At 38.9% G+C, this 268,181-nt stretch overlaps 10 protein-coding genes, 1 long non-coding RNA gene and 3 other non-coding genes across 20 annotated transcripts; 7 read left to right on the forward strand and 7 right to left on the reverse strand.

The window, feature by feature from the left end:
• Positions 1–710: 710 nt before the first annotated feature.
• LOC104610050 (uncharacterized) lies at positions 711–11,170 on the reverse strand. 4 transcript variants are annotated; one of them, XR_737365.3, is made up of 6 exons: positions 10,418–11,170; positions 8,166–8,292; positions 5,290–5,370; positions 5,036–5,177; positions 4,267–4,333; positions 3,382–4,144 (listed from the first exon to the last, which is right to left on the reverse strand). It is a non-coding gene; the product is annotated as an uncharacterized LOC104610050 (long non-coding RNA). The 4 variants fall into 4 exon arrangements; XR_016080519.1 differs by lacking the exons at positions 3,382–4,144; positions 4,267–4,333 and adding an exon at positions 711–1,391; XR_016080520.1 differs by lacking the exon at positions 4,267–4,333 and having other exon boundaries at positions 3,382–4,081.
• Positions 11,171–11,597: 427 nt separating this feature from the next.
• LOC104610049 (rubisco accumulation factor 1.1, chloroplastic-like) lies at positions 11,598–16,909 on the forward strand. Of its 2 annotated transcripts, XR_016080518.1 has the most exons (2): positions 11,598–13,262; positions 16,598–16,909. XR_016080518.1 is itself a non-coding variant. In XM_010276513.3 (1 exon), exon 1 carries the CDS (start codon positions 11,749–11,751, stop codon positions 13,099–13,101), a length of 1,353 nt encoding a protein of 450 aa, XP_010274815.1. In that variant the 5' UTR covers positions 11,598–11,748; the 3' UTR covers positions 13,102–13,424. The 2 variants fall into 2 exon arrangements, 1 of the variants encoding a protein (XP_010274815.1); XM_010276513.3 differs by lacking the exon at positions 16,598–16,909 and having other exon boundaries at positions 11,598–13,424.
• Positions 16,910–20,173: 3,264 nt separating this feature from the next.
• On the reverse strand, positions 20,174–20,265 carry TRNAY-GUA (transfer RNA tyrosine (anticodon GUA)). The gene is given in 2 exon segments: positions 20,174–20,209; positions 20,229–20,265. It is a non-coding gene; the product is annotated as a tRNA-Tyr (tRNA).
• A 1,532-nt stretch (positions 20,266–21,797) lies between these two features.
• On the reverse strand, positions 21,798–33,655 carry LOC104610052 (1-aminocyclopropane-1-carboxylate oxidase homolog). 3 transcript variants are annotated; one of them, XM_088895000.1, is made up of 3 exons: positions 33,020–33,655; positions 22,032–22,130; positions 21,899–21,934 (listed from the first exon to the last, which is right to left on the reverse strand). In XM_088895000.1, the coding sequence occupies exons 1-2, from the start codon at positions 33,559–33,561 to the stop codon at positions 22,085–22,087; spliced, it is 588 nt and encodes a 195-aa protein (XP_088751126.1). In that variant the 5' UTR covers positions 33,562–33,655; the 3' UTR covers positions 21,899–21,934; positions 22,032–22,084. The 3 variants fall into 3 exon arrangements, with proteins under 3 accessions (XP_088751127.1, XP_088751126.1, XP_088751125.1); XM_088894999.1 differs by lacking the exons at positions 21,899–21,934; positions 22,032–22,130 and adding exons at positions 22,292–30,478; positions 30,554–32,846 and having other exon boundaries at positions 33,020–33,160; XM_088895001.1 differs by lacking the exon at positions 22,032–22,130 and having other exon boundaries at positions 21,798–21,934.
• Positions 33,656–48,747: 15,092 nt separating this feature from the next.
• TRNAY-GUA (transfer RNA tyrosine (anticodon GUA)) lies at positions 48,748–48,840 on the reverse strand. Its single transcript has 2 exons — positions 48,804–48,840; positions 48,748–48,783 (listed from the first exon to the last, which is right to left on the reverse strand). It is a non-coding gene; the product is annotated as a tRNA-Tyr (tRNA).
• A 7,606-nt stretch (positions 48,841–56,446) lies between these two features.
• Positions 56,447–59,856, reverse strand: LOC104610053 (1-aminocyclopropane-1-carboxylate oxidase homolog 1-like). The gene is made up of 3 exons (XM_010276514.3): positions 58,215–59,856; positions 56,950–57,271; positions 56,447–56,836 (listed from the first exon to the last, which is right to left on the reverse strand). The coding sequence occupies exons 1-3, from the start codon at positions 58,874–58,876 to the stop codon at positions 56,585–56,587; spliced, it is 1,236 nt and encodes a 411-aa protein (XP_010274816.1). The 5' UTR covers positions 58,877–59,856; the 3' UTR covers positions 56,447–56,584.
• An 11,388-nt stretch (positions 59,857–71,244) lies between these two features.
• Positions 71,245–152,586, forward strand: ARP9 (actin-related protein 9). Its single transcript, XM_010276516.3, has 20 exons — positions 71,245–71,379; positions 71,486–71,558; positions 72,070–72,188; positions 72,335–72,394; positions 72,507–72,572; positions 82,221–82,323; positions 91,878–92,101; positions 103,979–104,099; positions 122,189–122,253; positions 126,167–126,256; positions 126,577–126,627; positions 135,377–135,508; positions 135,791–135,880; positions 143,232–143,302; positions 143,390–143,589; positions 143,684–143,727; positions 143,805–143,854; positions 148,909–148,954; positions 149,095–149,145; positions 151,959–152,586. The coding sequence occupies exons 1-20, from the start codon at positions 71,377–71,379 to the stop codon at positions 152,100–152,102; spliced, it is 1,803 nt and encodes a 600-aa protein (XP_010274818.1). The 5' UTR covers positions 71,245–71,376; the 3' UTR covers positions 152,103–152,586.
• A 7,459-nt stretch (positions 152,587–160,045) lies between these two features.
• LOC104610055 (basic helix loop helix DNA-binding superfamily protein) lies at positions 160,046–162,391 on the forward strand. The gene has a single exon (XM_010276517.3). The coding sequence runs from the start codon at positions 160,653–160,655 to the stop codon at positions 162,321–162,323; it is 1,671 nt and encodes a 556-aa protein (XP_010274819.1). The 5' UTR covers positions 160,046–160,652; the 3' UTR covers positions 162,324–162,391.
• On the forward strand, positions 160,483–160,610 carry LOC148804075 (U11 spliceosomal RNA). The gene has a single exon (XR_016081773.1). It is a non-coding gene; the product is annotated as a U11 spliceosomal RNA (small nuclear RNA).
• Positions 162,392–163,490: 1,099 nt separating the features above from the next.
• LOC104610056 (peptidyl-prolyl cis-trans isomerase CYP19-3) lies at positions 163,491–165,039 on the reverse strand. The gene is made up of 2 exons (XM_010276518.3): positions 164,888–165,039; positions 163,491–164,233 (listed from the first exon to the last, which is right to left on the reverse strand). The coding sequence occupies exon 2, from the start codon at positions 164,208–164,210 to the stop codon at positions 163,686–163,688; it is 525 nt and encodes a 174-aa protein (XP_010274820.1). The 5' UTR covers positions 164,211–164,233; positions 164,888–165,039; the 3' UTR covers positions 163,491–163,685.
• Positions 165,040–170,811: 5,772 nt separating this feature from the next.
• Positions 170,812–177,436, forward strand: LOC104610057 (Helicase protein with RING/U-box domain-containing protein). The gene is made up of 19 exons (XM_010276520.2): positions 170,812–170,950; positions 171,036–172,198; positions 172,302–172,435; positions 172,594–172,729; positions 172,850–172,903; positions 173,070–173,216; positions 173,347–173,498; positions 173,606–173,690; positions 173,938–174,168; positions 174,351–174,494; positions 174,601–174,753; positions 174,872–174,939; positions 175,104–175,226; positions 175,316–175,415; positions 175,622–175,734; positions 175,818–176,394; positions 176,575–176,646; positions 176,781–176,879; positions 177,056–177,436. Exons 2-19 carry the CDS (start codon positions 171,134–171,136, stop codon positions 177,176–177,178), a joined length of 3,576 nt encoding a protein of 1,191 aa, XP_010274822.2. The 5' UTR covers positions 170,812–170,950; positions 171,036–171,133; the 3' UTR covers positions 177,179–177,436.
• An 18,414-nt stretch (positions 177,437–195,850) lies between these two features.
• On the forward strand, positions 195,851–196,722 carry LOC104610058 (uncharacterized protein At4g14450, chloroplastic-like). Its single transcript, XM_010276521.3, has one exon. It carries the CDS (start codon positions 195,995–195,997, stop codon positions 196,382–196,384), a length of 390 nt encoding a protein of 129 aa, XP_010274823.1. The 5' UTR covers positions 195,851–195,994; the 3' UTR covers positions 196,385–196,722.
• Positions 196,723–256,293: 59,571 nt separating this feature from the next.
• Positions 256,294–257,414, forward strand: LOC104610061 (LOB domain-containing protein 29). The gene is made up of 2 exons (XM_010276523.3): positions 256,294–256,645; positions 256,800–257,414. Exons 1-2 carry the CDS (start codon positions 256,367–256,369, stop codon positions 257,241–257,243), a joined length of 723 nt encoding a protein of 240 aa, XP_010274825.1. The 5' UTR covers positions 256,294–256,366; the 3' UTR covers positions 257,244–257,414.
• Positions 257,415–264,372: 6,958 nt separating this feature from the next.
• Positions 264,373–265,773, reverse strand: LOC104610062 (LOB domain-containing protein 16-like). Its single transcript, XM_010276524.3, has 2 exons — positions 265,218–265,773; positions 264,373–264,902 (listed from the first exon to the last, which is right to left on the reverse strand). The coding sequence occupies exons 1-2, from the start codon at positions 265,497–265,499 to the stop codon at positions 264,588–264,590; spliced, it is 597 nt and encodes a 198-aa protein (XP_010274826.1). The 5' UTR covers positions 265,500–265,773; the 3' UTR covers positions 264,373–264,587.
• Between the last annotated feature and the right edge of the window lie 2,408 nt (positions 265,774–268,181).

The following is a 268,181-nucleotide window of genomic DNA, read 5'->3' on the forward strand; positions in this document are numbered from 1 at the left end:
AATAATAATAATAATAATAATAATAATAATAATAATAATAATAATAATAATAATAATTACAAATTAATTTTACTAATTATTAATTATTAATTATTTTAATATTTTTATTAAACTAATTATTTTTTATTAATTTTCCTTGTGTTATTTATTAATTATTAATTATTTTTATTAAATAGTAATTTTTAACTATTTCATAATTTTTTAAAAATTATTTTAATTTTTATTTGTGTAAGTTATTAATTAGTAATTATTAATTATTTTAACATTTTTATAGTCACTAATTGTTTTTAATTTTAATCGTTTCATTTATTAATTAGTAATTTTTAATTATTAATTATTAATTTTTTATTTTTTATTTGTATTGTTTCAATATTATTTTGAGGTTGAAAATTATTTTTTATGAGATAATGCAAATTGAGTTCAACATTTCCAAATAGTATGTTCTAGGGGTAAAATAGTAAAATCAATAAATTTTAGATGTAAAGGGTTGATCCAACACAAACAAACTTATAGATTTAGAGCCTCTAAAAAGTAAAAAAACACATATGCTTCTTTTCAAATTTTAGACAATATCTTTTTAACTTTTCAAATCTGAAATTTCAAATTTATCAAACGCCACCTAAGTCTAGAAATCATCCGCAAAAACTAAATAGGAGGGAGGAATAGATCATTTCATCATTCGGTTCTAACATCAAATCAAGACTCATATGTAATGTAACCATAGAAGAAAAATATTTTATTTATAATAAAAACTGATGGTGCACGATCTGATAGCTCCTTGCTATAGGACGGTTCAGACACCGAACTAAGTAGGTCACTTGGTCAAGCTGCTAAGAAAAAGAGAAGATCAGAGTACCTAGGCTACTTTACCTAGTGTGGGCACTCCATGCTTAAGCTGGCGAACTAGAGTTTTTTCTGAGAGCTAGGAAGCAAGAAAGAGTTAGAGAGCTTGAGTGCTAAATTGTGCATACCTTATATGGTTGGAGGTGAGGCCCTTATATAGGTGGGTTGCTGTGAGTCTCATGAAACGCGTCTGGGATCTCTAACTTATCTGGTTTGGAGGTGGTTTCAAGCCTGGAGATGACTTCATGCAAGCAGGTAATGCTTATCCAATCCCACCTGAAGTGGGCGGGGTGATAACCAGCTCTTCCAATGCGGCGTCATGATCCTAGGGACTTCGGAGGCGATAGTCTGCTTAAGGGGGAGGTCACTCGGCACACCAGGCAAGTCGCTAACCAGAGTGAGGTTGGATTGGTGGAAGCAGGTCACCTCTTACACCAACTTGAGGTTCTTCCAAGCTGTTCGCAGTTCGGCCTACCAGGGTGGTGCCAAGGTCGCTGAAGTGTTCGATGTAGTCTGCTTACATGGTACTAAGGTGTCACTTTGTTGTTCTACAATGACACATGTCACGATATCATTGAAGGACCAAATTACCCCCTCATCAAAAGTATTTTACAACTAAAACTCATATTAATAAAACACCAACCTAAGGCTAGCCCATCAAACATGAGTTTTGCTTCAATCAGGGCAAAGCCCATTCAAACAACCTTTACAGTTTTGCATTGAGAATACAAAAACCAACAAAAGTTAGGCCAAACAGCACCCAATAGCAATGAGTAAATAAACAAATAAAACTAAGCAATTTCTGCGAACAAAAATAACAGATTCCAAAACTAGCTAATAACTTGCACCAGTCTCAACATGAACCTGACCACTTAATAACCACATCACTACACCGCCGCCCCCCCCCCCCCCCCCACCACAAAAAAAAAAAAAAAAAAAGTGGATAGAACGGCTCAACAAGTAGAAAACTTCCGATTAAATAAAAAATCATCCAAATGAAAGCAAACATAACAAGAGAGTTTAAATCCGGAGTCCAAAGGAAATGAAATCCCAACTGAGCTCTCATGAAGACAAGAGTCGTAGGTGCATCAAGAAGACAACCAGATAGAAACCCTTTAGAAACTCAAAAGGGTCCACTTTTAAGGTCTCTTGTAAGGATGCCAATTTTTTTCATCCTCGATGGAGACCCGAATTCTCCAACCTGATGGGGGTTGGGGATGGGGATTGTTTTGGCAAGGCAGGGATAGGGACGGTGATTAATCCCCGATCAGGGTCGAGGATGGGGATTGAGGTCCTCACCCCACCCCAACCCCGATTATATATATTAAATGTTATTTATATTAAATATATATTATTATATTATTTATATTATATATAAATATAATTTTTTATTTATTTTAAATAAATTTATTTTTCAAAAAAATATATTGTTATCTAAAAACATTTCGGGGATTTGGGTCCCTACAAGGAACCCATCCCCATTAAGGGTCGGGGATGGAGGACAAATTTTATCCCCGGTGGGGATCAGAGCCGGGATGGGAGTTAATTTCAAAATCGGGGGTCAAGGATGGGGAATATGATCCCCGCCCCGTTGTCATTCCAAGTCTCTTGTTGACCGTAGTGGAGACTTGGGATCAAATTCCGTCTTCACCTGGATTGGGGGTTTATGGATTGGGGGATGAGCTATCCCATCTTTACCTAGATTGGTGGGGGTGGGGGCCCACTTGTGTAGCCCTTCAAAAAGATATAATATATATATATATATACACACAAATAAGTACCATGTACTTTGGAGGTAGTAACACTTAGGTACCCTTAACTTTCGAATACAACGCTTAGGTACCCTAAACTTTCAAAAATAGACATTTAGGTCCATTCATTAATATTTTGTCAATTAAATATTTTATAATATCAAAATTACCCTTCACATCACAACAGACAACAACGTTAGAGGAAGCATCTTCTTACAAGAAAATAGGGCGAGTATTCGACGAGCCTGTATGATAGAGAAATGGATGGAGAATGTTGTGAAAAACCCAAGAAAACATATTCGAATGGCACCCAACCTAAAAGTAAAAGTAGAGATAAAGAGAAACAAGTGCAAAGAACACATACAAATTTACATGGTAAGGCTTATAGCCTACGTCCATAGGCGAATAAGGAACAAAAAATCCACTATAAAGTTGGCAATGGAAAAGAAATATAGAGTTATGCCCTCACAAAAAAATAAAAAAACCCTAAGCCCCAAATACACCCAATGTCTCGCTCGTCTCTCACAAGACAAATTCTAAATACAAGAGAGAAAACCCCTGAAAATACATAACTCTTTGTATTCGGTTTGGACCTATAAGATGAATATGGATCGGGTCCATACCGCCGTAGGGGCTACACCCCCCACCCCCAATGGTGATTTGTGGTGGGGGCTAGGCCTACTCATCCACCACAAATCACTATGAAAATTTGCCTTTGGGTTATTCTCAAATTAATTCAAAGCGGATTCAAGAAGCAAGTCGCCACAAAGAATTCAAGGCACAAACATAACAAATCTCCACTTTGGCTTGAATTTTCTCAAACATCACAAAATAGTAATCTTCCTCCACCTTCTCCAACAAAAGCCCCAATGGGCAAACTCAAATGTTGCAAACACCAATCAAGTCCAAGGAATGCTTGAACTTAGCCACAAGAAGAGGCTTTGTTAACATATCAGCTAGGTTATCTATAATACCAATCTTCTTCACAATGATATTTCATTGTTTTACAACATCACAGATAAAATGGCATCCCACATCAATGTGTTTCGTCCTCTCATGATACATTTGATCCTTAGTCAAATGAATAGCACTCTGACTATCACAGTAGACAACAGCCACATTTGGACCAAAACTGAGTTTACCAAACAAACCTCTTAGTAAACTGGCCATCAAACTTCGAATCAGCAATTCAGAAGGATCCATCGAAATCCTCTGTTCCTGGTGGTGGACTGCACCCTCTTACTCGATACGTGATGAACTACTTGACCTTATTGGCCGATTACAATGGAAGTCTTTCCAATATCATTGCCAATGGACCTGTGCCGATGCAATCTCCACTTCTAGAGTCTTACTACTCGAGCCCAAGCTGGGTGGATAACCAGTCATCGGCGATTTCCATCTGATTGGTATGGATCATACTGGTCGTCCTTTGCAAACTTGATGGTAAGGCCGAGTTGTACAAGAATGTCTCTCTATCATATCTCTTTCTGGCCAACAATATCCAATACGTCGTGTCAAAGGTACTGTGGTCAAAGATCCCATTGGTTGGCCTGTGCACAGTGTAGGAAAATGGCTACACTCATGAAAAGTAGAATTCTAACCCTACAATGAAATTAAGAGGAAAACAAAAAGCAGAAAAGGGTACATATTTTGTCTCATTAAGGGTATTTACCTCTTTGATCGCCTCATGCGCATCTAAGCTATTAAGTTGGTTAGTGCCCTAAAACCCACTCACTCTCCTAAAATATCAATTACATGCAATATAAATAAGACCGAAACAAACCAGAAACTCAAAATCTCAAACAGAAAAGCGGAGTTTCTACACAACAGATTGGAAACAAGTCATCTTATAATCTACATAAATAAATAATGTTACAGAGAACATCCTCTCCCCATGTATGGGCTGGCCTTCCCCTCCAATAAAAAACAGAGAACCTTAGAAAGGTGAAAGGTCCTAAGGATGCTCCAGAGTCCAGAGTTTCCCTGAATCCAAATGCCTAGCCTGATGCACGGGAAGGCACATTCTCCAGTACATCTTCTTGAAAGAAACTATGTACATTAACCCCAACCAAATGCGCTTTGCAATATCACATTTAGGATAGATAAAGGTACAGGCCGACTAAGGTTTCTTTTCTCATCCGATAAAAATATATGGAATAAAAGTGATTTTTTCTAGTTTTTTTTTCTTTTTTTGTTTTTTTGTTTGGTTAAGACTTTAAGAGGTATCAATGAACCAGAGCCGAAATAAAGAAAAAATATGGTTGTAGTCCCTATATGTGTTCTTTTACAAGGACCTCGTTTCAAAAGAATAGTAACTCTGTAACAAAGACATATCAATAACCAATGCCCGAAATTCTTTCGTTCCGGAACATCAATGAAAAATCAAAACAATGAATGAATGAAATTATCAAATCAAATGAATAAAATGAACCAGTACTTACACAGTGACTTTCGATTCAAAAGGATGCTCGTCTTCGATATGCGAACATGGAAAAGTAATATCGTAATCTTCATAACAAAACGGGCAGGGGAAATCAGGACGAACATCCTCTTCAACCTCAAAGTCGTCGATGCACAACCCATCTAGCATCCATGCCATCATCATGGAAGAAAATTCGTTTTCTTATAGAAAATAACAAATTGAAAACCAAAAAAATCATACATTTAATGATCAAAACGAAATCAGGATGCCTACCTAAGTGAGAGTTCTGATGGCGCTGCAACGCATATTGGTGTTTGGCAGCAGCAAGGCGTGATGTCCAAAGATCGGAATCCACTGAAGACCAGACGTTGAAGACGATTAAACAAATATGTTTTCACTTCTAAATAATCAATAAAAAAATATAATTTAAAAAACAAACCAGTACGAAAATATACAATCTTTTCGGTTTTTACTTCTCCTCTCTTCCTCTTCTTTTTCTGATATTTTTCTAGCGTTCTTCATTGATCTTTTTCTGGTTTATTTGACTTTTTCTAGTTTTTTTCGTCTTCTCCGGCAATGGCACTGGATTCTTCGATTTCAACTTTTTTTGGCATTGTGTTTGAGCGTTGATTTCAATTTTTCTGGCTTGCATTCGCTTGACATCACTGGCGTGAGGGATAGGGCTGTTCACAAATAAATCCAAACCGATCAACCCAGCCCGACCCAATCCGAGTTGGCCAGTTTTTCTTTACTACCAGTCGGTTTCGGGTTGGAAAGATAAACAAACCAATAGTTCAGTTCAGTTTTGGTTTTCATATGTGAAAACTGAAACTAAACCGAACTAAACCAAGTTATGTGAAAAAATATCTTTTAAATATAGCTATTTTAGTTTTAAATAATAAATATATATCTGAAAAAATATATATTCTAAAATATATCAGATATATATTTCTGAAATATATATTTCCAAAAATTAGAAAATATATATTTTGATATATTCATATATGTTTTGGTTTTAAATATATATTTTCAAAAAATATATTTTGAAATATTATATATAATATTAGCACTTTGACTTCATGTGCATTGTGCAAGCTTGGAGTTGGTTGAAACACAAACCGACCCAAATCGACTCAAGCTGAACAGGTCAGTTTTACTTAATAAAGGGTCGGTTTCGGTTTGATTTATAGGTAACCCGACCAGGTCGGGTCAGTTGAAAAAACACTAGTAAACCGACCCAACCCAACCCGTGAACAGCCCTAGTGAAGGAGCTGGTTCTTGGAATCTCAGTAACTGCAAGTGTGAATAGTGGTTTCCACTTGCATTGGTCAAAATAGCTAATGGGGTCATTTTCGTAATTTCAATCAAGAATTCATGTATTATTCAAAATAGCTGAGGGGTATTTAGGTCTTTTTCGTCTTCTAATTGATGGTGAGTTAATGCCAAGTACTAAATTATCGTAAAATGAAAGTTTGGATACTACATTGTTGTATTTTAAAATTCAGATGCTAAATTGGCACTCGGCCTAAAGTACAGAGTACCTATCCGAAATTTTTTCCATAAATTAATTATTCATAAAGGGGAGAAATTGACTATACTTTATAGGACTAAATGTGGGGATTTTTTAAAAATTTGCTCACTTATCTATCTCACAAAAGGACTAACAATATACTCCATTTTAATACATCCCATAAGGATCTAATAATAATAATAACTAGCAGAGGGGCCCCTGCATTGCAGGGACTTGGAGAAATGAAATTATTGTATAGAAAAAAGAGAAGTTGAGAAGTTATTTTTTTAGTGAAAGTATCTTAGAAAAAAAAGTTACTTAAAATAATTTAAAATTTATATCCAATTTATTTTGCTAACATTGATTCCCTGAATGCATCTCTACTTGAATTGATCCAGCAGCATGCAACATGCAACAAAGGAAAACACCAAACTTCAGCTTTCCATTACTCTATCATCTTCTTGGTTAAAGTTCTAATTTCAAATGAAGGGGCCTTCTTTTGGAACTGGGATAATACAAAGGTGAGAAGCATTGGTGAAACTGAAGCACCATTAGTTAAAAAACAAGAACAACTACAACAATCAACAGCACAACCGAGCAGATCAATGCCTGGAACCATGTCAGAATTAGACTAAAAAGCCAAGGTGATGCCCCAATGTCCAGGGTATCTAAATATTTCACATTTCCGGTGAAGGGATCCACATTTTTATATTATTATTTATATTTTTTAATGAGATTAACTTATATGGAATTGGTAAAAACTAATTTTGAAACAAATAATTCTTATAATTTCAATAGTTTCTAATAATTCACCCATAACTAAAAATAATTTACTGTTAGTTATTACAAATAATACAATGATAATTGTTGTTGTAAATTTTACAGAATTTTGAAAATTTTAAAATAATTCATGAATAACAAAATTACTATAATATTGGAATTTCCATAATTATCAAATTACAAAAGCAACAAAAAAATATTTCAAAAATTACTCTTATTATTTTTTATTTATCAACATTTTTTATCATTGCAATAAATTAATGATAAGTGTGGTAAATTAAAATAATTATCACAAATGTTTGTTAATTTAATAATTTTCACAAATAATAATTACAATTCACAACATAAAATTATATATGATTATGGATAAATTCCTTAGAGACAAAGGGCTTTTAAATAACCAGAAAAGAAGCAGAATATATGCAATATGGATTAAATAATAAAGGAGTAGAAATTAGGGTAAACTTAATTGGAGACTAAGAGATATCTCTTATGATCAACGAAACTAAGAGATATCTCTTGTGATCAGCGAAACTAAAAAATATCTTTTGCCTTGGTGGTGGTTCTTCATCAGTGAAAAAGCATCGGCCAAAATAAACCTATCATGTTTCATTCATCCAATCTTAAAAGATGTGTGTAGTTTGTTAAAAATAAATAAATAAGCTTACTACATTAATCATGATACTAGATAGCACTTATATAAGAATGCGGTGAATTGTAATCAACCAAAAAATAAAAATAAAAATGAAAGCAAAACAACACCCTAATATAGACACATCGGATAGCCAGTAATGACAATCAAAGGGGAAAATGAAGAGGAGGGGAGAGTTAGGACAAATATAAACAGAGTAAAGCTTACCAACATGGTTGAGCTTTTTTAATCTATTGCACACTTGCAGGCCAATTTCTCCCGAGCGGTATTAACCATGTTGATTCATACTAGAAGTCCAGCTGCCCATGCATTGCAGATTAGACATATAAAATTCCTACATAATTCATAGGAAAATAATTACTCATGAATGTTCTGCGTAACTTTAAATTCGAAACACTCGTAACACCGGTTAAAAAAAAAAGAAACAAAAATAATCTCAAGAATATCGGTGACATTGACAAATGACAATTACCTACTTAACAGTCACGAGATCTATCATTCTCATTGTCGGAGTTCACATTTTCACAAAAATGATTCAATTACACCAATGGATCATACAAAATTCTAAGAAATTGATTGTAATTGATCATACAAAATTCACTGGCATAACCTTGATGGTGACAACCTCCATAAGTGCTTCCTTGGATTTTTCTTGCCCTAGGTAGAACCTATTTTCTATCTTCCCAAATTGACCATAGGATGGGCATCCTTCTTTTTTAGGACTGAATCAAAAGTGCTAATCTTTCCTGGGGTTGCCAACCATAAAGAGAAGCATACTCTAGGTAGAACAAAAGAAAGACAGTTTTTTTTTTCAAGCAATACATGCTAATCGGGGTTAAAAATCAAAGTCCGGCCCTACAGGGAAAATATTTAGTGGCAAGAGACCTAATGATTGGGTTTGGGGCAACCAATTTCTAGTATCAAGGGTAGATGGAGAATAAAAACATCCCTAGGACTGTTGATAAGAGAGACGAATTCCTCTATCTTGGAATTCGTAGGAAGATGTTTAAGTTTAAATGTCAGTCCAAACCATTGTCATCATTTAATAGGAGCCAAAAATTATAGCATCCTTATGCAAGGTGAACTGAAATACACATGGGAAAGAGGAGCTCAAACTGTAGTTGCAAAAATGGTGTGAGTTGATGTTACTGTCCCACTTGTTTGTGTTCATCCTGAATTTCTTGCAGATAATGGATGTCAAAAGGTTTGATTGCTCCTTGCACATAGATATCCAATCCTAATAAGGTCTCTTTTTCTCCTCCATCCCATAAAAAATTTCCGATGAAGTTGTTCAATATGGCCTCTCAACTTATTAGGATTCTGGAACACTAAAAGATAGTAAACCAGGAGATTTGCCCAAGCATAAGTCTTCCTCATTTAGTGTTTAGAGATGTACTTCCTCTTCCACATTGCTAACCATTTCTGACATTTTCCAATTACTTGATATCAATAAGGCAAAAATTGTGGGTTTGCACCCAAGGTCCCAAAAATCTAATTGGATATTTCTCCACCCTACCCCCCAAATTGTTTTATTTTATTTTTTTTTTAATTCTTTGCCCAAGATCTTGTATTCACAACTATAGTTTCTACTACTTTTTCAAGAAACCATGAATATAAAAAGTCACCCATTCCCCATTTTTCTTTTCTAACCATAACTTCAGAAAGGATGAAATAATCGACAATAATAGCTAATTTTTTTTATAAGTATCAATTGTAATAACTAAAAACCCCTCTAGAACTACAATTGTCTTATGATGTATCTTCTTTTTTGATATGGATGTACCGGTTAGGTGAAATCTCTTCATCGTTGGACTATAATTCTTTATTTTTTATTTTCAAGTATTTTCTCAAAATTCTAAAATTTAATGCCAAAACCAGTGATTCAAATCTAGTGGTAGTAGGAAGGCATGGCGGCATGGAAAACTTATATTTCTAAATAATGTGTAGAACTTTCTTGGGGCCATTAATACCCATGACAGGTTTGGTCCCTTCTTAAGATTACTATCTTTGAATGTTGGCAACTAACATCTCATAACTACAGAGAGTAAATAATATGTGCCCTTCAAGTATTAAGAATCACCAACCAACCATAACACACGCAGTGCTAACAAAGTAGTTGAAAGTTCCCAAAAGTTTACTGGAGCCAATGTATTAATCTCTGCTGGGGGAAATTAATGGATTCCCTAAATAGATCTACAATTTTCCTAAGGAATTCAATATAACATATCTTGCACACCCATAAACAAACAAACAAACAATTTTTATAGAAAAAATACAAATAACAAGTGTTCTCAGGAACCAAACACTGGAATTAAAATGATGCCGACATGAAATGAAGTACAATTAAAATGAAATGTTGCATGATGCCATTTGGGTGCAACTGACGATGCTAAAACATAAACAAATAGATGAGATTATCCAAACTTGAAATTGCCATGTTAAGGTCAATGATGTCTCACCGAATTCTTCTGATTGTCATGTTCTGCATCATCTACAGGTCCTTGTATTCTGCGACTCCCTTTCAAGATTGGTGTATTCTAAAAAGAAGGTTAAATTCACCATTAATTATCCTCTCCTATTCCATGACTATAACAACTTCAAGACAACTAAATGCTAATGATAAAATACAATTATTGAATCACCAAAAGGAGACCATGTCTCTAAACATAATGCTGCCATGGTTGAAAAGCATAATGTTTCACAAATACTGGAATGATGATTAATTTAGCATGCACATTATTCAGAAGTAAATCAGTAATGCCCCAACCAATATACTGAAAACCAAAAGATTCACTTCCCAGATTAATCAAAAACCCTAAACAGAGCGATAAAAAAAAAGCCAATAAATTCTATAAAATGAATCTTAAATAAGCAGACTTTCTCCAACACAGAAAACCCCAAACCGTCTAACAAAATTGTCACAGATTTGAAGCCCAATATTTAGCTCCCCTCCCAAGAATCCATGGCGAGAGAGGCGAGACGAGACGAGAGAGAAGACAGACGAGAGAGGAGAAAGAGAGAAAGAGATGAGAGAGAAAGAAACACTACAGGAAAAAGAGAAAGAAGAGAGAGTGAGATAAAAAGAGGCGAGTAGTGGGAAGACAGAGAGTGAAGAGAAAGAAGAAAGAAATGCCACATGGACACGTATCGTGTCATTCGGATACGTAACTTTCGTGCAAAGAGATGTTGTATATACTCTGTTTGCATGAAATGCCACAGGGACATGCTCAGACTTGCTCTATTTTATAAGCAACTTTCACTCGGACAGGTAACGTGTTGTGGACAAAGACTTTGTTTTACACGTATATAACAAAATTGGCTAATTAAACACAAAAACACCCAAACAGTACATATAAAATAACACGTGGCGAAAGAGGAGAACATCCTAATCGTAATAATAATAATAATAACAATAATAATAAGTATTCAATCTAAGCCGAAACCAATACATAAAAATATCCAATTCTATCGTTTAATATTAAGACAATTTCTGATTTTTACTTTCCAGGCCACCGAAAAAAGGAAAAAAAAAATCCATGGTACCGAAACAGAAGGTAACCTGCCTAAGACTTTAGCCAAACATTCTAGTCGTACCTTTCGGGTAACATAGCAGAACGAGTCACAACTCACAAAGAGGTTTGATGGACTTTTCCAAAAATAAAAACTAACAGATAAGGCTCTCCTGCCACTCTTTATACCCGACTCCACCATCTGCTGATCTGCGCCTTCACAGTTCTCAGTCGCAACTTGCACGCCATCAACAGTCTACACCAGACCACAGTCCAATATCATGCTCTTCCTAAACCCACCTAAACCACTCTCCCTCTTCGAAGCCAAGTTCCAACCCTCTCCATTTCTCAACCCACATCCCCATCTCCGCCTGCTTAAGTCATGCACCCTCCTTCCCAAACCCCTCTTCAAACCCACCACCATCTCAGCCTCTGCTACTTCCACTGGCAGCTCCACCCCTTCGAACCAAGTCTACCAACCTTTTCGCCCACCTCCCTCCCCTCTCCCCTCTCAGTTCCGCTCCCTCGATACCAATGGCCGCCTCGAAATTCTTCAAAATCGCTTAGGCCTCTGGTTTGAGTACGCCCCACTCATCCCTTCCCTCTCCCAAGAAGGCTTCTCACCGTCCTCCATCGAAGAGGCCACCGGCATCTCCGGTGTTGAGCAGAACCGGCTTGTCGTTGCTGCCCAAGTCCGCGATTCCCTTGTTCAATCCAAGATCGAGCCGGAAACGCTCTCCTTCTTCGATACCGGCGGTGCTGAGCTCCTCTATGAGATTCGCCTCCTTAGTGCCGCTCAACGCGCTGCTGCTGCCCGTTACATCGTCCTTAATCGCCTCGACCCCCGTGGAGCCCAGGAGCTCGCCCGGGCTATGAAGGATTTCCCACGCCGACGCGGGGATGAAAGGTGGGACAGCTTTACTTACTCTCTCCCCGGTGATTGCCTCTCTTTTATGTATTATAGGCAAAGCAGAGAGCACCGAAATCCGTCGGAACAGCGGACATCTGCATTGGAACGTGCACTGGAGGTAGTGGAATCTGAGAAGGCGAAAGCGAAAATTTTAGATGAATTGGAAGGAAAATCGGGTCGGGAAGAAGGGACAGATGGGGAAATTGGGGTTGGAATTAGGGTTCCGGTGGTGAGGATGAAGATCGGAGAGGTTGCGGAGGCAACGTCTGTGGTGGTATTGCCGGTCTGTGGAGCAACAGAAGGGGCGAGAGCGGTGGAGGAAGCGCCTGGAGAGTGTAGGAGCGAAGGGGAGTTCGGAGTTGTGGTTGCGGAGAAAGGATGGAGGAGGTGGGTGGTGTTGCCGGGTTGGGAGCCTGTGGTGGGGTTGGGAAGAGGAGTGGTGGTTGCGTTTCCGGATGCTAGGGTCCTGCCTTGGAAGGTAAATAGGTGGTACAAGGAAGAGGCCATTCTGGTGGTGGCCGACAGAAGGACAAGGGAGGTGGTGGCTGAAGGTGGGTTTTATTTGGTTGGTTCTAAAGAAGGTGGTAGTGATGGTTTAAAGGTGGAGAGAGGGACAAATTTGAAAAAGTTAGGGGTGAAGGAGTGTTTGGGGAGTGTGGTTTTGGTGGTTAGGCCACCTAAGGAAGAAACCGATGACCAGTTGCAAGATGAGGATTGGGAGTGATACTAGCATAGAAAGGAGAAAGCAATATAAAGAAGGTTCTGACTTTGATTTGTGATTGGAATCAAGGTTAAGTGAATAATGGTTGGATATAAGTCCAACAATGACACTTCTGAAGAGATGCTAGTGGGAATTCTGAATCTTTATGTTGTTCCATTACAAATGTAAGCGCCATTAGATGATTTTACTGTTTTTTGACTTTTAAGTTCTGTATCATACATTTGATAATTTAAGTATCAATAGAGCAAGCTATTGACCTGTTTTGTCATTAAAGCATTAAATATTTTGAATTTGAGTTGTATTTTCAGGTTTTATATTCCATGAGATGCACATTATTCTTTGACATATTAATTTAATTTGTGAGTCACACTTAGTAATTTATACTGAGAAAAACCAAGAAAAAAGAAAAGGAAAAGGAAAACCAAACAGACACACCCCCTATTCCCCCAACAAGATTGGGTTTCATGGACCATCAATTGAGAATGCAATATTTACTTCTGCAGGACAACATGAATACTTGGTTCTGCAAGACAACATGAGTACTGTTATCAATCAAGAAACAAACGAAAAAAATCAATAAGAATATCAAAATCCAAAAGGGCAATGGTGATCATCAATTCTTTCCAAATTGTTAATTATCCACAAACTGATTTATCAAAATATTATCCACAAACTGATTTTGCATTATTAAGGTGGCATTGAATCTCCAAAATACTGGCACTTAAATTGATTTTGTTATTAGGGTGATTGTTATTTGGTGAGAATCTTGGATGAAGAGTAACATTGGAATGTTGATCTTATATCCCTCTCCAAGATCTACTAATATTTACGAATTATGAACAATTCAGAGGTCCACATTTGGATAAATTAAAAGTGACAGGAATTTATAGTGGTACATATATAGGACATATTTCACTTGTTCCACTTGGGTCCTAAACCAAGACACAAGAACTTGGCTGATACTTGATAGGGTCTCTTGGACGTGCTATAGATCTAGGTTGCAAAGATGAAGATGATAAGTGATCCATCAAAAAAAAAAGATGAAGATGATAAGCAATCTATCAAAAAAAAAAAAAAAAGATGAAGATGATAAGCACTTTTCCCTTCACACCAGGGTGTATTGGTGGTGCGGATTCAATTCATGTAGCCATTGCTCTATAATCCCACATGTAGTACTTCTAACTAAATTAAACCCTGTCAAGAGACTGAAGTTATGCACTTTTCCTATGTTCTCTCCAATATTGTCAGACTCAGAGAAGACTTTAAATTGTACCAGTCACTGAGTCACAGTTTTAACAGTCTGACTGACTAGTTTGACCATTCTGATCGGCTTACTCAAATAAAAAAGTAAGAGGAAATAAAATTAAAAAGTAGCAAATAATTCCAGACTATCTTTTAAATCTAATTTTTATCAGTAAAAAACCCAAAAGAATAAATATTATGGGTTATAAGAGGTATTTACACATGTATTTGAGGTAATTTTGACCTAGTCAACATTTTTAAGAACCAGGTAGCCTAAAAAACATTTTGGCTGCTAGTTCCTAGTTCTTATTGGTCCAACGTCTGGTCTGGTCTGGTCTGAATCTGACAATATAGGTTCTCTCTCCACATCCACAATGATGTTTTACATCCATCTTCCTCATTAACATGCTCCATCTCTCCCATATTCCAGGTCATTTGCCTCTTTTTTCTTGCTTTTGCTTTTCTTGAATTGCATTCTTCATCCCATCTCTTGGAGGTATAACACACATCCCCAAAGGTATTGTTCAAGATCAGGTAAAGAAAGTTCTAGTTGGATTTCTAAAAATGGAGTTTGGCTTAATCTGCAGTTTGAACTTTGCTTGGTACTGAAAAACTGCTCTTTTCCTATAAAACACACCCCACAAACATGATTAGTTCTTCACTTTATGGGTTTATAGGAATGAAATGTTAAAAAAAATGATTAACCATAGGCTTAGAAGTGATATATATATATATAAGGGGGAGAGATGGCTGGCATTCTCTCCACTGTTTGTAAATTTCTGGTACACTTTGTTTACAAGAAATGAATAAATTCCTGGTTATCAAAAAAAAAAAAAAAAAAAAACCAGTTCACCTATTGCCAGAAGTTAACTGTAAAATAGTTTACCCAGCCTTGCAGCATTCATGTAGCCAACCCCATATAATTGGGACAAGGCTTAATTAAACTGAGAATTTGTTGTGCTTTACAATACTATGGTTAAGCTTTGGAAATTGTCTAGGAACTTGGATTAGCTTAACACGATGGCTGTATGACAGGCTGTGGAACCAATGATATTGCCACCGCTGCAGGCCCCATGTATTTTAAGACTGGTGTGGGGTGTTATCATTTGTTCTGCAGCCAATGTGTTCATCCAATCCGATCTCATTATCTAGTGCTATCTTGTCTTTAGCTGTGTATAGAATCATTTCTGTCATGGTTTAACTATATTTAACCGAGATTGTGTTTTTATTGTTTAACCTAAAGGATCGTATTACAATGTCTGGTGTACGACTGCCATGATGAGGCTGATTCGATGTTATTCTGTTTTTTAGTGGTCTCCAACAGATCTTTTTGGCACAGAGCTTAGTATTTTGACAATGCTTAATTACTCATAATATAGCAGGAACTGCTGTTTCTTTTTAAAACACAGGGAAGCCATTTTTTCTTGCACTTACCAAGCCACTGCAAATTATTTGGTGGAGTATCCGAACTTAGATTTTTGTGGTTGGTACTGTTTTCTCGTGATGATGTCCATGGAAGGATACAAAGAAATGAAGAAAGTGATCTCTTTCTTTCCTTTCAAAGGATTTCACCAAATATCCAGTTGTATCACCCTTGCCAACATCGAGAATCACATGCATCTTAGAACAGTATGTTACCAGGTTCTGTTTTGTTGGTAAGCTGTACCATAGAGTGGGTTCCCAAAGCATTAGTCAAAAACTGTCATCTGACCCTATTCTTGCCATTAGCTTACTGAAATTAACTGCATTGTAGCAAAATGCCACTTTATCATCCATATGGTGATTTTATCTTTGATACCTGCTATTATTGAGCAGTTGTCTGCATTTTTTTTGTTATTATCAAATTTCATTTCTCATGACCTGTTGCTGCCTTTTTCACCTCGCTAGTGATCTTTGGATTCACTTTGATACAATTGATCAAGCAAGTTGTATGATTCACTGTTGGACAAGCATTAGCTCTTTAAACTCACTTCATGATTTTCTATTCTCCTGGAAAAGCATGAATATAATAATCTAAGAATGGCAATTACTTACTGCAAAGATCTTCCTTGTATTTTCTTCAATTTCTTCAATTTCTGCAAAGATCTTTCACACACAATGTACTTTGTGATGGATTTTAAACAAGTTATCCCCACAAACACAAAGGATCCATCTTCATGGACTTGAAAGTGGTTTCATGTCATGGCACTATTTCAACATGCATTTCCTTCATTCCAAATATTGGTTCTTATTTGTTGATTTGGTCATATTCTTTCAGTTCATTCAGTTGTATGCAACTCGCTCTTTGCCTGCCATTCTGTTAATTCAAATAGGAAGAACACTAACTCAATGTATGGAGCAACTTTCTTGAATGTTCAGACATTATTCCGGTGTCAGAAATCTCTAACTATGCCGAGATTCCTTTCATTTCTGAATAAGGTAAGGAAGCATATCATTAATAGTGACAAGAAGATTAAGAGGTTAGAACCCATATACACCAAGGCACTGCACAGTCAAGATATAAAGATGTATATGTTCTATCAAGAATCAATTTATAAGATGGTCCTTTTCTGACCATATAGAGCTTCTATTCTCAATGATCCTCTCTATCAACGAGTTATAAAATGTATATGTCAGAATGATCAAGATGTATATGTTAGAATGATCAAAATTCTCCCCCTTTTCCAACTTCTCATAATGAGTTATAAAACGTATATGCATTTCTTCATCCTTATCTGTTTTCTGAATCAGTTAGCCCATCTTCTACTGGTGAAATTAGATTTAAACAACATCCTACAATGGCACAACTTTATCATTTAGGAGAATCCAAGAACTCTGTTTTCATGACACATGTTCTCAAGCATTGCCTGGGTTCATTGAGAAAGGGGCAGAAGGCTTGTATGGAGAAACTCTACTCTCAAGTCTCAACCCAGATCTGTGGCAAGGATTTAGACTAGATATTTATGAGCTAGGTTAGCCCCATTGGAGTCCCATCATTCTTTAATGGTAGGTCTCACTGCATCCTTGAAGTTTCTATTTATTGCATTCCCTTTCCCAGCCCTGTCCATTCTTCATTTGCATGTGGTTATAGTTACAGTTCACAAAGGGAGTCAGTTCAGTTGGTTCGTACCACCTCAACTGCATCAAGATGATAATGGACTCTCTTATTGTAGTTGCCATTCCGTCTCAGATGTGGATCTCATTCTCTAGGACCATGTTTAGACTCTGGTTTAGTAGTTTTCTACAAATTCTACTTTGCAAGGTCGGATCCACCCATTCTTTAAAATCCAAGTTATCATTAAATCAGGAAACGTATTTTGGAGCAATTGCATCAATAGGCGTTGATCATTTTTAAGTTAAGCATTTAGGCTGCATTTGGCATTCTTTATTTTAAGGACTTATCTCCTTTTTGAAGTTAAAATGCCCCTATGACACTAAATTTTTAACAGCAATAAGGAGATAAGTCCTTAAAAAATAAGGAATGCCAAATGCAGCCTTACTCTTGAAATACCCTGGTTTGGGGAGGAAGTTCTTAATGTAATTTGTTTACATTGTATGCGACTTGAATGCATAATGTCCATATGCCTACCTAGAACTCTCTTTTTATCTCCTTTGACTATTCTTTTTGCTATTAAAATATTCAATGATTTTACTGTTGTGTATTTTGACAATCAAAATGACAAAATGACCGAAACTTGGATTTTTAAAACATTGCTTGGAGCTTGTTATGTTGTAAATCACTGATTACAACTTCATACTGTTCGTTGGGCATTCATTATTTGGAGTTGGGATCTCCTGCCAACAGAACAAGTTACAACACCCTACAAACATGATCTGATACTGCACATTTCACTGTAAAACTGGAGCCTTCCACAAAAGTGGAACTTGCCATGTATGAGATGTGTGGTATCAGATGATGTTGGTATGGTGTTGGAACGTTTCTTGTTGGCAGGTGATCTGGATCAAAGGTGAAATCGGCTTCAGTGCTCACAAGTACAAAAGTATTCTCAATGCAAGGCTGTACCAACGGTGTGAGACGATCGTGTGAGCATCGAAACCAATCTCGATTAAGGTTGTTTTGGTACCGATGCTGTTTTTACCAGGTGTTTGAGGTTGATATCACGTCACATAAAATAGTCAACTCTACATGGGAGATTGTTCTAATGTAGTAATGTAGAACTGTAGTGTCCTTCCGGTAAGTGTGGGTAGGGTTCCCGTGGGTAGGATTGTTAAAGCCCAAACACAGTACAGGAAATCCAGACTCACTTTGACTGGCATTCTTTAGTGGTTAACTGTCCTTACTAAATACATGCTTCTCTTTTTGTTGTTTTGTTTTTTTGGTAAGAAAGATTAACAGAAACAGAGAGAAAAGAACCAAACAACCAGAAACAGAGAATGAAAAAACTTTAAGGAGGTTTCTGAACTTCACACACCAAATTGCTTCTTTCAACCACGATCAAAGGAACAAGCCAATCTGGAGAATAATAACCAGCATTCAAACCTGACCTACCTTTTACAGCCAAAGCATGGGCTGCACTGTTACACATCCGACCTGTGAACACCAAACAGAAAATTAACCCCTCCAAAGCGAACAGATCATTGAGCAGAAGCCACACCCGACCTGTGAACACATGCTTGTTATTAGACATAAGTTGTATACCTGTTACCTAGGACTAGGAGTTCAGATTGGCGCCTCACAGCACATTGCAACTGTGTATTGGGAACATCTCCCAATGTAAGTACAGGAATGCATGCTGAGATGTGCATGTGGGGCACCTATGGGATGCTGTTGTGCTCTTGTTACCTACACAAACTTCTGTCAAGGATAAAAAGTAAAATAGCTCATACTAAATAATATTGAGACCGGATGCATCAGATTCAGTCCTCACAAGACTTTGCTCACACCATTTTCACAGCCATTTGCAACTTTGTATTGCGAATATCTCACTTGAATGGGGAGATTGTCTAATAAGACCTTAGACCTTGTTGGTTTTAAGATTTACTCATAAAAATAAATAAATAAGACCCTGTTCGTTTTTCAAGAACCTACTTTCCTGGGTTAAGTACACTTGCCCGTGTTCTTTTTTGTTTAATTTATTCACGTAAATGTATCTTGTGGGAGTATTTTTGACTATTTTAATCCTTTTCATTTAAATTCTATTTGGGACTCAACTTACTCAAGTCATCACTTACTCGGATAAGTGTAGAGATGCAAATCGCGCACAGCACGACAAGGCACAATAGCCCATGGGCCGTGCCAGGCCTGTCACGATGGTCCGTGCCGTGCTGGGTCTGAGGTTTTAGGTCAATGGGCCAGCATGGTCCAGCTTACAACCCGATCCAACACGACCCATATATATTATTTATATATTTTTTACATATATTTATATACGTTTTATATATATGTTTTGTATATATTTATATAATATTATATAAATAATAATTATATAATAATATATAGTATATAATACATTAATAAAATATTTTTTATTTTATTATACTAATTTATTTAATTATTGTATATATAAGTAATTATATACACAAAATTCATATAAAATTAAAAAATTAAGTTTTTTGTCGATTTTTTTTAAATAAATTGCTTTGGTCCGATGCACAACCCAACCTGCCCCACAGCACACCCCCAAAATTTTCACCCACTTTACACCTCTAGATAAGTGATACCTAAGAAAGGTAAGAATGGAGATGGAGTGGGGGTTATGGGTTCCGAAGATAGGCTACTCCTGTTGTGTAACCACATAGATCCGAAAAAAAATAAATAAAATACTAATAATAATAAACTGGCAGGGAGTCTGAACCGCAAGGAATGGAGGGCTGACAAAAATGAAAAATCAAATCCGACCTGCCGGATTCGAACCAGCGACCTAAGGATTATCTGATGGATCAACCAACTACAGTCCTCCGCTCTACCAACTGAGCTAAGGTCGGATCGATGTTATCCTTGTGTCAAAAGAAATTATATCCTATATTCAATAGCAGATTATTTTACATACTAACCCAATGTAACTGACGATGAGATAACAATACTTCATTAACCACCCTATGTTTCCACCACTGTTGACTATAAATAGAAAATTTAACATAGCTTTTTTGTTGAAATTCAATGCCAATGGATAAAGGTTATATTAAATTAGGGGAAAATCTATGATACAGGAAAGATATTGTATGGAAAGAGTTTTGACCAATCAAAATTCATCCATGAATTTTGATAAATTACACCTGGCTACCAGTTTATGATTCCAATTGATTGGTCAAAAGTTTTTCAGATATTGAATCTTTTTCATATCATAGTTGAACCCATTAAAGTAACATTTAATATTGCACTGCTGGCTCTTTTCTGTGCATGCATGTGCTTCGTTTTTATCTGCTAGCTCTGTGGCTTCAGCCTTCAGCTTGCCAAGGTTAAGTCAACCAAAGTCATCTGTTTGGCATCAATGCCCTTGCTTTAGAGTCAATTTTGTTGGCTTGAAAATCAAAAAACAGCTCCTTTTTATGTTTGGCATCAATGAGCACATATGATGTTTTCTGGGGAAATAATACTGGTTTCGTTTGATACCAGAGTGTTGTATATACATTTTCAGCATTGGTCTACATTATCCAACGCTTCAGATAATGCTACATTGGTGCCACATCATTATACCATTGGCAGTAAGGGGCTGGAACCTCAGAAAACGTTGAATTTGATATTTCCTGAGACTATACCTTCCTGATTTCCAAGACATGTATGGAGCAGCATAAGTATTTTATAGAAAAATGAAACCAAACATGAGGCCGGTTTTTGAGGCACCGCTTTTTCTGACATGGCACTGATGTGGTGCCATGTCAGACATCAAGTTCTTTTTCTGACATGGCAACGGCATCGATGCCAAACACCGCACTGCCATCAAGTTCTTTTCTACTGAAGCTGGTGGATATTTCCTTTACAGAGACAGAGCCTTGAATGACATTCTTGGACCAGCATGTTTGGCTACTCCTCGATGCTCTCAACACTAAAAAGCTTGTCATAGCTTAAACTAAATGATGCTAATTAAGCATGGACGCCCTTTTTCACTATCAAGCCTGTTCATCAAAGAAACTGAAAAACAAGCTATGCTAGACAAACTACAAACATGCACATGATCAATGTTCTCTTCTAGGTATGCATAAATTCATTTGGAAGCCGCTTTCAAACAGAAGAAAAACACATCTACAATCTTTAGGACAAACCCTCCAGGCTCCAGTTCATACATAAGCTTCCTTTGTTTGAGTCATAATCTTTCCAAGTTCTGAACTTTCAGTAATAGAATGAAAGCTCTTTCTCTGTCAACCATGCACCAAACAGGACTCCAGACTCGGCTTCCCGACTTCATAATTTGAAATACGTCAAAGCAGAGATCCCATCGAATCCTTTGGAATCATAGTATTTGATGAAGTCCTTCAGTGATGTTTCACGGTATATGGGCGGATTGTCTTCTGATAACAATTCCTTGATGAGTCCATAAACCTTGGTGGAAGGATGAAGATGTGTGGTGAAAAAGCATGCCACAGATACCCTTGGACCCACGCGATTAGCCAACACTCTGTGCTCAACGCTTATAAATTTGTCATTAGACATAACCTGAGAGAAGAAATGTAACAAACCAATTAATTAATCACTTCACTGATCGAGACTCAATACAGTCTATGAGTCCTTGACTGATGATAAGAGAAAGAACCTGCAGAAGATCTCCAATGTTCACCACAAGAGATCCAGGCACGGGAGGAACATCTACCCATTCATTTTGATGAAGAACTTGGAGACCACCGATGTGGTCCTGCAGAAGAACAGTGAGGAAATCAGGATCAGAGTGCCTGCTAGTACCCATTGTCAGTTCTGGCTCAGGACAGGCTGGGTAATAGTGAGATAGAAGGAGATGCTTGATGGAAGAAGATTTGGCCTGACCCCTTGGCCATGCGACACGTGGAAGCAATCGAGAGTGACCTGGCAGAAGCGTCAGCTCGGCACGGCAGCGGGCCCACAACCCGAGCTTCGAGAAAGGGAGTTCCAACCTCTCCCAAGAAAGGAACCAGCGACCCGAGCTCCCCAAGGAAGAATCCGAGCTCTCCCTTGGAGGTCCTGAGCCTTACAAGAAGCGCAAAGGGCAAAAACCCGAGCTGACCCACCCCGGGGCAGTTCGGCCCACACTCCTATCCGAACTCAAGACTTCACCTCGCACACCACTTCGGCTCCAAGTCGCCTGACTGAACAACCGTACCTAACGCCCAGGAAGCTTGTACACAGAGGCGGCGCGCCTGACCGATTAGAGGTCCGACACATGACAGCCGCCCTCCAATGGCCACCTGCCACCGCCATCTCAGACGTACCAGAGATGGCCCTAACAAGGACAGTGGCGGTTATGACACCCGAACTGGCAACTGGCAGAGGCTATGACACCCGAACTGGCAACTGGCAGAGGCTATGACACCCAAACTGGCAACTGGCAGAGGTTATGACACCCGAGCTGGCGTCTGGCAGAAATGATGATACCCAATCTGGCGGAGGTGACGATGCCCGATCTGGCAGAGGTATGGGAGTGAGTGTACAGGGTAATTATAAAAGGCCCCCATCTCCCAAAGAATGAGGTATGTGATTTTTGTGCTTTCTGGTCTTGAAGTTCCTCATTTCCCTTGCCTTCTCAAGAGCACTAACTTGAGCTTCGGAGTGTTCCAATTGGGTTCCTCCCCGGAAGTCTCTATTTTCTTCCTTGTTTCAAGCATCTCCAATTTCGACAGAGGCAAGGCAACCGGTAGCTAGGACCGACCGGATCACGCATCATCATTTGGCGTCGTCTGTGAGAAGACTTCAAAAAGCCTCCCCTAACCTTTAACTCTCTCTCTCTCTCTCAAAGAAACCTTAGCTTCCATGGCTTCCTCCAACAACAACAGGCACAACGCCGACTTGAATGTTGTAGGGGAACACCCTCAGCCCACCGCTGTATGTATCGGACAACTCACCGTCCTCCTCTCGACGAACGGAATCCCAAGCCTCAATGCACCGAGTGCGGTGGCACCTGTGAATGTTCCCGTTCCCCCCCCCCCCTCCCTACCTATCGAGACAACTTTCGCCGAACCAACTATTGTCCCTCTGGCGACCAGCCAGAACCAGCTTGATGACTTGATGCAGTGCATGCGGACAATGCAAGCCCAAATGCAGCAATTCCAGCAACATCAACTCTATCAGCAGCAAGTGTTGCACCACATTTCCCAGCATCACTACCAACAGCAGTTCCCCCAACTGCCTCTGAACCAACTGTAGCTTCCACCTCGGCACCCTGCTCCCAAGCCGGTCAAGCCCTCCGCTCAGGGCGGGCGCCTTCACCGAGGGGAAGCCTCCCAACTTCAGAACCCCTCCAGGAGCCAGGCCTCGTCCCGGGCAGGAGGGAAAGACTAACTACCCCCGTCTCGTAGCTCGTCGGCGGATCAAGAACCTCTTTGCTGATCAAGTCAGCACCTTGGCACTCTAAGTTCGAGCTCCCACTCGCAGAGAACCAATTCGGCATCCTGGCCGCGGACAACCAACAATCCGGGCCGATCGAGCTCGGCAACACCAAGGCAAGTAGCGCCAATACCAGGCCTTCTCAGCAACGAAGACGCCGGCGAAGTCACCGAACTACCACCCGCATCCTACCCGAGCTCCGAGGTAAAGAAGAAACAAGCTCGGACGAGGTAAAAGTTGCCCATATTCTTTCAGTTCCTTCCCCCCTGTCATCAGAACTCCTTGCGGTTCCCATGCCCAAAGATTTCAAACTCCCCCCCTAGACAAGTATGATGGGTCCTTTGACCCCAATGACCACATCGATGCTTTCCAGTCCCAAATGCACCTGGCGAGGGCCAGTGAGTCCTGCATGTGTGTGGCCTTCACTATCACCTTCAGGGGAGTAGCCCGCACCTGGTACAGGAACCTGGCCCCCGGGTCAATAAGAAGCTGGACCCAGTTCATGCAAGTCTTCACCGTGCACTTCGTTACTAGCAAGCGGTGCCCCCGAACCGAGGAGAGCCTCCTCAGAATAGTCCAGAGGGAAGGAGAGTCCATCCGGGGCTATATCAAACGATTCAATGACGCGTGCTTGTAGATACCACGCCTAGACCCCATGGTACAGCTCGCAGCAACCAAGACGGGTGTGACACACAAGGAATTCAGGTGGCACATGGTAGTCAACCAGCCCGCGACCGTAGCCGAATTCCTCAAGCTCGCAGACAAATTCATAAGAACAGAGGAAGAGATCAACCAAAGGACTGAAAGCGGGATCGAAAAAAGGAAGAGGGAAGGCAAACTCTCCAACCCATATGACAAGAGAAAGAAAGACCCACCTCGGGGGACGAAGCCAAGCCAGCCGTTCCGAGCTCCCTTAGCGGGTCAGACGGACTACACGCCCTTAAACGCGAAGCGGGCCAAGATCTTAATGACGATCAAAGACGTCTCGTATGTGAAGTGGCCACCTCGTCTGAAGGGAAACCCGAACGAAAGGAATAAAAACTTGTACTACAGTTTCCATAGAGACCACGGTCATAGCACCGAACATTGTAATAATCTCCGCGACAAGATAGAAGAACTTATCCGTCGCAGGTACCTAAGAAATTTTGTATAGCATAATAATAATAATAATAACAGTAATAAGACAGGTCGGCAGGGAGAGCACAGCAGAGATGCTCCCGAATCCAGCAGCCGGCCAGCTGAACCGCAGAAGCAGCCCCCGGAAGAAAGACCAGTTCGGGGAACAATCCACGTGATCGTTGGAGGATCGATCGTAGCAGGATGCACCTCGGCAACAGCTCGGGCATCAACCCGGGAGGCCACCAGAGAAGAACAAAATCCCCCAAAGCGACCTAGGACGAAAGACCCCATATTCTTCACCGAAGACGATGTGCACAGGGTCCACTACCCCCACGACGATGCACTTGTCATAAAGGTAAAGATCAACGACTCCGAAGTCTGGTGCATACTCGTTGACTCCGGCAGTTCGGCAGACATCCTTTTTAAAGCGGCCTTCGACAAACTCCAGTTCTGAGAGAGTGACTTGAAGCCCGCGAACACCCCGCTGGTCGGCTTCAGCGAAGAAGAGGTCAGACCCTTGGGAAAGGTCACAGTACCTGTGGAAGTCGGCACGTGGCCCAGCACGGTAAGAATCAGTCACGATTTCTTGGTGGTCGCGACCCCCTCCCCCTACAATGCCATAGTAGGTCGGCCAATCACCCACGCTTTAAAAGTCGTGGTGTCCATTTACTATTTGGCCATGAAGTTCCCAACAGACTTCGGCATCGGGGTAGTGCGGGGTGACCAGCTCGAGTCCCATAAGTGCTACGTTGCCGCACTCAAGGGAAAGGCCAAGGTAACCGGCGACCCCGAACTGGAGCGACCGGTGGAACAGAACGAGGAGCGAGCTGCACCAACGGAGGAAACCGTTCCCATCTCTGTTTCGGCAGAAGACCCTGCCAAATTACTCCAGGTCGGAGCATCCCTAGAAGAACCCTTGAGGTCCAAACTGGTAAGTTTCTTACTCCAAAATTTAGACGTTTTTGCAGAGTCCGCGGCAGAGATGCCCGGTATAAACCCCGACCTTATAACTCACAAGCTGAATACTGACCCTGTAGTTAGGCCTATTAGATAGAAGAAACGCAACCTAGCCCCAAAACGCTAAAGGACGGTCGATGAGGAGGTCGAGAAGCTCCTCGTAGCAGACTTCATAAGGGAAGTTCATTACCCGAGCTAGGTGGCCAACCCTGTTTTGGTAAAAAAGGCAAACGGCAAGTGGTGCATGTGCATCGACTACACCCACCTAAACCGAGCTTGCCCAAAAGATTGCTTCCCCCTCCCAAAAATTGACCGCCTAGTGGACACAACCTCGGGACACGAGTTGCTAAGCTTCTGGTTGCCTACTCGGGCTACAACCAAATCAAGATGGACCCGTCCGACAAGGAAAAAACCGCCTTCATAACTGAGTTCGGCCTGTACTGCTACAAGGTTATGCCCTTCAGAATAAAAAATACTAGGGCAACCATTCAAAGGCTTGTGAATAAGTTATTTCAACCCTTAATTGGCACAAAGATAGAATGTTATGTAGACGACATGGTCGTCAAGACACAATTCTTGCATGAATTAATACAAGACTTGCATTCTGTCTTTCAAATTCTGCGTCAATTTAGCATGAAACTAAATCCAAACAAGTGTGTCTTCGGTGTCACCTTGGGTAAGTTCCTAGGGTACACCGTCAATCGACGCGGTATTGAGGCAAACCCGGACAAGATAAAAGCCATCCTAGATATGAGACCACCCCGAAAAGTGAAAGAGATTCAGAAGCTAAATGGCAGAATAGCCGCTCTGACTCGTTTCATGTCTAAGTCAGTAGACTGCTGCCTGCCCTTCTTCAAAGCAATAAAACGCAAAGGGTTCGAGTGGAACCCGAAGTGCCAGCTCACATTTGACGAGCTCAAAAAATACCTCGCCAGTATCACAGTATTGGCCGGCCCAAAGAGGGCGATGTTTTAGAACTATACCTCTCGGCAAGCGACGAAGTGGTCAGTTCGGTACTGGTAAAGGAAGCAGATCGAGTCCAACGACCCATCTAATATGTTAGTAAAATATTGCAGGGAGCATAAACAAGATATCCGGAGATAGAAAAGCTAGCCTATGCATTGGTCATTGCGGCCCACAAACTCCGTCCGTATTTCCAAGCCCATACCATCATCGTCCTCACCGACAAACCCTTGAGGCAAGTATTACTCAGGCCCGAGGTCTCTAGTTGATTGACAAAGTGGGCCATCGAACTCAATGAGTACGACCTCCAATACAAGCCACGAACCGCTATCAAAGCTCAAGCCTTGGCGGATTTTGTTGCAGAATGCACGTTTAGCTCCGAGGTCCTCAGCCCGATTAAGCACGAGGCTCCCAGTTCGGGTGAGCTCGACGCTCCCAGGCCGGTTGAGTTCGAGCCCTGTGAGGTCGCACCCAGTTCGGTATCTCTCCTGGTTAGGCCAAGCGTGAACTGGGATGAAGAGCCCTGCATCCTTCACGTAGATGGCTCCTCAAATCAGTAGGGCAGCGGAGCTGGTGTAGTTCTCCACGGTCCGAGTGGCACGAAACTGGAGTACGCGCTACACTTCGAGTTCGTGGGATCCAACAATGAGGCAGAATACGAGGCGTTGATAGCCGGGCTAGCCCTGGCGCAAGAGGTAAAGGCAAAACACATAGTTATCTGCAGCGATTCCTAGCTTGTGGTAAACCAAGTTACAGGGGAATACGAAGCTCGTGAGCTAACTATGATCGTTTACTTGGCAAAGGTAAAAGAGGCTCTGCTTAGCTTCCAGTCACATTTCATCAAGCAAATCCCGAGGTCAGAGAATGCTGAGGCCGATGCCCTATCCCGGCTAGCCAGCACCAGTGACAACACCATGAGAACTGTGTACATAGAGGACTTACCTCAGCCTAGCATTCTCCGGGGGGCAGAGGAGGTCGCTCCTATCGCCCAAGCAAAACCGAGCTGGATTGATCCACTCGCAAACTTCCTGCTACATGGAACCCTCCCCGCAGACTGCAACGCTGCCAGGAGGGTAGAGTGTCAGGTAGCCAAGTACATCATGATAGACGGACGGCTGTACCGAAGATCCTACACGCTCCCCTACCTGTGCTGCTTGCGACCTCCCAAAGCCGAGCTCGTACTCGACGACATTCATGAAAGCCTCTGTGGCGGACACCTGGGGGGCAGGGTCATCGCCCAAAAAGCACTACGACAGGGGTACTATTGGCCAACAATGAAAGCAGACGCCGTCGGGCTAGTCAGGAAGTGCGAGAAGTGCCAAAAGCACGCCAATATTCACCACCAGCCCGCCGCCGACCTCAAGTACCTCACCAGCCCGTAACCCTTCGCACAATGAGGTATCGACCTACCCGGGCCATTCCCGCCACCAACAAGAGGAAGGAAGTTTCTACTAGTGGCAGTAGACTACTTCACCAAGTGGGTTGAAGTTGAAACTCTCGTAACCATCACAACTCGAAACGTCCAAAACTTCTTCTGGAAGAACATAGTGTGCCGCTTCGGTCTACCTCGGGTGCTGATCTCTGACAATGGCAAGCAGTTCGAGGACATCAAATTCCAAGGGTGGTGTCAGGACATGGGGATCCGGCTAAACTTCACGTCGGTTGCGCACCCACAAGCAAACAGTCAGGCAAAAGTCACGAACAGAGCTATCCTCTACGGACTAAAAGCCAGGCTAGACCGAGCTAAAGGGTTATGGGCAGACGAGCTGCCCAGCGTCCTATGAGCATACCGAACTACAGAGAAGACCGCCACTGGAGAAACTCTCTTCAACCTCACCTATGGCACGGAGGCAGTCATCCCAACCGAAATCGAAATCCTCTCACTTCGGTTGGAAGCATACAGCGACAATACTAATAACGACGAGTTACGTACCAACCTCGACCTACTTGACGAGGTAAGGGACCTCGCATACATCAGGACCGCGGCATACCAGCAAAGGGTAGCTGGGTACTACAACGCCAAAGTTAAGAGACGAAACTTTCGTGTCGGCGACCTGGTTCTCCGCAAGGTCATGGTACTCGAGCCCGGCGTTGGCAAACTCGGGCCGAATTGGGAAGGACCCTACCAAGTAAAGCGAGCACTCAGAGGAGCATACGATCTCAAGACCCTGGAGGGTAAAAAAAATACCCCGAGCTTGGAACATCGTCAACCTAAGGCGATATTACCTATAAGCCACCGAACTGGGCGAACTGTGAGCCGCTCCTAGAGCCTAAGGGTCAGAAAACCGAGGTAACAAAGACCTCGACACTACAAGACCCAGTCGCCTCTTCGGCATGGGCAAAAAACCTAGGAAAAAATCCTAAGGGATAAAGCGCCGAGTTGAGGATGACCTCGGGGCCTCATGAACAAAAACTAAGTTTTAATGCCAAGAGAGCAGGCAGCACGGGTATGAAACCCGGGGTGTATAGCACGCTCCTAGCCAGGCCTACTGAACCAATATTTCCTTTACCCAGGCGGAGAACAGATCGGGCATATAGCCTTTCTATGTTAGCCCGCCTCAAGGAATCCCCTCGTTTCGGGGACCTAATTCCATGCAGCTCAGCAATATAGTCACTTCGGCAAAAGGAGAATATTTGCACAACACTTAAACAGAAAGTACTTCATTGCTAAATGTTTGCTTTACAGTGTTCAAAAAAAAAAACAAAACAACAAAAAAACAACGGCAACGAACTCACAGGCCTGGAGGTACATCTTCCTCGCCTTTAGAAGGAACTTCGACAATACCCGAAGGTCCTGCTTCGTCTTCAGAATCCACGTCATCATCAGCCGCAGCAGCCATTTCTGGAGTGATGTGCGAAGTGGTTATGGCACTAATGTCAAGCTCGGGGTACGTGTTCCTTTTGAAACCCCTTCTGTATGAGCCCACCATCATGTCGTCAAAGCGCGGTGAAGCGATATAATCATTAACAGCCTTCACCTTCGCCTCCTCGACGGCCTGAGAAAAGATCTCTGTCTTCTCCCTATATCATCCTGAAGGTACTCGACCTGATGCTCCAGGTCCAGCCTCAGGTCCGCCATGTGTCTCACCACCATTCCTAAGGCCTCTTTGTCCCTCCAAGACCTCATTAGCTTGGCCCGCACAACACGGGAAGCCACTTCGGAAGCTTGTGCTCGCTTCAAGACCCTCTCCGCCTGGATTGCCAAAGCGTGGATAGAGGAGTTCACCTGCCAGAACGAGAACAAATCAGCTCGGTAAAAAAAAACACTACTCCGACTTACCACCATGGCGTGAGATGCAGCACGAGCGCCTATGAGATTCGTAGGAAGATCGGCCAACGCCGTGACCTCCTCAGGGCAAGTAGCCTTCTTACTTTTTCGGAGAGTGTAGCTCGGCGTTAGCACGCTCCCAACCTCATCCTGACTTCCCGAGCCCGAAGGCACAACTCGGGTATAAGCTGTTTCGGCATAGGGGACCCATGCCGCTTCCTGAAATGGAGGGGCCACCTCGGGCTCCCTAGGAGGCTCCATTCTAAGTGCCTCGGGCTCCGCAACCCGGGAAGCATCAGCACGGACACGCTTAGCAGCTCGCTTCCTCCTCATACCATCAAACAAGTTCACACCTCGAGTCTTCTCTGCCTCCATAACACCTGCAAAAAGGAGCTCGGCGTCAAAAGACGGGAATAAAAACAAAGCAAAAGCAAGCCTCTGAACAAGAAACCTACCCGAACTCAGACCGGTCTGAATAAGCTTGGCCTCCGTCAGGTAGACTTCGCATTTGAGTCCAAGCCGGGCCCAGTCCTGGAGGCCCTTCACCGTTTCTTCATCTAACGTGGCATCGGGGTCAAGAACAACCAATCCCCACTCGGTAGGAAACGGCCATCCCATGGCGCTTCGAACCACAAAGTAGTCTCGCTTCCATGCTGGGACCTTATTTGGAAGATCGTACAAGAGCTTGAACCTCGGACGAGGTGACAAGTAGTAGGCCCGCCTACGCCCGAGCAGGGGACCCGCTTGTTTCTTGAGCATAAGATTGGCGGAAAAGATTTCCAGGTCCAAGGGAAGGCAGTGTTCGCAACAAAGGGAGATGGTCCCGACAAGGTTGCGAATAGAGTTCGGGTGGAGCTGACCAACAGTAACGCCGAAGTGATTCATGACCTCGACGATGAGAGGGTGGAAAGGAAGGCGCAGCCCGGCAACAATCTGCTCCTGGAATATCACGATCTCGTCCGGACCGTGCTCCCAAGGGAAGTCGCCCGAGGGTAAAATGTAAGTATACTCCCCGGGCAAGTTGTACTGAGCGACAAGGGACCAAAGCCCCTCGGGCGTCATAGTGGAAGGCCCGAACTTGTCTGGCACCCGACCTCGACGGGAGGTGGATGCCAAGCTACCCGAGGTGACTCGGCCTATGGGCTCGAACTCGAGCTCTACTTCGGGCCCCGCCTCGGACTCACTAAGGCTGTTAGGGGCAGCAGCTCGATTTGTAGAACCAGCATCTGACCCCCCCAGAAGACTATCTAAGCTACCCGAGCTGGACATTGAATCAAAAAGAGAGCTAAGGACTCACCAGGAAAAGTTATCGGACTACAAAAAACGACGCGAGCTGACAGCCTTGGACATGAGCTCAAGAAATGAATGCTAAAGAATGGCGAAGGAAAGTGACCAGGGGCCCCCCACTATTTATAACCATTGTACTCGTGCATCAACGACCAAGATCAAAACCATCCAATGGCTCCCCGCAAAACTGGTTGCGCACCCCCCGAGGAGAAGTCAGTTTAGCACGCATTTTTCGACATTCGAAAATTTAAAATCGTTTGGCGCCCGCGCGTGAGCTGCACGCAACCTGGGATTGGCCCCTGGTCGAACCAAGCCAACCCTGATCGGGCCAAAAACACAAGCAGGTCAGACCGAAGAAGCTCCAAACCAAGGCCAAAGCGTCACAAGGCAAATCCACCCGTCATCCCGTGAACTCCCCACGCCGGGTCAAGACCCCGGGCACAAGGAGTGGGGGGCAATTGATGGAGGAAGATTTGGCCCGACCCCTTGGCCACACAACACGTGGAAGCAACTGAGAGTGACCTGCCAGAAGCGCCAGCTCGGCACGGCAGCGGGCCCACAACCCGAGCTCCGAGAAAGGGAGTCCCGAGCTCCCCCAAGAAAGGAACCAGCAACCCGAGCTCTCCCTTGGAGGTCCTGAGCCTTACAAGGAGCGCAAAGGGCAAAAACCCAAGTTGACCCACCCCGGGGCAGTTCGGGCCACACTCATATCCAAACTCAAGACTTCACCTTGCACACCACTTCGGCTCCAAGTCGCCTGACTGAACAACCGTACCCGACACCCAGGAAGCCCGTACACGGAGGCGGCGCGCCTGACCGATTAGAGGTCCGACACATGACAGCCGCCCTCCAACGGCCACCTGCCACCGCCATCTCAGACGTAGCAGAAACGGCCCTGACAAGGACAGTGGCGGTTATGACACCCGAACTGGAAATTGGCAGAGGCTATGACACCCGAACTGGCAACTGGCAGAGGCTATGACACCCGAACTGGCAACTGGCAGAGGTTATGACACCTGAACTGGCGTCTGGCAGAAATGATGATACCCGATCTGGCGGAGGTGATGATGCCTGATCTGGCAGAGGTATGGGAGTGAGTGTACAGGGTAATTATAAAAGGCCCCCATCTCCCAAAGAAAGAGGTATGTGATTTCTGTGCTTTATAGTCTTGAAGTTCCTCATTTCCCTTGCCTTCTCAAGAGCACTAACTTGAGCTTCGGAGTCTTCCAACCAGGTTCCTCCCCGGAAGTCTCCGTTTTCTTCCTTGTTTCAGGCATCTCCAATTTCGACATAGGCAAGGCCACCGACAACTGGGACCGGCCGGATCGCACATCATCAATGCCCCTTGGCACAATCCATGTCTTTGAGGTAGTCAGGCCTGAGACCAAGAGCCTCTGATAATAGCTCAAATAAAAAATCCCCAATCTCCTAATTTGCTCCGAGTATTGGATCGTTATATCTCTGCAAATTACACAAACAGATTCCTCCTGAAGATGGTTTTTGATTGATACTGAGGTGAGGAATTAGTACAAAAAGAATTTCTACTTTCTAGACCAAGTCAGTTCAAAAAATTGCAAGTTCAATCGTGTCGAGTCGAACTAGTAAAATTTCCATGGAAATTAGCAGGCAATTACCTGCATACAGCGGGCAATTCATGGGGATCGAGAGGATCAGGACCCATAACACAGAACAAAGTATCTCTCCAGTTAGCAGCGGTCGACTTGTACAAATCAAAATTGCTGTTGTACTTGAGTCGTCTCATGAGCTCACGCGAGTAGAGCTCCATCTTCAGCTCCTGGGGTTGTTCATGGAACCAGTGAACCCCCTGCCACATCTCGTCCAAGATATTTATGGGGATGCCATGATTGACCACCTGAAAGAAACCCCATGTATTTGCCGCAAGCCTAATTCTGTCAACGATCTCCTTTCGTCTAGGGTCCTCCTCGAACCCTTGGAGGTCTATAACAGGAAACTCCAAGTCTTCATCACTATTCGTATTCAAGCTCTCGTTAAGCTCATGGGGTGGTCGGACAAAGATCCGGGGAATCTTTTCCACCCCAGCATCCACAAGTCCTTTGACACCAGCTTTCGAGTCATCAAAAGCTTTGAGCTCTTTCATTCGGTCGTAATTCACCGAGTTTGCATCCAGAACTTCTCCGGCGTCGGAGATCCCCATGTTTTTCAAGTGTCTGCAATTGATAGGCTTCTGTTAGAAATAAAGAAGTCACCTCAAGGCTAAATGGAATTTCCTACCCATTCTCTACCCGCAGTGAATTTGCAGCCCACATCTGTGTGGTTGGCTTTAATCACAGGTAGACCTGTTCATGGGCCGGGTGGCCTGACCCCCGGACGGGCTTGAACAGAATTTTTGGCCCGCGGGCTTAACCTCGGGCCAAAAAGCCCGGCCCGCATAAAATTCGAGCCAGGCTCGGGCTGTGCCAAAATAGCCCGGCCCGAGCCCGGCCCGGCCCGACTTATAGTTAAACTTAAGTAAATTCGGCCCGACCTATAGTTAAACCTAAGTAAAAACCCTATGTGATGTCTATTTGAATAAATGTTTTGATTTGAGGTCATTGATTCACTTGTAGACCCATTGTTCATTTAAATAGGGGAAAAAACATTTAAATTAAAATAGAAAATGTCGGAAAATTTTGAATTTCTTTTATTAGGTTGGGCTTCGGGCTCGGGCTTGGGCTTCGGGCTTTTCATCAGGGCCGGGCTCGGGCCCAAGTTGTAGGCCCGTTGGTCGGGCCGGGCTCGGGCTCGGGCCTAACATTTTTCTGTTAATAAAGAGTCAAAGCCTGGACCGAGCCCGGCCCGAGCCCGGCCCATAAACAGGTCTAATCACAGGTAAGTTTTTCCGGTATCAATAAAGTTATCAAGAAAATTTAACAGGTACATAAGACCAGGAAGATATGATACCGAAAGAACTTCGACCAATCAAAATCCACATGATTTGCCACCATTTTATGAATTGATGATACCGGAAAGGCTTCGACCCACCTATCACATCCTTAATATTTTATAATTTAAAAAAATAAAAACCAAATATACCACCTACTAATAATGGACAAAAAAATGTCGGATTGATAGATACTTATTCATATAAACTTATGAATAAAATAAATGACTATGCTTAGGGTTTTCTAGATTCTATTGCTAGGGTGCACATGCATGAATGTGTTCATTTGTTTTTTTATTTTTTTTTTACTATCGTTTGGGCATGTTGTAGGATACTAATCAACGTCATACCTGGGTATATATGATTATATAAAATTTAAAACTAAAAATTCATTATTTCAAATTTGGATATCTTTAATATGTATATATAAGTTAGATGGGATTAACAGTTTTTAGTTTTAATTTTTTTTATAAAAAAAAACATACTCAAATTAAATTCAAATCTAAGACCCCTAGATCTAGGGATGATCATTTTCAATCTAGCCTAGCCCATAATATATTTATAATTGACATAAAAGTATTTCATATATACATAAATATATATATATATATATATATTATTTTATATAATATGATATATTGCATGTATAAATATTATAAAATGATACATAATATATGTATATACAATATTTTATACTTACATAAATTATAACATGTTTTATACATGTACTATATATTATACATCATAAAATATTATAAATCTTAAATACTAGAAGAGACACGTGGGTTGCACGTGCATTGCAGGTGCTGTTGTTAAAAGATGCCCAATTGCCCATGTTCCATAGCGGAGTGATTACATTTAATTTCCCAATTAAAAAGGAAAGTGAATTGGTTGTAAGTGAGTTTAAATAGATACATGTTTAGTTTTTTAATTTTTAATTTGCTAATTCAAAAAAAAAAAAAACAGAAAAATGAATAGACCTACTTACAGATATGATCAAATTTTGAATCAGATTAATTGATGTAGGTGAATCCCGATTTGAATCAATCTTTATGGCTGGTTTGAAGGAAAATATAGGGAAAGGAAGGGAAAGCTAGAGAAATTTATACAAAGTTTGTAAAGGTTTCCAGACATTCCCCTTCATTTCCCTACCTTTTACTTCAAACCAAATGTAGCCTATAGGATGACTACATGAAATTTAAATCCGCACTCTCAATAGGTCGGGTCTGGTTGAGGACAGAATGTACAAGTCCTGAACTTCTTGTAAGATAGACATGGGACCGAACTAATTCTTAATCGGAATAATTGGGTTTGACCCATTATATTTGACATTCGTAACTACTTATCGATGTCATCAAAAGTCATCAAGGTCCTTGAAGCAGCTCGAAAATTGACTACAAAGGAAGAAGGAAGGTTAGAGGGCCCGATGTGACATCCCAAGCTTGTAACTCCGACGATCAAGTCAATGCATTCAGTTGTCCAAGGGGTAGGTGAGAATTCAATGAAGCATAAAGTATGAATTGAATGATATTTTGACCTTTATAAAGGTTTCAAATGCACATCGTGAGTGTACGTGTTAGATAAGTGTGGGACATCTGTCATACCTTGAGACACCTGGTATTTGGCCTTGAACACCTAGAGCTTGGCCAGGATACCTGGAGCTCAGCTCCAAGACACTTGAAGCCCTATCAAGTCACCTAGAAATCAGTCAGGCCACCTGGGGTTTAGCCAGGACCATTTGGAGACCAGTCAAGCCACCTGTCATGCGATCTGGCCACCTAGTGCTCGAGTGAAGCATGCTTGGATGACATGTGTGCCACGTTATGAATGCATGGTGTGGGCCAGGGACCAGTTGATTGATGGAGTGCCTTATGTGTCAACAATTCTACTGCATGGGCTGCCAAATCATCGCTCTCTATACACATGGTGGAGTTCTGTGTTTGCCTTTGACAGCAAATCGTCTTGGTGGAAACCATTTCCTCGGACCTTGGCTCAATAGTCGTATGAGGTTGCTATTTGATTAGGACTTCGTGGGGACTCGAGACAGTTCGTTCCTCAGGTCACACATCTCTCGACGAGACGGGCTCACAACCCCCGAGGTGATTCTCCTCGACCCAAGGTCACACTAGGCTTTCGATGTCCATCTCGTGAGTTGGTTGACAACTCTCCTACAGATGTCACACGTCCAATTACCCAAAGGTCAGTTTTACTCCCATCACTTACCCCCCACTTTTGAGGTCAAGGTGGTTTAGCTCGAGTGAAGGAACTCTTTCTTCCAGTAGTGGCTCTCTTCGAGTGTTTGGTTGCCTATCTACATGTAATCCCATATGGTCTGTTTGGAAATGTTGCTTAGGAGGGCTATAATAGGCACATCTGCCACGTGCGGATTTGACATTGTTCAATAACTCAATTCAGATTTCAAAAATGCGTTTAATTGATTTGGTTCCTCCGGAAGTCCAATCGTGGTGAATCTCCAACCGTCAGTTTCATTTGATATTCACCATCCGCTTACTTCGCCTATAAATAGGGTCCCCATGGGGGTCCATTTTCACATTTTCCATTGAAGTGGTCCCCATTTCAGGTTGGAGAGCTTGCTCACAAGGTCTACTCTGCTTCTCATCCCGCCCCGTCTTCATTCTTCAGTCCATTGCCGGTGAGTCCTTTCCTCTCGAGTTTCTTTTCCTTTTCGTTTCTTTTAGTAATTTCAAGTCGAGCTCCACGGCTGTTGATTTTGTCAAGAAAGAGAGAGCAGAGAGAGCAAAGAGGGAGGTTGCAGAGTCGGCCTCCCAAGCTCATAGGGACTCGGGGAAGCTCGCCTCGGTCCCTAACGAGCTCGTGATTAGCCCCAACGAACCCTTCACTCCAACTTAGTGTACTTTGGTCGATCTGCAGAGGATCTGCCTTCTCTACAGGGTCCCTGATGAGTTTTGTTTAAGGCTCCTTACCCCAAACGAGGCCCCTTAGAATCATATAACCAATGAAGTTTGTGTATTTGAGCAGCACTTCAATGTGGGGTTGAGGTTTCCCCTTCCTCGTATGGTCATCGACCTCTTGAACATCTTCCTTCTTACCTTCGGGCAACTTACCCCTAATGCCATTAGAATCATAGTCGGTGTTGCTTTAACGGTCCATGCACACAGTGTTCCCATTAACATGAGGGTCTTCATGGCCTTGGGTGGTATCAATCACACCTCGGGTGATCAAAAGTTCTAATACTTTGCCTTCAAGTCCAGTAGGAAGTTCCTTGAGGAACTCCTAAGCAAAGTCTCAAACTAGAAGTCGAAGTATATCTTCATTGTCCAGAATGGTCTTTGAAAGTTCATTTTTGGTGGGGCATGGTCGTTGGCGACCCCGACAGACATTACTTGACCTCGGAGGAAAAAAAATAATTTCAAGGGATCGCACGTCTCGGGCTGAAGATAGATGATTATTTGATCGAGGATGCCCTCCTATAAGCATGCCTGAGCCAAGAATGCGTAGGTAGTCTTTCCCTTTGTTCATTAGAATCCAATCCTTGGTACATGACTTACACACACCACTTTCCGAGCTAATGTGGAATTAAGTTCCTGTATTTCTTTCTTTTTGAGAGAGAAGCATGAATCAATTGGTGGATAGGGGATGAGGTCGAATCTTCTCACACTACAACCCCACGGGCTATTTCCACTTCTATGGTGATTATCACCATGGAGGATGAGGCATCACAGGCTTTGGTAACCAAGCAACTAACAGGATCAAAGGCACGAGCTCAATGTGAGGTCACTCTGGCTTTACCGCCCCCCAGAGCATCCCCAAGCTCTGAGCTCCTCTACTCTGCCCCTAGTTCTAGCTTGTTGAGAGAGAGGTTGTCTACTTTGCCTCCGGAAAACACCCCAACCTGGATCCTAAACTGGTATGTTCGTCGAGGTGACGTCGTGTAGGATCATGCCAAAGCCTATGAGCTAAGCAAGGGTGTAGTGCTGCCTACATCCTGGGTAGATATGGAGAACCTTCCTTTTGACGTGATGGAGACCCACCTTTTCAAGCACCTCATGAAGGTAAACTGCTTGTTTTCCCTCATTTTGCTTTTATTCCTTTCTTGGTGGAGCCTTTAACTTTACCTCCACTTTTCAGGCCAAAACCATGGCTCAAGGGATCTATGCGAGGGCACGTAACCAGCAAGACCGAGTTGATAACCTGGCTCAAATTAAGGAAGGGTACTTGGGTGAGATTAATAAGATAGCAGCGGAGAAGGCCCAGGTGGGGTCTGACCTAGCTTCCTTTAAGGTCAAGCACGAGGTAGAATGCCAAAGGTTACACGTCAAGCTCAAGGCCAGCCAGGAGAGGGAAGATGCATTAAAGGCGTAGCTCGAGAAGGTTATGGAGGAGACGAAGGGTGAGCTAGAGAAGGCTCATGATGAGACGATTGCTGCATTCAATCTCTCCCCAGAGATCGAGTCTGAGAAGATTGATTTTGCGGTTTTGTTCGTAAGGAAGGGATTCAGGTTATGTAGGCTTCTTTTGGATACCCTCCTAGATCATCCAGTCAACAAGCTGAAAGTCATAAATGCGTTCAAAGACCTCATTTTGGTGGCCAATGTGGATAGCGAAGCCAAGGAGGAAGATGCCAAAGTTGTGGTCGTCAGGTCCAAGTCTATGACCCCACGAAAGACTAGGTCTCTGGTGACTAGCCCACCCAATGATCCTTTGGTTTTTCAATCTTTTGGATGTACTTTCCAAGTTGGTGTGCTCGGTTTTGTTGTTACGAATACTACTTTTTTTTAACATCTATGTATCGACCTCCTTTTAATCCTTAATAGAAATGTTCTTTTGTTATGTTTGTGGTTCTTACTGAGTTATTTGACTTAAGCCACTTGCCCATGTTTCCCACCTCGGTCGATTTACTAACCCTTTACCATTAATCCCTCACTTCCCGAGCTAACTCAACCGTTTGCCCGAGTCATTCTGGTGGGATACCGAGTTTGCATCTCAGTGCTTTTTATGCTTTATGGAGTCCCTTTTAACACAACATCGAGTTATATGAGTAAAGTCCCATCTCAGTTTTTTTCAAGCTAAGTTGTGACAACTTTTTGATAGAGAAACTAGGAATTTTTATTCCAGTTCCAAGAAATCCCATACATAATACATTACCAAATTCATAGCATGCCAAGTATGAGGTACAACTCACCCTCCCATGGTCTGCAACTTGTAGGTTGTCGAGCCCAGCACCTTAAGGACCTTGTAAGGGCCCTCCTAGTTCAGACCAAGTTTCCCTACTCCCGACTCAGACACAACCACCTTTCTGAGGATGAGGTCTCCAACCCTAAAATTTCTCTTTCAGACTCAAGCATTGTAATACCGAGCCACTTTTTGTTGGTAAGTTGCAGTTTGTATGTAAGCCTGATCCCTAACCTCCTCAATCAAGTCCAGGTTATTCCTAAGCTTGTCCTCATTGAGGTCTTCCTCATAGGTCTCAGTTCACAACATGGTTACATCAATCTCAACTGAGATCACTGCTTTTGTTCCATACACTATGTTGAAGGGCATCTTCTCGGTGGTAATCCAACTTGTAGTTTAATATGCCCATAGCACACTTGGGAGTTCCTCTATCCATTGTCCCTTAGCTCTGTCTAGTTGAGTCTTCAATCCTTGAAGCAATGTGTGATTGGTCACCTTGACTAGACCATTAGTTTGTTGATGGTTGACCAAGGTGAACCTTTGGTGGATGCCTATCTCTCTACACCAATTTTGAAATCCCATGTCGTCAAATTATCTTCCATTGTCTAAGATGAGAACCCGAGGTAGGTCGAACCTACAAATAATGTTCTTCCATACAAAGTTTTGTATGTTGAAGGATGTAACCACAGCCAATAGCTCAGCTTCTACCCCACTTCGTAAAGTAATAAATGGCAAATACGAGCTACTTGTGTTGCCCTGTTGTAAGTGGAAAGGGTTCCAATAAGTCAATTCCCCACTATGCAAATGGCCATGGATTGACGAGGTATTGGAGGTCGACCGTGGGCTAATGAGGGATATTTGCATTGCACTTGCAATGATTACACCTCTTAATAAAGCGGAGTGCATCAGCCTTCATGATGGGCCAATAGTATCCCTATCGCAATGCTTTCTAAGTCAGCAACCCCCCCCCCCTTGTGTGTACTCTACACATTTCTGCATGGATATCTCGGAGTACACGTTCAGCTTCAAAAGAACAGAGGCAACTAAGGTACGGTAGGGTGAATGACTTCTGGTATAATTGGTCCCTGATGATGATTGTCAACAATCGACTTTTGCTCGGTCCACCACTTAAACCTCCAATTCACCCTGAATTCTTGATCGGACCATTCCAATCACTCCGAAACACCCAAAAACCTATAAAAACCAAACTTTTAGCCTAAAATCCCTCAAATTAACTGTTAAATCTACCCAATACCAATCTGATGGCCCCAATCAACCCACCCATTTACACATCCACCCATAGATCAGACACTAAAACCAGACCTCAGACATCCTAAAATGCCTGCACACAAAATGTCAACTCAAAATTCCTCAATTTATCCTCTCATCAAACAAAGATTTAGTTTCGACCCTTGTCGTTAGCCTAAAACAAGCACAACCCAAATCCCCTTGATTCAAACACATCTGAGCCAATCAGACCACATCACTGAACTCCAAAAACATTTAAACACCTACCCATAAGGTTTCAACCCAATATTTTCTTGTTTACTCCTCCATTAAACCAAGATCCCATTCCAACTCCTATCATCAACCCAAATTCCTTTGATCTTGACCCCCCTTGAAGAAATCATAAGTTACCACCAGATCATGGATACCCTAAAATACCCACCTACAAAATTTCAGCCAAAATACCTTTGTTAGCCCCCTCATCGCACCTAAATTTCATTCTGAAGCCCTAGGTTAGCCGATCCAATACCCTTCTAAATCTACCTGATTCAGGCCTAGTTGGTCCAATCTAACCTTACCATTCAACTCAATATGTTCAAAAACCCCATCTTGCCAAATTTCAACCCAAAACATCCCTATTTGACCACTCATCCAAAAAGATTCCATTTCGACCAATCATATTAGCCCGCACCTACAAAACCGCCCTGTGCACTTAGACCCATCTTAACCCTTCAAATTTTGACCCAAAATCTCAGCCATCCATCCAGGATCCCGATTCGACCTCTGTTAGACCTAGTTTGACCAAACTTTCTCAAAATGACAAAAATATCCCTGGACTTTGCTAAATTTACAAAATTACCATTACCCCCTTTATAAAAGCAAAGTTCTTTTAAGTTTAACCTAATCGCCAAAACCACCCGGAGGAGGAAGATCATTGTCTCCACCCTTGAACGACCCCTTTTATAAAAGCCAAGTTGTTTTAAGTTTAACATAATCACCGAAACCATCTAGAGGAGGAAGTTCATCATCTCCTCCCTTGAACAAAGAACATAGCAGTGGCAAAGAGAAAAAAAATCTCCTCCCAGTTTTATCGATTCCCTTACATTGATCACTCATTCTTCTCCACCCACTATTTTCACACTATTCATCGTCTTCTCTACTCAAACCAAAGGCGACAACACAATGAGTGAACCAACGACAACTTCCCAAGCTAGCAGTGGAGATTAGGTGTTGAAGGTTTGTTGTAAAATAGTAAAGAAGGTAAAATGGAGCTTATCGATAATCGCTTTCCAAGCCGGAACTTGCAGGAGTGTGCTGTTGCAGAATTGTGAAACTGAGAAGTTGCAGAGAGAATGAGGGTTGAGTCGTGTCACTTGGTCACTCTCCTTAAAACCGCATCTGCCCTTACGATGCATCCGAATGATTGCAAATCGGTCGCCAAAATAAAACAGCCCGCATGCCACTAGTAGGTGTGCACTCACTTAACAGACCTTCGTGAGCTAAAGAAAGTTGATGCTCAAATTGTCAGAAAATACAAAGAAGAGAAGACTATCAAGAACAATGTTGTTTTGTAAAAACTAGGTCAACTAACACCCCTTTTATAGATTGGTCTCAGACCCAAACCGGCACAAAGGTGTCCTTCCAGACAGGGACCTCTTTAGAACAGTGCGCCTGTTCGAAGAGACACAGGAAGGAGGAGACACGAACAAGAAAAGAAAACCAATCAAAAAATAAATTCGAAATCAAAACTCAAATGATTAATTTGGTTAGAAGCAAAATCGATTCGGTGTAGTGCACATACGTACACATACACGCACCCATGACCACGCCCGGACCCGGCTCGGCGCGTGCATGTGAAAAGCACCCCCAACCCCACATCCATGGAATATCTATAGTGCTCTCCTCCTATGGGTCCCGACACATAGACAGAGCAAAAATATAGATATACTCTACTTCCACTCCTTTCCCAAGTAATGTGGGACAAGGAGTCTTCCCATGCACTCAAAAGTGGAAAGAGGAAATGACAAAAACAAGAGAGGGAGGAGAGAGATTCTTGAAATTTTGAACCTCCCACCAACAAGGTTGATATTCCAGCATTAAGGTCGATCTCCTAGCAGTAGAACAAACCTGGAAGATCCACACAATCAATCATCATACAGAGTTAATCACAGGGGGACATCCCATCCAACGATCTTCTCCACATCGTGTTAATTCACTGGTCAATCTTGCACCACTATATAATCATCTGTTATTTTTCCATTGGACTTATCTCTCAGGTTGCCGACATCTCCATTATCACATTAAACCTCAACCAATGTTGATCTACCATCATCAAAACCTCTTCAATCTATTTTATCAGTGCCTTTCTTCAAAGAGCGGTGCCCCTGTTTCATCAATCCATTCCAGTCCGAAATCCAATATAGGTAGGTTCTATTTTCACTATATTTTTCTTCTAGACTGATTTCTTTTTTTTTCTTTGTTTTTGTTTCATTTCTTCCATCTAATATTAATCCACCCTTTGTTTTGGTTCTACCTGACCATAGATGCTGAAGTTCAATTTTGAAATATCATTTTTATTACTGTTTAGTTGTTATTTCTATGTTTGTTGCTACTATTTGAGGTTGATTTTAGCATTCAATTATTTTTGTTTCTTTCGATTTTAAGTTTGTCTATATTAGTAGATTGAACGGTTGCCTGGTTTGGTTTATTGATGTTGAGATAGGAGATCCCATTTTTTCCTAGTTGTTTGATGGCAATAAATTGTAAGCCCCAAGATGGTTGTAGGTGTGATATCTTAGTTCATTGGGATTCACCTCAACCATGAACAAGATATTTATATATGCAAATAAAATCAATATCCAAAAAATAGGGGAAAAAAGAAGAAATAGTCTTCAATAAACCGAGGTGACTTCATTATGTGCAAACTTAGAATGAGAACAATGATTGGTTGAGAAAAAAAATTAACCTAGTCATGAAAAGGAAAAACAAATAAAAAATATACAACAATAAAGAATAAAAGTGATGATGACTAAAACCATAAAATTAACTAGATAGAAAGGCGAATTGGAGATGTTGGTTTAGATTTGGTATTTGCTAAACAGGGATCCAAGTGGGAGAATAAGCCCTAGAAGAGAAAACGATAATTAAAAAAAACAAAAACAAGTAGGAAAATATAAAAATATATAAAATAAAAATTAATAACAAAATAAAAAAGGGAAAAATGTAAAATGTTCAAAAATTAGAAAATAAAAAATAAGAATAAAATAAAACAAATAAATCAAGTAGGGTTTCCTAAGAAAAAAAGAAAGAGAAATAAAAAATACAAAAAAAAATAATTAATTAATTAAAAATAAAGAAAAATAAAAAAAAAGTATAAAAATATTTGGTGTGGCTTCTCTCGTGTTGTTTTGTTATTTTGTTACTAATTAGCCGATTAAAGAATTGTATTTGATGCTTTGTTTGAAATACCATGCAGGCCCCACCTATCGGACCCGGGATAGGGGTTCCTAACCCCTTCCCTCTCCCATCTAAGTCTTACCCAAATTGGTGTAGTCAGATCATGGGATTTGGAGTCACTACAAACAAAAATAAGAGTTTTGATGCAATTCCCAAAGGTCCCATCACCTCCATTTCCTTAACTGATGGGTAGCGACTCCATTTCCAGCCCAAGTGGGTCGTTACTCAATGCTCACAGTGATGTATAGGATTGTTTTTCTTTGTATTCTTTTAGCTTGCATCTGATCTGATGATAGAGCTCCTATCTGCAAGTAACTCAATATTGAGTCCATCTAGCTTGGTTCGGGTGCCAACATTAGAGAGACCTCGACAGTAAGAGTATCCAAAATGTTGGGCTACTGCAAATCTTCAACGTGCACGGTTCTTCGAGAATTGATCTCTATCAAGCTTGCTAGTCTTTATAATGCATCTATCTATGTGTTCCATGACCTGGGAATCTAAAAAATGTTGAACTCTACAAAGTAGGAGAATAATCCTCGTACCATTGCTTGATACTTGGCCATTCTCGAGCTTCGTAGAGTCTTGTACCCGGTTGACTACGAGCTGGGAGTCATTGTACACTACGAGCTTTTTCACATCAACTTCCCTAGCCAAGTTCATCCTAGCAATCAGCACTTCATACTCAGCAATGTTGTGGCCTTGAACCTGAAGCGTAGTGCATATTCTAACTTAATTTCTTCTTCAGGGCCAAGTAAAATAAGTTCGGTGCCACTACCCTTTTAGTTGGGCAATCCATCTACATGTAAGATCCAGGTTGTCGAAGGGTCCAGATCATGAACAAGTGCCAAGTTGGTGGATGGCTGCTCTAAGGTGAGTTGCTCTGGTGTAAAAGTGCATTCTGCAATGAAGTCGGGTAGTGTTTACACCTTGATCACAGATTGGGGTTCATATCTCACGTTGAATTCATTGAGTTCAACCAACCATTTGATCAATCGTCCCGAGACCTCTGGTTTTGCTAACACCTGTCAAAGTAGTTGGTCAGTTAAAACCACAATGGTGTGCACTTGAAAATAAGGTCAGAGCTCTGAGCTAAGATGATCAGGGCATAAGCCAATTTTTCTATGTTCGGGTATCTGGTCTCAGCGTCCCGCAGCACCTTGCTGACAAAATTAATGGGGTATTGGACCCGATCTACCTCCCAAGTGAGCATCGAGCTTATAACTTCGTCATCAGCAGACAAGTATAAGAACAACACCCCTCTAGGTTCTAATGTCATCATCAGGGAAAGCAAGCTGAGGTACTACTTTAATTCTTCGAAGGCACTCTGACACTTGCGTCCATTTAAAGTCATCTTTTTTAATGGCCTTGAAAAATGATAAACACTAACCTCTAAGCTTCGAGATAAATCGACTAAGGGCAACCACCCAGCCTGTTAGCCGTTGATCTTTAACTGTTCTCGGAGGATGCATGTCTATAATAGCTTGAACCATTTTGGGGTTAGTTCGATGCCACATTGAGTTACCATGAATCCCAGGAATTTTCCTGAGGTGACACCAAAGACACATTTACTTGGGTTGAGTTTAAGCTGGTTTTCCCTCAACACCCCAAATATCTCATTCAGGCCGCTTATATGATTATATGCAGCTCGGCTTTTGGCCACCATACCATCGATGTAGACTTCAACATTCTTTCTTATTAATTCCTTGAAAATTTTGTTTACAAGTCTTTGGTATGTGGCCCCGACATTTTTTAAGCCAAAGGGCATTACGTTATAACAAAATAAACTCGTTTTAGTTACAAAAGATGTTTTTTCTTCATCATCATGGTTCATTAAGATCTGATTATATCTAGAAAATACATCCATGAAGTTGATAAGCTCTTATCTTGAGGTTGCATCAACTAGGTGATCTATGTGAGGTAAAGGAAAGAAGTCATTAGGGCATGCTTTGTTTAACTCCAACTCCCTGATGAAGTCAGCGATCAACAGCTTCCCGACCTCCTCCTTGATCGCCTTCAAACGCTTAGGGGCGAACTTCCACCTGATCTGCTCTGCAGGTCTAACATTTGGGTCGACATTAAGCCTAGGAGTTATGACTAAAGGGTTGATCCTTGGCATGTCAGCCATGAACCAAGCAAATACATCAAAATTTAAACATAAAAATCTTACCAGCTAGTCTCGCAGATCTAGAGGGAGGAGAGAACTGATTTGAACTATCTTGTTTGGCTCCGTCACCGAGATGGATACTGCCATGGTCTGTTCGACAGGTTGAGCTCGACTAGTATTATCCTTGGTTTGCCAGTCTGGATCAAGAGCTACGACCTCCTTGTCGTCTGTGGTCGATTTCCTTTTGTGCTTCCTTGACTTCTCTTCCTTCACGGGTTGTTTCCCCTTCAATTCGCCATGTAGCATTGTCGGGATTCAAGCTGACTACCCCGGATTGTCCCCACACCGTTCTCGGTAGGAAAACAGCGTGGAGAGCATGGAGCAAAGCTCTACCAAAAATAATGTTGTAAGGTGATGGTGAGTTGACAACAAGAAATTTTGTAATTACACGAGCCTGTCTTAGCATGGTCTCCACTGTTACCGACAGGAAAATCCTCCCAACTGGTTTTACCACATCCCCTGAGAAGTCGAGATAAGTCTCTTCTTATCCAGCTTCATCTATTCAAAAGTTGTCAAAAACAAAATGCCAGTTGAACTTCTAGAATCAATTAAAATCCTCTTTACCAGGTAGTTTGCTACTATCATGGTGAAGGCCAAGGCATCGTCATCTGGAAACTGAACATCCTTCAAGTCATCATAAGTGAATATAATGGGCTCACTAGTCTTGGGTTTCTTCTCGGGCCAGCCTCCTTGATTGGTTCACAATTCTCTCACTAGAGCTCTTCTCGCAGTCTGACTACATTCAGTTACTGTCGAGCCTCCTACAATAACTTTGATTATACCTACGATTCCATCTTGGAGGTCGTCCACATCATCCTCTTCTTTCTACTTGTCTACTACTCGATCCTCCTTCAAGAATTGCTTCAAATAGCCTCTTCCTATCAATTCTTCTATTTCATTTTTCAAGTCGTAACAGTCCTTCATGTCATGACCATCTACCCAGTGGAATTTGTAGTACTTCTTATGGTTTCGCTTGGTTGGGTTCCCCTTTAGTTGTTTCAGCCATTTTAGGAACTCCCCACTCTGTATCTACATTAGAATCTGACTTTGGGGGGCGTTCAAGGGAGTATATGTCTCGAACTTCCAAGGTGGAGTTTGAGATTGCGCTAATGACCCCTCACCCTTGGACCCCTTAGTCTTTTTTCCATCCTTCTCTGTCTTCTCCGTCTCTTTTATGCTTCTTCTCTTTGTGGTCGCTCACCTCTAGCGCCTCGTTCTTGAACATCTACACATATTCCCGCAAGCTCTCTCTGGGCTTCTGCTTGATATACACTAACATTAATGTTGTCTTCTGGCACCTACGACTGGTAGCAAAGTGAGTAACAAAATAATTCCAAAAATCGAGGCCAACTCTCTATGGATCGAGGTGGCAGCCTGGAATACCACAGGCTGACCGCTCTCCTGAAAGTAGTAGGAAAGGCCAAGCACATGCTGGCTTCCGAAGCACAGTGAAACAACATCAAAACTTGGAAGCTCTCCATATAGTCTATTGGGTCAATCATACCATCATATGTCTCAAAAGTCAGGGTCGTAAACCCTCAAAGTCTTGATTCCAACAAAATCTCTAGAACAAGGGGGGATGCTTTAGCCAGATTGGGTACAGTACTGGTGAGCTTACTTACCACTTCTTGGTGGGCGGGGCCAAGCCTATCAGAGCACTCCCTTCACTCACCTCAGTTACCTGTTAGTGAATGATGGTGATGCCTCCTAAGCTACTCAAATGCTCATGAGTGATCTGTCCTGGGGGAGGAGTTTGATTTGCTCATCTCCCTGGAGGCATACGAGCCCTGAGTAGGTGGATCTAGCCGCTAGTAGTGCCTGTCATGTTAGTCCCATCCTTCATCTCCTCCTCTCTCGGTCCGATCTCCCCAGTGTCGATCATGGCAAAATGGCAACCTGTCTCGTCATTCAAGGCACCTTTCACTGTTATAAACTGGAGGGTCGACTAGTGGAGGCAGCGATGGAACTGGTTGGCGTTGTTGTATCTATTGGATGGGCTGTACAACCTGATTTTGCTGAATGGGTTGTACTGGATGGTCTCAATAGGTGGTGGCGGCTGCTGGTCCTATTGTGCTTCCTTTGCCGCATCCCGTGTAGTGCAAAAAGGCTATATTTAAAAAGGGGAGGAAAGTGATAAAGAATCTATGATACCGGAAAGACAATATACGGGAAAAGATTTGATCAAATACACTGAGAATTTATGACGGCCATCGGCTGGTTTTGATTACAGGTAAGATTTTCCGGTATCAATAAAGTTATCAAAGAAAGTTAACAAGTACATAAGACCAGGAAAATAAGATACCTAAAGAGCTTCGACCAATCAAAATCCACATGATTTGTCACCATTTTTATGAATTGATAATACCGGAAAGGCTTCGACCCACCTGTCACATCCTTAATATTTTATAATTTCAAAAAATAAAAACCAAACATACCACCAACTAAAATGGACAAAAACATCCGACCTGCCGGATTCGCACCAGCGACCTAAGGATTAGCTGTGAAGAATATCCCACTACAGTCCTCCGCTCTACCAACTGAGCTAAGGTCGGATTGTTAGTTTCGTGGATACTCATTCATATAAAAGTATGAGTATAATAATTGACAAAAGTTCTATTTGAAGGGTGTACATGCATGCATGAGTTCGTTTGTTATTTTTTTTTTTATCGTTTGGCCTTGTTGTATGATACTAATCAACAAATCATACCTAGGTACATATGATTATATAAAATTTAGAACTAATGATTCATTATTTCATATTTGGATATCCTTATTATGTATATATAAGTTAGACGGGATTAACATTTTTTTAGTTTTATTTTTTTTATTAAAAAAACATACTCAAATTAAATTCAAATCCAATATAAGACCCCATAGAACTAGGGGTGATCATTTTCAACTTAGCCCAGCCCATAATATTTTTATAATTGACATAAAGTATGTTATATATACATAAAATATATATATATATTATTTTATATAATATGATATATTGCATGTATAAATATTATAAAATGATACATAATATATGTATATACAATATTTTATACTTGCATAAATGATAATATGTTTTATACATGTACTATATATATTATACATCATAGAATATTACAAATCTTAGATATTAGAAGAGACACATGGGTTTGGATCCAATCCGATCCAAACCTTATCAAATCAGATTTGGATAGTCCATTATAATTATTGGATCAGGACAATCCAAAATAAAGTTGTCCATATTCTTATTGATTTGAATTAGACTTAAACCAAATTATTGGATCAGGTTAATCCGGTCATGAGACCAAATCCTTATTCAATTTGAAATCAATCAAAACTTAGAGGTGTAAAACACTTTTATAAAAGTACATTTATGAAAATATTTTTATAAAAATACTTTTATAAAAGTACTTTTATGAAAAGTATTTTTACGAAAGCACTTTTATAAAAATACTTTTACAAAAGTACTTTTATGAAAGCATTTTTACAGAAATAGTTTTATAAAAGCACCTTTACAAAATCACTTTAATAAAAGCACTTTTACAAAAGTACTTTTACAAAAGCACTTTGGCAAATTACTTTTATGAAAGCACTTTTATAAAAGTAATTTTACACGAAAGCACTTTTATGAAATCAGTTTTACAAAAAAAAACTTTATGGAAGTACTTTTATAAAAGCACTTTTATAGTACTTTATAAAAACACTTTTACGAAAGAACTTTTATAGAAGTACTTTTATAAAAGCACTTTTAGAAAATCACTTTTATGAAACAACTATTACGAAAGCACTTTTGCAAAAGTACTTTTATAAAAACAATTCTACAAAAGTACTTTATAAAAGTACTTTTACGATAGCACTTTTATGAAAGTACTTTTATAAAAGTACTTTTACCAAAGCACTTCTACAAAAGTACTTTTATAAAAGTCTATGGAAGTACTTTTTGAAAAACGCTTTTACAAAAGTACCTTTATAAAAGTACTTTTACAAAAGCACTTTTCCAAAGTACATTTCGGAAGTACTTTTATAAAAATACTTCAATGAAAGTACTTTTATAAAAACACTTCTACAAAAGTACTTTTATAAAAACACTTCTACGAAAGTACTTTTATTTATGAAAACACTTGTGAAAGTACTTTTGCAAAAGTACTTTTACAAAAGCACTTCTCAAAAGTACTTTTATAAAAGTCTATGAAAGTACTTTTCAAAAAGTGCTTTTACAGAAGTAGTGTTACAAAAGTGCTTTTATTTTTTATAAAAGTACTTTGACAAAAGCACTTTTCTGAAATACTTTCAAATAAGTGCTTTTGTAAAAGCACTTTTATGAAAATATTTTTATCAAAGTACTTTTACAAAAGTGTTTTTTCAATGCTAAAAATGCTTTTATATAATTTTTGATATTTCATTCGGTTTGGATTGGATCCAATCCAATCCATTTACATTTTAATGGATTGGATTGGATTTGGTTTTGTATTAGATTTGGACTGAATTAGGTCTAGTCCATTTATAAGTGGACTCACATTGGACTTGATCAGATTGGACCAAATCCGTCCAATTGACACCTCTGATGCCCTATTGCCCATGTTTCATTTAATTTTTCAATAAAAAAGGAAAGTGTTGGTTGTAGGTGAGTTTAAATAGCCACATGTTTAGTGTTTTTTTTTAATTTGTTAATTCAAAAAAACAGAAAAATGAGCACACCTACTTACAGATATGATCAAATTTTGAATCAGATTAATGTAGGTGAATCCCGATTTGAATCAATCCTTATTATAGGAAGACTACATGGCATGTAAATCAGCGCTCTCGATAGGTCGGGTCTGGTTCAGGACAGAATGTACAAATCCTGAATTTCTTGCAAGATAGACATGGAACCGAATTAACCAATTCTTAATCGGAATAATTGGATTTTACCTATTATATTTGACATTCGTAATTACTTATCAATGCCATCAAAAGTCGGTCAAGGTCCCCCGAGCAGTTCAGAAATTGCCTATAAAGGAAAAAGGAATGTCAAAGGCCTCGAGGTGATATCTCAAACTTGTAATTCTAACAATCAAGTCAGTCACTGATTTGTCCAATGGGTAGGTGAGAATTCAATGAAGCATAAAATATGAATTAAATGTTATTCTAACATTTATATAGGTTTTAGATGCACATCGTGAGCATAAGTATTGGATAAGTATGGAACAACTGCCATACCTCAAGACATCTAGTATTTGGCCTTGAACACCTGGAGCTTGGCCAGGATACCTAGAGCTCAGCTCCAGGGCACTTGGAGCCCTGTCAGGTCACCTAGAGATCAGTTAGGCCACCTGGTGCTCGAGTGGAGCATGCTTGGAAGGCCTGTGTGCCATGTTATGAATGCATGGCATGGGCCCAAGACCCACTAATTGATGGAGTGCCTTACGTATCGACTATTCTACTGCATGGTCTGCCAAATCGTCGCTCTCTGTACACATGGTGGAGTTTGTGTTTGCCTTTGACAGCAATTTGTCTTCGTGGAAACCATTTCCTCGGACCTTGGCTCAATAGTCATCAGAGGTTGCTCTTTGATGAAGACTTCATAGGGACTCAGGGCAGTTCCTTCTTCAGGTCACACATCTCTCAACGAGACAAGCTCACAACCCCTTAGGTGATTCTCCTCAACCCTAGGTCATGCTAGGCTTCCAATGTCTAGCTTGCAAGTCGGTTGACAGCTCTCCAATGAATGCCATGTGTCCAGTTACCCAAAGGTTGGTTTTACTCCCATCACCTACGGCCAAGGTTCAAAATACCGATACACCTGATATGCCGATATGGGCATATTGGGCGAATTGATACTATTTTTTTTTTATTTTTTTTCTGAAACCGGTTCAGGGGGGCAGTTTAGGTCTCCTCCATCCCCTGAACCTGTCAGACCCCCGATACACCCACTATAGGGGCCTACCAGTGGAGTCCCGGAACAATACGTATCGACCAATACATGCCGATACTTTGAACCTTACCTATGACAATAACAATATAAAAATTCATTTTTATAATATATAAATTAATAAAAATGACAATAAAACTTTAGGGGTATTCGACAACATGGCTCCCCTGGGCCGATTGATATCAACTCAACCTCACTTCATCAACGGATCAACTTACCCCCAAAAAAATAGATAATTATCGCCTGAAGTTAGCCATCCACTTATTTCATTCTTTTGGACAATCAACACCTATAACATAAAAAGTTGAGGTCCGACCAGGCATGCATCCTTAAGCTTATGGAAGAATGTAATAGTGAAGATGGTATACCGCAATTTTATGGTAACTTGGTAAAATGCACTTCAGGTTTGTGTAGATGAGCATCAAGACTTAGCCCAATGAACCAAATCTAGACAATGGTTAATGCCTAAATTTGGTCACCTAAATCCGCTCAACACGGCTTAGGACAAACTAGACTTGTTCATGGGTCGGGCTCGGGCGGGCTTTTACTCTTCATTAATGGAAATTTGTTAGGCCTGACCCGGCCCTGATAAAAAGCCCGAAGCCCAAGCTGAGTTCGCCACCGGTGGTTGTGTTTGCCGGAGTTGAGTGAGCCTGGCCCTGATAATTTCGTAACACAATAAAATGGTAAAGAGGACTCACCACCGGTGATTGTGTTCATCGGAGCTGAGTTCACGGTGACTGTGAGCTGCGACCTGCGATTTTAGCAGTGATCAGTTTGCGTCTGAGAGAGAGAGAGAGAGAACTCACTATCGTCGCCGGTGCCTATATTTGCCACCTCGCCATCGCTGGTGTCTGAGATTTGAAAGAGAAATGAGATTTGAGAAGAGGAACGAGAGAGAGAGAGAGAGAGTGAGAGAGAGAGAGAGAGAGAGTGAGAGAAAGAGAGAGAAGGAGAGGACTCACTATCGGAGTTGTTGCACCGGTGAATGTTCGTCGCCTCGCCGGTTGTGTGGCTGCCTGAGGGTGTGAGGATTGAGGACTGAGAATTGTGGAGGATGTGGAGAAGAGAGGTTCGGCTGGAAAAAGAGGTGAAAGAAAGAGGGGTATTTGACTAGGGTTTTTAACTTTAATTATAGGTCGGGCCAGGCCGGGCTCGGGCCGGGCTATTTTGGCAAATCCCAAGCCCGGCTCGAATTTATTGCGGGTCGGGCTTTTAGGCCCGAGGTTAAGCCCGCGGGCCCATTTGCGTGTCAAGCCCGTCCGGGGGCCGGGCCGGCCCATGAACAGGTCTAGGACAAACTCAGGTGGGACTGATCGACTTTGGGTGAATTGTTTAAGTTTGGAAGCCTTTTTTCATGTTTTTCACTTTTTATTACAATAAAATTGAATATCACTCCAATTATAAAAATAGGGTCCATTTGGTTCATAGTCAGAATCACAATTGAAATATATTGGAATTAGAATTGGAATGGTCTATTTTCATAGTCTGTTTGATTTAGATAAGAATCAGAATGAGAATTAAAATCAACTGGAATTAATTTCATTCCTAAGGGAGGGGGAGGGAATGCACATTCCCTCAAATGGAAGAATGCCAATCCACCAGGAATGGGAATGAGCTTTCAGTTCTGCCCAACCAAACAATAGAAATCGGAATAGCTTATTCCAATTCCAATTTCGATTCCAAACCTTATTACCATTAACCAAACGGGGCCACAAATTTAAATTATCTACTAGAATTTAAGTAGACAGACTGCCAGGCCTGTATGCATCCCTGCCACCACCGACCCTGCTAAGTAGGCCTAATAAATATCACTCTCCCCCCATTGAGGGGCCAAAGCCGCGCGTCACATACATCAAACAAAAATCCACGTGGATGGCTGTGCTAAATGTGGCGGGATCTTCTAAAAGCAAAAACTCTTCACACACTCTGAAAATGCAGATATCACCCCTGTGAAATTAACATGGGAATGTGAGGTTGAATATCAGGTGATCAGAGATTTTGTTTGCATGAGATTCAGGTTCATGCTAAAACAAGCACGTCACAGATAGTCAGATAAGATGTCCCTCCAATTAGTTACCCTTGATTGATAGATAGCTCGTGGGATCAGCATGGCACCTTCTTCATCTCCATCTCTTGTTTGTGTTAAATTTATACACCCTCAACTCCTCAAGGGTGTCAATTGGCTCAGTTGATATTGGTAAGGTTTTTGGCTGACTGTAGCAAGAACTTGGGATCAAATCCCATTATCGCCAGGGATTTAATATTTACTTATGATCAATTTAAAATATTATTTGAGGTTATTACATGTAATCCACAAGAAACATATGCAAAATATAGGAGCTATCTTTGTTACAAATCACAATACTTGGGGTGTTTCTCCAATTAATATGGTTTTTTTTTCTCGTTTCTAAAAAGTATATATATATCACATTAGCAAAAAGACTAACATGTTTTTAAACAAGCATTTTTCTCAAAACAAAATGAAAACATTTTCAGTTTGACTCAGGAAAAAAAATCCTTGTTTCCAAAATGAAATTAAAATAAAAATGCTTTCAAAAATAGAACGTTATTTTCAGTTCTTTAAGACTGATATTGACAACAATCAAAATCTCCCCTACACCCTTAACTGCTGGTTTAAAGCATTTATGTATCATACCAACCTACATTTAAATAGGTTTGGATCCAAAGTATAAGTCAAAAATATAAATAGAAAGAATTAATCACATTAATAGATCAAATGGGGTTTTATGAAACATAATATTAGACCACCAGAGGAAAATCACAAATTCAAGAACATTTTTTCCACTTTCAAGCATGGTTTCTTTTGTTCTAGTTCTTCGTGTTCACAATTAGCCGATAAGGATTAACCAACTTTTGGGATACTGTACTTACGTCACATTGAAAATTTTGCCTTCAATATAAATTGTTGATGCATATAGAGTAAGGTTTTTAAAATTGAATTAGACAACGAACTGTTCGGGGGTCCAGTTCCTGGGTCAAACGGTCTGACCGTTTGAATCAAATAGGTGGCCTGTTCTGACAAAAGAAATTAAAAAAAAGAATAAAAAACAGCCAAAAACTGTTGGATGATTCAAACAGTTTGAACGATTTGAATGGTTTGATCGACTGAGTCAACAGTTTGCTGACCAAATCAACGATTTTTTGCTAAAAAGACAATTTTAAGGTAAAACAGATGACCAGTTCTCAACTTTTCCAATCTGACCGTCCAATCCGGTCTAATTTTGAAAATCTTGATATAAAAACATGCATACAAACATGTATATATTACATCAGGGTGGAGAAGTGAGGAGCCAACCATTAAAGTGAGGAGTGGGGGAAGGTGGGAAATTTACATGGATTCCTGGACCATATGGGGGCCATAGCTCCCCTGGTCTACCCCTGTCTCCGCCCCTGGTTTACATGGTATTTATATGTGCAAATAAGAAAATATATGCCTGGTTTGAGTTAAATTCAGGTTTGTCAAGGCCTCAATCTTAACCCAACCCAAAGTTATATTGGGGTAACATTTTCGAATCCTAATCCCAATGTAATCCTACTTTGGCAGGGCTTTCATACAGAAGCGTCTGGTTTTGCAAGATGGGCCCTACGTGGAAACCCAAAAGGTTATATTTGGTTAAAAACCAAATACATCTTCATTTAACCAAATAAATCAATTCTTATTTCTTAGTAAAGCTGATTTTAGTAGCCCTCCCAAATGAGCTCTTAGCCTTAAACTTCCAAATGGGCCACCACCCCCACCCGGAGGCAAAAGAAACCCATCTCTTTGTACTTTTTTTTTTTCTTGGGCCTTCATCTGTGCAGTGACCCTCATGGAATTTGAACCGTCATTAGTCCAGATGGTCACACTGTTTGGTCCGAGAACCGTCTAAGCACCATTTTACTCCAAATCTAGTCCTTGGCCAAAAATCATTGAATCGATTAACAATTTATTAATTCAGGTGGTCGAACCATCAATTCATTCAACAGTTTTATCCGTTTTTATTTTAATTATATTTTTTATTTTTTTATCAGAATAGACTGTGCATTCAAACCGGAGGATCAAACCATCAACCCAAAAACCGATGACCAGAACAGTTACACTTCTGAATCGTTTTTTAAAACATTGGTGACCACGTCAAATCAACTAATGAATTCATAATTTCAGGCTAAGGTTCCAAGGCAGAGTTTATCCAATTAAGGATTCCAATTTCGAAGGCACCTAGCTATGCCCTTAAAAAATCAATACAAAGTTGTCCAGAAGGGAGCCTTTGATTTCATATAAAGTTTTCACCATGCATGTTCATATAAAAATTCAACAATCCATATGAAATTCATTCAAAGTCCCACATTGAGCGTGGCCTAACCAACAACTCACCATGAATTCAAATTCACAGCTTGAAATGTGACAGCGCAGTGCCCCCACCGAGACCTTTAGAATTGTAGTATTCCACATAGTCTTGCACGGTTGTTTCTCTATAGACTGGAGGGTTCTCCTCTGATAACAACTCCTTGATTGGCCCATAAATCCTTGTTGATGGCTGAAGATGTGTCCCAAAGAAGCATGCCACAGATATCCTTGGTCCTACACGCTTTGCCACTACTCTATGCTCCACACTCTTAAACCTATCATTCGATATAAGCTGCACCAAATAGAAAATACAGAAAGAAAAAAGAAAGGATCAGTTTTACCACGAATCAAGTTGAATTAATTCTGGGTAGTTTTCATGGAAACGACTGGCTAATAGATTGATACTTGTAGAAGGTCTCCCATGTTTATTACTAGAGCTCCAGGAATAGGAAGAACATCAACCCATTGATCTTCATGACGAACTTGGAGACCACCAATGCTGTCTTGCAGAAGAAGAGTGAAGAAATCACTGTCTGAATGCTTGCTAATCCCCAATGTCAAGTCCGGTTCTGGGCAGGCCGGATAGTAGTGATTTATTAACACATGCCCCTCCGCACACCCAATATCTCTCAAGTAATTCTTGTTCAGTCCCAACGCCTCCGACAGAAGCTCAAACAAAGTAAGCCCCAAGCTTGCTACTTGCTTGGAGTACTCCATCACTGCATCTCTACAAGCAAAATAAATTGATAATATCTTCATGACAAAATTGTTGGAATCAGGGTTTGCAGTTGAGTTGTGTTGATTTGAAATATATATTTGTTAGGGTTTGTTAATGGATAGCCACCCTCTAATTAGGGGATGGTATATATACTTTGACCCCCGAGCTTTGTTTTGCAACATGAAGCCCCTAGATTTCTGGATTCCAGCACTTTGCCCCCTCATCAGTAGATTGGGTTGACAGTGAAAGTAAAATTATTATGAGATTTTATGAACCAGCAGCAATAAAAACCAAAATGGTGAAAATATTTATTCTAAATAGAACTGCCAATAGATTGGGATTATTAGTCCATATGATAAACCCAGAACCATTAATTTAATTATTGATCAAGACGATCGAGTCCTGATCCAATTAGACTCGGTTATGCTTGAGATGTATTAATATTACCTATTATAAAACAGTATTTTTTTATGACGTAATCTCAATAAAAATGACAGTAAAATAACAACTGTTTGTAAGCTGATAAAACAACTTTTTTTAACCAAAATTATCTGCTATCTATCAAACTTACCCTTTTAAACACAAAATATAACAAAAAATTGCAAAAAGAAAAAGAGAAAAAAAAAACCTAGGAGGACTTTCTATATTATTATTAACTACATAATTGGTTGATGTCTGAATTGCTTCCAAACCAATTATGAATCAGAACTGATATAATCGGTTAAGTCAATTCCCGACCTATTGACAGCCTTATTCTAGCAAAAATTGATCTCAAGGCGTTAGAAAAATTAAACAGCATCGGGGTTGCCAGCTTGGGCCTCTTACCTGACGGTGGTGTTGTTGTTCAGGGGGTCATTGTTGAAAAACAAAGTTCAGGGGGCTAACTGTCATTATGCTTAAGTACCCTGTTTGAGAGAGAGACGCAAAGACGCAATACTGGAATACTGGATACCTGCAAACCAGTGGCAATTCTTCCAAGCTTGGAGGATGAGGAGCCATGACACAAAGCAAGGTATCTCTCCAATTAGCTGCTCTTGACCGATACAGATCGAAATTACTGTTAAATCTTACCTTTCGCGTGGGATCTCGTATATAAAACTCTTTCTTCACCTCAATATCCTGCTCGTGAAATCTGCGTATCCCTTCAATCATCTCATGCAGAACACTGAGAGGGATCCCGTGATTCACTACCTGAAAGAAGCCCCACGTCTCCGAAGCATGCCGCACTTTTTCGACAATCTCCTCACGAAGTAAAGGGTTTTCACGGACGCCTTTCATATCTATGACCGGAACCCCAACGTCAACGTGGGTCCGATCGGAAACTACCTTCTCCTTCAAATCATCCGGCGGACTTAGAAAGATACGGGGGATCTTGGCAACTCCAGTGTCAACCAGTCCTTTGACGCCAGATTTCGTATCGTCAAACTCTCTCAATTCTTTTGTTCGATCATAACTTGGAACAGCTCCCGCTGAGACGTGTATTGTATCCAAGATGCTCATGTTTGTCGCAGAGTTCAGAGATTTCTTGGGTAAAAGACGACAACGGTAAAAAACAGAAGGAAAGAAAGGCAGGATTGATATGTAAGGGCCGAAAATAGACGGATAGGGTTTCATCGAGAAAAGACCAGCGTCGCATCACAGCTGAACGATCAGTTACCGGTAGGTAGGGGTGTCAATTGGACTGGATTTGGTCCAGTCCGGTCCAGTCAATGTGAATCTATTACAAATGGACCTAGTCCAATCCAGTCCAATGAATATTTAGGACGATTTTGGACTGGTCCAAAGACTATTCAATCTATTTAAATTCCTGTTAATTTAGATTGGTTTCAACTCAAATATGGTCCATTCACAACTATGTTCTTATCTTTTATCAATGGACCAGATATTGGCTCAATCCAATATAAATTCATTATGGATGAACCAGGTCCAATCCAATATATTATATTGGTCCGTCCAGTCTGTCCAAATTCAATATGTCTTGTTGGTCCGTGCAACCCGTCCAAATGGATTTTGATTTGGACAGAGTCCAACCCAAAACCGGTCTATTGACACCTACCAATAGGGGTGCTCATGGTTCGGTTAATCAAACTGTGGGTTTTTTTTAACTGAACCGACGATCAGTTTTTTAAAAAATCTAAACCAAAATCGAACTGATGTAACCGGTTAACCGTGTTTTGGTTTTTCAGGGTTTTCTTTTTTTGCACTCAAAATTAAGAAAAAAAGGGAAAAATTACCTGAACAAACATGGCAAAGGGGTGAGCCATCGAAGGCAAAGTGATGCCCGATGATTTACCAACGTTGGACTAGTTGGTGGTTGTTGTCACCCGAAGTAAAAGCTTGAGAGGTGGCAGAGCTGCGGAGATGAGAGATGAGAGAGACAGCAACAAAGCCTGGGAGGTGGCGATCTAAGTGGAGTTGAGGCGACGACCGACATCTTGGTTGGTTGTTGTAGGGGTGAGCAAAAAAAAACCGGAGTTGAGGCAGTGACCGACGTCTTGATGGTTGGCACAGTGGAGATGGAGATTGGGGAAGATTAAGAGAGTCAAGAGACAAGAATTACAAGAGAGACTGGGAGAGTGAGAAAGCCAAGGGTTAGCTTAGCCTACTACCTATTACATTTATAGTTGGTAGTTTAGGTTTCCAAGAAGGGGACACTTGGAAAGGGAGAAAACTAAAAGGGCGCCAGGTGGACAAAGTGAGTTAAGTGGTAGACGCGTGCGTGTTTGTTATTCAATTTTAAAAAATAACAAATTCTGAAATAGTGAAATTCATACATGGAGAGATAAGGTTGTACTTTTTCTTTTGGGACTTGTATTTGTATGGAAATTGAAAAGGCGCCAGGCAATAGGCTACTTGGCGTGCATCAGGAGCTTGGCGAATAGAGTGATGGACGCCTTTTCAGAGTGACAAATGTGCATAGGTAAGGTTATTCGATTTTAAAAAATATAAAAATATAATATATAATATATAGGGAAAAGTACGAGCAGGCCCATTGCAGAAATCTGAACATAAGGCCAGCCCATACAAAATTTACAATGACTCCCAAATTCAACTTTTGAAATTATAAGACTAATTCCCATGCCATGTAAGCGACACAGTTTTACCTATGCTTTTCCTGTGAGGTGGCAATCGAACTCGGATTACATGTCACAATAACATTTATTTAAAATTGTATTTTGAAATTTACCCTTAAATTGCAAAGACTAAAATGACCCTGTTAGGGCCCACGGTCATTGTTCTCTCCCGCCCTCCCTATTCTCTCTCTTTCGTTCTCTCACACTCTCAACTCTCTTCTCTTCGACTGCAACTTTTCCCTCGACGACTGAACTCCAGTTGCTCTTCCTCCTCTCTCACTATCTTTCGTTGTTCTCACAGTCTCAGCTCTCTTCTCTTCGGCTGCTTCCTTGCAACTGCAAGTTCTCCTCCCCAGCGAAGCCCCTCGTTCTCACTCCCATTTTCTCCTCCCTCGCTCCCCCTCTGTCTCCAGTTCTCAGTCTCTCTTGCTCTCACTTTCTTCCGTTCTCGCTATCCCTTTTTCACACTCTAATTTTCTCCTCCCTCGCCCCCCTCAGTTTGCTCTCCCTTTGTTGCGCCCTCACCCTCTCCCTCTATCAGTCTCTCTCATTCTCGCTTTCTCCCGTTCTCTCTCTCCCGCTCTCCCTTCCTCTCGCTATCACTTTGTCCCGTTCTCCCTCTGTCTCGCTCTCCCTCTCTCTCACTCTATAACTCTCTCCCGTTTTCCCTCTGTTCGGCCAATCAATCTGAAGATGGTCACCTTTTCGTCTAGGAAGCCTGATAGGATCTGGAGCATTGAGGATTTGTGAAAATCCAAGCTGGAACTGGATGAAAGGCTCTCTCATTGGGGGCATAATCCTGTCAATAATTCTGATGTTGAGTTTCTCGACAAAATTACTGAAAGAGTTGAAGGTTCTTCATGCGCCCTATATGAAGATGAATCTAGGATAGAGGTGGAGGCAAGCTGGACATAGGTGGTTCGCAAGAAAAGGCCTCGGAAAAATATGTTCAGAGTGAGAACAAGCCAGTTACTAGATCGCAGACTTGCCAAGGTACAATCACTTATAGATGTTCTCAATGAATGGTCTATTCTGGAATATAAAAGGGATTGCAAATGATCCCTCTATCACTCGTTTGAAAAAAACTTTGCAAACTGCAGAAGTTAGGTGTAATAGCAGTTTCTGAACCCATGATTGGGGATGATAGACTTTTCCAGATTTCCAAGAGACTAAACATGACCGGTTTCATGGTTAATATCAGTAGTAAAATTGTTCTATTTTGGAATAGATTTTTCTCTGTACAATTGATAGAGGACTGTGATCAAATCGTAATTGTGAAAATTACCACCTCTGCCAATGAGCTATATTTTCTTTCTGTGGTTTATGCTAAATGTGATCGGCTGGAAAGAATATCTCTTTGGGACAGAATTCGGAATTTAGCCTCTGGTATTTTCGAACCCTAGTTGTTAGTTGGAGATTTTAATGTGATTGGTTGAAGAGAAGAAAATGTGGGTGGAAGAAAATCCTGATGACTCTGCAATGGAGGATTTTGTTGATTTGATAAATGTTGCGGGCTTAGTAGATTTGGATTTCTCTGGAAGCAGGTTCAATTGGTGCAATAATAGAGAAGGTTTAGACTATGTCTGGGCTGGTCTGGATCAAGTTCTGGTTAATTCTAGTTGGGCTCAATAGCCTATCATTCATCTCAATCGCACTTGTTCAGATCATTGCCCTTTGGTTTTTTTTGTTGAGGAGGAAAGACAGACAGGTCCCAAGCCTTTCAGATTTCAGCAGATGTGGCACTCTCATCACTCTTTTCACACGGTTGTTAGGGATTACTGGATTGAGAAGGTTCATGCTAATCCTTTGGTGAGTTTATTTCTCAAATTACATAAATTAAGGAGTAAACTCAAGCAATGGAATTTGAAGGTTTTTGGGAATGTTCATCAGGCAGTGAATGAGGTTGAAGACAGTGTTCAATGTGTAGAAATGAATCACTTTTAGATGAACTAAATTGTTAGTTTCACGGAGCTAAGAGAGGAGAGGAAGAAACTTCATGAAGTTCACAAACTGGAGGAAATCTTCTAGAGGCAGAAATCTAGAATAAAATGGCTAAAAGAGGGTGATAGAAACTCAAAATTCTTTCATCTCTTTGTTAAGCTTAATCGAATGCAAAGCAAAATCTGCAAAATCAAAGATTCTACAGGAAACTGGATTTCTGATTCAGAGGAGATGAAACCGGGTGCAATAAACTATTTTTGCAGTGTTTTATCAGAGGAAGAGGTTGTTTGTGATGAAGATTTGATAGATGTCATCTCGTGTGTGGTAAATCAGGGAGACAATGAACTTCTTTTGGTCGTTCCTTCTGAGAAAGAAATTCAAGAGGTGGTTCATGCCATGTACAGAGACAACGCTCCAGGACTGGATGGTTTCATAGGACACTTTTTTGTTTCGTGTTGGGATATTGTTGGAGCAGATGTGGTAGGGGCTGTCCAATTTTTCTTTAATGGTGGCCTACTTCCAATAATTTACACTTCCTCCTTTTTTACTTTGATTCCGAAATGCAAGGTTCCTGAAAGTTTCACAGATTTTTGTCCCATTAGCTTAGGTCATTTTTGCTATAAAATCATTGCAAAAATCTTCACTAAAAGATTGGTTGGCGTTTTACCTAAGATAATTTCACAAGAGTAGGGTTCTTTCATTCTTGGGTGAAATATCATGGATAATGTAGCTCTGGTGCAGGAAATGGTAAATGATATTGAAAGGAAGGTAGTGAGGGGAAATGTAGTTCTTAAACTGAATATGGCAAAAGCTTATGATCTGCTGAACTGGGACTTTCTCTTCGTTGTCTTGAGAAGGTTCGGTTTCAGTGAAGCCTAGATTGAGCTGGTCAGAAAAATGGTTGTTAATTGTTGGTTCTCAGTCCTTTGGAATGGAGGAGTCACAGGTTATTTTCAATCCAGCAGAGGCTTGCGGCAAGGGGATCCACTGTCACCTTACTTATTTATCATTGCAGAGGAGGTACTCAGTAGAAATTTATCTAAGCTGGGTGAAAAGTATCCCATAGGTGTTTATGTGACCCACAAAGGTTGTCCGCCTATCACCCACAGTGTCTATGTTGATGACATCATTATCTTCACAAGAGGGTCCAAGCAAGTGTTAGAAAAAGTTATGACAATAATCCAGTGGTACGAGAATTGTTTGGGTCAATTGGTGAATGAGTCTAAGAGCTGCTTTTTCACTTTAGCAAAAGCTTCTCATAGCAGAATCCAAATTATCACATCAACCACTGGTTACTTTCATAAGCCTCTTCCCTTCACTTACCTTGGTATCCCAATTGGTAAGGGCCATGTGAAAGCAGAAGCCTTTGATGGGGTTGTGCAGAAAGTGGTAGCAAAAATTTCAGGCTAGAAAGGGAAAGTGATTTCGGCAGGAGGTAAGCTGGTCCTAATTAGACATGTTTTAAATAACATTCCTATGTACTTGAAGTCGGCAGTTGTAACTCCCAAGAAGGTTATCAAGCGCCTAGAACAGTTGATGAAAAGTTTCTTGTGGTTTAATTCAGACTCAGTTAATCATCACCATTGGATCGCTTGGAGGAAAATTGTGATACCTTTTTTCTAAAAGTGGATTGCAAATTAAAAGTTTATTTGATGTGCAAAAAGCCCTTAGGCTGAAAGCTTTGTGGCGAGTGCTATTTCAAAATTCTTTGTGGGCTGAATTCTTCAGAGCCAAGATGTTGAAGCATGATCACTTCTATATAGTCATCCCTCCTTGCTACACTTCTCGTACCTAGAAAGTTAACATGAAATTAAGAGGTGATTTAGTCCATCTCTCGAGGTGGATGGTGGGAAGGGGTGAAATTGGCTTCTGGTTTGATAATTGGACCATGGATGGTCCATTAATTGAGCAAAGCCATTCAAGTAGATGGCCTAAATTTGCAGTTGAGAGTTTGTGATGTTGATGAGGCAGGAGTTTGGCACCTAGACCAGGTTAGGGGTTTTCTTGAGGATGAGGTTCTCGGCAATATTTAGAGGTCTGGTGTGAAGCTCTCTAATAGCCAAGATAAATAATTTGGTTCCTTGAGGCGAAAGGGGATTTCTCGGTAAAATCAGCTTGGTCCTTCTATAGGACTGCTCATCCCACGGTAGACTAGTACAAGGTGGTTTGGAATGCTTTAGTGCCTAGCAAGATAAACTTCTTTGTTTGGAAACTTATGGTTGGGAAGGTTGGGGTGGATTCTGATATAAAGGAATTGGGATTCCCTTTCGTCTCCAGATGTGTCTTCTGCCGTGACCACTTAGAGGAAGATATCAACAATTTGTTGGTGCATAGCTGCCTAGCTCAGAAAGTTTGGTTGTTCTTTAGCAGAATGTTAGGGCTCCCTTTCAAGGGTAATGAGAGTATTAAGGAGCTTCTCTCATTTTTATTTTCAACAGCCTAAAAAAAATCAATGGGCTATTGTAGTAGGGTTGATTGCTTGTTTTGCATGTGGGAAATTTGGAAAGAGAAAAACAGGCGTAGAATGGAAAATAAATTCAGATGCTCTAAACTGGTGATTTGGGTGATAGTGTGATGGATTCATGAGGTTTCTTCTCCTTGAAATCTAACCCAAAAGATGAGTTTTAATCAGCAACTCTCCTTACGGGGTTTGGGGTCACGAATCCATCCAATTAAGGGTAGACACATCAAAGTGGTGCATTTATTGGCCATTCAGGAAGGTTACATAAAATTGAATGTTGATGGTGCTTCCAAAGGAAATTCGGGACCATGTGGTGGAGGGGGTATTATCAGAGATGGAAGAAATGGTTTTACTAGTGCTTTCTCTAACACATATGGCTTTGACTCCAATTTAGTTGCAAAGGCTATGGCTTTGCTGGATGGCTTACACCTAGCGGTTGCTCTTAACTTAGATAAGATTATGGTGGAATCAGACTCCAAACTTTTGATTGATATCCTCAATGGTGACTGTACAACCCCTTGGAAACTTTGGTTTTGGTTGTCTCAGGTACAGGAGCTTAGAAATAGATTGGATTTCTTTTGTGTTCATATTTACAGAAAGGCTAATCAACCGGTGGATGCTCTTGCAAAGCTTGGTTTCTTAGATTCTCAAAAAACTATTTATGATTGCACAGATATTCTTCCTTAACACGTACAAAATTTGATTACAGCAGATGGTCTAGGTCTTCCTTTCTTGAGAATTTGTTGATTTTAGGTTGGCCGAACAATTTATGTTTATATGAGCCAGGCTTCCTCTGTATAGTGTGAAGGGTAAGGCTTCACGTCCCCCCCTCCAAGGTTTTTTGCATATCAATAAAGTTTCAGTGGCCACCCCTCCACCAGGAGTAAATTTTGGGGTTCAAAAAGAAAATGTTAGTCTTCGTGTTATATGAAGGTGTGTATCCTATACACATCAATACTAATTTAGCTAAGTTTGATTCATCACAAGATCTAACTAGTCCTTGCCAATGAATAAGATCACTTAGATGTAAAAGACTTTTTTACCCATTGGACTTGAGGAATCCACAATGTTGTTCTATCACAATCAATCACTTTGATGTACCATGGGTAAGGTCACTATTTGATTGTAATTGACACACTCTAAATGTTGGAGGCTAAAAAGTGATATTATAGTTCTAAGGGTTGCCAATGAGAGAAATTTGCACCCTTAAATAAGAGGAGAGTGTCGTAGGGTCATGACCAAGAAGTTGATTTGCATTAGGACTCCAGCTAAAAGTCATAATTAAGCTATGACTAATAATAAAATCTTAGTGAGAGTAAGAATTTTGTACAAGTCTATAGGTAACATTAGAATGAATATGTGACAAATCCTAGTTGAAGTATAACTTTTAGGGAGGAATCCTAATTGTACTAAGATGAATATGGGAAATGTCATGGTAGCATTGGGGACTTGAAGGATAGTTTATAGGGCTATTTCTGCAATGCCCTGATTGATTAGGGAATCCTTGATATACCCAAGTTACCATATGCTAGTAGTTGCTTTAGAAGTGTTTTTTATCAAATTTGACTTATTCAAGAAATTTCATAATCTCGATAGAATTCTTGGATAAATCTCATATTAATGGTGGTTGGTGCAAATAGTGGTTATCCCAACCAGAATTCTTATGTGGAGGAGTACAATTGAAATCATCTTTGCATAAGATGGTCTAAATGATAATTTATAGAGATATTATTAGGTGGAGAGGGTTTTCCTTCTCTTGCTCTTAACTCTTATAGTTTGGAACCCTAATAGGGATCTCATACACCCCTATACACTCTACCTCTCTCCGTGTATAGGATAGAGAGTTCTAAAATTACAGTTGTTTCAAACCTTATAGTGAGAAAAACAAACCCTATATTGTAGGCATCAAATTGAAACTTTTGGTTCTCAATAGATTCAAACTATAGAGATATAATAGTTGCAAATAGTGGGAACAATGTGATTTCTGTCAAAATGACTTCTTAAGCTAATTGGGTTATTGCATACGATAGAGAATTTTAGATTCAACTTTTGCCAAAAGCATGAATAAACTAGCTTTTTGTAGGTACAGATTTAAGGAAAAATTAAAACAGTCAGATTCCCATGGAAATATTGGGATAATTGTGAAATAAATTTGTTATATTTACTACAATTTCACTTCCAAATTTGTCCTAAAATTCATGAACCCGACACGAATGGCGCTAAAAATGATCACCCTTATTTTTCCCTTGATAGAAGTGCATTTTCCACTTTGAATGTCATATGTGACACCTAGAGAAGCCCAATAGAGTATGTATTCAAAACAATATGGGTGCAAATGGATCGGATCATGATCCAATCCGATTATATTTGGTTGAATTCGGATCACCCCTGGTCAGATCTTTGGATTAGATCTTTGGATTGGATCAGGTCCTATGATCCAATCATAAATCGGATCACCCTCTATCCGATCCAATAAGACCCGATATATAAGTTATTTATTTATTTATAAATATATTATTTATATTGTATTTTTATAAAATTTTTAATTATTTATTTTTGTAAAAAACATGTCTATATGATGAAAATAATTAAAAAATACTTGTATTTTTGTTTTTATTTAAATTGATATATTTTATTTTTTCTTTTAATGATTTATTAATTTTTAAAGAAAACAAATCAAATCAAATCAGATTCGAATATCTAATAGAATTCAAATTCAAATCGAGCCCTATCATATCCGACATAAACAATGTCATGTCAAATCGAATTCGAACATACCCGATCCGTTTACATCCCTACAAAACAACAAATGCATCGTATCATGTGCCAAAACACTTCAATCTCACTAATTCCAATGCAAAATACATGGTACAAATACCTAAACTAGAAACTTAAAATGCAAAACATCAACTAATAAAAGAGGTTGTATAGTGGGGCATCTTAGCAACAACCAAACTAAAGGCCAGGCTTTAGTTAATACGTGAGGAGCGTCTTAGGGGTCGTTTGACAATAGCTGAATTATCTGATCTGAATGACTTGTTATAAAAAATTAATCAATAAAATATTTAAGGGCATATTACTATTTCCAACTTTAGATTCTATGATTAAGGAGCCCATAACGTCCTTAAAAACTTATGAAAAGACACAAAGCAATAATATTTTCCACTTCATTTCACTGTTATTAAATAGCTCCTTAAAATGACTTGACCCTCAACCACTTCAATGGTCTGCTCCTAAAGTAGTGTTTGATAGGGGCTGGATTTTTACACCGGAGAATTTGGGATAAGTGATCACAAAACATGGTTACCAAAGTAGAAAAAAGAAAGGATAAATTACACAGACTCCCCTGTACTATGGGTTAGTACAAATACTTCCTAAATTTTTATATTGTGACAAATACCCCTCGACCATTAAGTCAATTAACACAAAGCATTAAATTACTAACTTATCCCACTAACCTTTTTCTATTTTCTTTTTATTTTTTGCCATTCTCTTTTAAAACCTAAACTGACAAAAACAAATTTCTTCATTGATTTTCAACAGAAAAGAGTGATGGTCTCTCTTTCGTCAAATCCCCTTCTTGCTAAGGTTGTAAGGGTTTGGGCAAAGTCGTCCTGGGGTGAAGGAATCTTGGAGACAATCTAATAGAAAGCTAATATGTTGTCTCTCCTTCAGACAAAACTAAAGAGATGCGATGAGAGAGGGTTGCGATGAGCAAAAGTGTAAAGCTCAGCGCAACTTGCGATGAGAAAGAAACTTTGTTATTATTTCTTATTGGTACAAGGCAGTATTTATAAATACAATTGACGCCTTAACCGCTTGCCGAGCAAGTGGCAGGAACCAAGACCAAGATCAAGAAATGGATGCCAGTTGGAGAAGTTAGTTGGCACGTGGTCTTGATGTCGTAATACTCTCCCTCAAGTTGGAGCAGGAGGTTGAATGCCCAACTTGGATAAGAGAAAACCAAATTGATCGTGCCCCAAGGCTTTGGTGAACAAATCAATTGGTTGCAACTTAGAGGCAATGTGATTTGTCACAATGGTGTGGGCTTGAAGATGAGAGCGGAAAAAATGACAATCAATCTCTATGTGTTTTGTTCGTTCGTGAAAAAATGGATTACAGGCAATGTGTATTGCAAACTGGTTGTTACAGAAGAGCTGCATGGGCTGTAGATGTTATAGTCCAAGATCAACAAACAAGCGTTTAAGCTAAAGTAACTCATTTGTAGCTGCCGCCATTGATCTGTATTCAGCTTCGGTAAAAGAGCGAGAGACAGTTGGTTGTTTCTTAGATTTCCATGACAGGGGGGTGGAACCCAAAGTAGTAAAGTAACCGATTGTTGACCATCTTGTTAATGGGCAACTTGCCCAATCTGAATCACAGTATCCTCGTATAAGAATATCAGATTTAGAAGAAAAAAACACCCCATGCTCCGGTGAAGATTTGAGATACCGTAGAACATGCATAGCAGCATCCAAGTGTTGTTGTCGTGGGTCGCTCATGAGTTGACTGACGATATGCACTGCATAGGTGATTTCTGGTCCGGTGACGGTGAGGTATATTAGGCGCCCAATTAAGTGTCTATATTGATATGGGTGTGGTATGGGAGGGCCAGAATCTGGGCCAAGATGGTGTTGTTGCTCCATAGGAAAAGAACTTGGGCGAAATCCGAGCATGCCCGTCTCTTTAAGAATATTGAGTGTGTACTTACGCTGGTTCAAGAAGATGCCAGAAGGAAATTGAGAAATCTCAATGCGTAGAAAATATCTGAGTAGACCTAAGTCTCTGATGCGAAAGCAATGATTGAGGAACTTTTTAAGTTTGTCAATATTGACTGGATCATCTCTAGCTATGATTAAATCATCCACATAAGCTAACACAATAAAAGTGCCTCCGGTTTTGAGAAGCATGAAGAGACTTATGTGATCTTAAGAAGTATATATGTCCGCATTTCTACACGCATTACTTCTAATAGCCATCTTCTTGTGATCTGAAGAAGAACAAAGTCATCGACGTTATTAGAGAGACTAAGATGCAGCGGTGGATTGGATTGATTGCTCTGGTACCATGACAAAACTATAGAGACGCGATGAGAGAGGATTGCGATTAGCAAAAGTGTAAAGTTCAGCGCAACTTGTGATGAGAAAGAAACTTTGCTATTATTTCTTATTGGTACAAGGCAGTATTTATAAATACAATTGACGCCTTAACCGCTTGCCAAGCAAGTGGCAAGAACCAAAACCAAGATCAATAAATGGATGCCAACTGGAGAAGTTAGTTGGCATGTGGTCTTGATGTCGTAATACCTTCCCGTACGCAATGGATAAAAGGACCTCTGACAAAATTATGTCAGATGATAAAACAATAGAGAGAGACCAGAGCAACACCATCTCTTGCAGCCAAGATCGTGCCCATTCATCGATGACGCCTTTAACTGCTTCAATAATGGTCGGCTGGACTACAGTTACGCGAGATTCTGCTAGAAACCAAATGAGACTAAATCAGAGAGGGAATGAAGGCAGAGCTTACCTGAGTGTGTTTTGCCCTTGCAACAATTGCCTCTATTCAACCAACGAAATAAACAAGGATAGGGGATCGACAATGACTCAGATGTTAGAAAATTAATGAGATAGTGAGGGAAAATAAAGAGGGAAGGAAAGCCAGAGATATTAATTTATGGGCTTTCGTCAATCTAACTTATGGATTTCTAATATCACACATTTCTGTTATTACTCTAATGAGTTGAACTTTAGGTTGGACAGAAAAGAAACGACAGAGATATTAAGAGGGAAAAGGCTTGCTTTTATTGGCGATTCCTTGAATCGCAACACGTGGCAGTCGCTTGCCTGTGCATTAAGAGAGTATTTGATGAATAAAAATAGAGTTTTAAAGGTTTGATGATGCCAATTCAGGACCCAAGGATTCTTCTCATTCATATTCATGGTAAGTTGTTATCCATGAACTAACGTACTTAGTTTTCTTTTCTTCTACTAAGAGCTTTACGTTGATTTATGGGAAAACTCATTCATATTCAAATTTATCTATTTTTATTGGAATTCTTATATGTAGGAGACAACTGGTCTATCGAGTTCTTCAATTCGCCATTGATTACTGTTAGTACTGGAGCTTGGAAAGACTCAGACTTGACCTGATCAACAGATCCTCTTTAAAGGGACGTGCAAATGTAAAATAAATTAAAAAATGGTAGTTTGGATATTTAAAAACTTTAAGGTTATGTTTGGTTTGAAGGAAAATAAAGGGAAAGACAGGGAAACTTTTACAAAGTTTGTAAGATTTTCTTATCTTTTCCTTCCTTTCCTTACATTTTCTTTCAAATCAAACATAACCTAAAGAATATGCAGGGAGGGAGACTTTATCGAACTTTAAGGCTATATCATGAAACGCTTTATCCAACGGCCAAAGCTTAGGGGATATTTGTCGCAAAAAATAATAAGCAGGGGTCTTTGTCACTGACCCATAGAAGGGGGGTGTCTGTGTAATTTACTTCTCATAATTCATATACAATTATCAAAGCGAAGAAAATATCCGGTTCACATCCACGATATAAGAAAGTATACGATAATACGACTGACTTCATTCGAACTTCGAAGTCTCGAATCGCGCGGTTCTTTCCCGCCATGGTATGCTTGAGTGTTTCTCTTTGTTCTCCTGCAATCAGCAAAAGCCAAGCGAAATTTCGCATTAAGTTCTCAAAATTTACGTTGTTTATCTTTCTCCCTTTTGCAGGATTATTTGAAATCTGTGGTCCCTTCTCAACTCATTGCTGAAAGAGGCGCCAATCTAGTCGTGATCAATCCAGGTTTCGAAACCCTAACCTAGTAACCTTAGTTTTTTATTTTGTTCTTTTTTCGTGGAGAGCCATTATTAGGGTTGGCTAGAGTCTCAACAAATTTAATAGAATTACCAGTCTCCGTTGCGCGAAGAACTTAATTACGAAATGAAGGTTGTTCTTTGCGTATTTAGAAAATTAGATGAATTGTGCTGAGTTCTCTCTCACCCTTCTTATATATCTTATAATCTGCTGCAGTGTTTTTTCCGCTTACTTTTTAGCCAACTATTTCCACTTTCCACTTTCCACTTTCCACTTTCCACTTTCCACTTTCCACACACGAAATGTATAACTGGTTAAGCAAACATATAAGTGAAAATAACACTGTTTTTCATGTTATCCAATTACCATTATTTGATTATTCTCGTCCAAATCTTCGGATCTTCTATTTGTTTTTTTCCCTTTTTTTGTTATTTTGGACCTTGGGGGGGGGGTTGCGGTGGGCAATTCTGTGACAGTTCGCTTGTTAACTGTCGGTCAGGTTCTGCAAACATTCGAATTGGTCTGGCTCAACAACAGTTCCCCTATAACATTCCTCATTGTATTGCTCGATATACAAACAGTGCGAACCGAGAGCCGAAGAGAAATGTGCAAGATCAGGTGAAGGAAGTTTCTTGAACTCCTTGAATCCAATTTGAATTTATCTATAGTGTTCTTTCCAATTTTGTTTTTAATTTAATTTGATTTTATGAGTTTCGTTTTTTATATCTTAATAGTTATTGATTATTGGTGGTTTGACTTCTCAGATGCTTAATTCTGAAATTTTGCCTGCTCAGCACTTGGAGCGTGAGAAGGCATATGACATGGTGATCACTTGTTGCTCGGTTTTCTCCTTGAAATTTTATTAAGCCTGTATAATAGAAATTAGTTACCTTCATTTTACTTCATTTTATTAACCCCCCCCCCCCCCCCCCCCAGATTGCATCTTTGCTGAAGATTCCCTTTTTGGACGAAGAAGTTGCGAATAACTCTTTCCCCCGCAAGGTAAATAAATCCATTAAAATGCTTCTTCTTGATTCTAATTCCTTGTTCTTATGATCTGGTGATATTTTTAGAAGCAGTCATCTCTTGTATGCAAATTGTTGGCATCATCTGAAAGCAAATTCTCTGGTTGTATATGATTACACTCTCAATTGTTGAGTAGCATTCAAGCATGCCCTTCACCATGGAGTTGGTTGTGACAATTAGTTCACAGAAAATTTGCTACTTCTTCCCAGTTTCCAAATGGTATCATCCTTGGAAACTTATATTGATATTCCTGCAGTGTGATGGATTTAAGAAAAGCAGCTTCTTTTTTATTTGAATAGTTTTCACAACTGTCGATAAAATTGGTTAGAACCACATCAATTTGTTGAATGAATAGGTGACTTAGAATGATCCTGAATAGGATATGGTAAGTGCTGCACTTTACAGTAGATAAAACTTTAAGACAGAAACTTCCATAAAACGAGTGAATGGAAAATAGGAGAGGAAAGGATTTGATATCTATGGTTGAGAATTTGGTGTTGGACTGGATTCTAGAGCATCCAGTATTTCATCAGACTAGTAGATCAGAATTTGGGGAGAACTTCTGGAATATTCTTGAGTTACAGGCTTGTAATTTTGATCAGCTTCTTGCCCCTTAAAATGTCTCATGTATTCCTTTTTCTTTAATGAAATTTTATTTTGACTCTTCAAAAAAAAAAGGATTTGGTTATTCAATATCCTGATTGTAGTTTGGTTGCACAAAGAAAGTTAAAGAATATAGAAAAGAAATTAAAGAATCTTCTCTTTGTTTGCACAGAGAATCACATACAAACAAAGAGGATACAACATGTGAAAGCCTAACCTGCCTAATAAATGGGTCTTAAAATATTCCCAATTTGACGTCAATTCCTGACCAAGCATAACCTGTTAAAGCCTAACCTGCCTCATAAGGAGTGATAGATATATTCTTTTTTATTTTTTATTTTTTGATTTTAGCAGTAAATTTCATTTATAAGGGGAAACTGATCACCCCAATGGGGCCTCATACATCAAAGAAAAAACTGAAAGCAAACATTCAACCCTTACAGATTACAGCCCAACCCTGGGCAACCCCATTCTAAAACATCTCTGCCAAGACATTAGCACTCGTACTCCTAGGCACTCAATTGAACAAGTCATTCTAAAACTTTGGTCTTGTGATTTCATCCAACAAATAATGGTTTGACAATCCCCTTCCACTTCCACATTTGTCAATCCCTGCAGCTTTAACAGCTTTAGGCCTTGAATTAGAGCTAATAAGTAATAACTCAGCCCTTAAGGAATTGCCTTGACTGATCGGTCCTGAGTACCTGAAAATTATGATGCCATTTACATCCCTAACCACACCCCTTACTCCAGAATCCCCTGGATTCCTCAAACAGCACCCGTCAAAATTAAGTTTAACAGCCCCCATACTCCCATAGAAGGAGGAGACCACTCTATCATCCTTTGCTGCCTGGTAAGCTAGTTACAATTTGCCATCCCCTCAACATAGCATTTAGGGAAACTCCCCTGAATTCATCACAAATCACAGCCCAATGAACCACCCTATTCTTTGTGATCTCAAGCAAATTTTCCACTTCTTTAAACTTTTCTTCAAATATTCTTGAGTTTCTTTCACTCCACGACCCCCAACGAACAGCCCCCACACATTACCATACAATTTTTTCCTCCGAGTGCCACCACTAAAGAAATCAGGTTTGGATAGGTCTCCCACCTCATTTGGGGCAACCCAATCTCTTCCCAACAACAAGAAGAACAACTTCCATAATTTGGTTGCATAGGAGCAATGTAAAAACAAATGGTTAGTGTTTTCCCCGCCCTTCAAGCAAAGGGCATGCACATGAGGGGAGAGAGCATAATTTTCCCACCTTTTTTGGGGCCTCTCACAAAATAATGTCACAAGTGAATATTAACAATAGCAAGGTGCCAACCAGCGGGTTGGTAAGGTCTCCTGCTGGTTGTAGTGGAGACTTGGGATCAAATCCTGCCTGTACCTGGGTTGGGGGATGGGCTACCCCCCGTTGTGTAGCTCTTCAAAAGAAATAAAAAAAAGTGAATATTAATAATAAAAAATGTCACAGGTGAATATTAAGTTTTGATTAAAATAAAGTATGCTTCATGCACCAAGGATTTAAAATTATAAAAGGAATATCTAGTAGCTCCTTCAACAAATTGTGAATCAATGTAAAAGGCATCATGATCATGAAGATCTATCACCACTTGGCTGAGTTTTGTTCCCAAAAATGCTTAGCTGGTTCCTAGAATCTTAGCCATCTAAACATGCATAGAGACCTGTGTTCTGCACCGCATGAATCCCAATGCATATTTTATATGGTTTACATGGCAGAGATTGGCAAAAAATGGTGGTCCTCAGAACAGGCTTAGCATCTCTCTCTCTCTCTCTCTCCCTCTCTCTCTCCCCTTCCAAGACATAGCATTTATCTTTTTTTTCTTCCTTGCTGGAGGGGATGGCTAATGCCACATTTATCTCCTTAATTCCGAAGAAGAATGGTGTCGTGGAGTTGAGGGATTTCAGGCCAATAAACTTAATCAGCAGCCTGTATAAATTGTTAGCATAGGTTTTATCAAAAAGACGTAGAAAAGTGTTGCATGAAGTGGTGGGAGAGTCCCAGATGGCTTTTGTGGAAGCCCGAAGGTAGACTGATTTTGGATGAAGTTTAGTGGCAAGTGAGTGTATTGACTCAAGATTGAGGAGTGGAAGAGCGGGGTTGGTTTTGAAGATTGGTATTGAGAAAGCTTATGACCATGTGGAATGGGGATTTCTAGAAGAGATTCAAAGGTTAATGGGATGTTGAAGTGGAGAAGCTGGATGTACGTGTGTCTACAGTCTCATTTTCAATCCTTATAAATGGTGTATCCTCAGATTGTTTCCAGGCATCAAGGGGATCCAATTTCTCCTATGCTCTTTGTGTTGGTCATGGAGGTATTGAATAAGTTGTTGGAGAGGAGTGTGCACTTGGGTTTGATTGAAGGTTTCAAGGTGGGAAGAGATGGACCATGTATTTCTCATTTGCAGAATGTAAATGATACTTGGTTTTTTCTTGGATACATCGGTGGAACAAGTCTTGAATATGAGAGCAAGTTTGGCAAACTTTGAACTGTTAACAGGTTTGAAAATCAATCTCTCCAAAGTTATGTTGTTAGGAGTTGGGGATGTTAGAAGGAAAGTGCTATTGGAGTGTGCTGAGGCTTTTGAATTTAGAGTTGGGGAGTTCCCTTTCACTTATCTGGGTGTGCTGATTTGGGGAAATTCAGCTTCAGGTGCTTTATGGAAACCAATAGTTGAAAGAATTGAAAGAAGGTTGGATGGGTGGAAGCAAAGTATCTTTCCTTGTGGGGGGATAACTTTATTTAAGAGTGTTTTATCAAGCTTACCAACATATTATCGTTCCTTACTGAGGGTGCTATCACAAGTTGCAGAGAGAGTGGAGAAGATTCAGAGGGACTTCTTATGGGAGGGGGAGAAGGGGGAAGAATTTCATTCGGTCAATTGGGAAAAGGTGTGTGGGCCGAAGGACAAGGGAGGGTTGGGTTTTGAAGGATGAAAATTTTCAATAAGGCATTGTTAGGGAAGTGGTGGAGAGAAGAAAATTCATTATTGAAGAAGAGTGGTGGTAGGGAAATATGGGGTGGTGAGATTTGTGTGGGAGTCAAGAGAGATGAGTTCATCCTATGGGGTAAGTGTTTGGAAAGGGATGATGAAGTTTAATCAGGAATTCAAAAGTTTAACCAGATTTTTAGTAGGGGACAGAGCAAAAATAAGGTTCTAGGAAGATGATTGGTGTGGGGTTGGAAAGCTATGTGAGTTGTGTTATGAGAGAAGGGGGGATAAATTGGTCTGGTATCCAAGATTTAGAAGGCCTTTGTTGGATAGATAATTTGAAGATGCATTGCATTCTTGGAGAAGTTGGAAGGGATGAAAGTTTCAACTCAGTTAAGGGATGAACTATGGTGGAAGGACCGAAGGAGTGCTTGAATGGAAAAATCTCTATCACCTTCCGGGAATCGAATTCCTAGATTTAGAAAAACTGCATTTTTCAAGGATCGTTCTTGCACCGAAACCGGATCATATTTGAAACCAAAAGGAAGGGAGAAGTATACTTGATACAAAATCCACAGATGTAGCTCTCAAAGTGGTAGTTCACGCCCAAAATAAATCCCAAAACCAGCTTTCACTGAAGATGGCATAGCTTTGAATGAAGCCAGTTCAACAACATAGTTTTTAGCAAAACTTCAATCCAATCGGATGGATCGAGCAAGGGAGGTGAGCACAAAATTTCTCTGATTTTTCTTGCAAAAATCAGAGGTAGAATTGATCAAGATCAGTCCAAGAAACTGGAGGTCGATCTAGGGTTTCTGGGCGGCAAGAGCGGAGAGAGAACTAAGAGCAGAAGTTGTAATCTGGAGCAGTTCGCCCTCTCCCTTTTATAAGCCTTAAATAAGACTTATCCTCTTATGGGTGCTCCAGACCAATATCCAAACCCATATTTTCCCAAGTTACATGACCCTTATCCTCTTAAGCAGTCATGTGATAGCTTGATTAATCTTATTAATCATGGGCTGTAGGCCCATTAAGCAAGTGGCTCATGTCCCAAGATAGTTGCTGGCCCATTTAGGTTCAATTTGTATGGCGTGGGACCCCAACAATGACCTTACATAAGCCCATATGGGTTCGGCCTAGCCTCTGTGAAAAGGCTTGGCCGAATTCACTATCAAGTACAGTGAACCCTTGAGTCCATCAGTATTGTCTCTTAATGGGCCCAACTTTTACAATTAAATGGTCCTTGAGTCTAGCCATCCTATGAAGGCCCAAGGATAATGGACTTAAGTAAGATAAGCCCATCATGTAAACAACCCTTAATGGTCTCTTACACTTAACCTCTCAGTCCACAATGATCAAACACTGTCCGACAGGGAAGGACCTCTCCCCTGGCTGTAAGGTGCAGTGTTGCACTCTCTACTCGGATGGTCCCGGGAATTAAAAACCTTTTTGCAAACATTTTTCTTTGAAACATAATATATATATATACACACACACACACAGTTAAAATCGACTGCCGACAGTTTTGGTTTCCATTAGAGAGAGTGCAGTTCTGATCATTCACTTTGTCTGACAAAGGGGCTGATCCTATCACTATGATCACCCACTAAAGTGAGTTCTCAGACTCCCCCAACATATTCAGGTTTTGACCCCCAAAGGATCTCATTGATTAGCACATCAAAGATAGCCTGATCTGACACTCAGTGCAGTACCATAATCAAGTCTAGGGGTTATGTTTAACTTTCCAGTTTTGCCCATCAGTCTCCAAGGTCCAGGGCATAACTGGAAATTGGTCCAGGTTCAATGCTTCAAACAAGCATACACTACATGTGCTTCATATCTAACCCTAGTAGTCGAGACAGGCTATCCCAACCTCTTTGGCAGCACATTAGTGTCAGCCATGGCAGGATATAATCCCAAAGTCTATCCAACGGCTGAGAAGATTCTAAACTAACACGAGTCTCATAAATGTCCAGTTTAAGGGGTAATTACACAGAAATACACCAATGAAAACATGAAACAATTATGTACTTTTATTCATTTACAATAAATGTATCTGTACATCAATCTGATTGGAGCTAAGGGCATACACTGTCTAACAAATTGGGAAAAGGTGTGTGGGCCGAAGGATAGGGGAGGGTTGGGTTTTGAAGGGTGAAAATTTTCAATAAGGCATTGTTAGGGAAGTGGTTGTGGAGAGAGGAAAATTCATTATTGAAGAAGAGTGGTGGTGGGGAAATATGGGGTGGTGAGATTTGGGTGGGAGTCAAGAGAGGTGAGTTCATCCTATGGGGTAAGTGTTTGGAAAGGGATGATGAAATTTAATCAGGAATTCAAAAGTTTAACCAGATTTTTAGTAGGGGACAGAGCAAAAATAAGGTTCTAGGAAGATGATTGGTGTGGGGTTGGAAAGCTATGTGAGTTGTGTTATGAGAGAAGAGGGGATAAATTGGTCTGGTATCCAAGATTTAGAAGGCCTTTGTTGGATAGATAATTTGAAGAGTGCATTGCATTCTTGGAGAAGTTGGAAGGGATGAAAGTTTCAGCTCAGTTAAGGGATGAACTATGGTGGAAGGACTGAAGGAGTGCTCGAATGGAAAAATCTCTGTCAAGTCCTGCTACTTATCTCTTTGTAGGGACTGTTTAAGCTCAAATCAAGCTGAAGGTGTGTGGGGAAATCTGATATCCCCAAGGGTTGAACCCTTTGTATGGCTTGTGGCTCTGGATATCATCTTGACTATGGATCATTTGAAATCTAGGGGTCTCAATATGGCTAATTTGTGCTTCCTATGCAAAGAACAGGAGGAAACTGTTTGCAATCTGTTTATTTCTTGCAAAATATCTGGTTTCATTTGGAACTTATTCTCAGCTTTGTTCAGGGTAAGAGATTTTCAGCCAAGGATCCATGCTGAGATTTTTTCTTCATGGCCAAAGATAAGAGGAAGTAAGAAAGCAAGACTGATTTGGAGTTACATTCCATTTGCAATATGCTAGAACATCTGGAAGGAAAGAATCAAAGAATTTTTAAGACAAAACTTGGAATTTGGATAGGATGGTGGTGGCTGTTAGCAAATGCTGCAAATCTATTGCAGATCGGGCCATGCTTTTACCAGAATTTAGACAAGTCACCAAAGAGTGGTGAAGTTCTGGGGTTTCAAAGTTGTAATCTGGAAAGTTTATTTTGATGTGTAATTGGGATGATTTTGTCATGTTAGTTTGCATGCGGACGTTGCCTTAACACCCAGATTATATGTAGAAATGAAGGCTTACTCTTTCAACATGATGACTGACAACCAGGAAGAGTTATATTGATTGTCCCAAGAATCTCTCTTTATGTGCATGGAAAAAGGCATAGGCGTTGGATCCCTATTTTATGCCATAAATATTGTTTTCATGATCTCAACAAGAGAGAGTAAGAGATTTGGTGTAAATTTGCATTGTCCTTTCCTTTTGTTTTACTCCTCTCAGTTTCTGTATTTTTAAGAAAGAGCAAAAAATGGTGTGAAAGAGAAAACTTTGGCCCTTATTTTTTTGACTTTCTTTTCCATCTGAACTCCAGGTAACCAGATCATAATAGGCTTTTTTCCCTTTTTATAATTTCTTTGTCAGGCAAACTAGATTATGGATTTTTTTCATTAATTTTGTAAAGAGAGGGTATTTCACTATCTACAGAAATAACTAGGCTCCTCTTTATGCCAAGAAATCTTAACTTGTAGTCAAGGTTCAAAGTAACATATCTTATCTTTTGGTTGCTGAAATGTCAAATATTAAGAGTTTTAATGCTTTATCTTTTTTTGAGAAAATTTTACCAGAATTCATTAAATGAAGAGGAGGTACATGAGAAGATGTACAAAGCAGGGGAAGAACCCCTACAAATTACAGAGGAAGCTTGTCACTATACAAATGCTCCAAGTACACACCACATTTGGCTAAACCATCTGCAGTATGATTGTGTTCCCTAGGAATCCAAACTAATTTTACATTTAAACAGTCCAAAGAATCCCTAGCCTCTGCCAAAGAATCCCTAGGGAAAGAGGCTGCAAGGGTAGTTTCCCCCCACCAAAGGTCTTTCCAGAATTTTATTTTAGAGCCGTTTCCCACTTTATATCTTATAAAAGGAAAGAAAGAAGTATGGGTGGAGATGATACCTTTCGAAGGATTTGTGGACTTTATCCTGTTCAAATGAAGATTACTATCCCGCCCATATGCATTTGATCTGTATTTGCTTGAGATGACAGCTGTTTTATCTTTTTAACATTGAGAGGAAAATACAAACTATATAAGGAATCTTTGTTACCTGCCATCCTTATTGTTCTATCTAAAGTCTAAACTCTGTTACCTGGATATTTCAAAATAGGTTTCTTCTATATTGGATGCTTCAACTATCAGTGTTTATGCTACCAGGACACCTCAAAATTAAAGGGTCTGCCTATGCCAACACATGGACATTGTGCTGATGCTTGATAGAGCACTTACTGTAGAATCTCAATAATGCCCTATGATGAAGTCAGCAAAACCTTGACACTTTTCAATTTTCATTTGCAGGCAAGGTATCCCAAGAAAGAGAGATCCAATGAGGTGTCAAGTGACTCTATTTATGGATTCAATATGAGGGCTTGGGTCTCCTTTTTATAGACTCCAACATCAACTAGGGAACTGTCCCAGAACAACTTCTAATTACTTCAAAACTAAGGCAAATCTATAGGTAACACACATGAACACTAAAAAACATGGACTCTATATCCTAAAATGACTTCAATAGCACTCTATTAATCCTAAACAAAACAATTCCAAGAGACCAAGAAAATAGGAAGACTTAAATCCCATCACAGGTTGGCACCTTATCAGTAAAACAGCCGTAACTCTCTCGAAACACATCAAAATTACAAGATATTGATCTCATTGGATAGATAAGTCAATGGCCTATCCAATGATGCCAAAATCATGTAAAATGACTAAGCTTTGACCCCTGAAAACTAGATTAAAAGAAAACCATCTCTTGTACTCCACATGGTGCTGGTAGTGTTCATTGGGGATATGTTGATTCCGGTAAAATTTCGTGTCACTACCCATGGAAATGGAAATATGTTGTGGAAATATTAGGGAAGTTAGGGACATTTTAAACCATGATTTTATGCATTGTCTTCTTTTGAGACACTTTGGCTTGATTGAGGTGTTTCTCAACATTATTTCCTCTTGTAATTCTCTTCCTTTTCATTAATGGTCTATTTTATTTATCTAAGAGATCATAAACAGAAGATTTTGGAGGTTGTCTTGTTGGACACTTGTGGATACCTGATTAGTTGGCATCCTTGCCCCTTATCAAGGTGAGCTAATTGATGCAAAATCTGTATCAACACCATATCTATGATGAGTTTGGATCTTCTTACCACAAGACATTGCTGGCCACTTTCACCCAGCCACACATTGGGAACTTCTCTTGTACTTTATATCACTGATATTCCCAATATGCGGCTGGGTGAATGTGGCCAACAATGTGTTGTGGTCAGCAATGTGTTGTGCCTGGGACGTAGCTGTAAAGTTGGCCCTGCTTGAATGGGTCCTATTGTTTTATTAATAGTCTTATGGAGACTCCTTGGGAAAGAATGTGATTCTCATTGGGGTTGGTATGCCAACAACATAATAAATGTTATCCCAGCATCATTATTAGGTGTCTTACGCGCTTGCAAAATATCTACTTTATGTATTTCTCAATGATTTGGTGATGATTTTCTCTTCGTTATATTTAAGGAAGACTTGAAAGTTCAGCAAGTTCTGAGTTCTGACTGCCATTACTTCAAACATTTTTCTTTATTTCAAGTAGAATAACTAAACAAGTGGATGACAATCTTAGGATCAGTTAAACAAATGAATGATATTGCTGTGGCTATTACTGGTTTTCATTTTTCATTTTGTCATACTTAGCTCATTATCAAAGTGAATTCATCAATAACTATAAAGATTAAGTTCTGGGAACCATATAAGTGCAGCTAATAAGTTGGTCAAAATGGTAATTATTGATCCACATGCATGCATATAAAATCAAACATCTTTTTATGCAGACAGTACGTGTTGATGGGTATAACCCACAAAGTAGCAGGAAGGACTCGACCTTCAGTTGGACAAATGTGATGGAGAAGATTCCCAGTTCATCAATGGCAGTAGGTAACTGTAGATCATCTTTTTTGGTGTTTGAGCTGTTTGATATAACTATTCTTTCCTTGTTTGACTATATGTGTGCATGCTAGTATGCATTTATTTGTACTTTCTTAGTTGTGAAAGACATGAATTAAATGCTGAGTACCAGACTCTTTGTGTTGATGTATGCTAACTCTTAACCCCTTTATATATACTAGTATTTGTGTACGTGTTTTGCACGTGACAAATTTTGTGATGATGATAGCATATAATATATTTCCATTTTTTTTGCAATTTTTTATATTTCTAATGTCTATAAAAGTTATTCTTATTTATCACATTTATTATGGTTCATTAATATAGAGATATGTCGAAATAAAAATCTTGCAAAGGTAATGAGAATTAATAAAATTCTTATTATTCTTATTTATTATGGTTCATTAATAAAATTAATAATTTTTATCAGTTATCTTCATCAGAATTTATTTGAATTCTTGTTACCTTTGCAAGGATTAACTTCTATATGATAAATCCAACTTCAGCTCCTTCAACCGTTGAAAACCTTACAATGAATTGCTATAAAAAATATCACTTGCTATTGAAGATATCTTGACATCCAATGATGTAGGATTTAAGTTAATGGAAATTAAGAATTAACCCACCATATGGTGGGAATAAAGAAGAGAAAACCATCTGCTACCTTAATCATCAAGAACTGAACCAATGAAAACAGGTTAAAAATATTTAAAAAAACAAGAAAATAGTTTAAAGAATAAATTGCTCATCCATTTGTAAGTTGGGCTGTTCACGGGTCGGGTTGGGTCGGTTTACTGCGGTTTTTCCAACCGACCCGACCTGGTTGGGTTACCTGACATAGAAACCGAAACTGACCCAGTGTTAAGCAAAACCGACCTGGTCGGTTTGAGTCAGGTTGGGTCGGTTTCGGTTCTAAGTTCATCCCTGTGATAAAAATCTTGCTAATTTTAAAAACAGTCATAAATTGAACATCATTTCAGCCATCTCCTATGATAAAATTTAAATGAAAAGTTAATCACAAAAGTTGTTCATTAATCACTATTCACTAATCCAAAGTTTCTTGCAACCATTCAAAAACTAGGTGGCCTAATGGGTTTTGGAACTTCATGTTTGAACTAGGAACTAAGTCGGTTCAGTTCGGGTCGGTTTTGGCTTTCTTCTGTGAAAACCGAAACCGACCCGAATCATCGGTTTAAGAATTTGCACAACCCGAAACCAACCCGTGTTGATGAAAACCCGGCCGACTCGGGTTGGGTCGGTCCGGGTTGGTTGGTTTGGTCGGGTTGGGCCTTCTTATGAACAGCCCTATTTGCAAGTTGGAAATCTCTTCATGGTGGTTAATGTGGCCCAATATTGGTTATTGGGAACATAAGATGTACTTTTCGTTTTTTTAATTTAAATAAATGAAAGGGTAAATTGCTAAAACCTCCTGTAAAATTTTTGATCATTGCTGAAAGCTCCCCTAAATTTTGGTAAATGCAATCACCATCCATGAACTTTTTGACATAGTTGCAAGCAGATCCTCTGTTAGAATCTTCTAACAAAAAGCACAAAAATGTCAAAATGCCCATGTAGTTACTTTTGACCAAAATGTTTATTTTCCAAATTTTTCTTCATATCAATCACTACCTTAATCCCTTCTCATCTCTTTCGGAATTGATGTATTTTCAAAATTTGCCATTCATATCAGTTGCTTAAAGGTAAATCGCAACTTTAAACTCTCCTTTTTTGTTGCTCATAACATTTATATTGTTTTTTATGTACAAACCATCCTCAGTAATAATTACATGGGTATTTTGGACATTTTCATCCCTCTTGTCAGAGGATTTTACAAAGGGGGTCTACTTGTAACTGTGTCAAGAAGTTTAGGGGAGGTGATTGCAATTACCAAACTTCAGGGGAGGCTTGGGCAATGGTCAAAAACTTCAAGGGCGGTTTCGGCAATTACCATGGTTTGTTTTCCAATTATTGAACAAAAAGAGGGTTTTTGTGTATTTTCCCTAATAAGCATTAAATGGGAATGCAAAATAACATTGTTTCCATTGACTTGTTTTACAATTATGAACACAAAGAATGGAGTTTTGTGTCTTTTTTGTAATAAGCATTAAATGAGAAAGAAGAGTCATTTCCTAATAAGCATTAAATGAGAAAACAAAATTACATTTTTACAATTGCTCCTTCGATTCAAACTTTAGAGATGGGGTATTTTAGTCTAGTGAAAATTCCATAAGCCAACCACTTTTATTTGTACTTTTATACATAGTATAGATTTTATCAACACCAAAACATCATATTGATCATTAATTAAAGAATGATGTATATAAGTACAACAATGTGTCAAGTACTCCTCATATGGATAGCATTTGCTACCCTTTTCTTTTGATGGTAAATGGAAAGTTTATTAAAAGAAGAAATAGAGTAAGTACACAAGCTAGATGGGGTGACAAGGTAACATCATAATCCCAATTCTTACATGACAAAAGAGAGTAACATAAAAGAATCACAAATTGTCAAATAAAATCCTCTTATGACATCTCCAAAGTACTCCAAAAATGATGAACCAAAGCCAGCTCTTTGAACATTTGCAAATTCTGGATTCCATCTATAATCCGATTTCAAGTTTATGAACACATTCTTTCACTCTTCTGTGTTCCTCCAAACATCCTTCTATATCTCTCATTCTGGTTCTGGATGCTCCAACATACTGCAAATGGAACATAGCTCCAGAATATCTTAGTCTTCTTACTTCCTTGAAACTTCAGTCATAAAGAGGAGATCTTATTTGTCTTGGCTGCCATATTTGCCGTCTAATAAGAGAGAAGAAAAAGCCCCAATAAATTTGATGAAACAGCATTAGATAAAGAGATGTCTCACTTCTTCTTCATCATGGAAGAACATATAACAAATGCTAATTAACTGAACTCCTCTTTTTTTCAAGTGATAACGTAAACACAATGTCCACAGCCACCACCACCAATCACAGAAAGGCTTGTACTTTGGGTGGGAAGTGGGATAGGATCTACTAACCATCCATAAATGCTGTTTGTGGTTTTTTTATTTACAAGCTCTCCCCTTGGGAAATCGTCCCTTCAACAATAAAATTGATTTTTAACCCTTGATCCTTGTCTCTTTTTGATAGTAGCATAAAATTTATAAAGGTAAAAAGAAAGAACAAGAACCCTTGACCCTTGTCTTGCCAACATATCATTCATATTGTTGGCTGATCTGTGTCTTTTTAAAGGTCACTCCCTATTCCCCCACCCATCTTTTCATGTCCCTTATTGCATAAATATAACCCCAGAACCTTTTCTATTTTGCTTGAGCCAGCCCACTACTACCCTTGAATTTCCTTCAACCTCTATGTTATTTTAGTTTAGAGTTTTCCCAAGTCTTAAACCATGAAGTCCAACCATGAATTTTTGTTTGATTTGCAGAGAAGAATTTTATTAATTAAGAACAAGATACAGAATTACAGAGAAACAGTATAACATCAAAGGACTGCCAATGCCCTTCAGAATATTACAGTAAAGCCCAAAATAATCGTTGCCTGTAAACTCTCTGTTTGGCTAATGAGTAAGCCATCCCATTTGCAGTCCTCCTAATACAAGCAAGAGAAGCATTGAGCTCCCTTGTAAGGCTTTCAATCTCCCATGTGTAATGTCTGTAAATCCAGGGAACATTATCTCTGTTGGTAGCCCAAGAATTCACCAGCTTAGAATCCCCCTTTTTTTGAAGATAAATAAAAAATAACTTTATTAAGGAAAAGATTAAAGAGGATACATCAGGGTGATAAGACATCACCTATCAAACAACAAACCCACACTTACATCTACTCCCCTTAGGCACAAGGTGATCAACCCTTCAAGCAAACATGGCATCCTGAAAAATTCCATTCCAATTACCACTACCAAAATCCAAATCAAATATCGCAAAAATCCCTACCACATAACACAAAATCAAACAAAAACGCAAATCCATTCAACCCTACCTTAATACAATGAAAAGCACCCCGATCCCAAAAACCATTTTCGATGAGAGGCGAATCTCCTGCTTTGTCCATTTTCTGAGTACATCCGTTGTCTAAGACAGTGCTCTCACTTCTTATCTGAGAGACTTTCTTTAACTTCTTCCCTTATTCTTTAGCTCCATCCCAAATACTCCCAACTTTAATCTGGCAAAAACTTGAAACTTGCACTGTTTGGAGTTTAGAATCCCCTTCAATCTCCAAGGATTTTAAATCTGCCTCCTTAGCAAGTTTTAGCCCTTCTAGTAATGCTAACAGCTCAACCTTTAAGGAGTCACCTACCCCTAATGGTCCTTAATACACTGCCACCACTTTGCTTGAGGAATCTCTAAACACACCACCAATGCTTACCAAACCTGGATTTCCCATAGAGCTCCCATCAAAGTTCAGCTTGATTTTATTATTAACTGGGGGCTTCTGTTCCACTACCTTTATTTCTTTCTTCCTAGAGGAGTGTGCAACTTCATTCCATGCCCTTATCATGTCAATCATTGAGAAGCTTTGGAAGAGTTGAAGTATTTTTGCCCCAATGGAATCTTCATATCCAATAGGTCTAAAGAATAAGGCCAAAATATGATCATTATGATCCTAAAAACACTTCCATCAGAGTTTCCATGATTATCCAAGTCATAGTCAACAAGGTTCAAAGTATTGGGCATATTCTATCATATCTAAGGTCACTGAATCGCTAAATTTTGAAATCTGACGGATTTTATTTGTTTTAGATGATATAACATGAAACGACAATTCTACTAACAAGAGATCAGACAAAAAAAAGGAGTTTTGGTTGAACAAAACTCTCAATACACAAATTTTGTCTATCAAGTGTATCAATACTATGAAAGTTGGTAGTCAAGTGAGGTCCCTGCAATAAAGAAAGCAACTTGCCCCTGGTTGCACAACTATAACCTGCCAAATTTAAGTGTATGTACAGTATCTGTCTTCCAAAGCTTCTAGAAGTTCACCCTTACCCTGCAAAAACATACACGAAAAACCCGAATGTCTTGGATTATTGAAGGGGCACTCATCAAGAAGGCAAATAAGTATGAAAAACAATGGCCTAGGTGCATCGGTGAGATGCATTTCAAGGCCTGTGCTTCGCTTAGGCCCAAGCACAAAGGCGCATGCCTAGTACCTTGTGCCTCAGCTTAGGCGTGCACCTCGCTTTTCTCACTTGTTGATACTCCAAGAACACCCTTTTTGCATATGTTGTTAATTCATCCTTCTTATTTCTTAATACACTATTTTTTTTTTTAAATGCTAAGGAACATTAAAATATTGATTAGAACCCACTTGAGCTTGCCTCAAGGGGCTTGGTACAAAGGCGGCTTGTAGAATTAGGAATGCAAGATGTTTAACATCGCATTATCTATTCGAAGTAATGCAATTGAGGGCCTGTTTGTTTGCTCTGAAGTTTGACATCTGAAAGTGCAATAATTACATTAAGAGGTATATTGGTAATGGTGGACTTTTCTTTCCTCTGAACTCTGAATGCAAAGAATGTTGTTTTGAATTCTGAATTTTGAAAATTATCAAATATCTATTTTGACTCCATATATGAGAATTTTTGTTTCTTTTTTTGGGGTATCATTGGAAAACAAAAAGTTGTATGATTGCACTTTAAGAGATAAGAGATAAGAGGAAACAAACAACCATTTTTCTCTTAAAGTTAAAAGATTCCTCTTAAGAGATAAGAGTTAAGAGGAAATGAACAGGCCCTGAGAAAGAAAAAAAGAGATGAAAGTTTCATATGCTTGAATTGTTGAGTGCTTGAATATGTTTTTCATGTTATGTTTGATTTATTATGGCATTTTCACTTTGAATATATTTTATACGTGCTTATGTATTTTAATTTGAACTAATAGGATTTTTAAAACATTTAGTTTAAAATTTAAGTTTGCATTTTTATATATTTTTTTATTTATTTTGAATTTTTTCATTTCTTTTCATTTTTTTTAAAATATAAAAATTTTGTGCCTTGCTTCAAAAAGCACGCACCTTGCCTTGTTTCTTGTGCTTTGGGTGCAAAAGGCCCCTTGCGCTTTTAAAACACTATGAAAAAGAAGTTTGATGTGTGGTATACAGCTCCATAGAGCTTTTTTACATGTCAAGCACTTACATGGGACACATGTAGGCCCGGTGTTGGACACAAAGAGTAGCATTAGAGTGTGCATAAGGGCACTTTAACTTCTTTGTACTTTGAGTTCAGGTTCACTCCACATTCCTTCTGAGCACTCCACTGTTGAACACTTAATCAAGTTGACTATCAGCTTGACAAAGATTTCAAACCTTAAATACAATGCTGGGTTATGTGTACATTGGTGGGGTATTTACGTCCTTCATGGAAGGTGCAAAGGTAAACTCCTTTATGTTAATACTATACCAGTTACCTCTCAAGAATAAATAATTAAAAACTCATTCAGGAGTCAAGACCATTCTTGGTTTCAATTGCATGTTTTGATTACTAAAATGCATGCATTGACACTTCTAGATTTTTGCTCTTTGGTTTTGCAAAAGTTTTGTTAGCTGACCCTATATAGTTCAGACAAGGCTTAGATGATGATGATGATGATTTTACAAAATCTTTGCAATTTTGGAGAGGCAATTTTCAATTTGTTTTTTTATTTGCAAAAAATACATGATTATTGACCTATAACTCAAATTGTTACAAAAGATAATTATTTACAATAGGGAAAAGACATAGCAATACTACTCAGTGTTTTAAAAGGCGTGGGAGGCGTACGCTTGGAGGTGCCTCCAGGTGAGGCGCTCCCAAAACGCCCTGAGGCGTATGCCAGGGGCGTTGATACCTCTGAGGCATACGCCTCAGGTGCAAGAGGCGTACGCCTCTTGCGCTTTTTTCATGAGGCGTTCTAGAGGCGTGCGCCTCATGCACACCTGATATGAAAATACAGGAAAAAAAAGAAAAAGAAAAAAGGAAAGGAAAGGAAAAGAAAAGGAAAGGGAAGGGAAGAAAAGATAAGGGGAAAGAAAATGGTTTGCCCCTTCGCTTCGACAAAACCCTCCCTTTGAACTACTGTTATGCATCTTTATTCTTCTTAATATAAAAGATTTTTATTAAAAATAAAGAAAAAATGAGATCCTCCCTTCCTCTTCATCCTCCTCCTAACCCCCCCTCCTCTTAAGAAGGCTTACGCCTCCTTGTGTTCGGGAGGCTTACGCTTCTTGCGTTCTGAATTATGCCTCACGCTTCTAGGTAGTGGAACGCCTCGCGTCACGCCTCCCCGTTTTAAAACATTGATACTACTTGCCATTTGGTGATGTATAATACTTGACAATCAGAGTATGCTCATAACCCTTATAGTGATATATATATATATATATATATACCGTTCTTGTTAGGGGCCTTGAGATGCTAACCAAATTTGTGTGGGGGGAAGGGGTGTAATCCAACAAATTTAGGAGCTCTCCAAGTTGCTGGAGGGCTGCAAATTTCCTGTTTTTGTGATAAGATAAACATTAAGAGTAACAACACAGTGGAAAGGATCACTGGGCTTTTATTTATTTATTTATATGAATACAATCCTGGACCTTTTAACAATCAAAAGAAAAACCAGTCTCAGGACATTTTTGGAGTTATCGATTTTTTGGCTTTATGATTACAAGTTACAGCTAGATTGCTAAAAAGTGATAAAACACCATGTTGCAAGGTTCTAGGTGCTCTAGTCATGGGAGTAAAGCTTTGTTTATGTTCTGGACTGATGTTTCCTTAGGAGTTGGCCCTCCATCCTGAATAATGCCTGATCTGCCATGGGTCAAGTTAGTTTATATACATATATACATATAGCGGACTATAATCTGAGTAGGTAGTCTCAGCTAATTACCATTTGGATTGCCAATTACAAGCTCCTCTTGGGAGACTATAGATCCCACAACATTTGGTCTCTTGTTTCCTCCTGTTGCTAGCCCATCAGATAGGATATTAGCAGATTGACGTTTCCACCTAATACTTGCTCCCAACTCCTTTAATTCTTTTACCTCCCTAAGTGCATTTCTATACTTCCAAGAATCCTCCTAATTGCTTCCGAACCACCCTGTGACCATCCATTAGTCCCCTTTAACTATGAAATTTCTGTACTTGAGTGATTTTGCCTCTCTTAGCCCTAGTAATATAGTGGTCATCTCTGCCCTGGTCGAGTCCCCCACTCCAATGGGTCCTGAGTACATGGCAAGTAGGTACCTATCACAATTTCAGATCCCACCTCCTGCACCCGAAGTCCCTGGGTTACCTAGGCTGCACCCATCAAAATTTTGTTTGGTGCATGGAGAGTACCTTGATAATGATGTTATTTATGATTTCCTCAATATCCCTTTCTTTGTCCATGAATGACATGGCATTCCTTTCAGCTGAAACACACAAGACTGCAACTCTTATACATCTCCACATGATTTTACCTTTCTTCCTTGTAGGCAAGGAAAAAAAGAGGCTTCAAACAGGTTACCCAAGTTGCTTTAAGGTGACTACCTGCAACCAAACAAAGACAAGAATTACTTCCAAATGACAGGCACAAAAGTAAAGGAGTTTAGTAGGTGGAAAGTATTTTCACCATTTGCTTTGCACAGGAGTCAAATATGGAGTGAGAGATGCCAAAAGGCTCTTAGCCTCACAAGTGTTAATTTTATTGTGAAAGACCTCCTAACTGAAAGCTCTGATCTTGAGTGGTAATGGTCCATACCAAATGGCCTTAGCATGGCAAGCTATGGCATGATGGGAGTCAGAGGAAATGCCATAAAAAAGGAAGCACAAGAGAAAGTAATTGAAGAGTCAAGGATCCAAATTCTAGAGTTTGGTTTGGTAGGGCCAATGAAAATGCCCTCCAGAAACCAAGTTGAGAGAGAGCACAAGGATGGGAACTTATCTTTAAGAGGTAAATTCCTCCACCAAAGGTCAAGCCAGAATTTTATATTACTGTTGGAGAGAACATAATGACTTCCATGGAGAAGGCAATGCTGCTCTTACATGCAAACTTGCACCCCAGCCATTTGTATTCTCACCATGAATGCTTTTAATGATCGTGTGCCACAATTTATCTGGTTTTTTAGAAATCCCCCAGAGTCATTTGTTTTCTCACCATGGGTCAAGTTAGTTTTTGTTCTTGGGTTAAGTTGACCTTAGTATTCTGATCTCAATTTTATAGAATCCTGTATGTAGGAATGGGTATCTACAACTTGCTCTTCAATGGTCTTGGGGTTTTGCTTTCCACTGGTTCTTCACATAGGATCTTAGTTGTTGTTGTTGTTTGCTTGTTTTTTATTTATTTATTTTTTTCCTGTCTTGAAATGTCTAGAGTAGTTTAATCAGAGAGTTGTTATTCTTGAGGTTACCTGTTCTACTGCATTGATCATGCAACCTGATTTAAGTTTTAGTCTGTAGAGTTTGGAAGTTGTACACAAAAGAATGGTCAGTTAATATGACTTGCAATGATACGTTCTTATTTTGAGTTGTTTCAATTTTTATTTCATGATTCTGTTGGAAATTTTAATTAACAATTTTCTGCAGAAGGTTCAGAGAATGAGGGTGTCAAAGATCAACCCTTGGACCAGGCTGAAGGTAACCAGCCTGAAAGTGATGATGGTAAAGAACCTAGTTTGAGCCAATATAAGTTTAGAGAGTTTATTTGTGGTGAAGAAGCTCTGAAGATTTCTCCAACTGAGCCATATTGCTTACACCGCCCAATTCGAAGAGGGCACTTCAATGTTTCTCAACATTATCCCATGCAGCAGGTACTCGTTTCTCTTCCTGGCCTTTGCTAGTTATAATGTGCAAAATGAAGTTTAGATTTTACTTGTACTTATGTAATATTATACTTATTACACCTTACAATTTACGATATGATTCACAATTTGATTTTATTAAAATTTCACTTGATTTATCATACAATTACAATTTTCAGAACATTGGTGCTTTTCCCTACATATTTGCTTTTTATGTTTTTCAGGTGGTGAGACATCTTACCATTACCACTTATTAATCTCTTGTTCCTTTTCTAGTAGTGTTTGGGAATGGTTTTTCTCACTTCTTGGTTGTAGGTCAAATCCTCCTGTAGGTTACTGACAAGGTTGCTGCACTTGATTTTCCTTATTTTGCTGAGGGGAAAAATATTGTGGTGGTACACCGCCGGGGAAATGGTAGTATGGACCCTATTGGAATAAAGGAAACAAAGGCCAGCCCAGTGCACAGGGCTCCTGCCAATGGTGGGTCTGGGAGGGACAAATGTACACAGATTTCCTCTGCAGATACATAGAGAGGCTGTCTCCAAGATTTGAACCCTGGTCACCTAGGTTGCAATGGAGCAACCTAACCATTGCACCAAGGCACACCACCCTCTACCCTATTGGTATTGGAAGAAAGGAATGCCAAAATATTCCATGGAATGAAATGTAGCAAGGAAGTAATTATTAAAATCATCAGTATTAAAGTAGTGCATTGGGTGAAGACGTTGAACATGTTTGCTGATTTCGCTATGAATGATATATCTAGAGCATGGAGTTCGATGGTAGCCTATTCCGCAACAAGGGATGCAATTATAGTTCAATGGATACCTTTAAGCCCCAACCCCAAATGCTTAAAGCTGAATTTTGATGGGTGTAACATTGGAAACCCAAGACCCTTAGGCATAGGTGGAGTGGTGAGGAATGTTGAAATAATGTATTTTGTTGCTAGTAGTCAACTACTAGCAGTATACTATTCCTAGTGTCAAATCTAGAAGTTTGACACTGTTTCATGCCAAACTTCTTTACCACTTCACTAAATCTACCAAACCACACACAAGGGAACTGTTTAAGTCTACAAATGGCCTTCTTTAGTCTTCACACCTTACCATCCTCCCCCTGAGCAACAAACCCTAGTGGTTGCTCCATATAAACCTCCTCAAGGAGATCACCATGTAAAAAGGCGTTCTTGATGTCAAGTTGAAATAGAGGCCAATCATACATAGCATCTAGAGATATCAAAACACGAACTGAACCAATTTTAGCAACAGGAGAGGTCTCGGTGTAGTCAATACCATACATTTGAGAATAACCTTTGGCAACCAGTCGAACTTTCAACCGCTTTACACTACCATAAGGTAAATACTTAACAATGTAAATCCACTTACAACCTACAACATGCTTACCAGGAGGGAGCGTGGTGAGCTCCCACGCATGATTATGAGCCAAAGTTGAGAGTTCTTCCATTGCATGGCGCTACCCCGGAGAGGCAAGGGCTTCTTGGACATCCGTAGGAACAGAATTAGAAGACAACATAGAAACAAACTAGCGATGGGAAGCAGAAAGGTGAGATACAAAAACATAATTTGAAATGGGATGAAGTGTGCAACTGCGTTTACCTTTCCGCAAGGCAATAGGAAGACCAAGGTTAGAAACAGGGGGTGGGGCTGGTGTGGGAACAACTGTCGGATCTATCAATGGTGAAGAAGCTGGAGGAGGAGTTGGTACATGTCTATGCATATACACTTGGCGAATGGGTGGCTGTTCAATAGGAAGCTGCATTGGAGGCGAAGACTTAGTTACAATTGGAACAAGAGGAATGGGGTCCTCAACAGGAATTCACATGACCCAAAAAAAAAAAAAAAACGGAACTGACTCAAAGAAAGTAAGATCAGGACACACAAATGAAAGTCGAGAATTGGGTTATAACACTTACCCTTTCTGGGTCTGGTAATAGCTAAAGAAGATGCACTTAGTGAATCGTGCATCTAATTTGTCCATTCCAGGTCCAAGATTATGGACAAAGCACACACACCCAAAAACCCTGGGAGTAAGAGAAAACAGAGACAAGGTAGGAAACAAAATGGTGGAAGGAGAATGACCTTCAAGGATGGGTGTGGGCATCTGGTTAATAAGGAAGCAAGATGTAAGCACATCACTCCAAAAACGTTTGGGTACATATGCTGCAAAAGGGAAGGGATATTTCCCAATAGATGGCAGTTCTTTCTCTTAGCCACCCCATTTTGCTATGGGGTGTAGGTACATGAGGTCTAATGGATAATGCCATGTTGTTCCAAATACTCCTGAAATGGCGTATAAAAGTATTCTCAACCATTATTAGAATGAAGAATCTTAATGTGCACAACAAATTGATTACGGATTTCAGCATAAAATTTTTGGAAAATGGAAAACAATTCACTCATGTCTTTCATAAGATAAAGCCATGTCATCCTTGAATAATCATCAACAAAAATTACAAAGTATTTGTAACCATTGTATGGCATTATTTTATTTGGACCCCAAATGTCTGAATGAACTAAAGAAAAATGACTCGACATACGATTATCAGCCCTAGGACTAAAGGAAACATGATGATGTTTCCCTAATTGACATGACTCACAACCCAAAATAGAAAGACGACTCAATGACGAAACAAGTAACTTAATTGCTTTAAGCGACGGATAACCAAGTCTATAGTGCCACTGAAGAGGAGAAAGAGATGTTTAAAGAGTCGTTGACGAGCCACCACCACCATCAAGATAATACAGTCCACCAGCTTCATGCCCTGCACCAATCTTGATCCCCTTCTTGAGATCCTGAAAAACACACGAAGAAGGGTAGAAGGTGATAGAGCTATTAAGAGATTTGATCAACTTACTAACAACCATGAGATTAAAAGGAAATTTGGGGATGTACAAAACTGAGGACATGGATAAAGAATCTATGTCAACATTACCAACGCCACATATAGAAGAGGTGGAACCATTAGCAAGGGTAACAGAGTGTGATGTAGAGCATTGAGAAAGGGAGGAAAACACAACTAGAGTCCCAGTCATATGATTGGAAGCTCTGGAGTCAATAATCCTATGGGAGGGTTTGGATGCCTGACAAGCCATACTTGAATGTGCAAGGGTAGCTGTATTCTGTTGAAACGTGGCCTGGATAAACTGCTTATACTCATCATGTGGAACACTCATCATCTCCTTCTCGGAGGCATCCGTAGATGTAGAAGGCATCTTATTAGCTTGGTGAATATCTTGTATTGAACTACCATCACTAGCCATTGCACGATTTGCCCAAGTTGAAGGTGGTCCATGTAAATTATGACAAAAATTTATAGTCTCCTTCCATACCACAATGTGTACACCTCTTCGGACCATTACTACGTCCTCTGCCACGAGCTCCCCCTGAATCTCGGCCTCCAATATGTCCACCACCACGATTATACATGGGTCCACCACCACCACTACGACCATACATGGGTCCACCACCACCACTATGACCGGGCTGAACTCCTCGAGCTCCACCTCTGACTGTACGACCTCCTCCTCTTGTCACTGCAAAGGCAGACCAATAAGAGATATTAGAGTTCTCTGTAGGTCCAACAGAAATCCTCCACAGATAGGCAAACACCTCTTCTAGAGAGGGAAGAGCAGACCCACTTAGTATCTTTGCTCTCACCAGTTCATATTTAGGTTTCAGCCCTACTAAAAATCTGGTTACATTGAGTTGTTCCCTTTGTTGTTGCTGAATCTTAACATCAGAAGTGAGGGGATGGTACACATTCAAATCATTATGAAGATTCTTCATGCTAGCATAGTATTCCTCAAGACTTTGATTACCCTGCTGCAGATTAAAGTACTAATTGTGTTAATACACTCTAGTAGTATTGTCTTGCCCACAGTACAGCTTCTTGGCATGGTCCCAAATCTCCTTGGGTGTATCTAAGAACATAAAATTCACACTAATCTTGACCTCTTGGGTTCATACTATTCCACAACCAGGTCATAATTTGTGCATCTTCTTGTTCCCAATCACTATATTCCCAAGAATCAGTGGAAGGTTTTTCTTCTCTTACATGCTTCACTTTCTTCTTAGGCCTAAGAAAAACTTCTATAGATTTCGCCCAAGGCACATAATTTTCACCATTCAATTTGATAGAAGTCATCTGAACATTCAGGTAATCAGGGGGAACCATAACACTAGACTTGTGTTCACTACTGTCTCCCATATCTGAATTTTTTGTTCCTTCTTCACTCACCTGTATGTCACATGCCTAATTCACTTCTCACCACACTACACACTAGTAACAGTTACCGTTATCCTCCACTTTCAACATCACATCCCCCCTCCCCCCGAATCCACACCACACACCTAGTACTAGATCTGCAGTCAATCATCCATTCAAATCACACTATAACACCCATACTGCACACTACAAAACAAACCTGTACCCGACTGAAAACCCTAGAAAAATTGGCGCTGAAAAATTCTGGGCAGATCTGAACTTGTTGCAGCAGCTCTGATACCATGATAAAGTTCAGATCTGCACTAGTATTCAATTAGGAACAGCAGTAGAAAGAGATTAAAGGAGAAAAAAGAGAGAAGAAGAAGAGAAGAGAAAAGAGGAGAAGAAAACACTGGTTCGAACATGAAAGAAAAATCTCTCTCTAGTTGGCTAGGTTAATATTTATAGGTTTCTATAATAAAACAAAATGACTGTTATGTCCCTACTTAAGTATGTGACACATCTCTCAACTTAAACATTACACCTCACACCTTAAACATTACACCTCACACCTAATATAAATAAAAAGACAAAACTGCTCCTATATAGTTGACACTAACAGGCATGATTGACATCTATGTCACAACTTGAGGCGGATTGTTGAAATAATATATTCTGTTGATAGTAGTTGACTACTAGACGAAGACTGTTCCTAGTAGTCAACTACCAGACGAAGATTGTTCCTAGTAGTTGACTACTAGACTGTTCGTGTCGACTAAATAAGGGTAGAATGATCATTTGAGTCTTATTAGTATGGTGATGTGCCTTTAAGTTAGTGCTGATGTGTCCCAACTTAAATATGGGCACAACAGACTTTTGTTATTATTTAGTAAAGTATATATCAATATTTAAAAGCGCGGAGGCATGACGCGAGGTGTTCCACTACCTAGAGGCGTGAGGTGTGTTCTGAACACAAGGAGGTGTAAGACTCCTTAAGAGGGGGGGGGGGTGAGGAGGAGGATGAAGAGTAAGGAGGGATCTCATTTTTTCTTTATTTTTAATAAAAATCTTTTATATTAAGAAGAATAAAGATGCATAACATTAGTTGACAGGGGGGTCTTGTCGAAGCGGAAGGTTGAAGGCTTAGTATGGGCCGAAGGCTTAGTATCAGTCGTATGGAATGCTGAAGTGCTACTTGTGTGTGTGATGTGTTTGTGAGGTGCCAAAGGTAATAATAGTGGGGATTAACATTGCTGACAGTGTATGTTTAAGCAATGGTCAGTCGTATATTGGTGAGTGATTAACTATAGGAGTGAAGTACGATGTTTGTTGGAGTGCAGCGTGGTGATTACTGGATAAGGCAGGTTGAGAGAAAAAAAGGGAAGAGTTTTTTTATTTTTTTTCCAGCCATGGGAGATAGTGAACATAAATCAGTTATGATCCCTCAAGACTACTTGAATGTACAAATGACCTTAATTAAATTGAATGGAGAAAATTATGTGCCTTGGGCCAAATCTGTTGAAGTGCTTCTCAGAACCAAGAAGAAAGTAGAGCATATAAGAGAAGAAAAATCCCCAATTGATTCCCAGGAGTATGGTGATTGGGAGCAAGAAGATGCACAAATTATGACTTGGCCGTGGAACAGTATGGAACCTAAGATTAGTGTAAACTGTGTTCTTAGACACAACCAAGGAAATTTGGGATCATGCAAGGAAGCTTTACTTAGGGCAGGATAACACCACTAGAGTATATCAATTCTATCAAGAGTATTTTAGTCTGCAGCAGGGTAACCAAAGTCTTGAAGAGTATTATGCTAGTTTGAGAACTTTGAGGAATGAGTTGAGTGTGTATCACCCCCTTACATCTGATGTTAAAATTCAGCAACAACAGAGAGAGCAACTTGATGTAACCAGATTTCTGGTGGGACTAAAGTTTGAATATGAACCGGTGAGAGCTCAGATACTAGGTGGGTCTGCCCTCCCCTCTCTCGATGAGGTGTTTGCCCATCTTCGGAGGATTTCTATTAGCCCTCCAGTGAACCCCACCATATCACATAGGTCTGCCCTTGTGGTGGCCAGAGGGGGTGGCTGTGGTGGTAGAGGAGTAACTCATCCAGTCCAGTCTAGTCCAGCCGTGGTGGTGGTGGTAGTGGACATGTGTATGGTTGTGGTGGTGGAGGTGGATTCATGTATAGTTGTGGTGGTGGATGTACTAGAGGTCGGGATTCAGGGGGGGCTCGTGGTAGAGGACGTAGTAATGGTCCGAGAAGGTGTACACATTGTGGCAAGGATGGACATACTGCTAATTTCTGCTATGATCTACATGGCCCACCTTCAACATGGGCAAATCATGCAATGGCCAGTGGTAGTATGGAACCAGAGAATCACCAGGCTGACCAGACAGATGTCTCCGGGCAAGAGATGCTGAGTGTTCCACGTAATGAATATGAGCAGTTAATCCAGACTACTTCTTAGCTAAGTATAGCTATGCTTGTCCGCTCATGTATGGTTTGTCTGGCATCTAACCCCCCCCCCCCTTGGATCATTGACTCTGGAGCCTCCGATCATATGATTGGGACTCCCGATGTGTTTTCTTCCCTTACTTCATCCTCTTCACCCCACAATGTTACCCTTGCTAACGGCTCCACTTCTCCCATCTGTGGTATTGGTAATGTTAACAATGGTTCTCTTTCTTTGTCTTCAGTTTTGTATATTCCCAAGTTTCCCTTTAATCTTATGTCTGTTAGTAAATTGACCAAATCTCTTAATTGCTCAATCACCTTTTTCCCTTCATCTTGTGTCTTTGTGGATTTCGAGACGGGGATGAAGATTGGTGGAGGACATGAAGCTGGTGGACTGTATTATCTTGATGGTGGTGGTGGTTCGTCAACAACTCTTCAGTCCTCTCTTTCTCCTCTACAGTGGCACTGTAGACTTGGTCATCCGTCTCTGAAGAATCTCAAGCAAATTGTTCCAGCATTGAGTTGTCTTTCTACTTTGGATTGTGTGTCGTGTCAGTATGGGAAACACCATCGGGTTTCCTTTAGTCCTAGAATCGATAGTCGTGTGTCGAGTCCTTTTTGTTTGGTCTATTTGGACATTTGGGGTCCAGTTAAAATTGTGTCACATAATGGTTACACGTATTTTGTTGTTTTTATTGATGATCATTCAAGAATGACTTGGCTTTACCTTATGAAAGAAAGAAGTGAGTTATTTTCCATTTTCCAAATGTTCCATGCTGAAATTCGCACTCAATTTGGTGTATATATTAAGATCCTATGTTCTGATAATGGCCGTGAATATTTTTCTACACCTTTTCAGCAATATTTAGACCATCATGGCATTATTCATCAAACCTCTTGTTCCTACACCCCTCAACAAAATGGGGTGGCTGAGCGGAAGAATCGCCATCTTTTGGACACTGTTCGGTCCTTGTTGCACCATATGAATGTCTCCAAACGCCGCTTTGGATTGATGCTGTCCTTACATCCTGCTTCCTTATTAACCGTATGCCTATGTCGATTTTTGATGGTCAGTCTCCTTTCTCTGTGTTGTTTCCTACAATGTCTCCCTTTCTCCTCATCCCTAGGGTTTTTGGGTGTGTATGCTTTGAGCATAATCTTGGTCCTGGACTAGACAAGTTGGACGCACGATCTACTAAGTGTATCTTCCTTAGCTATTTTAGGACCCAGAAAGGGTATAAGTGCTATGATCCTAATTCTCGATGTTGTTTTTTGTCCTGATGTTACTTTCTTTGAGTCTGTCCTGTTATTCTCTGGGTTGGATGTCTCATCGTCTCCTTCTCCACATTCGCTTTCAGTTCCTATTGCGGACCCCATTCCACTTGTTCCAGCTGCGACTAAGTCTTTGCCTCCGGTGCCACTCCCTCTTGCACGACCACCTATCCATCAAGTGTATACGCATCGACATGCACCGGCTCCTCTAGCTTCTTTACCGTTGATGGATCCGACAGTGGTTTCTAAAGCACCACCACACCTCGTTTCTAACCTTGACCTTCCCATTGCCCTACGGAAAGGTAAACGTAGTTGCACCCTTCATCCTATCTCTAATTATGTTTCTGTTTCTCACCGTTCCCCTTCCCATTGACAGTTTGTTTTGTTGTTATCTTCTGTTTTTGTCCCTAAAGATATCCAGGAAGCCCTTATCTCTCCATGGTGGCATCAAGCGATGGAAGAACTCTCTGCTCTAGCTCATAGTCATACGTGGGATCTCACCACTCTCCCTCCTGGTAAGCATGTTGTTGGATGTAAGTGGGTTTATACGATAAAGTATTTACCTGATGGTAATGTTGAGTGGTTGAAAGCTCAGTTGGTTGCCAAGGGTTATTTACAGTCATATGGCATTGACTACACAAAGACTTTCTCTCCTGTTGCCAAGATTGGTTCCGTTCGTGTTGTGATCTCTTTAGCTGCTATGCATGATTGGCTGTTGTTTCAGCTTGATATTAAGAATGCCTTTTTGCATGGTGATCTTCTTGAGGAGGTGTATATGGAGCAACCACTTGGGTTTGTTGCTCAGGGGGAGGATGGTAAGGTGTGTAGGCTCAAGAAAGCTATTTATGGACTTAAACAGTTCCCTCGTGCTTGGTTTGGCAGATGTAGTGAAGTTGTGAAGAAGTTTGGCATGAAACTGTGTCAGGTCGACCATTCAGTATTCAGCTGTGACTCTAATGCAGGGAAGATTTTGTTAGTGGTTTATGTTGATGATATTGTTATTACTGGTAGTGATAGGTTGAAAACATTTATGCATGATCATTTTCAAACAAAAGACCTTGGCAAATTGAAATACTTCATAGAGATAGAAGTGGCAAGGTCCAAGGATGGTATTAATTTGTGCCCGAGGAAATATGTTCTTGATCTATTGGAGGATATAGGCTTGTGGGGTGCCAAACCAGCGGAAACACCCATGAAATTGAATGTCAAGTTGAGTAGTGATACAGGTGAGGAGTTTGAAGATCCAAGAAGGTACAAAAGGTTGGTGGGCAAGCTAAACTATCTAACCATCACTCGGCCATATATCTCATTCGCAATTAGTGTGGTGAGTCAATTTATGCAGAATCCTCAAGTTCCACATTGGGACGCGGTCCTAAGGATTGTAAGGTATTTGAAGGGAGCTCCTGGTCGTGGCTTGCTATATAAGAGTGGAGGAAATATTGAAATAGAGGGATATACAGATACTGATTGGGCTGTATCTATATTTGACAGGAGGTCTACTACAGGTTATTGTACTTTCCTTGGGGTAACTTGCTGACATGGAAGAGTAAGAAGCAGACTGTGGTGGCAAGAAGTAGTGTAGAAGCTGAATACAGAGCCATGACACATATAGCTTGTGAACTAGTGGTTGAGAAATCTTCTACAGGAGATGGGGTACTCAATTGCCACTTTGATGAAGCTATATTGTGACAACCAAGCTGCAGCTCACATTTCCTCTAACCCAGTTTTTCATGAGAGAACAAAACACATAGAGGTTGATTGTCACTTTGTGAGAGAAAAGGTTCTTAGTGGAATGATAAGTATAGCATATGTTAATACAGGGAGCCAATGGGCAGATTTGTTCACCAAAGGGTTGGGTCGGGAAAGAGTGGATTACGTATGTAACAAGCTGGGACTATATGATATATACTCTCCAGCTTGAGGGGGGTGTTAGTGTCGACTAAATAAGGGTAGAATGGTCATTTGAGTCTTATTAGTATGGTGATGTGTCTCTAAGTTAGTGCTGATGTATCCCAACTTAAATAGGGGCATAACAGACTTTTGTTATTATTTAGTAAACTATAATATATATATATATATATTTATATATATAACCTGGCCAACCTAAGAGAGTAAGTTTTCTCTTCTCTCTGGTTCGAACAGGTTTTTTTTTCCTTCTCTTCTTCTGTCCCCTCTCTCTCTCTCTCTCTCTCTCTCTCTCTCTCTCGTAATCTTCTTCTCTTTTACCTTAAGTTCAGATCTGAAACGGACTAATCTGAATTATAACAGACAAAGAGATTTCCTAGTAGTTGATTACTAGGGCACTGTTGTATTTTTTTTCTCTTTTATTTTGTCACCTTAATATAAATAGAAATGCTGGCACCGCCAGCCCTGACTCTTTGACTCCAAATCTTCTCTTCTCTCCTTTCTCTCTTCTATTCAGCAACTTTTCTACCAAGAAAACAAGGGACAAACAAGAGCAATCTATTTGGGCCTGATAGGAGTTGGTGACTCAACAAGGGCAGACTTGATAACTGTACTACAAGGTCTTTGGCTGGTTAGAATGCTTAATCTAAGGGCAGTAGTGTTGGTAGAAGGTTAATCCAAGGTGGTTGTGGAATGGCTGTGAACATGAATAAGGAAGATTGATACATTGACACATGATGAAAGAGATAAGGTAGTTGGCAAGGGACTTATTCAATGATTTGTTAGGTTCCTAGTTCATCTTGGTTGACACATTGATCAAGCAAGGGGTGGATGGGATTCAGCTCTTTTGGGCTCAATTGTAAGGACATGTACTTTAGGGTCAGAGATAATCTGCCTATGGGATGCTTAGCATGATATAAATATCTCATTCTTTTATTTATTCAACCAAATTGAATGTGTTACGTTTCAAAAATTTACAAAACTAGGAAGCTAACCTAGATTAATGTTTTTCTTTGTCAAATTCCATAACCTAGGTAATGCCTAGGCGGGGTGTCTTGTTGGTATGTTTCTAGGGGCTCCACTATTGCTTAAAATCACCTGTACAATTCGACAAATATGGTAAAACCTCTTTTTTTTTTCAATTTTGACATAATATTTTTATTTTCCTTGACCAGTAACTACCATATTTCCATGTTTCATTTTGTGAGGGAGCTAAATCACAAATTCTAGTAGTTTTCTGACTCCAACAACCACCAGTTGCTGAAAATTCCTGTATAACAATCTATGGTTCGGAATACATTGGCTTAAAGCCTAACCTTGATGACTTGTGGAGAAACTGGGGAACTGTAGCTAGAAGTTCTACTGCAAGGAACAAACCAGTGGTAGCTTGGAAACCTCTTGGCGAAGGCTTTATCAAGTTGAACTTTGATGGCAGCAGTTTAGGGAACCCAGGTCCAGCTGGTATATGAGTTTTCAGGAATAAAGGACATATTATTGCTGTTTTCTCTGGCCCGATTAGAATAGGGGAGTCAGTTTTTGCAGAGTTCCAAGCAGTCTTGCAGGGAGTACAGATTGCTAGACAGCTAAATTGATACTTTGCTAGTAGGGTGAAGGAACCAGAAACAGTGATTTGGAAGTACAAGGAATCAATGAAAAAGTTCAAATGGCTGGTTAGAGATGTGACAGTTTTTGTTCAATGGGAAAGGCGGACAGCAAATGGGATGGCAGATTATTTTGCGAAGATGGGGGTGCATAAATCTGAACTTTTTTTTTTTGCTCAGTTGTAATTTGTGTTGTTATAGTTTGTCTTGTAAATCTTGATGTAATCACTTCTCTTTTTTAATAAAACTCTATCATTTATAAAAAAAATCTATGGTACTGCATCATAATATCTGATTCTACTCACAAGAATTCATTCTATTGGTTTTTAAATTTTAACATTCTCATGAAATGTGTTTCTTGTGAAAACAAATAAGTTGGCTCCAACTTTCATATTTCCCCCTCTTTCTTGGCAATATTACAGGTGTTAGAAGACCTATATGTTATATGGGACTGGATCTTGAATGAGAAACTGCATATTCCTCAGGCTGAAAGAAACATGTATTCTGCTATCATTGTTGTGCCAGAGACATTTGATAATCGAGGTACATTTGTATTAGTAATTAATCTCTTATTCTTCTTAGCATCTTCTTATTGGTGTCTTAATCACTTTCTTTTAACAAGACTCTCATCATCTCTACATATAATGGTAATAATCACAAATGTGGTGGCAATAACAATAATAACATTAATGGTAATGATTATGTTGTTGTGGATAAAATCTTTCTTATGATGTCCTTCATTGGATTATAAAACAGTTTATAGTTTTTCTTTTGATGTCTTTTTTATGGTGTTATATTTTAAGCAAATAACTAATGACTGTATTAGTACAAAGTTTTGGATCCCATAGACACATGTCTGTACCAGAATCGGTGGTGGATTTTATACAAAGCTGGAGAATTGAAAGAGGTGGAAGGTGGCATGGAATATTGCTCCTGCAGCAGTTTTTTGGTGTGTTTGGCAGGAGAGAAATGCAAGGATATTCAAAAAACAAAAGCAGCTTGGTAGATGCAGTATACCAGAAAATTTTTTTTCTTGGCTTGCTATGAATGAATTATTTTGGGAGAGAAATTATAATTTCTTTATTGTATACGATAGTCTTTTTGTAAAGCAAGGTGTGGGGATATAGGATTCTATGGGCAATGATTGTTATACCCCCTGTGTACAGCAGCTTGTTGTATATGTTTTTTTTTTTATTGGAAACGGTAACTTTCATTAAGGATATCAAATAAACATCTTACACTGTCAACCACTCAGACAAAGAGTGTTGACCCCAAAACAACATCAAGAGTTACAGTACAGCCCAAAAAAAGTTTTCCCTGAATGTCCCCTGTTTTGCCAAGCTATTTGCCACAGAGTTTGCTGATCTCCTTACCCATTTGAATGTTACTCCAGCTTCCCTTGCCAAGCCAGATTATTTCCCTTATTTTCTGTCTAAAATTCCATATTCCCAACTTCTTTGTTTGCAGCCACCCTATTAACAATTTAGATTCCCCTTCCACCTCCAAGTTCTGAAATCCCCTTTGCTTGGCAAATCTCAAGCCTTGTAGAAGAGCCAAAATTTCAGCTCTCAAAGAGTTTCCCACTCCTATGGGACCAGAGTATAGTGCCACAATTCTGCCCTCCTCATCCCTAAAGACTCCCCCAGCTCCCGAGGGTCCTGGATTATCCATGGAGCTTCCATCAAAATTTAATTTTACCCTTTGTTGTGCTGCAAGTGTCCATGAAGGCCGAAGAACAAACTGTTTGGTTGAAGTGTTTGCCACTGCTGACCAACCCCTTTGTATATCATCCACTGAAAAGTCTTTAAATAAGTCACTTATTTCAGCCAATGTATGACTTTAATGGCTACGCAGTCAATGATTTGTTCTGTTCATCTTTGTGCCCCTTGGAATATTTTGTTATTCCTTTCTTCCCATAAAGACCAAAAAGTGGCTGCTCTTGTTGCCTTCCACATCACTCTTCCCCTTTTCTTTGATAGTAGGAAGAAACTTGGGTTGAAAAGACTTGTCACATCTAGGGGAGGGGTCCCCCTACAACCAAATAAGGAAGAAAACCAACTCCACACACAAGAAGCAAAGGGACAAGAAAGGCAATGAATCGGCCTCCTTTTTTGTAAATTATCTTGAGTATTATTTCTAGAGCACCATCTCCCAGCAAAAGGCTCTTATTTTTGGGGGTACAGGATTACACCAGACTTCCTTTGTAGGAAAGGAGCCTCCTGGGTGTGAGTATTGAAGGAGGGTGGAGAAGAAAGAGGCACATGTAAAGGAGCCAGAAGGGGATTCTAACCAGATCCTACTGTCCTAACAAGAGAGGTCTAGGAATGCAGTATTAAGAAGGGAGATAAGTTCATCTACTAAGCACATTTCAGATTCCCTTAACCCTCTCCTTAATCCTAGATCACAAGAGTTTTCTTTAACAAGCACTGAAGAAATCACTCTCCCTTTGTTGAGGGACAAAGAATAAATAGGTGGAAATTTGTCTTTGAGAGGAATGCCCCCAAACTAGACATCCTCCCAGAAACGTACTTTGTTACCCATACAAGCACCATACCTTACCAATGGAAGGAAATAAGGTAGCAAACTATGAATTTCTTTCCAAGGAGAAGCCCTTGTTGCCTTAGGATCGAGACCAGCATCCCATCCGTTGTCTTCCATGCCATGAATGCTTGCAATTAAATTATGCCATAAATTCTCTTGTTCCAAAGGAAACCTCTACAGCCATTTACCCAACAGTGCCATGTTCCTAAATTTGATGTTTCCTATCCCTAGTTCTCCACTATCCCTACTCCTTGATACCACCTCCCACTTTACCAAATGATCCTTTTTTGTGTCCTCTGGCTCCCACAACAAGTCTCTCATCCTTGTTGTACATGTTTTTTGTCTTTTGTTAATGAAATTATACTTTACGTTTCCTTAGAAAATACTTCTGCACAAGTTGGAAGTGACATAGGTAGCTGCACAATATTCATTTCTGACTTCCATCCACCAGAAAAGGGAGTGTTAAGCTTTTGTGGGAAAAACCAAAGCAAACTCATTGTGTAAGCTTTATAAAGTGTATAGCAAGATAGATAAGATTAAAATTGAAAAAAAATTATGAAAAGAAAATTTGAAACAAAATTATGAAAAGGTTAAAATAAATTAACAAGATAGATAAGAAATTGAAAAAGAATCTTAAAATTTTATTCTATATTGTTGAAGATTAATTAGTTTTATGATGTTTTTCTGAGTAGATGTTTTATGTTAGTTGTTAGATAGGAGGTGAGGACCACTGTAGTTATGTGAGTCCAAATTTTATTATGTTTTTGAGTGTTATATATGCTGTTTTATGTTTTGTCGCCCTATAAGGGCATAGTTGTCTTTGTACTGTTCTATTATTTTAGTATAAATAATAAGTGAAGGGGGCGGCCAAATTATTGCTCTCTTTTCTTTTCAACTTCTCTTCTTCTCTTCTTCTCCTTCTCTCTTCCTTCTCTCTTCAAGAAACTACTTTCTTTCATATTTTTTAATTCAACAGATTCCTACTTGGTATCAGAGCATCGGCTAGGGTTTCTTGAAGCATTCTCATGCAGCCCTAGATCAACCGACTGCATGAAGTAGTAAAGGGCTGATCGATCTGCTATAGATTGCCTAGTTCTTGGAGTTTTTGGTGGGATCTAGACATCAGGAAGGTGATCTATTGTTCAACATCAAAATCCGGAAGAACTGCAGTACGGGGAAGAGTCCCAAAAAAGTTGGACTCTTTGTTTTTTATCTGATCTTGGGCACCCAGGTATTGTTAGTTTTCTTTTGATTTTTTGAAGAGGGCGGTTTGGTTTCTGGAATTTTCTAGGCCTCTCGGAGTGATCGATTCACTTTTCTCTCTATTGGGAGGCCTGGGTGTTGGAGGTAGTAGTGATATTTTTGGGTCCGGGATCATTACTACAGTAAAACTTGATGGTACAAATTATTTGGAGTGGGCACAATAAGCTAAGATGGCTATTGGTGCCTATGGAAAATTAAGGTATCTCACTGGGGAGAAGAAACCTGATACAAACTCTTCCCGATGGGTGCAAGAGAATTACGTGGTAATGTCTTGGCTGTGTAATTCTATGGTACCTCATATTGCAAAAAATTTCCTATGGGCTAATACTGCTAAGGAGATTTGGGATGGAGTGACTGAAACCTACTCTCAGAAGCAAAATGAAGCCAGAGCCTATCAGTTAAGAAATCAGGTGATAAGTATGAAACAGGGAAAAAAAACTCTTGCTGTGTATTTCTCCATGCTAAAAACCCTATGGCAGGAAATAGATCACTTAGAAACTGTGTATGGGAAAGTGTAAATGGTGCAGCAACTTATCACAGACTGGTAGAGAGGAATAGAGTTTTTGAGTTCTTGGCAGGGCTGAACCCTGAATTTGACATTGCTAGGCAACATATTCTTTCTAGGGAGGGTGTGACACTCTCTCAGGCCTATGCTTTTGTCTCTGGAGAGGAGAGTAGGAGGAATGTAATGCTGAGACAGCCTGGGATTGACCAGTCGGCTTTGGTTGGTACAACAAAACCTAAGCCGAATGGAGACAGGGGGAGTAGTGAGACTAGAAGGGAAGATAAGGACTTGGTGTGTGATTATTGCAAGAAGCCTAAGCATACCGGTGATACTTGTTGGAAGCTTCATCCAAATCTTATGCCTGCTCGGATAAGAAACAAGAAGGGAAATGCAAATGTAGCCACTATAGGAGACTCTTCATCCCATCTCTCCCAAACTGATTGGGAATCCATTGCAGTAGCAGCAGTGAGAACAGAATTGGAGAGGTTTGGACATCTTATGTGTAAGAAAGATTCACCCAGCTCTAGCCTTCCAGATGAACAACAGAATGTAGAAGCCAACTACACTACTTCCTTTGCACATACAGGTAGTTCATAAGCAACCTCAAATCTTGCATCCACTGCAGGTAAGGAGGGACCTCCCTGGATTATAGACTCAGGAGCATCTGAGCATATGACTAATGCCCCTACCATTTTCAATTCCTATCAGTTGTGCTCTGGTAGAGACAGAGTCTCTACAACAGATGGTTCACATATGCCCATTGCTGGGAAGGGGACAATTAGAGTGACCAATGATATAACTCTGTCTTCTGTTTTACATGTCCCTAGACTTCATACGAACCTACTGTTTGTTAGTTCCTTGACAAAAAAATTGAATTGTTTTATGACCTTTCCTCCTAGTAATTGTGTTTTGCAGGATCTGGACTCAAAGAAGATGATTGGGAGTGGTCGTGAGGTGAATGGAGTCTACCTTCTGGATGAGATTCCAAGACATCAGGGCCATCATGTTAGCAGCAGCAGCAGTAGTAGTGGGTCAGAGTCAGTGAACCAGATTATGCTTTGGCACAATCGCTTGGGACACCTTTTTTTTAGTTCTTTGAAATGTCTTTTCCCAAAGTTGTTTGAGTTTGTTCAATTATCTACTTTGGAGTGTGAGAGTTGTCAGTTAGGAAAGCATTGTAGACAGTCTTTTAAACCAAGTAATAAAAGAAGTACTTCTGCTTTTAATATTGCTCACACTGATGTATGGGGGCCATATCAAATCCCTTACATGGGAGGATTCCGTTACTTTCTCTTGTTTGTGGATGATTATACATGATATTCTTGGATATATTTGATGAGATCACGTGATGAGGTTCCTAACTTAGTATGACAATTCGACTAGATGGTTCTCACACAATTTGGAGTGAGAACTAAGGCTTTTAGATCAGATAATGCCAGAGAGTACTTTGAGAAGGACCTGACCACATATCTCTTAGAACAAGGTGTAGTTCATCAGAGCAGTTGTGCATATACACCGCAACAGAATGGAGTTGTTGAGAGGAAAAACAGACACATTGTGAAGGTGGCAAGGAATCTTATGGTGTGTGCTTCAGTTCCTATGCAGTTCTGGGGAGATGCAGTTCTTACAGCCGTGCATTTGTTTAACCGTGTTCCTTCACGGACTTTGGGGTTTAAGGTGCCATTTAACCTTCTTTTTCCAGATGGAGAGATATTTCATATACCTCTAAGGGTTTTTGGTTGTGTTTCTTTTGTTCACATTCTTGGCCCTCATCGCAAGAAATTGGATCCTAAGGCCAAGAAATGTGTTTTTTTTGGGTATGCTTAGAACCAAAAGGGGTATTGATGTTATGACCCAGTGTCGAGGAGCAGATTTGTCACTATGGATGTTACCTTTTTTGAATCCACATTCTTCTCGAGTGGTTCTCCATAGGGGGAGAGTTTTGGGGAGAAGAACTCACAATCTGTTCCTCTTCCTGTTTTTGTGGTGCCTCCATTAGTTCAGCCAACATCTACATCAGTTCAACCACCACCTGCACCATTAGTTCAACCAGCATTTACATCAGTTCAGCCAACACCTGCACCTCCAGTTTCATTACCTGAGCCACTACGGGCAGCCTCACAGCAATATCAGCGGCGGCAGATGATGGTTGACTCCACACATCCTCAACCCACACCACTCTCTGTTAGTCCTTCTGAAACTCTAGATTCGGTAGATACAGTTCCAGGTATTCCTCGAGCCTGAGCCTGTTATGTTTTCTGATGATAATGTTTTTGTCCCTAACACCATTGTTGCAGCTGATCCCACTGACCTTGATCTTCCCATTGCACTTCGTAAGGTGAAGAGAAAGTGTACAGTCCACTGCATTTCACACCATCTTTCCTACAATGCCTTATCACCCTCTTACCGTGCTTTTCTTTCTTCCCTGGATTCTGTGTTTATACCCAAGAATGTTATTGAGGCTCTCTCCAAACCTGAGTGGAAAACAGTCATGCAAGATGAGATGGATGATTTGATCAAAAACCAAACTTGGGAAATAGTTGATTTCCCCCCAGACAAGGAGACAGTTGGATGTCGATGGGTATTCACACGAAGTATAAGGTTTTTTGGAAAAATTAATAAGGAACTTTCTGTGGGAGCCTAGAGAGGAGAAGAGAGATCATAGGGTGAGTTGGGAGGTGGTCACTAGGTGTAAAAAACTAGGTGGTCTTGGGATTGGTAATTTCAAGAAAAGGAATATGGCTCTACTGGGGAAGTGGTTGTGGAGGTTTTCATTGGAAAGGGATAAATTGTGGACTAAGATTGTGGCTAGTATTCATGGGCTGGAAGACAATGGTTGGGATCCTGGAATCTTGGCAAGGGCTTCAACTGCTTCTCCTTGGAAATCCATTCACAATCTGCTTCTAGTTTTCTCCCCTTGGATCAGGTATGGTCTAAACTCTGGTAACCGAATAAAATTCTGGGAACAACTTTGGGTTGGGGATTCTCCTCTGAAGGACCAGTTTCCTTCCTTGTATGCTCTATCAGACTTGAAAAATGAACCCATATCTTCTTTCTTGGTCCCTTCAGCCTCCACTTCTGGCTTTGGATGGAACCTTGGCCTGCGTAGGGCAATTAGGGATACAGACATGGATAGCTTGGTAACTTTGCTAGCCTCCCTTGAGATTGTCTTCCTAAACCCTGCTAAGGAAGACACCAGATTTTGGACCCCTTCTAGCTTTGGTACCTTTTCTTGTGCTTCATTCTTTGAAACCTTAACTCAGCCTCCTATCCCCTTTGGGTTGTCCTTTCCAGTTAAGGAAATTTGGAGCAGGCCTATTCCTCCTCGGGTTGGTTTTTTTTGTTGGGAAATTTTCCTGGAAAGAATCAACACTTTAGACTTACTTCAGAGAAAGAAACCCAACTTTTGTCTACTTCCTAATAGATGTGCTCTTTGTAAAGATGATGGGGAATCTGGCTACCACCTCATGGTCTCTTGTAAGGCTGCTAAAACTGTTTGGGAGTGGGTTTTCTCCCGTTTTGGGTGTTCTTGGTATCCTCCGGAGACTGTCCAAGGTTTGTTTTCTCCTTCTTTTTTCAGTTGGCCTAGGAAGCGAGGGAAGACTATGTGGAGGTGTATTAGGGCAACGGTATGCTAGTCATTGTGGGAAGAAAGAAACTCACATTTTTTCCGACAAGGAAAGAACATTGGAAGAATTGTTAGATCGAATCCTTTTAAGGGTTGTCCACTGGCTAAAATCTTTGGAGTTGTTTTCAGATTTTCCTGTGGATGACTTGCTAAGAAACTGGAAAGAGATTGCTTCCATTGCTAGATGCAAGAGGACTCTTTGTCCGTTTTGGTCCTCTCCCCCCTCGGGCTTTATAAAGCTGAATTTTGATGGCAGCAGTGTAAGGAATTCAGGGCCCTCTGGGATTGGAGGAGTCTTCAGGAATGAGGAAGGGATTGTTATTGCTTTATTCTCTGGCCCTATTGGAGAAGGTGACTCTCTTAGGGCTGAGATCCTTGCAGCGCTTGAAGGAATTCGAAGAGCAAAGGAATTAAATATCAGTCGTTTGATCTTGGAAGGTGATTCGAAGGTGGTGGTTAGTTGGTTGAAGACAGAGGACAGTGGTTTGTGGAACTTTAACAATGAAAAAAAAAAAAAACAGTTCTTATTGCTGGGTAGGGACATTGAGATTCAGTACAACTGGGTGAAGAGGAGTGCAAACTCATTTGCGGATGGGTTGGCCAAGCAAGGAGTGAATAGGGAGTTTGTGTTTTGGGCTAGTTTTTAATCTTTTCTCTTTGCATTCCTTTTGTTTTCTGTTTTTGGGGAGCTAAGATATTTTATCTCCCCTTTTGTATCCATATTCCCTCTTTTCTTTTAATTTAATGAAGCTGGTGTTATTGATCAAAAAAAAAAAAAAAGGCCGATGGCAAGATAGAGAGGTACAAGGCAAGGTTGGTAGCAAAAGGGTATACTTAGACCTATGGTGTTGATTATCTGGAAACCTTTGCACCAATAGCTAAGATGAGTTCAGTTCGTATCCTTTTATCTTTAGCAGCCACCTATTCATGGCCCTTGTTCCAGCTTGATGTCAAAAATGCTTTCCTCAATGGTGATTTACAGGAGGAGGTATATATGGACATTCCAACAAGCTTTTATGAAAATGTTGGTAAAGGAAACAGAAGATCTCTGTATGGACTGAAACAGTCACCTAGGGTTTGGTTTGACAGGTTCAGAGGGGCACTCATTCGTTTTGGATACATACAGACACAGTCTGATCACACCCTCTTTGTAAAGAGGAGAGATGCTCTAGTGTCAATTTTGATTGTGTATGTGGATGATATAGTGGTGACAGGAAATGATCTGGAGGAGATTGATGATCTCAAAAAATCATTGCAGTAAGAATTTGAGATCAAAGATCTTGGTGAGCTCAAATACTTCTTAGGGATTGAAGTTGCAAGATCCAAGCATGGGATCTTCATTTCACAGAGAAAGTATGTACTTGACCTACTGCGAGAGACTGGGAAGCTGGGGACCAAACCAGCAAACACTCCTATTGATCCAAATCACAGAATTAATGGTGTGGATGGTGAATTGGTAAAGGATGTGGGGAGATATCAAAGAATGGTGGGCCGACTACTGTATTTGTGTATGACACGACTAGATATTTCTTATGCTGTCAGTGTTGTGAGTCAGTACATGCATGCACCTCGGGTTCAGCACTGGGAAGCTATTGAGAGAATACTTGCATATCTGAAAAAGCACCCTGGTAGAGGCATTTTCTTTTCTCAAATCATGAGAATCTGAAGCTAGAATCTTATACAAATGCAGACTGGGCAGGATGCTTAAATGACATGAGGTCTACATCAGGAGTGTGTACCTTTGTAGGTGGAAACTTGATCTCCTGGAAGAATAAGAAGCAAGCGGTTGTGGCAAGGTCAAGTGCAGAGGTTGAGTATAGGTCCATGGCTCATGGTGTCTCAGAACTTCTTTGGGTTAGATCTCTTTTGAGTGAGATTGGGGTGAAAGCAAAGGAACCTATGATGTTATACTGTGACAATCAGGCTGCAATCAATATTGCCCTCAATCCAATTCAGCATGATAGGGCAAAACACATTGAAGATGATAGACACTTTATAAGAGAATGGGTAACAACTGGAGAAGTTTGTTTGCCTTATGTCTCTTCAGAGTTGTAGCTGGCTGGTGTTCTCACTAAAGGGGTGGCAAAGGACAAGCTTGAACATGATCTACGCAAGTTGGGAATGTGTGACATTTACTCCCAACTTGGGGAGTGTTGAAGATTAATTAGTTTTATGATATTTTTCTGAGTAGATGTTTTATGTTAGTTGTTAGATAGGAGGTGGGGACCACAGTAGTTATGTGAGTCCAAATTTTATTATGTTTTTGAGTGTTATATATGTTTTTTTTTGTTTGTCGCCCTATAAGGGCATAGTTGTCTTTGTACTGTTCTATTATTTTAGTATAAATAATAAGTGAAGGGGGCGGCCAGATTATTGCTCTCTTTTCTTTTTAACTTCTCTTCTTCTCCTCTTCTCCTTCTCTCTTCCTTCTCTCTTCAAGAAACTGCTTTCTTTCATATTTTTTAATTCAGCAGATTCCTACTTATATGAACTTTGACGTATACAACTGTTTATATATGAAATATATAAAGATCGTTAGAAATATCCTAGAAGGTGAAAGGTTGTGGCACAAGGTCATCGGAAGCATCCATGGGTGTAGCATACAATGGTTAGAACACAAAACTAGCACCTCAAGCAGCTTCAAACTCCCATTTTTTTTATCAATGAATAAATGTTTTGTTAATCTAGAAAATAAGAGTTACAGGCGACCCAAGGAAAGGCACGAGATGCAACCTTTCCTTTAAGATTGATTACAACATTACAAAATCAGATGAACATGATTACAAGGTAGCCCAAAATAAAGAGTCCTGAGAAACCCCCTGTTTAGCAAGTGAGTCAGCCATCGAGTTTACTGACCTGCCTGCCTATTGGACTCTAACTGCCATATTTCTTATTAGCCATTTGACTTTTTTTAAGGAGATCTCTATAGCCCCAAATCACAGAGTCCGGATTCAGCAACCATCCCATCATCTCCTGAGAGTCCCTTCAATAAGCAAGTGCTCTATCCCTAACTGGTTTGCGAGCTGGATACCTTGTACAACAACGAGCAATTCAGCCCTTATAGAGTCTCTGAGACCCACAAACCCTTTATATAAGGATATGATAATACTGTCTTTATTTCTCAGAACTCCTATACCCGAAGGTCCTGGGTTACCTCTGCTACTCCCATCAAAATTCAGCTTAACAAACTCCTCCCCAGGTGGCACCCATTGTACCAAAAGTTTGTTTTTTCTAGTAGAAGTATTAGCCACTACTAACCAGTTCCTCCATAGGTCATCAAAGGAATAACTATCAAACTGGTTTAATGTTTTCAACAACTGAATTGCCCTTGTCAAAACACAGTCCTTAACTTTCGACACGCTTCTTTCCTGTTTAGAAAAGATTCTAGTGTTTTTTTCTTCCCAAACAGTCCACAAGGTTGTTGCTCTAATACCCTTCCACATAATTCTCCCTCTCTTTGTGTGCCACTCAAAACTAGATGGACTGAACAACAAACTAATATCAGATGGCAGGTTCACCTACTCTCAAACAACCAAAAATCCAATCCCATAGAACTGTAACAAAGGAACAAGAGATCGGTAAGTGGTAACAATCCTCACTTTAAGCTTTATGAAGGACACACCAATTCTGGGATAAGCACCAATTTGGTCTCTTCCTCTGCAGGTTTTCAAAGGTATTAATCTTACCATAGTAGACTTCCCAACAGAAAACAACAATCTTTGGGGGAATGGGTCTAATCTAGACTTCTTTAACTTGGAAAGCCAGGAGTGCTGAAGGAGAGCAAAGGGATTTGAAAAAGGAGGAGCAAGTAAAACAGCCTCTCGGGTTAGGGGTCCAATTTCTTAAATCAGAATTGGGGGGATCCAAACAAGTGGATTCGAGTAATGACAATAGTTCTAAAACACAAGCATATTCATCATCACTTAACCCTCTTCGAAAACCAAAATCCCAACTCAGTGCCAAAGGAGAAACCGAGGGAGAGGTAAATTTGGAAATTGGCTCTTTCTTGTAAGGGGACAGAGAGTAAAGAGATGGAAAAAGGTCTTTAAGTACTTCCTTTTTTCCTTGATTTTATCCGTTGTGATGTGGGGTGTCGAAACAAAGTCCTTTTTTGGGAAGACGTCTGGCTGGGGGATTCACCCCTAAAACAACAATTCCCTGTACTCTATTTGTTAGACTATAAGGTTGAGCTTGTTGCTTGGTTTGGCTCACTCTCAGAGCTTGGTTTAAACTGGGACTTTGGTTTTAGAAGGGGGGTTTGAGGGACAATGAGTGCGAATCCCTAATTCTTCTACTTTCAAAGCGGGAAAAGGTCTTCTTGGATCAAAATTCCATGGACAATAGAGTTTGGTCTCCCTCTCCTGATGGTTTGTTCTCTTATGCTTCCTCACCCTTTCAAAACCTATAGGAGAGAACTTCCCGGTGAAAGAAATTTGGTGTAATCCAATCCCTCCCAAAGTGCAAACTCTTTGTTGGGAAGTGTTCCTTGGAAAGGTTAACACCTGCGACTTGCTATAGAAAAGAAGGCCAGCTAAGTGCCTCTCTCCTCATGTTTGCATCCTCTTTTTGGCTAGTGGTGAGACCCTTCCTCATTTACTAATTTCCTGCTCTTTTGTGTCTTGCATTTGGGATTACTTTTCCTCACTCTTTGGCCGCAGATGGGATCCCTCACAAGATGTGGTCAGCCTATTTAGTTCCAATGTCCTGTAGCAAGTAGCAACAGAAAAATAGGGCAAAATGCTTATGGAGGGTAACAATAGGAGCTGTAGTTTGGACCATTTGGGAAGAAAGAAATTAAAGGATTTTCACTGAGAAGAGTAGATCGAAGGAGGAAGTAATTGAAACAATAAAAATCAGATGTTCAAAGATGTCTCAACAAACAACATAATAAGAAAATCGAAGGAAGTTGTACAAATGCAAGGTGCATAAAGAAATTACCAACTCTGCTTTCGGCTGGATAAGGACTGCAAACGGATTGGCAGATATTTTAGCAAAGCATGGAGTTGATAGACCTAGTTTGTTTTGGGCAAAGCTGTAAAGTGATGTACTTGGGTTGCTGGGAACTTGTAAGCTTATAAGTTATCTTCGACTGATAAAAAAACAAATAAAGAAATTATCAAGTGAAAGGGATGGTAGAATCCATCGTATGGACGCCAAAAAAGGTTGTGGAATGGGTGGGCGAATTTCAAAAAATTTTCTACCTACCTTCCAACTGGGAATCGCATTCCCTGTTTTAGAATCAAGATTCAAGGATCCTACTTGAACCATAACCGAACCAGATCTGAACCAAAAGAGAATGGAGTTATTATACCTGATCCAGAGAAATAATATCTCCCAAAGTTGGTGTTCACGCCCAAAGAAGACACCAAGATCTGCTCCTATTGAAGATGACACAACAACTGTGGAACAAAACCAGCAAAGTGCGTCCTACACACTGAATCCTTCACAAGAATTCTTTCGATGACAATGAGCACCAAACTGAATCAGCTTTTCAGTAAAGACTGATATCAAGAACTCTTTCTTGATCTTTCTCTGACAGAGAAATCGAACTGTAGTAGATGGTGGCGGCTGCAACAGGAGGAAACTAGAGAAAAAGATGGTGAATTGCTTTTCTTCTCTAGGGTTTCTAAGATCCTATCTCAAAACTGCAGGGTGTGTTGTGTGTTCCCTAGGGTTCGAATTCTTGTAATTCGAATAGGGTTTCCTCCAGTTGCTTAATGATTAAGAGAAGATCTCCTTATCATATCAGGAGTTGCCCTTATCCAAATCTGTATTTGGATTAGGACTCTTCTTAATCCTATCTGCAGATTAGATAAGCTTTTGGGCTCATCCTAATCTTAGATCCGCCCCTTGTTAATGACTGATCAAATCAGCCCAGTTCGAAATGGGCTTTAGGCCCAATAAGAATCAAGTGCTCAAAAGTCTTCCAAACTGCTTCCCAGTTGGGCTTCTTTGTATGGCGTGGGACCCAAGCATTGATCTACACACCAGCCACATGGGTTCGGCCCAGCCTTTGTTATAAGGCCTGGCCGAATTCACTTGAGAGCCCAATGAACCCCTTGAGCCCATCACATGGACCCTATGGGCCCAACACTTACACTAAGTGGTCATTGGGCCAAGCCATCTTATAAAAACCCAGGAACTGTGGGTAGGTGCAAGATTAGCCCATCAGGTATTATCCCAAATGGCCTTACACTTAACCTCTCAGCCCATAATGATCAAGCACTGCCCGACAAGAGAGGACCTCTCCCTCGGCTGCAAGGAACAGTGTTGCACTCTCTACTTACATGGATCCCGGGAATTAAAACCATTTGCAAATATTTTGAAACCATACTTGGGTATATATCATATATATAAGTTTTGTAAAAACAAAATTCCAACGTTTGAAATCAACTGCCGGCAGTTTGGTTTCCATCAGAGAGAGTGCATCTCCGATCATTACCTTTGTCCGACAAAGGGGTTGATCCCGTCACTATGATCACCCACTCAGATGAATTCTCAGGCTGTCCCAACATACCCAGGTTTTGACCCCCGCTAAGGATCTCACTGATTGGCATATCAAAGACAGCCCAATCCGACACCTAGTGCAGTACCATAATCGGGTCTAGGGGTCAGGTGTAACTTTCCAGTTTTGCCCATCAATCTCCAAGGTCCAGGGCAATACTGGAAATTTGGTCCGGTTCAAGGGTTCAAGTAATCCTACACTGCATGTGCCTTGGGTCTCACCCTGGCGGTTGAGACAAGCCACTCCAACAGTTGGCAGCACACCAGTGTCAACCTTGGCAGGATAAATCTCCCTAGACTTATCCAACGGCTGTGAACATTTAAAACCAACACAAGTCTCATTAAGTGTCCAGTTTTAGGGTCTAACACAGAAGTATACCACACAACATGAATCAAACATGTACTTCATTTATTTACATTAAATATCAAAAGTACATCAAAACTAATTGAAGCTAAGGGCATACAAAAAACTGTTCAACATCAAGATGGATTGGAAACCTTTAGAGGCAAATAAATTGAAGTTGAACTTTGACGGTAGCTCCTCTGGGAACCTAGGGAGGGCTGGAATAGGGGGAGTTTTCAGAAATCATTATGGAGAAATTGTGGCTTTGTTCTCAAGACCAATTGGGTATGGAGACTTGGTTCAGGCAGAGATAATGGCACTCTTGCAAGGCTTGAAATTAGCAGTGCAATTAGAAGCTAGAGAGTTGGATGTGGAAGGGGACTCACTATTGATCATCTGTTGGGCTAAGAAAGTAAACTTAGCACCTTGGAAGTATAGATTTGCAATTAGGGAGATTGACTTATTGGCTAAGAGCTTTAACTCTACATTTGGGTGGACTAAAAGGACATCAAATGGATTGGCAGACACTCTAGCAAAACAGGGAGTTGATAGGCCTTCTCTATTTTGGGAAAAGCTGTAGCTGGCTGTGTTAATATAGAGGGTTGATGAGCCTTGTATTCTGGGACCTTTCTATATTGTTATACTCTAGACTGAAGAGTAGCTAAAGTACTTGTAATCTGTTATTAAATTAATAAAATTCCTCCTTTGTTGATAAAAAATTGTTTATATATGAAATAATAAAATGAAATTGAAAAATATTACAATAAAATTGGAATTAAATAGTATACTAAAATTGAAAATAAAATTTTATATACATATACATATTATTAAAAATATAAATAAATATATTATTAAATATATACATATTATTAAATGTGTGTGTGTGGGACGTGCCGGGCTGCTATGCGGGCTTTGTCGTGCTGTGCTGGGTGGTGGGTCATGCCAGCACAACCCACTTTATCGTGGCGTTCTGTTTTGGTCCGTGGGCCTCAAAACCCAACCCTGGCATGCTTGTAGGCAGCACAACCCACTTTACATCTCTATTGCCTATATTGTTGGTTGATAGCCTTTATTGTACATTTTTGTACTTTGCTTTAATAATATACATTTAGATTATTTATCCAATCTAGGAAGAAAAGCATGGTTGAAATGGTTTATTTATTTTTTTTTTCTTTTGCTCACAGAAATGATCTAGTTATTTTTATCTTACAAAAAATTTATATAGAATTAATCCACCAACGACTAAGAAAAATAGTGAAGAGACCTTTTTCTTGCTGAAGAAGTATTACATCTCTAATATTCTCTTTGTCTTTGCATCTATATTAATTTTGCCATAAAATTTCATACTTTGTGTCGTGATTTCCTTTTTATGGTGATCTTTCTTACTCATTTTTCTTTTCAAATTTAAAACTGGTGAAAAAAAAAAACTTACAAGCTTAGCCGAATTCAGCTAGCAAACACTATAGTCTGTATGGTTGTTTGCCTTGTCAAAAAAAAAAAAAAAATCAGCTAGCGAGTTCAGTGCATATGCATGAAAGAACCAAGCTACAAACACTCTGTATGATTGTATACCTTCCGAATCAGGACCCCAATATAAAATTTTCCAATTGGTTCCTTAGCAAGAGAATAAGCAGAACAGCTGGAACTCCTAGGAATTCATTTAAACAAGGTGTTTAATCTGGATATAATTGGAGTTAATTTCCCTCATGTAATGATAATGGACCCAAGAATCAGTCTCCTCACCCTTTAACCACCCAATTATAAGAGATGAGTCCCCTTCCACCTCAAGTTCTAAATAGCCTGAGGACAAAGCCAACCTTAATCTTTGTAAAACTGAATGTAATTCAGCTTGAAGTGAATTACATATCCCAAGTGGGCCTGTGTAACTTGTAAGAATTTCACCTCTTGAATTTCTGAAAAGTCCTCCAGTAGTCCAGTGCCTGGATTTTCAGTGTTACTGAGGCTGCATCCATGAGAATTGAGTTTGGTTTTATGAAGTAAATGCAGTTACCAAGCTTGTTGGATGATAGATCTCAAAGTAAATAAAGAAAAATTGTTCTGCCATCCTGTCATAATGATGTCAGCTTTATAAGGCTTGAATTCTTCCCTTGTTTGCACCCAACCTTACACTCTTAGTGTGATCAAATCTGTCATTTTATTTATAGACTGGTGCCTTAATGGTTCTGGCAATGTTGATCTAAGCATGTTTTTGAAAGTGTACCTTCAAGTTTAGGCTTCACAAACTGTGTTGATGATAGATGCCTTGACTAGTAACTGGGATCTTTTGTTTTATCATTTTCATTAGACCAAACAGATAAGACCTTTTCATAGAAATTATTGTTTTGATCATGGACCATAGTTTTTTGAGGCATGATGCTTAAGCCTTGAGGTGTGTCTGTGGGTGAAGCATCTTCAAAATGCCTTGATGCCCGTTAATCAAGTTAAACTCCTTGATGTACATTAACTAGAAGACTCATTACTCTGATTGGTATCTAGGATCTTGCATTTTTTTATTTTTTTTTATGGAGAGGTTGATGCTAATGGTAAATTTGTATGGTAATAATTGGAACTGGACAACTTTTTGGGTATATAATAGAAACCCCATCAATGTGTTTGTTCTCATCTTATGCTTATTTTCTATAGTTTCTTTACATTATGATCTTCTTTATGGAAAGAGAAAAGGAAATTACTGCTTGTTATTTGGTTAAGAACATGGTATGACTTGAAAATGTGATTGCTGCTGAGTGTTACTCAAGGATTAAGGTATCGATACGATACTCCCGATACGGGGTGTATTGTATCTGTATTCATTGATTATGGATACAAGATACGCTACGACTGGATACGTATCCCTACGAGTTGTGCGTATCAGTATGATACGCCTCCGTATCAGGCTGCATCGCACCATACGGTCTGATACACACTGATATGGAGGTGTATCCATTGTCTAGTTTGACAAAATTATACATTGGGTACTTTTGGATTGTTTTTCATCTTTAATACAAGTTAAAAAATAGTCATACGAAAACTAAAATAATTTAAGATTTAATTTTCGCAAAAAAATTAATAAAAACTAAAAATTATAAAAATAATATATCTCATCTACCTTAGATGATTTATATATTTTATTTTACACAATTATATGTTAAAAATGAAAACATAGTTATTATTTGAAAAAATAGAGTTATTATAAAAATACTAAATAAATAAATTTTCCCAACAAAATTAGTGGAAAACAGAAAATTATAATTATAAAAACTGAAATTAATAATTTAAGATTTAATTTTCCAAAAAAACTTAATAAAAACTGAAAATTAAATATAATTTATTTTGTCTACCCTAAATGATTTATTAGTTTTATTTTACAATTATGTGTACAATAAAAACATTATATGCTAAAAATGAAAACATATTTATTATTTAAAAAATGGTTGTTATTTAAAATACTAAATTAATAAATATTGCCAAAAATTAATAAAAATTGAAGATTATAATTATAAAATTGAAAGAGTGATAATTATTGTACAACGTTTGATTGTTCTAGAGTCATGGTATTATTTATTGTAATATTTCTCTTCATATAACCTATTGAAGTATGCATTTCTCATGTGTTTGAATCTTATTCATAGATAATTCAGCTTTTGGTTTAGTATGATTAATGTATTTATGTGATTTGTATGCATTTCACTAGCATATCCAAGTGTTTCTATATCTTTCATTCGTATCCATGCATTTCCAAAGCGTATCCGTATCTAAGTTATCTGATACGATACCCTATATAGATACTTTGATCCTTGGTGTTACTCCACTTCCTTTTTGTAATTCAATATATTTATTTTTATCAATAGAAATAAAGGAGATGCTGTCAATTGTATTGCGGGACTTGCGGTTTAGCTCTGCAGTGGTTCACCAGGTATCATCTAATCAACTTTAAGCATTGAGGGAAAGAGTTCAATGGTGTTGCTAGTGAAATAAAAAGCACAAAAATATTTTCTTATATGCTCTTCTTTATTTCTCCTTTGTAATCTTTGTGTCTCTTTTTCCCTTGTGTACATCTTCTCATGTACCCTTCTTTATTTCAATGAAGTCTTTGTTACCTTTTCTCAAAAAATATTTTTTATTGAATTGTTGGAGTATTCTCTTCTAGCCTCTTTTATTCTACTACCAAGACTAGAGGCAAATATGGGCCAATTTAAGAGGTCCACTGGCCTCAAGCAAGGGCCCCAAAGGTGAAGTCCAGGTCTAAACTAGATGGTTGGGCTTGGGAGATTGAACTGAGCCTGCACAGCTCTAGTTCACTCTAAAGTTAGAGACCGTTTACTTTTTTCACCTGTGTATTCACTATTTAGTTTTATATTTCTATATTGCTCCATTCTCTAAAGTGCAATACTCATTGTCTTCAGAAACAAATATCGTTAGTTAGGCTGCATTTGGTTGTGATGCAACACAAATGTGTACTCTCCTTTTTTCCACCTACCCTGGTTCAGTGAATGCAATTTGGGTTCATTTTCCATGCCCACTTTGCACTCTTTCCGTTTGGAAATGATCACTGCAAATGACATCATATTTCCTGCTGACAGTGAAGAGCAGTACCCCTATTTGACAATGAACAATCATTGAAAAACAACAGTGAAGTAGCAAATCTCCACTGTCTTACAGCGCCAATGGGTGGAGAGCAAGGTTTTGAAAATCGTAATCGTATCATAAATCGTAGAGAAAGTTGAATCGAATCAAATCGTGAATCGTATTGTAAATCGTAAGATTATTTCTATTTTTTATAAACTTGTCAAAAAAATTAAATATAGATATATTAAAAGGCTAAATATATATAGGAAAGTGACTTTACCCTACTTTGAATCTATATATACCATATATATACCTAAAATAATAGAATTTATCACTTATACAATAGAATCCTGAGATGATATAATCAAGTTTGACTTGAAAGTCAGACAAATCCACATATAATGGCTTTTTAACCCACATATGATGGAAAATAAACTCAATTTCTAGTCTTAAATAATGTAAATAAAGCATTTTCTAGTAAGGGCTTAAAAAAATCTCCCTTGACAAAACAAAATATAAACAAAAACATAACAAAGAAGAGAACTGATTCTTAATTTAATTTATTTGAATCGTAACGAATTGTATAAATTGTAAGATTTATGAATCAAATCATAGGATCCAAAAAAATTCGTATGATTTTTGTAGAAAAGGATTCGGACATATGATTCGAATCGAAACCCTTGGGATTCATGATTCAAATCGTGAACTGTATCGTAAATTGTAAGATTTTGACAACATTGGTGGAGAGGCAAATTGTCGGGGCTTTTCCTCTGTTAACCATTCTGAAGTTTGAGCAACCACTGACAGAGATTTCAGATCTAAATCAGTTTACAGAGGAAACCCACAAAAACCTCTGTTGCAGAGAACTATGAACAGCGATGTAAACCCAGGGTGATCTCCCATCATTGATTCAAACCAGATGTGAGTCTCCTAGAATATCTTCCATTGTTGGTTTTCCTTCACGATGATCTACCATCGAGAAGTTCAACTGAGTGATGGGAGTCTTTGTGAATATCATCATGATGGTGATGCTTCAGATCAAATGCAGATGATCTTCATGCCATTGAAAGAAGATTGGCATTCTTTAGGGATCAACGGAGATATCCCATTGCCGTGACCAGATCTGGAAGAAGGGACTCTTCTCTCAGAAAATCGAAGTGCTACGAATGGAAGAGATCTCGGTCAATGCCACAAGATCTTTGATTCCTTGGTCAAGAAATCTTTTCCAGCTGTTGCCAACGGTGGAGTTCCGTGGAAGATGCCTGAGGATAAAAGCAAAATTACTGCCTATTTTGCTCAATGAAAGAAGAGAGGAAACATTTACTTCGATTTTATTGAAGTAAAAGTTACACCCAAAATCGAGGTAATCCCTGAGAAGTTTACATTTTTACCTTGATTTTTGGTGCATTTTCATGCTCTTACCAAAACCGACCTGGAGTGCATTAGTGCACTGATCTAGTGTTTACATCACAATGAAACACAGCCCTATGGATTTTTTTTTTTTTTTTGAGAATAGATAATTTGTATTTGAAAAGGATGTATATGAGAGATGTACAACAAAGGGCCTAAAGAGACCAAAAAGAAGGCTCAAACAATTAAGTAAGCATTGTGTCAGCATTATATAAAAAAATCCCTTCTCAAACCTAACTTAGCTAACCCATCTGCTGTATGATTGAACTCACAGGGAATCCATCTGAAGTTGCAGTTCAGCAAAGAAGATAGTTCATGTATTTCAAAGAAAAGGTGAGCAACCCTCCAAGGCCCTTTATCCTGTGCTTTGGCCCAATTGGTGGTGTTTCTGGTATCACCTTCAACAGCTGAGGAATTAATGTGGAGTCAGTTGGCAGTCCTTGGAGCCTCAAGAAGGGAGTGGGTCCCTGCTTTAGAAGCATCTGTAGCTGTGACAGGGCCACTATAAACCCACACAGTATCACCATTTAAGTTCTGGGTGATGCCTCCGATACCTGCTGCTGAATGGGAGTCAAGAGATCTAAAACTGCCATCAAACTGCAGTATGAAAGCACTGTCCTGCCTAGGGAGGAGGATAACTTCAGTAGGGGGTTGCTAGGGAGTCAATAACAGCTTTCCAAAATAACCTTCCTGTTTTTACCAGTCTATTGTTGTGCCGTTGGACAATGAACTTGCAAACTGAATTTGCGCGGGGGGCGCAACTATAGCTGCCATCATGAGTTGAATCTAGAAAAAATTTTCTGAAGGTTTCTTGCAAACTGGCAGTTAATGAGAAGGTGACCAATCAGTCCCCATCCATATAGCATAAGACATATGCAGGGTGAGATGCACCTCTGTCCCCGGAGCTTCTTCTGCAAGATATCACAAGTGTTCAATGTGCCACAAGTTACTTCCCAAACAAAAGAAAGAAATTTGGAGATGAGGTGCCGAATCCTTTTGTTCAGGAAGGAGGAGGGGTGAGTTCTAAGTTTATGCAAGTAAGAGTTGGTGGAGAACTGGCCAGTTGGGGTGAGGGACCAAACTAGCTTATCTTGGGTGGAGAGGGAGATGAAGACATCAGAAATTGAGGTTATAAGTAAAGAGACATTCAAAATTTTGGCATCTCTCAAGGTTCTATGGAAGTTGAAATTGTAGGAGGATCTGGTTTTCCTTGAGGATGGTTGAGGATATGAGGGCTTGTTTATCACGGGCAAGCAAGAGTAAAGAAGAGAAAGATTCTGATAGGGGTTTATTGCCCCACTAGAGGTCAGTCTGGAATCTAATTTGATTACCATTGCATAGTTTAAATCTAGTGAAGGGAGTGAAGGTGTTCAGAGTTTGGAGGATACCTTTCCAAGGGTTTGCAAGAGAGTAGCTCGGTAAAGGCTGCCTGCTACCTCTTTCAAGGACTATCATTTTATGTAGTTTTTTTTTCGTGAAAACCATTTTATGTAGCAATTGTCATTTATTCTCATATTTTCCATCTTTTGTTTTGTTAACATAAGGACTATCATGCAATTTTATAGAAGTGGCATTGCAACCTGCATTTCAGTTATTCATGCTTTTAATTTTTCTCCTTCTAGTGGTTCCCTCTGCAACAAATTTGCTAGAATTTTAATATACTTAACATAAGGACTATCATGCAATTTTATAGAAGTGGTATTGCAACCTGCATTTCAGTTATTCATGCTTTTAATTTTTCTCCTTCTAGTGGTTCCCTCTGCAACAAATTTGCTAGAATTTTAATATACTTAACCTTCTGTTATGTTTATGATTCTGAATATTTAATAATCTTAGCACCATTGGACCAGGAAGGTCTTGCTGCAGCCTTTGGTAATGGCTTATCAACTGTATGTGTTGTGAACATTGGTGCTCAGGTTACATCAATCATCTGCATTGAGGTAAGAGAAAGATCCTATTTCTTATAACTTATTTATTTTTTATTTTTTATAACCCTACTTATAAACAAGGGCCAGCGCATTTTATTTGGTGGGCATGCCTCTTTAGTTATTAAACAACTTGGCATTTTAAAAGTTGGAATATACCTGTTTGTCAACTGCTAAGTAGGTGAATCTTATCAAAGTCGAAATCACAGACTGAAGTACAATGCTGTGTTCACCTTCCAATTCCCTAGTCACTAACTTGTTTTCCCACTTAAAATGAATTTTCTATTGGCCAAATTAGAAAAATAGAACCTTGAAACTATCTATCTGATTTTCAGGATGGAGTGGCTCTGCCTACTACTGGAGTGACTTTGCCTTTCGGTGGAGAGGTATGGATAATGGTTTTATGTGTACCATCTCTTACTTGTTGTCATGAAGCTCATTCTGTTCATGTATAGCTGAATAGTTCTAAATCTTAAATTATCAGCAATCAACTTATGGGCCTTTATTAGCTTTTTCTCTTGTAGAATCCATGAAGAAAGCCCGACTTAGTTGCATGTATTGTAGAGTATGTTTCACACGCTTTTTGTTGCTTCTTGGCTATGTATTAACAATCTTGGAACTGTTAAAAGTGCTAGCATTAATACTGATACAGATATATGTTAGGTTTATAAACTCTATGGACTGGAGAAAAAAGTGGGATATGACCCCCTGTTCAGCATGCTTAGTTCAAGATTTAACTATTGAAATTATTAGGGGTGTCCATGAAAAAACTGAAAAACTGAACCGGAAAATGCAGTTAACCGAACCGACCGGTATATATTTATATGTATATTTTATATATATTATATATAAATATATATTCATTATATATATATGTACATATATTATATATCATTTATTATTTATAATATAATATTATACATATATTTATGTAACATATATTATAAATATAAAAAAACCGAAGAACTGAACCGGTCAAAAACCAAAACCGACGGACCGGTTAACCGGTGGTACCGGTTCAGTTTGCAAAAACTGCCCATGGTTCGGTTATCCGAACCGTGGACGCTCCTAGAAATTATAGTTCTCTTGTAAGATACACAATCAGTATTTCAGCTTAATTCTTTTGCATAACAAGATACCATTCTGATGCATGTTTCTAAGTTATGTTGCTTAGCATTTTTGTATGCCATTGTGATGCGATCACATGAAATCTTATTCTTGTGATTATTGTTGTTGTTGTTGTTGTTTTTGTTATTTATTGTTTAGACTAGTGTTCGCAAACTGTTGTTGACCTGGCTGGTCAGACCATTAAAACTGTCTCCTGGCCATAATTCTGGTTCGGGTCAACCTCAAACCTGTAAGCAGCTTAAAAACAAACCATTGACTTGGTAAAAACCTGGTCATCCTGGGCAGTGAACCATTGACCCACTTGACCCAGTCCAATGGGCCACGAGTTACAAGTTTCAATTTATATGCAATCATTCGGAGGCCATAACTTTTCTCTGTTGTCCTATTGGGGTGATCTTTGTTTTGGATTTTGGGTTTGTGATCTATGCGTTCCAAGGTGCTTGGTGAAATAATTTAGTTATTTGTGTTAGGGTCTGTTTGGCTAGTTAAAGCATTTTTTTATTTTCTGTTATTTCTGTTATTGTACTCACTTACAGCAGGGGCACAAGGGTCATTTTCCTTCTTATTTCTGCCGCCCTATATAATATAATAGAAGCTGGCCCCACCAGCACTTTTCTATTGCTCCAAACCTTTTCTTCTTCCTTTCTTTCTTCTCCTTTTCTCTCTTCCTCCCTTCTCTTCTCTACTTCCTCATATTTTAATCGGATTTATTGCCAAGATGGTATCAGAGCAAGGCTGTTGAATCTAGGCGACCAAGTTTTTTTTCTCTTCAAGTTGCTGAATCTGGGCGGAACAGAGGACTGAATCTGGGCTGATCAAATCAGATCTGCAACTGGTACAACCCTAAAGTTTTCTTTCTTCTTTTATTTCTTTCACTTGGTCGTGTACCAAGTGGAGAACAAAACAAATGAATCCAAACCACTGAATGTCGGCAGACTTTTGTGAGGGTTATATTTTTTATTTGTTGGATCGTGTGATCTTGTACCTATGAAAAGGTGACTGTAGGTCATAGATGACCTGTTTTCTCTGCTCGTTAATCTGATTTCATGTGTGTTAGGATCTCTCTTATTGATTAATGTTGTGGTGGAACTTAGATTAAGTCATAGATGTCCAGTAGGCTGGGACTGTTTCATGCAGATCTGAAAATCAGTCTCGTCATAGTTCTTCTTTGGAAATTGGTGATGTTTTTTGTGCTCAGATTAAGTCCAGAACTGAATTGTTGTGTGTGGAGCTTTTGTCGATATAAGGAGGGATCCTAAGTTGAGAGTTTAGATAAAAAAACCTTGTGTTAATCATGTCTGAGAATTCTGCTACTTCAGAGATTTCAGGGAGCCACAATGGAGTGAGCGGGGGAATGGATATGAATTTCCCCATGGTTGTTATTCCCTTTGATGGTCTGAACTACCTTGAGTGGTCTAGGGGAATAAAATTCTACATCACTGTTAGGGGGAAAATAGGATACATCAATGGGAGCGTGAAGGAACCGAAGAACAGAAGTGCTGAAGATAGGTGGAACCAAGAGAATAGTATGGTGATGTCATGGCTCTTGGTTTCCATGCTGCCACAGGCAAGGAAGACTTATGTGGGCTGAAACTGCTTGTGAGATATGGGAACAAGCAAAGTCCACCTATTCGGAGCAGAGACACTATGCTAAGATATACCAACTGCAAGCTGAATCCTCTACTTGCAAGCAGGGGGAGAGGAGTCTCTTGATGTACTATTATGATTTGACATCGATATGGAAAGAACTTGATCACTACCAGAATGTGAATTGAAAGTGTGATGAAGATGCAAAGACGTATAAGTCACTTGTATCTCAGCAACGAGTCTTTGCCTTCCTCCTAGGGCTGAATCCTTCATATGAGTCCATCAGGGTGCAGATCTTGGGTAGTAAAGAATTGCCATCAGTTCAGGAGGTGTATGCCTTAGTGCAGTCAGAAGAGAGTAGAAGAAGTGTGATGAATTGTGTAGAAGGGGAGTCAGTTGCCCTAGCTGTCCGGGGAAATTCAGATACAAATGTCGGAGGTGCTTTTAAGAAAGGTGACTCTCAGAAGAGAACAGATGATAAGAGTAAACTTTGGTGCACTCACTACCAGAAGACAAGACACACTAGAGATACATGTTGGAATCTCCATAGAAAACCTAAATGGGCACAGGATTTGGGTAAGAAGTCAACACCTGATCAGGGCAAGAAACCAAGTCAGCAGAATAAAAAAAAGTATAACTCAGCTAATATGGCGTTGCCGGAGACTAGTCCATTGGTAACTCAGGAGAGGCACCCCAGTTCTGACCCTAAGGAAGAAATTATCAACTCTTTTCGTGACCATTTGGAATTGTATGGTAGGACTCTTCGCCAGATTGATTTTGGTCCTACTCCCTCTACCTCTTTCGCGTCTACATCAGGTAACGCTGCCACTGCCTTCCATGTGTCATCTCATACCACTGATTCTCCTTGGGTTATTGACTCCGGAGCCTCAAACCACATGACCGGTAAGTCAGATTTATTTTAGACATATAACCTTCTCTCTGGGAGAGATAAGGTGAGACTAGCTGATGGTTTTCTCTACCATAGCTAGCCAAGGTACCATACCTCTCCCACTCGGCCTTACCCTTTCTAATGTACTGCATGTTCCGAAATTACCTATGAATTTGTTGTCCATTAGTAGTATAACTCACTCCTTGATCTGTTCAGTCACTTTTTTTTCCATCTTCATGTGTGTTTCAGGATTTGGCCTCGGAGAAAACGATTGGTAGAGGAAGCATGGTGGATGGTCTCTACGTGTTGGAGAATAAAGCTGGTCTTGTGGCTACAGAGTCCATGAGTTTGTCTAGTGAGAGTCAAGCCTATTTATGGCATAGTCGTCTTTGTCATCTTTCTTTTGAGTCATTAAAAGTTATGTTCCCAAAGTTGTTTGAGTCCTTGTCAGTGAGTCAGTTACAGTGTCAGACATGTCAATTGATTTAACATTGTAGAAGTTATTTACCTTTGAGAAATAAAAGATCTGAATTTCCATTTCATATTGTTTATTCTGATGTTTGGAGCCCTATTACTCTACCCATTGAGGCTGGATATAAGTACTTCATTACCTTGATTGATGATTACTCTAGATACACTTGGGTTTACGCTATGCAATCTAGAGATGAAGTGCCAAAAATTATGAAGACTTTCAACGCATGGTGTTCACTCAGTTCCAAACTGAAATCCATATCTTCCAGTCGGACAATGCGAAGGAATACTTCCATAGTGATCTCACGGAGTTTTTTTTGCTTCAAGCGGGTCACTTCAACGAAGCTCTTGTGCCAGGACACCCCAACAAAATGGTGTTGTTGAACGAAAGAACCGTCAGCTTCTCGAAGTAGCTCGTGGCTTATTAATTCATATGAATGTGCCAAAACGTTTTTGAATGGATGTAGTTTTATGTGCTACATACATCATCAACCGTATGCCATCTCGATTACTAGAGTATAAGGCCCCACATCAGCTTTTGTTCCCTACAGCTCTGTTGTCCACCATTCCAATGCGTGTTTTTTGGTGTCGTTGCTTTGTCCATAAGTTGTCCCCTACTCGGGGTAAGCTTGATGGCTATTCCTTGTGTTTTTCTTGGTTACCCTTTATCTCAAAAGGGGTATCGTTGCTATGATCCTACCTCTCGCAAGTACTATGTCTCCATTGATGTACCCTTCTTTGAGAATCAACCTTTCTTCTCGGTCTCTCCTCAGGGGGAGAGGAGAAACAGGCGGCTCAAACTCAACTACCTCCTTTACCCAATCCTCCTCCATTCCGGGTCTTTCATCGTCGCCATAAAAGCTAGCAGAGTTCAAGAGCCGTGGAACCTGACACTATGCAACCAACATCATCGGATTCGCTAGAGGCAGATCCGTCTCATCAACCAGGTACACTTACTCCTATTGATATGCTTGTTCCTCTCAATGTTGATTCCCTTGTCATCAATGATCTCGATGTTCCTATTGCTAAGAGAAAGGATGTTAGATCTTATACCACTAATCATCCTATCTCTAATTTTGTGTCCTATGATCACATTTCACCTTCATTCTGTGCATTCCTCTCTTCTGTGGACAGTGTCCACATTCCTAAGAATGTGGTAGAAGCTTTATCTAAACCTGAATGGACAGATGCAATGCGGGAAGAAATTGATGCATTACACAAAAATGGCACTTGGGAGTTGGTGGATCTTCCTGAAGGGAAGGAACCAGTGGGTTGCAAGTGGGTGTTCACAGTGAAACACAAGGTTGATGGAACTGTTGAAAGGTACAAGGCTAGACTGGTAGCAAGAGGTTTTACACAGGTATATGGAGTGGACTATACAGAGACTTTTGCTCCAGTAACCAAGATGAACTCTATCAGGATTCTTCTTTCATTAGCAGCAAATCTTGACTGGGAACTTCACCAATTGGACATCAAAAATGCTTTCTTGAATGGTGACTTGGAAGAGGAAGTGTACATGATCCAACCTCCAGGTTTTTGTGCCAAAGGCAGTGAACAAAAGGTGTGCAGGTTAAAAAAATCTTTATATGGGTTGAAGCAATCACCTTGGGCTTGGTTTAGTAAGTTCCACTTAGCAGTTCAATAGATGGGGTTCAAACAATGCCAGTCAGATCACACTCTATTTGTGAAAAGAGGTGAAGGGAAAATTGCAGCTCTAATTGTGTATGTGGATGACATAGTGATCATAGGAGTTTTGGAGGCTGAAATACAGAGACTAAAAAAATTCTTAGCCACTCAATTTGAGGTGAAAGATCTAGGCCCCTTACATTATTTCCTTGGAATTGAAGTTGCCCGCTTTCACAAGGGCATCTTTATTTCCTAACGGAAATATGTACTAGATCTACTAGTAGATATAGGCAAGTTGGGGGTAAAACCAATTGAATCTAATCATCTGTTGGGAGACAGTCAGGGAGAGTTTTTGAAAGATGTGAAGAAGTTCCAGAGACTCGTAGGGAGACTCTTGTATTTGTCTATGACTAGGCTTGATATTGCTTATGCAGTGGGTGTCCTTAGTCAGTTCATGCACAATCCTATGACAACTCACTTTGAAGCTGCAGAGAGGATCCTTAGATACCTCAAGAAGTTTCCCGGAGCTGGTTTGTTGTTCCAGAAACATGGTCACTTAAAGGTGGAAGTATATACTGATGCTGATTAGGCAGGAGCAGTTGATGACCGAAAGTTTACCAGTGGGTATTGTGCCTTTGTAGGAGGAAACCTAGACACATGGAGAAGTAAAAAACAAAGTGTGGTGGCTAGATCTAGTGCTGAAGCAGAATATAGAGTGATGTCTCATGGGGTTGCTGAAATCATGTGGATAAGAAATCTGTTAGGTGAACTGGGTTTTGCAGTGAGCAATCCTATGTCACTCCCTATGTCACTCTACTGTGACAATAAAGCTGCCATCAATATTGCTGCTAATCCAGTCCTTTATGATAGGACGAAACACATTGAAGTGGGCAAGCATTTTATTAGAGAAAAACTTGTAAATGGAGAAGTGTGTACTCCATATGTCAGCTCAGAATAACAACTTGCATATATCTTCACCAAAGGTCTTCATCATATGCGGCCCAATGATTTGTGTGACAAGTTGGGCATGATTGACATCTATGCTCCAACTTGAGGGGGAGTGTTGAAATAATTTAGTTATTTGTGTTAGGGTCTGTTTGGCTAGTTAAAACATTTTTTTTATTTTCTGTTATTTCTGTTATTGTACTCACTTACAGCAGGGGCACAAGGGTCTTTTCCCTTCTTATTTCTGCCGCCCTATATAATATAATAGAAGCTGGTGCTGCCAGCACTGTTCTATTGCTCCAAACCTTTTCTTCTTCCTTTCTTTCTTCTTTTCTCTCTTCTTCCCTTCTCTTCTCTACTTCTTCATATTTCAATCGGATTTATTGCCAAGAGTGCTGAAGGAACCTTGTCCCGTTATTGTTTTGCCAAAAAACACCTTTTGGGGCCTCAATCTCTTTTTTTAGCTTTTTTATTTATAAATAATTAAAAACTGAAATAAAAATATAAATTAGACCTAAAATGAACCATATATACATATATACAGACATACATACGTGTGTACATATGCATGTATGCGTGCATTTATGTGCATGTATATCTATATACACATGATGGTGTGTCACTGTCTGACCGTCCAACCTGGATGGTTGAACTGCTGACCTGTGACCTGGAGGGAAACACAGTTCAGCTTCTGGGTCGGTTTTTAAAACATTGGTTAAGACATCCTTTATTAATGATCAAAAGCAGTGAAAATTTGTTACAAGCATAATATAGAGAAGCCAGAAACCTTGGCCCCATGTTAGGGTCTGAGGGAATCACCTCATAGGGAAAAATTAATAAAAGACTATCCAAAATATCATCCTTCAATACTAAGTATCCCTTGTTACCCCTCTCCTGGCAATACTCTCTGCCAATGATTTGGCAGATCTTGGATCTATACTCAACTCAACCAAGCCTTATCCCAACTATATGGAGTTCGCTACATGAGTTTGCCATTCTGCTTTGTCAAGGACCAGATTGGAACAAGGTTTTCATTCTACAAGCCAAGGGTTATCATGTGTTCTACATTCCTTCCTAGCCATCCCCCCTCTGTCCCATTACTACTTGGGGATCACCCTCTTATTGCATGCTTAAATCCTAGAAATAAACATCAGAGCCTTTGTGGCAACGCCATCAGTTATGCTCTGATGGAGTCCCCATATCAAACCGGCTAGAGTACACACTACACAGTAAGGACCTGATACCTAGCTCATGTTAACAAGCCACCAACACATAGAGGTCCTGGATTTTCAAGCAAGCATCTATAACAGTTGAACTTGATATTTGATAGCTCCCTCTAATTTTTTTTTAATTTTTTTTTATTAGTAACCAGGAAATTCATTAAAACAATTGAAACTTAAAGGATTACAAATTTACAATTCAGAGCTGGGAATTATCCAGCAACCCTTATACTTTGTTTTGCATTCTTTTTACAACTCTGCCCATAAAAGTTGTTCCTTATGGACCTGTTGTTTGGCCAAAGAATCTGCCATCCCATTTCCAAGAGACCAGGTCTGCTCCTCACACAGGGCGCCTCACACCGACCTCACAGGCACATCCCACTATGCACTGGGAACATCTCCTGTACTTATACGTTATTATTCATGGGAGATGTTCCTAATGCATGGTGGGATGTGCATGTGAGGTCGGTGTGAGGCGCCCTGTGTGAGGATCAGATCCCAATTCCATTTCCAGTTCTCTTGACCCATCTAAAGTGGCTCCCACTTCCACTGCTAGCTTCTCAATGTCCCTTAGGAGTTAGCTTGTAAATCCATGCTCCTGAATTGTTGCTGCTTATCCAAGAAATAACCAAGTTTGAACCCTCTACCTCTACATTTTGCGGCCCAAGTTGCTAAGCTAACCTCAGGCTTTGTAGTATCACTATTACTTCTGCCTTTAAGGAATCCCTGAAGCCAATCAGACGTCGAGTACAGGAATCCCTGAAGCCAATCCCTGAAGGGCCTGGGTTACCAATTCAACTCTCATCAAAATTCAACTTCATTCTATATTTAATGAAGGGTTCCACTCCATTAAGACTTTGCCATTGAAAAGGAATTTGCCACTCATCCCCATGCTCTTATAATATATCATCCATAGAGAACACCGTTTTTCTGCCCGGGGGGGGGGGCGGTGTGCTCCTGCATATCATGCTGTCTCCTAATCAAAGAGATCACTATGACATGCCATCCGTTGAGCATTTAGCCAACTCTATAATCCCAGGACTTGTCCTGCATACCAAATAATTGATGCTTGATTTGGGTGTCTCTATGCTCTTGGAGAAGAATCGAATTCCTTTGCTCCCAGACACACAAGGGAATTGATAAAAAATCTTTTTATTAGCATGTGCCTTTCCTTGTTTACTTTCTCTTTCAATTGTTTATGTGTTCTTTTCTTCATTTGCCAAGCAGTTTTGTCTTTAAGCAAGCAATTAAATGACTGTAATTTTGCAGGATATTTCTAGATGCCTTCTATGGATTCAGCAGCATCATCAGACATGGCCATCAATTTCCACAGACCCTTTAGTGAAGCCTATAGACTTGTTGATGCTGAACAAATTGAAAGAGTCCTATTGTCAAGTTAAAGTGTGTTTTCTTTTTCTCTGTCTTATATCTTTTAGTGGGTGATGATTACTTTTAATTGGTCATCTGTTCTCTTGAAAAACAAATAGGCTTTTTCTTGTTATCAATATGCTGTTCTGAGTTCTTTTAGTAGTTACCATCAGAGAGTTGATGCTTTGCATATGCATAGTAAAGTGAGGTCATTTGTCTTCTTGTTTTTCACATGGAAGTTTATAGACAAGAAGGCATATTACTGTAAGAGAATCTATGAAGCTATCTCCTAATTTTATTTTTTGTTCTCTACAGGAGGGAGAACTTGATGCTGTCGCAGTAGTTCATTCTTATGAGGGTGGTATGCCACCTGGAGCCCATAAGACCAGACTAAATGCACTTAATGTATGACTCTCCATTGGAATCCTTTTCTTTACCTCTATTGATAAAATAACTTTTGTTGTTATTTTAGTTTTATTAACTGGGTGAGATCAAATCAATGTTTTAAATCATGGAGGTGTGATGCGAGGTGTTCCACTTCCTGGAGGCATGAGGTGTAGTTCAGAACGCAAGAGGCATAAGCCTCCAGCCAGGGTCCAGGGGCTCTGTCCCCAACCCAGACTTCCTTTTCCTTTTCCTTTCCTTTTATTTCATTTCCTTTTCCTTTCCTTTCCTTTCATTTCATTTCCTTTTCTTTTCTTTCGTTTTGTGTGAGGTGTGCATGAGGCATGCACCTGAGGCACACAACTCAGAAGTATAAGCACTTCCAGCATGTGCCTCAAGGCGTTTTGGGGGTGCCTTGCCTGGAGGTACATGAATCAATTTTGGGACCTAACTATTTCTTTAGAGTTTAGTCTGGACCCTTCAACTTGCATCAATCATTTCTTCTTACCGGTGCATTAGGTGGTCTTTTGTGTGTGTTCCCAAAACCATCTTAGGTTACTTTCCTCTATTTTATGACTCTGAGCTACCTCTAATTCTCTAAATTCCTATGAGTAGGTTCATTTCTAGTACCATCCATTCTAGTTTTACCACTCATCCATCTTAGCTTTTTCGTTTCATTTACACACATATTTTTGGAAATAGTGTTGCTTGATTGCTCAGTACATCCTTGTTGATGTCTTATATTTTTTTTCCTTTTTAATCTCATTAGTATTCTCGATGACACAAGAATCTGGATGCGCCTCTTAATTTCTTATACATGCACTCCAATTTTGTGGTGATATGCTCTTCCATCTCTACCTCATTATGTGTTATTAGGTCATGTCACAGAAGTGTTCATTTGAGGTATCTCTTGGTCTGCAGTTGTATTTGTGTGTTTATTCTTGCTCTCGTGACTGCTAAATTGCATTGCATATATTCTATTTAAGTCATACTTAAATTTTTTTATAAGCATCTTTCTATGGTTTCGCTTGTCTGTCAATACCGTTGTTAGCAAGCAACAGTTACAACACACAATGAAAGCTGAACCACTGTAGTCTAAGTAGCAGAGAAGAGGAGAAGAAGAAGAGATGCTGAAAATGTCGAACTGTACTAGCCAGTCGACCAGTTCTTTATTTATAGATGAATATAGTACAAGGTACAAGAAATTATTGGGATGCCCCTGATTAGTGATGGGACACCCAGATGACTTGAATCATTAAACAGGATTAGGCCCATTAACACAAGCCCAGTTACAAGATAAGTTAAACATAAGAATGGGCTAATAAGAACTCTTATCAGCCGAACATCACTCTAACATTCTAACACTCCCCCTCAAGCTAAGCATAGATATCAATCATGTTTAGCTTGCCAAGTATGTCCCTGAACTTCGTTGATGCCAGCCCTTTAGTTAATACGTCTGCAATCTGCATCTCTGATGGAGTATAAGGCACACAGAGTTCTCCTGAAATAATTCTCTCTGACAAAGTGTCGATCAATTTCAATATGTTTTGTCCTGTCATGCTGCACAGGATTGTTGGCAATGTTGATAGCAGCTTTATTATCACAATACAGCTTGAGAGGACCCTCTGTCTTGATACCAAGCTCATTAAGGAGAGTCCTGAGCCATAAGAGTTCAGCAACCCCGTGTGCCATAGCCCGGTATTCTGCTTCTGCACTTGATCTAGCCACAACATTCTGCTTCTTACTACGCCATGTGACTAGGTTTCCTCCCAAGAATGTACAGTAACCTGAGGTTGATTTTCTGTCTCCAACAGACCCAACCCAATCAGCATCAGTGTAGGCTTCAATTTCAAGTCTGCTGTTTTTTCTGAATAAAATTCCTTTCCCTGGGCAAGTCTTCAAGTATCTGAGGATTCTTTCCACTGCTCTCATATGAGGGGTCTTTGGTGAGTGCATGAATTGACTGACAACATGCACTGCATAGGCAATGTCTGGCCGAGTAAGGGATAAGTATATCAGTTTTCCTACCAACTTTTGGTACCTTTCCTTATCACAGTATTCCTCACCCATTGATTCTTGTAATCCATGGCTTGTTCTATTGGAGTGTCTGCTGGCCTACACCCCATCATGCCTGTTTCCTCTAGGAGATCTAGCACATACTTTCTTTGACATATGTAGATTCCTTCTCTTGATCTAGCAACTTCAATTCCAAGAAAGTATCTCAGATTTCCCAGGTCTTTGATCTCAAACTCTGAAGCTAAGAACTCCTTCAGCCTCTTCATCTCTCTCACATCATTTCCAGTAATCACCATATCATCCACATACACAATGAGTGCTGTAAGTTTGTCATCCTGTCTCCTTGTAAACAATGTATGATCTGCACTGCTCTGAGTGCACCCTACTTTCTTCATGGCCAAACAAAATCTCTCAAACCATGCCCGGGGAGATTGCTTCAAACCATATAATGCTTTCCTTAGTTTACATACCTTCTTTCCAGCATCATATCCAGGTGGGGGTTCCATGAATACCTCTTCATGAAGATCACCATTTAGGAAGGCATTCTTCACATCCAGCTGATGAAGTTCCCAAGAGAATTTTGCTGCTAGTGACAGTAGAACCCTGATTGTGTTGAGCTTTGCTACTGGGGCAAAGGTTTCCTTGTAGTCAATTCCTTCCTTTTGTGTAAACCCCTTTGCCACGAGTCTGGCCTTGTACCTCTCAACTGTCCCATCTTCCCTGTGCTTTACTGTGAATACCCACTTGCACCCAACAGTGCCTTTCCCTTCTGGCAGGTCCACCAATTCCCATGTCCTTGCTTTCATTAGGGCTTTCATCTCCTCATTCATGGCTTCTTTCCACCTTGGATCAGATGCCGCCTCTGAATACCTGGAAGGGACACATACAGAGGAAAGAGCAGACACAAAGGAATGATAGGCAGGGGATAAGTGTGAGTAAAAAACATAATCGGCTATGGGATGCCGAGTGGTACAAGAACGAACAGGCTTACGGAGAGCAATAGGAAGATCCAAATCTGAATTGAGTGAATCAGAATTACCTTGGATTGCAGAGACAGATTGATCTGAGTTCAACCGGTTGCAATCATGAGGTTAAGGGGCCTTCTTCCTTCTACTGTATGTATCTCTTTCTCTTGTTTACTGGAACCTTCAGAAGTATCAGCCGAATCTGGAGAAGCAACTGGCACAGTGGAAGTCTCACTAGGTTGACCCGGAATGTTATAGCTAGTAGTAGTGGAAGGTGCTGAAATGGGAACAAAACAGAAGGGAGAATGAGAATCCTCTTCCAACTCACTACTCTCCCCCTGAAGAGGATTCTGAGAAGACTTGAAATAGGGTTGAAACTCAAAAAAGACTACATCCCTGGTGACATATTTTTTCTTGGAGACAGGATCATAACACTTATACCCCTTCTGCGTAGAAGAGTACCCCAAAAATATTCCCTTTGTAGCCTTAGGATCTAGCTTGGTCTTCTTTGGATCTTTCACATGTATGAAGCATGTACAACCAAAAACCCGTGGGGGAAGAGGAAATTCTGGAAGAGTGGGACACAAAACAGAGAAAGGGCTCTTCATACCCAGTACCTTAGATGGCATCCGATTTATCAGGTATGATGCAGTGAGAACAGCTTGAGACCAATATTGCTTGGGCACATTGTGCTGGAAAAGAAGGGCTCGAGCTGTCTCCAATAGATGTCTGTTCTTGCGCTCAGCAACCCCATTTTGCTGAGGGGTGTAAGCACACGATGATTGATGTAACATGCCTGCATCTTCCATGAATGAGTTTAGGGATCTTTCAAAGTATTCAGCTGCATTGTCTGAACGGAATTGCTTGATCTTTTTATCAAATTGTGTTTCAACCATCTTGCAAAACATCATAGTTATCCGGGGAACTTCTTCACGTCCTTTCAATAGATAAATCCAAGTGCACCGAGAATAATGATCAATAAAACTGATGAAGTAACGGAAGCCATCAATGGAAACAATGGGTGAAGGACCCCAAACATCAGAATGAACCAAGTCAAAAGGGGCTTGAATTTCATTACTAGAAATTGGATACATTGATCTACATTGTTTTGACATTTGACACACATCACAAATTAAACTTTGACTCGAAATGCCCTTACATAATTCGGGAAACAACATTGCTAAGGAAGAAAAGGACAAATGACCTAGCCTAGCATGCCACAAGTGCAGCCTAGCTATTGACTCCACACTCTCCGGACTAGTAGTGGAAGCTCGCATGGCTGAGCTGACATCTTCATCAAAGTAGTAGAGGCCCCCATACTCATGACCACTCCCAATCGTTCTCCTCGTCAATCTATCCTGGAAGACACAATGAGAAGGAAAGAAATTTATACTGCAGTTCAAGTTTTTTGTAAGCTTTGAAACAGACAACAGATTTGAGGTAAGACTAGGAACATGTAGGACTGATTTAAGAGAGAGATCCTTGCTTAGGTCAACCACCCCCTTTCCAGAGATGGTGGAGAGGGACCCATCAGCTACTCTCATCTTATCTTGGCCAGACAACAAATGATATGTGGAGAATAAGGAGGACATATGTGTCATATGGTCAGTGGCTCCGGAATCAATCACCCAAGAGGTAGAATTAATGGAACTAGATGCACTAAATGCAGAGGCTGTACCTGACTTGGCAAGAGAGGTGGAAGCTAAAGAATTGTTCTTCAGACGGGCTAATGCCCGATTGAGAATCTCTACCTCACTAGCTGTGAAGCCCAAAGTACTTGGTCCAGAGGAGTCGGCAGCCTGCCTTGCGGTGGAAGATGACACTGTCTGAATACTCTGTGAGTTGTCACTACTGTTGTTGGTGGCAAGATTCCCACTTGCTGTGTGGCCCTTCTGTTGCCTTTTGTCCTTTCTCAGAGCAGCTGGCTTCAGATGAGGGTACAGGACCCAACACTCCTTTGTGTGTTTCTCACCACCACAATGTGTACACTTGAGAGACTTCTTGTCTGAAAATCTATTCCCCTTAGTGGAGACTAAGGCTGAATGCTCTCCAGGTTGTTCTGTTGACTGTGTCTGGGAGTCAACTTGCATCTCCTTTCTCCTTACTTCTTCATTCCTCACCAGGTAGTAGACATGGTGAAGCTCAGGTAATTCATCTCTCCCTAGAATCTGTGACCTTATACCTTCATATACAGGGTCAAGACCCGCCAGAAACTTGAAGGCTCTGCCCTCCTCAATCTGCTTATCATGCCTCCCCTTATCATTAGCATTTTCCCAATCCAAAATCAAATGGTGGTCAAGCTCTTCCCAGAGGCCTTCCAGTGTTGCAAAGTAGGTTGCCACGGACATGTCTCCTTGCCTTATGGCTGCAATGTCTTGGTTCAGCCTGTAGATTCTAGCATTGTTCTTTTTCTGGCCATATGTCTTAGATACTTTCTCCCAAATTTTAGCAGCTGTGGGGAAGTGATGAACAGTTCTGGCCACCCTAGGAGTCATAGAGGCCAGCAACCAAGACATGACTGTGGCATTTTCCTTACGCCACACAGTGTATTCAGGACTGCCAATTTCTGGTTGTTTCTTGTCTCCATCCAAATAGCCAGTGAGGTCACGAGAGGTAATAAACAGTCTTGCTGAGACAGACCACTCTCTAAAGTTATACTCATCCAATAGCACACTTGTAATCTGCAAGCTATGCAGATTAGGGTTCTCCAGGTTTGAAGACCTTATAAGAGGTCTGTTATCTTTAGAAGAAACTTCACTGGATAGTGATGACATCCTAACTTCAGTCAAGGAGTTGTTTACAGTACTGTTGGTGGTTCTGGTTAGGGCTGGCCGAAGTAGTCACAGAGTTCACAGTGCTGATAGCACACCGGATAGGCTTCACTTGGACTAAACCAGTTCGGGTACAGCAGCAAGAAAAAAAAAAATTCTGTAACTGAACCAGTTCACAGAGCTGGAGTAGGGCTGGTAACCGACCTGGAAATGATCAGTAACTGAAGTCGCCACAGTCTTGTAAAGGTTTTTCTGAACCAGTTCTGATGCAGGTTCTGATTAGCTGAAGTAACCTCAGCAGGTCCTGACAGCTCGCAACACAGTTTCAGACTTGCCGAGACTGTCACAGTTCTGAAGCAGCTCTGTTACAGCAGCAAAAAGTGTTCTGGGCTGGTAACCAACCTGTGCTATGTAGACTCCACTTTGCACTTCGAGTACTGCTACTGTAAAGGGAGTTCCCTCCTTACAGACAACACTAGGACTGCTGAAATCAGTCCTCAACTAGGTCTGTCCTATACAGACCTCTTCTTAGCAGCCGAATAGCTGCTAACTACTAGAAACTAGTAGGACTCCAGCTTCAGGGTCTTACCTCCCTTGCGCCCTACAACCAAGGGAAACCCTAGGTCGAACCTTGTGTTGTTCTCCTGCAACCCTAGGGTTTCACAGCAGCAACCCAGATAAAAAAAAAAAGGTGAACTACAGCAAGAAAGATGAGATGGCGTCGGCAGTAACCAGGAAAGTGCTCAATGCTCTGATACCATGAAAGCTGAACCACTGTAGTCTAAGTAGCAGAGAAGAGGAGAAGAAGAAGAGATGCTGAAAATGTCGAACTGTACTAGCCAGTCGACCAGTTCTTTATTTATAGATGAATATAGTACAAGGTACAAGAAATTACTGGGATGCCCCTGATTAGTGATGGGACACCCAGATGACTTAAATCATTAAACAGGATTAGGCCCATTAACACAAGCCCAGTTACAAGATAAGTTAAACATAAGAATGGGCTAATAAGAACTCTTATCAGCCGAACATCACTCTAACATTCTAACACACAACATGGAACTTCCTGGACATGTTTGGTCAGTTCATTCACAAGTAGTCTGGACAAATTAAGCTGGGTGTGGGCCCTTGATGAAAACCCCTGTAATTGAAAACTCTGACATCTCTTACCTAGGTGTTCTAGCACTAGTCATTGAACAATCATGCATATCCTCAATTAGGTCAGTAAACTTATTTTGAACTCTTTCCAAAAGTTACCATATTATCTCTTGGGAATTGTCATATACTTTCTTAGATTAATGAATACCATGTGAAGAACTGATAAAAATATGAATACCATGTTTTTTTATTTCTGATAAATAAAAAATGAATACCATGTTGATTTCTCTTCTCTTGAAAATTTTCTATTAATCACTTGTTGGTTGTAGCTTTGTTTTTCTGCTTGCTGGTATGTCCTGATACTTGATGCTTACAAAAAATTGGCATGATTATTTGACCTCTTACTATCAAAAGGATGATAATGGCAAACTTCAACCCAATTCTTCCCTTTGTGATATGACTTGTATAGAATGGAATGGATTGCATTAGGTTTCAGTTGATTCCTAGTGGTTTTAAAAACAGGTTCCTCCTATGGGTCTATTCTACCCTCTGCTTTTGGTTCAAGATGAGTACCCACCACCACCTCGTTCTTGGTGAGTTATGTTTATAATCTTTCCACCATTAAGCAGAATTTCTGCCTTATATTAGTTTTTGAGGTAACTATTTTACTTTATCACCAGGTTTCATGACTACGAGGATATGCTGGAAGATACATGGCATATTGATTTCGCTAGAAGATCGGACATGTCAGAGGGTTTATATCTTGGTGTTAATGGTGGAATGCCCATGTGGGATAACTACCCGGTTTTCCCAACTAGACTGAAGAAGGAAGACAATCTTGGTCTTGCAGAGGCAATAACTAGTAGCATTCTTTCAACAGGTAGGTTCTGTGTGTGTGTGTATGTGTGTATTCTTCTGGGAAATGGTGCACCTTGACATAGCATCATTGACACCGTTTCATTCTAAACTGGCAGGGCGTATAGATCTTCAGAGGAAGCTCTTTTGTAGCATACAATTGGTGAGTATTGGAGATGTAGGATAAACAATGCAATAATGTGCTACCAAATTGTTTTAAGTACTACATTTTTGCTTCAGATTGGCGGGGTGGCTTTGACAAGTGGCCTGGTTCCAGCAGTGGAAGAAAGGTAAAGGAATGTTATAATCTGATGATAAGCAGTAAATATGATCTTCAAATGGCAATTCTCTCTGTTTTGATGATTGGGGGTGTTAGATTATGTACTGGTTGTTTTGATCTCAACAAGTGGAAGCATATTGCATGGCCAGTCATCCCTCTGTTTCTTTGCTTAAATAATTCTTCATTTCAGCCTTGTTCGCAGATGTTGCAGATGCATTCTTCCATTCATGAATATATTGATTTTCTATGTTTTAATGAAGTTTATACATTTTTCATGAAGATTATTTTTTGAGAGAAGGTGAAGTTAGTATATTTATGAAAAACAAACATGTACAACAAGGTGATATACACAGGGACTAATCAAAAACTGCCCTGGAATGTATTTTCCCCCAAACTTTCTGGAAAACAGAATCTGAAGAGCTAATCTTATTTTTGAAGATTCTTGCATTTCTTTCCTGCCATTAGCACCAAAACACCACCGCTGGGATTATGTTCCAGATCAGCTTTCCTCTTTTGCTCAGACCTTCCAGCCTCCATCCTTTCAAAAACTCCGATACTGATCCTGGCCAACAGCTTTTCAGCTCAAAAAGTTGAGCTACTCTAGACCATATCTCAGCAGAAAAAAGGCAATGTAACAGCAGATGGTTCACAGATTCTGAGTGGCCTTCACAAAGAACACAATCTGATTAGTCCAAAAGCATTCCCTTCTGCAGAAGATAATAGACAATTAATAGTGAAAGATGGTTGCTACTTGCTATGGAACCTAGGGAATTATCCAAACATTCATGGTTTTTATTCAAAAAATTCCTGTCGCCTAGGCGACAATGAACCCCCCCATCATCTAGCCTCACCTCAGCGTCTTGAAAACTATGCCTTCAATTCAAAATGTGCAAAATGTATTAGGTCATTAGTTTACGAAAAAGGTAAAAGAAAAAAGGGGAAATAAACACAGGGAAAGGGAAGGTGGACATCGGGAAACTGGTGGAGAGACAGGTAGAGATAGGCAAAGCTCTCGGTTTATTTTTTCTGGGAGGGGAAGGGGCAGTGAGGAAAGCCATTGAGCAATTTGAGAAGAATAGAAGGGAAGAACAAAATAAAAGAAAGATTATTAGTGAAGGGGGAGAGGCATGGGATGAAGGAGAAGGAAGGGAAGATGACATAGTTGATGAGGAATAAAACTTCCAGTGCTAGAGTCGGGGCCTGGGATCAGTTTTAAAAATGAAACTGGTTTCCTGGATCGTGCGGGGATTGAAAGAAAGAAGAAAAACCATTGTCAGGAACATTCTGAGAAAGTTTGATCCAGAGGTTTGTTGCAAGAAACAAAGTTGGAAGTTTTTTACTTGGGCATAAAGAATGAAGTTTGGGGAGCTAATAGTTGGGAATGCGCAGAGGTAAAGGCGAGTGATTTATCAAGAGGTTCAGGAGTAATCTGGGATCGTAGATATCTAAGGAAAATTGGAGGAGGGGAGTACATTCAATATCAATTTGCTTTCAAATGGTGGAAGGGGGGTGGCAACGGGGTCTCGCAAACATATATGGCCCTAATGATGAAAGGGCAAAGGTGGAGATGTGGGAGGAGCTGGAGAGGGTAAGACAGGAATGGGGGGGTGTCCTTGGTTGGTGCATAGGAGGAGATTTCAATTCAGTTAGAAGGGTGGGGAAAATGAAGGGGGGAAGGGATGAAAGAGAGAGTGGGGATGAGAAGATTTGGTGAGTTCATCAGAAGGAATGGTTTAAACGATCCACCTCTAAATGGATGTAGATATACTTGGTCAAATGACCAAAGCTCACCCATCCTGAGGAGACCGGATAGGTTCCTGTATTCTGGAGATTGGGAGATGCACGTGGGTGAATTGATTCAGGAAGCTTTGCCTTTGTTCTTGTCTGACCACAAGCCTGTTGTGCTTAGACATTTTGCAATGATCAGTGGTCCAAAGCCGTTCAATTTTGAAACTTGTGGCTTGACCACCCAAAATTTCTAGAGTGGGTAGAGAAGTGGGGGGATATTCAAGTAGAAGGAACTGCAGGTTTTAGATTGGCCAGGAGGCTACAATTACTGAAAGAAGAGATCAAGGGTTAGAGTTCAACAGTATTTGGGGATACAGTAAGAAGAAAGAAGGAAATACTAAAAAAAATGGCCCTTTTGGATAGGTTGGATGAGGAAGGAAATGCTTCTAGAGAGGATGAGGTTGAGAGGGAAAGACTGGACTGTGAATTAAAAAGATTAATTTTTAGAGAAGAGGAGAAATGGAGACAGAAATCAAGACTGACATGGTTGAAAGCAGGTGATAAAAATTCTGCTTTCTCCACGCCTACGCTAATGCGAGGAATTTTATCTGTAGGATCCAGGTGGGGGAGGAGATGGCGGAGGATTGGATTGAAATTCAAAACAAAGTAATGATTTTTATAAGAATCTATATACTTCAAGAATTCAGAACTGGATGTCTCTTGGGGACTTGGTTCCAAGAAAATTGGATGTCGTTTCAGTAACATGGCTTGAGAGGGATTTTGATTTGGGGGAAATTAAGGAGGCTCTGAAAGGAATAAATGGGGATAAGGCCCCAGGCCCAGATGGTTTTTACTTCACATTCATAAAGGCATGCTGGAATCTACTAGAAAAGGAGTTTAATCAGATGTTCAAAGAGTTCCACAAAGAAAGTCTCTGGAGAAAATGACTAATGCTACTTTTATATCTTTAATCCCAAAGAAGAATGGAATGATAATTTGAAGGATTTTAGGCCAATCAGTCTGATCAGCAGCACTTACAAATTATTAGCCAAGGTTCTGTCAAAAATGTTGAGAAAAGTGCTACATGAAGTGGTGGGGGAAGTTCAGATGGCTTTTGTGGAAGGTAGGCAGATCTTAGATGGAGTTTTAGTAGCAAGTGAATGTATAGATTCCAGATTAAGGAGTGGAAGAGCTGGTTTTGTGTGCAGGATCGACATTGAGAAAGCCTATGACCACGTGGAGTGAGGATTTTCTAGAAGAGATTCAAAGATTGATCATTGATGGGATTTGGAGATAAGTGGAGAAGATGGATGTTTGCTTGCATCTCTACAGTGTCATATTCTGTTCTCATTAATGGAGTTTCTACGGAATTTTTCCAAGCGTCGAGGGGCTGAAGGCAAGGAAACCCTCTCTCTCCTATGCTCTTTGTTTTGGTTACAGAAGTTCTAAACTGCTACTGGAAAGAAGTGGACAGCTGGGTCTAATAGAAGGCTTCAAAGTGGGTAGAGATGCACATGTATCTCTCATTTGCAATATGCAGAGAAGACGATACTTTGATATTTCTGGACACTTCTCTTGAGCAGGTTTTAAATGTAAGAGCAGTATTGAACAACTTTGAGCTGTTGACAGGGCTGAAGGTGAACCTATCAAAAAGTGTTCTGATTGGAGTTGGGAGGGTGGATAGGGAGGTTCTAATGGAATGCGCTGACACTTTTGAATGTAAAATTGGAGAACTCCCCTTTACATCCTTAGGGATACCGATTGGAGGTTTTTCAAAATAAGGTACACTATGGAGACCAATAGTGGAAAGAGTGGAGAAAAGGTTGGATGGATGGAAGGCAAAATACTCATCTTTGGGGGGAAGAATAATCTTGATAAAGAGTGTTCTTGCAAGCTTACCGACTTATAATCTATCCTTACTTAGGACTCCATCACAAATAGCTAAGAGAATTGAAAAAATTCAAGGGGATTTCTTTGGGAAGGATTATGTGGGGAGGGCAGGGGGAAGAAGTTCCATTTGGTGAGTTGGGGAAAAGTTTGTAGGCCAAAGGAGAATGGTGGTTTGTGTTTTAGGAGGATCAAGCTCTTTAACAAAGGCTTTGATTGGGAAATGGCTGTGGAGATTTGGCTCAGGAAGGGAGGACAATTCTTTGTGGAGAAGAGTGGTAGTGGGCAAGTATGGGATGGTGAGTTTTGGGTGGGAATCCAGGGAGGTAAAGTCTTCATATGGGGTGAGTGTATAGAAGGGAATCATGAAATTCAACCAAGATTTCAGGGTCCTAACAAGTTTTTCATGGACCAAGCATCAGATTTTAGGAGGATGATTGGTGTGGAGCAGGTAAGCTATGTGAGCTTTGTCCAAGTTTGTATAGATTATCTGAAGCTGAAATAACCATAAGTCAGTGTTATGAGAGAAGGGGAGGACAGTGGTTTGGTGTCCAATTTCCAGAAGACCTTTATTGGATAGTGAATTGGAGGAATGCATTTCTCTTTTGGAGAGGTTAGAGAAAGTAAAAATCTCAGATCAATCAAGGGATGAATTCTGATGGAAAGAATGTTCAAATGGGAGGTTCACTGTTAAATCTTGTTATATGGCTCTTATCAGAAATATTGCAGATTCTGATCAGGTAGCTCCTGTTTGGGGAAACCCGGTTCCACCAAGGATTGATGCATTTGCCTGGCTGGTGACAATGGAATACTATTCTGACTGTGGATCATCTGAAATCCAGGGGCTTCAGTTTGGCTAATAGATGTGTACTCTGCAAAGAATAGGAGGAATCAGTCAGTCATCTTTTTTCCTCTTGCAAGATTGCTGAGTTCTTGTGGATGATTTTCACTACTATGTTTGGAGTCTAAAATTTCCAACCAGCATCTACTGCAGGCATCTTCTCTTCATGGTCAAAACTACAAGTAAAAAAAGCAAAAATGATTTGGAGCTGTTTACCGTTTGCAACTTGTTGGAACATTTGGAGAGAAAGAAATAGAAGAATCTTCAAAGAAAAATATTGGAATTTGAACAAGATTGTGGCAACTGCCAACACCTCGGTAGCAGATTGGGTTCTTGCAACTCCAGAATTTAATCGTGTCTCTAGGGAGCATTTGGGGTATAGTTTGGGAAATACTTTGGAATTCCAACTGTGTAATCTGTTATAGTTTTTGTATTTTTGTATCTCTGCTCCCTAGCAGATCTCATTTCTGATTTTGATACCCTTGAAGTGCAGGTAATGCCTTATCACCTGCTGGTTGTAATCCTTTTTCATTTTAATGAATTTTATTTTATCTTCAAAAAAATTTGACATTAGCCTTTGACTTGGATTAAATTCTTTTGTGTTGCAGAGTTTTGCACGCTATTCCTTCAAATGAAGCAATTGATACTGTTGAGGTTAGTAATTGAAATAGTCCTTTGATCTCTTCTGTATTTATACTTACAAGAGTATCAGATTTGGATGTGAAGAAGACCTCGTCTACAGTAAAAAAAATCAGTGAATGCATCTCCATCAACTAAAGTCCTTTTGTAAACAGGTGTTGCAACCAAGAACAGATCCAACATTTGTATCATGGAAAGGCGGAGCAGTAAGTCAACCACTATAGTCATTTCCCATTTCTATTCCTTGAGGCTGGAAATTGGCTTAATATATGCTCTTTTAAATTGGAAATGACTGATTGAGGAGGAATTCTCCAACATGAATTACTTTCTTTGTTGTGAACTAGGCCCTGTAAAAATTATTTTTTTGAAACAAAAACACACGATATACATTCTTGTTATTATTTTACTTATTCAAAAACTGTTACCAGAAATGTGTTTTTGAATTTCTTGTTTCATAATATGATTTCCTCTGGTGGCCTGATATATTATGTTATATAAAGCAATATTCGGATAGAGATTATGATAGAATGTATATTAGTTCACCTTTATTTTTATTGTTTTTTTTTTTTGGTTTTTTATTTGTACTTTGGCCTAAAGTCCATTTAACTAAATGTAGGTTGGTATGATTTGTAGGAGCTTTAGAGAAGCACTTTTTTTGCTTCATTTCAGAAAAACGCTTGTAAGAGGGTCCATAGTAGATTTTGGTGTACGTGGAACTTACTGAATAGTAGTTCACATCTGCCTTTTGGAAATGAAAACATGTTTTTGTTATTGAAAACGTCTTTTTGTTGGTTTTAGAATAGGGGCGTCTTTTCTGAATGAAACTAAAATATTTTCACTTTGCTTTGAGAAAACAGACAGTGAATATTATTTGTTGTTGATGTGGTGTTTTCTAGAAACAAGAAAAATAAAGCCATTTAAATGTAGGTTGGTATGATTTCTAGGAGCTTTAGAGAAGCACCTTTCCTTTTGCTTCATTTTAGAAAAGCACGTGTACGAGGATCCATAGGAGATTTTGGTGCATGTGGAACATACTGAATAGCAGTTCTCATCAGCCTTCTGGAAATGAAAACATGTTTTTGTTATTGAAAACATCTTTTTGTTGGTTTTAGATAAGAGTGCTTTTTTTCTGAATGAAACTAAAATATCTTAACTTTGTTTTGAGAAAACAGACAATGAAGAATATGTTTTATTTTTTTGTTGATGTGATGTTTTCTAGAAACAAGAAAAACAAAGGCATTAATGTTGGAGGACATTCACAAAAGCATGTCTATAAAATTTTGTCACAGTTGTCTTGGCACTAATACTCATTCCCATATATATCTTGATTCTCAAGTTAAATTAAACTTCTCCTTTTCTCTTTCATAATCAATATGAAACTTTGTATAAAAGCTGGTTTTTAATTATTTTAAGTTATATATTTTGGTTATAGAAGTGGTTGTTGGCAACTTGGCATGCATAATATCTTTACTGTATACAGGGGCTACATTGGGAAGCATCAGCTATAGGCTTATAGCATACTTTATCCCTCTAAATTCTGAAACAAAAAATGTATATCATGCCAAGAAATGGAGATACCATATCGAAGATATGCCTTTAACCAAGTAGGTTCCCCAAAATGGCCTTTTTATACTAATATTTAACCTAATGAAAAAGCTGCCTTAAAAGCAAACTTGAGTTGCATTTTTATCTGATGTTTTCCCACATACAAAAGGCTATTTTGGTCATTGTTGACAGACTTGAACTGGACCAGACACTCAGACCACCAGAACTGGGAATGTGCAGCCAAAACAGTATTTTGGTTATCCAGTTCTTAGAAATATTGACTTTGTCAAACTAAGCCTATTTTTATCATTTTGTGTTTAGTGTTAACATGCTTTATGTCCTCTATTTATTTTAAAGTTGTTTTGATGTAAAATGGCTTTAAAAATTATCTAGAACTATTTTCAAAATATTTTAATTTTTAAACTTTCAAAATTTTTATTTGAGAAAATCAAGTGGCTGAACCATTTGACCCACACCCAGTCACCAAATGTCTCTCACTGATCCACGTCTAATAACATTGATTCTGATTTCTAAGTTATTTCCAGTTTAGTTAATTGATTTCATGAGACCCCTTGCTGATAGAGTTGATCCTCGTGAGTTGATCATGGTTGAGTTGAGCAACTTTCTCCTAAGCAAGATTCCTACATTTATGACTTCTATGCAGTGTTTAGAAAACCAGTCTGGACCAGTTGAAGTGTGACCCAGAGCCCTGACACATTTGTCACACCCCAATAACCGTATTGGCTAAAAACCTGGTGAAAATCGGCTGGCTGGCTGGTTTAACCGGAAAACCGGTGAACCAGTGCCAGTTTCATGAAACCGCCTGGGCCATTAAATACTTGAATTTTAAAATATGTTTGACAAGATTTGAACCCATGACCTCTTGTTTTCATACACTGCTTAATTACCACTAATCCACCTCTTTACTTGTGCTATTTAATGGCTCTTTATTGTACATATATTTTAAAGAAAATGTAAATTAAGAGACTTGAGTTCTGGTCATTTGCTTTAAAAATTAGGGAATTGGCCATCCATCCTTAAAGTATGTTAAAAGTTGTAAAATATATTATTATATAGTATTTATATAACCTGTAGTATATACATATATGCCACATCATCACGGTTCGACCCCAGTTAACCTCTGACCCGTGAACCTTCCCTTCTCCGGTTCTATGCCCGGTCCGGTTCTCTTAACATTGCTTGTATGAGTATGAATTGTCTGAACAATTGGAGCCAAAAGACACATTGATTTTCTTGCAGATAGATATTGAATATAACAGAATTAATATCATTGGTGGCTCATAGATATTGAACATAACAGAATTAATATAATAATATCTGTTTTGCGAATCTGGAATAATACAACAATGAACTTTTTTGGAAACTGTACCTGTTTGAGGACCATGCTACCTTTGCTATGTTTTGGATGTACATGTCATGCTTCTGTATCCATTCATGTCTGTGGTCATAACAGATTCTTGGCATTCTTGATTTTGGTCGGGATGCTTGGATCCATCGGGAGGACTGGATTTGCAGTGGAGTTCACATAGGGAGTGGCAGAAAATACAAGGATTCCTTTTTTCTTCAGGCACAAGCAATGTGTTACATAAATTCCTGAAACACAACAGTGGCTGGCATTTGGCATTCCTGAAGATATACCAATTATTTCCTCAGCTGTCAGAGTAAGCATCATCAACTGACAATTCATCATCTTCAGAGTTGGGATCGTCTAGGTGGAATAATCAGTGTTAACATTCCAACTGAGGGTGGGCCTTGGTGCAATGCTTGGGTTGCTCCATTGCAACCTGGGTAACCAGTGTTCAAATCTTAGAAACAGCCTCTCTGTGTGTGCAGGGTAAGGCTGTGTACATCTGTCCCTCTCCAGACCCCACATTGGTGGGAGCCTCATGCACCGGGCTGCCCTTTTTATCCAACTGCCAGTTGTAGTTGCAAGAGATCATTGTTTTGGGCATTTGCCATATTTTTATTAGATTTGCAATAGCTATCATAGAAATCTTTGAGCAATTATATCATGATACTCTTAGATTTGCGAGCCAAGTTTCTTGGAAAATAAAAAATCTTTGAACCTCCTTGTTTGGTCATTAGCGTATAAAAACTTTGAACAGTCTTTTTTATTTAATGGCATGTTTGTTGGGAAAGGATCAGCCTTAAGGCACAGTCAAAACTCATGTTTGGGCTCTCAAGCTCTAGGTTGACATGACCCTCCACATTGACGTTATATTGCCAAACTTAATGGACAAGAAATTTTATCAAAAAAATGGAGAAGAGATTATCCTTTATCGATGTTGATTTGGGCATGTTCCATTTTTTATATACTCTACATCTACTTTTTGATATATACTCATCCATCTATCCCAACTTCATGTGGATGCTTTCCATATGTGATAGCTGATGTTAATCGTTTTTTTTTTTTATTTTGATCATTTTGGGGTTTTTTACTCCCATCTGAACTGAAAACCTAGCTTGTTGCTAGAGCTGTGGTGCTGTTGTAGATTTTCTGTTGCAAAAGGAATATGGATCACTGTAGCTATACCAGAAGAAATATTTTTTCAAGTTGGGTTTATAATTGCTTTTTGACTACAGTTCTGATGGTTGTGCATGATGAAAAAAGTTGACATGAGGACGTCAGAGACAATGATTAAGGAGGGATCATGGTTTATTCAAATTTCAAGATGAACCAGTTTTAGACTGATTCTCATGTTGGAAGGTATCATAATCAAAGTACTTGTCCCCCCCAACTCCTAATCCTTGTGTTACCTGAAATGTATGCTCCTTTTTTTTCTTGTTCTTTTATTTTTCCCCTGTTGGATACATTATGTAAGTCTACATGTTCAGACTATTATTTTACTTTTACATATTGCCACTCTCAATGAGGAGAAACTCTGGCAGGATGATCAATATAACCACTCTCGATGAGGAAATCCCCAGTTATGATTTCCTCTTGATGGAAGGATGATCAATATAACCACTCTCAATTAGAATAACCTTAATAGTTGCACCATGAGAAACTCTGGCAGCCAAACACTTACAGTAGAGGGACCAAAGATAACCAAATCGAACCGTCCAAGTTGGTGGTAGGTTTCTCTCTGTACCCTTTAGTGTGTTTGCTATGACAGACTATGAGGAGAAAATCCTGCATTGCTCTAGCCTAATGATTGCCTTTGGTTTTGTTTGTTTCAGACCTAGGTTAAAATAGCTATGAATAAGGTATAAATACATATGAAACACATACTTCAATATTTTACATGAAGTATATAACAATCAACATAGGAACATGTAGATATCGTAAAATTGCTAAAATTCCATCTTCTATATACTTTACTACTAATGACATACTATATAGTCTTTATAAATTACTAAACAGATTTAAACAAATAACATGCATAAAACCATTAATATGTTATTATTTATTTAATTAAATTATCAATTAATTGTTACTAAAATATATAATTAATCCAAAAATATATTAGATCAAAGATCCGTAAGTCCAAGAGCCCAAGACACAAATCATATGTAACTATTGTATTTCAATCATTTAATTGATTATTCTATTTTTTTACTTTTACATATTGCCAAAAAAAGTCAACTTAATCTTATTTTCTTAGGTTACGTTTGGCAATTGACATGCAAATTCAGCAACTTATTGGACATTTTAGAAAGTTCAATTCAAGAAGGCATGACTCAAAAGTCGGAAAAAGGCATTTGGTAATATCCTTAGCATGTAGATCAAACTCAAACTTCAAAGTTCATCTAGATATATTTATTAAATCAAAGTATGTTTTGCATGCACATGTATAGTGAATAAGTTAAAACTTTTCATGAAATGTTTGAAAGTACCCTCCAATCCTGATTTAGTAATTACACAGATAGGGTGAGATAAAGATTCTCCTAGAAAACCACAAATTGCTAATTGATGGAAACCCTATGCATAAAGAAATGATTCTTTTTGAAGGTTCATTAAGCGATGGATTTCTTTTTCAGATTCAACAGTCCCTTGTTTTTCCATCGTGTGGACCGTGTCCATCATAGTGAATGCTACATTATAATGATAATTCTTAATAAGACAACCCCAATTAACAATTTCCAGTGAATGAAATCAACTTGATCAGTCTAACCTAGATAACATTGGGTTATTCTAATACTTCAGAGAGCTTTAAAGAAACCAGCAGCCCATTTTAATTCAACTTTATATCTCCGTTGTAGGATTTGTAGGATAGCTTGGGAACTTGGGGTGTTTTTGTAGGAGTTGGAGCCTGGATGAAGAGCCTACAACGTCATGCAGATGGAGAAAACGGTTGATGCTTAAGACTGAGCTTTAATATCTTGGCTTCTTCTTCCACAGTTTATAGCAAGGTCTTAACCGGAGTCTGGATGGTAGAGTAAGGTCTCAATGGACCAACTGTCGGCAGTTAATCACTCTTGGCAAGTGAATGAGTTTGTAAGCTTTCAAAGTTCCCATCTTGAGTTCAACCATGAGGTAATCATTTGTGGTGTCTGGTTGTGGACCTTTCTTGTACATGATTTGAAATCGCTGGAGTGGAAGATAGTTGTTGGGACCTGGGAGAGAAGTTTCACCAAAAAATGCCGTGTAAACGTGGGAGGGGAGCACCAACAGTCTACCGGAAAAGAAGTAGGATTTCAAAATGTTAGAGAAAAAAAAAGTAGGTTGCTTAATTAAGGGGCAATCTCACCTTTTAAAATATAATGAGAGCAAACTTGGAAGAAATCCTTTACCTAAAACACTGATTGTTGAAAGAATAAGGAGTTGATAGAGTTCCTTATCCTAGATTTTCAACTTTTTTTTGTCTCAAAAGGGCCAAAGGAGAAAAAGGACGTATAACCTAATTACAATTTACGAACACAACCTCAATATACTTGCTTATGGTTACATAACTTTTTAAAACTTGCTAATGTACAATAAATTAATTTGTAAAATAATTACTGTTTTGTTATTTTTATTTTTGTAATTTACAAAATTTAAAAATATTTTTTTGACATAAGTTGTTGAATGGAGCAGATTTGATAAACCATTCATGGAACCATCTTATAGTTCTTTCCTAAAAAGCATCACAGATCTAAACATCTCAAACACGGAATATGTAGATCTACTGAATATTGAAGGATTAAATGAAAAAATGTGCATTTTTCTTGATTCCAATGACTTTGCTTCCTTTCTAGTGCAAAATACCAAGTGTTTTTAGTAAATAGGAGCCCTCCCAAAGGCGTTTCAGATGGAGAGGAAAATCTGGAAATGAAATTTTGTTGGAAAAGAGAAATTTGACGAACATAAATCGTTTTGCTAGTGTGTGATCCATATCCACTTCTATCTAGCAGTGTCAATTGGACCGGATTTGGTCCAATATGAGTTCATTACAAATGGATCAGGTTTAACCCAATCTGATGAATATTCTGGACCATTTTGGACCAGTCCAATTCAATGTCTGGATCATTCAATCTGTTCAAATTGACTTTAACTTAGACTTGTTCCAACCCAAACCTGGTCAATTGACATGACGACCTGTATTTGATATTTTATACAATATTTCAAATGCTAGCGATAAAAGCAGAAAGGGTTAGGGCTAGGGGTGGATTTGAGCCCAGTCGAGCCAAATATTTGGCTATTCAAGTTTGGCTCACCAAAAAAATGTTAGGCTCGATATTCAAGCTAGAGATTTGAGCTTGAATTTGGCTCGGCTCAAAAGCTCATATGTTTGAGTTCGATTATGAGCCAAGCTTCATTTAAAAATAAAAATTATATATATAAAAAATATTTTTTAGTTTACATACAAAAAATTAAGATTTACCAAAAAAATATTTATTATCATACATATAAAACATAAAAAATATTATATATATAATCTTTATTATTATACATAAAAAATAAATATCATATATGTGTGTGTGTTAGGCTCAATTAGGCTTGTGAGTCTCATAACTTGAGTCTTATTGGGCTTGAGTTTGGCTTGATTAGCAAATGAGCATATATATTAAGTTTAAGCTCAGCTCGAAGCCTAATTTAAACCAAGCCAAATCGAGCTTTTCACGAGACGAACTCAAATGGCTCATGAAAAACTCGATTTGTTTCCACTCTTACGTGCTTGTGCAAATTTGTAGAAGAGAAAAATGGAGAAGGTGAGGAGTGGGCTAAGGTTTGGGTATATTGTCAAAAAATAAAATAAATATGTTTAATGATAATTCACGAGAGACAATAATTTTGGAACAGATGGATGAGTCTTGTTGGATTTCCCACAAAGTTACAACTTAGAGTTTATTAGACTCTTTTTGACAGAATGGTCCACACCCCTAGTCCCCTATTATTACTCATCGTCAAAATGTGTGTTTCATAAGACAGCAGTACTGTTATGTATTTTTTTTTTCTAAAAACTTCAATAACAAACTAGCAGCTTTTTTGGTAGCCTAATAAAAAACAGCTTAGGATAATTAGTTTCTTCCTAATTTCTTAATTACTATTTAGCCCATCTTGTTTGGTAGTGTCAAAATATACCTACTTTTATTGATAAGTTTTATAGGGAAAAATGTTTACTTAAATGACTAATGACTAATATCATGCTATTGATCAATGGCAAAATTGACCATACAAGGTGTGGGTGGGTGGGGGGGGGGGGGGGGCTCTGGGGGCATATGGCTGACATGGGCTGTGAAATTGAACATGTGGCAAATCAAATGAGTTTTCAGTATTTGATGGACAATGTGGATCAGCCAAAAGAACCCTCAACATAGTAGAAACAACTCAGTGCATTTAGGGAAACTCCCTACTTGACTTGACTACTAAGCCTGTTTGGGTTAATTACACCTGTGATTTTGTTTGGGATTCTAGTAAATCTAATTTGGCGTTTCTTAGAAATTAAATCAAGTTTAATTTGTAAAGGATGGTTTATTTCATCTAAAAATAATGGGACCGTTGAAAGTTTTTAGAGTGAGTTTTTTATTTAAATTATGAAATTAAATTAGAAGTAAATACTTTTTTAATAGTTAGTCATATGTTTGAAATGAGTATTTCTCTTGAGAGTGGAGTTAATCAATTCCACTTTTTTTAAGAGTCAAAAAAACCACTCTTTAGATATTCTTTTTCTAATAGATAAATTAAATCAAGTCACAAAAAAAAACACTTTTTTTAATAGATAAACATTTTATTATATATATTAGACTTGTAAAATAAAAAAATATATATATAAGTTATTTATACCTCTTCTTCCATTTTGGTCAAATCAATACTGCAAGACTTTAGACTCGACTTAAAATTAAAACGCTCAATGAGTCACAATTTTACTAGTTAAACGGCCGATTAGCCCATTCAGCTCATGAAAGACCCTCATTGGGACACAAAAAGCTACCATTCCCAGTTTATACAATCCGACTGTTCCTCCGATCCAAGTCTTGCAACATTGGATCAAATTAGGTTCACCGTTATAATAAATTAGGGTCCACTTGGTTCATAGTTGGAATTGGAATTGGAATGGTTTATTCTCATAGTCATTTTAGTTCAAACAGGAATTGGAATGAGAAATGAAATAAGCAAGAATAAGATTTCATTCCCAAGGAAGGGGCAAGGAATGGCCATTCCTTCAAATAGGGGAATGCCATTCCAACAGGAATGGGAATGGGGTTCCGGTTTTGCCCAATTAAACAGTTGAAATCGGAATAGTTCATTCCAATTCCAAACCCCTATTCCCACGAGCCAAACGGGGCCTTAAAGTTGTAGCTTTACTTTTGAGTTATTGATATAAAGGGCAAACTTGGAAAATATCAATTTCAGAAAAATGGATGAAAGGGTTTGGACAGGCATTCATATGAGGAAAAAAAATGGAAAATAAACATTTTGGTCAAAAGTAACTAATGTTTTCAAACCATCGTTGACCTGGATGATCAAAACCGTTCAGACCAGAAACTATCCAAGCAACCGGTTCCGTTTTACCCCAAACCCGATCCCTAGTCAAAAACCATTGAATTTGTCAACAAACCGTTGACTTGAATGGTTTGACCGTTGAACCATTCGACATGGAGAATGGGTCGTGGTTTATTACTTATGACAAGTTACGACAAGAATGAAAAGAGAGAAAATCTCTTAGATCTGAGATCTACTAGAGTGAGAGATCAATTGAGAGTTGTGTGAGAGAGGTCTAAGAGATCTCATGTTTAGAGATTTGGGAGAACAGTCTAGAGTCTCTAGACACAAGAGAGAGAGAGAGAGAGAGTGAGTGAGATCTGATAGAAATCTCATATCTACTTTCATCGCTAGTTCGCCACCATCGTCGTCGTTGTTGCCGTTGTAGTTCGTCAAACGCATCGCTATCATCGTCGCCACTACAGCCTGCAAGTGATACTTATATGCATCTTAGCCTAATATTCCAATCTAATGGATAAGATAACATATCACTTGTTTAAAGTACTTAAACTGTTCAAACCGTTTGACCCAAACAGTCACACCACTAACCCGAAACCGGTGGCCAAAACGGTTTCGTTTCCAAGTCGGTTTTAAAAACCCTGCTTGCAACTATGTTAAAAAAGTTTATGGGATGTGATTGCGATTACCAAACTTCAAGGAGGTTTTAGCAATTTACCTAGTAGGTATTTTGCAAATGCCTTAACATAAATTATGATGAAAGTATGACTATTAATGGGTCGGGTCTAGGCTAGGTCTAGGTAGAACTGGATCCAACTCAATAAGAAATACCAAGGACCTGAAACAAAATTAATCGATTCTTGGGACAATTGGGTCTAGGTTTTAGCAATTTACCCTGACTAGAACCAACCCAATCGGTTCGGGTCCATCGAGTCCACTCCAACCCGTTGATAGCCCTAGATGAAAGGTTAATTAGTCAAAACATCATTCATGATTTGAATAAATGTTTTCAACCCACCATTGACTTGGTTTGGCGAACCGTTCAAACCATTACCCGACCGGGATTTTGAGTCTGGTTCAATTAAGACCCGTCAAACATTCAAAACTGTTTGACTTGGCTGGTTCAATTGTTGACCTGTTCGACCTGTTGATCGGGTTGCTTGTTGCATACTGAATACATGCAAACTTTCGGAGGCCATAACTTTGCACTCCGATATCTGATTAGGATGATTTTTTTATTTTGGATAACTTTTCAAGATCTATGCATCCTAAGGTCTGTAGGCACCTTGCCCCACTATTTTTGCAGAAAAAAAAATATTTTTTTTGCCTCAAATTATAATTTTTAGTATTTTTAAAAATAAAAAATATAAAATATATTAAATATAAAATAATACATATAACATATCTAAAACATATTTATACATTATTCATTGCTAAAATATATACATACACACACTTAATATATATATATATATATATATACACGCTGACCTGGCCGATAGAACCGATGACCTGCAATCCGAGTTGGTTTTTAAAGCATTGATTTGAATAATTGCAAAATAATAGAAAAGGACATGGTTAATGCGTAAACTATACCGACCCATTGACATTCCTGTTCATGGGGTAATCTGCCTCCGGCCTCCATTTCATTCTTATTTGCGTTGCATTCTCTGTACAGTCTACATTTTATTTGGCTAAACAGAGCAACGCCATCTTCATCGTCGGTGGCCCACGAACCAGCGATTGATGTGCCTTCGGTTAAGCGTTGTGTGCCACTTGGTGGCTTTCATTATTAACGAGCAGCTTTCACCTCAGTGAAACCAAATGGAATCTATCACTCTTCCAATTATTACTTTCGAAGAAGCAGATAACCAGTAAAAATGGCGAACCAGTCCATGAGGCGCTTCCTCCATGAGCCGATGAGTCTTCTTGAGCATTCCCAGAATTATGTTTAAGTTGTCAATTTTTCATTACATTGTTCTAGACTTCTAGTAGGCATAAATGAAAACTTTGGAGTTGGTCAGAAATGAATTAGATCCCACATCGGAAACATGAGAAAGGGTGAAGGAGAAGAGCCAACTATAAGTAAAAGGTAGTGGCTTAATTTCCGACTTAAAAGGGTCGGTTGGCTAAATATGCCACTCTCGCCTCCCAATTGGTGAGTGCTGTATGGCTATCAAGACATATGGCCGACATAATTTGTGAAACCTCAAAGGGTTGGCTCGCTCGGCCGACCCTCCAACGTTCCTCTTTAACTTTTTTCTCTTAACATCTCCATATGATATGAGCCCTATAACGACGCTAATTAGCCGTTTGAGAAAATGCTCCACAGTCAGGGAATTGGAGTCGATATATGCCTCCATGATCAAGAATAAGGTCCATCAAGACTGTTTCTCTATAAATCAATTTGTTTCTGCCTGTTCGAACTTAGATCGAATGGATTACGCTTTGTTAGCTTTTTCCCATGTGGAAACTCCTAATGTTTTCGTTTACAATGCCGTGATTAGAGGCTCTGTTCAGTGTTCTTCTTCATTTCAAGCTCTCCAATTTTACTTGGAAATGCTTAAAGATGATGGAGTATTCCCTACAAGTTTTACGTTTTCATCTATAGTTAAGGCTTGTACTCAAGTATCTGAGGTGGGGTTTGGTGAAATTGTTCATGGTCAGATTTGGAAGAATGGTTTTGAATCCCATTTATTTGTTCAGACTGCTTTGATTGATTTTTACTCAAATTTGGGGAGAATTCTTGAGGCTCGGAGGGTGTTTGAGGATATGCCGGAAAGAGATATCTTTTCATGGACTACGATGATTTCAGCTCATACCCGGATGGGAGACTTGAACTCTGCGCAGAGATTGTTTGAAGAGATGCCGGAAAGGAAGACGGCATCTTGGAATACTATGATTGCGGGTTATGCAAGGATAGGGAATGTAAAATCTGCCACAGAATTATTCAATCAGATGCCCAAAAGGGATTTAATCACATGGACGACCATGATCTCTTGTTATTCTCAAAACAAGCAATATGGGGAAGCAGTAGGAGTCTTCCAAGAGATGAAGACTGCAGGGGTCCGACCTGATGAGGTGACAATGTCCGCTGTTATTTCAGCTTGTGCCCATCTAGGAGCTCTTGAATTGGGAAAAGAGATATACCTTTATGTGATGCAAAATGGGTTTGATCTGGATGTTTATATTGGATCTTCATTGATTGATATGTTTGCAAAGTCTGGGAGCTTAGATAGATCGCTTGTGGTGTTTTTCAAAATGCAAGAGAAGAATCTATTCTGCTGGAATTCGGTGATTGAGGGGCTCGCTGTACATGGTTACGCAGAGGAAGCACTGCTCATGTTTGATAGGATGGAGAGAGAGAAGATTATGCCAAACAGGGTGACTTTTATTAGTCTACTCAGTGCTTGTACTCATGGTGGACTAGTTGACGAAGGTCGTAGGAAGTTTCTGAGCATGTCTCAGAATTACTCCATTTGTCCTGAAATTGAACACTATGGATGCATGGTTGATCTCCTAGGTCGAGCTGGCCTGCTTGAAGAAGCGCTTGAATTGATACAAGGCATGAGTGTTGAACCAAACTCTGTCATTTGGGGGGCCATTTTAAGTGGGTGCAAGCTTCATAGGAACTTGGAAATAGCTCGAGTTGCTGTGAATAGATTGATGGTGTTAGAGCCAGAAAATAGTGGATACTACCTACTTCTGATTAACATGTATGCTGAAACCAATCAGTGGAGCGAGGTTGCAAAGATTAGGACAATCATGAATGAACGAAGAGTACAAAAGAAGAGTCCTGGATCCAGTTGGATTGAAATAGAAGGAAAGGTTCATGAATTTGTAGCTTCCGACAGCTCTCACCCTGCATCTAGTGACATTTACAGGCTGTTGATTGAGCTATATGGGCAGCTAAGACTTGCAGGCTATGTACCTGAATTTGGATTTACGCCTTAGTTGTGGATTTATCGATTTGAATTTGTTGGCCCGCCAGAAAAGATTAATTTACCAAAAGCAGGTTAATTTATTCAGTCTGGTTATGGTCTACCACACATTTTTTCAGCATTTAAGATACAATGAGTTAAATCAAGTGGCATATTTTACAGTAGCTCTTCCCTTTAAAACAGGGAAATAGAATGGCTAAGGAGATGTAAATGAGTTGAAAACAAACGGCCAAACTTTGGGGAATTTTAAGAAAATGTTCTACTTTCCAAGGAGGTTATGAGAATGAACAAGGAGATAACAATGTGCTGAAATTAAATGCCCAATATTCGAATATTTTGCACTAAAACATCGCCCTTTTGTAACCGGGAAAGAAAATTAGTTGAGCATTCTGTACACTTTGCTGAATACAAACTGTGACATGTTCCATTGTTCCTAGAACTTATTTGAATCCTTTCACCATCATGGATCAAATAACTTTAAGCGGAAGTCCTCAAAATGCTCTCTTTATCTGGGAACAACAGATTGGATCGATCATAAATTGAAGCTGGGTACTTGGTGCTTAGGCACAGGAGGAATTGATTGCTGGAAGCCATCCACAGCAGATGGATTGAGCTTAGCACTGGAGTTAACCATTGCATCTATCATTATTACCGAGAGTGATTATCAAAACATCACACAGCTTGTGTGCTCCATGAAGGATTCCATGGATCCCCCCTTGGCGATCAATACAAAGTTGCTGATTGCAGAAGAGTAACAAAAATTTTCTTCCACCTCGGCAGTCCATGTTCACACGCAGAGCTACAATACGGCCGCTGATAAATTTGCAAAAGTAGAACTCAGTGCCTACTGATTTTCTTGGCTCCTACCTTATGGAGGCTCTTTGGGACTTGAGAGTATCCGAAATCCAAACCAAAAGAATCTGGGACTCGGATACACTTCAATTTGAAACTCAGTATTCAGTAAGCTTGTGTATAACTAATATATGTCTACAGAATCAAACACAAAATAAGAATATATGCTCCAAATAGCATACCATTCAAAAACAAATTCCAAGGTATTATTTCGCGACCCTGTAGTGGTCTTTAGCCTTTTAATGGTGTGGTTGATTCTCTAGCAAATCTATGGGAGCATATGATTTGGTTTCTTTCCAGTTTTGATTACACTTCTGGGAAGGCTCTGTTATTTAGTTACCAAACGTACATGAGAGTTTAATTCATTTGTTAATTTATATCGGCAGCAACTGCCTCTATGCAAGCAAATCTGCGCTAAAGCATACAATCAAAACAATCTACACCATTCTTCAATGTGAGATTGAATGTTGAAACCGAGTTCTTGTCACATCAGTAATTGTCAAACCCTGTTACAAACACCCCGTTAGTTCTCCTTTATCTGACCACAATCTTCTATCACAACTCTTTCTGAAGTCGTCCCACTCTCCGAACCCACATTCTCCATTGCCTTAACCACGCTGTAACCCTCCAAGACCTTCCCAAAGACCACATGCCTTCCATCAAGCCATGGTGTCTTCTCAGTGCAAATAAAGAACTGAGAACCATTCGTGTTGGGTCCAGCATTCGCCATCGACAGGATGCCCGGCCCTGTGTGCTTCATCTTGAAGTTCTCATCTGCAAACTTCAGTCCATAGATCGATTCTCCACCGGTCCCGTTACCCCTTGTGAAATCCCCGCCTTGGCACATGAAGTTTGGGATAATGCGGTGGAAGGTTGAGCCTTTGTAATGAAGTGGTTTTCCTGATATTCCAATCCCCTTCTCACCCGTACAGAGGCATCGGAAATTCTCTGCAGTTTTAGGGGTCACATCTGCAAATAGTTCCATCACAACCCGCCCGGCTTTCATCTTTCCGATAAGAATGTCAAAGAAAACTTTTGGGTTCGACATGGGTTTGCTTCAACCAATTATATCTGTATAAATAAAGCAATGTTACTATCAGGGAGGTAGATTTTCAATCATTGTTATCAGTAGTATAGAAACCATAAAATTCCATTTGCTATTCTGTTAAACATTCTAAGACGCAGATCATGGTTGAAGATTTTGCCCATATAGAAACCGAGTGAAAAGCCAGAGGTTGGTCAATGGGGAGGGATTAGGGAAGAAATGTCCGTCTTCTTTGGATAAAATCCTCCAGCGAAAAACTAGAAAACATTGCATCCAGAGGATATCGACAGAGAAAGACGATTTAAGGTCTAGCACAATTTTTGAGCTCAACAGGCTTTGATAGAATCACCTGCAAGCCTTCGATATGTGCTCTCTGATTCTTTTTCAGTAAGAAATAAGATTTTTATACATGAATACAAGCCGACAAACTCTTCACCATAGAAAAAGAGAAAAAACAATTCAAAACAATCAGAGAAAATTAGGTTTTTTGAAGATGTACTCAACCCACAAACAGAGAATAAGAAAAAACTTCAAAAAGAAAACAGATTTTACGACGCAAGGCTCGATCTTAAAAATTTTATAGAACCAGTAGCATTTCTGAATGCATAGGAACATTATATCTATAAATTCGAGAAATATAAAAGAATGACACAACTTAGAATTTGGACGAGAAGGCTTACCTTCGTCAAGAGATTTGAGATGCTTGGAGACGGATAAAGTCGGGTGATGTACTTATAAGCTCGCTCGGTAGAATATAAGCTTAGGGTTTTAAGGTATTAGGGTTTTGGTCAAGAACTATTTATTATCGTCGTTCTTTAATTTACAAAAATATCCCTCGCTTTGGAAATAAACCACTGAAGCGACCAAGGAAATAGGTGAACCCAAAACCACTGAGAAACGACCAAGGAATAGTGATCTTCGATCAAGTTTATATTTCATACCGTGAAGAATTATTCTATATATAATCTAAAAGAAAAAGGCTATACGGCCAATGAATTTACCAAAATATAATTTTTTTTATATAAGAAAATCTTATAATCTTTTTCTTTTCATGTTTTTAACCATTATCATTATAAATTTAATTAATCATAATGATATCATTGAATACAACAAAAATACAATCATATTTTTTTATTTTCCTGTTTTATATTTGATACTAAATATGTAATTATTTACAATAGTTCTACTATTAACTATTTATAATGATGCCACTAAATTTCTACATTTTCTATATTTATTAAAATTTGTCTTTATCTCTCACTTTCTTTACAATTGGGCCATGTTGAGCCATACTGTGTGGACCGTGCTTCCCTCCTTTGGGATATTTTAGGGGGTCTGCCTGGCATAGCCCTTGGCCCAAGCGGCCGAGCCTGTACAGGCCTGTATCGTGTCACGGGCTAGGCTGGTTCGTGGGCCAAGTTGGGCCACAAACTATGCTAATCCATGTTTTTAAAAAAGAAAGTTGAGAAAATAATGAAAAAGTTAATATAAATTCAAAAATAAAAAAAATATATCTTAAACTTTTATTTTATATGAATTTTGATGTATACAATTATTTATATATGCAATAATAAAATGAAATAATATAATAAAATTGAAAATAAAATTATATATTATATAATTATTGTATATAATATATAGCCCGAGCCTGCGTGAGTCCGTTCCGTGTCACGGGCCAAGTCTTAGGCCAGGCTAGGCTACGAACCAGGCTAAGCCATGTTTTTTAAAATTTTTGAATTTTAGCCCGAGCCCACATGAGCCTATGTCGTGCTGCAGACTGGGCTGGTCTGCGAGCCAAGTCGGTTCGGGCCACGAACCGGGCTAAACCTGTTCATGGGCTCAGTAGCTCAATAGTTTAGCCAGACCCATTAACAACACTAAAGTAATTAATTAGTTAATTAATTTGAAATAGCATTTACCAGTCTTGTATTAATAATACATAAATATTTATTTATTTATTTACTTGTTTTACTAAATTATTTAATTAGTTAATAATTTAATGATCTAACAAATTATTATTGCTAGTAAAGTAAGACATAGAATCATGTATATATTTACTCTCTCACTTGATTATCTATTTATCTCATTTATTTTGCTAAATTTATTTATTTATTAAATTCAATTAACTATTATTTAACTATCTACAATTGTTCCACTATATAAAACAAAAATACAATGACAAAAGTCATCTCTCCCTCTTTCACTTTATTGCCTAATGGCTATGATTATTTATTGTTTTATTTTATTAGACTAGATATATTATTATCCATAAATTTTTAGGGGTTTTATCGTTTATTATACCTCGTAAATCTTAGCCCCACTGTACAAGTGGGATAAATCCTGACCGTGGATCGATGCCAAATCCACAAAGATTATACGGTTTATATAGGGGGGCTACTAGTAGACTATGAGGGGACTGTAATTTCAGATTTATAAGATGGAGTGCAATTTACTTATCCCAACTTTTTATTTATTTTAAATAGATATTTCAGATTTCTGAGGTCGAGATCGGTTCCAAGGCCAATAACAATTATATGGTTTACCCACAAAACATATTCCTATACAAATATTAATATATTGCTTGCTATATTTTATTTTTACCATCCAAAGCCTTGACCTTGGATGACAATATATTGTAAACATTTTACATTTCAAATCCATATAGTCATTTAATTTCAACAAATAAAACACAACCCACAAACAACCTAGATAACATCACATAGTCATTAGTAATCTATTGTGCTTTAAATAATTATATATTGACAATACTATGATGGAGTGTATAACTTTGTTATCATTAAATGTCAAGTTATGCTTATAGTAAATGTATGCTATACAAATATACTACTTAGCTTAATATGGTAATACATATTAATTATTAAATTATGCTAATGTACAATGGAGAATTACTAATATAACATAGTTACATATAGAATTATCAAGTTTACTCGATAATAATAATTAAAATATGTATGTTAATTGAGTAATTTTAATGTGTAGATTATTATAATATATAGTTCAAAATTTATCATTATAATTTAAGTTTTGTAAATATTACATATATTCATTTACATTACTTATTATATACATATGAATATTAATTACTGCTATTAAAAGTGTGAATGAGAGTGTGGAATTTTTGTTTGACTAAAATACCCAATTTTTTAAAATTTGGTCCATCATTCATTGTAATGACATAAATGTAATTTGAACAACTAATTTTCTCCTTATTCAAATCCTTCTAATTAAGTCACGTGTTTAAGGTATTAACTCCCATTAACATTCATGGAATAATATTATTGATTAGAATACCCTTATTTTTGAATTTGGTCCCTCCAATTGTGAATGTGTAAAATGTAATTTGAACTACATTTGTCCTCATGCAATTCCCTCTCATTAAGTCTTGTATTTAGGGCATTAATTCCCATTTCCATTGACTCTTATATTATTTGGTCATATTAAAAAAATAAGTGTCACAATGAATAATTGTTTTTATTGATGTATAAATAAAATACAAATTTAAAACTAACAAAAAATTAATTATTTCCTATTTGATAACAAGTCAATAATTCAACCTGTTATGTTAAATGTGTAAATAATAATAACAATAGATGAAAACAAACAAAGTATAAAAAATATAAGAAAATTATAAAAAAACACTTGGTTCTAAGGTTGGGTAAATTTGGTTTCACCAAGGCCCTAGTTAAACTAATGTCAATTAAGTAATTTGTACCAAAGCCAATCAAACATGGATCTCTGTGTTGGTTCAGGTAGGATAAGCTCTCAAACATTGGAAATGGCTTGGATGGGAGATGGTTCCAAGAACATGGAATTGGGACCTACTTGATAATCTAAGGGAAGAGCTGACCCATTTACTCACTCTTGATCTCTATTATCATATGTTCCTCATATTAAATAAAAGGGTTCCACTATGAAGTTGGCAATCGGGTGGGTTTTAAATTCTTGGAGGGCTGTGATTGGTCAAAGCCTATTCGGTATCATGTCTTCAAAGCATCATAATTTTTTTCCATGAATAATAATAGAGAAATCTTAAAATATAAATAATTATATACATATAAAAATATAAAATAATGTAAATTATTATAATTATTATTATTATCATCATCATTAAAATTGCTACATACAAAAATAAGTACATGTAAGCATTAGTTTTTAGCGATTAAGAACTTGAAAAGGAAAAATAGAATATTCAAGCTTGATGATCCGACTAAAAACTGATGCAAATACTACGAGATGCAACAACAAGATAACTCTCTCATTGGCTCCTCCCACACACAACGTCAATTGGTTTTGCCACCACCCATTTTAAACATTTATTTATTAATTAAAGGGAAAATTCCTCTTTAGTACCCTAAACTTCAGGGGTAGTGTCAAGTTAGTACCCAAACTTTCAAATGCGTCACTGCAATAGCTAAATTTTCAAAAAGTGTCAAGTTGGTCCTTGTCGTTAACCATCCGTCAGTTATATGTCGAAAATGTCAAGACTACCCTTCAAAAGAAGACATCGTTCGTTGTTTTCTACTTTGAAACTGAACCGGTTGAGGTGTTTGAGATTCTAGACTAATAAAGAGGGTGTTTATTAAATAAATGCTGCCATATAGGTGCCACTTCAACATTTCCCCTATTATGTGAATCCGTACACATGGGGATTTGCAAATGTAGGCTTTGGTTTATGTGCATGCCTATCATTGGGAAAAACTTAATTTTAGCACTTCCCCCAATGGGTAGGCGTTTATTCACTATTTGATGTGGTGCCTAATGGCACCTAAGTGTCGATAAACAGGTTTATTGTTGCTTTTCTCAGTTTATCAAACAAATAAAGTACAAAATGTTTAGTCAATAAACATACATGGTTCCAAACACATACAAAGTCATTGTCTCCTACCTTTAGATTTGAAACATATTATTGTCTAGTTTTTTCTTTGTTTTCAGTTACTGTCTCCTTTTATCATATTTCATGCTTTTTCTTGCTTTTTCTTTGAATATAACCAGTTCAGTCTCAAGGTAGAAGATAATGAACAGAGTTTTATCCATGGTGACAGAGTTCATGATGTGATAATCACGGGTGGTTTCTGATTTCTACAACTGCTTTTTTTCTACTTGCTTTTACTACATGTGTCATTACCTGAAAAATATTCTCTTGTATGTGTCATTCCAAACTAGTGGTGTGAAAATCAGATTATATATTAGCATTGGATTGAAAATGTCTGAACCCTGTCGGATTTCTCCAGATTCCGAAACCACATTACGTTGAAAACTGCCCGGAACTGTTGAGAAGGACCAAACCAATAAGACCACTTAACCACCTGATTTGGTGATGATATTTTCTGATTGATATTTTGTTGTATCTTTACCATGTTTTTAAAGAAAATATAATTTGAAGTGTGATGAATTTTGTCAGAACCAGACCATTCATAGAGCTGCAAATGGGAGCTTGGATATCCTGAAAGCAAAAGCTCTGAGAACACAGAATTGAATCCAGCTGCACATCAAAGACCCCTTGTACTAGGGGAAGAAGAAAACGAAGAAAAAAAAAAAAAGAAAGAAAGAAAGAGGAAGAAGAAGGAATAGAGAGAGAGAAGAAGCCAGACGAGGGGGGTATATCCCAATTAACCACTTTAACGAGTTGTGGCAGCTATGGCCAAGAGTAACGGAAAACAGAGGAAAGCGGGAGGAGAGAAAGGGGATGGAGAGGAAGAGAGATCAGGGGGAGAGAAACGGAGAGATCGGGAAAGATGAACAGTGTTTTCTCGTAATTGTCCAAATAATTATTACTAGGATAGCATGGGGATTAAAAAATATTTCAATGGTAGATTTCAACAGAAGTGATGGGATTCAGTCACCGTAAGACCCGTTCAAACAACCATCATAGCCTTGCATTGAGAATATTTCCCTATGAAATAAAACATAAAAGTACAGAAATGTTTCGCGGAAAAGCTGTTCGAATAGTGTTTGAACAAGCCTTGCAATGACTGAAACCAATCTTCAACAGAAAATTAACAAAAGGAGGTCTTTGTCTCACGGTCACAGTATAAGGGGGTTTTTGTCCCAAAACAAAGTATAGGAGGTTCTTATTATTATTATTATTTTTTACAGTTTGTACTTTGTATTAAAATCGGATATATCTGATCTTTTTCGGTTCGGATTCCGAGGCACCCTTCCGAATTTGATCCGATCCTTATGCAGCCCTATCTCAAAAGCCTCGGCTATCAACCTCTTATGTGGTTGTGATGGTCAAAATTGTACTGTAAATCACTAATTTTGGTGTTTTTTAAGCTGGCAAATGAATCAAACGGTCTGCACTCTGACACGTAAGCGAAAATAGTAAAAGGCAACACTGAAACCAAATATGGAACAAATTTTTCCGCAGGCAGCCTGGGACAATTACCGCCAAAAAAAAAAAAAAACTCAAACAGAGGAAACGGTTAAAAGCGCGGGAAAAAAGCTTACTCATTTTGCACGGTTAAACATTTAAAAAGGCCATCCTGGCCAATGACCTTCGTGGTAAGAGATTCACGAGAAAATCAACAACAAATCCGACGGCTCGGATTTATAGTTCTATAACATTTACGATCTTAATTTACCGAGCTTTCGCCCCAGAAAAAGTGGAAAAACAGAAGAAAACCGGGAAATTGAACAAAGCCCCCTCTTCTCTTCGCGCCAAAATTCGCTTTGCTATTAAATACAAAGCCAGACAACCTCGATTATCTATCATTCCCTCGGTTTGTTTCTCTAAAACTTGATTTTTCTCTTTTTTCATCTTCTTCGTCTCTCTGTTTCAATCGCCTCTCTGTTTATATTTTGTAGGAGGCATCTCGTAGTTCAGCTAATACTAGTTAGGGAGATCGGTTTTCTTGTGGCCGCTAACTTCGAAGGTTCCGTCTTTCCTAATACTAGTTAGGGAGATGGCGATGGTAGTCGCCGGAGAAAAGGAGTACATTGCAACAGTTAGATCAATCGTCGGAGATAATGTGCTGGAATCTGATATTCTCCGTGCTCTTTCAGTCTGCGGCAACAGCGTAAATGCAGCCATTAAGGTCATTCTCAATACGCCGGGGTTTATCGCACCTTCTATTACTGTAAAGCGGACTCTCACTATCACTGGAGCTCGGATTTCTACCCAGATAAAGCAAGAGGGATCTGAAGATTCCAGCCAAGATGATCCTGTTAAAGGGTTGGATCCCAAGATTAGAGTGAAGGAGGAGAATCTCGATATGGTTCTTGCAAGTGAATCGTCAACAGAAATTGTCCCTGCTAAGGGGTTGGAGTTGGCGACAAGAGTAAAGGAGGAGAAACCTGATATGGGTTTCGAGAATGAAGTGCATATGAAAGCGGACCCTGTTAAGGAGTTGGGGGTGATGATCAGAGTAAATGAGGAACCTGATATGGGTTCCCAAAATGAGGCACCGATGGAAGTCGATCCTGTCAAGGTGTCGGAAGCGATACTAGTAGTAAAAGAAGAGAAACCTGATACAAGTTTCGAAAATAAGGTATCAGTAAAGGAAGAAACAGCGACGTCGGACATGGCTCTGGCGTTGGTACCGAAAGGGGATGTTATCATAATTAAAGATGAGGAACTCGATATGGGTCTTCAGGATAAAGCCTCCATGAAGAAAGAGCCAGTGCGTGCCCATCGAGTTGAACCAGTGATACCCAGGAAAGAAACATCAGCAAATACCCGCCTTCCTGCTCATCCTCGTCCATTCCAGGGTAGTAAAGTGAAGAAAGAAATGATAGTTTCAGTTCCAGTGGAGGATGGGGAGTTTCCCGAAGAGCCAGATTGGTTTTTGGTGGGAAGGACTACTGTGGTGGGTCTCTCAACGTGCAAAGGGAGGAAACTGCAGTTCAATGAGATAGTCCATTTTGCATTTCCTTCTGACAGAAGGAATTACGAGAGGCAATGGGTTAGCAACAGGGCGGCTGCTGCGGTCTCTGAAATTGTTCGCTTCTCGACCAAGCAAAATGGAGAGGTGTGTTTTACTCGTATTTTACTTTCTGAGCATATTTGTCTTCATTTAGTGATGATTATGTACTTGTCTCATTCTGAACATTGGAGCTGATGTATTTTACTAGATTGGGAGGCTGCCAATGGATTGGGCTAGAATCGTAATTCCCCTTGTAAATTCTTCAAAGGTTAAGGTTTGTGGTCGATGTATAGCTACGCCAGAAAACCTTAATTTGATGCAAGAAATCGTACTGTACGTAAGGTAAAATCCTGATTGTTAATTGCTTCTAAGATTGTAATCCTTCCCCCCTTTCCTTACATATGGTTTTCGTCTAATTTCATTTATTTCTGAATTTTGATTGACTACGCCAGCTGATTTCAATTGAAAAATATTTGCTTCGTGGTGTTCTGATTTTGCAGCTTTTACATTCACAGTTCTATTTTTACTGAGGGTGATAAGTCTTCATGGAAGTTAGAAGTTCTTCCACACTTCGACTCTACTCTTTATCCTCTTCCTGCTCTTTTCAAATTGCTGAAAATTAAGCCATATCAGAAGGTTTCCCCCTGCATTTCTATTTCTCTTTCTACCTTTATCCCCTCCTGGTGTTGTAGAGGATTATGTAAACTTATATGATAATGATTTTTTTTTGTTGTTTCTGTGATTTTCTTTAACCAGGCAGAATTTACCCCGGAGGATCTTGACAATCGAAAACGTTCCTTAAACCTAGAGGTATATAAGTCAACATTACAACACTTCTTGAATCTGCTAATTATATAATTTACCCAATTGATATGATCTTCATACCTTTATAGGTTGGCCTTTTTTCTGCATGTTCTAATTATGCATACTTGACTTCTTAATTTAGATACTGAATCTGAAATTTCCTTGATATCAGGGTGATTCAGATGAAACTGCACCACTCTTTCCTCTTTTGAAACGAAAAAAGGGGGACCAACATCCTGAGCAAAGTAACGATGAACAAGTTATCTCAGAGTCAGCTCTAAATAAGCTTGTTGGTACTGCAGATACATACAATTTGGAGGTACAAGACAGTGAATGATTCATTTCGATCCAGGTTTTAGATGGTCATTATTTTAATGGACCATTAGTTTCTTTTGATGAACTTATTTGGTCATAATTTTTTTATTGTTTTCTCTTTGGAAATTATGTAGGAAATGGATCCTCCAAAAACACTCACGTGTGATCTAAGGCCATATCAGAAACAAGCTCTTTATTGGATGACAGAAGCAGAGAAGGGAATTGATGTTGAGCAAGCGGCCAAAACACTTCATCCATGTTGGTCAGCCTACCGTATATGTGATAAGTAAGCTACTAAAGAGGTTCTTTTATTCACAACATAAAGTAGTATCTCTAGTCAAGTTAAACTGCTTTCTTAAGGCATTTAATTTAAGCAAACCTGCTTTTGACCAGGAGAGCATCTGCAATCTATGTTAACAATTTCTCAGGTGAAGCTACTACACAATTTCCCAGTGCAACCAAAATGGCTAGAGGAGGGGTTAGTTTCCGCAGAGCCATCTTATCTAATTTCTGTGTGCATTATTTGTTCTTTCTTTAAGGCTATGATTGATTGGATAGAAAACAAGAGAGGAACAGAAAGTTGGAGAGCTCTTAGCAATTTTTTTGATATTCCTTGAGAGCCTTCCCTCTAATTGTCTACTCCTTTATTTTCTATCAAACCACAGACAGCCTAATGGAATGTTCTGTTGTCTAGTTATTAACTTACCAGGTGGCAATTTTTACAGATTTTAGCAGATGCTATGGGACTTGGAAAAACGGTGATGACAATTGCATTAATACTTGCAAATCGAGGCAGAGGAAAACCTGATGATGAAGAAGATTTCATGGTCACGGATACTGCGGCTAATTATGAAAAAACAAACAGAAGTAACAAAACGTTTAAAACAAAAGCCCCAGCAACAGTGAAGGCTGGCACCCTTATCGTTTGTCCTATGGCTTTGTTAGGCCAATGGAAGGTGAGGTTTTCCACCAGTTCAATGATTTTTCATTTTAATCTATATTCGATATTTTTTTCCCGAGTATTTGATGCTATTATAAGTCACACAAATAATGGTTACCTTGATAGAGCATTAGATAAACCTTACTTTCTTGCAAACTTGTTTGATGGCAAGTTTTCAAATCACTTTTCAAACCGCAGGATGAAATTGAAACCCATTCAGAGCCAGAATCTCTTTCAATTTTTGTGCACTATGGTGGGGATAGGACCAATGACCCAAAAGTGCTTTCAGGCTATGATGTGGTCTTAACGACATATGGAGTCTTAACTGTCGCTTACAAAAATGTAAGAAATCTATCTTAAGCTATTATTCATTTATTTTCATTTTTTGACTTAATTTCAAGTTTTTCCACTGCTTGGTTTTAACATAATCACATATCATCTAATTCAGGATTCAAATGAAAGCATTTTTCACAAAGTACAGTGGTTTAGGGTAGTGCTTGATGAGGCACATACTATTAAATCCTCAAGGACACTAGGTGCTCTGGCAGCCTTTGAACTGAATGCACATTGCAGGTGGTGCCTTACGGGTACTCCTTTGCAGGTTTGTGTACTTCCTTTATTGGTATTTTATTTTTGCTGGTTGAAGGTATGATCCATGGGGCTTCTGTGCATTCTAGTTCTTATTACTCGGGGAAATTTCTTGTTTCCAATTGTTGCAGAATAACTTGGAGGACCTCTACAGCCTTTTACGCTTCCTGCATGTTGAGCCATGGTGCAACTGGGCATGGTATGTGCTTTAAAAAATCCAATATTACATGAAATATTCACCTGTGTACTGTAAAACCAAGAAAAAAGTGTTACATATTTAACCAGCAGAGTAACAAGCTTGCAAGATCAATTAATTGTTTCCTCTTTCTGTTATTGTCCTTATTTTTGTTTACCTAATTTTAGGTGGCACAAGTTAATTCAAAGGCCTTATGAATCTGGAGATGAAAGAGGGCTGAAATTGATTAAGGCTATCCTAAGGCCATTGATGTTGAGGAGGACTAAGGAAACAAAAGACAAAGAAGGAAGGTAGGCCTAATAGTTTCTTTATATTTCACTTGGTCAAAAGAGAATACATCCTTCGATACCTTTTGATGGTTTAAATGTGTGTGGTTCAGGCCCATTCTTGTTCTCCCTCCAGTTGACATTAAAACCATTGAGTGTGAACAGTCTGAAGCTGAACGAGATTTCTATGAAGCACTCTTCAAGAGGTCCAAGGTTAGTGGCATACAAAATTCATTTTAATGAATTTCATCTTTCTATTTTTATTTTAGAGTTCAAACATGCAATTTGTTACAACAGTCACAGAAGAGCTTACAAACTAATTGTTTCATCGGTTACTCTCAATAGGTTTAGTTTTGCACTTGCCACTTGGGTCCTAGGCTTGTGTCTTCACTGCTAATGAAAGCTTACCATTGAAACAGGTCCAATTTGACCAGTTCGTGGCACAAGGAAAGGTTCTCCATAACTATGCGTCTATTCTTGAGCTGCTACTTCGGTTGAGGCAGTGCTGCAATCATCCATTTCTCGTTATGAGGTTATTTGGATTTACAGTTTTTGGCAAAATGTAGATTATGATCTCACATTTTCTTGTTCTTAATGCTTTTTGTAAATCTGCAGCCGGGGTGATTCTCAACAGTATGCAGACTTGAATAAGCTCGCGAGGCGGTTTCTTGAGATCAATTCTGATTTTGCCAACCCAAACCAGATGCTCCCCACTCGAGCTTATGTGGAAGAGGTTGTTGAGGGCATCAGGCGAGGAGAAAACACTGAGTGTCCCATCTGCCTGGAGTATGCAGATGATCCTGTGCTGACTCCATGTGCACACCGGATGTGCAGAGAGTGCCTCCTTTCGAGCTGGCGGACCCCATCAAATGGGCTCTGTCCAATTTGTAGGATGCCGTTGAAGAAGAATGAACTCATTACGTGTCCATCAGAAAATCGTTTCCGGGTTGATATTGAGAAAAACTGGAAAGAGTCATGCAAGGTTTCAAAGCTCCTTGATTGCTTGGAGCATATACGTCGTAAGGGTCCTGGTGAAAAGAGCATCATTTTTAGTCAGTGGACTTCATTTTTTGATGTACTGGAGATCCCTTTAAGGAAGAAAGGAATTGGATTTTTGAGGTTCGACGGAAAATTGAGCCAGAAGCAGAGGGAAAGGGTATTGAGGGAGTTCAGTGAGACCAATGAAAGAAGGGTAAGCTGTTATTATTTTTTACCTCTTTGTTTCTATGTTTCTCCAACAGGGTTCATACTCAGCATGCTTAGCTTTTGTCTCTTTCCCCAATCTGAGGATTTCTTTGCCTTGGAAAATAAGACTATTGCTTCATTATTTCAAGTTTTTGTCAATACTGATCCTTAGTCTCTTACATTTCAGGTGCTACTAATGTCGTTAAAAGCAGGAGGTGTAGGCCTAAATCTGACTGCAGCATCTAATGTCTTTCTAATGGTAAATGCAACCTTCTCTTCATCTTCATGAGGCGAATGGACGATTTTAATATGATATTACCTGATGTACTACATTTTTGGGTTTTCTTTATTTTCATTTTTGGTTTCAATAATTTCTGTTTCTTCAATAAATAGGATCCATGGTGGAACCCAGCAGTTGAGGAGCAGGCAATAATGCGAATTCATCGAATTGGGCAAAAGCGCAGGGTTTGTGTAAGAAGATTCATTGTTAAGGTAAGGTTCTTGTCTCTGAATTCTCTGCAATATCCATCAAAATAGACTGGCAATACGTTTCAGAAAGGCAAGCCAGACTATTGTTTGGAAAAACTACAAGTGATATTCCGTTGTCATGTTTTTATCTTATGTATTGTATTGTGTTCATGAAATAATGGATATGATGCAATGGGCAGGACACTGTGGAGGAGCGCCTGCAACAGGTTCAAGCGAGGAAACAGCGCATGATTGCAGGGGCCCTCACTGATCAGGAAGTTAGAACAGCCAGGATTGAAGAGCTCAAGATGCTATTTAGATAATTTAGTTCTACGGATAACAGTAAAAGTGTAAATATGAAAGTAAAAGGAAGAAAAAATATATGGCCCTTGTACATAGAACCAAATTTTGTGTAAATTTGTTTGGTTTCAATCCCTCTTCCTATTTATTTTTGGTTAGCAGAGCCCTAAAATGGCTTGTAAATTTTGTTTGATTTTTCATGGCTCTTTCTGGATTTGGTCACTGTTACCAATTTTCTCCCCTGTTACAAATACTAACAGTTTCTTGGTCAAGATTCAAGACTTCCATGAGCGATCCTTCTCCAGTTGTGCAATGATCAATGACTTCTAGAAAAGGGGAGATATACACCAAAATTTATTCGAGATATGTAGTTTCTTGACTCACTGATTCTACTTCAACATCTACGATTCTGACTAGGTCATGCAACTCTTGGGTCAAGCATTATTTGAATCCAAGGATTCTAGAACAACTGAAACTGATACAAGAATTCTAGAACAGCAGTAAAATTGATTGTCATTGTATTTGTGGTGGACCAAGTGATTTTCCCTTCTATTTCCCATGAACAGATAAATTGAGAACCGTGCTGATTATTAATCAAAGAAGCATGACAGTTGACAGCCGAAGCAAATTGAGATCAGAATTAAGTCATTAACTGTTCTTATACCTGGGAACAAAATATCAATTCCATTTTCATCAAATGTAGACTGTAGACCATTGACTGTAGATGGAGAAAAATGATATTACAAGTGGCAATATTTTGATGGGTAAGGTTCAAATTATCTACAAATAAAGACTTGGGGAAAAATTTCATCCATTCATTAATATTTCTAGCCGCTCTCTTAGGTCGTCTCTGGTTCAAAATTTTTGTTCTTGATATAATTTTGTCGAATTTTATGTCCTAGGGTAAAGAAGAATAAACAACCTTTTTGCTGAATGAGATCAAATTAGAGTCTAATTAATTATTTTAATTGTCTAGACTTGAAGGCTGATTTCTTTCTAGAAGAGAGAGAGAGAGAAGAGAAGACTAGAGAGGGAAAGACAGTTTGGGAGTCAAAAGTATTGCTGGCGGCACCCAACTTCTCATTTATAATAACATAACACAAAATAAAAGAAGTAAGATTACACTTATACCCTTGGTCGCACACCCTAATAATAATTTAATTAAAAGAAGAAAAAAACAAGCTAACAACAAATATAAAGAGTAACACTAACAACACTCCCCTTCAAGTTGGGCTGAATATATCTATCATGCTCAATTTGTTACAATTCATTGTGACTTGAATATTGGAAGCCCTTTTGTGAGAACATCAGCTAGTTATTGGAGTTGACATAAGGAATCCAAATATCACATTTTTCTAATTTTTCCCTTATGAAGTATTTGGTCCTCTTGTACAAGACTGAATTAATGGCAATGTTTATGATTGCCTAATTGTCACAGTAATGAGACATGATTGTGAACAGTAACTCCAAATTCCCCTAGAAGGTTTTTTGGCCAAAATACTTCAGCCACTCCGTGAGCCATAACCATATACTCTGCTTCAACACTTGACCTTGCTACTACACTTTTTTTTTTATTTCTCCATGTTATTAGATTTCCTCCCATAAATGTGCAGTACTCACTTGTGGACTTCCTATCATCCACAACACCTGCCCAATCAACATCTGTATAGACATACACCTTCAAGTGATTATGTTTATTAAATAGTAGATTTGTTCTTTGATATTGTTTCAAATACCTAAGAATCCTCTTTATTGTCTCTATGTGTGGTCTCTTAGGGGAATGCATGACTTGGCTCAGAAGTTAGGACCCTGTCTGGACGGGTCATAGACAAATAAAGCAACCTTCCCACTAACCTTTGAAATTGTTTCACATCTTTCAGAGGTTTGCCATCACAATCACCCAATTTATGGTCGACATCCATGGGAGTATCTACTGGCTTTGCACCTAACTTGCCTATGTCTTATAAAAGATTAAGGGTGTATTTCCTCTGAGAAATGAAGATGCCATTTTTTGAGCGAGCAACTTCAATTCCAAGAAAATACTTTAGTAGACCCAGATCTCACTTCAACTTCAACATTTATATTTCTGAGCTCCAAATTCCTATAATAATGATATCATCCACATACATCAACACAACAACCTATTCTTGACATCACTTTTTTTTTTTTTTTTTTTTGAAGCCATAGGGCAAGAGCTTTATTTAACTTTCAACTTGGAGGTTGCATCTCATCCAAAATAATAGATCGGATACAATATAGAATAGAGGACCAAGTAAATGATCGGTTTTGTCTTAGAGCAAATTGGGCAAGCCCATGGGCTGCTCTATTACAAGACCGAGGGGTGTGATACTGAGCACAGGATGAGAAGGATTTTGGGATGGTTTTACAATCCAAGGCAACTAGCAACGAACTCCAAGGGGGTTCTAGATCCAAAGAGAACTTGAATAGCAACTTTATCATCACTTTCTATGATAATCGGGTCAAAGATGAAAGATTTTGCTAGTCAAAGACCCTCTAGAATTGCTTTAAATTTAGATTCAATGGGAGAAGAACTCTTCACCAACAAGGCTTTGACAACTAGGAGTGATCCAAATTCATCTCGAGCAATGACACCGACTGCAACTTTTGATGGAGACCATGCTCCATCAGTATTGATTTTAATGTGCAAATGAGGAGGTTTGATCCAAACTAATGAGGTTCTTTGAAGAGAAGAAGGAGAAGCAAATCCTAAGTTTTATGGTTGGGTTAACAAGGGTCTTTCATGCATTTTCACCAAGTCTCCAAGGTGGGCATTATAGGGAATGAGAACGGCTGAATGAGTGAATGGCTTCCCATTAAAATAGGTTTGACATCTAGCCTTCCAAATATATCACATAAGAACAGTGCCTCTAGTAAATAGGGAGAGATTGGACTCCTCTTTAATAATGTTATTCATTTTCCTCCATTCCTCTAACCAGAAAAGAAAACCTTGACCATTGCAAATGTTGACTCACAAACCCATGGATGAGGCAAACCAAATTGGTTGAACCATTGGGCAGTGGAAAAATAAGTGGTCCAAAGTTTTTGGATCTTCATGGCAAAGTCTGCAGGTGGGATCAATGTAATTCGATCTCTTGGCAAGGCCAGTAGACACAAGAAGGGCTCCTTTGGAATAGCACCAAACAAAGGTTTTTATTCTGGGTAGGATGAATTTTATCTTCCAAAAGATTTCCAACTCACTCCTGGACAAACCCACATAGAGTGTGAAGATTCTGGAGAATTGGAAATAAGTTTGTATCCCGAATTACAGGTGTAGTTACCATGGGGAGTTAAAGTCCAAACCAGGGTATCCCCATGGGAATGAGAAGTAGAAGGGATACCAGTTCTCAAAATCATATTAACAGCCTCATTGAAACCCTATGTGTACACAACATTACTCCAATTATGAGAGTGCTGATCTATAATAGTAGCCACCATGTTTATGGGCTGGTTTCAAGTTGCAGGTTTATCAATAAGACCGTTTGGCAGCCAAGGATCATAAAAAATGTTAACATTCCACCCGTTACAGATAACCCACTTACACCCTTTAATTAAGTCATTTATGCAATCAAGAATAGCAATCCAAAGAGATGAATCACCTGATTTTTTCTTCTGACACCAGAAAGAACCATTTGGAAGATATTTTGCATGGAGAACCTGGGCCCACAAAGAGTTATTTTCCTTTAAGAAATGCCAAGCAATCTTCATTATGAGTGCTTTGTTGACCAAGCCAAAATGTCTGAAGCCTAGACCACCTTTCTTGACATCACTTCACAAAGAGAGTGTGATCAGATTGGCATTGTTTGAATCCTACATGTTGGACCAAGGTTCAAAGTATTGACAGGTATTGGCCCATATCGGCTGATACGTATCATTTCGAGACCCCTCTGATACGCCCCTATAGTGGGTGTATCGGGGGTCTGATCGGTTCAGGAGGTGGAGGTGCCCTAAACCAGTTGTGAAAAAAAAAGCAATAAAAAGCAGTACCGATTTGCTCGATACACCCCTACCGCTGTATCGGGCATATCGATACTTTGAACCTTGTGTTGGACTACTATATATATATATAGACACACACACACACACACTAAAACACAATAGTGAAGAAATTTTCTATGTTTTTATTTCATGTCATTTTTAAACAACAAATGAGATGCTCTCCTTCCCCATAAAAATTACCTAAAATCTCTCTCTCTCTCTCTCGTTTTCCAATAACCTAAATAATATCATCTCCTAAAATTTCTCCTAAACCACCTCCCCTACTATCCTTCACTTTCTCCTAAATTATCTCCAATTTAATAGAGATTTCTCTCCTAAATTATCTCTAATCCTATTTATCCTCTCCCCCACTTTTTATCTATATCTATATAAAGAAAGTTTGAATTAAAAAAAAATTAAAAATTGTTTAATATTCTCACGAAATTATATAATAACTTTAAAATATTTATTAAAAACACAAAAAATAGTTATAATAGCTTTGATATTATTCATATTATTAACAATTTTATATTTTTACAAAATTATTGTTTTCTAGATTTCAATTTAAATGTTATTCAAATAAATTATGTAATAAAAATATAAATTATTGATTTCCAGATTATTCAATTTAAATGTTATTCAAATAAATAAATATTTAACATTAAGAAAATAAAATATTATTTAAATATTTCAATAACTAAATATCTAAAATAACAAGATATTAAAATTGGTAAATACTTATGATGTAGCGCAACCCGGCTCCTCCTAGCTGGAGTTGATCTGGCTTCTAGTAAACAACAGACTCAGTTGATATGCAAAATGCGAATCAAAGAACCCGGGGTTGCTTACCCGGCGAGGTCACTCTGATGCTTAAGTCAGTACTTGGTTGCGAGCTGATAATAGCTTAGAATGCAAGAGAGCTAGAGAGCAGAGATTACACGTACCTTTCACCCCAAGGGGTGGAGCCTTTATATAGTGGAGCCTTCGCGGGTTTCGCGGAGCGGTTCCGGGATCCTCATTACGATGAGGTTCGTTTCCGCGTTAATTGGGGATAACGCTACTAACTGATAAGATTCATCACTTCTGTCCGAATCGGACGGGGGAGATAATGCTAGCTGTTACGAGGCGTGATCCCGTAAGGCGTGGAATCTGGTCGTGAGATCTTCGGGGTTGCCAAGCAGTGGTCGATCAGTATTACCCAAGCTAGTGCCCTTTGGATCCGACCTGGTATGAATGCCGAAGTGCCTTGGGACCGAGGTGGTCCTGATGCGATCGTGCTCCGAGGTGAACTTGTCCCGAGGTGGACTTGTTATCCGAGCTCGATTCGTTGCAGACTTGGTGCGTCGGACTGAGTTGTCATCCTGTAGTTAGGTCATGTCCACGTGTCCCCCTATTACTAGGTCGGGCCAAATCACCCTACATCAACTTATATAACAAAATATTTAATATAATGTAATAACTTTAAAATAAATAAAAATCAAATAATTAAAATTTTTAAATATTTAATATTATGTAGATATTTTAACTAAAGAAATATTTAACATAACTAGATTTTAAATAGTTAAAATAATGAAATTATGTAATAATTTTAAAAAACTTCTTAAAATTAGAAAAATAATTATAACATAACATTAAAATCAATAATAGTTTAATATTTTACAAAATTAATAACGAAATTATATAATAATAGTATAAATTATAATTTTGTGGATTATTAAATTCAATAAATAGTTAATATTTTAAAATTTAAATAATGATATTATTTAAACAACTAAATAATATTGTAAATAACTAATTTCGCCTATATCAATTGATAATTCTAGACAATAACTTTCAAACAATTAAAGTTTATTAATAACTATTTTAAAATCTTAATTTATATTTATATATAATAAAATCAATATTTGTTTTATTTCAAGTAATTATTTATTGTTTTTTGTGATAAATATATTTTCAATAATTATGTATAAATCTATTTTTGCTTTGTTATTTAACAAAAAGATTTCAATATAGAGATTAAACTATTGTTGTTTAACTTTTCAAGTTTAATTTATTGTACTTACTGTATTTATTGTATTTTTGTAATTATTGTATACATTGTATTTTTATTACCAATATATTTTCAATAATTTGTATTTTTGCTATAAATTTTCAATAATTATTAGAGATTAAACTATTTTTATTTATTAGAGATTAGACTGTGAATTTAGCTAAAATTAGGAGTGTTGGCTAGTTCTATTTGGTTATAAGCTGTTCGGCCAACCAAATCAACTTGGTTAGGTTGGGGAGTTGGTCACCCGAAACTAGGGATACAAATAGATTGGATCAGATTCGAATTAGGGTATATTTGAATTCGATCCAATACTGTTATTTATAGATTGCAGATATGATACACATGGATATGAATTTGAATCCGATGAGGAAGTCAGATTTTCGGATATGCTCTGATCCAATTTGATTTTATAAAAATTAATAAATTATTAAAATGAAAATAAAATATAATAATTTAAATAAAGAAAAACAAAAACTAGAAGTATCTTTTCAACTATTTTCATCATCTATATACATGTTTCTTTTATAAAAAATAAATAATATAACACATTTACAAAAATGCAATATAAATAATATATTTATGAATGAATAAATAAGTAACATATCTGTGTGTGTTATATATATTTATATAAATAAATAACATACATATCAAATCAAATCTTATCAAATCATATAGGGGCTGGGTGATTTGAATTTGATCAGATTTCTGGTCGGATCCTATTGTCTGATCCAATCCAAAGATTTGAAATGGGGCTATTTGAATCCAAGAATATAGGATCGGATCATGATCTGATCCATTTGCACCCCTACTCGAAACCAACGGACCATTAGTGAAACTTGCCCAACTTAGGTTGTGTATAAGTTTGAGTCGATTTTCGATTTAGTTAGTTGGTTCAAAAGATTTAAACTTGAAAAATAAATTTGAAAATTAAATACATGATATAAAATATTTAAGACTCAGAAATATGGGAAATTTCCCACTTTCCCGTATTAAAAAATTATATTAAAAATATAAAATATATTTGGTCAGGTTATTCAATTTTGGTCGCTTTACAAATGGTCAAAGTGAAACTGATCTAACATGGTTAGGTTGGAAAATTGTTGAACCAAAGCCAGTTAGAAATAATAGAAATTGACCAACTCGATTTGAGTTAGTTGGTTTCATCAATATGATGAACAACGCTAGTTGAAATTAATTATTATTATTTTTGTGTTGTAAAAAATTACTAATATTAGTATAAAAGAGAAAATCTAAGGAAAAATCTATGATGCAGGAAAGATATGGTACCAAAAGAGTTTTGACCAATGGAAATCCACCCATGAATTTTGATAAATAACACCTATATATTGGCTATCACGTTTATGATACCAGTTGATTGGTCAAAAAATTTTCAGATATCATATCTTTTCTATACCATTTTCGAACTCAAAATATAAATAATTATTAATTATTTAAAAATTAAAAAATATAAAACAATTGTATACTCTTATGTGTTTCTATTATTTAGCTTTTGCTTAATGATGGTGCGCGATCTGGTCGCTCCTAGTTGGATGGCAGCTTGAACGTCGGTTGCCTAGCTGGTGGGTCGAACTGCAAGAAGAGGAAAGCTCAAAGAACCCGGGGTGGCTAACCCAGCATGGTCACTCCGATGCTTAAGTCAGTAACTGGCTGTGTGTGAGCTGAAAGCTTGTAAATGTGAGAACTAGTAAGCAAATAATCACGCGTACCTGGGTCTCAGGGATTGATGCCCTTATATAGATGAGCTGCCGACCTGTTGTGGGTCTTGCGAAACACATCCGAGATCCTCAACCTACGCCATTAGGAGTTCGTTCTGCCCCTGGAGGTGGATAACGTGCTAATTGATAAGGCCTATCGTGTTCGTCCGATCTAGGTGGGATGAGAATAAGACCTACGGTTGTGTGGCGTGATCCCGAAGAGCTCAGAGATGACTGGCATGCTTTTAGAAGTCTGAACGTGTCGCCTCGGTAGGTTGGGCAATCCCGAGCTGCTTGGACCTCGGTCATTGCCGAGGTGCTCGAGACACCCGAGGTGGCTTGGCCCTCTGAGGTAACATGTGGTGTTGAGATGGTAGCAAGCGCATAATCATAGTTTATGCAGCAGGTCGTGTCCACGTGTCCTCTGTTTACTAGGTCGGGCCAAATCACCCCTCATCAATTGCCCCCCGTTCCCTGTGTCAGAGGTCCTGACCCGATGCGAGGAGGTTATGATGAGCTTAGGTGAGTTTTGCTCGGTCTCTTTTCCGATCGAGGTCCAATCCGGCAATTAGATCGTGTTGACCCGGTCGGCTCGACCATAAAACCAGATCATATATCAGGAACGTGTGGCCCGCAGACATCAAAACACGCGCTCAACTAATTTCGGCCTTGGGAGTCGTCTGGCTAGTTTTGCCGAGAACTGTCAAATCGAACAGTTGTTCGAGATTGACTATCCTGGATATAAATGGGGGCCTTTGGGTCCCATTCGCCTTGTTTGTTTTGAGTCTGCGATTTGGAGCTCGCACGCTAATCCAGGTCAGTGGTTTTCGTCTTGTTCCGAGGTTGTTCCTTCCTCTCCTTTTAGGTAAGTCACCTTCATTCCTTGTCCATTTCTTTTCCTTCAGTTCGTGATGTCTAGTGTTAGCACTAGTAGTTTGTTTGACGCAAGTAGTGAGTCCACTGGGGCCGAGGTGTCTTGCCAAGGTAGCCATGTCGACACATATTTTTGAGTCCAGCTTGGCCGAGGAGGCCACTTCGGTTAAGGAGCAACAAGCTTTTGGAAAAAAAGGCTTCGAGTTCCCACCACCCTTGTCCTTCTCGAGGCCCAGACCAGTTCAGTCCTTCCACCATGACGACAGAGAGGCTTTAGGCACTAGCTGCCCATTACAAATTCCCCGATGACCATGGCTGGAGTATCCCCTTAGAAGGGTATCCTTGGGACCATGATCACGACGAGATCGTGGTCTTTGAAGAGCAGCTTGTCATCGGGATAAGCTTCCCGCTTCACCCTTTCATCATCGAGGTCATTAAGTTCTTTGACATCACCATAGATCAACTCCACCCCAATTTAGTTTGCACCATCATCGGGACCATTTCCCTCTTCCATGACTATAATAGGCCTTTGAACTTAGACATCTTTAGTTCGATCTACTCGATCAAGAAGAACCCCGCCGGCCTTCTAGGATTAGAAAAATGTAGTTACTATATCTCTCATCGACTTGGGTACAAGGTCTTGCATGAGTACCCCAACAAAGTCCCAGCCTGGAAGAGACGATACTTCTTTGTTACTGTTGCTGGGGGGTGGCTGTTCCTGACGCACTAGAGGACGACCATTAGCGACCATGGGGATAAGCTTTATAGGAAGGCGAAGAAAGAGATCCGCTCTTGGGTGTGGCTTGGTTTAAAGTTAGAGGATTTTCTGACCGAGGAAAAACTTGTCAAGGTCGGGCTGAGTGCTCCGGGTAGGTCACCATCTCGACATGCACACACCCATCTTTGGCTAATTGGATACTTGTTTCCCGCAGGTATTATGTCGGATATTCCTACTACCAACCTCTTCTCTGGGATGAAGAAGGGGAAGAAGAGAAAGAAGTCCTGAGGGTGGTTCATCCCACGAGCCCATTGCTGAAACCTTTTCCAAGCCTGCCGTCGAGCCCGCCACTCCCACAATGCCTGAGGACCCCCCAGTAATCAACTTGATCGAGGAGGACCTAGGCAGGGAGACTTCGCTACACCAGCCTGAGCCAGTCCGAGCTCTCACACCTCAGGTCACCACTCCTGGGGCAGGCTCCTCTAGTGAAGGCCTCGAGGTGGTTTTGAGTGTCATGAATGCTTGGACTAGTCTTCTCAAGAGTAGGGACGCAACCTTCCCTGAGGAGGTCTCTAAGTACGCCAGGTTACTAGTTGGCCATCTTGCAGCAAAGGCTGTTGGTGGTTGTATGGTGGTATGTCTTCCTTCTGAATCCTTCTCGTCGGATTATTTCTCTTCTCAATACTTAGAGAAAATTTGTGCTTTTCTTTTCTCGCAGGTGAATTCCATGATCCACTCACTTGACCAACAGTCCAAGTAGCATTTGAAGAGAGCATTGGCTACCGAGGCGAAGATTAGTCGTGTTGAGACTCAAGTTATGGATTGCCAAATGTGTATGATGCAAGTTGTCGACCAGGCACAAAAGCAAGAGGGTGAGGTGCGTGCTATGAAGGAGCTGAACCAGCAACTGTCAAAGGAGGCCGAGGACTCAAGAAGGGAGGCCGCAGAGATGAAGAGGGAGGTCGAGGAGCTGAAGATCGCTAATGCTGAATGCAAGTCCATTCTCTTCGATGATATCAAGGATGTTGGGGCTGCTGTGGCTGCTACATATAAGAGTTCGCCAGAGTATCGTCAGATGAGGGAAGAGGTCGGCTCGAATGCCTACCGTAGGGGCTTCAAATTATGTAGGTGGTTGATGAAATGCGAGTTCCTTGAGCTCAACCTCGGAGCCATCACCACAATTGAAATCACCTCAGAAATGGTCTTAGAAGTTGACCAAAATTTGGACTCTGAGGAGAGCAACGACGAACTCGACGAGGGAGTAGCAGAGAAAAGTTCGGACGCCACAGTTAGCGAGGTCGTTGAGACCGATGAGGCTGCTGTAGCTACTGATGTGATGGAGGTGGAGCCGGCCCTAGATCCCATGGACTCAGAAGAAGGTGAGGGTGAGGAGCCTTATGAAGGCTGATGTTTTGCCTCTTTTCTTGGATCCCCTTGTAACTATGGTGCACATCGAGCCTCTGAGCTCGGCTTTAGTTTCCTTCTCTCTCTCTCTCTCTCTCTCTCTTTTGATGATTGTACAAGAACTCTTTTTTGCTGCTAAGTAATGAAATGCCTTCCCTTCTATTACCTTGTGTACCATGATCTACTTTGTAGTGCAAAATTTTTTTCTAAGTATAGGTTACTCCGAGGTGCTGAGCTGTCGAATTAGGCATAGTTAAGAATAACCCAAAGTCAATGTAAGCCGAGGTGAGCAGACACTATAGGATATGGGCCCAACCTGCTTGCACACCGATGAGGCGTGAGTAGGATTTGTTTGTTGCCCATGCTTAGAAGCTATTGGGTCTTATATTGGCACCGAGGTCACTTATTAGCTCGGCATGGTAGCCCTTGGGCGTTGGGAGCGACTCGTAGTCCACTCTCCATTATAACTTTTAGCTGGCATGCGGCTTGACCAGCTCATTGATCTTCTGGACTTAAAGAAATCTTGCGGATGTCTTACTCTCGAGCTCACAAGTAGTATCTCCTCAAGTTATTGATGTTCTAACCACGGGGTACTTGCCTCCCTTCTAACCTCTCGAGCTCGTAGGTGCCTTCGCCGAAAACCTGTCTCACTCTGTACGGACCTTCCCAATTCGGTCCGAGCTTACCCACGCTGGGCTCAGGTACCATTACCTTCTGAAGTGCAAGGTCGCCAACTGGGAATTGGCGTCTTTTGACTTGGGCGTTGTAATACCGAGCTACCCGTTGTTGGTAGACCGCAGTCCAGATGTAGGCCATGTCACATACCTCTTCAATCAGGTCGAGGTTTGTCCGGAGCTCGTCGCCGTTGGTCTCCTCGTCATACGCCTTTAGTCATAAGGTCGGTACTTTGATCTCGACTGGGATGACGGCCTCCGTCCCGTAATCAAGTTGAATGATGTCTTGCCTGTTGCAGTCTTGATGGTCGTCTTGTAGGCCCAAAGGACACTAGGCAGCTCGTCCACCCACAAACCCTTAGCTCGCGGTAAGCGAGATTTTAGTTCACAGAGGATGGCCTTGTTCATCACCTCGGCCTTGGTGGCCACTTGACATAGCTGGAATCCTTGATCGCCATCAAAATTTCACCCCTCTTCGCATTTAGGGGGGTGTTGCTGGACCTTTGAATTGGAGAGGTCCTAGATTGCTGACCTGACCTAGAACCCTGAGGTGATGGCTTTCTCGGTGATTTACTTCGCCTATGTGGGGATTTACTTTGCTTTGGAGACTTGCTCTTATGTTGTCGGTGCTTGCTGCTGCTGGTACCTTTGTCTTCTCGCCCTATTGTATCTCTAACTAGGACTTGAGGGCTTCCTCCGCCTGAATGAACTTGTCGGCATCATTGAGGAACTTCTCCATTATCTTCGGAGGGTGCAACTCAAGGTGCCAATGAAACTCGACGTGTCAGACTCCCTTCTGGGCCGCAGTAAACTGCACGACTCTGTTGAGGCTGGGAATTTGTAAACATTCTACATTAAACCTCTTGATGTAGCTACGGATTAAATCGTTCTCCCGTTGAACCACGTTCAGAAGGCTCTTTGTGGACTTCTGGCACTTCTTACTTGTGATGAAGTGGGCAATGAATAGGTCTACGAACTGTGTCCAACTCTTGATCGAGCCCGATTGTAAGTTTCTGTACCACGTCCTGGCTGTACCTCTAAACGTTGTTAAAAACACCATACACAAGCTTGCTTCATCCGCTCTAGCTAGTAACATCAGGGACTGGAAACTGTCGACGTGGTCGTTGGGGTCAGAGCTCCCATCATACGTTTCCAATGCAGGTGTCTTGAAAGCTTTTGACCTTGGGGCTAAGAGTATCTCTGGTGCTAGGGGGAGGGCTGGTTCAACAAAGCTGGAGCTGGCTGTGCAGCTACCGAGCTCACTTTCTCCCTTGTCTTATCTGTTGTTGCCGACGGACTGCTCTTTGCTGAAGTGTGGCGTGCTCTGCGCCGACATTGCTTCTTCGCGGCCTTGTTGTTGGTGTTGTTCACCTCAGTATTGTTCGACACTTCAACCCTGGTTTGCTCCCGGTCTGTAACGCTGTCACGAGGCTAGAGCTGGTCTCTTTTGCTAGCGTTATCACAAACGCGAGCTGGTTGCTAACTGTTGCGGGGAGATGAGAGGTCTCGATGTGAGTCCGCGCCTCTTACCTTGGGCTGCTGGTTGCTAACTTGATTCTCACGGCTCTCACGCCACGAGTGCTGCTACTGATCGGTCCTGGATTGCAGGCTGTTCTAGGACCGATCCTTCTGGTTTACCACACGAGGAGGTGGTGGTGTGCGCCAACCCGCTGCTAGATCCCGAGGTGGGGTCCGGCCCCTCCTCGGGGCCGGGACCCAAGATGTCCCCGCACCCCGGGGAGGAGATCGATGCACATTCTGCTGGTGTTGGTTTTGATTCTGGTTCGGCTGGAGTGGTGGGAACTATTGCTGATAAAAGTAATATTGTTGGTACTGTTGGAATTGGTGGATTTGTTGCATTTGAAGCTGCATAACCCGAACGCTCTGCACCAGCTCATGGAACTACTGCGCACTGACCCCCGAAGGAATCATAGAGGGCTCTGCGATCGAGATGGCGGCACTCACATGAGGCAGGGGAGCGTTGAGGGGCTGCATGCTGAATGCCTGGCTTTGTGTCATTGGAACTCTTGAGATAGTGAGAGGGATGGTGAACTGTCTGATTGTCACCGAGGGGAATTTGGGGTTGTATGGGATCTGCTCCTACCCCCCAATAATAGTCATCTTGACGCTCTTTCCGGTGTTGCTTGGTGATGCCATTGGTGAGATGCTAGAAGGTGTGGTTAAGGTAGAAAACTTGACTTTTTTGTCGTGTTTCCCACAGACGGTGCCAATTGATGGTGTGCGACCTGGTCGCTCCTATGTAGATGGTAGCTCGAACGTCGGTTGCCTAGCCAGTGGGTCAAACCGCAAGAAGAGGAAAACTCAAAGAACCCAGGGTGGCTAACCCAGCGTGGTCACTCCGATGCTTAAGCCAGTAGCTGGCTATATGCGAGCTGAAAGCTTGTAAGTGTGAGAACTAGTAAGCAAATAATCGTGCGTACCTGGGTCTCAGGGGCTGATGCCCTTATATAGATGAGCTGCCATGGGTCTCACGAAACACATCCGAGATCCTCGGCTCGCGTTGTTAGGAGTCCGTTCCACCCTGGGAGGTGGATAACGTACTAGCCGATAAGGTCTATCGTGTCTGTTTGATCCAGGTGGGATGAGGATAAGACCTATGGTCATGTGGTGTGATCCCGAAGAGCTCGAAGACGACTGACATGCTTCTAGAAATTTGATACATGTCACCTCGGTAGGTTGAGCAATCTCGAGCTGCTCGGACCTTGGTCATTGCTGAGATGCCTGAGACACCCGAGGTGGCTTGGCCCTCTATGGTGACAAGTGGTGCTGAGATGGAAACAAACACAAAATCATAATCTAGTTAGGTCACGTCCACGCATCCTCTATTTACTAGGTCAGGCCAAATCACCCTTTATCACTTAACAAATCCTATACGATGTAAACAGATGTAAACTCATTCTGATTATATAAATTAATGGATATTTAATCAGCATTTCAACATTGTATTAAAGTTCAGCTCACATCTGCTACAAGCCTACAGCCATAATCACGTGTAACAGGACACATCAAACGATCAAACCTTTAAGATTTAAATAAGTTCAAAATATTACTTCAACTGACATTTTATTTTTCTTATTTTTTATTATAAACAGTAGTTTGATCATATTTCATTGGGGTTGCATGCAATCACGATTACAGCAGATTTCTCCTTGTTGAGTTCACAAATTTTGTAAGCTAACATACAGTTGAATTACACGTGTCCATCAGCAGAGAAATTGAAGGATACTTGCGTACTTTATAAAATGAGCGAAGATAAACTCCTGCCGACCTATCACAAACTTGGGTTAAGAATGCCCTTTTAGAGTTTCTTAGTCCATTTCCAATTTTCCTTGGTCCTGGGTGTGGCTGTAAGTCATAACTACTATGACTACTGTTGCAGCATTTCCCTGTGACCTCCCAATAAAACTTTTCCAAATGAAAATCCCAATATTTTGAATCTAGGCAAACACTGACGGACTGTTCTAGGCTGTTCGAGAGAGTTGTTACGAAAAAAAAAGAGAGTTCTAGAGAGGGAGATGCAGATCTTTGTTGGACCAAGAATTACGGTTGGCTACCGATACGCTGTAATTAAGACTTGGTCTGTTTAATATACCCAAAAAATGTTTGTTTATGATGTAACTTCATTTGTATTAATGCAAAATTAAGAGAGTGCAACTTCTGTGCAAATAGGGGTGTCAATGTAGTGGTTTTGGTTTTGAATTGTACTTCATTCAAATCAAAATCAATTTAGATGGATTGGACAGACCAAATAAGACACATTGAATTGGACCAGTTCAGACTTAATGGTCTAAAGTATTTATTGGATTGGATTAGACCCGATTCATTTGTAATGAATTTGTATTGGATTGAGTTGGATTGAGTCAATATCTAGTCCATTGATAGAAGATACGAATATAGATCAATGGATCAGATTTGGATTAGAATTAATTTGATTTAAAAGAAACTACTGGAGTGCACTTGCAACTACAACAACACATTTAATAGTTTTATTCATATAGGCAGATTTAATGTTAACTATTTGAATAAATGAAGAAAATTAATTTAGTGTTACTTAATTAGCTAATTTAACTATGGTAAATCAATTAATTTATTAACTTAATTAATATGATTAAATACTTAAATTACATTAATTATTCAAATGTTAGAACAAATAATTTTACAATTACAAATAATAACTTTAAAATAATTAATAAAATCTTAAAAAAATACACTTAATTAAGACATTTTAGCAAGTATATACTATTAGAGGGGTTGAGGGAATTGGGGGAGGGATGGGAGAAACTGGTTGAATTCTTGGAGAGAGATTGAGAAAAGAGAAAATGTTTTAAAATATTAATTTGCTTTCGTTCCATGGATTTCGATTGAGATGTCAAAGAGGTGTAGATGAAAAGGCATAGCTTGGCTAAAAAATTATAGGCTTAGTCCTATGTTTTGTCTTTACACTTGGTTTGGGCCTAGCCCTACAAATTTTTAGCCCAAGTTTTGTCCCAATATTATAGCTCAGCCTAAGCTCACATTAGACTCACAAATTTCCAATTCAATGTATATAATTTTAGACTCGGCTCCAAATTAATTTGTGACTGGGTGGAACTGGCTATGACCCGATAAAAATTGGAACAATATATCATGAACCGAAAATTGAACTGACCCAATCGGTTTACGCCCATCAAGTTCAACCCGACCCATTGACTAGGGATGCAGATGGATCGGATCGGATTCGAATAAGGGGTATATCCAAATTCGATCTGACACTATTAATTGTAGATCCAATCTGAAGATCTGATTGGATATGATAAAACATGGGTTTGAATTCGAATCCAATGAGGAAGTTGGATTTTTAAATCTGATCCAATCCGATTTTATTTTATAAAATTATTAAAATATAACAATTTAAATAAAGAAAAAAAACTACAAGTATCTTTTCAACTATTTCCATCATATATACATGTTTTTTATAAAAAAATAAATAATATAACAAATTTATGAAAATGCAATATAAACAATATATTTATAATTCATGACTGGGGGAATAGGCTCCGACTAGGTAAGAATAGGGGGTAATATATCAAGAACTGAATCTGAATTGACCAAACTGGTTTGGGTCCATCAGGTCAACCCAAACCATTAACCCTAGAGAGAGAGAGAGAGAGAGAGAGAGGTAATAAATAAAAAGTATAAAGAGAGTAATAAAAATTTTGTGGCAATATTGTAATTACATGTTAACAGCACTCTTGTAATTACATGAAAACTTAATGTCATTATGCACAAGTAAAAAAAGGCAAAAACAGTTTTCGATGCACTTTTGTAATTAATAAAAAGTTCAAGGAGATAAATAATGACACTTTTGTAATTAGTAAAAAATTTAAGGAAGTAAATAATATCACTTTTGTAATTAGCAAATGCTCATGAATATCACACATTGGTTTTTTCACAAAAATGGTGGTTCAATAAGATGAGATTGGGTTTTACATTTTGGTTTTTACACATGCATTTTCTATTGGATTTTACATATTGATTTTTTATATTTAATATTGGGTTTTACACTTTAGTTTTTATACATGCATCTCCCATTGGGTTTTACATGTTGGTTTTTACATTTAACATTGAACGTTGGACATATGAAGATGAATGGAAAAGAGCCCAAAGATTCCATTTAGTGAATTCTAAGGGCTCTTTCCGTACACCATTTGTAATGGATTCACATTAACACCCCTATGTGCAAGTGAATTGAACGCAAATTCTGACATACTTTTGCTTTTAGGCTTTTACCGATTTTTATTCATTCAAGTGAGGTAAAGCATGAAGCAGAGCAAAGTAAAATCTGACGCAAAAATAAATCAGAATTTACTCTCTTTTTATTTGCAAAATAAATGCAACCCAATAACGGTCATAAATTATTCAAAGTAAGAAAATTATGAACCATGTGAATTTCTTCTAAGCCATCTACTAGGAAAAGTAAATCTTTGATATGTCTTTGGTTTTCTACATTTACAGGTTAGATTCTTTATCAATGGTGACTGAGCAAAGATTTACAAATACTTTTTCTTTTTGCAATTGTTAACAATCAACGAAAAGCAAATTCTAAACACACACAATTTTGTCCACAAGGAGTAGTTAGTTGCATACTTTTGCAGTAGGTTGGTTTTGCCGGCCTGTCCCAACTTTAGGGCTAGACTTGTTCCATGTCCATGATGGCATGATACGATCCCTCATGAGCCCTACATAAAAAAAAAAAAAAAGACTGTTCACAGATGAACGTGGGGCCTTTGTTGGGCCCAAAAGTTGGGGTTACTTGTTACAAATGGCAATATCATTAGGGGCCCATCGTAAATAAGTTTTCTTTTGTCAAGGTATCTCATAAGAAAAGTTTCAAATTAGTGCTGGCCCAAGCCCAAACACAAGTCTACATCTTTCTATTAAAAAAAAAATCTTCTTGTTGGAATGTTGACTGGCTTGGCTCTTGGCTCTTGCCTTTGTGGGAAACTCTTTAAAAAAAGCTGGTATATTCTGAATAGATACCAACAAAAAAGAAAAAAATCGAAAGACGACAACAAAACATTAATCCAGCCTGGCCCTTGGGCCCGGTCCAACCACATCTTCGACCTGTCAGAGATCTCAAAACTCATTGTCGACGTGGCTATGTACCAACCGTTTGATCTCACCATTTGTCAGATATTCCAGGAAAAAACAGAAACATCGACAACCAAAAAGGCAAGCAGTCCTCATCTGCCACGTCCATTCTGCATGGCGTAGAATGTGGTCAAGAGCACGTGTGTGGTCTAAAATTTTCAATGACATCATCAGTAACGGCGTCCAACGCCCGTCAAATAGCTTATGGTTCTTGTCGTTAATTCATTCAGTCAAATACCAGCGGTATTAAGGATTAACCATTAACGCGAACACCGAACACGGTTTTCCTTTGGAGAGGGTCGTTTAACGGTCAGTCGGTCACCGTTGCTCTACGCCGTCAAAGACGTACCGAACCGAACGGTCCGAACCCCCTTTTTGACGGTTTGTGGTGCCCACTTTACCCCTCTCGGCTCGACTCATCAGCTGAAGGCTCCGCTTCCGGTTCAAATTGACAAGAATGCCCTAATTTTGGAGTCAGATATGAAAATGACAAGGGCAGGGTTAGTTCAGTCAATTAAGAAAAATGTGAGGAGTAGCCGAAATAGCGGCTTGGTTGAGTTTTGACCGTTTCTGGAACCCTGAACGTCCAAACCTTATTCTGGCCGTCCTTCTATTTTTCTTCCTATAAAAGGAGCAATCTTTTCTGTTCACACAAAAATCAATCTCAGAAGCCAAAATCATAATTTCTTGATCTCTAGATTCTTTCGATCAATTCAGCGAATCATCCCTCTCGAATTCGATATTGCCTAGATTCTATGGCAGAGACACAAGGGAGAAGCTCCGGCACGGGGAACCGCCGGAGAACGCCCACGAGATTACAGAGTAGAGCGCCGGCGTCCATACAGGTGAGCCCAGCGTCGGAGTTCGCTGCGGGGTGGAAGGTAGCGATCCCTCTTCTTTCACCGTTGGTATTGTCACCCGCGTCGCCTGATCCAGAGGATCGGACGGTGGAGACGTTGAAATCACCATCATCGTCGTCGTCATCATCATCATCATCATCATCATCTTCTTCTAGGGAGGAACCAAGGCAACAAGAACGGCAGACGTCGGAGGCCGAGAGGCCCACTGTCAAGAGCTGGCAACATCCGGCGGCACCCTTCTTCTATGAACCGACTCCGTTTGTACCCTCTTTTGTACCGGTGTAAATAGTATCAATACTTAGAAGGAGAGAAGGCATTCATGCATGCATTGGATGATGATGATTGATGCATGCATATGGATTTATATATATGTTTAGTTGTGATGATGAACGACCACCCATGTCTAAATTTTTTTCCCATCTTCATGGGTTTTTGATTTTTTTTTTTTTCCATGGGGGTTAATTTTATTGTAATTTCACTATTCTCTACACAAATGTCATGTATATGACAATGGGAGTTGTCTTATTCCAAAAATTTCCCCAATTTTGTTCCTTTTCATTTATGTAAAGCACATCAACATGTACATATGTACATACATTCATGATTTCTCCTTGGTAGGCATATATATTTGACTGGGCCCAACTCCTGAATCCATGATTTTCAAACAAAACAAACGAGTATTGTAGCAGAGACCCACTATCTAAAAGTCTCAATCCTCTCCCCGACTCCCCCATCCCAAAGAAAGGGGAAAAAGGTGGAGTAGAGAATTGACCACATAAGAGAATAGAGAGCCCAAGATGACTACTGCAAACAGAAAAATGTAGCTAATTCATTCCCAGATGATAGAATTCGTTGCGTGTGATACAGTCATATATTGGAGTGATTAAAGATATAAATGTGCTCTCAATAGTTATAGTGTTTATATTTTCATTATAGTGTCAAAATTCATCTTATTTTCTTCTTATTATTATTCTTTAAAATTACTTTGCGGCACAGAGAATGGGTGCATTTAAGAGACTCATTGGTAGCTCATCCCCCAAGTTATTCTTTACTGTTGGTAGTCACGGAGGATAGACAACTTGTGCATATTCACGTACAAGTTGCTTTGGTCCTCGGGTTTGGGGTCTGACTGAACCTCTGAAACCCCGTGAATCCATAAGAGCCACTAACAGGTATTATCTTAATTGAAACTTTATGTACATCAATCTATAGTTCTTTGAATACCCAAAAATAAAAGGGAAAAAAAGAGAACTTTGTTTTTAAAATATTACCTCTGTGGAGAAGAGGGGGGCATCAAATTGGCCACAAAAGCCAAGGTGAACGGAAAATAGATGAAGCTTGCGATCAAATATGTTATTAAGAGAAGAATCAACTTCACGGTTTAGATTATTAGTCAGAGAGACAGAGAGAGAAAGAGAGATTCCTATAGTTATATTTTTATACGTAAAAGATTGAGAGGCCGGTGGTCTGTCTTATTCTGGGTGTTCTTCTAAACAAATTAGTGGTCATCATCATCAACATCTAATAAATTAACGGGTTCTACTTTCCTTGTTTCTTTTCCCTTCTTTTTTTATCTGAATGCGGAAAATGTTTGCACTTTTTAAGTCTATCCACTCAAAATATTTTATTGATTTTTATTTTACATCATTATTGTGTGGAGGAGGAAGAGGTGGAGGCAGGGGAGATTGCTCAGGACCGCATGATGTGTTAATGAATCAATAATGTATTACGGTTTGTTGTTATTTGCATATTCAGTCTTTTTTTGACTCTTTGACAAGAAAGACCAGTTTTTAGAATCATAGCCATACATAGAATAGTGGAACGGCCTACAGCGGTGTTGATGCAGCCGTGAATCTCTTTCTCTTGTTTTTCTTTCTGCTGGTCTAAATTTCAAATTTTCATAGTATGATAAAGAATAAGACTTTTCTAACTGTGACATGGTAGGAGCCGTGGATGCTTTCATGCAAGGCCGGGAGATGGCTGTTCCTGTGGGTGGATATTAGTTGGATGATCCACTTATCCCCATGGATTTGTATGTCCTTGGAGTGCAGTCTCTCAGGGGTTCAGATCCTCAGAGCTCTCTGTACAATGCAAACCCCTCTATTAATTTTGAAAAATTGCCAGGTTTAACGATGAAGATGAATCTTTGAATTATAAAAGCACAAACAATCACCGTAATCAGAGATGAGATGAACGATTTTAGAAGAAAATCAAAAGATCAATAGATGAGCAAAGTTCAATAATAATCCATTGACGCTGATTTTCAGTACAAAGCACAGACAAGACCCAAGCCGGACTGACTGTTTTGTTATGCATATGAAGGAACAAGGGTCCCAACGTATTCAATACTAATCCATCCTCAGCCTTTAGCCGGCAACTCCAACCAGAAAATTCCAAATGGATTACAAAATCGAAAGCATCTCTCAATGACAGGTTGCCCAATTAAGAGATCTGCATTCTGCATCTTATTCCCTAGCTCTACCAGCCGCTTTTACTTCTGCTTGCCTGTAGCTGTAGTGAAGATACGTATTACTGGACGACCTTGATGTATTCGACAACTAAGCAGCCCACCAAACGGTGAAGACCCATGAGTTATGATCTCATCATCAGCCATGTCACTATTGGAGATTATCGGCCCTTCTGATGCAATACAGTTGAACATCTGATAGCAGCAGCAGCAGAAATAATATAATGCAAACTGTAGCGTCATAGCGTGTAGCAAGGGAGATTAAAAACCTTTCAGGGTGCAATTCTGTGGGTTTTCGGTCTAATTGATAGAAACTAGAGAGTGTTGCTTCAATGCTTGGAAATGACTTCCGAATTCCAACCACCTTGTCTAATTATCTTCTTTTGTTAAGTCACGTAAATGGAAAGATGTCTCCTACTCAAGAAATTCTAGCAAGCAACACCCAAGGTATGCCATTGTCTTTCAGGGTGCGCTGAATTCGGGTGATGCACCATTATTTTCTTGCTAGTATGCATTATTGCTTCAAAAGGAAGTATCGCAAGCCGTTCAATACAGGGAAAAGCAAGCCTCTCAAACCTATTCCATGCTGATAAAATATCGATATAATATATAAGCTCATGCATACGGACAATTTGACATCATAAGAACTTAAGAAGAAATAGATGGATCATTTGCTTTAAGCCTTTGGTGAAACAACGATTAACTTTAAAACCAACAAACAAGAGAGCTAGCAAAAACCATATACCTCTGAAATCCAATCAGATCTTTACTAGGTAAGAGCTTATGTCTGAATAGTCTGTATCTAACTAAAGTCAGATTAGAATATTATGTTGGATTTGTTGATCCAAGTGGCTATATTGCAGTTTCTTTTCTTTAAACATGGTTGAAATCATGAAGGGCATTTCTATCAAATAATATTCTTAAAAGGTCAAACCTGTTACATGGAAACTGTAGCGTGTAGCAAGGATTTATATTCGAATAAGCAAGCAAAACATACCTCTGAAAACTAATCAGATTTCACTGGGTTGGGTAAGGGTGTATATCTGCGTAGTCTATATCTAGCTTAAGTCTATTTAAACTATTATGTTAGATTTGTTCTCTATTGCAGTTTCGTCTCTTTGAACCATGGTATTAAAAGGTGCCGAGGCGAGGCAGAGCCAAGACGCCTGGCCTCAGTGCCTTTTGACTGCAGCTAGAGGCTTCTGCCTTCAATTTAGTGAGGTGAACACCTCACCAAGACAGCGCTTAAAATTTTGGAAAAAAACAAAAATAAAAATACTGATAAATGATGTTTTCTATTGTTAAATAGAACTTTATTTAGTTGGTTACAATTAAAATAGACAGTTTAAATTAAAAAATCTTGCATAGTAACTTTTTAACCTATACATACATACATACATACACACACACATATATATATATATATATAATTTGTTTTTTCTCTTTATATAATTAGTTTAATGTATCATTCTGTCTTGAACTCTTAATTTATCACATTTGAGAATATCATGTTTTCTAATGTAGCAGACCCATGTAGTTGGAAGAAGGCTTAGATGATGATGATGATATATGCATGTATGTGTGTGTGTGTGAAAATTAGGTCCAACTGTCCAAGATTATCTAATTTAGACAGAAAAGGTTATAGACAAACAATAAAACACAACAAAATTTCTAAAGCATTGGGTTCAAGTTAAAAATATAAGTAATAAAAAGAAGACATATATTGCCAATAAGAAATAAATTCTACTCCAACATACATAATATATATTTATATGTGCATACAAATTTAAAATTATATACATATATATTAATATATGCATGCATATAATACACTTTACGCCTCGCCTTTTTAGACACCCAACGGCCTCACCTCCACCTTTAGCCTAATCAAATTAAAGGATAAAGGAAACATTTATGTGCATAACTAATTAAGTGATGATTCAATCACCCATTAATGCACAATAACCCAGTAATTGATATGGTCCCCAGAGTCCCTGCAAACACCAACTAACCAGCTAACATAGGACAGTAGGTCTGGCATATTCAACCCATTGGTTCAAACTTCAAAGATCTATTACAGAAAATAAAGATACCTTTAATTAGAGAAAAATAACGAAATGGGTTGAAAGATAACCACTTCTCTAATTTGTTTCTGACACAAGTGACAATTTTTCAGATTTCCAACTGTCACCTAGATCTTGAAGATTCAATTTGAGTGGTTTATTAATTTATAAACAAGTGGTATGGAGTTTATTCTGGAGAAAATGAAGTCTAATCTAGCCAACTGGAAAGCTACTTCTTTGTCATATGCTTGTAGGCAAGTTCTTGTTAAGTCTGTTTTGCAAACTGAACTGTATGGGTGGTGTTCAATTTCCCAAAAAAACTTGAGCTGAGATTGAAGTTCAGAGGGGTTTTCGGTGGAATCAACTTAATAAAGCAAAATCTCTGAAATGGGTTAGTTGGGATGGTTCATGTGCTCCCAAGAGGTTATGTGTCTAGGTTTTAGGAAGGCTGAAGTTATTATTAACCCATCTCTTCTCTGTAAAGTGTAAACTGGCTTGGCGTTTTTTGAATGAGAGTTCTGAATTGTGGGTACGACTGTTAAGTGCTAAATATCTGACTAACAATGACAAAATTCCTAGTTGAATTCCAACTACTACTTTTATCTGTGGAAATCTATTGCCAAATCCCTGATTAGTTTATTTCCTCACTTGGGATGCCATGTTCTTAGACAGTCTGAATTGAGTATTTGGGCTCTTCCCTGGATTAATCATTCATATGGTTTCAAAGCACCTTTAGGCCCACCAACTAGGAGATCTCTTTCTGTTAAAGTTAAAAATTTGGTTGATCCACCGGGTTACTGGAACTCTACCTTGGTTAACCATTTATTTTCTGAGGGTGATGCTTGAGGTATTCTTAATTCTCATATTTTTATGAGTAGACAGAAGGGCGAGTTATTTTGGACCCTCTCTCTTTCAGGAAATTTTCAGTCAGGGACTTTTGCTTGCAGCATTGGACTTTTGTGCATGAGGTCCTTGATAATCTTCTTCAGGTTCTTACTTGATTTGGAAATTGAAAATTCCTTCTAAGTTTAGATTGTTGGTGTGACAAGTGTGTGGGGGATTTTTTTTGTTACAAAAACTTCCTTGTTTTCAAATGCCCTCAACATTCTTTTTTGTTACAAAAACCTTATAAGTGCCAGCTCAGGATGCTGAAGAATCTCTATTACATCTTTTTCGTGTTTGTTCGTTTACTAGAGCAATTCTGTTTGCTAGCCTGTGGGGTTGTTTTGTTCAAATGCCCTCCTGGCATTCAGTGCAAGACTTTATTGTTCATGCTCTCAATTTATTTCAAAGTAGACAAGTTACAGTTTTTGAGCTGGTACGCCCTTACTTTCTACTATATCTGGCAGGCAAAAAATGAGAAACTATTTAATGGTTTAGATCCTTCCTGTAATATGGTTTTGTGACAAGTTACTGGTATCTTTCACAACTGCACTTTTACTTTGCCTAGCTAGACCCATCCCATGTCCAGCTGCTGGTACTACGACTGATTTGCACTGTCATGGAGAACCCCAACCCCCCCCCCCCCTTACCATGTTCTGAAGATTTATTGTGATGCAGGAATAAGACAGGATGGCATTCGGATCTTATGGTTTATGGGTTCTTACTTATTCAGTTCATTTTCTTTTGGCTGTAGGTGGTCTTGTTGGAGCTGTTACACAGTCTAGAAGAGGAATTGGGTGCCATTCTACAAGCCTTACTTTTTGCTAAAAATCAGGGTTAGAAATGTTTGTTTGTTCAGTCTAATTCTAAATTGGCTGTAGAGGCTCTATCAGGGAAAGTTTCAGCTGTTCCTTGGTTTAGTTTAAGTCTGTTGGACCAAGGTCAAGGCTTGTATAAAGTGTTGAGTCTGTTACTGTTAACTATAACCCTAGGCCTGTTAATATTGTGGCGCACAGGTTAGCCCTGCAGGCTAAGTTTGCTGTGGATCAAGAGTGGTGGTCTCACCCACCCTCTTAGCAGTAACAATACTTGTATGGTTCTATTTCTGTTTATTGTGATCATTTCAGTAATCCAAAAAAAAAAAAAAAAGATTTGAAACTTTTATGGCAAGGCCTCTCTAGCGGTAATAGTATATTCTTCATTCTATTTATAATTGACAAATTACTTTTGGGATGTCTCACTCTTTTGGGTTTGGTTTGCCAGCGCTGCTGGATAGACTTGTTCCTCTAGGAGTATGCCTCTCTGTTTTCCTCGAGGAAAATTATTTAAACCCTGTCAGAGTCAGATTGAGAGAGAGAACAACAGTTTGGTGGGTGTCTCCAAAAATGATAGTTGACACCCAGGAAAATAATATTTATATTAAAAAGGTAAAAGGACCAATCTGTCCTTAATATACAGATAATAGTGTACAAAAGAATCTAATGTACAAGAAAGTAAAATTACAAAAAATAGCCCTCGGCTAACTCTCTTTATCTCTACACTCCCCCTCAAACTGATGCCTAGGAATAAGCATCAGTTTGTCCATGAGAAATATGTCATGCCTGAGTCAACGTCTTCGTCAATAGATCAGCAAGTTGGAGGCAAAGGACACATGTGGAAGAGAAATAGTGCCAACAAGAAGGAGATCACAAATGAAGTGGCAATCAACTTCGATGTGCTTTGTGCGCTCATAAAAAACAGGGTTGGATGCAATTTTGATTGCATTGACATTGTTTGCAAAGAGAGGAACAGAAGGTGGTGGCTCATGTAGGAGACCTCAGAGCCATATAATTTCACTACATACTGAGGACATGGCTCTGTGTTCAACTTCAATGGAAGATTTTGATACTGTAGATTGTTTCTTGCATTTCCATGAAATGAGAGAGTTACCCAGGAAAACACACCAGCTCATAGTGGACCGTCAAGTGTCTGGGCAAACAGCCCAATCAACATCTGCATAAGCAATGAGGCTAATGGAAGATGAGGAGGAGAAGAATAAGTCATGAGATAAAGTTCCCCGCACATATCTAATAATCCAATAGACTGTAGACAAATGTGGTTGTCGCGGAGATGACACAAATTGACTCACAATTTGGATTGGATAAGATATATTCGGCTGAGTCATGGTGAGGTAAATTAGACTGCCCACCAACTGGCGATAGAGAGTAGGGTTTCAAGAGGGGAATCATCATCCTAATTGAGTTTCAAATTAATCTCCAAGGGAGTATCGACTGTCTTGGAAGCACTGAGGTTAGCCATTTTGACAAGATCCGTTGCATATTTATGTTGGTTGACAAAATAACCATGAGAATTACGACTAACCTCTAGTCCCATAAAATAAGTCAAGGGACCTTCGTCTTGAAGGATTCACTAAGGAGTTGTTTCAAATTAACAACTCCTTTTGCATCATTCCCTGTAATATATCATCAACGTAGAGAAGAACTGTCATGCCCTGATCCCAATGTAAAGTATAAAGGGAATGATCTAAGGAGCTTTGGATATCCAACATCAGTAATAACAGATTGGAATCTTTCAAACCAGGCCCTAGGTGCTTGTTTGAGGCCATACAGAGGCTTCAAGTACGTAATCTCCTTCAATTCCCCATGTAGGAATGCATTATTCACATCTATTTGATGAATTGTCCAATGTTTTGCTATAGAGATGGCTAACAGAAGTCAAACAGTAGTCATCTTTGCCACAGGAGAAAAGGTCTCCTCATAATTTATCCTGTACTCCTATTTATAGCCTTGAGCAACAAGTCTAGTCTTGTATGTTGTACCTATCTAGACTCTCATTTGACTTCAACTTTACCGAGTAAATCCAATGGCTATCAATGAGGGAGGCTTCAGGAGGAGCTTTAACTAGGTTCCAAGTGTCATTCTCAAGAAGGGCTTGGATCTCAGAGTCTATGACATCTTTCCAATGTGGAATTGCTACAGCTTGTTAGTAAGACTTGGGAATATTTGTGGTGGATAAAATAGCAGAAAAAATGAGCTATGGTCTGGTGAAAAACCATAGTGGTCAGGAGGACAAAAAATTCTCGAAGAGTGGTGCAAAGTGGGTGCAATGCATTCAGGTAAAGGGTTAGATGAACTTACAGGAATAGATGGAGTGATTGAATTAGTAGCTAGTGGTGGAGAGGAAAGGGGCATAGGAGCTGATGTAGAACCATTGCTTTCTAAGGTAGTGCTGTTGTAGAGATAAAGAGAGTTAGTCGAGGGCTATTTTTATACTTTTACTTTCTTTCTTGTACAATAGTTTGTTTTGTACACTAACTTATGTATACTAAAGGGCAGTTTTTGTCCCTTTATCTTTTTTTAAGATAAATATCATTCTATTGGGTGTCAACAATCACTTTTGACACACCCACCAAACTCTCTCTCTCTCTCTCTATCTGACTCTGACATGGTAGAGTAGGTCACGACCTTATCTGCATAAAGCTTCTTTTTTGACCTGTGTTCTCTCTGTCCTTTTGGGGTCTTCCTAACAGTATTTGGGAAGCCTTCAACTGTCCTTGAATCCCTTTTCTAAGGTTGGCCTCGATCAGAACTATACAGACTAATTTTCTAGACTGTTTTTTTTATCAGTAAAAATGATTTCATTATAAATTTAGAAAGATTACAGAAATGAGTAGCCTTGGCTACCCCACTAGAATTTAGAGTTTGCCAACTATCGGCTTTTAATTATCCAGCCTTACAACTGAGCCCAGAAACAATGTTCCCTGTTAACCCCCTATTTTGCTAGCTGATCTGCAAAGCCATTTGCCGCTCTTGGAGTCCATTGTATTAACAACTGCATGTCCTTGGAAAAGCATTTAAACTTCTTGATTTCATTTCTATAGAGCCAAGGAGTCTTTTCATTTTGCTTTAACCAGCTTATGATCACTTTGGAATCACCTTCCACAACCAGTTTTCTCACTCCCAACTCCATAGCCTTTTGTATCCCAAAAACCACTGCCTTTAGTTCAGTTGTAGTGGAGTCTCCCCTTCCAATAGGGCCTAAGAACATCCCCATCACAGCCCCTTTATCATTTCTTATCACCCCTCCAATTCCAGATATTCCTGGTTGTCATAACTACTTCCATCAAAGTTTAATTTGAGGAAGCTAGAATCAGGGGGATCCCACTCTCTTAAAACCTTCTTTTTAGTTGATGAAGAGGAAGCTACTGTCCTCCAATTTCTGAAGATATCTATCATCCACAATAAAATCTGAGAACAATTCCATAGATTTTACCCACGAAATCACCTTCATCATGATCCCTTCTACCAGCATTTCCTTTCATCTTTGCTTTTCTTCAAAGATTCTCAGATTTCTTTCCTCCCATATCACCCAAAGCACTGTTTCCCGAGTGCATCTCCATAGCATTCTACCTCTTCTTTTTGGCCATCTAAAAGTGGAGTCAAATAGCCTTTCCAAACTCATTGGGGTATCCCACCTGCATCCAAAGAGAGAAAAACGAGTCCCAAATACAGCTAGCAACAGGACAGGAGACAAAAATATGAAAAGCAGTTTCGCCACTTGTCTCGCACAAACAACACCAATTAGGAGAAAGGCACCAGCCATGCCTCTTCCTCTACATCAGATCACAGGTGTTAATTGCACCATGGTAGAGCCGAAGTAGACAAGGTTTTGAAGAAGGAAGCACAACTGAAGGCTCAGATGAAAAACAGCCCTAGAAGTATGGGACTGTGCAAGAAAGCCAGAAAGAACAAACAAGAGAAGATTAGAGAGGCTAAGAGAGAGAGAGAGCTGCGGCAAGGAGGGTTAGAGGATAAGAGGTTCGAACTGAACCTCCCTCTAACACTCTAATACACTTTTATTAAGTTAATCTTTGAGTAATTACAAGAGGTCCTTGGTTGGACAAGAAATTACAAAAAACGGAGCATAGAAGAGTATGGGCCCAGAATAAGGTCCAATACAGAGAAGAACATACATATAACATAGAATAACAGCCTATGGGCCATTCGGCCCATCTTCTCTACACTCCCCCTCAAGCTGAGCATAGATGTTAATCATGCCCAGCTTGCCAGTGTCATGCTGAAGCCTTGCCTTGGGAGTACCCTTGGTGAGAAAATCTGCCAGTTGTCCTTCAGAAGTAATGAATGGAAGACACACTTCACCCGAAGAGACTCTTTCTCGAATAAAGTGTCTATCAACCTCAATATGTTTAGTTCTATCATGTTGTACGGGGTTGTGGGCAATGTTGATGGCAGCCTGATTATCACAGTACAACATCATTGGCTTGTCATAATCAATCCCAAGTTCTTCCATCAATGACCTTAGCCACAACAGTTCAGAGACTCCATGTGCCATGGCCCTATATTCTACTTCTGTTGAGGATCGGGCCACAATTGATTGTTTCTTGCTCCTCCAAGAGACAACATTACCAGCCACCAGACTGCAATACCCTGAAGTAGATCTTCTGTCATCAATATTTCCAGCCCAGTCAGTATCAGTATAGGCTTCAAGTTTCAGATGTCCATGCTTGGTAAACAGAATCCCTTTTCCCAGAGAGCCTTTCAAATAACACAAAATTCGTTCTGCAGCTACCATATGAGTATCTCAAGGAGCATGCATGAATTGGCTAATACAACTGACAGCATATGCAATATCTGGCCGAGTCATGCACAGGTACAGGAGCTTCCCAAGAAGCCTCTGAAAGACCCTTTTATCTTCCAACAATGTTCCATCTGAAGCAGAAAATTTGTGACTCATATCAATAGGAGTTGCACCTGGTCTAGCACCCATCTTCCCAGTTTCAGTGAGCAAGTCAAGGACATACTTCCTTTGGGAGATAAGAATCTCATCCTTGGATCTAGCAATTTCTATGCCAAGGAAGTATCTCAACTCCCCCAGATCCTTAATCTCAAATTCTGTACGAAGGAAAGACTTAAGAGCACGAATTCCTGAGGCATCATTACCGGTCACAACAATGTCATCAACATACACAATGAAATATACTGCCAGAGATTCACTTCTCTTCACAAAAAGAGTATGATCTGACTGTGTCTGAGTATAGCCGAATTTAACAAGTGTTGTTCTAAATTTCTCAAACCATGCTCTAGGAGACTGTTTGAGGCCATAAAGAGATTTCTTCAATTTGCATACCTTTCCTTGCATATCACTTCCATACATTCTTGGAGGGAGAGACATATAGACCTCCTCATGTAAGTCACAATTCAGAAACGCATTCTTTACATCCAACTGATAAAGGGGCCAATCAAAGTGAGCTGCCAGAGATAAGAGAACCCTCACAGATGCCATCTTAGCAATAGGAGCAAAGGTCTCTAGGTAATCAATCCCATACGTCTGTGTGTAGCCTTTGGCAACCAGTCTGGCCTTGTACCTCTCAATAGTCCCATCAGCCCGGTATTTAATGGTAAAGACCCACTTGCAACCAACCGGATCCTTCCCTTCAGGCAAATCCACCACTTCCCAAGTATCATTTTTGTGTAGGGCAACAATTTCAGATTTCATGGCATCTCTCCATTCTGGAATCTCAAGAGCTTTTAACACAGACCTAGGAATAGGGTTAGAAGCAACTGAAGAGAGATAGGCAAAGTATGAAGGAGAAAGTAGATCATAAGAAAGGTGTTTGGAAATGCAGTGTGCAGTGCACTTCCGTTTTTCTTTTCTAACAGCAATGAGAACATCAAGATCCGGTAAAGATGGTTCCAAAGAGGTTGAAACAGCACCTGTTGTCTCATCTATGGTTGGAAGTGTATGAGGCTCATCTGTTGTAAGGGAAACAACCTGCTCATTCCTGGATCTTTGCCTTTGATACACCTTGGGATTGTGGGTAGGACGAAGAGGTAAAGAGATAGGAGCACTAGGACAAGGAGAATGAAGTGACTGATCCTCCCTTGATTCATTTGGTGAGGACACAAGCTCATCAAGAGACTCAACTGGGACAGGGAGAGGAAGAGCAAACACCTGTGACAAACTCTCCCCCTGCTGACGATGTTCTTCCTGAGGGGACCCATAAAAAGGAGAAAGTTCATCAAAGGTAACATCCATTGAGACATACTGAGTGTCAGTCTTTGGATCAAAATAACAATAACCCTTTTGTGTGGGAGAATAACCAAGGAAGATGCATTTGTGGGCTTTTGGTTCAAATTTATGTTTCTGGGCACTTGGAATGTGAACATAACAGGTGCAGCCAAACACACGAAGAGGAATTGGGAAGAGATCCTTGTCTGGATGAAGAAGATTGAAGGGGGATTTAAACCCTAGAACCCTAGATGGCATACGGTTTAAGAGGTAGGTAGCAGTGAGAACAGCATCACCCCAAAATCTTGTGGGAACATGTGAGGCAAACAAAAGGCTCCTTGCAACTTCAACAATATGCCTATTTTTTCTTTCAACAACTCCATTCTGTTCAGGGGTTCTAACACAAGAACTTTGATGAATAACTCCCATGTCAGAGAGATACAAGGATAAACTCTTCTCAAAATACTCTTTTGCATTGTCAGATTTGAAAATCTTAATTCTGGTATCAAACTGAGTTAAAACAAATTCATGAAATTGCCTCACAAGTCTTGGAACTTCATCATGAGATTTCATTAGGTATATCCAAATGAATCTAGAAAAATCATCAATTAACAGGATGAAATATCTGTAGCCCCCCATAGAAGATAAGTGGTAAGGCCCCCACACATCAGAGTGCACAATATTGAAAGGAAAAAATGATCTTTTATTGCTCAAAGGATAATTGTTTCTACAATGCTTTGACAACTGACACGACTCACAATTAAGACTAGACACATTGATTCCCTTAAACAGTTCAGGAAATAGATGACTTAAAGCAGAAAAAGGCAAATGACCAAAACGACAATGACTCAACATGATTCGATTGACAGACTCTGTAGAGGTAGAACCAAAGGCAGCATTCTTAGGATGATCAAGGCATTGTCCAAGAGTGCCAAGCAAGCATATTCCATTCACTTCATGGCAACTCCCAATCACCTTCCGAGACTCCAGATCTTGAAAAACACAGTGAGAAGGAAAAAATGTTACACAACTATTCAATGACTTGGTTAAGCTACTTACAGATAACAAATTGGTATTTAATCTAGGTACATGAAGGGTGGAAGATAGGAGTAAGGAGTCCGTAGCCTTGACAGTTCCCTTGCCAGAAATAGAGGCAAGAGAGCCATCGGCTAAGGTGATTTTGTCACGACCAGGAAGCAAATCATATGAAACAAAGTGGAAATGTTGGTCATGTGATCAGAAGCACCTGAGTCTATGATCCAAGGGGTCTTAGGATTACCTGAAGTGGTTGCATGGTTAGCAGAAGCTCTTATACCTGAGTGAGCAAATGCAGTGGTGGCTGAACTTCCTGAAGGGTTGGATGATGAAGTCACTCCTTCATGATGACTGATCATCTTTCCAAACTTTTCATACTCAACTTTCATGGCTGCCAACTGTGCACAAGTAGACTCAACTTCAGCATCTGTACCCGTGGCTGCATTTGCACTCCTTGTCTTCCTACTATCATTTTTCTTCTGGAATCAAACAGGAACAAGCCCGCGATGTAATTTCCAGCACTTGTCCTTGGTGTGCTTCGGCTTCTTGCAATATTCACAGACAACCTCCTTTCCAGTGTCACTGGGAGCCCCTATAACTCCTTTGAGTTTAAACCCCATATTTGCAAATGCATTAGTGCCAACTCCTTGAACCTGTACCTGTCTTCTGCTTTCTTCACTGCTGACTAAAGCATATGCTTGTGATAATGAAACACTTTCCTTGGACAGAATATTTTGTTTTGTGATATCATATTCAGGGTTTAACCCAGTTAGAAACTTAAAAACCCTGTTACTTTCAACTAATTTCCCGTAGGTTTCTACATCATTGGGAGTATCCCATGTCACAACCTCTATCAGATCAATTTCTTGCCACAGAGATTTCAAGGTTGAGAAATATGCCACAAGGGATTTCTCCCCTTGCCTTCGATTCTTCACATCACTCCTTAGTTTATATGCTCTGGCTACATTCAGTTTATGGGAGTAGGTTTCTGCAACACTATCCCAGATTTCCTTAGCTGAGTTCATCCAGAGATAATGTTGACTAATCTGTGTCTGCATTGAATTCACGAGCCACCCAATCACGGTGTAATTCTCTTGCACGCATTTCTCATAAGAGGGATCATCCTCTGGGGGAGCTTTCTTGTTCCCAGAGATAAACCCCCACTTTCCTCTACTACAAATATGAATTTTCACAGATTGTGACCATGCCAAATAGTTGGTTCCATCCAGTTTAACTGTGGTTACAGCCAACAAAGAATCAGTTGGGGTTCCCAAAGTATGTCCATATTCAGTAGTACTCTTGCTCTCAATATCTGAGAAGTCCATCATGTAAAAGCTTCAATTAGGATTTCGATAAGCCTCCACTAGAGTACTGATTATTGATGAACTCAGATTGAGTTGAATCGACAACAAACACAACAACTTTACAAATTCAGTTCAAACCTGACAGCCGTGAGAACCAAGTCGGTGGCGGCTCTTTCAAGAAGAAGAAGGCCTAATTCAGCCTTCAAGAGACAACCAGCAGACCTCCAAACACTATGTATCCGATTGGAGTTCCTTTCCAGTTAGGGATTCTAGGTTCCCAACAATAATTGCCCCAAAGAGAGCAAAATACAGTCCACAGTACTTAAGATGCCTTTTTACAAACACTACGTATGCAACAGTCAACACCCCACTGTTAACTAGTAGGAATCACTTCAAGAGCACTCCATATAGGTCCAAGAAGTAACTGAACTGAAGTAGAGACTCACACCACTGAGTCTAAACAAGTTTCGGCCACTTGGCAGTTCAACAAGATAAGAAGTTAACCTAGAAATCTCTGAGTTAAATCAGGCCAGCAATAGCCGAACAGCAGAACAGATATAGAGGGGTTTCAAGTACTTTAACAGCTCCCCAAATCAGAAAAATAACCCAGTAATAACTGAAGCAACTTACAGTTGAATGAATCTCTGATTTGAGCTTCAAACCAGCCCGAACAATCCTTCTCTCTGATTCTTCCTAGTCACCGAACTATTCTCCAAGCGAATAGAGTCTTGGGCACCCTCCAATGACCTCCAAGAATCAGGAAAATGAGTCTAAACTTCCAGCCCTAGAACACCCTCATGCAGTCGGCTGGAATATAACCACATGAGAGCCACGCCAAGCTCAGGCCTGCTCTGATACCAAGATGAAAAACAGCCCTAGAAGTATGGGACTGTGCAAGAGAACCAGAAAGAACAAACAAGAGAAGATTAGAGAGGCTAAGAGAGAGAGAGAGAGAGTTGTGGCAAGGAGGGTTAGAGGATAAGAGGTTCGAACTGAACCTCCCTCTAACACTAATACACTTTTATTAAGTTAATCTTTGAGTAATTACAAGAGAGGTCCTTGGTTGGACAAGAAATTACAAAAAACAGAGCATAGAAGAGTATGGGTCCAAAATAAGGCCCAATACAGAGAAGAACATACATATAACATAGAATAACAGCCTATGGGCCATTCGGCCCATCTTCTCTACAGGCTCTAGAGGGGTGAGGGGTCCAAAGCCTAGTATCTTGTTTGGAGGTATCAAGAAACACCCCATCTAGCAGCTGAAGGAGAGAGGACACCAAGCCCATCTCAGAATCTCTCACATTTCTACGAAGCCCCAAATTCCGAGCAAAACCAGACTGGGAGGGAGAAGGGGTTAAGAAATCAGCAACCGATCTGTTCTTAAGAGAGGAAAGGGCATAAATTGAAGGTAACAATGTCTTCAAAGGAGAGTTACCCACCCACACATCTTCCCAAAAGTTAATTTTGTTACCTGAATTGAGATCAAACCTGACATGACTAAACAACAGTGGAAGGAGTTTGTGAATTGCTTTCCATGGTAATGCGCTAGAAGCTCTACAAGATACTCTAGTATCCCAACCATTCTTTGAGAGCCCATGTATGCTAGCCACAATTTTGTGCCACAACGAGGGAATCTCCATAACCATTTTCCTAGTAACGCCTTATCCCTTCCCTTCAATCTCCCTAATCCTAAGCCTCTTTACTCCTTCCTCCTATTCACTAGTTCCCATTTTACTAAATGATCTTTCTTCTTATCACCCAGTTCCCACAAGAAGCCCCTCATTATCCTCTCCAACTTCTTTCCAATAGCTTGAGGCATGCAATACACGAGAGGTAATACACCAGAAGATTTGCTAAGGTTGACTTAATGAGAGTAATCCTACCCCCTAAAGAAATGTAGTTCCTCTTCCACACCGTCAACTTCCTTTCAAACCTTTCCATTACTAGGTTCCAAAACTCTAGATTTCTAGGATTTGCCCCAAGGGGATGACCTAGATACCTCAACGGCTAGTCATCAGTAAATAGCCTAGCTCCCCAGCCCACAAGTTAATCTCCTCTTGAGCTAAGTTGATCCCTGCCACCACACTTTTATTGAGGTTGACCTTTAGATTTGTCACCTTTTCAAATAGATTCACCAGCATCTTTAGGTTTCTTGCATCCAACTCGCCTCCATTCTCACAAAAGATAATGATGCCATCTACAAATTGTAGGTGAGTTACCACCACTCTCTCCCATCCTATTCTCCACCCCTTTAAAAGACCCCTCTCATCTTTAGGTTTCTGGACTATTGCACTATCAGAAATACTTTTCTCCTCAGATCTCTTTGTAGAAACATTAGATCGACTTTGTTTCTACTGTTGCCACAGTAGTCCGAACCAGTAAGGAGAAAAAGAAAGAGAAGGAGAAGAAGAAGAGGAGAAGAAGAAGAAGATGAAAGAACTGTCGAACCTTATAGCTAAACCCTATCATTCGACCTCTTAATAGTGATTAGGCTCTAATTAAATGTACAAGGACTAAACTGCCCCTACTTAAGTATGGGACAGAGAACCTCTAATAAGACTGCCACATAAGCTCATAACTTAACCAAGGTGAGTTGACTAATCTACCCTTATTTGGCTAACTCTAACACTCCCCCTCAAGCTGGAGAATATATGTCATATAATCCCAGCTTGTTACATATATAGTTCACTCTCCCTGAGCTTAAGGCTTTTGTAAACAAATCTGCCCACTGATCACCTGAGCCTACATGTTTTGTGCTTATATCTCCAGTAAGACACAAAGTGGCAATCAATCTCTATGTGCTTTGTTCTCTCATGAAAAACAGGGTTGGATGAGATATGGAGCGCAACTTGATTGTCACAGTACAACTTCATAGGTTTATCCATGTGGAACCCGATTTCTTGTAGGAGATTCCTCAACCACACTAATTCACATGTAGTGTGTGCCATGGCTCTGTACTCGGCTTCAGCACTATTTCTAGCCACAACTGTCTGCTTTTTACTCTTCCACGTCACAAGATTTCCTCCAAGAAATGTGCAGTAACCTGTAGTAGATCTTCTATCAGACACAGAGCCCGCCCAATCTGCATCCGTGTACCCAATTACTTCAAGTTTTCCTCCTGGTTTATACAATAGCCCATGACCCGGAGCTCCCTTCAGATATTTTACAATTCTAAGAATTGCATCCCAATGAGATATACGAGGGTTCTGCATAAATTGGCTCACCACAATGACTGCAAAGGAGATGTCTGGTCTCGTGATAGTCAAATAGTTCAGCTTCCCCACTAGTCATCTATACCTTCCAGGATCATCAAATATTTCCCCTGTATCACTGCTCAACTTAACATTTGGTTCCATAGGAGTCTCAGCCGGTTTTGCACCTAACAGTCCTGTTTCGTCCAATAGATCAAGAACATATTTTCTTTGGCACAGGTTTACACCTTGTCTTGATCTAGCAACTTCTATACCCAAGAAATACTTCAATGTCCCAAGGTTTTTTGTTTGAAAATGATTTTGCAGAAAGACCTTTAGTTTGTCGATCCCCAATTTGTCACTGCCAGTTATGACAATATCATCCACATAGACCACTAATAAAATCTTTCCAGCTTCTAAGTCATAGCTGAACACTGAGTGATCAACCTGGCATTGTTTCATTCCAAAATTCTTCACCACTTCACTAAACTTCCCGAACCAAGCACGAGGCGATTGTTTCAACCCATAAATTGCCTTTTTCAGTCTACACACCTTACCAGCCTCCCCTTGAGCAATAAACCCAGGTGGTTGCTCCATATATACCTCCTCTATAAGGTCACCATGAAGGAAGGCTTTTTTTATGTCAAGTTGAAATAGGGGCCAATCATACATAACTGCCAGGGAAATTAACACACAGACAGAGCTAATCTTAGCCACTGGAGAGAAGGTCTCCATATAGTCCACTCCATACAACTGTGAGTAACCTTTAGCAACAAGTCTGGCTTTCAGACGCTCCACACTACCATCTGGCAAGTATTTAACAGTATACATCCATTTACAACCCACAACATGCTTACCAGGAGGAAGAGTAATGAGCTCCCACGTGTGAGTATGCTGAAGAGCAGAGAGTTCCTCCTCCATTGCCTGCCTCCACCCAGGTGAACTAAGAGCCTCTTGGACATTGTTAGGTACGGAAATAGATGACAATAGTGAAACAAACTGGCGATGTGAGGCAGAAAGGCGAGATACTGAAACAAAATTGAAAATGGGATGGAGACTAGAACTACGTTTACCTTTCCGTAAGGCAATGGGTAGAGCAAGTCCTGAGGGTTCAGCAACAGGAGCAACGATAGGATCCGCGGACAAGGTAGAAGCTGGAGGAGGGGCCGGTGTCGTTCAACATGTATACACTTGCCGAATTGGTGGTCGTTCAGTAGGGATCTGCACTGGATGAGGTGACGAGTCAACAACAGGAACACCCGGAACGGGATCACTGACCGAAAGAGGAAGAGGAAGTAAAGGTGGAGACGAAGATGCTTCAGTTCCTGAGAAGAAGGGAACAGACTCAAAAAAGGTGACATCAGGACAGACATAGCACTTCCGAGTAATGGGATTGTAACACTTGTACCCTTTTTGAGTCCGAGAGTAGCCAAGAAAAACATTAATGGAGCGTGCATCCAACTTGTCTATTCCAGGACTTAGATTGTGAACAAAGCACACACAGCCAAAGATACGGGGTGTTAATGGAAAGGGAGACAAGGTGGGGAACAAGATAGAGAAGGGAGACCGACCATGAAGAATAAAGGAGGGCATCCGATTAATGAGGAAACACGCAGTAAGTACAACATCACTCCAAAACCGTTTAGGAACACTCATATGATGAAGAATAGACTGAGCCGTTTCAAGGAGATGACGGTTCTTCCGTTCAACCACCCCATTTTGTTGAGGAGTGGATGCACATGAAGTTTGATGAATGATGCCATGCTGTTCTAAATACTATTGAAAGGAAATAAGAAAATATTCACGACCATTATCTGAACGAAGAACTTTGATTGGAACACCAATTGTGTACGTATTTCAGCATGAAATTTTTGAAAAATGGAAAATAATTCACTCTTTTCTTTCATTAAATAAATCCATGTCATTCTTGAACAATCATCAATAAAAGTGACAAAATACTTGTAACCATTATAAGACTCTATTTTGATCGGACCCCAAACATCTGAATGAACAAAAGCAAAATGACTCAACATACGACTTTCAACTCTAGGACTGAAGGAAACACGACGATGTTTCCCAAACTGACACGACTCACACTATAACACTGACAAATGACTCAAAGACGGAACTAGTATCTTGAGTGCCTTGAGAGAAGGATGTCCTAGTCAACAATGCCACTGTAGAAGAGTGAGTGAAGTGTGAAGCGCAACTGACGATCCACCACCGTCAAGATAATACAACCCACCAGCTTCATGCCCCCCCACCAATCTTCTTCCCCGTCCTGAGATCCTGAAAAACACAAGAGGAAGGGAAAAAAGTAACAGAACAGTTAAGAGTCTTGGTTAATTTACTAACAGACATAAGATTGAATGGAAACTTAGGGACATAGAACATATGATAAAGAAAGAGAAGCCATGTCAACATTGCCAACACCACAGATGGGAGAGGAGGAACCATTGGCAAGGGTAACAGTTTGAGATGTAGAAGTTTCAGAGAGAGAAGAGAACACACTTGGAGTCCCGGTCATGTGATCAGAGGCTCCAGTGTCAATAATCCAAGGAGAGGTTTTAGATGACAGGCAAACTATACCTGAGTGGGCAAGAGTAGTAGTAGTGTGCTGTGAAGTGGACTGAAGGAACCGCTCATACTCATCACGCGGTACACTCACCATCTCCCTTCCGAAAACAAATGTAGATGTGGAAGGAGTTAGGTCTGCCTGTTGATTATCACTGACATCAACCCCACCAGCAATAGCATGATTGGCCCATTTAGAGGGAGGGCGGCCATGGAGATCATAACAGAAATTTACCAAATGTCCTTCCCTGCCACAGTGGGTACACTTCCTTGTAGAGCTGCCTTTTTCTTTGCCACGACCTCCCCCTGAGTCATGACCACCACCACGGCCAAATATGGAACCACCACGACCTCCTCCGGAGGCATGTCCTCCCCCTTTCGTACCACGTCCACCTCCTCTGGCTGTCACAAAAGCTGATCTATCAGACTATGTGGGATTCTCTGTCTGTCCCAAAGAAATCCTGCGAAGCCGAGCAAACACTTCCTCGAGTGTAGGAAGGGTAGAGCCCCCCAATATTTGGGCCCTAACTGGTTCATACTTTGATTTCAACCCCACTAAGAACCTTGTGGCATCTAGTTGTTCCCTCTGTTGTTGCTGAACCTTAACATCTGGAGTGAGAGGATGATAGACATTGAGTTCATTTCTGAGGTTCTTCATACTGACATAGTACTCTTCTAGGGTTTTATTTCCTTGTTGCAGACCAAAGTACTCCTGATAGAGCTGATATACCTTGTAGTATTATCTTGCCCAGAATACAGCTTCTTGGCATGTTCCCATATGTCCTTAGTTGTATCTAAGAACATGAAGTTGGCACTTATTTTGGGTTCCATACTGTTCCATAGCCATGTCATGATTTGAGCATCCTCCTGTTCCCAATCATCAAACCCTAGAGAGTCAGCCGATGGTTTATCTTCTTTCACATGCTTCACTTTTTTCTTTGCCTTGAGAAAAACTTCCACCGACTTGGCCCATGGAACATAGTTCTCACCATTCAGTTTAATTGAGGTCATCTGTACACCTAGATAGTCAGAGGAAACCACCACACTAGGTTTCTGATCACTACAGCCATCTCCCATTGCTGCCATGATACTCTTTCAATGCTGCCTCTAATCTGACTTCCCAATCACCAACTAAGTGTTGCTGTCAAGAGTTTGATGTTTCAAAACCTACAGCAGTCCCTAAACACAATGATAGATACACACGCCTTTGTTCTTATCCACACCACTACTGATTTCACAAAAAAAAAAAAAACACAGACTACACCGACATTAATTCAGCACTTACTAACCACATGCAAGCTCTCTTACAACTACTCAACAGAGTTTGTGCATCACAAGCACCACCACACAGCCATAGCTGTCACACACAATACAGACATGCTTTAACGCTTTTAAGAGGGCACCACAAGACCAACAAGAACTCAACTAGTACCATTGCATTACACCTTGCACCATTCGGCCACCTATAGTAGCCCCTACACCATTTGGCCACCAGCAGCAGCCCTTACACCATTTGGTTACTGTAAACACAGCCTGTTCTTGGAATTTCTCCAAGAACCAGGGCAACAACCAACCTAGTTCTCTAGGTTCTGATCAGTCCTCTCAAGTTCTTGAAGATTTTCAACCCAGAAATACCAACAGCACAAAGAGAAGAGATAACCAACCTTCGTTTGAGAGCTTCAGCCAACCATTCACTGCTGAAGTTGTTTTCTTAGGAAAGGAGGTTCTGCGCACCAGAAAAAAAGAAGAGCTGAGATGTTTCAGGCCTGGGACGAACCACTTTTCTCCATTGACAGCCCAGAGAAGAAAAGGAGAGAACTGAAGCACGAACTGAAGTTGTCACGAACTGAAACAGGTCACGAACCTTGCTCTGATACCATGTTTCTATTGTTGCCACAGTAGTCCGAACCAGTAAGGAGAAGAAGAAAGAGAAGGAGAAGAAGAAGAAGAGGAGAAGAAGAAGAAGAAGATGAAAGAACTGTCGAACCTTATAGCTAAATCCTATCATTCGACCTCTTAATATTAGGCTCTAATTAAATGTACAAGGACTAAACTGCCCTACTTAAGTATGGGACAGAGAACCTCTAATAAGACTGCCACATAAGCTCATAACTTAACCAAGGTGAGTTGACTAATCTACCCTTATTCGGCTAACTCTAACAGGCTTGAATCTTTAGATCTGGTGTTGCCTAGAGGAGATCTATTGATCCTCTTTGGTTTGGTTTGGATCGGTTTTGATCTAGAAGGGTTTCAATCTACTTATGGGTTTGGAAGACAAATACAGTTTTCTTTTCTAGACATCAATTGCCAGGTACTTCTCTCTACTTCTTGACTTGAAGTCTCTCTACTCTTTTTGAAGTGTGCACTGTTGTTCTTTGTCCTTTTAATGGCATCAGAAAGGATGGAAGTTCTCCCTATTAAGTTTTGTTATTTTAGGAGCTTCAGCAGTTCAAATCAATCGAACCTGGTAGCCTAAACCTTACCAGTCGACCATAATATGGATTAGGGGTTTTAATTAAAGTACAATGACTAAACTGCCCCCACTTAAGTATGGGACATGAAGTCTACAAGAGTAATATTAGAACTGCCACGTAAGCACATAACTTAAACTGAATGAAAAGACTAATCTACCCCTCATTCGGCTAACTCTAACATTCCCCCTCAAGCTGGAAAATATGCCATATAATCCCAACTTGTTACATATATAGTTTACTCTCTTTGAGCTTAAACCTTTTGTAAACAAATCTATCCACTGATCACCTAAGCCCACATGTTCTGTACTTGTCTCTCCAGTAAGGACTTTCTCCCTCACAAAGTGGCAATCAATCTCTGTGTTTTGTTCTCTCATGAAAAACAGGATTAGATGAAATGTGAATTGCAGCTTGATTATCATAGTACAATCCCATAGGTCTGTCCATCGAGAATCCAATTTCTTATAGGAGGTTTCTCAGTCATACTAATTTACATGTAGTGTGTGCCATGGCTTTGTATTCGGCTTCAACACTACTCCTTGCCACAACGGTATGCTCTTACTCTTCCATGTCACCAGATTTCCTCCAAGGAATGTGTAGTAACTTGTAGTAGATCTTCTATCCAACATTGAGCCTGCCCAATTTGCATTTATATACCCAACTACCTTAAGTCTTTCTCCTGGTTTGTACAATAACCCGCAGCCTGGAGCTCCCTTTAGGTACCTTACAAACCTAACTACATGCCAGTGAGGTATCCGAGGGTTCTGCATAAATTGGCTCACCACACTGATAGTCAGATAGTTCAACTTCCCCACTAACCGTCTGTATCTTCCAGGATCATCAAATATTTCACTTGTATCACTGCTCAACTTAGCATTTGGTTCCTTGGGAGTTTCAGTCGGTTTCGCACCTAACAATCCTGTTTCATCCAGTAGATCAAGGACATATTTTCTTTGGCACATGTTTACACCTTGTTTTGATTTGGCAACTTCTATACCCAAGAAATACTTCAACTTCCAGGTCTTTTGTTTGAAAATGGTCTTGTAGGAAGGCCTTTAGTTTATCAATCCCCAATCTATCATTGCTAGTTATGACAATATCATCCACATTGCTACTAATAAAATCTTTCCAGCTTTTGAATCATAGTTGAACACTGAGTGGTCAACCTAACATTGTTTCATTCCAAAATTCTTCACCACTTCACTAAACTTGCCAAACCAAGTACAAGGAGATTGTTTCAACTCATAAATTGCCTTTTCCAGTCTACACACCTTACCATCCTCCCCCTGAGCAACAAACCCAGGTGGTTGCTCCATATATACCTCCTCCATAAGGTCACCATGAAGGAATGCATTTTTAATGTCAGATTGTTTCAACTCATAAATTGCCTTTTCCAGTCTACACACCTTACCATCCTCCCCCTGAGCAACAAACCCAGGTGGTTGCTCCATATATACCTCCTCCATAAGGTCACCATGAAGGAATGCATTTTTAATGTCAAGTTGAAACAAGGGCCAGTCATACATAATACATAACTTCCAGGGAAATTAAGACATGGACTGAACTAATTTTTGTCACTAGAGAGAAGGTCTCCAAATAGTCAACCCCATACAATTGAGAATAACCTTTAGCAACAAGTCGAGCCTTCAAACGCTCCACACTGCCATCCGACAAGTATTTAACAGTATACACCCATTTACAAATTACAACTCACAACATGCTTACCTGGAGGAAGAGTAGTGAGCTCCCATGTGTGAGTATGTTGAAAAACAGAGAGTTCCTCCTCCATTGCTTGATGCCACTCGGGTGAAGTAAGGCCTCTTGGACATCCTTAGGTATAGAGATAGGTGACAATAGAGAAACAAACTGGCGATGTGAAGCGGAAAGGTGAGAAATTGAAACAAAATTAGAAATGGGATGTAGGGTGTAACTACGTTTACCTTTCCGTAAAGCAATGGGAAGATCAAGCTCTAAAGGTTTTGGGACAGGAGCAACAACAGGATCCACAGACAAAGTAGAAGCCGGAGGAGGTGCCGATGTCTGTCAATGAGTATACATGTAACGGATCGATGGTCATTCAGTAAGAATCTACACTGGAGGAGGTGAAGGTTCAGTCCCAACTAGAACAACCGGAACGGGATCACGGACTGGAAGAGGGAGAGGAAGCAAAGGTGGAGATAACAATACTTCAGGTCCCGAGAAGAACGAGACGGATTCAAAAAAAGTGACATCAAAACAGACATAGAACTTCCGAGTAATGGGATTGTAACACTTATACCCTTTCTGGGTTCAAGAGTAGCCAAGAAAAATACACTTAATAGAGCATGCATCCAGCTTGTCTAACCCAGGACTCAGATTGTGAACAAAGCACACACAGCCAAAGACTCCAGGTGTTAATGGAAAATGAGACAAGGTGGAGAACAAAACAGAAAAGGGAGACGGACCATGAAGGATGAAGGAGGGCATCCGATTAATAAGGAAACAAATAGTAAGTACAACATCACTCCAAAATCGTTTAGGAACACTCATATGATGAAGAATGGACCGGGCAATTTCAAGGAAATGACGGTTTTTTCGTTCAGCCACCCCAATTTGCTGAGGGGTGGATGCACATGAAGTTTGATAAATGATGCCATGTTCTAAATACTATTGAAAGGAAGTGAGAAAGTATTCACGACCATTATCTAAACAAAGAACTTTGATTGGAACACCAAATTGTGCACATAATTCAGCATGAAATTTTTGAAAAATGGAAAATAATTCACTCATTTCTTTCATTAAATAAATCCATGTCATCCTCGAACAATCATCAATGAAAGTGACAAAATACTTGTAACTATTATAAGACTCTATTTTAATCGGACTCCAAACATTTGAATGAACTAAAGCAAAAGGACTCAACATACGATTATCAACTCTAGGATTGAAGGAAACCCGATGGTGTTTCCCATATTAACACGACTCACACTGTAAAGACGACAAATGACTCAAAGGCGGAACTAGTCTCTTGAGTGCCTTGAGAGATGGATGTCCCAGCCGACAATGCCATTGTAGAGGAGTGAGAGAAGTCTGAAGTACAACTGACGATCCACCACTGTCAAGATAATACAATCCACTGGCTTCATGCCCTCCACCAATCTTCTTCCCCGTCTTGAGATCCTGAAAAACACAAAATGAAGGGGAAAATGTAATAATGCAATTAAGGGTCTTAATTAATTTACTAACTGACATAAGATTGCATGGAAATTTAGGTACATATAGAACAAATGGTAAAGAAAGAGAAGTTGTGTCAACATTACCAACACCACAGATGGGAGAAGAGGAACTATTGGCAAGGGTAACAGTTTGAGATGTGGAAGTTTCAGAGAGGAAAGTGAAGCATGTGAAGGAAGATTAACCATCAGCTGACTCTCCAAAGTTTGATGACTGGGAACAGGAAGATGCCCAAATCATGACATGGTTATGGAACAGTATGAAACCCAAAATAAGTGCCAACTTTATGTTCTTAGATACAACTAAGGACATATGGTAACATGCCAAGAAGCTCTATTTTGGGCAGGATAATACTACGAGGGTATATCTACTTCTGGGTTTGGAAGACTATTACAGTTTTCTTTTCTGGACATCAATTGCAAGGTACTTCTCTCTACTTTCTGACTTGAAGTCTATCTACTCTTTTGGAAGTGTGCACTGTTGTTCTTTGTCCTTTTAATGGCATCAGAAAGGATGGAGGTTCTCCCTATTAAGTTTAATGGTATGAACTATGCACTATGGAACTTTTTTCATTTCCTCTGATTCTTCTTGATCACTAGACACCTTTCAAGGCTCTATGAACCCTTTGGGCATCTGCTGCACTCTGCCAGCAATCTCAAAGAACCAGCCGATTGGCTTATCTTTGCTAAAACTTACAACCCTAGGAAGTTCTCATGCAGTCGGCCTGACTAGACTCTCATGAGAAGCCCTAGGTTGGCTCTGATACCAACTTGTCTAGTAAGACTGCAATCAGTTCTAGTTGTAATGTAAAATAAACAAGAGAGAAAGCTGAGAATAAGAGAAGAAAAAGAGAAGAAGAGGAGAAGGAGAAAAGAGAATACGAAGAGGAGAAAGTCAAAGAAGAGTGTGGGTTATGACTGAGATTATCGCCCCACTCAACTATTTATATTAATAGTTTAAAACAGGGTAAAAAGCCAGAATTACCCCTACTGCTTACATAAGCTAAGAAATAACAGAAACAGAAAATAACTACCAACTACCAACTAAGCAACATAAATAGACAAACAGCAGTGGGGACCACATTATTGTTCTACATCTCTACAGATACAATTACAACCTACACTATAATAAATTACTTATTCAACATAAAGCCCAAGGTTAGTAGTTTATCAAAATATAGCAACAAGCCAGGTGAGCCATACTTGGGTACAGGCTCTGTCTGCAGTGCACCCCAAAGAACGAGCCTCACCTTTGAGTCTGGGCAAGCCTTCTAAGGGTCCATTTAGTTCACATCCTAGAGCCCATTTCCGGCTCATTCTTGCTTAGATTGGGCAAGAATGGGCTAAAATGATGTTTGGTATGGATATCTGTTCAATTTCTATTCAGAAATGGGCAAGAATTTAAGCCCATTTCTTGCCCAAGTGTGACATGACCAAAAGTCCTTAGATTGGGAAAGAATGGGCTAAAATGATGTTTGGTATGGATATCTGTTCAATTTCTATTCAGAAATGGGCAAGAATTTAAGCCCATTTCTTGCCCAAGTGTAACATGCCCAAAAGTCTTGTTACACTTGGGCAAGAGTTGGCATTCTTGGAAGAAATATGATTGCATAACCCTCATATTTGGGAATACCTATTCATGCTAATAAAAAGGAAATGCTGGATAATAGACCTCCATCTCCATGTGGAACCCACCAGTTATGTTCAAATTTCTCATGTGCCCCCCCCCCCCAATTCTTTTTATAAAACTTTCTCATATATGTTCAAATTTGAAAGATCTACAAGACCTTTTATTGAAGATTAAGAGGACCTTGGAGATTTAGATATTGGTTGAGAGACGCATCATCCTTGGGTTCCAAAGATGTATCTCAATATCTGCAACTCAATTCCTGATGAAAAGTAAGAGCGATAATGAATAGGAAGCTATATCAGGAAACTGACATGCTAGAGTGGATATATTTTTTGCATATTGTTAGCGTAGGGGTATTTCTGTTTTTATACCTTGATTGATGTTAATGATCTGTAATGTTGTGTTGGAACATGTGCTCTTAACTTAAGTAAGGGCACATAAGTCTTTTCAGTCATGTTTTAATAATAATATAAATACTTACTGGTCGACTGGGAGAAGTCAAGTTGACTCTGTCAGTTCGAACCAGAATTCTCTCTTCTCTCTTTCTTTATCACCTTTTCTTCTTCCTACATAACTGAACTCAGTCAGGCCGAACTCTAAGGCAGACCTGAATTATAACATGGTATTAGAGCTAGGTTAAATCTGCCTAGATTTCTGCTTGCCTAGGGTTCATTCTCTGTGCACCCTATCTAGGGTTTTCCTCTTTTTTTCTGTGTTCGATTGGAGATAAGGGAAAGGGCTGAAAAGGAGTGATCGCCCTCTTCCCTTGGGGGTCTCTATGTCTCCAGTCAGGTCGTATGTGGTCGGTTGCTATGATTTCTGAGATCGCCCTCTCCTAGTAGAGGAAGAATAGAGGGCCGAATTGGTGATAACATAATGGGAGACAATAATGATTATAAACCTAGTGTGATGGTGCCTACAGACTACTTGAATGTTCAGATGACCTCCATTAAGTTAAATGGAGAGAATTATGTGCCTTGGGCTAAATCCGTTGAAGTCTTTCTGAAGGCAAAGAAGAAGGTAAAACACATCAAAGAGGAGAAACCCTCCTCTGACTCTCACGAGTACGAAGACTGGGAGTAAGAGGATGCTCAGATCATCACATGGTTGTGAAACAGTATGGAACCCAGGATTAGTGTGAACTTCATGTTCCTTGATACTGCCAAAGATGTGTGGGACCATGCGAAGAAATTGTATTCGGGGCAGGACAACACAACCAGAGTTTATCAGCTTTATCAATAGTACTTTAATCTGCAACAAGGCAATCAGAGTCTTGAGGAGTACTATGCCAACATGAAGAACATACGTAATGAGTTGAATGTCTATCATCCTCTCACTTCTGATGTCAAGATTCAGCAACAACAGAGAGAGCAGCTTAATGTGACTAGATTTTTGGTGGGACTAAAGTCTGAATATGAACCAGTACGGACTCAGATATTAGGGGGATCAGCTCATCCGTCCCTAGAAGAGGTATTTGCTTGACTTCGGAGGATTTCTATCGGATCTACTGAGAACTCTAATATCTCAGATAGATTTGCCTTTGTTGCATCGAGAGGCCGTGGTGGTAGAGGTGGAGCTCGGGGAGCTCAGTCTGGCCGTGGTGGTGGTAGTGGTTCTGCATATGGCCGAAGTGGCAATGGTGGGTCTACTCATAATCATGGTGGTGGTTGTACTGGGAGCAGAGATTCAGGGGGAGCCCATGGTAGAGGACATAGCTCAGGCCCGAGGAAGTGCACTCATTGTGGTATGGATGGACATACCATCAACTATTGTTATGATCTACATGGTCCTCCCTCAACCTGGGCCAATCATGCCGCGACCGGTGACTCAAGTTCCAGCTTTAGACATGAGAATCATTCATCTGACCAATTGCCTACTACATCCACAGATGGTCCCATGAAGGAGATGGTAAAGTGTTCCCCGTGATGAATATGAGAGGTTTATCCAATCACAGCAGAACACGGCGACTTTTGCTCACTTAGGTATGGCTTGTCTGGCATCTACACCCAATCCCTGGATCATTGACTCTGGAGCCTCTGATCACATGACTGGAACTCCAGGTGTGTTTTTCTCCTTATCTCATTGCTCAACATCACAATCTGTCACCCTTGCTAATGGTTCCACATCCTCAATTTGTGGTGTTGGTAATGTTGACCTAGATCCTGTATCCCTCTCATCAGTTCTGTATGTTCCTAAATTGCCTTTTAACCTTATGTCTGTTAGTAAGCTGACCAAATCACTTAACTGCTCCATTACCTTTTATCCTTCTATGTGTGTCTTTCAAGATCTCAAGACGGGGATGAAGATTGGTGGAGGGCATGAAGCAGGTGGACTGTATTATCTTGACGGTGGTGGTGGTAGAACTTCAGCAGCTCTCCAGTCATCTCTTTCTCCTCTCCAGTGGCACTGCCGATTTGGTCATCCGTCGCTAAAAGTCTTGAAGTTCTTGGTTCCGTCCTTGAGTCAGTTTTCTGTTTTGGATTGTGAGTCGTGTCAGTTTGGGAAACACCATCGTGTTCCCTTTAGTTCTAGGGTTGATAACCGTGTGTCGAGTCTTTTTTCTTTAGTTCATTCAGATGTTTGGGGTCCTTATAAAGTGATGTCATATAATGGATACAGATATTTTGTCATTTTTGTGGATGATTTTTCAAGGATGACGTGGCTCTATTTAATGAAAGAAAGAAGTGAATTGTTTATCATTTTTCAAAAATTTTATGCTGAGATTCGTAACCAATTTGGTACCCATATCAAAGTTTTTCGTTCTGATAATGGCCGCGAATATTTATCCTCATCATTTCAGGAATACCTGGACCAACACGGCATTATACATCAGACCTCGTGTACCTACACCCCACAACAAAACGGGGTGGCTGAGAGAAAGAATCGCCATCTCCTTGAAACAGCAAGATCCCTAATGCATCACATGCATGTTCCCAAACCTTTTTGGAGTGATGCAGTGCTTACCACTTGTTTTTTGATTAACCGGATGCCCACGTTCATCCTTGATGGTCATTCTCCGTTTCAGGTCTTGTTTCCCACTTTGTCTCTGTTCCCTCTTATGCCGAGAGTTTTTGGGTGTGTCTGTTTTGTCCATAATCTGGGTCCCGGGAACGACAAGTTTGATGCCCGTTCTCTCAAGTGCATCTTCCTTGGCTATTCTCGGACCCAGAAAGGGTATAGGTGTTACCATCATGGTTCTCGATGGTCCTTTGTGTGTGCTGATGTCAGTTTCTTTGAGTCTACTCCGTTCTTTTTGGGGTTTGGTGATGCTTCTTCCTCCTCATCACCTCCTCTTCCACTCCCCGTTGTCGATCCTCCTCCCTTTGTTCTAGTCGTGACCAAATCCTTGCCTCCGGTGCCACCACCTGTTGAACGCCCACCTATCTGTCATGTGTTTACACATCGCCCACGTGCACCAGCTACTACTCCTCCGGCTACATCTTCGTCGACGGATTCGGCACCAGACCCGCACTTAGCATCTGAGATTGATCTACCCATTGCTTTGCGGAAAGGTAAACGTACTTGCACCCTTCATCCCATTCTAATTATGTTTCTCTTCCTCACCTTTTCGCTTCCCATCGCCGGTTTGTTACCTTGTTATCATCAGTTCTTGTTCCTAAAGATGTCCAGGAAGCCCTTGCCTCTCCAGGGTGGTGTCGTGCCATGGAAGAAGAACTCTCAGCCCTTCATCATAATCATACTTGGGACCTCACTGCTCTTCCTCCTGGGAAGCAAGCTGTTGGTTGTAAATGGGTTTATACGGTTAAGTATCTGCCTGATGGTAGTGTTGAACGCCTGAAAGCGCGATTAGTTGCAAAAGGGTACTCCCAAACCTATGGCATTGACTACACAGAGACCTTCTCACCGGTTGCTAAGATAGGGTCAGTTCGTGTTGTGATCTCTCTTGCAGCCATGTATGAGTGGCCACTATATCAACTTGATATCAAGAATGCCTTTTTGCATGGTGACTTACTCGAGGAGGTCTACATGGAGCAACCTCTAGGGTTTGTTGCTCAAGGGGAGGATGGTAAGGTGTGCAGACTAAGGAAGGCTATATATGGGCTTAAACAGTCTCCTCGAGCATGGTTTGGTAGGTTCAGTGAGGTGGTAAAGAAGTTTGGTATGAAACAATGCAAAGTTGACCATTATGTATTTAGTCATGACTCTCCGGGAGGAAAAATACTGTTGGTGGTGTATGTAGATGATATTGTTATTACTGGAAATGATAACATTGGTATTGATCGACTGAAGACTTATCTGCAGGATCACTTTCAGACAAAAGATCTGGGTAAACTGAAATACTTCTTGGGGATAGAGGTAGTGAGATCCAAGTATGGGATTAACCTGTGCCAGAGGAAGTATGTGCTTGATTTGCTGGAAGAAACAGGCTTGTTGGGTGCCAAACCAGCTGAAACACCCATGGACACAAATACCAAGCTAAGCAGTGATATGAGTGAAGTGTTTGAAGACCCTGGCAGATACCGACGACTTGTGGGCAAACTGAACTACCTAACCATTACCAGACCAAACATCTCATTTGCAGTTAGTGTGATAAGCCAGTTTATGCAAAAACCTCTGATTCCTCATTGGAATGCGGTTCTGAGAATTGTGAAGTATCTAAAAGGGGCTCTGGGTCGCGGTCTGATATACAAGAGTGGGGGAAAACTTGAAATAGAAGGGTATTCTGATGCTAATTGGGCTGGTTCTATGTCTGATAGGCGGTCTACTACAGGCTATTGCACGTTTCTGGGAGGTAACCTGGTGACATGGAAAAGTAAGAAGTAGACGGTTGTGGCAAGAAGCAGTGCAGAAGCAGAATATAGGGCTATGGCGCACACCGCTTGTGAATTAGTGTGGCTAAGGAACCTTCTACAGGAAGTAGGGTACAACATTAACACTCCAATGAAGCTCTATTGTGATAACCAGGCTACAGTTCATATCTCCTCTAATTCGGTGTTTCATGAAAGAACCAAGCACATTGAGGTTGACTGTCACTTTGTGAGGGAGAAGGTGCTGAATGGAGAGCTAGACACTACACATGTTAATATAGGAAATCAGTGGGCTGATTTATTTACAAAAGGCTTGAGTCGGGGAAGAGTGGACTACATATGTAATATACTCACCAGCTTGAGGGGGAGTGTTAGCGTAGGGGTATTTCTGTTTTTATACCTTGATTGATGTTGATGATCTGTAATGTTGTGTTGGAACATGTGCTCTTAACTTAAGTAAGGGCACATAGGTCTTTTCAGTCATGTTTTAATAATAATATAAATACTTACTGGCCGACTGGGAGAAGTCAAGTTGACTCTATCAGTTCGAACCAGAATTCTCTCTTCTTTCTTTCTCTCTCTCTCTCTCTTTCTTTATCACCTTTTCTTCTTCCTACATAACTGAACTCAGTCAGGCCGAACTCTAAGGCAGACCTGAATTATAACACATATGATGTAGGAGGGCTCAGTTGTTGCACAAGGGCCACCCTTGGTTTCCTTTCTGATAACCAAGGGGCTTATATTGATCACCAATTTACTTCTACACTGATACAGACTTATTCTCTTCTTATCAACCAAAAAGATATTTTATTCAACGCTTATTTGTTTCTTGGATGGAAAGCAAAGAGATTGGTGGCCAATAGGTCAGCATGCCAAAGCCCAGATTCAATCACAGGTCTAGGGTTCCGAGTTGGAACCCCCTAACACACACATTACCAACTAAGACAATAAGCACATTTGGCATATTTCTTTATGGTAAAGCTTGCAATAGAACATTATTTTGAGAGAATTTGAAACTCTTCACCAGACTTGGCCTTAATCCATAATTGGGAAGACAATATGTATAATGCTACTACACAAGATTGCACCCAAGGTTCAAAATATCGATACACCTCTATGTATTGGCAGAGGCGTATCGGTACTTAGATATATATGGATTTATATTTTTTATTTTTTTCAAAATTTGGTTTTTGGGAGGTATTTAAGGGTATTTTTTATTAAAAAAGAGTGGGGTCCCGAGACACTTGTAAACAGGTGTATTGGGACCCAAAAGATATAATACGATATGCCCAATATGGGGCGTATCATATCGAAATTTTGAACCTTGGTTGCACCCTACCATTATTGGAAGCCTTTTCTATTTTATTAATAATAAACAATGCAAATTGTATTAAGTCGTTGTATAAAACATATGCCAAAATAAATGCCTGTTTCATAATACTAAAGTCCTTTTAACTTGAAATATTTTAGAAAACTTTAATTCAAGGAACCAAGTTTAGTGATATTGAATTAGGAGAGTCAAAATATCATATAAGCATGTTCCAATGAAAGCAACACAGGTATTTTCATTATTTAAGAAATAAATTCTTGGAGGTCCCAAATTTTTAGTCTTTCTTGAATACTCATCTTTAGTAGTTGACATATTCTTATCCTTCATAGTTGCACTGTGAAATTTTTATCATATGAAGATACTAAGTCATCTTTGTAGCATTTCCATGACCACATAGTATTACTAGACATTTCAAAGTGTAATTTTTTAAATATTTTTTGAAGGATAAAAGTAAATTTCATTCAACTGAAAAAAGCAGTACATCTCGAAGTGCTAGTTGTCTAGTTGACAAACCAACTTCAAAACAGAAATTACAAGAAATAATTTTTAAATATAACAGCATCAGATGAGTAATAACGCATAACACCATAATAAGAGAAAAGAAAAAGAAAAGGAAACCATTGAACACTTTCAAGTAATAGGTCAAACCACTGTATTATACTCCTCTTACTATCATCAAGTTCCTGTTAATCCACCGTGGACACAAAATCAAACAAACAAAATTCTATTCCCTGTGGATGCTTTATTTGAATGGAAAATCCAAAACGAACCAAATCCTTGGTCATTTATACAGATAAAATAATGGATTTTAGCAGTACAGTCCAAGATCAAATTAAGTTTTTCTATGTCTCTATCATCTTCTTCTTCCCCCAAAATGTATTTACTCAAAACACCCTGCGATTTCTACCTTAGCAAGACAATACCAAAGATGAAATTCCATCCCCCCTCCACCCCCAAAATAAATGGACAAATAGGGAAAATGGGACAATTAAAGACCCAAACTTTTCTGCAGAAAGAAGCCTTAGTTGTCTCCCCAAGAAGAAAAAACAAGAACATAAGAGTGAAGAGGGGGGGCAAGAAATAGCAAGAATCTAGCAAGAATCCATTCGAAGACAATGAGGCAGGCAGAAGTACCCCTTGAAGTTCAGTGAGAACAGACGCATCAATACCCTCGTTGACGAATTCTTCCCGCAGTTTACTGACGACGACATCGACGACGTGAAGATACACAGCGGAGACAATTGTAGACATTTTTCATGAAACCAGAATCTTTTTCTTCAATCCAGCTCTTACAATCTCATGGATTGACCTAAAGAGATCGTTGGTAGTTAAATTGGCTTTTCGCAAAAAAATATAACCAATTAGGGAACCTTTAGCTTCAAATTAGGTTTCACACTTCGCACAGAGGGAGAGAAGAGCTGGAAGAAGAAGATTTTTGAGTGTGGGAAATATAAATAAGTTTGCATCAGCTGAGCGGTCTGGATGTCGAAATTCGAATCTGCGCTCCTCTCTCACTGTCTCTCTGAATACAAGGATGTGGCGACTGGCGAGTGCCTTTTCACATCTGGCGTGAATGCCACGTATTCATCTAGGTTTAAATTGACAGACCGGATCTGTTCCTCACACCTGGCTCCTCACGCGCACATCGTATAACTTATTATTCACAGAAGATGTTTCCATTTGTGAGGCGCCCATTTGTAAGTAGCAGATCCTAGGTTTCTGATAATCATAAATTCATAATAACCACCCGAGGTTTCACTTTATCAAAAACCTCGCCTGTAGTTTCAAATTGCCCTTACTAAACTTTACTATATACCTAACGTTAACGTTTTGTAGAGTAAAATTACTCTACTATTCTTTAACCTAACTAGTGGAAATTTTTAATTAAAATTTAAAAATTTTTCTTTTGGGGTATTTTAGTAAATGTCGATCTAAATTGATAGATATCAAGGTAAAATGGGTATTTTTAAAAAACGAATGTATTAGGCAAAATGGTACTTTTGGTAATAGTATTGTAACATTGTAATAACATCTATGCTGTATTATATATCGATATGGTCCATGTGAGCAGCCTTCTCCTTCTATATACTAATGTTACAATATTATTAATATATATGTTTTCACCGTTACATGGCCTTCTCATTTTTTTGGAAAGTTACACATATGGCATTTCTTAAGAAGTTGTTGCTAAAGTCCATAATCCATTATCACCATTTTCAATCTATTCCTAAGTGGTTATTCACAATCACTTCTGTCTATATTCTATCAATTTCATTTAATCATTAACCTTTTATATATCATAACAAAAGAAAACTATTCATATTCTAATAATTATTGAAAAGTTATTTTTTGAAATAAATATTTTTTAAAATTAATACTTATTTAAAATATTAATACATATAAATTTAACATTATTGATTCCATAATGTAAATTTAACATTACTGATTCCCCGTACTTAGTACAGGGTCATTCACTAGTTTCTCTTTAATTCTATCATTTCTCCCTTACCCCTTCCATGTAGCCACTTGGCAGCCCTCTTCTATTTATTAGAGTTCCACTCTAACTCCCTCTCTTTCATGTTCCCAATAAACCATCTAAAAACACAAAAGTGGTTAAATTAATTTATGAAATATTTTTGATATGTTCAACAATTACTAATATCATTGAATATTAGTCAATAAATATCAACACCTAAAATATAATTTTGGTAAATTGGAAATTTTAATTACTAAAAATTACTGATTTTGGTAATTTAATTTAAAAAAAATTATAAATTAATTATTGAAAAATGAATAATTAATTAAACCATTAATAAATACAAATGTAATAATTACAAATTATCATAAATTTTTAGCAATAATTAGTTATCGATAGTTTTAGCAAGTTTGGTTGATTTATTAATATTTAAAGATATTATCATATAATAACTAAAAATCTTTAGTAATTTTTCCATGGAAATTTATTTTTAGCAATTTTGTTACTTACTATAATTTTTTAGCAAATTGGTGATTTTGGAAATTTAATTACTAAAAATTACTCATTTTGTTAATTTTATTTAGTGAAAGTTGAATTATAAAACTTCTAATTATTCAAATAAATACTTGAATTTTTTAATAATTTTCATAATTATTATTGATAATTATTGGAACTATATTTATGGGTTTGGGGGATGAACCCTGGGGAGGAATGGAAATGGGTGGGTTCGGGGCGAAGATCATACTCCATGTCCCCAACCTTGAGTTTTAAGTTAATCCCCGTTGAGAAAAAATTTAGCCTACATCCCTAGTCCCCGATGGAGACGAGTTCCCCATTGGGGACCTAAATGCCCAAATCTCTCTCTCTCTCTCTCTCTCTCTCTCTATCTATCTATCTATCTATCTATCTATCTATCTATATATATATATATATATATGAAATGAAGGCTTTTAGGCTATAGTCCCCACCATTCAAAACGTGGTTTTTTCAAATTTAGACACATGGCATTTTCTGAGAAGTTGGTGTTAAAGTCCACAACCCATTACCACCATTCAGACAAGTGGCATTCTCATTTTCTAGAAAGCTAGACACGTAGAAATTTATGAGAAATTCTTGTTAAATCCCACAACTCGCTACCATGCTACAACCCCCCACCATTCAAACACAAGGCCTTCTCATTTTTTCTGGATCGCTAGACACGTGTCATTTTCTAATAAGTTGTTGCTAAAGCCCACAACCCATTACCATTATTTTCAATCCATTCCTAAAAAATGCAAAAAATGAAAAAGTGGTTATCCACAACCACTTCTGCTTACATTCTATCAATCCCAGTTAATCATTGACCCTCTACATATCATAACAAAAGAAAACTATCCATATTCTAATAATTAGTGAAAAGCTATTTTTTAAAATAAATATTTCTTGAAATTTTAATAATTATTTAAAATATTAATAAATATAAATTTAACATTATTGATTCCATAATGTAAATTTAACATTATTGATTCCCCGTACTTAATATGGGGTCATTCACTAGTTTTTTAATTAAAAGTTTGTTTTTATAAGGGAGGCCAGGTACTTGGTGGGGATGGGGAAAATTGCACTTGCATCCGTACCCCGGGCTATGTTGCCTCAAAGAGCAATAAATCTTAACCTATAAGCCCTAACTTTCCTGTGCATCACATAGGGGCTCACTACTTGAAAGATATCTATCTATATTATTTTAAAATGCACAAATAGCCTCAATAATGTTTCTGGAATTTTCTGAGGATAAAATTTACCCCTCTATATTTAAATTTATTGATAAAAGTGAGGGCAAATAGGTTAATTGGTAATTGGTATTAAATGAGTTGAAAAGATGAAATTTTAAGATATTCAATGCATTCAATTCACTCTCATTAAATCCAACAGGTATTAACTTGCATTCACCACCTTCATTGAATCATATATTTAAGGCATTTTTGTTTCTTCTCATCATTAAATTTTATTAATTAAATCCTTACATAATAAATAAGTGTTTTTATTTAAATGGTGGCAAGAAATTAAACCATTTTGGGTCAAATGGGTCAATCCATGTTGCCACAATTAAATAATAAAATAAAAAAATAGATAAAATGCAAAAAATATAGAAATTATAAAAAATTGGGAACATTTTTAGCATCATATATTCAACATATTAAACAATAATAAGTACGATAAACAAGAAATGTTTTATTAATGATGGAAATGGAATGTAAAATATAAAACCAATTGGAAATAAAACTATTTTCATATTCTCTCTCATTAAATCTCACATCTAATGTATATTCTCTCATTAGATCCTATATTTAAGACATATTTTTCAAATTACTAAATTCTACAATTTAAATCCATAATATTAATTTTAATAGTATAAAAATAAAATTTTGAAAAGTAATTTGAAAACAAAACATTTCCTTCCCTCCAAATGGTGGGTAAGCAATTCAACCATTTAGAGTCAAATGGGTTAATAAACAATGTCATAATTAAATAACAATAAATTAAAATAAATAAAATATATAATAAAAAAAGAATTGGACATATCTATAATATTGTATATGCATTTTACTAAACAAAAATAAGTAGGAAATGTAAGAAATATTTTTTTAATGATGAAAATGGAATGCCAAATTTAAAATCAACCTAGAAATGAAATGACATCATAATCAAATAATAAATTTTTGAAAATAGAAAATACAAAGAATCACAAAAATAAAAAAAAAATAGAGCAAATTTTGAGCACATATCTAATGTTATATATTAATAAAAATAAAATATTGGGTACATTTCTAATATTATACATTCATTATATTGAACAAAAATAAGTATTGTACATAAGAAATAACTTGACCTGTGATGGACATTTAATACAAAATTTAATGTCAACCTAGAAATCAAACTATTTTCCTTTTTGGGTGGTAGGTTAGTGGTTTAGGTCAATTGGATTAATCGATTATATCATAATTAAATAATAAATCTTTAAAAAATAAAAAGTATACATAATAAAAAGAATACATAAAATTATATATTAATTATGTCAAAAAAAATTGTGTGATATGTATAAACTATTTATATAACATAGAGGAAATATATAGTTTGAAACTAGTCTGGAAGCAAAAATATTTTCTTATCTACATGGTGAGTCAATAATCCAACTTTTCAAAGAAACTTATGATAATTGTTAAAATAAAAATTATTTTTATTTATGATAGAAATGGAATACAAAATTTAATAATAATAATAATAATAATAATTGTAATTTAAAATTTTTATGTGCAATGCATATGCAAATTTATTACAAACATTTAAGTTTATTTTAATCATATTATTACTTTTGTTCATTTTGAATTTCTATCTTAACAATGATATATCTAAAATTCAAGTAATTAAAATCAAGAAAAATTTCTCACATGCAACGCATGTGCTTAATTACTAGTAAGGGTAAATGGGTGATAGTAGCATTGTAGGCTTATGTGTATCAAGTGGAGCTAGAGAATGACCACCATGTTGTTCTCTGTGTACAAATCTAGTGTTTCACCAAATTTGTTTTCTTTTTTCACATTCAAATCAATTTTGTTGGGCACCCTTTATTTATATTATAAATTTAGGTTGTTTTTTAATTTGATAGTTTTTTTATATATAAATTTGTTATTCAATTTAAGAGATTAAATTAAATTTTATTTGTAAACAATAAACCCATTTTATGGATCCTACATCATTTGAAATGAGTTTTTTTAGTGGATGTAATTACCACTAAATCCTTGCTAGTTGGTAAGATTTTCTATTGGTTCTACATTTTTGTAATTCTCTATATTTATTTCTATTTTAAAAATTTTATTACCAACTACGATTTCATAGGTTGATCAATTCTGATGGTTGAATTGCTAAGTCACCACTTGGATAAAGAATGGTTTTGTCTTTGAGTTAGTTTTAAAATATATGTGTTTATATTGCTAAAAATATTGACGTAGATCTAACTAGTAACATTTATTAGTGAAAAATATGAGCACTTTAGTAGCCATTAAAGTTGGCATTAAAGCTATAATAAAATGACTTTTATACTCTTCATCAAACAAAGAAACAGAAAGTAATTTTAGTCCAAAAAACTTTCACTTTACATCCACACTTTTATATATAGTATGGTTTTATTTCAAAATATGATGCCACTTGTTTATAGATAAGATCCTATCAATTTTGAGAATTAAATTCAGGCCTACCCAAGGATTAAGGTATCAATACGATACTCCCGATACGGGGCGTATCATATCCGTATCCATGATCATGGATACAGGACACACTATGACTGGATACCATGAGTCGTGCGTATCGGTATGATATGCCTCCGTATCGGGCTATATCACACTGTATCGATAGATACAGTCTGATACACACTAATACGGAGGCGTATCTGTGTCTAGTTTGACAAAATTGTACATAGAGTACTTTTGGATTGTTTTTCATCAATAATACAAGTTAAAGATAGTATTATGAAAAATGAAATAAATAATTTAAGGTTTAATTTTTTCAAACATTTTAATAAAAACTAAAAATTATAAAAATGATATATTTCATCTACCTTAGATGATTTATATATTTTATTTTACACATAATTATATATTAAAATGAAAAACATAGTTATTATAACAACTGAAATGAATAATTTAAGATTTAATTTTCCTAAAAGATTTAATAAAAACTGAAAATTAAATATAATTTATTTTATCTACCTTAAATTATTTATTTGTTTTTTTACAATTATGTGTAAAATGAAAATATTAAATGTTAAAAATGAAAACATATTTACTATTTAAAAAATAGTTGTTATTTAAATAAAATACTAAATTAATAAATATTCTCAAAAATTAATAAAAACTGAAAACTATAATTATAAAATTGAAAGAATGATAATTATTGTATAATGTTTGAATATTCTAGAGTCCTGGTATTGTTTATTGTAATATTTATCTTCAAATAACCTATTGAAGTATGCATTTCTCATGTCTTTATATCTTATTCATAGATAATTCAACTTTTGGTTTAGTATTATTAATGTATTTATGTGATTTATATGCATTTTACTAGTTTATTCAAGAGTTTCTATATCTTTCATTCGTATTTATATGTTTCCAAACGTATACGTATCCTTATCCGACTTATCCGATATGATACCCGATAACGATACTTTGATCCTTGAGTCTACCTATCATTCATTTGAAGCCCTATCCTAAATGATAGATTCTTCTTTATGATTCCATCAATACCCCATGCACATAAAAGAATGCAAAATGTGGTGTGGGCATATCGAATTAAATCATTCGTGGTGTGCCTATATCAAATTAAATTGCCCCAATTATAGTGTGCCCAAATAATTTTTGTTTCAAAAGTCAAACCATTATTTTTACGTTTTGCATGGAGTCATAATTAACATCATAATGTGGAGTAAAATCAATGAGCAAAATAAAATAGAAATTATTAATTCAATAATTACTATTTTTAAGAAAAAAATATTATACTATCTTGTATATTGTACAATAAATTAATGATTCAATTCACATGGACCAGTTTACCTTATCAAACATTAAAAGCCTTTTTATTGGAATTTTTGCCAAAAGAGTATATTAGCGAGGGGTGGGATTGTAAATGCCTTGGTTATTATGGTCAATATGCAAGACTGCCTATGCTCTCTGATAGGAATGGCAACAGGGCAAGTTTGGGGCAGGGCATCCATTCTCCATCAGGGACGGGGAATCCCCGAATTTTCCCCACTTTAAGGCAATTACTTAAAAATTATCTATTTTATGGACAATTTATATATGGGATATATGAATTTGGGGGTATTTTAGAATTGAATTATAATACTTTAGGGGTAATTCAAAAATAAAATTATGGGATCCTAGAATTTTAAAAAAATTAGGGAAAATTTAGAGATATTTTAAATATCAATATTAAACCTAGAGATATTTTACTAATTTACCTTCGGGTTCGGGGCGGGTTCAGGGAAATATATACAAAACCCGTCCCTGCCCCGTACCCGATTCGGGGAAAAATTATTTTCCCCGTCCCCCGCCCCGATTTTACAGGGGAAATTGCCATCCCTACTCTCTGACTTTGGCGTTGGAACTTAGAAGACTGTTTTTCATTTCAACCTCAACCAACCTTTCCTACTTAACCTGTATTTGTTAGAACTATTACTATAATATTTTCTATAGGAAGGATTCGATAAGAAATTGTTAATAAAATAATAACTTGGGTAAAGCTTTTCTAGGTTACAAGTTTGTTAGAAAAAACACAAAGGCTAATAAAGCTTATGCTCATTGTGTCAGCTCCTAAGATTGCCACATATTAGTAAATTTAGTTTCTTGAGCACCTAAGATCATTGCCGTCATTGTAATGGTCGGAGATTATAGCATTTAGGGGAAAAAAGAAAGTTTCAAAAATAACCCAAAAAATAACTATGATTGGAGAGAGAGAGAGAGAGAGAGATCTTATTGGTGAGAGTAATAATGAGTTTTATGAGAAACAATTAAGGCCTAAGAGGTTTTTTATTTTGATTTCTTGCATTTTATGGTTTAATTTAAAATGAATAACCACATGTGTGAGAAATGAGAGGAGGAGGAGGTCGGTATGAGCTTTGGAGTTCACATCAGCACCCCATAGTGGGGGTCCCACAATGTCCCACAACACATCCCAACCATGTATTGGGAACATCCCCTGATGACAATTAAGTACGGGAGGTGTTCCCAATGCACACTGAGATGTGCATGAGAGGCACCTGTGGGGTGCTAGTGTGATCTTTGAGCTTTGCGGTGAGAGGACCCCTCATCTCCCCTCTCCCCTCTTTCCTCTTTTTTATTATATAGTAGGAACTAAACCCATGCAACACATGGGCTTAATAGAAGTTAGGTTTTGGTTGACAAATTTAGGTTATTGGTGTGAATTTGGGTATAATCTAAGGTCAATATTTAAAGTTGGGCAGAAATTAGTTTTTGCCTAGCAAATTTCGATTTTGGGTGTTAATTTGGGTTTAGGCCAAAAGTCCATATTTAGATATAGGCAGAAGTTGAGTTTTGCTTGGAAAATTTAGTTTTTTGGCATCAATTTGGGCTTAGGCTAAGGTCCATATTTAGATTTGGCAAAAGTTAGGTTTTGGTTGGTAAATTTAGGTTTTTATCATCAATTTTGGTTTAGGCTAAGGTTCATATTTAGAGTTGGGAAAAAGTTAGGTTTTGGTTGGAAAATTTAGGCTTTTGTCATTAAGTTTTTTAGGCAAATGTCCATATTTAGAGTTGGGGAGATTGGAAAATTTAGATGTTGGATGGCAATTTGGGTTTAGGATAAGGTCCATCTAATTTATTGAGAGCAAAAAGTGTTGAGAATTGTGTGTGTGCATGTGTGTGTGTGTGTGTGTGTGTGTGTGTGTGAGTGTGTGTGTGTGTGTGTGAGAGAGAGAGAGAGAGAATATTAAGAATAGTCTTATTGAAGAGAGTAATGGTTGACCTTATTAGGGATAATTAAGGCCCAAGATGGTTTTTATTTTGACTTTTTATATATTTAATCGTTTAATTTAAAAATAAATAACCACATGTGTGAGAAATGAGAGGAGGAGGTTTCTGTGAGCTGTTATTTAAAAATATATTTTTAAGGAAAAAATGAAAAAGCAATGGTTCACCAAAGTTTTTATATGTTTCTAGTTCTTTACATATGAAATAGTAGAAAAATAATTTTCATTTCTTTTTTAGCTATTGAGCTTCAAATTTGTTCCTTTTTATATAACTTATATATTTCTTCAGATGCACCATTAAAAGATACAATTCATATGTATTTATATATTATTTATAGTTATTTTGACATTAAACTTGAAGTTATTGATATAATTATTGAATTTGTATGCATTTCCTTGGCGTATCTAAGCATTTCCATATTTTTCGTTCGTATCCATGCATTCCCCAGGCGCATCCGTATCCAAGTTGTTCGATACGATACTCGATATCGATACTTTAATCCTTGATAGCAATACTTTAATCCTTGTGCACCAACCATTGGAGGAAGCTTCATTTTAACGCTTCCCCCAACAATTGAGCTTTAATTCACTATTCCGCTGATGTGGTGCCTAATGGCACCTAGTGGTGCCTAGTTGTCCATAAATGGTTTGTCAAGTACTTTTCTTGGTTTTGAAGACAAACCAAGTACAAATGTTTATTTAATAAGTACCCACTCGAGAGTTAGACCAGCTAAAAAAGCTTTAGATAGGGTGTAAATGGGGATCGGTGGTTCTAGTACAAGTAGCGATTGATGAAGAGACATTGAATTTCAAATAATGAGATCATTAACCAACATCGACAATGGAAAATACCCAACAGGGCATTTTTTTTTTGTTTGAAGGACGGGTTTAGGGGTGAAGATGAGTTTTGGGATTATACAACTTGTATAGGTACGAGGAGGGTACATTATTAGGTTAAACCTGACCCACATATAGTTGGAAAGAATATAAACTATGTATTAGGTGTTGAATTTAATACACAAATAATTAAATTTTGTGTATTAGGTGTTGGAAAGAATATTTTGAATTTTGTGTTTTATCCATGTCTTAATCAAATAATTAATTGGAAATTTTGTTGTTTATTTGTGTTATTTTACTTATTTATTGCTTATATATGACAAGAAATAATAGTATGTTAGATGCGGGTTGTAAACCCAACCTGCCCCTACCCTTGAATGCAGGGAGGATATGACTGAGGAGGGTTTTGCATTTTCAAGTGCGGGGAGGCTTATATTGGTACACCACTAATCCAACAATATAATACATCCTATAATGACAGCATCTGGAATAAACCATAGTTATAGCTGAACTTATATCGACCAAACATTCTTTGTATCGACATAACTTATGTTCATTTGGTTCGAAGAAGTAGGGGTCTGGAGTTGAATTAAAATGGTCCATTCCGGTTCTAACCATTTGATTGAACAGGATTGGAATCCAATTCATGTCATTCGCCCATTTGAGGGAATGGTCATTCCCTCTCCCTCCCTTGGGAATGAAAAATCCCATTCTGATTGATTCTGATTCCAGTTTTGATTTCCATCCGAATCTAACAGTTGGGGGAATAAACCATTCCAATGCCAATTCCGATGGATTTTAATTCTGATTGTGATTTCAACTACGAATCAAGCAGATCCTTAGATTTTTAGCAATAGATTCCTTTTTACTGTTGGTAAAATCTTTTTATAGTGACGGATTTCCTTCCCATTGGTAAAAGCATATGTCGCTATGTATCATTTTTTTTTTGTAGTGAAGCAGCAAGCAACAATGTTTGCTGTTACAATAGTCCTATCTAGGAATACCATTTTATAAACAAATCAATGATTTTATTTTTATTAGACCATCTTACAAGAATTCTTTTCTGGTTGGGAGTAGAAGGTATGGTCAAAGCGACCTTCCATGTAAAGGATGCAGATTTTATGGAAGAATAGTTAAGTGCACATTTTGAAAATTTAGGCTATGTTTGGAAATGATGCAAATAGAGTGTAAATCCCGATTCGGGGTAAATGTACACTCTGGTTCACTTTTGCATGTGTTTGGCAACACTACATTTTTGCATTGACAAATGACAGATCAATGCATATTTACATTGATAATAGGATGTAAAAGTACATCAATTAAAAAGAAGTAAATTTGCATTTAAGTGGGCTTTTGATAAAAAAAAGCATATGCTTTATTGGAATTTGTGTTTGCATCCATTACAGCTAAAAGTCTGTTTAGTAAGAAGGTAAATTTGTCAGTGCAAAACTAACCCAACTTTGCAATTTATATGGACCATTTTACACTCTACATATTTGCATTCACACTTATTTGCATCGTTTCCAAACGCAGCCTTAAGAACAACTAAAAGCATTTCTGTCTTTTAATTTTTATTTCGTTGACCTTTATGTTGTTTTTGGTTGCAATGAAAATAATTTGCATTGATGCAAAACCATGGCAGTGCAAATGATTTGAGTGTAAATTATGTCCTATTTTTGTTTCAAATTTTAGCTTATTTTGTTTGATTGCAGTGCAAATGAAGTAAAATAAGACATGAAGCAAAATAAAGTAAAACCCAAAATAAAATTAAACAATAATTTACATTTTTTTCATTTGCACCCCAATGCATTTGTATTAGTACAAATAAAATTGCACTACAATCAAGTGCAGCCTAACAATTAAATGGTTTAACAAGATATATTTAATTAGTTTTGAAGACCATAGAATATATTTGAGTAATTCCCTTGTTTTCTTAGCTAATGTGGCATATTTTGTAGCAAACAAAGCAAAAAACATTTATATTGATCAAGAATGTCCTCTTAGTATGACATGTAATAATATAATGTCTAGTTTGAGCCTAGCCCAAACAGACATCTTGATGTAGTTCCGTTGTAAGTGCCTATAATTGCCTTTTGAACTTTAATTCATTTAAGATGGATTTGTAACAAGATGATAATATTTTCCTTACACTTCAATGTCTATAAAAAATTTAGGCCCCATTTGGTTCAGGGGTATAGGGGTCTAGAGTCGGAATCGGTATGGACTATTTTGATTCCAACTATTTGGTTGGGCAGAATTTGAATCTCATTCCCATTCCTGCTGGAATGATATTAATTCTCCCTTGAGAATAAAATCCCATTCCTGTCTGAATCAAACAGACTATAGGAATATATCGTTCCGATTCTGATTCCAAAGAATTCCAATTCCAATTCTGACTATCAACCAAATGGACCCCTAGTTTATGTCAAGCTCAAGTGTGAAACCAAATTCTGTTGTACTATTCACTAGAAAAGCAATAATGAATTATTAAAATTAGATTAGAATTTTATTTGTTTTACTTAGAACTATTAATTACTTGGCAACAATTACAAAACAGCTTAATTTGTGAGATTTACTTGTTTATTTTGTAAATGAATATTCAATGTATAATATTATCTTGGTATCTTTGCGTTAAAATGCATGAAATCTATTTGACTTTATATGTTTTAAATGAAATTAAATCTTAACAAAAGTGATTGTTAAATTGAATCAATTACAATTATATAACTTTTTATATGCTATTATAAATGTGCACTTTAACATATCCAATAAAAAACTAGTTCAATGTTAAATAAATTATGTTCTATAAAAACTAACCAAATATAGACCAAGTATAATGTATTGACATGATGAACTTTGTTGAAACTAATAAATAAGATGCTCGGTCCACAAACCTTGTTATTTCCTTTTGTGTTCATTTCTGTTTTTGAGGAAGAACCAGAGACTATATGAGATATATGGAAGGAAAATAATAAAAAAGCATAACATAACAAGTTACATGTTTAGAACATCAAGCACACTATCGAACTTATTTTAACACAGCAAGCTCTAGTCCTAGCTAAACAATAATATAAAAGCTTCAAGGTATAAGAGAATTTGGCAATAGACAACCAGTCCCGTGATATAAATTAGAGAAAACATAAAACATCAATATTCAATTATTAGAAGACTATTTTTGTAATTTTGATTTTTATAGGCTCAGTTTGGAAAGAGTACAAATACAAATATGTACAATGCAAATATATACAAAACAATACAAAATACAAGGTTTTGCACTGTACATATTTGCATTTGTATTTGTACTCATTCCAAATGGAACCATATGAACAAAGTAAGAAAGACTAAAAGAAAGAACAAACTAATAATACATGTATAATATAAATAGAATATAAAAAACACTATTTAAATCACATTTTGAGCTTTATTTTTTCATAATAAAATAAACTGTAATAATAATAGTAAACCATGCATGAAAGTGAATTAGTGCAGTTACTTCTAAATTTATAAAATAATACATCTTGGCTCACAAATATACATCACTTCACCAATTCTCATTGTGCAGTGTGCAATGGTTTCTTTAGAGCCTTTACTTGATTTCTTTGGTTAATCATGGTTGTAATGGGCAAAGAATCAAACTTCAACAAAGGGTGCATTTGACATTCCTTTTATTGTAAGAATTTATCTTCTTTTTGCAGTTGAAATGCTCCTGTCAACACTAAGGTTCACTTTCGTAGGAGTATAAATACAAATATGTACTGTGTAAATACATAAAAAATAGGCTCAAATTGGTAAGAGTACAAATACAAATATGTACTGTGCAAATACATACAAAATATAAGGTTTTACACTCTACAAATTTGTATTTGTACTCCTTCCAAACTGAGCTTAAATTTTTAAATACAAAAAAGGAGATAAATCCTTAAAATAAGCAATGCCAAATGCAACCTAAGACTCCTGAAAGGCACTGTTACTCCCCACATCCCCATCTCCTCTAACTTCTGCATGCCAACGAAGGGGTAGCCATGGGCTGGGCTAAGATTGGGCTGGTTTTGATGGGGATTTTAGGACCATAGGCCAGTTCAGGATAGGCTTGGCCTGCTCCCGAGATTATATATTTGGGCCTAGTTCCAAGGATCTTCAGAGGCAATGAAAGATATTGGAAATTAGGAATAGGGTTAGGTTCAGATTTTGAAAAGAATACTTGTCATTAATGTAAAGTTATGTTTGTGTGTGGTTGTGCCTAAAACTATTAATAAATATTACCAACTCTCCTAGGATACTCTATCACTCTATTGTCATATTTTAATTTTTTTTCTTAGACTATACTTTTGTCTAGAAATGATGATGTCATCATTGAGAGATATTCCCAATACACGGCGGGGATGTGCTGTTGAATGTTGTGGGGGGTTGATTTGAACTCACTTTTCTCTTGATTTAAAAGTAAGGTTTTCTTTCCATAAACTGTGAAAAGTAAAATTGAACCAAAAAGTGTTTTGAGCATTGATAAGAGTTGCTTTAAAAACCATTATTTTCTGCAGTCAAAACACTTTTATGCCCCAAAGTACGAAGCCTAAGGGCCTAAGGAGGGTGAAGCTTTGGTTGAGTTGCTTTTATTTAGCTACTTTGGAGAAGCCACTAATGAAAGCTTCATGGGAAAGCCTTCTTATTTTTTTGGCTGAAATGTAACTAACTATTGAGATAAAGCCTACCTCACAAAGCTAAAAGCCACGGTGTGAAAGCCCTCCAAAATGGCACAAAGTTGGGGCTATGTGCTTTTGGGCTTTAAAAGCACAAACTCTGGCGCTTATCCAAAGGTAACCTATGTTTTGTATAGACAAATACACATTAGCATATATAAAACTACACTTCATCATTATTCACTTCCAATTTTTCAAGTTTCCGCTGCCAGTTGTGCTTCCTTGACAAGAATTTATATTAGCACATAATTCCTCTCCAGTTCCACTTTTGCCTTAGACAAAGCATAGCTATGGGGGACTGTGAACCATGTGCATATCTATCATACCAAAAAATAAAAACACTATAGTTGGTTCAAACTATTAAATCTATAAAAAAGAATTAGAGAGAGCTGATTCCAGCAAATCTTTAGTGTAATCTGGACAAATCTAATATGTGTATGATGATTATGTCGATATACAGGGCTAGAACCAAGGTTTTTAAAACCGGATCCAATACGGAATCATATTGAGGATTGGTTCTTGGGTCAAATATTCTAATTGTTCGGTTCAAATGGATGGCTTATTCTGATTTAAAAAATAAAATAATTAAAATAAAAATGGTAAAAAATCATTATCAACAGTTCAACTGCCCAAATCCATGTATCACTGACTAAATCGGTTTTAGGGTGAAGAACTGATTCCCAGGTCAACCGGATTGACCGGCCGGTTTTCAAGACTATGGCTATAGAACTACAGCTACTGACTTCACCGTCCAAATCAGCTGCTACATTCAATACAAGGGCATCGGTGATAGATTGTACACGAGGCCCACTAATACACAATATGGAGAGAGCCTGTTGAGCCAATTTGCCACCCTTTCTTATGAGTAATGTATTGCAGAAGCTTTCCCATAGATAAGTCTGTTTTATTTATTAATGAAGCAGGGAGGAAGATTTTTCAAATAAGGCTGTGTTTGGTTTGAAGGAAAAAGTAGGGAAAGGAAAGGAAAGGTAGGGAAATCCATACAAGGTTTGTAAAGGTTTCCCTACCTTCCCCTACTCTTTCCTTTAAACCAAACATAGATGCTTCTCAAGTTTAAGTTGCTTGACCCTTATATAATTCTTCTAAAGTCTTTGGCTCAGTCGGATTCCCAATACTAAACAACGATCTTGTTTAATTAGAAGTTTAGAACAAAAACAATTATATATATAAGAAAAATGCTAGTATGTGGAACTTTATGATATGGGAGTGATATATGGCCACAAACCCTCATGTTATTCGTATGCATTTTCCATTATAACACCGGGTATCACAAAGTTAGAGGCTTAGGTTGCGTTTGGAAACAATGCAAATGGAGTGTAAATCCCGGTTCAGGGTAAATTTGCACTCTGGTTCACTTTTGCCTGTGTTTGATAACAGTACACTTATGCATTGAACAAATGACAGACCAATGCATATTTACATTGATAATAAGATGTAAAAGTACATCAATAAAAAAGAAGTAAAATTGCATTCAAGTGGGCTTTTGATAAAAAAAAAGCATATGCTTTGTTGGAATTCATGTTTGCTTTCATTATGACTAAAAGTCTGTTTGATAAGAAGGCAAATTTGTCAATGCAAAACTAACCCAATTTTACAATTTATATGAACCGTTTTACACTCTACATATTTACATTCACACTTATTTGCATTGTTGTCAAACGCAGCCTTAAATTTCTCACTTGTCCCGTAAAAAATTATGATTTCCACATATTAGTAGGAGTCTATATATAAAATATAATCAACTGCAGTGTGGAGGAAAAGCAATTAAACAATTAGCTTTATATCGTTATTTTTCTTTTTTTTTTCACATGGAAGAAGTGATATATTATATCATTTAAGTTGGTTGGTGATAGCATAGACCCGAGCTAGGTTAACTAGCTTTCACAGAATTGCAAATGGGTCCCTTGGTCCTCTCTTTTACAGGTCCATGTCTTTTCCATATAAATAGTGGGCTGTGATAGAAAGCCCAGTTACAGATAGAGGCAGGACTGGGCCCAGAAGTTCAAAATCACAACAATTGCATTTTTGTACTATTTCTAATTAGAAAAAATGGTGGTAAAGCAAGCCAGCTGCACATGCAACTCACAACTCACACAATGGGGCCATGAAAATATTGCGTTTTAAATGCCTTTTCTGTTGGAAATTGTGCAGTCGGTCTTGATATTCCAAGATTTGTAATGTCTTTACTGCTACTCGTTCACATCCTATTCCCTTTTATTCTATTCCGACCGTTACCTGTTATTTTATAACTATAAAAAAAATGATGTTCCCAATACATGGTGGTGGTGCTCTATGGGTATCACATACTGAGTCCTTTGATAGCAATTTACAAATTTGGGTAAATTGACAGTCACCCTGTACATAGGGGTTGTGGTATTTATCTCCCTAAATTTTATTTTGAGATAAAAATGTCCCTAAATTTTTGGATTCTAACACTTTGCCCCCATCGTTAGGGATGACAATTTTCTCCATCCTTACTTGGTACCCGATTTTTCCAACCGGTTGGGGTCGGGGATGAAGATTGCTTAACGGGGTAGGGATGGGGATTAATAGGGATCCCCGACAAGGGTTGAGGTCGGGGTGGGTTCCCGCCCCGCCTCAACCCTGATTGTCTCTCTCTCTCTCTATATATATATATATTATTTTATTTATTATATAATTATCAAGATATATTTAAAATATTATTTATATTTTAAAATTTTCTTTTATTTTAAGTAAATTTGTTTTTCAAAAAATACTATTTATTAAAAATTTTTGGGGATTTAGGTTCCTATAAAGAACTCGACTCTATCGGGGATTGGGAATGAATGACAACTTTTGACTCTGATGGGGATTGGGGTCAAGGACAAGGATTTATTTCATAATCAGGGTTGGGGACGGGGAATATGATCCCATCCCATTGCCATTCCTACTCACCATTAATATTCCATTAGTTAATTTGATAGAATATTCGGTTAACTATTTTTACAACCCCAAACTATCCTTTTGAGCCGATTTTTCTAAAATCTTAATTCTTACATGTTTTTCTCAACTTTCTCACAATAATGTTCATCTTGAGAACGCGGGAATAATTTGGGCTTTAGAAGGATTATTTTCATCGTCATTTAATTTTTTCGGCACCACAGAATCTTGAATGGGCAATTTAGTAATTTTATTTTCATCAACAACCTGATTAGTGAGTCAGGGGGCAATATGTTGAATCTAGAAGTTCAGACGACCTATGTTGTGAAACAAAGTTCAGGGAGCTAAGTATTGCCACCTATCTGTAATTTACTCTAAAAATTTTTAGAAAACCTAGATTGGTTTCTAGTTTCAATTAAACTTTGTCTTGTTAGAGTTAGCAAAGGAGTATTACGGTATTACCTACCTAATTGTCCATAATTTTCAAACTAACCATTATATTGGAGAAATTGCCATGGTGTTTGGAAGTGTGGGCGTTTTTTGGGACTGATTTTCAAGAAAAAACGCCTATAATTTCAAGACCCGTTTTTCACAAAAAACATCAGTATTTTGTTTGGTTGTGTTTCTCTACGTAGGCAATGAGCAACACTATGCTATTTGATAAGGTGATTATCATCGCCGTTTTTTATGTATGTGTTGACAGGTAAGCACCACATAAGATACACATAATCGCCAATCAATCAACCGTAAGGAAAATGATTCACCGATGCATGAAAACACCAAATTTGATATTTCATAAATTGGTGGGGTCCCGATTTATGAGGCATGCCCGTTTTTTCAAAAAACACATGAACCAAACAATCATATATGTGGGCATTTGTTAAAACACCTATATAAATCCGATGTGGCACTGTTTTTCAGAAAAACGGCCACGTTTCCAAACATCCCCGTAATCAAGGTTATATTTTGTACTTCCTCTATTGATAATTCCCTCATTAATAAATATCGCGGTTGGTATGCACTTAAATTGATGGTGTGAAGCCTAGAATACGGATAAAACCTGATTACAGGCATAGCTTAGCAATTATTCTAATCACATGTATCGAGTTAATTTTATCATCAAATAATGCAATCCATGTGATTTGTTTTTGGTCAATGATAATTCTAATATTCTTGATAAATTTAATACAAATTTATACAAATAAGATAAAATATTAAGGCATAAAAAATAAATGATAAAAGATGTACAATTTTAAAAATTTCATTAGCTGTATAATGTTAAAGATGTACAACTCCGGCAGTTAGTCAATCCAGGCCCAATCCTAAGATTAAACCTTGGCTTCGGGCTTGGTCCAACTTAAAGTCAAGCCCACGTTTATCAATTCAGGCCCAAACTAAGTTTAATCCAATGCAATTCAGGTCGGACTTGGTCTGGACTGAGTGGATTGGTTGGGCCAGGATTTATGGGATGAATTTGGGTTAGTGGTGTAGCTACTATACTAGGTAAGTAGGTAGCATATATGTTAGAAAAGACGGAACCTCCTGTACTTTGGCTATACAACTTGCCGACCTTATCACGTGATGTGTGTCCACATCTAACTAACACCCACTCGTTTCTTGTAGTCTTGTTGGACCATCCAATCTCCAATCCAATGCTAGTCAATCCCGAAAATTTGCCACTTCACCCATGGTCATGGATAACAGAAACTGAGAGAAGCACGGCACGGCTGAACTCTTCAGCTTCATGCATGCAGCTGGATGGAGTTGCGCGTATATGGTATATTTGTGTGTGTGAAAGAGAGAGAAGGGGAGCAACTCGTTAACGTGTTGACCTCAAAAAGGAAGAAGAAGCAGAATAAGAAGCCCCCAAGCCCCAAGGAATGAAAACGGTTTTGTGAAGAGAGAGAGAGAGAAAGGAATTCAAATTGTTTTGTTTTTGGGTATGTAGGTGTTTCTTCAGTCAAAATCCTCCAAATGAAGATAAATGCTGTCGCATAGCAACTCCCAGTTGTCCATATGTGAAAAAAATTCTGTCTTCAACCAGACCAATTAGTCATGGGGGCCGGGGCCCCTTTTGAATGTCTTGTTCATCAATTACAATCAAAAGCATCTCTATGACCATCTTCTATACTGACCCTCTTGAAGTGACTACTTGATTGTCTTTGGTGCTTATTTTAACACTAGATCACCCTGGAATATGGTATAGACTTGGAAATTTTGTACCCCGTTCAAACAACATGATAACTTCATCCAAATAATATAAGTAACCTCTCTCTATATTCAATCACACTATAGATCTAAACATCTCCATTTAAGCTTGAAAATGAAGCATACAACTCATGTCCCTCAATCATCAAGCCATGCCCTATAAGCTATCATTTACACTGTTTTCAAAATCGGACCGGATCGGACAGTTGGGCTAGAAAAATCGGCCTGATTGGTTCTGTTTTCCTCCAAAATCGCTTTTTTTTTTCTCTAAAACCATTGATTTTGGTTAGTAAACCATTGAACCGCTGGTTAAGCGTTCAAACCGTTCGAATGGTTTTGACCGTTTTTTAATTTTTTAATTTTTTTGTCAAAACGAACTAACTATTCAGGTTGAACAGTCGGACCGTTCGAATCGATAATCGGACCCCTGACCAGTTCATTTTTAAAAACCATGATCATTTATGTTGCCGATCGGAGCCGCTCATCGAACCCCTTTGACGATACCCACCATCAATTTGCACCCAACACAACCTATCTGGTACTGGTAAGCCTTCTTCATCACAGGTCATGATCCGAAAATGACTTAAAATCATAAATTAGGGTTGTGGGTTGTGATTTAATGAGGGCTTAGATCACACCCATTATATTAATTTTTTTGTCTATTGAATACTTTATACAACTGAATTATATATCTTAGGGTACTATTATGGTCAAGAACTAGAGCCATATGGAGCCCATTCCTGCACAAAAACAAATTAATATTGATCAAATTATAACATCAATCTTGGAGAAATGTCACACTGACAAAGTTATTTAGATCTATTTATTTTTTTCCAATTTGCAACACTAATGACTAAACAAATAGGAGTATACTATTGTGTAGTTACTCAAGAACAAAAATAAGTAACTTAAGAAACCCTAGGTATCTGGCAATCATCCATACACGTGCAGCTCAGCCCCATTGGAGACCTCCTTGTCGGCTTGACTAGTTGTGGAGGGCCACATGTCAAAGTCATTCTCCGCACCATCCTTGTCCAATGTCTTCTGATGCAGCCAAAATTGACCTTCCTCTCATCCAAACCTCAGTAACAAACACCACAGAATTCCATATAGGTTAAGGAAACATTGTTCTCTCTCTCTCATCAGTTTGAACCTCAAACTGCATTACAAAACAGAACTAATCCAATTTTAAAAGCAATTCTCGACTGTTTGCTTCATCTTCTTCTACTCAAATTAATGCAATAATAATACCAAAGGTAACTTGTTTTATTATATTTCATGCCGTTGGCTTCCGATCCATTTTTGTATTCGCTGCATTGCATTAGCGTATAATAGGGAAGCAAAACAGAGCCACTGGGGCTGTGGGTGACGTGGATTGGCATCCTCTGGGACCCATTTCACCGCACAAAATAGTATTACTCGTGTGGCGTGTCATGTCACGATAGGGAGATGGAGATAGGATGACTTCGTTGGCGTGGGTATCTATTTGCACGTGCGCAGCGATCCCGATGAAAAGATAACGGCGTGACAGCTTTTTGCCCTTCTCTCTCTCTCTCTCACACTCATTTAAACAAACATTTCTCCCCTTAATCTCGTGGGTGACAAACTGATCAGTGAGATGATTACACCGTAAAATATATAAAATTCTTCGAATGAAGGAATTATGGTTTAGTTAATTTCATTGTTAATTTTTTAATCTGTTCAGACTTTAAATGCGGTAGGCTTGTAATTAAGAAAACCCATTAACTGTTAGTTATCTCGGTAGTTCCATTTCAACAAGAGTTCAGAGTTGCAGCTACCTCTCTAGTCTTAACCTCTGCTCCTTCTCCTTTTCTTTCTTTCTTTTTCTTTATATACTCATTAAAAAATTATGTTATAATTAAGTAAACCCATTAAATAACTCTGCTTTGTTTCATAATCCATTGGATTCACTTCTTTTTCTGAAATCCAACGGCTCCAAACAGGGCTACAGACGCAAACAATCTCATTGGATCAAGAGACATTGAAGAATGGATCTTTTCCCTTTTATTTTTTTATCTTTGAAACTTCAATTATTTAGTGGAGGAAGTACGGCCTTCAGTGACATGCCTCACACATGAACAGGTATAATGGGAACCAGGTGGTGGGGCTTCCGATTGACAACCACAGACGTTTGTTAAACTTTCCTCTGTCAAATTCTTGGTTCAAGTGTTGGGCCTCCATTATTGCCCATAAAATTAACTTCTTGGACTGATATGCTTGGAACCTGAATCACCAATTACACAATATTAATTTTAATCTTACTCTACATAATCCATGATTATTAAGACTATATAACCATGCTTTATATATAACTACTCTTTTAATTAAGGCACAGATCTTAATGATACATCAGCCGGAGTGCCACTTGTCGCTTAGTCATCTTGCTGAGGTGGCAAACTTGGGGGGCAGGTGGATGATCGTATATGCCATCCTCTTCTAAGGTCAGAGAACAAAACGGTAAATAAATGATTAAGATAAAAGTCATGGTTAAGAATCTTGTATTATCCATATGGAAGCAATATGGTTAGTAGTCTTTTTTGTACTACCATGGTTTCAGGAGTACGGGCTTGCAATGGTGCATGCTCATTAACCCAAGCTGTCTAGCTTCTTCTCATATCGTACCTATGTTGAGCGGCCCACTGATCCATGCTGTGGCGTCTGAGCCCGGCCTAGTGGGTCCACTGTGTCCTAGCTGTCTCCCTAACTGGCAAGCCTTGTCGAGCCTGACTCCATGTGGGGGCACCCTAGAAGCGGAGAGAAACTTTCTATTTCTTAATTTGACACCCATTTGATCAGAAGACTATACCCACAGAGAATTAATATTTATTAATTAGTACAATTATATATGGGTTCAGGCTTTCAGCTGGTATATATATTAACATGTAAATTAACCATTTTTGTTCTACCATATATATAAATAGCTACTAGGAGTACTCCGAGTGATTATAAAAGGTAATTGAGTGCTGCTGATAAGCGTGATATCATTTCATGGAGGACATATTATGGGCAACTGGACCCATGATTCAATGAATCCAAACAGACCATCGTAGAAAAATATGAGCCAAATTGATTTAATATATTTTTTAATTTACTTGTTTAAGATGGTCAAAGAAATAAAATCTAATGATCGGTGCAAGAATTAAAAGAAACTCTGACATTCTAACCAACTTCATTTCAGGCGTTTCTAGTCATCAATATATATCTCCACCTCTGCCGGCCGGCAACCTGTGAAAGAGAGATGCACGCCAATGCATATGTGAATAGGTTATTAACAAATATGCAAAGGGGAATCTCCATCCCACACCCACCCATTGCTTGTCTTCCATCCCCAGGTGTCAAGCAACAAACTGCGCCAATGGGAGCCTTCATTGCTGTCTAGAAAGAACATCCACTATATTCTATTGGCTTCTGCTATCTCAATTTTCAGGAGCAAGCACTCACTGATTGCAATTATCTTTACTTTCAACCTAGGAGATTTCCATTGGATTGCACTGATTAGTAGCCTGTGATCTTCAACTACTAGGATATCTCAAGCTGGGTTTGTTGAATGGTGGTCCTAATCAATGACCACCCATATATATGATCTTACTATATATGCCCTAATAATGTGCTCCAGACTGCTATTGTTCATTAATAATACTCACCATCCAAAAGAGAAAAATATTATAGCTTTACAAACCTTATTTAAAAAGCTACGTAGGTTGATAGCCTATTCTGAGTTCTGACTACAAAGAAGCTATAGAGAGGGAAGGATGAGGAAGTTGTATATATGTTTAGGTAAGTTAAAAAGATCATATAAAAGTGACTTTGAAATGCTAAAAAAGGTTTGTCAGGTGGGTTTCTCGGGATGTTAATAGTTTATAAAGAAGCAATAAAGATGAGCTTCAGTGTGCTTTTTCTAGATTAGTTATTGAATCCCCAACCCATCAAAAAAAAAAAAAAAGATTAGTTATTGAACCCCACATTATTGTTTAAGGGACATATTTTAATAAGCCCATTAATTTAAAACTTTCCTTCCTGTCTCCAAGGTCACTCTCCTTTCCTTCATGGTTTAAGTGGCCAACAAGTACACATGACTGAAAACCATTCCGAAGATCTGATAATGGTGGCCAGGGTGGCTGGTGCCATGCAAGAAACCCTATTGATACGTCGGACTACATCTTCCACTGTGAATCATAGGTTAGTCCAGTCATCAAGCTAATAGCTAGAGCTAGAAGAATAGAAGATGCTGCTTTTCATTTCTCCTAATTAAGCTCTAGTGCCCATTTAGAGTTTGCTTTGGTTAATTGAGAAACTTAAGGGATTAATCTCTCTGTTCGGTTGTTATTATTAGGGATATATCATATATATATATATATGGAGGTGTGGCCAAATTTAGCCCAATGTGCATTTGAGCGAGGTCTAGACGTTGGTGCCAATGTGTGACATTAGAAATTGATTGAAAATGATTAATGATTGTATGTGAGATTAGTTAATGATAATAATATGGTATTGCTCGACAAGCTGTGACCTGAAACACTAAAACAAATGGAAGACTAAACTCTTTCTCTCTCTCATCGTGCGTTTGTGTGTCTGTGTTTACCCCCTTCATGAAATGTTCTATTCCAGTGTCACTATCTTTTGTTTCATTCTTTTTGGAATATGCTTCTTCTTAGAACTATTTCTTTTTTTTTTTTTTTTTTTTTAGTTTTTTACATTCACAGTTGGGAGGAACAATTAGTTTTGGCATTGTAGGCCAAAGAGTTTACACGCACGTTATTCTATAGCCATAAAAATGGGCGAATGAATACGTAATGAGTTAATCCATCACCATTAATTCCATGGGTAACTACTATATATATCTCTCAACTGCTAATTTGGACAATCTGAGCAGTTTCAACGAACCCACATCTTTATAAATTACACCCATTAATGAAAATCAACCCAATTGGTTTATCCTAGCTAGTGATTACTGTAATAATCCTTTATTTTTTGGGCTGTACACATAAATTTTCAGACTGTACATCAAGATGAATTTGATAATTGGATGGTTATTATATCTACCATATATATGGATCAGCTTCTAGAGGAGGTTCCTCCAATAGGCTCTAGGTGGGACCTATGGAACTTGTCTCAGTCTGAGCTTCATGGGTATACGCGGATGACTATAGTGGCTGTAGCTAGTGGCTAAGGTCTACAGCTCTAGGCTTTGAGATTTGCCCTTTGCATTTATGTCAAATCCAAAGTATGTAATTCCCAAATGAATGCACTTGAGTTTATCACAGTAAAGAGCAATACATCAAAAGAGACGGAAAGAAATAACTCCAATGATGAAGCAAACAGAGACGGGTTGTATTTATGTTAGCTCTTTTGTCGTTTAAGGATGTTTGAATGGAATCTCATGAGAGTATTAAAATTTAAGATGGGGGGTGAAAGAGGGTTGTGAATAGAAAAATAATGAAATCTGTAGCCCATTATGGAGACCAAGTCTAATTAAGTATTCATTATAATAAGATCCCACCTCCCTCTCCTTGGAGCGTTTATAAAACATTGTGAAAGTGCTTGCACTGGACTACGAGCTAGCAAGAGCAAAAATCACCAGAGCCCAAGAGAGAAAAGAATCAATCACCACCAAACTGAGAGCCAAGATGACAGGGTTTGGATCTCCTTGTGGAGCCTGCAAGTTCTTGAGGAGGAAGTGTGTCAAGGGTTGTGTTTTTGCTCCTTATTTCTGCCATGAGCAAGGGGCCACCCATTTCGCTGCTATCCACAAGGTCTTCGGTGCAAGCAATGTTTCAAAGCTCCTCGCTCACCTCCCAGTAACCGACCGTTGTGAAGCTGCGGTTACAATCTCATACGAAGCTCAAGCAAGGCTTCAGGATCCCATTTATGGATGCGTCTCTCATATTTTCGCTCTCCAGCAGCAGGTACTCTCCCTCTAATTTGCATTCATTCTCAACACAGGATTACATTCAAAAGCAATTAATTGTATACTAGCTGAAATTGCTATATATATTCTGATCAGAATTTTACCTTCAGTACTGAGTTTCTTTCTTTCTTTTGGTTGAAATTGTGCTGCAGGTTGTGAATCTACAAGCACAGCTCGCATCTCTCAAGGCACAAGCAGCACAGAACCTTGTCAATGGCTCCACCACTGCAACCCCTCAAGAAGACACTAAGTTCTATGGGAAGTTTCCTTCGTACCCACAAGATGTCCAAGCTGCTGGTGCAGGTTTGTTCAATTTGGAGGATTCATCAAGGGTGGTGCAACAATTCCATCCCAACCCAGCAAACAACAATGCCGACTCCACCATGTATTATAACAATGGTCTCATGGATATGAATCCCAATCCCATGGATTATCAGAATTCTGTCATACCTGAAGAAACCATCTCGTATAATAGTTTTGAAGACCCAACTCAGGCCATGGCTTCGCTAGACATGCAAACCAACAGCAGGAAATGGGCGTTCCAAGATATGGAGGACCTTCAATCAGTGGCCTTCTCTTATCTTCAACGTACATGAGATGGTGGACACTCAGCCAAATTATCAGCCCAGATGTGTTCTCATCAATTTTGAAATGCTACTACATACTTCTAAACATGCACTTTTGCTGCTACTACAAATAAGCTAGGATCCCTACAAATGCTTATACAATTAGGAACCCTATAGTCCAGTCTATGGTAGTTTTCTTAGATCTTGTGTATCCTTAATTAGTAATTGATAGAATAATAGTGTAATCTTTTTGTCAGAGAAAACAAAATTGGGAACTAGTTTTGTTCTACTTAAGTAGCTTCAGTTCATTAATGGACCTAATTAATGAAGACCTAAAAAATCAAACCTAATGATACCTAGGTTTCGTGCTTGATTTACCTAATTCCTCGCCATTGAACTTGTTAATTGCATTAATTAGACATCTGAAGAAGGCAAACGCCTTAAAAAAATGTCCATTCAGTTTAAGGTCGTCATCATAATATTGCAAATCTATTAGGTAAGCTAGCTAGTAATGACGTTGTTTTAAAAAATCCCTTCGATACTCAGAGTACTACATTAAGAAGTCATCTCTGTGAAGAATGAGATTTCTTTGCTCAAATTTCAAGTACTCCAATTACTGCTTAGAGTACCTGAGGATATGAGTAAGCTCTTTCAGAATGAACGTTTTAAACAAAATCTCTTTGATACTCAGAGTACGTACAACAAGAAGTCATCTTTATGAAGATGGAGATTTCTTTTCTCAAATTTCATCAACTCCAATTATTGTTCTTTAGAATACCTGAACATCTAATTAAGCTCTTTGGGGATGAAAGTTAATTTTAAACAAAATCTCTTTGATACTCAAAGTACAGTATAAGAGGTCATGTCTGTGAAGATTGAGATTTCGTCGCTCAAAGAATCGGTGCAATTAGCTGTTTAGTCCCAATTCTGATATCTGGAGGAGCTGCTAGAACATGTTAAAAATAATTTAAAGTTAGTTCTGGTGTTTCCTTTACGACTTTCAGTGAAGTGGAAGGTTGTCTTATGCAAGAACATTTAAGATTACATAGAAACTTCATTCAATCTCAACATTAATAAGAACAACAGCGCATGCAATAATGAAACTCCGTCTTTGAATCAGAAACTGAGAAACCTGAGAAGGTGTACAAACTCGTAAGTTGTATGGTTCGAAACCTAACTCTAATCATCATCCTTCTCATTCTCAGTTTCTCACAACCCAATATTTATTTTCTGACTTTCAAGAGAGAGTCCCAATGAGCTTATGCGCTGTCTTAGAATTGTGGTATTGTCCTTTGACTGTATTCAATAATATCCAGCCTTCTTGTTGGAATGGTTCTTGCCGATTGTCGAGAACTTCATTCTTGAGGAGCAGACATGAGCCCATGAATATCTGAGAAATACGAAGAATTGCTATTGTCAGTTCTTAACAAGATGCATGCGTCTCGACTTCGGCAGGTTAGATAATGCCTGGAGAGTAGAATAAGATGGAGAGAAAAGCGAAAAACAGCTTTATTATTCATGGGCTTGCTTGCCTCAGGAAAGGCTTCAGCTACATAAGGCTGCCTCCCCACTACAGACATGTTTCTCCTTATAAGGATACTAAAATAAAGTCTGCACCCTCCATTTTCTGAGTTCTGACTATCATCAAATTATTAATGATGCCTTTTCATGGTACTTCAGTCATCAGTCCAACAAACAAGCCCCTCATTGTGATCCTTTAGTCGGAAGATGGTTTAAATTGTTTAAGGACCTACAGAGAAAGGGTTTCTCTTAATTGATCTAAATCTGAAAAATTAATTTGAAGCTAGCTAGAGCTGAACTATGAATTGCAGAGAAGAGTCTCTCTCTCTCTCTCACTCACTCTCTCTCTCTCTCTCCTATCGTCATTTGCATTATAAAACTGCCAACAGTAATTTTCCTTTTAATTTCTTGTGCATTGGAGGTACAGATGCAAAAAATATGGTAAGGTAAGGGAAGCAAATAATTAAATAAGAAACATGAGACTGTACAGGAATAGACATGCAAACACATACATATATAAAAACACAAGGCATAAGTGCCAAAAGTTATTTCAAGACAAATGGTGTTCAGTAATTCACAAGTCACACCTCACCAGACAATGGTGTAAGGTGGGGAAGGGTTAAAGCAAAATTTCCGGGGCTAAATATTATAGAATTAGAAAGTGATACTACATATATATGACAAGATTAAAGTGAAAGTAGGATGCTTATAGCTTGAATGAGTAAGGTTAATGACTTAGGGATTAGGGTTTGTACTTGAAGAAAACCAGATTAAGAAGCTGGTACAAATGATGGGGTTAATTTAGAAATTATCGTGTTCTGAAGTAAAAACATAATTTGCAGTTTGGACACTTTAGGCTTCTAAGGTTGAAGACAGACTCACAGACTTGCTGTTCAATTTGTACCTTCGTCTTACATCAAATCACATGGAATCATTGTACTAACTCATTGATCAGAAAATTTTGTTTTTTTTTTTTTAAACCCCATAATTGAATAAAAAGCAAGGTTCCGATTCTAGGGTTTATTCACTTTACTAAAAGTCTAAGACTTAGAAAAGGAGCTCACCACTCCAAGGGAACAACAAAGTCATACCACCAAAAAGGAAGCACTCCTCAACTTTGGAATTTACTACCCTGAACGCAACAACAATCACAACCACAGGATGGAAATGAAAAGAAACAAATTCTCCCTGTCTTGAGAAATCTATGTACTTTTATTTATGGATGCATATTTGTGAAAATTCCTAATTTTCTTTTAACTGTAGAACTTCAAAATAATGGCTATAGGGAAGAAAAGTTTGCCACTTTACTAGGTTTCTACAAATGCAATACTCAACTGTATGTGCTTGGGCATATGAAATGTAATGCCCTAGAGATGTTGCCTCAGCTTATCACAGTTTTTTAGGAGCATTTGCTTTGCCACAAGTAACTTTCTACTGATAACAACTACCTATACAGCTTTGATATAAATCAGTTGAAGTAAAAAAAAAAAAGAAAAAATTATGACAGATAACAGATGATAAGCAATTAATTGTGTAGCATAGATCTATTGAGAAACCAAAAACTCCACCTTTGTATCATGTTATCCTACTGAAATTTCAGTATGTATATATATATATGGGGGTTAGACGCCATGTAGCCATTTGATCTCATTAAAGTGATGTTTGGTTCGCAAGTAGAATAATGGTAAGTCACTAATAAAATAAAAGTAATTTGCAACTTAAGCTTATTTATCAAAGCTGTTTTAAAGATAAAATTTACTTTTCTACCGATGGTCAGCTGAGATCAATAGAAAAGTTACTAACTGTACCCAATCATTCAATCAAGCCCCCTAAAAGTTTTTTTTTTCCTTTTTGGAGGGGGGAGGGGGGAGTGGGGATGGGGTATATGAATGGGTAGAGATAAGATCTGGGGAAACCGCCTGAGTTGCCTTGTATCCCATGTTTGCTAAGGTTTCAACGTTGAAAATAAAGCAAAGCAAACATATCGATCATATTTCTTGAGCTCCTAAAAAAAAAAAAAAACCAACTCCAATTCAAGTACTGGTCTATCTATTTATTCAAAGTTTGGTTTCGAATATACTTGAGCCAATTAATTATAAAGCCACAGAAAGGAAAGGATGAAGACCCATACCCATCATCCATGGTTGTAAGTTGTTTCACACTTTCACTGTCTTAAAAGTACTACCAGACAACCTTCTCTTTTGATGGGCAGAATCAGTAGACAACCGAATTAAGAACACAAAAGCAATGTTTTAAAGTACTAAATAACTAAACAAAAAGGTCATCAACTGTGCGGTACGGTTCCTTTGATAATGTTGTTAAGGTGTCTGTGAAGCCCATAGTGATGTTTTAAGTCAACGGCCCAATAGAGATCCAATGTGCTTCATTCAGAAAAGGTGGGCCATATTGCGACATTCTAGATCCAATTTGGTCCACTGTTTGTTGGGCCTTGAAATTAAATTAAGAAGACGATGAAGCCCAAACTGTTGGGTCCACATACGGAGTCCAACCATGTAATCCGGCCCTAGAAGCAGCCCATTCACATTTCACACCCCTAACTGTAACTGTAAGGCTCCTATTCCATATACTAATGATCAGAGACCTTTATAAGGCTATGTTTGGTATGGAAGGATATAAGAGAGAAACAGAAAATTGAAGGAAAGTTTTCCCTCAATTTTCTTTTTCTCTCACATTTCTATCAAACCAAACACAGCCTCCTCATAGATTATAGTCACTATACTATGCAGAAGCTGCCAAATGTAAACCCACCTCTTGCTTCCTGTATGTCGCTTTCTCCAGATGTAGCTAACATCCAATGGTTACCCTTGTGTTTCCACCTTAAATCTAAGCAACGTACTGGACCCACAGTAAAATAAGTCCGAACTACTTGATCATGATCCAGAAAAGAAAAAGGAAAAAAATCAAAGAACTGGGTGAAGTGGGTTTTCTTCTGACCCGTCAGTATGTGATTCTCGGACTATCTACTTGCATTCATTCATTCAAAAGAACTTCTATTGGGAGTTTGGTTTGGAAGCTTTTCAAGGCTTCTTGGGTAACGTAAGTGGTGGGGGCCCGTCAAGCAAATAAACAACCACATCTCATCTCGTAGGCCTAGAAAAAGAAAGAGCCAGCCCCAGTGTGGCCGATTTCTTTACAATAAGCTAGGGGTCGGCCGTTACTCAAAAGGAACAATCAAGCCGTCAGATCCATCACCGACGCGCCACAACTCAACGGCTTAGATTGCCCGCGTCTGTAGAGCCAACGGTCAACTTGTTGGTTTTTCAAACCCCGGGAAATTAAGAGACCTCAACTCCCCTCAATTTCCAATTATTTTAATAATCCCCAAGTGAGTCAAAACACACCGACTGCTTCATAATTATAAAATCTCATCACAAAGATGTGTATCAGGATTCATTAAAATCAAACACACGTTACATGCATTTCCCCAAAAAGAGAGTCCTTCAAGCCTTCTCAACTCTTTCACATCTTCATCTCTTTTTTTTTTTTTTGGCTAAAGTTTTCATCTTTGATGTTGTATATATATATTTTCTTCTTTTTCTGGATTCTTAGTTTAGCTTTTACTGAGGACTTTCTGGATTCTGACTTGAACTCACATTCAAGTAAAGATCATTCAGAACACTTTTGTTTAGTGGCTCTAAGCATAATTTACTTTACAATCTTGAACACTGGGGACCATTGACTGAATGTTGATTATGGATTCCAGAACTAAGATATCTTTCTTCTTTTCTTACCTTTTCTTTCCATTTTCTAATGGGAATCTAACATGAGGTGGTATCCAATAGGAATGACAAATGGTTACTTGTAAGTCGGATTAGATTTTGTAGGGTATGTACTTCTGTGTATCTCTAGACTAGGCTGAAGTTCTGGGACCTTTGAACCAAGGATTTGATTAATACAATACTCATGTGTGATGACAGGCTAATTCCTCACAATCAATGGACTTTGATATCTGCTTTCTCAGAACTAACTGAAAAGTCAGAATTTGAGGTCAATAGAATAATTAGTGCATACATGAGTACAGACTGTATAAACCCTAATCCATTTAATTACTTGCCATAAATGATCATTCTGTTGACTGGGCCTAGCATATTGACTATGTATTTTTCTCTATTATTTACTAGTCCATCTACTTAGTTCCTTGCAGGGGTGTTGTTGACCCTCTAGGTTCTCACTTATCCAATACCACAAATGAGTGGAAGATTTTTCTCTATTATTATCTGTTCCTCTCTTATCTTCTAAGTTCTATCAAACCAAACATATATAGGTTGTTTGGTATCATCACTACTGTTTCTACCTAAAACATTTTGGATTGATCAATACAAATTATTGTTTCTACGGTTCTACCTAAAACAATAAATTTGATGTTTCGACTCTAAACCTCAATGATCAGTCCCACACGTGCATTTTTTTTAGTTGAAGTGACTTTCATATTTGATGTAACAACATATATTTCTTACCAATTTGTATTAATCAATCAAAAATGTTTTAGATAGAAACAACAAGGTTATCAAACATAACAATAATAACAACAACAACAATAATAATAATAATAATAATAATAATAATAATAATAATAATAATAATAATAATAATAATAATAATAATAATAATAATAACAACAACAACAATAACAATAATAATAATAATAATAATAATAATAATAATAATAATAATAATAATAATAATAATAATAATAATAATAATAATAATAATAATAATAATAATAATAATAATAATAATAATAATAATAATAAAAGATGATGTCTAATCCAAGTAAGAAAGATAGATGATGTCTCCCCTTTCTTCTGGTCACTGTCTCAGAGACTGAAACCTACTCTTTAATTAGTCTTTACAGCCAACTAAGTTCTAAGGTACATACTGTTATGAGGCTTTTCTTCTATAAGCAAACATTTTTTCATTAATAAACTAATAGAATTATAACATAAAGAGGCTTGCTTAGACGGAAGTTGATCCTTGATGACTTAAGTCCCATATGAGAAATGGAGTCATGGAGCGTTTAACAAGTAATTTGATTGCGAAAAAAGTACAAAAATTAAGTTGATGTTGCCCTGTGCATTCAATCAAGGAGACATTTTGTCTATATATATGGATACAAGGCTATGAGCAGTGACATTAAATTTAGCATAAGCATTTATGTTAGGTTAACCAACTTTTTAGTGCAGAAAAATAAATTGGGCAAGTGGGTCCATGAAGACTCAAATTGAGATGGCGAATGATGGTATTAACTCCAAACCCATTAAGTGAAGATGAGAGGAAGCCTTGGAAATTGTAATTAACTATTACTTTAATTAATGTTTTAGTACTAAACCCATCATATTAAAAGCATGAAAACAATAGGCACAAAGGGTTGTTACTTAAAATAAATTTATGACCCCACCATCTGATAAGAACAAATAAAATTACACTAACCTCAGAATTGCCATAGAAATTTCAACCAGAGGTGTCATCTAGAAGAGCCACTATAGTTTTACTTTATTCTTTTAAATTATCTTCTATGGGAAAAAGATATAATAGAGTTAATTTGTTTTTTTTCTCCAAGTTAATTCTCATTCTAAGCAAGGTAGATGGGTATCAGTGAAATTGGTAAATAAATTGAATATTTTGAGAGAGAGAGAGAGAGAAGCAATTTTGAGTAATTGGTATTGACATAATCTCATGTCTCTTCATGAAAAAAAAAAGATCCTTGAATTGAGCTTCATCACATTAGATGCCAAGTTTCCCTTTTCGTTTCAGATTCTTTTGTATTTACATCACAGTGCATGGATTACTATCACCACCCCCATCGTCATCCTCATCTCAGAGGAGGAAGAATCAGTTCCTCATCATCCTAAGAGCGAGAGCTTGAAGCTCACCCAATTCACTGTAGTACAATCTTTTCTTCTCACAAGGTTGGAATGGGGGACCTTCTGTGCTTTGCATATCTTGCATCACAGCATCGTCATCGAGGTCCACCAAGTCAAGAGAACCCTGAGATGTGATGGAGTGCATGTACATCGGAAAAGTCGGGTCAGGATCGCCGGAGGCACAGTTCCCCGGCCAATGGTTCTCCGGCAGTCGTGTACTAGCAAGGTGGTTGTGAGCTAGTTGAGCCTTCACTTGCATCAACTGGGCTTGCAGCAACGCCACCTGCAACAATAAATACAAACAGAAACAGTTGTTATAATCAACACCCCCACTTAATTATTATCTACCCAGAGCAGATAAATCACTTAACACAGAAGATCCACTAAAAAACCGAACCTTAATCATGCTTACTTAATAGGGTTTTCTTTCCCTTTTTGTTGCAGAAAATAAAGCCTGCTATCAAGTTAACGCCATGCAAATTAAAGGACAATATATAGCCAAAACTTTTGAAGGATGGTTTAGATTTTGAGGCTTGTATATTCAACTTCTATTTGTGTTTGATTGCGAAGAAGAAGAAGAAGAAGAAAGAAGAAGCACCTGTTGCTGCAGGGCGAATATATGAGCGACACAGCCGTAGACGGGATCCCGGATCCTGGCCTGAGCTTCATAAGCAATTGTGACGACTGCCTCGCAGCGATCAGGGAGCGGAATGTGTAACAACAATTTGGAAACATTACTAGCACCGAACACCTTATGGATGGCAGCAAACCGAGCGGCACCTTGCTCGGAGCAAAAGTAAGGCGCAAAAATGCAGTCGGTGGCACATTTTCGCCGGAGGAACTTGCAGGCACCACAAGGAGAGCCAGTTCCGGCAGCCATGGGCGGAGAGACAGAGATTGATTAGGCTTTAGCTTTAGAGTTTACACGCACGGACAAACTAGGGAGTGGTGCTGAATGAATTCTCTAGTAACTAGAAACAAAAGTCACGAGTGAGGGTCAAGGATATAAGCAGTCTTATAAGGGCTAGAATGGGCAAGGGGAAGGAGGGACACGCAAGGTTTCTGTGTAGGGTTCAAAGGGGACATATTTTAATGGTGTATACGATATGACATTTGTTTTTCTAATTATAGATTATTCTATTATTATTGTTTTTGTTGATTCTCTTCTTCTTTTCTTTTTGGGGTAAATTACATATATCCACTCTGTACTTAAAGGATGTTAACACTTAACCCCCAAATTTTGTCTTACGACTTACGAGTTACGACAAAGGACAACCCCCCCCCCCCTCCCCCCAAAATTCTAGATTTCAGCACTTTACCCCCTTATTACCGGCTGACGGGGTTGATGATAAAAGTGTAAAATTATTAAATTTTTCATTCATGATTTTATATCTGATAACAGAAACGATAAAAATATGATATATTTCATTTAAGTTAACTAATAAAATGCCAATGGCAGGGGGCAAAACGCTGAAATCTAGAAATTCAAGGAGCTAAGTATCACTGCCCCTCCAAGAACAGGTGGTTGTTTGCAATTTGCTCTTTTTATTTACTTGGTTTTTGTTAGGGGTTATGGGTTGTGGAGCGTGGTTAATAAGAAGTTTAATATAGAGAGATTAAAAAAGCTCAAATTGTTGGCCGAACGCCGCACAGGTACTGGTACTGCAGCAGCAGCAGCAGAAGCAGCTATATATAGTGCTATTTGTTTTCTGCTTCTGTTGATACTTTTACAATTTTACCCACAGCTCTGCTGTGCATTGTTTGATTTATTAACACAATTAATAACAGTTCGTAAGGCAACTAATAAATCTCTGAAGGGCGAAGGCCACTGATATGTCTGGCTCCAATTTTTAATGCGAGTAAGGAAAGATGGCCACTGCCCCACTTTTCTTTTGGGTAATTCATTCAATCAGTTGGTCTTCAATCCGGGTTTCTGTTTGTACCAAACTTACTCTTTTCTCTTCATTCATTATTAATTATTTCTTTCTTCTTTTTTTTTCCAGAAATTATTACTTTTTTTGGATATTTTAATGGTGATGCCAGAAAGTATTAAAGATCCTGGAACTTGGCCCTCTGCATCATCCATACATACAGCTCAATTGCATCGTCGATGCAGATCTAAAGATGATCACAACCTTACCCCATGTACGAACTCTTTCCCCTTTTCTTTTGATCAGTACGAAGTACGAAGCTTTTCCTTACTACTAGTTACTACATCCATTTGGGCCAGCCAATGGACAGAAAAGGAGCCAACGGACGGTCATTTTTTACTCCTTGTACACCAAAGTAGTAATACTCGCTCCATTTTTACTGCACTGTGATATGTAGAAAAGCGAATAACATCCATACATTGTTGCTTTGCTTCACAATGCTTGGTTCCACGTAAAAATGGCTGTGAAAAAAGAACCACCAATTTGAAATAAGTGAGACTCGAGAAATAGTTACAGGAAATGACATAGCCTTAATTTTTCTTAAATCATTTTCTGAACAGAGAGGTTCATCATCTGTATTAATATCTCGCAACGCTAGTATATATCTCAACTCTTCATTTATACCAAATACCAGAAAAAAAAAAGTACGAATATGATTCATTTTCCTATATTCTCCCCCTTTTTTTTTAACCTCGAACATTATTTTTCAGGAAAATCAATCGTTTTCCTTTATTTACATGCAACCAAAAGCAGCCCTGGTAATTTTCAGCTAATTAGTAAGCTGTACCAGGTTGCAGTGAAGAAGTCAGGTCCACAGGGCCCATCTATGAATGAAAAATCTGATGAAGGTGAGACCACATAAGATGGGAACATAGGAGGCGCAAGATCTACCACATCCCAATTCCCAACTCCAAACACAAGTGTGCAAACCCAGTTATGTTACCGGATTCAGATTAGCTGAGAGCTTTGCCATTCAGCAGGCTGTGGAACCAATGATGAAGTTCTATGCCAGTAATAAATTCATGAATCCCACTGTAAAAGATGTGGGTCCCATGTATTTAATATTGGTGTAAAACCTTATCATTGATTCCATAGCCCACTGAACAGCTAAAACGTTCAGCTAAACCATGCTCTATGTTACCACTCCTGAGTTGACACACCAGTGTTCCATGCACGAGACCCATATCAGTGTAGGCCTCACGTGTATGGAACACTTGCATGTTATACAATACACCCTGTATTGGGCGTATCACGTCATATCCTTTACATCCCAAAACACCTATTTACAGATTTTCAAGAACCCCTTTTTTAATAATACACATATATATATATATAAAAACTAAAACAAATGCACCTCTACCAATAGTAGAGATAACATATATCAATGCTTTGAACCTTAGGTCACATGGGCAGGTTTGCACCAGAGCCTGTGCAGTAACAAAGATGTAATGTAACGTTAATTCCAAGTCACCATCCATAGGCGACAACAGTAATCTATGAGCTTGCATGTCTGTCTACACACGACGTTGGATTGGGCTTGGGCAACGCAAGCAAGAGTCCACACAAGTCTCACCTGACAGATCTACTTTGTTGCGTTGACAGTCCAATACTTTGCAAAGTTGGGTGGTCAG

The sequence above is a fragment of the Nelumbo nucifera genome, chromosome 1 (assembly GCF_055504915.1).
Source record: "Nelumbo nucifera cultivar China Antique chromosome 1, China Antique-T2T, whole genome shotgun sequence".
Lineage (NCBI taxonomy): Eukaryota > Viridiplantae > Streptophyta > Magnoliopsida > Proteales > Nelumbonaceae > Nelumbo > Nelumbo nucifera.

What these genes read in the sequence shown, in the direction of transcription:
- LOC104610049 (XM_010276513.3), top strand. Translation starts at nt 11,749, where the DNA reads ATGCTCTTCCTAAACCCACCTAAACCACTCTCCCTCTTCGAAGCCAAG.
- LOC104610052 (XM_088894999.1), bottom strand. Translation starts at nt 31,367, where the DNA reads ATGTCCAGCTCGGGTAGCTTAGATAGTCTTCTGGGGGGGTCAGATGCT. An exon ending in TCAGACCGGTCTGAGTTCGG is followed by an intron (nt 30,479 to 30,553) that starts GTAGGTTTCTTG and finishes TCCTTTTTGCAG; the next exon opens with GTGTTATGGAGGCAGAGAAG.
- LOC104610053 (XM_010276514.3), bottom strand. Translation starts at nt 58,876, where the DNA reads ATGAAACCCTATCCGTCTATTTTCGGCCCTTACATATCAATCCTGCCT. An exon ending in GAATTGCCACTGGTTTGCAG is followed by an intron (nt 57,272 to 58,214) that starts GTATCCAGTATT and finishes TTTTGCTTGTAG; the next exon opens with AGATGCAGTGATGGAGTACT. An exon ending in ACATGGGAGACCTTCTACAA is followed by an intron (nt 56,837 to 56,949) that starts GTATCAATCTAT and finishes TATTTGGTGCAG; the next exon opens with CTTATATCGAATGATAGGTT.
- ARP9 (XM_010276516.3), top strand. An exon ending in CAGTTCATCAATGGCAGTAG is followed by an intron (nt 82,324 to 91,877) that starts GTAACTGTAGAT and finishes AATTTTCTGCAG; the next exon opens with AAGGTTCAGAGAATGAGGGT. An exon ending in AGAGACATTTGATAATCGAG is followed by an intron (nt 104,100 to 122,188) that starts GTACATTTGTAT and finishes TTTTATCAATAG; the next exon opens with AAATAAAGGAGATGCTGTCA.
- LOC104610055 (XM_010276517.3), top strand. Translation starts at nt 160,653, where the DNA reads ATGAGCCCTATAACGACGCTAATTAGCCGTTTGAGAAAATGCTCCACA.
- LOC104610056 (XM_010276518.3), bottom strand. Translation starts at nt 164,210, where the DNA reads ATGTCGAACCCAAAAGTTTTCTTTGACATTCTTATCGGAAAGATGAAA.
- LOC104610057 (XM_010276520.2), top strand. Translation starts at nt 171,134, where the DNA reads ATGGCGATGGTAGTCGCCGGAGAAAAGGAGTACATTGCAACAGTTAGA. An exon ending in TAACTGTCGCTTACAAAAAT is followed by an intron (nt 174,495 to 174,600) that starts GTAAGAAATCTA and finishes CATCTAATTCAG; the next exon opens with GATTCAAATGAAAGCATTTT. An exon ending in CATCTAATGTCTTTCTAATG is followed by an intron (nt 176,647 to 176,780) that starts GTAAATGCAACC and finishes TTCAATAAATAG; the next exon opens with GATCCATGGTGGAACCCAGC.
- LOC104610058 (XM_010276521.3), top strand. Translation starts at nt 195,995, where the DNA reads ATGGCAGAGACACAAGGGAGAAGCTCCGGCACGGGGAACCGCCGGAGA.
- LOC104610061 (XM_010276523.3), top strand. Translation starts at nt 256,367, where the DNA reads ATGACAGGGTTTGGATCTCCTTGTGGAGCCTGCAAGTTCTTGAGGAGG. An exon ending in TTTTCGCTCTCCAGCAGCAG is followed by an intron (nt 256,646 to 256,799) that starts GTACTCTCCCTC and finishes ATTGTGCTGCAG; the next exon opens with GTTGTGAATCTACAAGCACA.
- LOC104610062 (XM_010276524.3), bottom strand. Translation starts at nt 265,499, where the DNA reads ATGGCTGCCGGAACTGGCTCTCCTTGTGGTGCCTGCAAGTTCCTCCGG. An exon ending in TATTCGCCCTGCAGCAACAG is followed by an intron (nt 264,903 to 265,217) that starts GTGCTTCTTCTT and finishes TTATTGTTGCAG; the next exon opens with GTGGCGTTGCTGCAAGCCCA.